At 38.6% G+C, this 231764-nt stretch overlaps 7 protein-coding genes across 10 annotated transcripts; 4 read left to right on the top strand and 3 right to left on the bottom strand.

Moving 5' to 3' along the window:
* Positions 1–37510: 37510 nt before the first annotated feature.
* On the bottom strand, positions 37511–70875 carry aldh1a2 (aldehyde dehydrogenase 1 family, member A2). The gene is made up of 13 exons (XM_041788186.1): positions 70611–70875; positions 62524–62628; positions 60672–60812; positions 60149–60278; positions 55704–55765; positions 52316–52444; positions 48994–49107; positions 43078–43180; positions 42366–42550; positions 42058–42222; positions 41522–41679; positions 38649–38723; positions 37511–38437 (listed from the first exon to the last, which is right to left on the bottom strand). Exons 1-13 carry the CDS (start codon positions 70725–70727, stop codon positions 38365–38367), a joined length of 1557 nt encoding a protein of 518 aa, XP_041644120.1. The 5' UTR covers positions 70728–70875; the 3' UTR covers positions 37511–38364.
* Positions 70876–71865: 990 nt separating this feature from the next.
* Positions 71866–87049, top strand: aqp9b (aquaporin 9b). Of its 2 annotated transcripts, XM_041788197.1 has the most exons (8): positions 71866–71924; positions 72021–72337; positions 73954–74085; positions 74837–74963; positions 77820–77957; positions 78282–78400; positions 79379–79596; positions 85695–87049. In XM_041788197.1, exons 3-8 carry the CDS (start codon positions 73984–73986, stop codon positions 85855–85857), a joined length of 867 nt encoding a protein of 288 aa, XP_041644131.1. In that variant the 5' UTR covers positions 71866–71924; positions 72021–72337; positions 73954–73983; the 3' UTR covers positions 85858–87049. The 2 variants fall into 2 exon arrangements, with proteins under 2 accessions (XP_041644131.1, XP_041644139.1); XM_041788205.1 differs by having other exon boundaries at positions 71897–72337.
* A 4688-nt stretch (positions 87050–91737) lies between these two features.
* lipca (lipase, hepatic a) lies at positions 91738–102511 on the top strand. Its single transcript, XM_041787564.1, has 9 exons — positions 91738–92024; positions 95390–95556; positions 95880–96059; positions 96172–96289; positions 96420–96653; positions 97986–98228; positions 99300–99414; positions 99816–100034; positions 101830–102511. Exons 1-9 carry the CDS (start codon positions 91943–91945, stop codon positions 101942–101944), a joined length of 1473 nt encoding a protein of 490 aa, XP_041643498.1. The 5' UTR covers positions 91738–91942; the 3' UTR covers positions 101945–102511.
* Positions 102512–104406: 1895 nt separating this feature from the next.
* adam10a (ADAM metallopeptidase domain 10a) lies at positions 104407–143548 on the bottom strand. Its single transcript, XM_041785271.1, has 16 exons — positions 143287–143548; positions 139406–139556; positions 126653–126771; positions 125487–125645; positions 120641–120741; positions 117231–117389; positions 117034–117126; positions 116557–116740; positions 111169–111332; positions 110860–111043; positions 110625–110775; positions 110348–110531; positions 108013–108124; positions 107647–107867; positions 107391–107517; positions 104407–107041 (listed from the first exon to the last, which is right to left on the bottom strand). Exons 1-16 carry the CDS (start codon positions 143336–143338, stop codon positions 106935–106937), a joined length of 2268 nt encoding a protein of 755 aa, XP_041641205.1. The 5' UTR covers positions 143339–143548; the 3' UTR covers positions 104407–106934.
* Positions 143549–146544: 2996 nt separating this feature from the next.
* mindy2 (MINDY lysine 48 deubiquitinase 2) lies at positions 146545–174765 on the top strand. The gene is made up of 9 exons (XM_041814850.1): positions 146545–147530; positions 148301–148358; positions 149997–150061; positions 159785–159943; positions 163102–163204; positions 165456–165598; positions 167508–167681; positions 168526–168726; positions 170311–174765. The coding sequence occupies exons 1-9, from the start codon at positions 146619–146621 to the stop codon at positions 170491–170493; spliced, it is 1998 nt and encodes a 665-aa protein (XP_041670784.1). The 5' UTR covers positions 146545–146618; the 3' UTR covers positions 170494–174765.
* Positions 171851–186812, bottom strand: sltm (SAFB-like, transcription modulator). Of its 2 annotated transcripts, none has more exons than XM_041813023.1 (20): positions 186678–186812; positions 185367–185451; positions 185204–185256; positions 184855–184882; positions 182856–183531; positions 182212–182255; positions 181991–182103; positions 181727–181876; positions 181500–181612; positions 181265–181425; positions 181059–181159; positions 180895–180951; positions 180673–180812; positions 180393–180573; positions 180035–180159; positions 179210–179383; positions 177562–177873; positions 177333–177492; positions 176475–176629; positions 171851–176391 (listed from the first exon to the last, which is right to left on the bottom strand). In XM_041813023.1, exons 1-20 carry the CDS (start codon positions 186810–186812, stop codon positions 176280–176282), a joined length of 3075 nt encoding a protein of 1024 aa, XP_041668957.1. In that variant the 3' UTR covers positions 171851–176279. The 2 variants fall into 2 exon arrangements, with proteins under 2 accessions (XP_041668957.1, XP_041669644.1); XM_041813710.1 differs by having other exon boundaries at positions 177333–177471.
* A 2324-nt stretch (positions 186813–189136) lies between these two features.
* Positions 189137–231544, top strand: rnf111 (ring finger protein 111). Of its 2 annotated transcripts, XM_041786195.1 has the most exons (16): positions 189137–189223; positions 189564–189626; positions 196810–197763; positions 205196–205328; positions 215529–215683; positions 216872–217066; positions 219133–219527; positions 220132–220384; positions 222446–222809; positions 222895–223020; positions 223169–223286; positions 225481–225561; positions 226175–226270; positions 226555–226641; positions 227082–227185; positions 230001–231544. In XM_041786195.1, exons 3-16 carry the CDS (start codon positions 196893–196895, stop codon positions 230116–230118), a joined length of 3096 nt encoding a protein of 1031 aa, XP_041642129.1. In that variant the 5' UTR covers positions 189137–189223; positions 189564–189626; positions 196810–196892; the 3' UTR covers positions 230119–231544. The 2 variants fall into 2 exon arrangements, with proteins under 2 accessions (XP_041642129.1, XP_041642139.1); XM_041786205.1 differs by lacking the exon at positions 226555–226641.
* The last annotated feature ends 220 nt before the right edge of the window (positions 231545–231764 follow it).

Raw genomic sequence — 231764 nt, 5'->3', positions numbered from 1 at the left:
TGAAGAACCGTTAGCACTCAACATGCCTAAAACCTCTTCACAGTACATCCTACATTATATATTTCTTAGTTTTCCTAACAAGTGCATTTTAGTGATATTCTTCAGAATTTGACTTGTATATCTCAGTTTCTTCAGATCACAACTGTGTTTTTTCTGTAACAATAGGTTGATTTTTGAGATCTTGAACAAAAGACTAAGTCACAATCTCTGTTCCAGTTCATCCCAAAGGTGCTAAACCTGGTTGAGGTCAGGGCTTTGTGCAGGCCAGTCAAGTTCTTCCACACTGAACTCATCAAACCATGTCTTTATACTCCTTGCTTTGTGCCCTGAGACACAATCATGTTGGAATAGAAAAGGGCCTTCCCCAAACTGTTGCCACAGATTTGGAAACACAGCATTGTCCAAATGTCTTAGTATGCTGAAGCATTAAGATTGGCCCACTGGAAATAAGGAGCCTAGCCCAAACCCTGAACAACAGCCCCATACCATCACCCCACCTCCACCAAACTTCACAGTTAGCACAATGCAGTCAGGCAAGCCACATCCTCTTGGAATCTGCCAAATCTAGACTCACCTAACTGACTGCCAAACAGAGAATCATGATTCGTCACTCCACAGATCATGCTTCCACTGCTCCACAGCCCAGTGTTGGTGTGCTTTACACCACTCCATCAGACACTTGGTATGTGAGGCTTGCATGCAACTGCTCGGCCATAGAACCCCCTTCCATGAAGCTCCCGCTGCAGTTCCTGTGCTTACATTAAAGCCAGTGGAAGTTCAGAGCTCTTCAGCTATGGAATCAGCAGAGTGTGGGTGACTTTTACGTAACATGTGCCTTAGCAGTCATTGACCCCGCTCTATTTTTTAATTCTTCATAATCCTCTTCCAATTTGTGGTCAAGCTGCTGTTGTTTCTGTTGCTGTTGAGTGTTTCCACTTTCTTATAATATCACTTAGAGTTGACCGTGAAATATCCAGCAGGGATGAAATTTCACAAACCACATTATTGCAAAGGTGGCATCCATCACAGCACCACACTTAAACTAACGGAGCTCTTCAGAATGACCCATTTTGTAGCACATGTGTTCACCTAAATTCAATAATTGAAAGATGTGGTGGAATATACACCATATGGTGTACGTCCCCTTAGGGCTTCAGACCATAATATCATACCATAAAACAATGCAAAACTCATTTCCACCACTACGGCTCAGCTCGGTAAATTCTCTCTGACCTCAGTGTTTAAACTTCATCCTAGTGTCAGATCAGCTTGGTTGGAAAATCCACTAGAGATTTTCTTAAGAGATTTGAAACGCTCCTCTTTTTTCTGCTAATACTTGTAAAGGAAATGTGAGCCAGTTTGAGCCAAGTGATGCCATTTCATGAAAACAAGATATTTTAGTGTCAGTCTCAAATAAGAATGTCCTCCAGAGGAGAACAACACACCAGCTGTTTCTGCAACTGCCACAAATACAACATCTTCTTAAGTGAGGAAGCTGCTGGCAGCCACATACACCAGCCTCATCATCAGAGACCAGTATTCATTAATGTGTCCAGCTTTTGGTTAGGGCTGTTCTTTGTTTTTTTAACCATGTTGCATTGTGAACCACAAACCCACTGACTACCATGTGATAATGATAATCCTTCTGGATGTGATGGTTTCAGGGAGCCTGCTGTTAGTAATACAAGACTTCTAGCCAAGATGACTTTTTTTCCAGCATTGCCTTTGCTTACAGTGCAACTAACATGAGAAGCAGGAATGGAGCTGGTGTTGAGAGATGACATCTTAGAGCAGATTGTTGCATGCTGATATGGTTTCACTGAGACCACTGAAATGCTAATGGACAGTTATACTTGGACTACGAATGGAAATCAAAACATTTCAGACACCAAAGTATGCACCCCTGAGTACTGGCTGTGTATTCAATGCATACTACACAGAGAGTAGTTCCACTGATACTTAAGCTATACATCTATGCATGGCTTAGACACTGCTGTTACAACTCTGAAGGTTTAAATTTGGACTTTCCCCCACTTATGGCCTCTTTGATGGAAATAGTTTAGCATCTTATAAAAAGAAACAAAAATGCAACATTTACAATTCTTAATAAGCCATTTAAGTTGTAGTCATAGACAATACAGCCATTCTGATTTAAGATGTTAAATGTTTTATATGAATAAAGTTTAAGAATTACCTTCTACAGTCTTGTGTATCAACTTTTTCTCTGGCCTTGCAGGGCCGGTGCTCATCATCTGCGATCTCCTAGTGGTTTTGGACTCCAGGTACAAGGTAATTGTAATTAACTCTGTTGCCCAAGTGTGATAAACAAGGGCAGACACTGTAAACATTCATCTTATGTCAGGCTTGCATGTGTGGCCAATGTGGCTGGTACGTGCTTGGAACAGATCTAGTCTATATACAAGATTTCCAACAAACCACACTCAGCAGCCTGATCTGCACAGTCTCAGTACACTGGCACATCTATACAAACCTGACTCACTCAACAAATCAACAAGTCAGATTTCTCTGTGCTTCAGTGTCAGAGAGGCTTTATAGGAAATGATCAGTATAATATTTTTTAATTCTTCATAATCCTCCATTGTCAAAACTAATTTTATGTTTCAACAGTAAAATGACATTACACCACATATGTAATTATTCTCCATTCATTTATTCTCAAATCTCTGTTATGGAATGTCTCTCTATCTTTACTCATCAGACTCAGGTGTTGTTCTTTTAACACTAGAGATGGTTTCATGTCATTCAGTTGCGCTCAGTGCCAGAGTCCTGCTATTGTGCATGCAGCCTCATTGGCTGGGCTTACTGGGGCACCTAAATGAAACAGAGCCATCATTAATGGTGTTAGTTACAGCTGAGAAACACATTTTCTGCTATGAGAAAGATCTTTATTAGTGGCCGTGATCATTCCCTGTTTGCTGCAACTTCACTCTTGCAACAGGAATAATTAACTTTACTGTAATCCTAAGTTATGTTTATTTTCCTATGAAATATACACTTCAACATTAACAAAACTCTACTTGGCACTCCAAAGTAGACAGCAATTAGTAATGAGTTTATGGAAATAGCAAAGGAATAAATGTATCATATTTTATACACAGTCAATCATTTTCCTGAAGATTCTGGAGCGGACAGTAACAGCTAAAAGAAGAGTGAATACTCAATGTTGACATACAATCCCAAATAAATGCTTATGCTTCTCTGTATTTGTTGGATGTCTAAATTGAGCATATCTTTAAAAAAAATGCTACAGCATATGTCTCAGTTGTATTCATGATATATATCTGCCGTTCCTAAGTGGCAAAAGAAAAATGCCATCCTTTTTTTTTCAGTGCATCCAACAGTACAGTCAGATCATGTTGGTTACATAGGGATTCATGGTCCTTAGACTGCAGCAGCTAAGCCTACACTTAACGCCACTGAGGGATAATTCAATTATTGACACACTCACCATGGCATAGCCCCCAGGTATCTGTGAAATAAACGGTCTGATATCTGCTTTCTGGAGGATGTATTTGTCATCCAATGACGGTCCTCAATGGTCTTCACATGCAAGATTCCAACAATATCGGTACACTTCCATCCCAGGATTCACAGTAAAACACTCTGCATTACCTTATTCACTGTGGAAGTCAAAAACTGTATGTAATCCTTTGTCTAAAAACACCTGACACCTTGGTAAAAGCTCACAACTTTTGGGGTGCACCAGTAGTCGAGTGGTTAGGGCGCACACCATGTACACAGGCGGCCCAGGTTTGAATCCGGCCTGTGGCACCATTTCCTGCATGTCTCTCCCGCTCTTCTCCCTGTTTCTGAATCTATCCACTGTCCTCCTATCTCTAATAAAGGCACAAAAAGGCCCAAAAATAAATCTTAAAAAGAAAAAAAAGCTCATAACTTTTAAGTGTACTGTCTGAACTCGAAGGTGACGCCTGCTGGAGCAGTTACCCTGTAGTTCCTACCTGTTGTAGAAGTTGTTGCATGAAAGGTGGCTCGCTTTGGCTCTGTTAGCTTTAGCTAAAGCGAACATAGCTATTCTAGCTACATAATTAATGTTACTACATTAGCCAATGTTGCTAAGTTAGCTTTAGCAATGTGAGCCTTGGCAATTGTAGCTTAAAGGGGACATATTATGCAAAAATAACTTTTTCAGGCTTTTCTAACAAAAATTTGTGCCCCTGGCCTGTCCACAATCCCCTCAAAAACCAGGAAAATCCATTCCCTTCCACCTTCTCTTTCTCCACCTTTCGGAAAATGTGTGCTGAAACAAGGTGTTCTAAGATTTTCCCCTCATGACCTCATGTGGGGAGTAAGCGCCGCCCCAGGTTTGGTTGACCCTTCCTGCTTGGAAGAAAGTTCCGCCCTCATCTTCTGATCTTCCTCTCAGCCGCCAGCTGAGATGGTGGATAGCTCAGTGGGTTACACTGCTGACTACAGAAGTCTATAAAAGTAAAAGTGTCTGTAACATTGTAACATCAGGAGTGCCACATCCATTTCCTGAGAGGGGTGTGGTCAGGGGTGGAGTCAGACAGCTCATTAATATTTAAAGCCACAGCCACAGAAACAGCTCGTTCTGAGCAGGGCTGAAACAGAGGGCTTTTTAGACATGCAAAAATCCTATAATAGAGTGTTTTTTCAGCAACAAACCTCACAGGCATGCTTTGGGGACCTCTGAGAACAATATAAACCTGTCTTTAAAGGGAAAAATATGTCCCCTTTAACACCTTATTTTGACAGTCCTAGTATTACCTAAAGTTCAATCACAGCTGGATGACTTCCTGTCAGTTTTGCAGTTGCATCACGGTGGATTGTGTTCAACCTGCTTTGCTTACCACCTACATCATTTCCATGCATTCAGCCAGACCCTGATTGTCATGTGCATCTAGATTCTCCAGTTTTATGCTGCAGAACCTGTTGCAAGCACCCAACACTTGCACAGAGAACGTGTACAAAAGCAAAGGCAAACAGAGCAGGTGGAGGTTGAGGAAATTGTTCTGTGACCTGTGATTGGGATGTGTAAAAAAAAGTTAAACCTTTTATTTTATTCTTTGATATTCTTCTGTCTTGCCATGTAAGACTTTTTTAGAGATAGCTCCTTATAAGTAAATGTCATGTTTCCCCCTAGTACAATGCTACAATAGCTACATGTCGCTTGTAAACAGGGACAAGAAAACAAAGGGATCTTTTAGTGTCATTTTAGTCTCCAGTGAACACGTGGCCAGACAGATTTAAAATGTATTGTAGCATTCCTCCAGTGCTGACTGACATTAATGTGTGTAAAAAAAAACACACAGCTATATTGTTAAATTCCCATGTCTTAAAGGACTCTTCATGTCAGAGCTCTTGTGTCAAAGCTCCCTGTACTGTAGTGTCAGCCCTCTGGTGGTCTGCTGCCCATCCACCCCAGCACTGGTACTACAAGAGCATCACACTAAACAGAAAACAAATGGTAATAAAGGAGCTGGCAAAAGGAGAGAAGCAGCTGTGACTGTGTCTGTGGCCCAGCGTCCTCTGAGAGTATTCTTTAATCCCGACACCTGCAAGCCATTTCATCATGATTTACAGTGGGGAAAATGCAGGCTGGGGGCAGGGAGGCCAGCAGAGGGACTGTTTTCACAACAAATGATGAGGAACACACAGTTGTTTCTTGCGGGCTGAGCATTTGTAGCTTGTTGTTCAAAAACATGTGGATGGCTTAATCGGACAATGAAAGCACTGACAGAAAATGGGCTTCTCAAAGGACTTTATGAATGCTTTTGTACGCTCTCGCTGTCATATGTTTGAAAGAGTAGATCAGAGTGTGACCGAGTGAATATGTGTGTGTCAGCGTGTGTGAGAGAGACCGTCTAAAGATAAATACGCCAGAGGTTTTGGGACAGGATATGGAGTCCACATGAATGATCATTAGCAGGATCTCTGTAGACCAGAGCACAAGCGTCTCCCAGCTGCACACCCATAATGTCTCAAATATTATGGAATTGTTTACATGCTTTTACTTTCTCATGTCAGTACTTATGTGTGAATGTGCTACATGCTGAGTTACTTTGAGTTTAGACAAACTGAATGAGTTGTATTGTAAAAAGTAACAGCTCTGATTATTTGTGACAAACACTGGTCACATCTGGTATAAAGATTTATCTCACTTGTCCTTTTAAACACATTTTAGAGCTTATGTCTGCTCATAATCGACAAATTATCCTGAAAGACTGCAGAGCCTTAAATAGACCAAATATATTCCAGGTTTTGAAATTTGTTTTTGTAGAACTGAGCCTTTGGAAACATACATTACAACCACTAACCATAGCTTTTTTCGTCAGGTAAAAACAAGAATTAAACACAGCTGTTTATTCTTATCCCTGCCATGACATGAATTCTGGCTATATGAATCTATCTGTATTTTACTGTGGCTGACAAAGGCACAGCAACAGTTGTATGTACATTAAGATGTTGCAGACTAAAAAAAAAAAAAAAAAAAAGGAAAAAGGTGGAGCATAAAGCTAAATTGTTCCTCATATGCATATCATATCAGCCTGATTACTAATAGCATGTAACCACAAAGGCACTAACTAACTGAGACAGGCATTAAGAGTGGTGCAATTTAACACCAAATGAAACCAGGTATTAACCTTGTGCTAATTCTCTCTGCCCCTCTTGTTTCTCCTCTTTCCACCTCTGTCAGTCCTTACTGTGTAACCCAAAAATGAGCAAAATTGCTCATAGTGGCCAGGACTTTCACACACCAAGCCCCACTTCATTCATCAAAACCTTATGAGTGGAATATTTTCTAATCTCATTAATTGGTGTAGATGACAGATGGATAGATATTACCATGTGTAACATAAATGTCTGTCAGACGAAGACAAAGATAAAGCTGTATGCAGATGACGTGTTTCTTTACCTTCCACATGCCTGTAATGTGATTATACAAACCTGCTCTAATGCCTTTATTACTGATAACACATAGATGACTTTCTACTTTTGTATTGGCAGACTTATCTGAATCCCAGCACAGATGTAGATGAAGTGGACTTTTCTTGCCTTAGATATAATTTGTGTGTAAATGTAGAAATTTTTCAATAAAGACCATGATTACCATGTTGCCTACCATCAGTCTTGATGGTCAAAGAGTTTGTTTAAAAAGATTTAACTGTAGCCAATAACTGTGCTTAGAAATAGGGATGCACCGATCCACTCTTTTTGTCAGTTCCAATCTGATTCCGATAAATATGTGCCAATACTGATACTGATTCTGATATATATATATATATATATATATATATATATATATATATATATATATATAAAAAATATTATTGTTGTTGGTATAATGTGTGATGTTACATGAGGCTGTAGTAAACTACCCAGCTCCTCTTATTACAAAGAAAAAAAATACAAAAATGAATTGAATTTAAATGTATTCCAAACAAATTTATTTTATTACCACAAAATATTGATTTACTGGTCGGTTAAACTACCTATCATTTTTTATGAACATAGTCTTAAAATCCCTGTCTATAAAACTCTTTAATGAACTTCCTGCCACTAGAGACCGCTGTAGCTTCAGTTAATGGCCGCAGCCATCCTCTCTGACTCTTCACAGGATGTAAATAATCAGAAGGTCGTTGGTGGCTAAGGGCTAAGCAGTTAGAGTAGGAAGACCGCGGTATGACAATTTTCCAAAGGAGTAAATGGAAATAAGTGGTATGTGGGCTGTCGAGGGTTAAGCTCACGTATGACTACTCACCCGAAGTGAAAAGAGGCCAAATATCAAAGCACGTTATTAATCTGCAAAGAGGAACGAAGGCGCTAGCGGCGGTAGCGCTAGCCATGCTGTATTATCAGGCTAACGTCACATCCACTCTTCTTTGTGTTCTCTCATCTTTGAACTAGTTTTGACTATTCTAAATATAGATTAACGTTTAATCCACCAGGTAATTATACCGCTAAGAACATCCTAACTAATACTAGCTCATTTACACCGAGACTGACTGGTGTGAGACTGCGGTGCGTTCATGGACTATCGTAAACTGTAGGATGGATTTGGATCAGTCACTTGGATTGGCGCCATCAGTCAGATATCCGATCTATTAATGACGTCCATATTGAACCCGATACTGATATTGGATCGGATCTGTCCCATCCCTACTTAGAAACCATAATCAGACAGATACAAGATGAGGTCTGCAGACTTTTGACAAAGATTAACTGCAATACAAAATCACTTCCCACCATAAAGGATTTCACTGTGCAAATAAATTTTTCGCCCTTTCATCACTACAACAAATTACATCTTTAATCCATTGTTTTGTGGTTTTTCAATAATTAACGACAGTGTGTTTTGTAGCTTAGGGTTATGTCAGCTATTGAGTGTAACTTTCAGTTTCTGCTTTAAGCATCCTGTTTGCATATTATTCTATTTGGTCATCATCATCATTCCAGTGGGCGGTGTCTCGCTGAAGCCACAGTCACAGTGAAGGGGGTGCTCTCAGCTTCTGGTTTTAACTTTGAAGTTTCGATGACATTTCAACTTAGAGAGGGAGGAGACACACATTAGAAGAATATGAGTTTATGAAGGTGCCTTAAGAATTCTTGAATTCTGTTATATTGTATAAAGATGTATCTATCATTTCATGAAGAAACAGTTCTGACAGGTTTATTTAGATTCTGTGAGATGAAAATTCCTTCTGTAGCTGAGAGGGACAAAAGCAGTGAACAGTGCAGATGTGGAGCGTGGCTCTCATAACAGGCATTTGTGGTGATGCATTGTGTAAACAGATCAAAATAGGTAATGTTGTCCATGCCGGTTGCAATTTAGATTTATACAATCTGATGAATGCAGCCCCTAGAATTCTGAAATTTGGATGGTAAGCTGTGCAGCAATGCAGTTTCTTGTATTGTAAATTGCTGGCATTGAGCCAAAATCTCATATGTCCATTTTTGAATGATTTTTTTCCCCATAAATCAGTGCTATTGGTCACACTCTACATCTGTCAGTTAATTTTACAAATTTTAAACAGATAAAAAGTGACAAAATTTTGCTGACTTTTCAGGAGAAAGCTGCACATTTTTTTTCATTTACAGAGACAGCTACAACCAGCTAATCTCTCATTAGGTATCCTTCCATCAGGAATAGGAAACAAAGAAGATAAGTACAAAAATAGACATAGCTAGATTAAATGTATTAAAGCCTGCAATGAAGTATGCACAAAGGTAATGCTGACTATCATCATTCAGGGTTAAAATTAATTGGAAAATGAAGGAATTTTTTTCTTCATTCCCTGAAAAGTGTTGATTTTGGAGATAGGAGGATTTGGCCTGATGCCAGCAAAATAAAAATTTATTTAACCCTCCCATATTTAGAAAGAAAATCATCTTGTCACTCTTAATAAGACCTAAAAATAGTGCCAAATGCCACTTTAAAAAAAATGTTTAACCTCAGTCAGGTTTTCATAATGCACTGATTTTCAGTGTGGATATGTTTAAAACTACTTCAGCATAAGGGCTTACTGTCAACAGATAAAGTTTGGAAAGCCAGAATTTCCAAATATAGATTTTTAGACTAACTGTGATAAGAGCAAAGCAGCAGATAGCTTTGGGGATATCTTGCGTGCCCCATATACAGAGGATATAGTCCTTGGCGCAGGACACCCAGGTTTGATTCCAGCCCTGGCACTTTGCTGTGTGCCATCCCCAGTTTCTCATCCCAGTTTCCTACCCTTTTCGCCGTCCTCTTTAAATAAAGGCATAATATACTCAAAAATTGTTATAACCATATTGTGTCCACAATGTATTTGTAATGTGTTTGACCTCACAGACTTCTCCCCGCTCTAATAATAAGAGAAAAAGGTCTGAACCTTTGATCACAGGTTGGACAATCAACATGCCCTGTAGATATTCTGTTTCCACTATTCTTATCTTTCCCAGTTATAATTTAATGTTGTTTAAACCACAGGAATGGGCTGATATTAATCATCCTTAAAACTATTCTTTTTCACGAAAACCCCGTTCAGGACACAGGATATCAACCTGACATCCTGGAGATCTTTATCATCCAAATTACAAATGATTCTGATAGCAGTGAAGGATGTATAATACTCATGGACTGACAAATAAATCAACCAGAAACTGGCACTAAGGACCTAAAACACTCTATCATCTCATATTAAAGTGCTAAACTGCAAAAGTGTGTAACAAATCAACAGATTGTATGTGGTTTTCAGTTCAAGCCACTTTCATTTTTAAGTCTTTCTAATGTTGTATGAATGTAAATTTGACTTCATTTTATTTAACTTTTCCAGTCTAATCTTTTATATCTTTTATTGTTTTTTGGCAGAAAAATAAACTCCATCGTTGCCTCTTTAAAACTAGTTGCAAAGCCGTGTCTTTCATCCTTTTCATTTGCCTTGATTGTTTTGAGCAAAGTGCATTTTATTTTATTACCATGTAGTGAGTTTTATGTTTATTTATTGACAAATTGTTTTAATGTTTTATTCTTCAGATTAACCAAATATGATGCAATAATGATCAAGTATGACCTTATCTGGTAATAGGCTTTAAAATCAATCAAACTGTACACTTGATGTCATCTTATTCCTACTTAATGATGTAATTTTATTTGATCAGTTAAAAGGTTGAAATTGACCCTCATAGCAGAGCTAAACATATTTCTGTCTCTGTCTGGTTTACCGCTTTTCTTCACCCACTTTTTTCTTCCTCTCTCCTCTTTGCACTCCCTTCCCAGAGATGACGCTGTCATATTTTGAAACATCTCTCTCTGGGTTGGCACTGCTGTGCTTCCCTCTGTTTCCCTGCTCCTCTTTTGTTAGGGACCACACAGAGGGATGACATGTTGGAGGCACATCGAGGCTGGGTGGCCCCGGCTGCAGGAAAGATGTGGGTGACAGGATCAGCCTTCAACAGACTATGGGAGTAATGCGTGTAGACAGTGTAAAACCAGCCTTTTGGAGACCTGTAGAAAGAGCAACGCTGGCAGTTCTGAATAAATGCACTTTGAGAAAAAAAAAAAGAAAAAAAAGTTCTTTGGGAGCCTTGTTTTAGCTGCAGCCTCATGCACTGGACTCCCATGCACTACTAATGTCTTTAAGCAACATTGGCAGCAGGAGTAGCTCTAATCTAACTTTGAATTCCCACCACTCTAGAGGGAATTATTGGCTGAAAATTAGCTTGCATATTTGATAAAGGTTAAAAAGAATAAAATTATAAAGTTGAGGAAATAAAGCTGCTTGAGATTGCAAACCAACCTTAATCTGCAACAGAAACTTTTTAAAGCAGGTGTGCAGATTTATGAGCAATGCTGTTTAAGTTTTGTCATATTTGCATCAATTATAATTACATTTCCAATGTTTATCAGTGCATTACATGTAGCTATAAAGTCTTCCCTCACTGTTGGGATAATCCATCAAACCACTTGTGTGAAGTTCAAGGAGGCCTGAGAACTTCTCAACTCGAGCTATTAGAAACTCTTTGTAGAAAATGGAGATTGCCCCTCTCCTGATAATCACCTTGTAGCATTTAGCGAGTACTTAACAAAACAAATGGCCTGTGTGCATGTGTGTGTGTGTGAGAGAGAGATATCCGCTGATGCTGGACTTTGTCAAGCTGGAGACTAGATCAAAAGTGTCATCACTAACAGGCCCATAGATACCAGCAGAGCCCTGACGGCTTCTACATTCTTGCTCCGGATGAAGGATGGTGCGACCGCTGATTGTTTATTTTGTTTCTCTCTTGTCTCAGAAAGCTCTTTTTAATGAGAATGTGGAGCTGCATGGCAGACGCTTCTTTTCCTGTTTGCTTAAGGAATATGAGGAAGATAAAAGCAGGAATACTCCCACAAAAAAGCAATGACATGTAGGAAAATACGATTCTCATTCAGTTAAAACACAAAACTTGAATTAAATATCACTTTGTTCTTCATCCATGCTTTCCACACTGACTTTAAAATCAGTTTTAAAGTCCACTTAAAGTGATAAAAAAAAAAAAAAAAAAAATCTGTATTTTAAGTTTGTTTTATGATAGGCCACTGTGTTATGAGCAGCCAGGCCAAATTTCAGTTATGATGAACATCTCGAAGTTTATAAAATCAAGTTTTAAAATAACGAAAAAGAGGCAGTAAACTCTGCTCTCGGATGGTGTGGGCGTGTTAGTTGAACAAGCTGAAGCCACGCCCACTCATGAGTTTTTTTAAGATCCCTCTTGTGAATCTTTTTTTCAAAAAATGTGGCGTTATTGGGACTTTTGGAGACTGTATCATTCTTTACTCTTCTCAGCTTTAAGACAGACAGAAGTTGGGGATTAAGTTTACTGTTTTCTGGCACAAATCTAACTATTATGATGCTTTTAATGAGCTGAAGTCCACTGTGGCTTATAGATTTGGGAAATGTATCTCACAATGAACAAAAGCATAGCATGAAGCTGGCTGTTAACTTTCAATGAAGGCAGTGACATCAGCAGACTACTGAGATGAACTGCTTTGTTTTTTTTATATATCATTGAAGCTTAAGGGGGTGGGATAATTCCCCATAAACACTGGTGATGTTATGGACTTCTATATTTGCACTGCTCAAATAAAGCCAAGCCAGAAAAGAGGTGAGCAGCTTTCTAACAGTCTAAATCAAAAATTCAGTCACACATAGATCTCATTGTTTCACATGTTAACAGCAACCTAATTTCAACATTTCTAGTGTGTTGACACAAAGTTTGGATTTCGCTTCACAGGGCCCTTTAAGGTTTCTCTACAAAGTACAAACCAACATCATCAGCGTAAAAACTTTAAGGTAATAAAAACTTGTCAGATGAGTTGAATGTGGATGTGAGAAGTTAACACTGAGAGCTAATTATGCCTAATGGCTTTATTATCTTAACAGGTCAGTTTGTTAGTGTTTTGAATAATCCTCCAAGCAGGTAGCAACCTTAATTAGCCTGAAAAAATGTATGTGGTTCGGTGTGTCAGAGCAGAATAAAGCACATTAACTCGCTTTATAGGAGTGGGAGGAGAAATAAAGAAACATTCAAACAAATCTGCTGTCACAGGACAGATAAAGACACAATCAGCAGTGTGTGTTTGTGTGTATTTGTGAGTGTGTGTGTGAGCTTCCCGGGCACCAGTGGGCGGTCAGGTGGTCCTCTGTGCTCGCCAGTCAAGCGTCTTACCGCCCCACTAACCACCCCAATGTCATTGTACGCCGCAGAAGCTGCATGACTGATGCAACAAAAGAGGAGACATTGATCTTCCAAGACGCGCTCGGCTCTCAGCACACTGAGCTCTGCGGAAAGGGAAGTGAGCTGATCCTCTCGAGCAGACCGCAACTAAGCTTTGCCTTTTTTTTCAAACTGTAGTAGCTCTTAATCCACAGTTCCAGGAGGAGGGAGAACCAGGGAACAAAATAAATTTGTGTAACATGCCTTGTAAGATCCGAGCAGACTGTGGTAACAGTCTTTAATAAAGACTAATAAGGAAATCCTGAGATTTCACAAACTTAACTTCAGGAAGTATGAATCTCAGGGGCTGAAAACAATGTTTTGTTTGAATATTTGAGTAGATTCAAGGAGAAAGCTCTCATAACATCCAGCACACTGCTCTGACAGGTGTGGCATTTCAAGTGTACCCTTGAGCATGGTACTTCGGCTCACTTATCACAGCTTCATTCAATTGCACCAATAAAACAATCCAGCTGCATAAACATGTTAGAGAATGTGTGAAATCTAAAAGAGAGAGCATCTTTAATGCTCCCCAAATAACGCTGTCTGCCACAAGGGCCAATAATTCATTTCACTCTGTAATTTAATGATTTAAGAGCTCACTTTCTGTCACTTTGTGGCACCATGCTGGGCCGAGGTGTCGCTTTTTAAGTGTTCATTACTGTGAAAATCCACTCTCCCAAATGGCAGAATGGGAGGCCCCATTTGGGAGAGCAGGCTGGAGCTGTGACAGAGTGAATTTGTGCTAAAGTCCTCGGCTTTTACACCTGTGTGTGTGAGAGAGACACACAGGGGAGGCTCAGCAGCGAGTGGGAGAGTCAGCCAGCTGTGCTCTCTTGTGGTAGCCGCAGGGATCGCCTGGAAACTGTCAAATGTCCAATCCCTTTTCTGTGAGCCACTAAAGTCGCTCTATCTGCCCATAACTCTCTAAACTTATATAAAACACTTTACAACTCCTGAAACACACATGTTGTTCTGACCCACTGGTCCTGATTTAGCTGCATTTTGGGCTTTTTATGTAACTGCAGATGTAGGATCAGTTTTGCTTTACATGCAAAACTTTCATCTGAGATGAGGTCACAAGATGAAGACTCTAGCCAGATTCTTTTTTTTTCCTGCAGGGGGGGTTTGGTCTCATTGCTTCACTCAGTGCTGCAAGATGTAATTGCTCACTAAATAAGCATCTCTCAGGGGTGGCCAGCCTGCCATTCAGCGCAGGCCTGCACAGTGTCCTCTCCCTCTCTGAGGCCCGTCCAACACGTACAGTGGCTTTCCTCTGTCTCTCAGGACGACTTCACCAGCCGCTTCATCAAGGCTGATTGCTGGAGACATTCCTCTCCCAACGATATATCCACCTGATGTGAAGCAGACCTGCATGCTCAGCGTGGAAACATGAGGAGTCTTCCTGCTGGAGAAAGGGTTTTATTTGGTGAAAGACAATACGTTTATTATCATTTAACAATGACCTGCTGATTACAACTCACACAACAAATACTTTACAAACAGATGCTAAATAATTTAAAATATTAATAGATTTTCTGTTGGTACCAGACAGGAAAAAGCTAAAATGCTTTTAGTGTTGTAATGTAAAACTTGATTTTTAACAATGTACACATCTTAGTGGTTTAAACTAAAATTAAAAGGAACTTAAAAGATATAATATATCTAAAATTGTGGCCATCTTTAGGCCTAATTTAGTGACTTAATTTCTAATACTTAGTGACAGCTCCGTCACAGCAGCTAATACTAGTATCGGACCAGTTCCCAGTTATCATTACTATTTGCCAGCTAACGTAATTTTAAGTTAGCGAACATTACTGTTTGTTGTTGGTAGTACATAAATAGCCAAGAGCTATGAGTGTTTGATATTATTAACCAATTTGCCCAATTAAATTAGTTTGAAGAGAAACAATTAATGGCTAAGATGTCAGGACTTTTAATTGACTTAAACAGGACTAAAATGTTTTTTACATTTTCATCAACAAAAGCACACCAATAGCATAAAGGTTAAAAACGACTATGATTTAATTAAAACTAATACACTTTTACATCTCAAGAAAATGATTTAATCTTACGTAGTGGCCATAGATAAACTTACTAGCTCATATTACCATAAGCTACTGTTTAACACCTTTCCAATCTGATAGAAAACCTTTCATAGGTTAATGTTAGCATCCAACCACCAGGCTAATGTCATTGTAGCAAGCTTATGTGACTGTTGGCTAGCTTATATTACCATTACCTACTATTTAACACCTTTTCTTCCTGAATCTGAAACACTATCACAGGCTAATGTTTGCATCCAACCTCTAGGCTGGATTCCTATCTGAATTTGAAATTTTATCAGAGGAACATGTTAGCATCCAGGCTATTACTGTTAGCTACCCTAAATACCTGTTAGCTTTAATTAACAAAAGTTATTGCACACCTTTCTTATCCGAATTTGAGACATTATCAGTAGATAATGATTGTATCAAACCTCCTAACATCACTGTTAGCCAGCAGATATGACTGTTTGGTAGCTTATATTACCATTGGCAATTATTTGTACTTAGAATATACAGTGCTTAACAAATTTATTAGACCACCTGTCATATTTGTCTCAGAGACCATCCAGCATCATGAAGTGCTTTAGTGCAGACTCTTTCATTTCCAGTGAGCTCTCCACGTTTTACCATTTTGAACAGGAATGAGGGATTTCAAACTGAATTCGCCCAAATTTGAGCCGGCTCACTGGGCTTCTCTGAGAAGTCAGAAATGAATCAAGCGTAACATCAAGCACTAAAACTCATTTTTCTCTTCAGGAATGCAAGTAAATAACTATAATTTGACATATTAATCAAGAAAAAATAATGTGCTTTACTATTTTTTCAGTTTTTCAGTTTTTTTATAAATTAGTAAATTTGAAAATTCATGGATAACAATAATAATTATATTTATTAAAAATATCATTTGAGTTAAAGAGCTTCTACATATTGGTGTATTAACCATTGTAGAAACATAAAAAATGATTTTGGTAATTACCAATGCTGTTAATTTAGGGCAGCTGTGGCATTAACCTTACTTTGTGTGGTGGTCTAATAAATATGTTAAGCACTGTATAGCCTACTATGAAAAATGCCTCAACTATTCAAGTCTGTCATCTGTCAGTCTTTCTATCCATCTGTCCATCCGTATCCATCTATCTATCTATCTATCTATCCATCCATCCATCCATCTATCTATCTATCTATCTATCTATCTATCTATCTATCTATCTATCTATCTATCTATCTATCTATCTATCTATCTATCTATCTATCTATCTATCTATCCATCTATCTATCTATCTATCTATCTATCTATCTATCTATCTATCTATCTATCTCCAGCTTTATGAATTGGAAACACTGTCAGATAAAGTTTGCACCCAACAAATTCCAGTTTATCCGCACTGCTGTGATTTCACATTTTTCGTGTTGTGTTACTCCATAAAACAAAAATGTTGGTGGTTGACTATCATTTGTTTTAGAATAGTAGTAATGATTTGTCATAAGCCTAGGTATATAGAGGTGTAACCCTAATGTCTCTAGGATCTACTCTATATTTGAATACTTTTCACAAGCAGCTCAGTAGGACATTAAAGATTTTCACCCTGAATGTAGCTAATATCAGAGGAAAATGACTGTGGTGTGAATATGGTGAATGCTTTCACACTCTTCTGCTAATCCTCCACTTTTTGGCAAGTTCTAAAAGCTTCCCTTCCCGCGGGAACCCCACAACACTCCTTTTAATCAGAATGAAAATGTTATTTTCAGGGGGAAGATGTGATGCAAGAGTGAGGCCTACTCTTGTTTACACAACAGAAATGCTGCGGTGTTATTTATACAAAATCGTTTCATCAGAGTAAAAAAAAAAAAATCTTTATTTATGACCCCGACAATGACACAAGAATAGGTTCAAGCCCTTCTCCATCTGTTTGCAATCCCAGTTTAATGCTATCATCACCTGTTTCCATGGTCCCGGTCACATCTGGCTTGCATTAGAGAAGAAAAAAAAAAAAAAAGAAAAGAAAAGGAAGAAAAAATTACACAAGGTGCATTTTTGTCTTCCCCTGTTGGTGTGTGATTTTTTTTTTTTTTTTTGTGGTATTTGGCTTATATTCATAAAAAGACTGAAAAAATTAAGATCTTTGAAACTGAAAAAAAACCCTCATATCAAGCAGCAATTTGTTTTAAATATCAGAACCACTCTCCTTGGGGGGGCTTGTACAGTTAGTTTCAATGTAAAGCTAGTTTACAAAGATAACAAAGGGTCCAGTTCCCAAAGTTGGCGAGGAAAGAATCTAAATTGTTGTATGTAAATCCGTGTAGCCTACTTGTTAATGAAACTGATTCCTTCCATTGACCTCCCAATTTGAAGTCAGTGTAATAAGAGGCATGAATACCACAGTACAGAGGAACATAATGCATAAAATTCCCCCTGATAATTCTGGAGCTGATTCAATGTAAAAATATCATTTACATACATATATTCAGCTTTATTCCACAACATCATGCACATATTTGATATTTTTGTATACAGTTACATATCTGTGGTTTAAGAGGGAGTATACATCAGCCATATGATACTATAAGTGTATCAACACACATTATAGGATAGTGCACAGTGAGGGAAATCTTGCCCAAGGAAATGTATTTCCCTGCCTCATAACTGTGTGGAATTTGTGTATCCGTTCTGTCTCTCCCATGGACACCAGCTGTGCAGCTGGTGCTCTTTGGAAACTGCAGCGAGACTGTGTAGTCGAGAGGGATTTTTAACACAATTCTCCCATGTGCATTGAAGGAAGCAGTAATGTCATGCAATTGGGGCCATGTTATCATTGTGTGAATCCTGGAGAGTGATGTCAGAGGAAAAAGGAAACTCGCTTACTCCCAAACCAAGAGAGCAAAGGTTAGAGGCAGGTTGGCAGGGACCCAGATTGGCTTTAAGACTTTCCTTATTCTCTTTCCTTTTTGCTTTCTTTAAAAGCATTGACACTTCGTCCAAATGGCTCACATGGACAGGATGCTGCTTCCACTGGCATGTCTGGTTATGAGCCGAGATAAATCATTATGGAGCAATAGTTGTCATTTTGGGGTTAAAGATAACAGCCTCTTTTAAATGAAATGGATCTGCATTGATGGAATACACAGTCCTAAATGGATGAAATGGATGAAAAAAATAGATGGATGGACAAAGTAATTCATTCTCTACATTAACAGGAGCTTTTCATCATCTGTAATGAAAAATCAACACTGCTTAATCTGCTGTGTGAAAGATGGTTTTGTGTCCCTGGGATGTTCATGTCTGGAGGGAAGGCTCAAAGTAGATTTGCTACTTGTGTCTCATGTTGGGGTGTGTTAATGCGTCTGAAAGAGTTTGTTATATGTCACGGTGTGACTATAACAGAAACTCTTTAATTTCCAGAAAGAACACATCAAACTTCACATTTTTTACCTTCAACAGCCGTTATTGATTTGTTTAAAGGGAGGTGTACAGTGACTCAGCCATGCTTTTCAACGATGAAAGATAGTCAATTGTGTTGGAATTTATCATTCTTGAGCACACTTTAATTACACAAAGTTAAGACTATCATGTATTTTGGGAATATGAAGTAATTTTGTTACGAGAAGAAGTGTTTGTGAAGGAGTTTCCAACCTAAACTGAGCCAACTCTGATTTCCAAACAGCAGCAACTGGAAGTCCAGTCTTGCCTCACTGATAAGAATTCACATTTCACTCCCTCAAGGTTTACAAAGTGACCACTGGTAGTTACAAAATGTGAAAAGAATTTCCAAAACTCATGCACATCAAAATTTGATGTTCCTATCAGAGCACAATGAAAGTGGTTTATTCCCTTTTCCAAAAACAATACAAACAGGGTTTCCATTATCATGTACAGTGCAGAGTTTAGTGTCCAACAAACATAGCATCTTTCCGATGGCCAAATAGCACCATTTTGGTCTCATCAGACAAAAGAACTTTCTTCAACTTGACCATGGAGTCTTCTAGATGCCTTCTGGTGAACTATAGGGAAGATTTAATATGAGTTTTCTCCCAACAGTGGCTTTCCTTTTGCCACTCTCTCATAAAGCTTTGACTGGTAAAGGACCCCGGCAACAGTTGTTGTATGCAGAGTCTCTACCATCTCAGCTGTTGAAGCTTCAGAGTAGTCGTAGGTGTCTTGGTGGTCTCTCTCACTAGTCTCCTTCTTGCACGGTCACTCTGTTTGTGAGGGTGGCCTGATCTAGGCAGATTTATACATGTGCCATATTCCTCCATTTCTTAATGATGGATTTAACCAACCTCTGGGGTATGTTCAGTGCCTTGGAAACATTTTTGTATACATTCTCTGACTTATACTTTTCAATAACCTTTTCTCTGAGTTGCTTGGAGTGTTCTTTTGTCTTCATGGTGAAGTGGTAGCCATGAATACTGATTAACCAACCTTTTCTAAGAAAAAAAAAATCTTATGTTTTTGTGTATTTTGCAGTATAAACAAAGTTTTAAAAACTCTGTTTTTCAATTAATACCTTATGGTATATACCTACTAAATTCTTTCCAAATACATACAGCCTACGAAGGACTGAGCCTGCGTTGAATGCTCAGGCTAATTTGAAATGAGATCAGCTTTTTTAAGGAGGATTCCTTTTTGCGAGGCTGCCAGAAACTTTTCATTATTCAAGAACCACCCCTGTTGCCAGTATAGTCGCACTAAAGCCAGCTGACAACACTTGCACCACATAACTTTATTATTTCAAAGATAATTAACATTCCAAGAACCCTTTTATTTTATTACATTAATATTGGTAGCCATTTGAATGGGTTGACGCCATTGACTCATATTAGAAAGAGTATAACTTGGCTGCTTGAGACCTCATGTGAATTGGTGCATGTTGAATCTCATGCTATGTTTTGCCAAGAAGAATGTACTAGATGCATCCTTTGTTTGCAAGGTAAAACAGGACACATTTGTTGGCCACATCCAAAGAAGTCTTTGAATTGAGACAGCCATCAACACACCCCTGTGATATAATCCATCTTCATATGTAGAAGAGAGCACTGGGTCACCACTTACTTTTACTTAAGAAGAGTTCAGTTTTTTCTATTCCTTTTTCACTTGTACCACAGTCATCTAAGTTTCATTCATCCCTGATCAGTGTCCCAGTCCCTGCTGCTAAAACACCCCCTACAGCATGATGCTGCCACTACTCTGCGTAACTGTTGGGACGGTATTGGGAAGGTGATGAGCAGTACCTGGTATCCAGAGAATCTTGTTTCTCACAGTCTAAGAGTTTTTCAGTTGTTGTTGTTGTTGTTGTTGTTGTTTTTAACTCTAAGATGGCTTTCACATGTTTTGCACTGAGGAGAGGCTTCGTCTAGCCACTCTGCCATAAGCCCTTATGGAAGGTTGCATTAATGTTGTTCTTCTAGAACTTTGTTCCTTTGACCTCATGGTGTTTTGCTCTGAAATGCACTGTCAGCTGTGAGGCCTTCTATATTCCTACACAATGAGGCTTTAAGTATTCACCCTAACCATGGAATAACAAACAATAATAAACAATAAAATGAGTTATTTATATATAATAACATGATTTGTATTTGTGTCACAACTAACAAGCCAAATTGAGGCCATATGGAGATACTGTGTTTACTGCAGGTAACAAATCATCATCATTCACTCTTAAAAGAGGGTGCACATGTTGCATTAATTGTGCGCTGATTCTCTTTGTACCAGGACTGGATTACTGATAGTTCCACATGGCCTCAAAGGCTACAGGTTGTGTCTGTCAGTTTGGATGATTTGATTAAATGCTAATTTGTTTGGAAAAAAGCAATATCAACTGTAAAGATAGAAGCCTTCCAGCAGTAATATTCTGGCAGGGGGACTAATGTTTGGTTCCTGGTGACCTGCAGGCAGAATATCCTGCAATTTGGGCTTGTTCTTATCTGAGACTTGTTCCTTATTAGGCCTCAGATGTCGTGCAAACAAGTTATGATTGAGTACATGCATAGTGTGCAGAGAGGTATGGAGCAGAACTGGTGGAGAGGAAGGAGTAATGTGAGCTCTGTGGCAGTTATTTACTCTAATTTATTTCAGGCCCTGCAGAGACTCGACTACATAGATACTGAAAACATCTTGCAGCTGCCCTGTCTAGTAAATATCTATCTATCTATCTATCTATCTATCTATCTATCTATCTATCTATCTATCTATCTATCAACTGCTACTAGAACTGCTAGTTCTACTTTGACACTTCTTAACTGTAAGCTTAAAAAAAACCCTGATTTGTTTCTCCTAGAAAATTTGCATGATTACATATTCATTTATTTGATTAGGACAGCTCACATTAATCAACATACCCACTAAACACATAAATGAAAATACTCTAGAATTATCTCAATAGGTTGTTTGCAATCACATAATCCTGAATGCCTTCTGGGGGTCAGGAAGTGGGAGACAGCTAAAGAAATGAATGAGAACTTAGGATATTAAGTCCTCAACAGCTCTAAATGGACCTGTATACAGCAATTATCATCAGAAATTTTCTACGTTCATTGAGTTCAATCCCTACACTTCACATAAAGTGGTTTTTACCACAGTGTAACTGATTTCCTGGTGCGGAGATGCTCAGTATCACTACTGAGCTATGAGGCTACCTGAGCCCCTTTAACATATAAAAAAAATCCTCAAACTTGCTTTTTTATTGAAAGAGTAATGTACTATAATCTATCACTATGAAGTAAGAAGCACAGCAACGATGAGCCTGTTCTACTGTCTGTTTAATGTAAGCCATGGTAGCTAGCTCCCTGGGCCGTTTCTTGCTATATGCGGACTATGCAAATACATAGGGTCCCACAAGCCATAAGGGGGCACCAAAGCTGAATTTTCATTCTCATCTGAGGAGAATTTAAATGGCCTGTCTTTATCCCTTATATGCTTAAAAATAAACCTCAGAATAATAAAAGCCACAATAATAAATTGAGGTTGTTTTGTCTACTATGCCATCGTCCAGTGGAAATAATTTCTCAGATATTTGCCATATTTCACTACTTTAAGATTAATTAATTAAGCAAGTGTGTATTTGATGGCCTAAAATAAATAACACTAGTTATTTATTAGGTGACTAAGAAATATTTGGCCTATTGTTGATTATTTCCAACTCCTGTGGCAGTAACCTTGCAAAGCAGATGGGTACGCCCGTTTCCTTGTTTTTCACTGGCAAATCCATCTTGCAAAGCTCCCATCTGAACCGTTTGGGCCCGGCTAGAAAGGGACAGGACGAATCAGCAACGAGGGGCAGTGCTTTCAGGCACAGTAGAGTCGTGACCTAAACAAGCAGCAGCAAGAGCTGGTGCAGTTATGAAGGAAGAGATTAGCGTGGATGCTGCTAAAGTGCCAGTTTTATCAGAACTTGACATTTCTTCATTAAAAGAAGAACAAAGAACAGCAGTGAGTTGTTTTCTTTTTCTCCAGTTTTGATGCTGATAATTCATAAATGAATGCTGTCCTGCCTGCAAAAAAAAAAAAAAGTATACTTCCATGTATGTCTTCATTTACTCCTTAGAGCATGGTTAAATGAACTAAATGATGCTTTCTTGATCCTCAACCTATGAATTTCTCGAAGTTCTCCTTTATTCTACTTGCTGAATCATTGGTACTAGTACAGAATACGCTCAGAGGAGATCAGTTTCAACATGCGGCCTGTTGCAACATCCACACATGTTCACAACACTAATTCATTGTAAACAAAGTTACTGTAGTCGTTCAGTGTTTGTATACTGTGGTTTGTACAGTTATTCTTCTCGTCTCACACAAAGATTAATTTCTTTTCACTTCCACAATCAGAAGGAGTCACTTTTTCTTTTTTGTTTAAAATCTGTCATAAACAGTTTTTCTCCACTTTTTAAAACGTTGCAGCACATGCTGAGGGGGAAGTTTTGAAAAACAGATTTGATTGGCTGAGGTAGACTACGGGATAAATAAACAGCTTTTGTCTACAATGTGGGTACAGACACTGCTGAACTCACTGAAGATAGAAGAACCATTTGTGGCTGTAGGTTTTGGACTTAATTTTTTGCTTGTGTTTGTTAAAGAAATATACTTTACAAAATGATGATATGTCCGTAACACTTTATCAAAACAGTGTAGAAGATTTGTACCTTGAAAGGCTTTCTTTTGACTTCTGTAGGAAAGGAGATATGACTTAACAACTTACAATTAATACAATGAATGGTAAAAGAATCAGTCAATCTCAAACAATATTTATCAATTTGGTGCAAATTTATACCAAAAGTTGTCTCTAAACACTACAAAATACTGTAAATCATGTCTTCATGATGTATTTTCATCATGTATTTTTTTACATAGACCACCAGACACTAGTCTGGCATGAGAAAAGTACCTTTGCAACATAAAGCAAAGTATTGGCAAGAAAAACAGGAGGAAACCTCAAATAGAACCAGATCCAAGACTCTACCATAAATAGTCTTCTGCTCAGATTGTGTCGATAAAGAAAGACACTAATAAAAGACAGTAAGACAGAGAATATCAGATACGGGCAAGCCTGCCCAAAAATACTTGGCCCCTAAACATCCCAGTGAACCAGGCTAACCAAGATGAGATCTATCAATATCAAGAGATGTGTGCTGGATCAGATGCATTGGTGTTAGCCTCCCTGTTAACATTCATTAAAAATGTCCAACACATTTTTAAGCAGGTTCACAGGTTCATTAGAAAGTTCCCTCAGTTTCTTCATTTTTTGTGCAGGTCAAGACTGGCTGTGAAGTCTTACACTGACAATGCCATTGTACGAAAATGGGGTTTACATTTTGGAACAGGCTGAAATAACAATAAAAGTTTGTTTTGTTGCATTGATAAGAATGGTAGTATTTAGCTATATAACGAAGGAGGGTTAATGTTGCTTAACTTTAAAATGCAGCATGTTTTACTGACTTCCATGGCCCTCCATGCAGCTTGGGCCCAGAATGCTCTCCCTCTTTTCCCCCCTTTATAGACATCATTAGATATGGATGCAACAGTAGTAATGATTCATTGCTGTTAATTCTATGAGGTCAGTCATATCCTACTGGAAATCAATTCAGTGAGGTTATTTTTAAACCATATAACTATTCTGTTCTTCAGCAGAACAACACAGCAGGATAAAGCATGAAAGAGAAAGGTTACAATGACAGTTTGTAACAAACAACACATATAAAAAAGTGAATCAGTCTTCTACAATAACAGAAATGCTCTATGTGGTGTGATGTGATGCTAACGGTCTTTGCTCTGAGAAGAAAAAACAAGAAATAACTATGGACCGATCCATCAAGAGGATGACAGTAAGGACCAGCTTTCCATTAAATACAACTTGAGTAATGAATGTGATTTCAGGTCAAGAAAATGAGCCTAGTTAAACTTGTTAAATGGAATGAGGTATAAAAGTGGGGACTTGTATTATGTCACTTTGGTAAATGAAAGAAAGACTACACCTTTTGGTAGGTGTTAGGTATCAGATGGTTGATGTCAGGTCAGGGTGTCAAACTATGCAAGAAAAAGTTCTAACATGCTAGTCCTGTCGAATTGTGGTCATGGGGCATCTTGGACACATTGCTGTCAAATGTCGTTCCTGATGCACATAATCAGGCTCGACGTTTGATGATAAGCTATGACTTTGCAGTTGGGCCAAAATTCGTCTGAATTTGTGTAGTCTGAGCTGGCCTTGACTTTAGATCAACCAAGAAACCAACAAACAGTTGGACCGGAAGACAGCCTTAACTCTAATGAGGTCCACAATCACGCCGGTGTGATTTCATCACGCACTATTTTTGTCACATGACAACATAAAAACAAAGCCACATTTTGCATTGCAATCACTTTGTGTGGAAAGAATGGTCTTTAAGCTTTCTTTCAGTTTTTGTTTGATGTCAATAGGCCGAGTAAAACAGGAAATATGATCATTTTAATTTGGTATAAAAATTAATGTTACCATATACGCAGGTAACCCGGGTTCGTATCTGGCCTGTGGCACCATTTCCTGCATGTCTCTCCCCTATTTCTACCCTGTTTCCAACTCTATCCACTGTCCTATCCATTAAAGGCAAAAAGGCCAAAAATTAATCTCTAAAGAAAATAAAAATATTCACCCACTGTATAATGTGTGCCCATTAAGGCAGAACTATTCTGTCTGAAACTGTTTTTTGAACCAGGGTGTAAACATGTTTATATCTGCTGTACAAATCTGCATTTTAACATGGAGAATGTATATAACTTTCCATGTTTCAGCTGCCAGCCCCTAGTGGACACTGGAGGAAATGCAAAATTGTGCACTTACACATTGGCTTGATTTTTAACCAGAGATTTCAGCTTTCTTTTACAGCTGTTCTCTTTTAGTCAGTACCATCTTTATGAAATATGACAGAGAGTTATTCTAGTCCATCTTTTAGCTAGTGGTAAACTGTTAGTTCTTCATTTGTTCCCAACTGCTCAAACGTTTGTGTACCTTACTGTAAAGTAACTCTCTATACTGTACATTCAATCTACAATCTAAAGCGTTAGAGAGCAGAAGAAAAAGGAACAAATCAGAAGCTTACATCACATCCATACGTCCATCTTTGACTCACACTAGATCTTATAGACAGATGGAAACTATTTGGACATCATTAGTGCCTGTGAGCGTTATGATCATTACACTGACATCACCCTGGAGGCAGGCTGGGGGTTATTTTTGGATACACTTGAAAAAAAGTGACACCCCTCCCAGCTTTCATAAATAGTTCCTGATGATGTATAATATGATGCATGTGATGTGTAAACAGGTTGGAGAGTTTGTTGTAAGCTTAGCCTATGCAATTAGATGTCTCCACCTTTTAGAGGAAAAGTACTGAGTCCTTCCTGTGGATCATTCAGACAGTGATCATCAGCCACATCTCCGCCCCCATGATGTCGAAGAAAGCACTACTCAAGCTCAGCCATAGACATGTCAAGCTCAGATTTTATGATGACATTTACAGCCTCAATGTCACCATCTCATTTAAGTTCTTAGTGTTCAAATGAGGCATTTCATTAGTCCCAGAATGAATTTGGCACACCATGGAAAAGCCATTGATCACCTCAGTAATTTGGTTCCTCAGGAAGTTAAATCTCAGTGGCCGAATCAAAGAAACTGTTCTGGAAAAATTGAACCTTTGAGGCTATTGAGCAGATGGAGAGATTAGCATGCAAATGGCTGCCATAGATCATCTTTCTGAGCATAGGCTAATGGCTGGTGAATGATACTTATCAAGCTCCATAAGTGCTCCGTCCAATAAATACATGGCTCAGGTCATTTGTATCGGGATCCGAGTGTTGATGGATATGGGATTACTACTTAACCTTGGAGTAATTCCCAGACAGCGCGTCATTCATTTGATACATTATCTATCCCATAACGTCTTGACCAGTCTTTAAGGATATCACTTCATAATGCAAAATGTGTTTTATGTGATGAACTACACTGGAGGTGTTAGTGACCTATTCATCACATAGATGTTCACATGACAGAGTATGACTCTCCTTTTATTTTGAAAAGGTTCTTACTGTATGCCCCTTTTATGTATAACAACGGTCCTATGATTGCTCTTGTTTTGACCCGTGGTGCATTACAGCATTGCACAAAGACTTTAAACACTTGAACAGTACCTGAAACCAGCTTCTCGAGCTTGTTTCATCTTCTTCAGGTTAACCAGGTTTGACTCTGCCTGCTAACAAAGCAGGACAATGATGTATGAAAGTTGATTGTTATCATGTGCTTCTTGTTGGAGGCTGGCTCTCATTTCCAAACCAACACTTGACCCTGACCCTGCCTGCCACAATTATATCTGAAGGGTTTCATTCCCAAACACTGTAAAACCATTAAAGAAAACTGTCGGTCTCAATCATGATCCCCAGTTTGAGGTTGTTTTGCTGTAACAGTGTGAAGTTGGTTTTAGAATGTATTTACCTGACTTTAATCTAGTCCGCTAAACTGAATTATAATTTGTGTTTAGTTGGATGGGACATTATTCATTTAGGGCAGGAGTCATCAAGTACATTTGCACAAGGGCCAGATTTAGTCTTGACAAAGACTCCGGGGGCCAGACTTCAAATAAACAAAAATTAAAGCAATATTTTGGTCTGATTAACATATTATAGTATTAGTATTATCTTTCAAAATGCAGAAAATGTTTAGGAATTACCAGTGAAGTCTATCCATATTATCAATAATGCAGCAGGCCACAAGGAGACAGACATGCCAATAGAATTGGCTAGCTCCTGAAAATCCCAGAGAATGGGCCCTTTCAAAGTGGGATTTAGCACCAATATCAACTCACTTTTTACACTCTTTAACCCCTTTTCACTTATTCATTTGGCCATTTATGCAATATTTTTTGCAACTCTTAACCCATTTTTAATTATTTTTGCCACTTTTAATCCAATGTTTGTCAATTTTCATTCATTTTGCCACTCTTTAACCCTTTTTCACTATTTTCCATGGTATTTTTGCTATATTTTTGCTGATTTCAAACCAGTCTTGATACTTTTTGCCCCCTTTCATTGCTTTTTTGCACCATTTTGCCGCTTTTAACCAATTTTCAAAACTTTTTGACACTTCATTCCTCTTATACCATTTTTCTTGGGCTTTTCATGCCTTTATTTGATAGAGGAGGATAGTAATCAGATTTGGAAATGGGACGAGAGAGTGGGGCGATACGGCAAAGGGCCACGGGCCGGATTTGCCATAGACCGCTAGGCTGTCTGCGCGCCCCATTTTCGCAACATTTTAACCTCTTTTCACCACTTTTCCTGCCAATTTTTTTTCCCTTTGTGCCACTCAACGACCCATTATGACACTTATCACCCATTTTTTCCACTCCCTAACCCCTTTTCACCACTCTCTGTCCATCTTCTTAACATTTCTGTCAGTCTTAACCCATTTAAAAAAATATTTACTAATAATGGCTAACAAGTGAATTTCTATAAAAACAGATCAAATGTTAAGTTATTCTAAAACCATATCAATATTAATTGTTTTGTGGCTGCAGACATTTAAAGCAACAAGATACTCTTAAAACCACAACATCTTGTTTTCCTCCTTTTCTGAATTTAATGATCTTCTGGGGGCTGGACTGAAAGCTTTGGGGAGCCTGATATGGCCCTCGGGCCACCAGTTGATGATCAATGATCTAGGGACATCACTACACATATTACCTTAAACAGACCTGCTGCCAAGTAACCCAAAATTATTTGCAAGCTTGTGTTTGTTTGCATAAGTGTGTGATTTTGGACCAGCTAGAAAAGGTTTCCAGATCAGGATGGACTGCTGTAATATTAAAGGATTATTCAGTACTTTTGAATTTGAGTTTAATAAGTCACTTGGCAATAGCAGTGGCATTAGCCTCCAGTGATTTCAGTGAGCACTGCCCCTATAAGATGACTAGCGGCTCATACCGGCAGGGCTGCTAGGCTATAGAGCAGGGCTATTCAAGGACAAATTCACCTGGGCCGAATTTCAAAATCAAGAAATGTAGCCAGGCCAGACATGTTCGGCGCCCAGTAAGCAACTGATAATGTCAAATTTCGAACCAATACAGATCAATTTGATGAAAAATATATACTTTTTATTCATCGTCTCCCTTTTAAATTTGGCAACATGACAAAAGCACATCAAAAAAATGCATAAAAACACAACAACAGAGCTGAATTTGAACATAAGCTGAGGTAGTAGAAATGTTTTTTTTCTCACTTGACTAAAAGTAAAATAAATATAATGAAAAAATAAAGTGAAATTCTGTAAATAATAATTTTGGTCAATCTTACCCAGGCATATCTAAAGTGCATTAAAACTAAATTTTCACAGTTGTAGCTACAGTTGAATAGGACATGCTTTATACTCGGGTCCTTGGGGCTACTTCTGTCAGCATCGCAACCCATGCTTAAAAACAACACAGTGCATTGTAGGTAGGCTGTTGGTAGGCTATGCAGAGTGTTGCATTCATGGTCTGAAATACTGTGGGAATTTATGAAAACATGCGAAACAAGTTGCCCCTCTGCATCTCTGGCACAACCACAGTCTGGGCCACTTGGGGGTTGGTTCTGGGCTGCATGGGACCCCCGGGCCGCTAATTGAATAGAGCGTACCTGATGGGTATCTCTGTGTGCCAAAAACAATGTTGGCTTAATTGTATGCTATATTGAATTTATTTTTTGAACCACCTTAATTTTTTCACCAAGACAGCCTCTGTGTTGAGCACTATTTAGTGCGAGCTTCGGCTACCAGCTATGTGCTCTTCCGCCTCACCGTATGTGATCAGCTGTTTAGGTCTGCAGGCTTCAACAGAGTTTTGCCTAGCTTCCTCCAGCGTGTCCCGTTTAAAGGGGCAACACTCAGTGAAATCGCTGAAGGCTAATGCTACTAGTATTGCCTTGTACAACCCAATTTTGAAATGACAGAAATATCCCTTTAACTTATGTTATTTCGAACACTGGCTGAGGCATAGTGACACACAATGTGTAGAGTCTCATTGATGTTTTACAAACAGCTCTTGTGGTTTGCCTCTCGTCCAATCAGGACACTCAGCCAGGACTTGTATAAAATGTACAGGAACTACATTTCCAAATATGGCAAAGTGGATAGTTAAGGTAGTTTAGAACCAAATTCTATTTTTCATCATTGCGTTATTATTTTAGCCCCTTACTGCATCTGAACGAAGAGAAACAGTGGACAAGATAAACAGGGAATCTTTGCTCAGTATGTTAGCATACTAGCATCTACTAAAAACACTAACAGTGTGTCCCAAATTGTGTACTTCTGTACTAAGTACTAAAGATTTTAAGTGCATTCATGTGCAAAGTGCACTCACACTAAAGTATATTCAAAAGCAGTGTACTGACACACCCAAAGCAGTCCAAGAATTAAGTGTGCAACACTGGACACTTTGCACCCTCAAGTGGTGACGTAGCGGATATGGTATTGTAAGCAAGCTAGTGTGCTATTGGTAACATTAGCCTCAACTAGCTAGCTTAAGTGTTATTAGCAATGCCAGCATATTTCAATGAAGAAAAGGAAAAATGATCTGGCTGCAGACTGTTCATTTCAGACGGCCTCTCTCTGGGACCATTCTGAGAGGAAATACAAGGTAAAACTTTCCCAAAAAATCTGTTATGAGTTAAAGTGATGTTAGGAAACCAAAAGTCAAAAACCTCACATGCAAAACCTGACAACAAAATGTTTAACAAATCCAAGTAAACAGTCTGCTCACAGGAAAAAAAAAAGCTTGTCCTCCATGAAGATATTGTTACTCAGGAAGCATAGCTTACCTAGCTCCACTAGCTGTGTAAGCTACATACCTAATGTAGCTAAAGTAGCTCCGTAGCTATTGCAGGTAAAGCTAAGCTCATAAAGCAGCTACATTAGCTGCATATCTATGTTATCTACATAGCTGTGTTAGCTTTAGCTATGTTTGCTAAATCCCACATTGCTAAAGCTAACTTAGCTACATTAGCCAATGTAGTAACACTGGTCAATGTAGCCCCCCATTAGAATGGTTTTTGTTTGTTTGTTTCGGTTTTAAAAAGGTTATGTGTACAGATAGTATCTTGAAAACAGCTGTGCACATAGATCAGCAAAACCTACTGAAAAAGATGTAGTATACGTTGCAGGCCTGTAGTCGATTGTGTAATTTTCTAATGAAACAGAACAAGCATTTACATATACACTTCCTTCTTCAGAGTGATGAGGTATAAACAGACAGAAACTCTGAAACTGTAACATTTTTGGGTGGAGACTTCGACGCTAAACTACTAAAAGAGAAAATGTGAAGAAAATCTTGTCTGGGAGTGAGACAAGGATCAGCTAAAAAGCAGCTAAAGGTTGTAATTTTTAGATCACATCACTGACAGGCAAACATCGGGTTAATCAGACACAGGTGTGACAAACAGACAGGTGAAAACAACCTGGGTTTGACCCACAATCACGAAAGTGTGAAAACAAACCAAGGCAGGAAGTGAAACAAGAGTGACACAACAAAACAGGAAATAACAACTGAACAGCTAAAAATAAATTCAATACACAACTAATTTAAGAATAAAATTACAGTTGTGTAAAAACAATTTTTTTCTCATTCCCTCCCTGCCAGTCTTGTCAGCTGGTTTTCACCAGTGACCCACAACTGACAACAGCAGTGTGCTTAAAATCTTGTTGTTCATTGTGAATGTACCACATCATACTGTATAATGTCAATCCATTCATCAGTTGTGTATATAATTTGGTAAAGTCACAAATGAACCAAATGGTGCATATAAAAGAAGGACAAGTGGTATGTGTAAGTTTGTTAGTACGTCATCTGGACACAATGAATGTGTAACTTTTTGTGCCAGTCCACAGATGTTGAGACATTTCTGCTGAAGTTTTTCGTACTGTTAAACGGTTTTGTCATCTTGACTCTCACGCAGACATGAAGTCCTCACAGCATCACAGTGTGGAGGAGTCTCTGTACACTCGCTGAGTCTTGACGCTCTCTTCGCTGGAATGAGAGGCATGTGCAGAGATGCTTGCACAACACTTCTGTGAGAAGAATCAGACCTCTCCTGCATGCACGCACACATGCTTGAGCACACACACAAGAACACACACTCAAGGCTCTACAGTGTAAGGCATATTTGTAAAATGTCTTTAACAAACAGAGAAAAAAAGGCAAGAAACTGACAAAGAGGCCCAGATACAGATACTATATCTGTTTGATCACGTTACTCATGCTAGATAATATTATGGAAGAAGAGATAATGGGAGAGGCAGTGCTATCTTGCTGGAATATTAACTGAAGCTATAAACATGGCTTTTGAGGGATAAGGGTCCATGTGGACAAAGGGTGAATGTCCCTGTCAGTGTGTGGTCTGTTTTCATGCTGATGTCCTTAGCTGCAGGGTCATGTTAGTACACACTAAAAAAATAATAAGAGTTTTGGAAGGGTTCACACTGAGTAGATGCAATTTTACTCTTAATGGAAAGATGAGTTTTCATTAAAGATTCTGGACTTTTTAAAGCACTTCTCCTACTGGCACTGAGTTTGTTATATCAGGAATTTTATATAGTAGGCCAATAAACCAGGAGGTCTTATGTTTCTGTTCTGTTATAATGACATTCAAGCTTTTTTCAATGAGTGATGTTCGAGTCTTTATTATATGTTTATCGTTACTAATGGTGCCTTCAAACACAGTTGTGTTTTCTGTGTTCAAGCGAAGAGACCACATTAACACCACCTCTTATGGTATCCACATTACAGTGACTATAAAAAGTATTCGTCCCTTTGGATGTTATTAATGGTCAATGTAAGTTGACTTGTCTGATAAAGAAAATACAAAAAATCTCCTTAACTTTCAAGTGAAAGTAATGTAAATTAAATAAAAATAAATAATGTAAAAGAAGTGACTGCATAAATACTCACCTCCTTCAAGTCAGTATTTAGAAGATGCATCGCTGGCTGCAATCACAGCACTGAGTCTGTGTGGATAGGTCTCTACCAGGCTTGCACATCTGGACACTGCAATTTTACTCCACTCTTCTTTGCAAAACTGCTCAAGCTCTGTCAGGTTATACAGAGATCTGATGTGAACAGCTCTTTACAAGTCCAGCCACAAATTCTCTATTGGGTTGAGGTCTGGGCTTTGACTCACTTTTACCCTCTACCTTTACAAGCCTTCCAGGGCTGGCTGCCGAGTAGCATCCCCACAGCATGATGCTGCCACCACAGTTCTTCCACAGTGAGGATGAAGTGTTTTTGTGGTGATGTGCAGTGTTTGGTGTCCAACATTTTGGTTTCATTAGACCAAAGAACTTTCTTCCACTTGACCATGAAGTCTCCTACATGCCTTTTGGTGAAGTCTATAGTAAAGATTTGATATGAGCTTTCTTCAACGGTGGCTTTCTCTTTGCCCCAACTCTCATAACAGTTGGTGTATGCAGAGTCTCTCCCATCACAGCTGCTGAAGCTTGGAACTCCTTTAGAGTAGTCGTAGGTGTCTTGGTGGCCTGTCTCACTAGTCTCCTTCTTGCACAGTCACTCAGTTTGTGAGGACAGCCTGATTGAGGCACGTGTTATATTCCTTCCATTTCTTGATGATAGATTTAACTGAACTCAAGGGGATGTTCAGTGCCTGGGAATTTTTTTTATATCCACCCCCTGGCATAGTTTTCAATAACCCTTTTCTCTGAGTTGCTTGGAGCGTTCTTTTTTCTTCATGGTGTAATGGTAGCCAGGAATACTGATTAACCAGTGACTGGACCTTCCAGACTCAGGTGTCTTTATACTACAATCACTTGAGACACATTCATGCATTCAGGTGATCCTCATGTCATTTATTTTGTTAACTAGGACTCTGATTGAAAATGTTCATTAACAACTTTTATTTCATGAGAAAGATGAGGCTAAGTCTGGATAAAAATAGACCTTATATGCTATGGAGACTGAAAAATAAGTATATACTCTGTATACCCTTGCACTAGACCACTGTTATGGACTTTATTTGCTGCAGAAAATATTAGACCCAGTTAGACCCAGCTTTATGTACGTATGTAGTCTGCACTGATCTTCCCTGTTGCGCTAACAGAGAGCTGCAATATGGAGTCACGTTTTCATCTTCTCTTTGACACCAACAGAGAAGGGAATTGAGGGAAAATGTATCCCAGTAATTCAAAAGCAGATTTCCAAAGACAGGCACAAATGTTGAGTCTTTACACTATAATGGCAGAATCTTCATGCTTCTATTGTTTTAGCCTATCTAAATGGATATTTGTCTTCAGCTCTCTGAAATAAAACAGAGATGGTGTACAACTTAAAATAATACATCTATTTTTCTTCTAACATTTGAAATCAACATGTAATTTACTTATAAAAGAGAACAGCGTCCTGTGCTTGCTGTGAAAAGGGTCATGAGGTTGACAGTACTAAAAATGTCTGTTGTAATGTGATTAATATCTGATCAAGTCTTGTTCTGCATTCATTTGTATCTCTTCCTCCTTTGTTTTACAGTGTTTTGCTCAGTGTCTCCAACATGTCTTACTTTATCATGTCCTAAATAACAAGGTCTCATGTTGTGCATAGAAATATCAGATGTCACCAGTCTGTAACCTCTGAACTTTAATTTTACTAATTTCCTTCAGTCAGGGTCATTTCATGTGTACCAACAACTGAAACTGATGAATCAACCAGTCGACTACCCACTTCATGAAAAAAGTCTCATCTCCTAATGTCAAGCTTTAAATCTGCTTACATGTATGTCGTCAATGTTTCACAATTTATTTAGAACTGAGATGTGTCCAGCACCCACTTTAGCTCAGATAGTGGAGCAGGCACCCTTGTTCAGAGGCCAGAGTCCTCAACACACTGGTCACAGGGTTGAATCCTGATCCTGGAGCTGCTTGGTGTATGTCTTCTCCCACTCTCTCTGCCCATATTTTTCTGTCTCGCTTTAGCTGTCCTATCAAAATAGAGGCAAAGTCCTCCAAAAAATATATTAAAAAAAAAGAAAAAGAAAATAGAGATTTGTCATAGTAGATTTGTAGAAAATCTTGGGAGTGATTAACAGTAGCCTACTCTGAAAACAAAGCAATTAAATATATTTCAGCAACCATTCACTTAAGTTTACACAACTGTGCTTTTGCTGATGTGAAATATTAAAATATCCAACATGAAAAAGACATTCAAATTTTATTTCATTAATTTTCCTGCCCAGACATTAGAGCCAAGAGAAACACAGGAGTCATGTAAAGAGACAATAGAAGATTTGCTCTGAGTTTTAAAATAGAAAATGTTACCGCTGCATTTAAAAGTCACCATCAGAATTTTTCAATAAAAGGCTCACTGTGTCCTGTTTGCCTCTGAGTACCCTCATTCAGGATGTAAAAGTAGGCTATTACTTCTCTTTCTTAACTACACAAGAAAACTTTTGGTTTCCATAACAGACAGGAAGTAACACCAGAGAACTGTGATTCTGGGATTTGCAAAATACTTCCATTTCAAAGAAAACAGACCTGCTAAAGTTGTGTGTGTTGGAATAAACAAGATTCATTAAAGGTTTCTCTGAAAAACATTCAAGTACAACATTCCAGTTAAAGCCAACTCTAGCTTGAGGCACACAGCAGTCAGGTCAGGCATGGGTGCATTTGCTGTTTGGCACTTCACTGCCTCAACCTTGGTCCTGTACTTCTCTGGCCTCCTGAAGGTCATCCTCCAGGCCTGATGCCCCATTTCTCCAGGTATCTTCCCAGCTGCCCCCTTCACGATGCACACGGCCACCCCTTGCGTCTGGACCAGCCCACTGGGCACCCAGTATGTGGTGAGCTGGATCAGGCCCAGGAAAGGGTGCCAGGTGCCTGTAAAGGCACAGCTGCCGTATCAGGCAGCTGACCCATTACTATATCCCTTTTCTGACCACGTTAGCATTAGACATGGTCTTGCCAATGATACCCAAAAAGGCATCGAAGAGAGTTGTCACAAAAGAGTCCAGCTCTGTCCATCAGTCAATGTCCAGGCCTCACAAGAGTGTAGTTGGACTGGAAGGACCAAGGACTAAAAGACTGGCTCTTCTCAGATACAAGGAATGCCACTTGCTCAGTGAACCCATCGCCCCATACATGAGTCAAAGTCTGCTGTTGATCTCAGATTCACATTAAGCAGATGGATTGGTTACACTGCCAAAGTAGATAAACTGCTCTACAACTTTCACACTCTCACAATTCACAGAAACAGATTAGATAGCAGCATCCAAAGCATCCCCATGTCTGGATCTATGTTTTGGCCCAGGAGACGTGCATTCCCAACGCTTCAGTTTCCTCAGCAAGTCAAGAGCAAAGTCCAGATCAGTGATGTGGACATCGGCAAATGATACTCCATAGTTCGCTGCCCCCGTTTCCCACCCCATTATCCAGTCTAACAGGCACTAAAGAGTGTAGGGGCTACCTCTCCCCAGAATCAACTGGGAAGAAGTCAGAGGTAGAGCCACCACACTTCACAGCACTCTCTGTACCAGAATAGGGCAGACATCAGCTGGATGAGCAATCGTGGGATTCAGCGGAGCTCCAGAATCCTCCAGATGGCCTCTCTACTCACCAAGTTGAGCAGTTAGTTAACATAGGCTGCAAGTAACCCTCTACTGAATTCCTGGAAGCACTCAGTGAGGACCTGAAGTGCAGGATGTTCAGGCCACTGGTGCTGAAGCAGCAGATCACGGTTCCTGTTCAGCAGTATCAGTGTAGGCCTTTCCTGGTACTGAGAGAAGTGTAATTCCCCTGTAGTGTTTACACTCTCACACATCACACTTTCTCTTCCAGACAGGAACAACAGTGCTTCTCTACCAGTGAGTCGGGCTGACGCACACACAACAGAAATAGCATATTGTCTGCTGACAGCAATTACTTGCAATATTAATGCAATATTTTTGGATAGCTAAACCTCTTTGGGCAGCTGTGCATCAGTGGTAGAGTTGGTTGTCTCTCAACCACAAGGTTGGAGGCACGATCCCCAGCTCCTGCAGTCACATGTTGATGTGTTCTTGGGCAAGACGGTGAACCCCAAATCACTCCCACTGCTGTATCAGCAGTTTGTGAATACGTATGAATCAATACTGATGGCCAGTTTTCATAACAGCTCTTGCCATCAGTGTGTGATGGGTAAATGTGACAGTGTATAAAGCACTTTCAGGAGTCAGACAATCTCAAAAAGTGCTATACAAGCTCCATCATGTAAGCATCCTAGTTCCTACAGTAAGTAGTCAGTGATCATGGATGTAAAATCATCCAATGTTAAGTATTTTTAAAAATCGAACAAATGAAGGCTAGTACACAATAAAATAATTTGAGGAGCTTATACAGTAGCTTTAAAGCCCTCTGTTCAAGTGCAGGAAACAAAATGATTGATGTGACTTGAAACGGATCATTTCTAAGGGTTTTCTGGAGGAATTATTTTTCAAGTAAGATTTAAGATCCACAAGTCATCACAAAAGAGCAACATGTGGCTCAAGAGCCACGTGTTGAGTATCACTGTGTCTCTGGATGAGATTTATCAACACAAGCTTTTTGTTTATAATTTTGATAATTATGTGATTGTGTGTGTCACAGGTCTGTAAGGTTCATTAAAGCTCTTTATATCTGATCATATCAATGTAGACATGTTAAGGGATTCATGGTTTCTATGCAGTGTAACTGAGTAAACACTCACCGAGAAGTTGTCCAGTAAAAAAGTTTTTACTGAAAAAACATACGGCCATTTTACAATTTTATAGCATATGATTGTATAAACATAAACATAGATGGACATCAATGAAAATCAGTTACATACTGTTTAAAATACATCTACTCCTCTCTTAGCAGGTGAGAGTAAAATGCTTCTTAGAGGTTAAAATCTTCACGTTTACATCAGTCAATGGTTGACATACAGTGTTTAGTCGTACAAGCTAAAATATAAACAAAGACAATTAGAGATCAAATTTTAAATTCTGAATTAACATTTCATCCATTCGTATCAGTGGTCTTGAATGAGCTGACATGCTTGCATAAATTCTACCAAGACAATGACACTTGAGGTTTTTGTCGATCATGCCGCACAGTACAGAGAAAAAAAAAGCCTCCCAACACATGACAAGTTGCTTGTAAAGGTTTGATTGCAAGTGCGGCGACTGAGTCTCTGAGCATCCAGCATCTGAGGGGAGGAGGAGGGTTTAGTGGCGGGGAGTAGGGGGTCATTATTAGGGTCTTGCAGTCACAACAGCCTCCCACGTGATATCTGTGAGTGCTTTAGAGTAGTTAGTGAAGGAGGTATACATTATAGGGTGGGTAGTTCAGTAATAGTCAGTTAGACTAGAGACAGTCCACAAACTGGAGAGAGCTGGACAGGGAATGGCTGACTGTCCTTGGCGAGCAATGCAGAGTTGATGGAGGAACTGGGAGGGCAGCGTGTGGTCACAGCCTGCAGTTACCATGGAGATAACTAGTCTGAGTGGTGAATATGGTTTGCCACCGTGGACGGACCGACAAGATGCGGCGATGATCGTGAGGAAGATGCTACCTCCTCCCAAAAAATAAGTCAGGCTGCCTTAAGAGTTCTTGGCAACCATCTTCATTGTGATGGTCTTCACTTCTGAGTACTCTTTCAAGCCGTTTTCTCCCCTGAAATCAGACACGAGAGAGAGAGATCTAAACACGGCTTAAAATATTAAATCATGCATCGTTTACTGCTGGAAGCTCCTGTATCAGAAGTGCTGCCATATCTTCTTTATCTTAGATAAAGATTTACACCATGTTCTGCAACTTTTGGAATTAGTTTATCAAAACACAAAGTCTATCACATTGAGCAGGCAGAAAACCAAGTCATACTCACAATTCACGCCCATTGCCAGACATTTTATAACCTCCAAATGGACACTGTGTGCTCAGAGCGTTGAAGCAGTTTATCCTGGGAAATATACAAAACATTGATCACTCTTGTGTGCTTGACTCCTTAGGCTTGTTATTGTAAAAAGGAGCACAGTTTTGTCCAGAGCAGGAGTATTAAAACTGTAACACAGATGTCAAAAGTTATTGTTTTCATTTGAGGTATTTTTCAAATTTTTTGGATTTAACAACATAATCCCATTTTCTTTGAACAAACACTAGTGAAAGTTGTCAAGTTGTATATTTCTGGATTTATTATCTGCTGCAGTCTGGGAAAAAAAGTACAGATGTGTCTAGAAGCAGGAAAACCAAGAAAGTCAGCATAAAAATGGAAAAATATCACACTGAGTAGACCATTAAGTGGATAAGAAGTTTCAAGATTCAGTGATGCAAACATTTACACACAGACAGCTTTGTCAAATCATTTACTTTAAGAAATTTAAAACAGGAGGCAGTGAACTTTTACTCAGTGAAAGAAGATAAAGTATTTCCTGCTTTGTGTTGAGATACATTTCTTAAAGGCATAAATGGAATACACGTTCCAATCGAACCATTTTGGAAATGTCCCTCCTGTTTCCTCTCCAAGACAAAGATAAGACTAGATTCTGTCTGTGTTATAAATAGGACGCTAGTGCTATTAGCCAGCACATTTAGCTTACATACAAGACAAACTGGTCCTAGGTTCACATGCTTCACTACTTCAAACAGCTCTTAAGATAAAACACAGGAGGTTATTTCTTTATCTAATACATAATAAGTGTGATAAAGTGTTGCAGATTACAAGGAGCTGTAGTGGACAACTCGGTGGCCAAAAATGTATCACTGTTAGGATGTCAAAAAAAACAGGTGAATATTTCTATAAAACAATATGGTGTTCTGTATATTTCTGTACAAGCCAAGCTGACAGAATTATTCAATTTTGAAACAAAATGTATTAAGTTATATGTAAAAACAGGTTGTCCTTAGATGACTCATTGGTTATTAACTTATAAACAAAGAGTAAGGAAAGGTGTGTTTAGTAGATTAGTTCTCTGTTGTAACAATCCTTCTTGTCCATAAATGTTATAGTGTTGGAAAGCCTGTTCCCTTTCCCTTTTAATTGGTGCCACATTTGTAACAAACATGCATTTGTGGGATGAGCAGCAGAGCTGAGTATGTGGTTTGTGCCCTTGAAAAATTTGCCAGATCTTCTCAGTCAATATTAAACAGCTTGTTCTACTGTTGTTATTGACTCTTGTTTTGAGATTCTGGTATCCCAGGTACTGATAATCAGGTGCCTGATTGTCATCATTGGAGGCATTCACAATGCATAGGGATATCACAATGTTACAATGGTGTTTAGCAGATGCTTTTATCTAAAGCAACGTACATCTGACAGGTACACATCCTAGGTGTTCAGGGAGTTAAGGACCTTGCCCAAGGGCCCAAACTGGGTATTGGTTACGTACTGACTGACTGCAAACCATCTACCATATAACCTATAATCTACCATATAAAGTCAGTGGTGTAACCCACTGAGCTATCCTGAGATGAGATCCTACAACCTGTGGCAATCTTATATCTCCACAGTCTGGGACCAAACTCTATCCTCCAAGATGATAACGCTCGCCCCCACAGAGCGGGGTTTATCAGAGACTACCTCCAGAATTTGGAAGTGGAGAGGATGGAACGGCTTGCCAGCAGGTCTAACATAAACCCCAGTGAACAAATGAAGGATCAGCTTGGGCGTGCAGTCCATGCCAGAGTGACCAACACAACCACATTGGCTGACTTGTTATAAATGCTGGTTGTGTGACCAGCAGTGTGTGACCAAGCTGGTGACCAGCATGAGGAGGAGGCGCCAGGCTGTTGTGGCTGTGTATGGTTCTTCCACACACTACTGAGGCTCCTGTTTGTTAAATTAATGAATTGTTAAATTGCCAATATGTTGTCTTTCTTCAGACTTAAATCATCTGATCCACCAAACAAGAGTCAATAGCAGAATAAGCTGTTTGGCATTGGCAGAGAAGGTTTGGCACATTTTTCATGGGTGCAACCCACATACTCAGCTCTGCTGCTCATCCCACAAAATCATGTTCCTTACAAATGTGGTACCACTTAAAAGTAAAATAAACCAAAAATAAATCAAAAAGCATTTTTACAACAAAGAAATAACAAACACAAATGATCTACTTTTTGGGCTAAGTTTAAATTATATAAACAGTGAGGAATGGTAGGGATTTTTTTCTTTGGCAGAGGAAAAAAAGGCATAATTTGGTCTTAAAATACCAAAGCCCTAAACGGAAGAAAAGAAGTGGTATGATTGGACAGCATCAAAACTGAAGGACAGGGTAGAAACATGTTTCCTTGGGTTAGGGGGATTGCAGTCAAGTATGACAAAGAATGAAAAGTTCTTGGCAGATGATGTATGTTAGCTATAACTCTATCCATACTCGCAGCCATCTGCACACAATTACAAAACAAAACCAAACAATTTAAGGTGAACCCTAGAAGAACACATTTTATGACCATTTCATTTCTACAAATTATAAAATTAGGGTTTCAGTTTACATTTAAGATCTACGCACTGCACGTTGTCTTGCTCTGGTATATTGTTTTTTGATACTTTTATGTCTTGAATGTCAGAGCTTGGAGGAAAAAAAGGGGAAAAGAAAGGAAACGTTTTTTTTTTTGTTTTTTTTTCGCAGCTTGTGTAATAATAGTGAAGTGGCATGTCGCCAGTCGTCAGTTTCTGGGTGCCAGAGGCTGTAACAGTTGATACGTCCCACATGATGAATATTAGTGGATGCAGCTAGAGACACAGCATCAGATGAAACTTACCAGACAGTACCAGCCTGCATGGCGGTGGATATGGTCATGGCTTTGTTGATGTCATTGGTGAATACAGCCGCAGCCAAACCATACTCTGTGTTGTTGGCTCTCTCTATCACTTCCTCGATAGTTTTGAACTTCATGATCTGCTGGACTGGGCCAAAAATCTGCACACACAGCAGGACATTAATGTATTTGTTGCACACGCTAAACCTACTTATTCTCAGTCTTTATAACAATATGTATCTAACTAGTTACTCTGCTGACAGATTTCTGACACAAAATGTTATTTATGAATTTAAACAAAAATGTTTACAGGCTTTTAAATTAGCCAACATCCATGTGTTAATCCATCAGTAGTAACTTTAATTTCTGTTCATTTCAGTATAGAGCGCTAAAAACTCTTCTGTACTTGACGTATGCCAAAATAATGCAGAAAAAATCGCCTGAATGAAACATTTTTTCTTGTTCATTAATTTGACTAGCACACGTATGACCGCATGAACTGAGATGGAGTTAACAAAACCTATTCTTTATCACTTTACCTCCTCTCTGGCAATGCGCATGTCATCCCTCACATTAGAGAAAACAGTAGGCTCAATAAAGAAGCCTTTTAAACCCAGAGCTTTGCCTCCACACTCCAGCTTGGCTCCTTCACTGATGCCACTCTGGATAAATTCCAACACACGGCTGTGCTGCTCCCGGCTGATCTGTGGAGGCAGAACAGACTTTGTATGAGATAAAAATACTGATACAATAAATGGCAAAAGCTAACTAGAAACAAGTGAATGAAAAAGGAGACACAGAAAAAGTTCTGCTTGTTTTCACAGATCTATAGATCTGTAGTGCTAACCTGTGGACCCTGCTCAGTGGTGGGGTCAAAGGGGCTGCCCACTATCCTCCTCTTGGCTCTCTCCACACTCCTTCTAACAAACTCCTCATATATAGGCTCCTCCACAAAGATACGAGAGCCTGCCGTGCAGCACTGGCCTGCGTTGAAAAACACACCCTGGTGGGCCTGTTCCACAGCCAGATCCACTAGGAAAAAGGAAACAGTAGCTCATTAATAGTTACATAAAACTGACAGCATATATAGAGAAATACAAAATAATTATTCAGATACTTCAAGTAATGTCTGCACAATAACGTTACAAAATTGGACCCAATATTTACTGGAGCTATCCTGTGCAAATCTGATACCTGACACCTGAGAGACAGCACCCTGCTGTTGTGCACGAAGGGTTAATGGACCCCTGTGATTTATGGGTCTCGGCTGAGGCACCCGACTGAGTCAGGATCCATTCTCCTGATTTACAGGCCTTTGGGAGCCCCTCTCACGGCTGCTGAAAGCATTTGAAAGCCTCGGCACCCCCATTTTGGTGAGCCACTTAGAATTTATATGAAACCCATCCATCCACAGGTTTTCATAGCAACACAAAGCTCATGAGCATTTAAGTATTATCTGTGCATAACTGTTTATCCACAGATTAAAGGTCGTGAGCGTAGCATAACGAAAGAAAACAGCCAAAGTGGCTGACCTCCTAAAACATGACTTGAAAACTTACAATCAGCATCTGCAAAGATGATGTTGGGGTTCTTTCCTCCCAGCTCAAGCGTCACTCTCTTCAGGTTACTCTTTCCAGCTGCTTCTTGAATCAGCTTGCCGACCTGAAGAGGAAACAGAGCATGGGTTTACTCACAGATGCCGGCCAGCAGCCAGATCAGTAAATCAGCTGGAGCCATTAAAATAGCTTAGAGAGGTTGGTTAGCTCCAAACAGGGAACACACCAGCTGAAACATGAGTTCTGCAAAGACACAGAATGAATATCTATTACAGGCTTTTGGAGACAGAAACAAGAACATAAATGATGTTTCAGCTGGAAACTGCATCTGATTTCTAATGAAGGGCAGGAAAGAGTAACCACAAGGTGTGTGGGTGGTGCTCTGTCGGCCGACTATCTGATACGTGTAGGGCGGGAGGAGGGAATCTGTTGTGTCAATATGAAGAGCGTCGAGGGATTTGCTGTGGTTTTTTGTTATCCTCCGATAATCCTATTACGTCTTATAAAGACGAAAACATAACAAATGCCAAAGTCTTACTAATGAATCATACATTTAGGAGGAGATATTAAAAAGAGTAACATAATAAACATCAGGAACATGTTATTATTTGTGCTTATTCTACCTCCTCAGCCATACATCATATTACATTTACATATCAACAGAACTTCACACACAGCTATGGATTTGTATTATCATAAAAAAAAAAAATTAAACTAATCATTAGTTTGACATAGGCCAAAATCAAGCGAGAACCTCTGCTGTTGAAAAATTAGGCCAATGTGGGTGTAAAAAGCTGCAGCTCCTCCAGTGTCCACTTGGGGCTATGACTATCTACAAAAACCAAGGAACCTCTATTAAGGACTTGTCCACATGTAGGCAGGTATTCATTAAAACAGAGGTTTCTCTGAGTTTTGACCCTCCCTACAAACCTGCTAACTGGACATGCCACAGAACTTTAGATATGCTTACACATCCACACACAATTGCTCGATTTGATGAACAGAGATGCCTGAATGGACTATGTAGGTCGCTGCTGCTTCATGCAACACTAGAAAGACACAAACCCCACCACCAACGCTGCGTGTTTGGACGAGACCTGATTCAGGTCAATAGGACAACTTTGAAAATGAAACAGTCATTTCGGGGAATGGTGAAAGAATTTTCACAGGTCAAGAACATTATTCCTGTGTGTAAGTAAGCCGCTTAACCCACACAGTAAAGAACAGCCGAAAACATCGGACGCAGATGTTTTTAAAATGCTGCGCGTGTGGGATCTTTTTTATACGGTTAAGGAAAAACCTCTGGTTTTAAAAATACCCACCTACATGTGGACAAGACCTAAGTTTAATGGTAATTTGGCCTTGTTCAAAACACAGTTTTAGTCTTGTAGCTTATTTCCTTGTAGTTAAAAACTTTACAGAGGTTCCTATTTTTCCATCACTCACCCACTTTTCCATTTTACTATAGGTTGTTTGACATGCAAATGTCAGATGTGGGACAGGAAGTGAAGGACAACCTATGATCAGTGGTTCATTGGTACTGTAAATGGACTTGCAAAAAGTTATCACACACATTGAGTATGATCACCATACTTTACAACTTTTTTTTCATGAGTCTAGGTCATAGTGCCTCAGACAGAATACCCACAACTACTGAGAGTGAGGAGACCAGGCAGGGTCAACGGCCAGACATTACATCCTGCCATGGCACACAAACATAAACACGCTACCTTTGTTCCAGCCAGGATTTCACCTTGATTCTTTTCCTAATTTTATGAATTTTGCAACAACTGAAACGCATGATAGGACAGCCTGTAGAGGACGGACTGCCAGCTGAGGATATTGATATTAATCCATGTTTGTTGTTTTCTCAAGTCTCATTTGATCATGTGAATTCTGCTAAATCTCATGTTTGGGAAATTTCTCCGTGAGGTAGTTGATTGGCGTATGTGTGGTCTGCAGTGGTCTGACGGTCGGGCTGAGTTGTCTAGTTTGTGCACTCAGAGGATTTAACCTGAAAAGTTGTTTTAAATTGTCCTCATGTCTGTGGTTTTTAAAATCATCTAGTGTGTGATGACTAAGATGACTTTTTCCTCTTTACTATTATCACACCCAAGTATGCTAAACTACACTATGCTAAGCTAACAAGGATGCTAGCCTGCTTAAAACGTAAAGAAAATGACAGCCTTCCAAGAAAGCAAAAGTACTTTTCCAAATAATCCTCAAGACTACTAGGACAAGGTTGTGAATATGTTTGGTCCTAACTTTAGAAAGGTAATTTATAAACCAAATGATTTAACACATTAAACGTATTCCCCTGGTGTTGAGTTTCATAAGTGGAATGAGCCGTTTAACTGATATATTTTCTGTCATGACATACTGTTTTTAGTCTAGATAACAGCAAGATAAGAAGCCTGAGAAACCCAACACACCTCCCTCACAACCCCTACACCCTAAACAAGTATTCATCTTCCTGTTACTCACACAGCCTGTTTTATTTTCCAACAGAACTGACAGGATGAAGTGGAAAAATACCCTTTCCGTGTTGAGGCAAATATCCCCCCACCTCTTATGGAAAAGACTCATCTTCTCTTACTATCTTTTCTTGTGTCTCAGGCACTTTGAGATGTTTAAAAAAACAATTTAGAAGAATCAGCGAGGAAACAAACTGCTGCTGTGTTGTGTTGGTACTGAAGTTGTATAAAAACAACAGTATCCTTGGCTGGGCTTCTTGTTCCTGATGTGTTTTGTCTGTCTTTGATCAGAAACACGGAGGGGCTGACTAAGGGAAGCTTAGCATGTGTTTATTCAGGGGTAAAGGAAACATGCTGGGCTGAAAAGGATCCTCTGTGTGGAGTCACAGCCACATGTGAGTGAGTACCAGGATGAGTTGGGACCTAAAATACACCTGTAGATTTACCACCACCTTCATCCCTGTGAGAAGATGCTGTGGTTTCTAGCTAGCATCTCCCACCAAAGCTACTACAGTACAGTGATTCACTGTCTGGGCATCAGCAGTCTCTTACAGCATGGGCTCACTCGCTCAGTAATTGATTCCAGACCACATGAAACAACAGGAAAACTAGTAAAAAAAAAACAAACTGGGCCACTCACAAAGGAAATGTTCAATCAGGATGGGATGATAAAACAAAGAAGTTGTTTGTGATAGAAGGTATATTTTGTAAGCTCGCATGCACGCACTGATGGGGTGTTCGAGAAACGGGATGACAATAGGAAAATGTTTGTTTAATGTTTGTGGTTTGAAATCATTATGACACAATGTTGGAGCCATTGATTACAGGATACATTTACAAAATGATTTTGTACTTTTCATTTTCCAAGTAAAATCTCTGTTCAAATGAGGAATCACTAAGTCATGGTTTGGCAACCAATAACATGTCCCATTTTAACCAGATTAGATACAGATCTAGAAATTCTGGATTATTGTTATCTTTGACAGTATGTTTCATGTCTCTAATGTTTTCCTGTTTTAGAATGAAATGAGAGTATCTGTAATGAGCACATTTGAAAAGCTGGCACAGATACCATCATACAAGAAGAGTCAACAGTCATGAAGAAAGGTCTACTCGGAGCTTATCCATCATGTTAAGCATGTGACAGTAGCCCCTTTTAAATTTCCACTTATAAGAGGGACTTTTACACCCGTAAACGTTTGACCTGCTATAGATATAACAGAGGTGTAATGATGAACCATAGATCATCATGTTCATACAAAAGCACGCTCTATGAAATCTTTATTTTCAAAAATCCTTTGTTCTCTGTGGACTGTAACTCAGCAGGTGTGTTTTTTCATTCTGTTTGAGTGATGTAACCTAAACCAATCAGCTTTCTGGGAGAGTGGTTGTCTAGGTCGATCAGATCACTCTGCTGCAGATAAAGGAAGAGACAGGCTACAAGGCACATTCTGAGGGAGAAGCAGTGTGCAATTTTGAAAAAGAAAATATTTGTTTCATTTGTCCATCAAAGTATTGGCACAATTTCAAAAGTTAAAAGTTGTGCGCAACTTGAAGTCTGGTAACTTTTTCTCCCACAGTTAAGTGAAAGAGGGACCAAAAAACACCAGTTTTACTGAGGACAGAAGAAGACTTTGCTGGAGTACCGTGCGAGTTAACAACAGTGGCTACTGCCTGTGTGGACGGACTCACAGCAGTGGTGTTACCACAGAAGCCTGCTGCTGCTGTTTTATTTGCTCTTGAATTTATGTGTCATGGCTGCATGAGTAAATAAATAATTTCCACTTAGCAAGGTAAAGGATCTAAGGCTTGAGCCCAGATAGTTATAAATCCAGGTGCTTCATAATATTATGAACATTTAGTAAGAGTCTACAAGAAGGTAATTTTATTAAGACAGTTTACAATACTGAGACAATAGCCCAGGCTAACTACAATCAGTTCAGTGTAAAAAAAGTGGATATTTTTAGTCATTCTGCTACTACACTGAGTCTGAGGTAGTAACAGGGACAACTGAGGCAAAAAAGTGACAAGCATCAAAGCCAGCAGCATGAAACAGTACTGTGTGCATGCAAATCTCTTTCTTCTGCAATGCTACGACACAATATGAAATCACACTCTGGGATACCAGACATATGAAGGCATAGTGACAACAGATCATCATTAAAGTGTGGCAGCAGATTCTTGTTGTAATAACTGACAATTACAATTCGTATCTTGAGCTCATTTACTTTTAATGAGCCAAGGAAGGTAAGACTTTGTGTTTGAGTTATAAATCAAAGCGCTTGACAAATAGGATTTTCAGTATAAGCAGCCTGTAAAAGGTCAGGAACTATTTTAAAATTATCCTCAAAGAAAACATAATGTGAAGCTAATGTATTAATTTCTAATAATTTCAAATATCTAAAATAAAATAAAAATATCAAATGTAAATGAAAACTTAAATTGGCTAACAGCTGAATGACTGAGGAATTTCAATCATGATAAGAGATGAAGGTCAATAAATTGTCTATCACTTCAATTCTCCATGACACTACAATCACTTTAAAATAACTGAAACCATGACTTTGGATAAGCCATTAGATGTTTTCTTCAAATTATACCACTGAAGTGATGGAGGCACTGTAAATTATACTGTATAATCATTACTTAGTTTGACATAAATTTAAGTTTAGTGTACCTTTATTCTTTATTTTGATGCAATCTTAGATCTGTTTGGCCCCTTATCAGAGAAAGAAGCCTATGATTTCTTCTCCCATGTGGCCCTTTTCACTCTACTTCTCCAACAAACAACCAGAATCCAATTATATAAACCTGACTAATGTTCCAAAAATAGATGTGAAATAGAGTGTGATCATATTTTAATATAAATTCTACTCTAGTATGGCTGTAAATGGTTTTACAGGAAGGGCTGCTCTGCAGTTAGATATAACAGATGTTTATAAATGATCTGCAGAGAAGTTATCTGCTCTTACTCCGGCTATTCCCTGAGGAATGTGTTAGGACTGCAACACATCAGAGCACTCAACACCTAACATGGTGTGTCCGAGATGATTTAGTTTCCCATTAACTGCTCCAATGTTATGCAAAGCTACAAGGGTTTTTCCTGTGTGTGTTCTGATGGTTAGTCCAGTGAAAAAGGCTATGTGAAGGTACAGCAGAGACAGTGGAAGGGAAACAGAGATGTGCTTGTACAATCCTGATGGCTCAAATATGTGCATGTGTGCTAGATAAAATCACAGCCCCCGTCATGAGCAGTAATGACAGGGCATGCAGTTTAAAGTAAGAACCCATTTGTTTGTCATTTAGACTTCTTTTAATGCACAGAATGTCCCCCAGTTACCCAGCCTCCTCTTTTGCTCTGCACATGTTGGTCACTGTGTCACTCGTTGACAAAAGCCAGAAGTAACCAGCTCTTGATTTGAGACTCTTCAGAAGACAAACGTACCTCAGTCGATCCTGTGAACGCCACTTTGTCTATGCCCATGTGCGAAGCGATTGCAGCTCCTGCCGTTGGCCCATATCCCGGCAAAATATTGATGACTCCCGGTGGAAAGCCGGCCTGTCAAAACAATATGAGAGGAAACAAGCTTTAGCGGAGATGACAGCAGAGCCAAGCAAAACCACAGGCGGTGTGGGGGGAATCCGGACCCAACCCAACCTCCCTACCAGCAGAGAGCTGAGAGAACATCAAAAAGACGAAGGCAGCAGACAGATAGTCTCCAAAACGAGGCGAGGCCAGGAGGGCCGGGGGAAGACAGGGAGGATGTGGACACCCAGATTTGTACAGTATGATAAAGTTTCCCTGCATGAACATGTGGTACTGTATGATTCCTATATTGTTTAACTAATTCACGTGTAGACAACTGCACTCACTAACCCTGGTGCTACTTACATTAACCATTCAATGTAGTGCTACACAGATATGACACTTTGCAATGAGTTTATTGAAAACTGAACAAAAATGCACTGTTTATTAAGCTCTGCTGTGTTTTGTCATGTGCTTTTTTATGATGTGTTGGTGCTGATATTCAACTTCCTGTTAAATATCAGCACTGACTGTGCAATTTAGTTCCGTTTTAACATTCAGAAATGCTGACGCTGCCTATGTAGCTAGGTTGATCTCTTCCCAAAACTTATCAGTTAAATGATAAGGGACAAGTGATAAATCCTTATTTAATTCACACTTAGTTAGACGCTGCTTTAAACCATTATGTGCAGTTATATACTAAAAAAAAAAACAGAGGGTTAACCATGCATGAAATGTTGGTGAATGGGAACAATTGGAAATGCAACCTTTCTTTTTAACCAGTGATTGTTCATACTCAGGGCAACACTTTTTTAGATTTTAACATCAGAGACTGTGATTCTGTTATAAAGGATATGAATAACAATGTAGCGATGATTGAATCAAACAAATGGAGCCTATCATTATCGGTGTAAAATTTTACTCTGAATAAACTTTCACCATGGACTTGAAAACTGCTTGTCAACAAGTATGTGATTATTCCCCTATGGGAGATGTATCATCAGTGCAGATTCCCCAATCTTGTTATAACATTTTTTTTAAACTCAGTGGCCAGTTGCATCAGGGATGCATCAGTAGTTTCCTAAGTTAACGAGTAAAGTCCAAACTAAACTACACTGAAACTAGTTAAGGTGTTACTTAGGTTATATCATTGGTTGCACCACAGAGATGTGAGGTTGTCTTAACTAGTGTAATGTCCAAAGTAACCAAAATATTGTGGCAAATATGAGAATTTTTACTTCATTTGACCAATCTGTGAAACATTTTTTGAAGCAGTGTTTGTTGCACTTTATTGCCATTTTATTTTTCCATGGCTAAAATCATCTCTTCTTATGGAAAACAAAAGTCAGACTACCAAAAAAGTATTTTTTTCAATTTTGAAGGATTGAAATCTATTACAGAGAATATACTGCTGGTATCCAGCAGTCAGTGAAACCCTATCCTCCTCCTCCTCCTCATCTGAGTTATCATACTTTTCAAAACGATACAGAATAACTGTACTTGGGTCAATGGCATGATGTGCATGTTTTGTGCCTAAATTTATCATTTTCTTTTTAAAGAAATTAATCAGTTCATGGCATATATAAACTTGTTCTACCAAATGTACCAAAAATGTCACGTGGCGTAACCCTAAGAGTGAATGAAGAGATTACTGGCACTATTAAAAATGTAATTTTTATTGTGAGACACTCATATAGGAATGCTTAGGCGTGATTTTAAGGTTGAAATCTTTGAAATAAATAAATAAATATGATTAAAGTGTATCATTTTAAAGTTACTGACTTTTGTCCTGAAATTTGCAACTTAAATGTCAGGGTGGTACAATCGTAATCATGGAGATTTTGTTTTATTACAAAGTGATTAAAACAGATTGTGGCATAATTTATCGCTTATTTGACTCCAGTACTCATGGCCAAGCAAAATAGTTTATAGATCCTTTTCAAGTAAAGATAAAAACTTTTGTTTTCAGCCCAATGTAGACAGGTGCACTTTCCGTGTCAGGTGGTACAACCAATGTGAAACAGCTAGAAAAAAACATTAAAATTTTGATTTTATTTAAAAAATAAATGTGTCCCCTTCCTAACAATAAAAAAAGTAACAAAAATGTCTCAGTATTTACCAGTTTAAGTTGAAATTAGGTGCAAATATTAAGTGGCACAACCAGTATGCCAGGTGTTGACATGGCAAAAAGTGTCAATATATGAAATAAATAACATTTAAAGCTCTAGAAAATTAATCTTACTTCTAGTAAGGTAAATGAGGTCTCACATTTAAAAAAAATGATTTATTACAGTTTTGCTTTGGTGCTTATGCTACAGTTTTGCTTAGGTGCTTGTTGTCAAGTAGTACAACCAAGGTAAAACAGCTAAATTTTATTTTACCATAACATTTTTCACTTTATTTTTTAAATTATATGTGTTCACTTTCTACACGTGTCATAGTATTTGTCTGTTTGATTTGAAATTAGTTGTAATTGTCAGGTGGTATAAGCACAATGAATGAAGCCTTATGTCACTGACCCATTCAAGGAGGACTGAACATCTACTAAGAGGTAACTGAGATTTAAGTTAGAACTTGAGCCTACTTGGAGGTACCCAGCAGTTTAACACCTTAAATGTGAGTAGATCATAAACTCTGTGGTATTAAAGAACTAATGTTAAAAACTAGGCTACATCTGAATTGCACATAGCTGGTGCAACCCACTCTTAACTTATAAACACACTTTTATTTCAAATGTTTACAAAGAAGTACAGGCTATCCTGACAAGCCAGAACACAGGGACATTGAGCTGAGTTTTAAAGTACAATCATTTAAGTTTAAGGACAAAAAATTTTACTCTTTAGTCCTCTGACTTATTTGTGTCGCAGCAAAAGTCTCAATAGCTCAGGGTCAAGACTACTGGCATTATTGTTCACCAGTATAAATAAGTAATAAAACATGTTTTTCTGGTGATTTAGGGGGATCTGGCCCTTTAACTTGAGCAAATATTGTGGCTGGATTAAAGCAAAGAGATGCACCAAATAAACAACTGACACTTTGTTAAACATCTGTTTTTATCGCCTTGCAGTTACACTAACATTAGAGTATCCAAGTGAAGTGTTTGCCAAATTCTGAGTGAACATTATGTTCTTGGCAAACTGAGACCTGGAAGTGATTCTGATCCAGTTATTGGAGTATTAGTGTTTGAATGTTGGCACGGTGCCCTGTGAACACATTGTGGGTCAACAGAATAATAATTTACCTCTTTGACAAGAGCGGCGATGTAGAGGCAGGTGAGTGGCGTCTGCTCAGCAGGTTTCAGGACTACAGTGTTTCCACATGCAAGAGCTGGACCCAGCTTCCATGCCGTCATCATCAGAGGGAAGTTCCACTGCGTGACGCACACACACACACACACAAAGCAGGAAAAGACATCATGCATCTGACTGACATGCTGGGTGGTCACAAGTCAAGCTCAATAAGTCATCGCTCTTAAGTCACTTACTCTCATTTTCACTCTGTCTAAACATAGTCAAGTGAGAAAATGTTCTCGGCACTTGTACAGTATTTTCTCTTCCCACAGTATTCTGAGAAAGTCGGGAAATTGCAACACATGTGCAATAAAGCCGTATCAGTGTACAACACACAGGCCTGTGTTATTTCTGCTTTGCACAGGAGCCCATGGGGCTCAACGCAGAACCACACGCTTTCTGCACTCTTGCACAATCGGCCGTGTCTCTTTCTCCTTGATCTTTTCCTGCTTTCTCACCATTCTTCTTTCCTCTAACCCACCATCTTAAATCCCCCTGCACACTACTCTGCCTCTCACTTCGCTATTACCCCAACTGACTGGCAGCGTTATTTCTGGAGCTTGCCAGCAGGATTTACCCGAATAAACAGTGACATTCAGGGAATTACTAGAAATCACAAATGAAATTCAGCAAACAGGCTTGACTAGCAACATGTAACATCTTTTTTAAAAAGCTCCTTAAGTTTTTGACTGTTATCAAATAGACTAAAATAATTATGATGCCCCTTTATTAGCTACAAAAGAAAACAAGACAATCAAAAAGAGGCCTGATTACTTCTTGTATACGTCAAAATTTACACAGATAAAAAAGGTACATTTTGCTAACGGAAATAAAACTGATGCCAAGGCCAGTGGGGAGACATGCAAAAACATCTTCACCACCAAGACAAGCTTCCGGTGTGACTTTTAGAGCTTGTATTAAAAGAGAATGTGATCCATTTCCAGTTAAACTGTCACTTTCCTATAACTGCCTTTCAATCTAAAAACTACCACAGCAGCAGCTACTAGATGATCACAAACCCATGCCCAAGCAGACAAGGAGTAGAGTGACATCTTTTTTGTCATCAAAGGCTTTCAGTGTGGCCTTTAGCTCTTGTTTTAATAAAGGAATGTTGTCCAGTTTAGACAAAACCACCACTGTGGCTAAGTCCAAGCTAACTCCAATAGAAGTCATTAAATTAAACCATGCACAGTACGACTAACCAACACCCAGTAACTATCACAAACTCATGTTGAAGCAGGTTGGCAGAAGAGCCAAAACATACAGTCGCTAGAAAAAGTATGTGAACCCTTTGAGATTTCTTGGATTTCTGCATAAATTGGTCATCAAATGTGTTCCGATCTTCATCTAAGTCACAACAATAGAAAAACACAGTCTGCTTAAACTAATACTGCACAAAAATGATATGTTTTAATGTTTTTATTGAACAAAACATGTAAACATTCACAGTGCAGGGTGGAAAAAGTATGTGAACCCCTAGGCTAATGACTGGTTGACCCTCCTTTGGCAGCAATAACTTCAACCAAACGTTTCCTGTAGTTGCAGATCAGACCTGCACAATGGTCATGAGGAATTTTGGACCATTCCTCTTTACAAAACTGTTTCAGTTCAGCAATATTATTCGGATGTCTGGTGTGCATTGCTCTCTTGAGGTCATGCCACAGCATCTCAATCGAGTTGAGGTCAGGACTCTGACTGGGTCACTCCAGAAGGTGTATTTTCTTCTGTTGAAGCCATTCTGTTGTTGATTTACTTCTATGCTTTGGGTCGTTGTCCTGTTGCATCACCCATCCTCTGTTGAGCTTCAGTTGGTGAATAGATGGTCTTAAGTTTTCCTGTAAAATGTCTTGATAAAATTGGGAATTCATTTTTCTGTCAATGAAAGCAATCCGTCCAGGCCCTGAGGCAGCAAAGCAGCCCCAAACCATGATGGCCCCTCCACCATATTTCACAGTTGGGATGAGGTTTTGATGTTGGTGTGCTGTGCCTTTTTTCTCCACACATAGCATTGTGTGTTCCTTCCAAACAACTCAATTTTGGTTTCAGCTATGGACAGAATATTTTGCCAGTAGTGCTGTGGAACATCCAGGTGCTCTCTGTAAACTCCAAATGTGCAGCAATGTGTTTTTTGGACAGCAGTGGCTTCCTCCGTGGTGTCCTCCCATGAACTCCATTCTTGTTTAATGTTTTACTTATTGTAGATTTGTCAACACAAATGATAGCATGTGCCAGAGATTTCTGTAAGTCTTTAGCTGACACTCTAGAATTCTTCTTCACCTCATTGAGCATCCTGCGCTGTGCTCTTGCAGTCAACTTTACAGGACGACCACGCCTAGGGAGAGTAGCAACAGTGCTGAACTTTCTCCATTTGTAGACAGTCTGTCTTACTGTGGACACATGAACATCAAGGCTTTTAGAGATACTTTTGTAACCCTTTCCAGCTTCATGCAAGTCAACAATTCTTGATCATAGGTCTTCTGAGAGCTCTTTTGTGCCAGGCAAGATTCACATCAGGCAATGCTTCTTGAGAACAGCAAATTCAACACTGGTGTGTTTTATAGGGCAGGGCAGCTTTTACCAATACATCCAATCTCATCACATTGATTGGAATCCAGGTTGGCTGACTCCTGGCTTCAATTAGCTCTTGGAGAAGTCATTAGCCTTGGGGTTCATATACTTTTTCCACCCTGAACTGTGAATATTTAAATGGTTTGATCAATAAAAACATGGAAACATGTCATTTTTTGTGCAGTATTAGTTTAAGCAGACTGTGTTTGTCTATTGTTGTGACTTAGATGAAGATCGGAACACATTTGATGACCAATTTATGCAGAAATCCAAGAAATCTCAAAGTGTTCACATACTTTTTCTAGTGACTGTATGTTTCATCATGGAAAGCTATTAGTGTTGCTTTTACTGTTTATTTTGTACAAAAACGCGGTCTAGTTCTGGTAAAACAAGCTGTGTTGTAGCTATATCCAAGCTTATCATCACACTCGAGGTAGCCAATGAAAACAGCTAGTATAACTAAACCCAGACCATAGCTTGGGCGGGGTTTAGTTATACTAGTTATACTGAGAGAACCTTGTTCTCTTTGAATGATGTTGATTGGTCTGAACTGTGTTCGGTACAGCACAAACATTGTGGATTGGAGCTTTTCAAGATGGGTTTTCCTGATGACGGACAGGGAGTCTGGCAAATCCATCTGCTTTGCAAGCATAGCACCAAAATCAACACAAACTGAAAGTAGGAGCTTTAAACACATCCTTATCTGTTCTTTTTTTTTCACATTTATGTACCCATCATGCATGTCACTCTTTTAGGAAGTGTTATACTCACGGGGATAATTTGTCCACAAACTCCAATGGGCTCATGTCTGGTAAACGTCAGATACTCTCCATCTGTGGAGCAGCAAACACACACACACAGAAAAAACACAGGGTTATTTATTTCCAGCTTTAGCCGTATGAAACCTGGAAAAAAAGGGGAAAAAAAAGCCTGAAACAGATGAAAAATGTCAGCACCTGATACCTCCTGTGTTGTTGACTCAACATGTTAATTTGTAAATGAATCCACACGCAACATTCCTGCTTTCTTTACCCCAGTGAGAGATTACATTTGGAGCCTCCTGCAGCACAGGCATGTGTGTAGCTGTTTTAGGTCACACAGAGATGGGTGTTTTGCTGGAAAGGTTTGCTCATTCCACTTACATTACTTAAGCAAAAAGGAGGTACTTACTAAGGGTGTGCCATGCTTGTTCATTCTCCGCAAAAAAACAATTGATAATGAGAAATGTGTGTATACATTTGTTACCACAGTCAGGGCTTAATGTTGCATGATTTATATAATAGCAGGACTGATTCTAACTTTCAATGGAATAGAGTGAAAGAATGATAGAGGAAACTGAGCTGCAGATTCTCATATGACAACCTTTTTGGATGCTGGGCTTGTTATTGTTTGGAGAGCGAAACTATAAACCTATAAGACATGAGACTTTCAGGAGGAACTCAAGTATCTGTGAGGTTTGTTTGGAAGTATGACGCCTGAGAGTGACTTATATTTCAATTTGGAACGAGCAACGTAAACTATACCAAACTGTGTAGCCAAAGGTGCTCCACATAATGACACTACCCATTCATTTAATGTCTGTGATACATGTTTAACACAGGAAGCTCAGCGTAATGTGCAAGACAAATAAATGCTGAGGGCTTATTCATAATAGATGTCCTGACAGGTGAACAAACATTATTACTGACATCCTTACATCACACTAGCTACAGGAATACCCTGCTTATTTTCTCTGACAGTCTACAAGAGAAATAAAGCTTAAACCGAAGCCCTGGGCTGTCGGCCCGAGCTCACCGAGGTGGGTTTGGCAGCAATGAGCAAGAGAAGCTTTGAGAGGGACAATGCAGTGGTATCAGGAGGTTTCCCATGTCCTCTCTCTTTTTCTGTTTGCCTTCTTTGAGATTCCTGTTGAAACTGACGGCCAACTTTCCCCTCCACCACTCTCAGTTTCAACTGCCTCAGAGGGCGACATTGATGGCAGCCTTCTTTGGACAATGAATGTTAGTTTGTTTTTAACGACCATTTGATACCTTAATGCTGACTTTCAGCAAATGTTTTCTAGAAAGTCTTTCCTTTTATTTAACTGAATACCCAAAATGTTTTAAAGTAAATTTATATTACAAAAGGATCAAACAACAATGACTAAACTATTTTCATTTACTGATTTAGCTCACTGATTTAATTTAACTTAAAAGATATTGATAGCATGACAGCAAAAAATAAGTTTTGAGCATCCATTATTGGGTAATTTCATGTTTTGAATTCTCAAAAAGTTGAAGAAAAACTCCTGCACTGTTTCAGCATTGTCACTGTAGATGAGCACACCAAGGCGGGGGCTTGGCCTACTTCTCCTCAGCCTTAGGTGTGATGTCTAACCACCCAGCATACACTGCACCCAACCCTCATTCCCATCCCTGCAGGTGGGGGTCCAACAGGGTCTATCCAGGTGGAGAACCCGGGGTAGACAGAATTTGCAGCAGGGGTTTACATATATCTCTTCTGGCCTGGGAACTCCTGGGGATCTCCCAGGGGGTGACGGAAAATGTTGATGGGTGGAAGGATGCCGGGGCCAGCTTGCTAAGCCTGCTGCCACCACAACCTGGCTTTGGATGAGCGGAGGGAATGGATGGATTGATAGCATAGGCCTTTGGTTCCCAACCAAAATATATTGCATATATTAACTAAAATCAAGGTAAGATACTTACTGGATGGGTTACAAAAAGGTCTTTTGGTAATAGCAATTCAACAATTCAAGTCGCGTTTATCTTTAACAGGAATGCAATAATATTCTTCCTGATTTGGGTCCCTGGGTGGGGGCTCACCACTTTTTACAATACAAGTAGGGGGTGCCCCAAAGAAAAAGGTTGGGAACAACCTGGGATAAGCAATGTTTAGGTAGGAAACACTGGTATTAATTTGTGCAATTTGCACAGTGTGCATTAGTTTGCCTGTACTTTTTGATGGGTTCACTCCTCTCCTACATCTTGAAATAGATGTAGTTTTCCAGGTTGAGGCATCTTTTGATACTAGTAAACTTGGTAAAATAAAAAAAAGATGGTACCAGTATTGGTATTGAAAAGTGTCAGTTTAAAGTTTAAAAGATTTTTACAACTATACCACTCATTGATGTTGCTTTCAGACAGGGATGCACCGATCTACTTTTTCTCAGTTCCAATAGATTTGAACTACTACTAAATATTGATTTACTAGTCAGTTAAACTAATTACCTATCATTTTTTATGAACACGGGCTTGAAATCCCTGTCTATAATAGTGTTTAATGAACTTCCCACCCCTAGAGAACGCTGTCGCTTCAGTTAATGGCCGCAGCCTTCCTCTCTGACCCTTCACAGGATGTAAACAATCAGAAGGTCGTTGGTGCCTAACGGCCGAGCAGTTAGCCTAGGAAGACTGCGGTATGACAGTTTTCCAAAGGAGTAAATGGAAACTAGAATGGACGTCTGAGGCGGCAGACCCACGCCTAAGCAGTGCCACCAAGGAACGCTCCCATTGATTACTATGGTGTTCAAAATTTCGAAGTCCGAGAAAAATCGAATGGGTGTGCGGATCATCACCAAAATCTAATCGATTCTTCCCTGTCACTATCCCAATATTCCCTGAAAGTTTGGTGAAGATCCGACTTTCCGTTCTCGAGTTATCTTGTACACATACAAACAAAGAAACAAACAAACACACAAAGATACAAAACCCTTTACACAACCCTGCCGATTTTATCGGCGTGGGTAATAAAGTGGTATGTTGGTTGTCGAGGGTTAAACTCACGTCTGACTACTCACCCAAAGTGAAAAGAAGCCAAATATCAAAGTACGTTATTAATCTGCAAAGAGGAACGAAGGCGCTAGCACTAGCCACGCTGTATTATCAGGCTAACATCGCACCCACTCTTCTCTGTGTTCTCTCATCTTTAGATTAGTTTTGACTATTCTAAATATAGATTAACGTTTAATCGACCAGGTAATTATACCGCTAAGAACATCCTATCTAATACTAGCTCAGTAACACACAGACTGTCTGGTGTTAGAGTGCGGTGAGTTCATGGTCTACCGCAAACTGTAGAATGGTTTTGGATCGGTCACTTGGATTGGCGCCGTCAGTCAGATATCCGATCTATTAATTACGTCCATATTGGACCCAATACCGATATTGGATCGGATCGGTCCCATCCCTGCTTTCAGATGTTCATTATCATCATCGTGGAAAGAAAGATATTTAAGAGGAATATATTTCCTAAAGAGGGTGGAGACCCTAATAGAGCAAAAAGGAGAAGGCCAAATAGTTTATCCCTCAGGTGGCCAAACACATAATCAGACATTCAAAAATGATGCTTCCTTATGAATGAAGGTTTAAAGAGTTAGTAGTTTGAAAACTAGTTTGTCATCTTCACATTTAAGATGGCGATATTTCAGTCTTGACTTTTCAGGGAACAATGTGTAAAATGTGTAGGAATATTAGCAACATCTAACCGTCCGATTCTAGATTGTGATACTCACTTATGGTGGTAACTGTGGCAACCAGTGGAATTTAAAAAAAACAGGTACCAGTACCTATGTTTACATGGACCACTTGTGATCAGAATAAAAGCCTGATCTGAAAAACAAATTTGTCATGTAAACACTCCATTCTGAATAAAATCATTCTATAAAGAGACAGCGGTTTGTTTACAACAAAGGCGTAGAAGGAGACTTTCTTCTTCTACAGCAAACATTTGATACATTTGAGCGGTGGGATGATACTGCACATGTCAGAGAATTTTTATTCAGATCAAATGTATGATGCATGAGCAGCACATCTGAATTGGATTACGTCTTTTAGCATTAATGTGAACAGAGAAGGTTAAATCTCCAGTCAGAATAATTTTAATCGGATTGTGAAAAAACACAACTTAAGATAGGTCTACTATAAATATTTTGTTTTATTTTTACCAAGTTTGTTCTACTGAATGCTACTTGGCTAAAAATTACAAACTATATCTTTAAGCTTTTTTCTATTGTCCGTGAGAGTCCAAAAACCCATTTACTGGATGATTAAAGTACATCAGTCTTCAGCAGGTTAATACAAACTGTTTTACCAGAGTTTGAGGCCTGATCCCTTCTTATGCACTTCTGTTAAAAAGTGCCCTCCCACCACCACGCTACCTCGTCACTAATCCATCCATCTTTCTTAAACTCTGCTGCAGTGCTCAGAGGGAAAACTCACCCATAGGAATGGAGGTGCCATGGATCTTGTCTGCGTATCCAGCAAAGTACCTCAGTGTCTTTATGGTCCCTTGGAGGTCCACAAACAGGGTGGGCAGGAAAGGCTTCCCACTGTTCAGTGACTCAATAGTCTGAAGAGAGACAGGGGGAGAGGTTTGAGTAATATGTGATATAACCTTGTGAGCCTCACATAACTCCATACTAGTCCAGCTTTTACAATCTCCCATGAGTGAAATGTGAAACTAAGATAATACAAAACTACAAATACAGCCCCTGAGTCACAGTTATATATTCTCTTTAGGGCAAAGCAAGTCTGTTTACATATATTTCTTAACATTGGGGTTACTCAGGAAAAGAAACGAAAGGGCGTTATTAACAAAGGGAGGAACATATATTAAATTACATAAGAGTGAAGTAAACAGACTAATGAACAAAGGACATACAGCATTTTCAGTCTAGTTTATTATAATCATGTTGATATGGTTGAAGCTCCTAACTTCATGCTGAAGAATATCTTTACTTACTGCAAGATAGACACTGTCTCTCTCCACTAGATCAGCCAGCTTCGACAGCAGGCGACCCCTCTCCGATGCATCCATTCTTCGCCACACAGAGCCCAAAGAAAAGGCAAGATGGGCCGCCTGCACAGCTTTATCAACATCAGCCTGTGAAAAAAGAGAAAGACACTTATCACCCTACCTGAGCTGGAAAACAGGGGGAACTTTTTAACCCATTTTAACAAGCAAAGTTTGTCTTCTGATGTCAGCTTTATCTACATGTTTCTCTGCAAATTCTGGGCCACAACAATTTCATTTATTTCCTTTATCACTAGTAACTATAGACTGGCATTGTTGTGCACTTGCTTTCCTGACTGTTGGAAACATATAGTTAATAAAAGTTAAAAGTTAAAGGGGGGCTGTTGTGAGGAGAAAAAACTGAGATTGAACTTTCATTTTTAACTCCCCACTGGAATAAAATGACTCAACAAATTACTGAAGTTTGTATATTTTTACACTTATATTCAATTATATAGTTTTGTACATTTACTCAACTACTATTCAGGGGGAATTTTTGACTCTTTCCTCACTAAGTTCACTCAACAACTGTAATTATTTCTTATGGTATTGGTATACTTATACTTACTTCAATAAAATATGACTTATTGTTAATAATTAAACTGTAATGAAAAAAATCATCCGCCCTGCTCTACTTAGAACAACTACGACATTAAAGCACTACTAATGTAAGGCTCATTCACAGTGCGGTTTCAAGCAGTGATAATTTTGCTCCTGTGATGTTTTGCCTTCACTATGAACACTGTGGAGGTGTAATGGGAGGATGAAGTGATCCCCATCTTTGCCGCCTTTAAAGCTAGTAACAGAGGAGTTAATGAGTTATGGATGAATTAGTGGTGCCAGTGGAGTAGCAAAGCGCTGTGCCATGCTCTCTTGTGCTGCCACAAAGCTGTAACACAATGTGAAATAACAGGCAGGGGGACTAAATACCATGCATTTGTGGTTATAAATATGAATGTCTCTAGATCTAATGATGGTGGAGCTTCATTTTGGTGCTGTCGCAGAAATGCATTGTGAAAACACCAACAAAAATGCATAAAAATTCACCTTATTAAAGATTAATATAACAAATGTAATTGCTCATGCCTTCATACTATAAAGCAGGGGTCATTAACTAGATTTGTACAAGGGTCAGCTTTTTTATCTGAGCAGATGCTTCCCCAGACTTTCAAACAAACATGAACAAAAAAATGTAAGTATTTTTTAGACATTAGCAGTGAGATTAGTCCCTAATGCCTATACTGCAGCCAGCTAGAAGTGGGCAATTTAATATATAAGCTACATATTTCTGGGGCTCCCATGTTGTCCATCGCTGGGTTTGACGCTGCTATGCTGCTTCTTGATTGGCGAGAAACATGCAGGAAACAGGTGTGCCATTTTGATTCTCAGACAGGAAAATTTTATACCCCAAGAGTCTGAAGCAACACATAAAACTGCAGATTTAATCAGGAATGGACTGACAAGTATGTGTTTATTATGCATCATATTTAATAGCAATGACGATCAGGTGGATTGCTGTTAAAAAGAAAAAGAAAACAGTTCAAACATTTAGTCATTCCTGACAAAACTGTTGCAATGTTGATGTTTTGGGGTAGATGTAAAAAATAACCCAACTTTTGTCCTCCTCATATTTTATGAATTTAATCATCTTTTGAGTAGTTATCTAACCTAGATAACTACTCAACTACATATAGTCACATTAACACCCTTAGTTTCCAAGATGATTCTCCCTACTCTGAAAAGATCAGCAGTAAGAAAACACAGTTTTTAAAGATAAGATTGCATGCTGTGAAGTACTTACCTTGTCTGCTTCCTGGACTTCACAGATCTGCTCTCCTGTAGCAGGGTTGTAGGTTGGAAAGACCTTCCCACTGACTGAGTCCTGCCATTCATTGTTGATAAAAATCTGCAGAAGAAAAAGAAATATTTTTGTAAACAGATGCAATGTTTCTTTGGTAAAATCACACGCACAGATTGTTTTTAAAGAGTGTGCCGTTTAGTGTGCAAACCAACTGAGATCAAGTTGGCCATGATTGCTGTGTTCATTAATCTTTTCTAAATATTTGTTTGGAAATAATTCTATCACACCATGTTGGCTGCATTGACCTGCTTGTACTGGAGCGTGTTAAAGAGTAACAGCAGCGTTCCCAGCTCTTGTGTAAGGGATATGGGAGAATCTCTGGAAATCTGGACAGAGATTCCTGCCTGTCCAGCATTGCTCTCTGGGGAGTCCTCCACCATCCAGACAAAGGGGTGGGTGTTAGGGGGGGTGTAGATAAATCCCTATCAGACACCAGACCCCCACCTACACGCCCATCCCCTCCACCCCCAAGCACACAGACACACGTTTCACAACATCACTGCTCGTTTACGAGATCATAAAACACGTGCCGCTCTTGGTTCCTGTGATGCGTTAAAGCTAGTCTTCCATTAAACAACTACCTGGCTCTTCAAACAGGACTTATTCAACATCTTTTAAGTCCAAAAAAGAAAAACATAATGTTTACAGAAGCACAAAGCTGGAATTATTTCACATTTAATTCAAGCAAGATTCTCTTACACTGGTTTAAAAAACTGCTATAATTTAAAATACAGAGAAAAATAGGATAGCTCCTTCTTTTCTGACATGTTTGGATCCATTAGGACAACTACTCACACTCTGTTTTTAATGGCTGTCAGTCTGCCTAATAGATTGAGTGCAAGGATAACATCTGCTGGCACAAATCTCCCTCGTTGTATACATGTGCTCTTACCATCCTTCTACTTCAGAGGATCAAACCTGAGAGTAGAGCGAGAGTATCCCACCACTCTGAGCCTCCCTAAACTCCCCAACATGTTTACCCCCATAAACGCTCAGCTCTAAGTACTATTTAATTGGCTATAAACTGTTAGCCATGTTTACTTTCAGGTTGGTATGAGGCTGTTGGAGTGTGGCGAACACATCCCTTCCTCCTCCTCTTCATTCCCACAGCTCACAAAAACATAATGCGTGCATGCATAACTCAAACACAGACATTTAAGGTGTTCAGTATCTGTATGTACCAACCTACAGAACGATACATAACAGAAACACTCCTATACTTCTTTGTACCCACACATCCACCCCCCTTCTCATTTAGAGAAAGACAGGCCTGGAGTTCTCTCAGGCGCCTTCCACCAGAGGTCACCTTTAATCTGATGCTCATTAGGAGCACTTCATAAAATTGTCAGTAACGATAAGGAGCAGAGGGCCAGCTACAAAAACAGAAAGTCCTGTAGAGCACTGAATTAGTTTTTAAATTTATTGTAGGGGCCACTGAAGTGGGGCACCCTAAATCAAGAGGAGCCCCCTGACAGCCTGAACAGTCCGAGCAGGAATGCAGACCGTGGGTAGCTTTATGCGAAGCGTAACCCTGCTCACAAGGCGCTGCTGAAGGAGAACGGATGAAGCCGGAGAACAGTGGAGTGGGCCGCCACCTAAATCATGGGCAGAAAAGGACAACTGTCAGCCGCCGCTTGGCTAGGCCCTCTTTCTGGGCTTGGACTGGTGTTGCACTTTTGTCTCGTTCCATTCAGGGACTTGATTAAGATGACAGGGCCGAAGCACAAATCAACTCTCAAGGGTTCTTAAAATTGCTTTTAGGATCATTTAGAACACAAGAATGAAACAAAGTGCACATTTTTTAAATGACTAATGGTGTTTTCTTTCCCATTCCCTGCGGGGTCGTTGTTACCACTATGCATGATCGTTTCATGTTTACAAAAATCTGAGAACTTAGAGTTAACTTCAGTTGTAGAGACAAGAGAGAGAAGTCATTTTCAAAATTACAAATTTCATGCTTTTGTAAGGATAGTGCAACTTCTGATGAGGTTGTAAACATAGATAACATGTTTTTTTTTTTACTTTAAAGCTCCTGTGAAGAACGTTTGGCTTGCGCAGATTTACCGCCCCCCCGTTGACAAAGCTTCACCTCTTTTCTTTATACAACTTTTGACAGTGCATGTTTATCCTGCTTTATTTAAATATTACATTTAATCTCCTATTGTTAATATTTGTGTTTTAAAAAAATGCAAAAAGGGCTATTTTTACAGTCCGCACTAAAATTGCTTGTCTGACACCCAACCAGAAGCTGCAGTTACAGGCAATAAAAACATCTTTACAGAAACAATCTCTTTTTTCCTGATGCTCATAAAGGAGCAGTTTCAATCTATTTCATTACCAGTCAAAAAGACTCACATGGGCTAAATAATGATATCAAAACTGCAAAAAACAGTTTGTTTACACACATGATGGTTAACACACAGTGTGAAGGCCTTATGTGGTAAACAGCTTAGCCATTTCCATGCAGGTCAAGTCTTTCAACAAGGGCCACAATGCAGCTGCAAACATTTAGAAACTCTGATGCTTTTCTACAAAAGCTGTCCTTCACATCACAAAGAGAAAGCCAGAGACATTATGAAGCATAATGCACATGATATTCATCGCATCAGCTACATATTGTTGTCTGTTAACTGATTTTTTATTTGATGTCTTATAATAATTTTTAGAAAATAATCACGATTTTTGCACATGCTGTAAAAAAGTTAATAATTCTTTGCATGTTTTTTTTAAATTGTTAATTCATGTTGCAGGGAAGGGAAATATGCAATGCTGAAAATACTTCCTGCAGCCAACAAAACATCTGTTTGGCTCCTTGCTTCTTCTCACAGCTCGGATGCTGACGGCTGAAGGGATGTGTTTTGCTACTCAGGACTTGCCTTTTTTTTTTAAACATGGGGGATAAGGCGGGGGTGGGGGGTTAAGACAAGGGGTGGGTTGGGTTGATGTGTAAAGGCTGGGGGTGGGAGTGTAAGGGGTTTAAATATGTGTGTGCGTGTTTATACACAACATGCCAAGATTCCATAGCCAGACGAGTCCGAGCCGGGCACCTGCAGCCCTCGTCTGCGCAGGAAGTTTCATATCCTCCCCTATCACAGGACCTCGGTTTCCTCCCTGGTCCTGGACGGCTTTCAAAACTCTTATAATTACTACTGTTACAAGTGAGAGGAGAGCATGTGAAAGTGGAGACCAGCTGGCATTTTTTTTTTGTGCTTCTTCTTTCCACATCTGACACCACAGAGCCTTCATGTTTCTTCATTCACACACACAATGCCAGCCTGCGCTCCTGGGTTTGGCGAGGGCGACCTGGCTGTCACTGCCTGGCAAATGTCTTTGTCTCACTGGTGTGTGTGGGCAGGGGGGTCTGACTCAGAAGTTATGCTAGAAACACTAATTTGACACAAGGCTGTAATTACTGACAAGTTCTTGTTCACTTTTTCAGCAGATTCACTCATTTGATGGATTTCCTCCAGTAGTTTAAACTGCAGCAGACAGAGCACGTCACTGCAGAAGCAGACAAGTTTGGATATCTGTCTTCCTAAGGATGAAATCATACCCATTTCTTTAAAAAGCCACATAGGGGATTCATGGAGTCATGCAACTGTTTTGTCTCCAAATAAATATCTAACGCCCAAATTTCATTCAAGGCCTCAAAAATGTTTAAGGATAATAAAGGTCAATGTATACATGTTTTAGCCAGCCTATTTAATCCAGCAGACACTCAAAATGTATCCACCATACACAGCATAGACATATAGCTGTTCAGCCTTAATCTAAAGATTTTTCACTACACAGAATAAAACAGATTTTAATCTACAGTCTTGATGAGATGAAATGATTGGTAGTGGAAACAAAGGCTGCATGCAGCTACATTTTCATGAATCAACAGTAAAATTGCCCTCTCCCCTCCCCTCCTGTGTTTTATTTTTCCTTTGAACATCTGAAGTTTGATGGGTTTCCTGTGTACTTAACCATTCCTCTATATCTCAGGTCAAGGGAATGTTTAAAGAACGGTAGTTTTTCTCCTGGGATCTGTGCACAAAGAGGAAGTAATTTTTAAGAACTGTGACGTTTTCCACAGACGAGCAAGCATGCAGAGGAGTACTCGTGTCACTGCTGTGGCCGAAGAAAGAGCCTCTCTTAACAGATTTATGAAGCAGAGTGTTTTTCATAATGACACGTAAGGATTTACACGTTCCTTGTCAAGAGGGGCCACGCAAGTGAAGGTGTGGGAAGTTAACAGGGTAACCTCGCTGTCACTGCTCTTCCTCACACAGTGATTAAGAGACAGGGGACATGATGTTGACGTGTCTGCTAAGATGATAATTTACACTCGCTGCACAAGTGGGCATTTCACACCAACAGACACGTTAATGGAGGTGCACACTTACCCTGTCACAATCAAAGAGTATAGAGAGTCTGTGGTCATGTGTGTGAGAGCGGAGAGATTGTGTAAGCAAAGGAAGAGAAAAGGAGGAGGAGGAGGCTGGGAGAGTTCTCGCTGTGCACGTTGTGATAAATCATTTAGTTGCACAGTATCCCCTTAACTTTGGCTCTGTTTGATCTCCATCACAGTAAGATGCTGGTTTTGAAGTGAAAAAGTCCAGAGCTGCAGGTCAGGCTCTGGCAAGGAAGGGCCACTAACCCACACAGTGAGAGCGGCTCATAATTTACACCCCAGTGGACAGCACCTAGCATCGGGGAGCCCCAAGCCTCCATCTGTGCTATCTCAATCAGTGACAGATTGATGGAGCCTCATCCAAACTGAGAAGATGTCTCCGTACAGGCCGCTCTACAAACACACACCAGGCTGCTGCAGGCAGGTTCTGCACAGGTTCCTAGGGAGAAAGTGCACTAATGCCACCATAAGCAGAGCAACAAAGAAAATGTAGATTATTTGATTAAGTTAAGACTTCTGTGGCACAATGTGAACCTACAACTGGTCCTAACTAATCTTTTAGGTCATTACCCTATCAAAGAGTGGAAGAAAGCAGGAGATATAAATCATGCTTTAACATTTTTTAGCCAAAATGCAATCACTCTTAAAGCTTTAAATCAACTTCACATCATCATTTTTTTTAAAAAGGAAAGGGTTTGCAAAATACATTTTTACATAAAAAAGGGTAAATTACTTGTTGAGCTTTCACTTGCATTTAAAACACACACACCAACATTTCTACACTTTTCCACCATAAAAGCAGCACATTTATTCCCAGTCTTGTAAAATTTGTCCCTCCAAGTGTCTCCTTTAACAACTCTTTATCACTGAACGGTGTGAAAAACCACTAAGACCACAACTCTCACCCAGAAAGAAGCAGCATTAACTTCATTATTCTTAAAACAAGAGTCTGTTCTCTCTACCACAAGTGGAAAACATCAATAAATAGCTATCATGACTCTCTTATTTATGGCTTCCTCCGTGCTCCTATCAACCTTTAAACTGTTTCTGTCTTGTAACCCAGCTGTTGGAGCTCCAGCGATAGAAATGTGGGGGTAGGGGAGAGTAAGGCCGAGGCATAGCTTTGCTCCTCATGCTCTTAGCTGCATGGAATAGGATGCATGAAAACAACCAGTTTTTGCTTATTTGGATGTATAAATAAAGATCTGAAATCATAGATGCATTGATGCAAACAAGAGAGAGCCAATCCGTGTGTCTCGTAGGGTGAGAAGTTCATGACTCGGTGAAGAGGACAAGGGGCAAACCTTGACTGTAATAACCTTTTTTATGCTTCCCAGTTATAGAAGCGGCTGTGTTAAGTAATGATGATAGTGTATCGGCCATATCTCAGTTTCCAGGGTCACTAAGATGTAATCTCAGCGTTGCAAAACAAAAAAAAAGAAGTTACAGTGTCTTGGTGCATTTTTATGTAATTTTGAAAAATGCAATACTTTGCAGAAAAGTTGAATATAAGGGTGTCAAAAATAATAGCTAAGGAAAATGTGTAGAGAAGCTAACAGCTTCATACACACTCTGCAGGCCTGTGAATGGTGCAGGCTTTTTCCCTCAAAGTGAGTGGGGTGGAGAACAGGAACAGGGTGTGAGGAAAGCCCACGCCAGGGGTTCCCATAAATCAGGGCCCTTCTGCCCCCTGTGTCCACCAAACCATCAGGGACTGGATGATCCAAATTCCTGGGGGTTAATTCACCAAGTCGCTCCCTAAATTTCCTCCTGTACACCTTCCATCGTGTCCTCCTCTTTAACTAAAAGACACTGCACTGTGAGGGAATGTAAGGCTTACAACTCAGCAAAGTCTTAACTGCATGTGGCATTGTCTTTAGTAGTGTGCCCTTTGCTCTTAAAACACTGAGGTATGCATTAACACAGAGCAATCATGAACGCTATCATGAATCTGTTCTCCATGAGATGTGCCCTTTAATCTCACGATCATAAGAACACTTGTTCTGCAGCTGTAAGAGCTGTTCAGTAGCAACACAAAAACGGGAGCAGACTACGACTTGACTGCAAAGGCTGAGGATGAGGTGGTGTATTATTCTTATGAGAAACTAAATTATCTTTAACAAATGACTTACATTTATATTTTAGAGTTTTAAAGTAAGTTACTTTTTAAACATGGAGCAAGACTTATCAAATTAGCTTTTTTAAACATTAGCGAATCTTACAGTAGAGCTGTGCGGAATCACAGACAGGAATGCTCAGATATCCAAGTTAAAAAAAAAGTATGTGAATTATTTTTGTAATGCAACTACGTATGCACAGCATTGGATAGAAACAGGAATTCCACACTAATATTATCAGCGCCAATTTTTTAAATCAAAAACTTTGTGTTATATCTGCAACATATTTACTGAGTTAAAATTTTCTTTGACTAAATTTTCCTTTTCCAAATATTCCTGCCTTCTTTTCTTCCTACTACACACCTGTCATTGTGTATTCATACAAACGGAACTCGTAAATTATCAATACTTATTTTAATTTTCTTCCTATTAGAGGATGACAAAAATCATAAATTAAATCACAGCCAATTCTTTGGATATGGATAACCCATGTGCAATAAAATTTGCTGTAATTACTGAGGTCACTGACATAAAAGTCCCGGTTGTGTTAACACACACATTGGCTTATATTGCAATTAAATTAAGATCCAAAAACATGACCACTTACTAACCTCTGAAAACAAACGTATGCATTCAAAGAAATTGGTAAATTTATATATTCATTTAAACCTTGGTTCTTCCCTTATAATATCTAAATTTGATAGGCATCCAATTATAAGCTTCCTTGTACACATTCAGGCGACTTACATTGAAAATAAATTGCTACAAATAGGACTCTTTTGCAATAACCTGAAAGATACTGGCCTGAGTCATGACTTGAGCATAGAATAAATGTAATATATAGTTATAATGACCTATAAATTACTATATAATAAAATAATGAATGTTAATCCACAGGTGTATACTGATGCAAATAATTTCAAAATATTTCCAAAAGCAAGCCTAAACTCTGGCACGCCCTTAGTAAAGCGCATTACTCTCTCAAAAACACCGTTATTTGTTGCTTATTCAATTTAACGCCCAGCAATCAGCCTATACTAAGGATAAATCAGCAATTATTAATGACTTACATTTAGAAAAACCTTCTTATTATACGTCAACTCTAGTCAGATCAGGAAACAAGCCCGCTTACAGGCAAACCACAAATCTAAACAAGTGAAAGATATAAAATGTCCATTAATGTTGACGTTACATTACGTTGCTCTGAGGTTATAGATAATTTGGTGCTGAGCACGTGGACGCCGAATAAACTTCTCGACATTGTCAAATGTCTAATCGTCATTTTATTATGACTGAAGTCAAAAAAAGTTTCGCACGAAGAACTTTGAGGGCTTCAGCTGCTCCACTGTGAGCTTCCCTCTACTCTGATACCGAAGCGTCAGCTGCTGACGCACAAAAAGTTTAGTTGACGGAAAGTTTGAGTTAAAGATTCACGGACATGTAGCGAGCAGGAGCGGGCTGGCTAACGCGTAAAGCGGTTCGTTGTTGTGTGTGGAGTGTGTAGAGAAACAGACCTTGGTATACTTGATCTCCGGGTTGGGCACCGGGGAGGGCATCAGCTGGAGGGATGCCATGAGAGCAGCGGGGTCGCTCTTCACCTCTCCGGGGATCTCGATCTTACTGGAAGTCATCGTGTCTCCTTCTCGTCTGCCTGCAGCGCCTCTCTGGAGTTTTTTCAGCAGATTTCTGATCAGGACTTTGGGTTCCTTCCTGGGTTTATAGCCAGGTGTCAGCCGCGGTTCATTTTCATTGGGCAAAGAAAAGGGCTGTCCTATTGAAAATTAAATTCACGCATTTACATAAACGACCTCAGCCATGCGTGTTAAGGAGGAGAAACACATCCACCCACCTCCATCTGCCGGTACTCTCACTTTTAACCGCTTTCACTCACCGATGGATAAAGCCTTCCTGTTTTAACCCAAAGGCTACTTTTACACTTTAACGCACACTAACATGAACAAACAAGAAACTCCCAGGTCATATTCACATGGCGCCATAATCCTCAAACGAGGCTATTACTAATATATTTAATCACATCTGCCACCTGAACTAGTATAAAACCAATAATTGTCTAAGAATGAACATTTTTGGCCCAAAAAGTTACAAAATTGACGTTTGAAAATTCCTAGAAGCACAATGGTCTGATGACGTCTTCTTGCAACCTAAGTGTTTCAAAACGGCCTCATTCAGAAGACATTTTTGACTTTCGGGTTACAAAACAACCACTTAAAAGTTTCTTCAATCCATGATTGATTACTCAAAGAACTTTTAAACTATTTGGCACAGGACTTGGGATTTAAAGTTAATTCTTAACCTTGGAATCACCTGAGTCCAAGCCAACCCCTTCATATAAAAGCACATTAACTGTTTACTGGTTACATAAACTCACATTCTTGCCCCATCATTAACCATTTCCTATGTGACATAAAGGTGTCAAACTGCTTCCCTGGGCTCACTATCACCCCTGCAGTCTTTACATTTGCCTATCACAACCTCCCTGCGGTCTAAGATGTTATGTAAATGTAGGGTAAAAAGGGATTGCTGCTACTTGCTGAGGTGTTGTTGGCAGAGATTTGTCCTGCAGGTGATAATTCCTTCCAGCGCCTCATTTAAAAAGCTCCCAATAAACATCCTCCAACTAGCTGTGAGGGCCTGTCTCCTAAAACTGAGAGTATTAAAGTTAAATCCACGCATGTATTAACACATCCACAACAACTGCTGGCCTAACATATTCATGAGGTAACAGATTAAAGGATAAATCAGAAGTTTGAGATCAGGGCTTCAAGGTGGCCACAAACGTGAAGAAGTGGGGGGAAATTCAGGAAAAGGTATCTGTGGTGTAATTATGTTTGATTTCTTAATTTTATGTCAATCTTTCAAGATCAAGCCTCTTAAATGTTCTATAATCTAAAACCTCTTGACAGGAAAAAGGAGGTGGTGAGACAGATGCAGGCTCATCATTTGCAAACCCCCGGAGGATGCTGTTTCTCCATCAGCACATCGTCCTTTCTTCACAGCATGGGGACAATCTCACAGTGTCTGTTTCACATCAAAGAGGACGGCCCTGAAACGGTGACAGTGATGAATGCAGAGAAAACATGCTCGCGCTCAGCCTGTCGCCTCACCTTTTCACAGCGCGCGGTGAACGGAAGATAAGACAACCAACCGGTGTGACAATGCTCAGCCGGTGCCTCAAACGTATTCACAGAGCGCCCCCTGTCGGAGGAAACGAGAGCTAGAGGTATATTAATTATTTATTCATGTTGAAACAGTTAGCAAGAGCGGGTAGATAGGTATAAATGAGGGTGATTTAAGCAACAAGGTAATTAATAAGAGGGAAAATATGTGGGTGAACATGGCTGACAAGTGGAGCCACGGAGCTAGTAAGAAGAAAGGTGGGTGAGTAATTTTTCCCATGTTACAAAGAAAAGTGCAAGAAAGTTAGAGACGATTTAAAAGGAAACAAGTTGATTTATTTCATGTTTGGACCTTTGTCGAGATTTGGCTTTTGATAAAATAAAAACACAAAGAGACCGACTTTAATAGAAATATAATAAATTAGACAAGCTAGGCATTAGATAATGTAGCCTAATGTTTTGCATAGAAAATTGTTTTCAGCCAGATAAACCGGCATATTAATTTACGTATCGTTACCTAAATGGGCCTAGCTTGTGACGCAGTTTTAAATAGAGAAAACTGTGAACCCTGCACTCGTTTCGCCTTTAAAGTGACTTTTAAGGTCATCACTAATAAAAAGCATTGCACCGTCGAGTCATTATTTTTTTCTTTTGGCATTCAGGGACTTTTTTTTAAACCGTTATTAGTCTAATTATAATGCACGCGAGACTTTAAAGCATGTGTAATAGCAAAACCTGGGTGTTTTATTTTTCTCGTGATTATAACTTTATTTTCTTATGTGCCCCACCCCCACCCACACACATTTTTTTTTAAAGAACATTTTTTTGGTCTAGACAGTAGGTTATTTTAATTGAAAAGGGGAGCACAACCTAAAATAATAAAATTTACCACCAGGTACAGCTACTTAAATGAAGCCATTAGCATGTTTTAATTGTATGTTCGGCCGTATTACATAATGAGAAAGTCAACTGGGATGAATTAAAACAGACGACGAACTTTTAGAAATACAAACTTAAGTAAAACTCGTTAAAAATTTCAAACATTTACAAGGTAATGCAAATTTATATCTACATTATAATTCATAATTTAAATTTTAAAATGGACTCATTTTATGGGTTTTTCCCTATCCAGGCAATGTTGTAGACATGATCAACAAATAGCTCGTATGGCACAGTTAAGACGGCACGAGCTACATCAATGATTCTGTCCTTAGAGGAGTGTCTTTACTCTTATATTTTTAAAAATATGTAATTATATGAAACGTCAATGTAAGTCATGACTGAGTTTAAGGACCTATATGCTGGGTATAAAATGCGCTTTATTCTAAAGCTAGAGAAGCCTGTCAGTGTTCTTTGTTTAGTGCATTAACTACTAATTCGAATCGTACAATACCATTGACCAATTTGCAGCATAATTCCACATATGTCTTTGCTCAGAGACTTTCATGTGCATATTTATGGGATAAAAAAATGCCAAATAGTCCTGCTGTGGGTCTGTTAGAACTACATTGTTTATCCCGTTTCTGTAATAAAAAGTGGACCCCTTGTGGTGATAAGAGGAAATAGTAGCAACAAGCTTAACGTGCTGTCAGCCTGCAGAGCGCTCCACGGTCCGAGCGCACCGAGTGGGAGGCGGCAACCTGCACCGACAATCACACACACATACACACATACATACACTCCTTCTTAGTTGTTAGCTGTTTGTTCTGTCCGGAGGAAGACATCAAGGAGCCTCGAAGAGGAAAAAAACATGGAAGATGAGAAGAAGAGGAAGCTGAAGGAGAAATTTGGCCTGAGGCGGGACATCTTTAAGGAGTTCCTAGCGGAATTTCTGGGAATATTCGTCCTCATCGTGAGTACCTCCCTCTGCACCTGTCACCCAGCTTAAACAGCCGCTTTAAAGCTTTGAACCAGTATGCTAATAAGGTGTCAAACTGGGTCTCTGGGGACTCAGTCTGACTGCTGTCTCTCACATGTCTCTATTAGCAGATAGTAGCTATACTGTGAATAACAGACCCTGCCTTTGATGTGCTGTGCTGTAATTTGCTCCTGACAATCATAACAAGATGTGGCTGATGTGGGAATGTTTTTCTCTCTCACTGCTCCTTTAAAAGTGCATTGTAGCACAGAATATTAACCAATATCACCATATCACATTTATTTTAATTGATTATGAAGTTGTTGGGAAAATAAACAATAAATTATTAATAGAAATTTGTCACTTTGCACTAGAAAACAGTATATATCTTTAATTTTTGCAAAAACTGCCTGTTTTTTTGTTTGTTATCAAATTTATTTGTCTCTAGCTCCATGTGTCACCTCTCTGAATCCATTTTAATGCAGTGTCCACAGCAGCCCTATTTGTTTTTGGATGACTGCTCTTCTCCAACACTTTTTTTTAGTCTGAATTACTTCTGCCTTTTAACTAATAAGTGGGGTATTCATTATTTTCCAAGCTCTGAGTTGGACAAATTGTCTGTGGCAGTCGCAGGCTGTTGGTGGACAAGAGGGCTAGTGTTAATGGCGGGTATAATTGGAATAATTAAAAACAATGAGTCTTTCTACCTCCACCCTTTGTGTTTTTGTTCTTGTCTGTACCCCAGCTCTTCGGATGTGGTTCAGTGGCCCAGACGGTGCTGAGTAAAGGGGGTCTTGGGGAGCCTTTGACCATCCACATAGGTTTCACTCTGGGCGTCATGATGGCCGTCTACATGGCAGGGGGAGTGTCAGGTAAAAAGTGGCATGCACTTTTTATCTATTAATGCAGATTCCCATATTGCCACACCTGATTATCCTATCTGTCAACAAAAATATTTACACTCTCAGTTATAATGCTATGGTTATTTTTTCTGTGTTATCACTTTCCCACTAACATGCCAGAACATCAAAAAAAATCTAAGTTTTCTGAAGTCCACAGTAACATTTTTATCACATTTTTTTCCAAATGAACCAGAACCTGAAAAAAATGTTAACATATAAAAAAAAATCAGATCACGCATGGCTTTCCATTTATTAGAACAGTGTCCTTATGTTTCAGCTCTTCCTGCAAGTTTGTCATCAAAATGATGAAAAAAATAGCTCCTAGTAGCTGACCTGTTTCATCATCTATTTAAGGTTGTCTGAGATAAGAAATTAAAACTAGTGTAATATTTCAGCCCAAAAAAATCTGAAAATGGCTGTTACAAAGGTCCAAGCTTCATGTTTGCCTGCTATGGAGATGCAATCTTAGGTCATGGATATTTGCCACAACAATCTTCTCCATCCTGTTACCCTGTTCCTTTAATATAAAATTTGAAGTATGTACACAAAAAGTGTAAGCTAATTGATCTAAAAAATAAGTTTTAAAATGCAAACTAAGACATTTTAAGTCTTGATGTTTAAATGGGACTTCATGGGACATAAAGAGTAGAAAGAGTCTGCCTAAACTGGCAGCAGTTAACAGGTAAAAGGAATTATCAGTTGATAAATGTCACAAATTATAACTGTCAATTAATCATCAATCAAGGGATGCACAATGTTAAGGTTTACATTGAGCAGGGTTTGTGAATAGTTTTATTTTTGCCATCAGTGTTCACGGCTGTAGACAGTGAGCGTGGTTTAGCATAAAAACTGGAAAAAAAGGGATAAACCTTCTGCAGCTAAACAGCTGCACCCATCAGTCCCCCAGAGGCTTATTAATTTTGTAATATATTCATATTAAAAAAGCAGAACTGTAATGACAATTTGCTTTCGTATTAGGTTCATTTGTCCCACTTTTTTTGTCTAAAGGCTTGACTGACAACCAGCTGGGACTCTTAAAGTTTCTTAGTCAACAAGGAAAAATTTGAATCTGTAAGCCCCTTTAAAATAGAAGCTTGGTCCAAACCGTCTTTTACATACATGTTAAACTACAGGTAACATTTAATTGGTTGTTTTTGTTTTTTGGATAGAGCTAGGCTAGCTGTTTCCCCCTGTGCAAAGCTAAGCTAACCAGATGCATGCTACAGGCACATTTCTCTCATGCACACAAAAGAGTTATACCAAATATTCTGATCTCTGAAATGTCCCCAAGAAATAATATTTCCCAAAATATTGAGCAGCTTCTACCAAACCCTTTAAAGTTCTGGCAGGCAGACTTTGTAGTCCACACTAGCCAGTCTTAAGATGGTTTACTTATTGAATATTTTCATGCACCACTTAATTGAAGAAGTAAAGTTCTTTGTGTATTTTAAGACGATTTAAACTATTCAGGGAAAAATGTAGCGTATGGAGAATGGAAAAGGCTTTTTAAAAAATCTGTCTCTCATTTACTGTTTGCTCATGCTCATGCTACAGCGTTAGCCTGCTCATGCTACGTGTTTAATGAGAGGAGTTGTAAAGCTTCAGAGGAATAGCAGAAAAGCCTGAGGACAGCGAGGTTAATATATGGAGAGCTTTTGCTGCATGACTGGGCCATTCAGCCGCGGGGTCCACAGCTCAGTGGGAAGCTTCTGTCCGACGACATCTCTGAAGATGATCATAGGTATTGGACTAATGAGCTTTACTGGGGCAGGGGTCTCTGGAGAGGAAGGGGGTCAGGTGTGACAAGCCTAGCTTTCTAGGCTTCCTTGGCAGGGAGGCCCCATAGGAGAAGAAAACACAATTGTTTTCACTTTGTAGTCCCAGATTTTAGATGACAGTGTACCGTAAGTGTGACACATCATGGTCACTCTAATGACCTGCAGTCTACGTGTGCCTTAAGCAGATTCAGGCAGATTATGTCAGATGCAATTCAGACAGGCAGGTCTGGCTGGTTGTCGTGGTCAGTGTTTGTGAACAGGACGGGGAGATTAACAATGGGCGCATGGCTGATACCCCCAGTGGTGTTACCACAGCAAGGTCAAAGCCAAGATCCCAGAGTGTTAAATAAATGACCCCACACTGCCATCACAGCCCACTAACATTTGGCTGGAATGTGTTCAAACAACCCTCTTAAGGACAATGTGGAATATGGGAAAACAGACTGTGGAAGCAAAAACAGACCCTCTCGTCTGTCCTTTGTTATAAATATCCTGAAAGTCTTCAATGGACAAGCACACAAGGGTTTGGACATAAGTGCTCAATGATCAGACAACCTGTCACAGACTGTTTTAATCCAATGAACTCAGTTCACCTCATTTGGTACGACAACAAGACACGAGATACGCACCAAACTGTCAGCACCCAGTGCATTGTGGATAATGTAGGTGTTAAAGTTTTACTATTCATTGTGAATTTTCTAATAATGTTTTGCTAGTGTAATTTCAGTTTGAAGTAAAAGAAGTTTTCATGTTTCAAGAAAGCTTTGAGAGAATTTTATAGACTTTATAGAAAAAATACACTGACAACTGAAAACAATTACAATTGAAACGCGGCCTGAGTAAGAGCCACATTTTAATAGTTGTTTTAATTCATAAGGACCTAAGTGCTTTATGCCAGTGCTGTTTGCTGTTCTTCTTTTCCTTTTACAATAAAAGTTTGGTGCATGCAGGACTGAAAGTTTGGTTAAAACAAAATTAATTGGCAACAAATATTCAAACATATCCAAGGAACTTAATTCCCTCATCTTTTGTTGTTACATTGTTCCAGGAGCTCACGTGAACCCTGCAGTGTCTCTGGCCATGGTGATCCTAGGGAAGCTGTCTCTGAAGAAATTCCCCATCTATGTGCTGGCCCAGTTCCTGGGGGCTTTTGCTGGATCTTGTGCTGTCTATGGGCTTTATTATGGTGGGTGTAAATAAAGTACATGCATGCATTCATTACCATAGAATTGACTCTGAAACTAGAATAATCTAATTAATTTTTCTGCTTACACCCAAAAAACACACAAGTCTTTTAACTCGCACTTGTGTGTGGTTTGGGGGAAATTTAGTGACTCTACCGCAGACCATCCCTCTCAAGAGACAGTAAAAACTGTTCCTACGAAGATAATTTCATTTTGTTACTCTTTAACATTTACTGTTATTGAAACAAAAAAAGAAAACAGGACTTCCTTGTAAGTAATAGTTGCATTGATATTTGCTGATCTTAACTGAATTTCCTGTTTCACAGATGCTTTAATGGAATTTACCGATGGACAGTACATTGTTATGGGTACAAATGCTACAGCCGGCATATTTGCATCTTATCCAGCAAAACACCTCTCAGTGCTAAATGGATTTGTTGATCAGGTGAGACTAAAGACTTGAAACTGAAACTCATTTTTTAAAATAGATAGTCTATCATAATATTCTAGTGCAGTGATAAACTTCCCTAGTAGTATAAAAATAGTAAAACACAACACTATTGTCCAAAGTGCCTGATAGTATTCAGAAAACCATGCTATTGATTCTTAAATCAGTTTGTAGCTATAGGGGGCCTTTCTCTCTTTTTTTACATGGAATTATTGATGTGAGTGAGAAAGCAAACCACCACTGGGATACTGTGTGTATGGAAGCAACTAAAGCATACAGAGATGCATGTGAGCATGCATTTAGTGCAGTCATGGGCATGAATGTAGGAATAAATGGACATGTGAGTTGTTTTATGGAGTATGAACAATTATGCTGCATCGCTCAAAATAACTTCCATCTGTTCAGGATGGTTAGTATATCAGACCAGGCACACATGTTAGGTTTTTTTTTACATATTTAGAACACTATTTTTTAGAAAACACCCATAGTAATAAGCAATGTTAACATATCTGATGTAAACAATGCAGTAAAAGAATTTAAAAAATCAATAATTAATGAATAGATAAAATGCATTACAATAAGACTTAAATCAGTTCAGTAGAGGTTCTATTACTGATGTTTGTTTGTTAGCATAGGAACTACAGAATGTTTCATATTTGTAATGAGTTAATCTGATATTTAAAGTTTGATAAATATTTCAGATCTTTTTTTAATTATTATTTTTAAATTTGAAATATGTTCTTTTATGTTCTTGCTCCATGGTTTTCTAGTGTACATAACCATAAGGGGCTTTATAGTAAAGCTGCCCTTTGTGGGATTCAAACCAGGGGAAAGGGGAAGCCCCATAATAAGCTTAGGCAAAATAACATAGGGCAGAGTTCACCACAGCAGATGAGCAATACAAAACATCCTATCAAAAAAAATAACAAACAAAAACATACACTGTGCTCATTACCTGATGCTTTTGTCATTAAGGTAATTGCGACTGGTGCGTTGATTCTGTGCATCCTGGCCATCACTGACAAGAGGAACATTGGGGCTCCTAAAGGCGTGGAGCCGCTGTGCATTGGCCTGATCATCATGGCCATTGGAGTGTCCATGGGTCTAAACTGTGGTTATCCCATCAACCCAGCACGAGACCTGGGCCCACGGTTCTTCACAGCTGTGGCCGGGTGGGGCATGGAAGTATTCAGGTAATTTTACAGAAACAGTGCCTGTTGTCACAAGTAAAAGAGAGTTTGAAAATAGGTGCTTAAATGTTTTAATATCCTTTCACATGTTGGGCCTCTTGTTGAGACAGCCAGGAGTCCATTATTTACTGCTGTTCTTACTCTTTGCACCACCTAAAACGTAGTAAAAGTGTGATGGAAGAGACGTTAGCAAAGTAGCTGCTTTATCCTGTCACACGTGAAGAGCAGGGTATGAACAGCACTGCTCTCTTGACAATCCCAATCAATATTTTAAAGGCAATGCATGTATTTCATGCATTTTAAAAAAGAGCTAGGGATTTTATTTACAGTGAGCAGGGAGAGTTTCTGCGCACTTAATATAAAATATTTAGTGCTTCATTATTGAAATGTCACAGCTATGTATTCTTCAGTCTCCTTTTCTTCCTTGTTATCATAGCTTCTTCTGGCTCTGTTTTGTTTTTCTATTACATTACTGGTCAAAAGTCTCAGAACGTCATTACATTTGTTGTTTGAGCTATGTGAGTGCAGTTTATCACCATTTGTTTTGGAAAGCACCGGATTGTGAATGGATTATTTGTAAATATGACAACAACTACCCCCCAATATTGCAATTTCAATATAATATGCAATTCTTTTTTAAGTTCCTTGTTTTATGTATTTCCCAACACAAAAGAAGTAAATCATTCTATGTTACGACAAAGAAATTATATGATAGATTAAATTAAGGCTGAGCAATTTTTGAAACATTTCTGAATTGCAATTATTTTGACTTTTATTGTAAATTCGGTATGAATTGCATTAAAAGGAAATCACAATTTTGTCCTTCATTTTTTATGGGAAAACCTATACAATTCAAGGAAATAGGATTTTTTGGCAAACTATCCTAAGAATTGATACTTGAATGTTTGCATGATTTATACAGCATTTATATCTCTGCATTAAATATGTATTAAACTGGTATGTTGACACAAATTTCAGGTCAAAGAAATATTACATCCTCTGTGGTTTGAAAATTGCAGTAGGACATACCGCAATATAATCTAATTTCCGATTAATTGTCCAGCTCTAATTGTAGTACAACCTAAATCTAGCAAGGATCTTTGGGAAGAGCCAAAAATTTCTGCCATAATATTCTGAACCAGACTCGACAAAACTTCAAAGCAGCCCCTCATAAATGTTTAAGTTGGCCAAGTGCAACATGAGGCCCCACTTAGGACAAACTTTGCCATTTTGTTCTGAAAATTGCACAAATATGTCCTGTTTTTACTACCTCAATATACAGAGACTGCAAAATTAATATGTGTAGTAATTAAAAATGCAATAAAAATAAAAAGCTATTGTAGCCTAAGACTTTTGCACAGCTCTTTATATTCTACTGTGTTTATTAGAAGTGTAAGGTCCATCAGATATGGAAGTACACTATGTAATGTTAAAATATTCAGCATTTTTGCCTCTTGAGGGCAGCAAAAACATGATCACACAACTAAAATATATCATCAATTTTAAACTGGTGACAAATGTAATGGCTCACAGCTTCTTACAACACAATAATCAAAACAATCAAGAAGTTATTTTTGACTTTGTGATCAACATTAACGTTATGCCATATGACCAATTTAAAGTCTGTTTTTGATAACTACCAACTATATATGGGAATGTATTTCTCTGCAGCTGCTAAATTGCTTCACTATATTAATCTACTGGTCACTGATAGTGCGAAGGCTGTTTTTGGCTTTCTTCTATAGGTAGAGTAAGGTAGATTGCTAGAAAATTTTCCGCTGAAAACAGCTACCCTCTAATAAGTGGACTGACCTTATAAGAGAATCAAATCAGTAGAGTCTCAGGCAGGACAGCTGAACAATGAGCTGAAAATTTAATATAATGGTCTGTTAAGAGGATAGTTAGGGTTAGATAGAGGGGATGATGTAGCTGTAGCTGAAAAATTTCAAAAGTTTTTGAGGTAAGCTGCATGATTGAACACAAGCAGCTATTTTTTCACCCTGATTTTTCATTCAGCCTCCTGATAAAATTGTCTTTTTCATGTCAAACTTCCTTAAGTACAGATTTAAAGGCCAGAAGTGTCATCATAGCATTGGACTCTGCTGCTCTGTTTGCCAATTATTCTACATTTTTATAGCATCCTGTTCTGCCTCTGATTGAACCAGTTTTAAATGCAATGACAAATTACAACACAGAAACAACTACACAATAACACTCTAATGTCACAGAGTTTACATTTTATATACCATCTGCACGTTGCGAACAGGAGGGGGACAGGTTGAAACCCTGTCTCCCTTTGGACTTCGTCAAAAATGCAAACAAATCAGTCACATGTATATAAACTAAACATGTATATTAAGCATATGGCTCATGAAAGCAGACTATGTTTACTGTACTCTTACAGGAAGAAGAATACATATCCAGTATCTGCAAACACATGTACTTTGGTTAAAGAACCTTTTATGAACTATCGATCCTCAGGGCTTAAAAATTCATCCACTGTTATTCTATACAAAGTCAAAGCATGTATACAAGAATACAGGAAATGAAATTGTGTCATGTCTAATAGAAATATTTCATTACATATAAAATAAACTACATTCGTCTGGAAACTCCAAATAGGAATTGTGGATTACAATCTTATTTCAAGAAAGTAAAGTAAATTTTGCTTGCTGCCGTTCGTATCACATGCTCTATTTGCTTGTAAAATGTTGAAGTAGGATGCATTATCTGGACTTGTGAGGAAAGTGTAGCTTGTATTACATGCAATGGGATATTTTATCAAGCAGTTAGACCAATGTTATCAGTGATATGAGTTTTAGCAGTGAACTTGCTGTGGTAAAGAAGGGTGATCCTTTCAAAAGTTTTAACACATTCCTATAGTTGCTTTCATTTCATACCAACATTGATTTTGATGTTTTTTTCCTCCTAAATTGTTATATGGAAAAGCATCTTGATCTGTTGAATACATATCCAAAGCCGTTAGCATATCAGAGGCTTATCTCCTCCAGTCCCTGGCATATTTCCAAAGAGGAGCTTTCTAACCTAGCAGTGAACTCTGCTGGTCAAAGACTTGGGCTCACAGCCTCTAGATCCCTCCAAGGTCTTCAGAAGCATTTTTTGTTGTTCTTTACTGATTTAGTCAAAAAAAAAAATCTGGTCTTATCCCTAAGAACAATATTTTCTGCTGACGTGAAGAATGGTTCAAATAACATCTTGGAGTTGCCCAAAAGATGTCCTCTGCAGCTCTATGGTTGGGCTTTTGTGGAGGTACAGCCACAGAACTTAGAACCTTTGTGGTTTGATTGCCACTCCAAGACATCTTATCCCTTTGATCTATCATCTTCCTTTCCTGCCACTTTTTCCAGCTAGGATATTGGCATAGATAACCTTTTCATAAAGCAGGTTTGAATGCTTTTGCATCATACCTGCATCTTTATAGCTGGTGACAGATTTATTCTGTTTGTGTCTTGGCTCTCAACGCCCCATTTATCATTGACCCTTGGTCTTTTTAACCCCTGGCCTTGAAAGTGTCTGTTTCATGCTGAGATGCTGCTTAAATGCAGAGAATAAAGAGTTGATATTTGTCAAACTAGGCATAAGACACAGTTATAAACAATGGCGCCTTAGTAAAGATGGAAAATGCTAGACCTGACATAAATGTTGTTGAATATGACACTAAAGTGCATGGTAGAAGGCAGTTAAAGCTGTGGTTTAAGCTATACCACAGCTTAAAACCAGACCAGATGGCTCACTTAACTTCAAAGATGTATTTTACATTTAATGCACATATCTAAGCCCTTGGTCCCATCAGGTTCATAACATATAAACTGCAACAGAACATACATAATCTTAGATAATCTTTTACATTCCTGATACAGCAGATATTATTTAAAATGCAATGTAAGATATATTTAAAGTCAAGTCAGGCTTAGAATAGCTATATTTCACCCATTTCCAACTTAGGCTGTAAAAGTAGTCCATTCAAAGTCCACATGGCTTCAATTTGACCAACTTGGTGTCTATCTCTTGGTCAGATCATACTAGCTGATGCAATAGATTAAAGTCTATAATCCAGCAATATCCTTCATTTAGTCAACTTCCTGCTTTGCCTACGAGAGAGAAAGATGACCTGCTTGAATGCTTGTTTACATTCAGGCTTTTGCTATTAACTAGAGTCCTTTTGCCGACGGTAAAGGCTTCTTTGCAGGTGTATTGAGCAGGAGGACTCTAATCTCTGTCTGGCTCTGTCTGGGTCTGGCCAAAGTGAGAATGAGGACACATGTGCTAGGACTAACAAACAGAGCTCCTTAAGACTTTGCAGTAATCTGGGATAACTACATATAACTTGCTTCAGGTAGGATGATGCAAACAAACAGACTGGAGAGAAGATGTTCATTATTTCATTTAAAAGGGCACAAAAACAAATTATATGGGCTTTTATAAAACTGTGGGACTTGCAATAAAATTGATTTAGGTATCTTAAATTTGTATCTTAAACTAGCATGACAACTTCTCAAAATAAGTGAGTATTAAACAGTCTCTCTAGTCAATTCCAAAGTTGGCATAATTATTAGAAAACTTTTGACGTATTAAATGTTATCAAATTGTTCTGCATTGTACCGCATCCTACCTTATCCCATCTTGCAATACTGTATCATCCTGTCTGATATCATTTCACCAAATAGTATTATATTGTGTGGTACAGGTTGGCATTGTAATTATTAATGTAACATAAAGATACACCGATTGTGAAAATTAGGCGTGATACTGATTCTGCTGTTTAAGATAACAATTTAGCTAACTGCTGATGTTTGTATTTTGTTATTTTTATGACTTCTCTTGGTGTAACACTTCCACATTGCCAACATTTTCTCTCATGTTTGACCATTAAAACAGATCAGTTTTTCCACCAGGTGGCTTCTTTGGCCCATTAAAAATCTAATGTCATTCAGCAGTTAGGTGTACTAAACGGCAACATTAAAATGAGTGGACACCACCGATAAACACTGGCTACTGATATCTGTTCATGCCATATTACTTGGCCAATGGCCAATGTTTGTCAACAGGCCAAATATGGGTCCATACCAATGTTAAACCAATGCATCTGTACATTGTTTTTCCTGGCACACATTTTCAAACCTAGTTTGTGTCCTAGCCCACCATTTGAGAATCCTTGTTCTATGGCACTGGATCCCACCACATCCTATCTCTTCACAATATAACATCCTTTACTACTGTATTGCTTCACATCATCAGATTTAAAGATACGGTATGTTATAGTAATTAATCTTTTTTAAGCTAGTATCATACTACAGCATGTTGCTCTGCAGCATCATACATCATATCCTAACTATGTGTACATATTTTGTTGCACCAATCAGTGTTAATTTGGGCAGCTATTTTAAATTCAGTTTTAGTCTTTTGATTAAAATGTTACCAAGTTTTTGTCACATTTTCATTTTTGCACTTTAAAGTTTTAGTTTTTCTTTTAGAAAACTCAAAAAAGATAAAAAGTCCTTACATTTTAGTCAAAACTTTAGGTCAAAATGTTTAGTCTAATTTGAACTAATTGGATTTGCCAAACTGTAAAATTAATATAAATGTAACGACTCATATTTATGCACGATCAACACTTAAAATAACTTTGAAGTATACTGAAGAAAATCCTGACATACAGTGCAATCAGAAAGTATTCAGACCCCCTTCACTTCATGTTTTATGTGGCAGCCTGAGGCTGCAGCTGTTTAAATGACTTTTTCTCTCATTAACATACACTCAGTAGCTCTTGCCTTCCCATTTCACCTCTGCTTGTGTTTTAACAGATTATATGCACAGTAGAGAAATGTCTGCAAATATCTGCAAGTCCAGCACAAACATGTTAATCTTGTTTTTGTCTTTGTTTCTGATCTTCTTGAAAGAACTAAACAAACTTTCCATCAGAGTTTAAATTATCAAACACTTTCTTTAGCTGGTCTTAGTCCCATGAAATACTGCTCAGTGGTTTCAAGGTTTATGCAAGATGTTGTGTAATTATTGCTGAATACATACACATGCAATTGGGTATGATAACAATTATGTGTGGGTCTTCATACCTGCAGTGCTGGAGGCTGTTGGTGGTGGATCCCTGTGGCAGGACCCATGGTAGGCGGTGCAGTTGGAGCCGGCATCTATTTTCTCTTCATAGAGCTACATCACACTGAGCCTGAAAAACAGGAGGAGAACAACGTCCAAGACAAATATGAAATGGTAACAGTAAGTTAAATGTCAGGTTTAAGGTTGCTAGCAAAGCAACTTTTCTTATCTTATAACTTACACTCAGAAAGCTAAAATGTTCATCAGGTGAAACATTTTTATACATTTATACAACATTCCTGGGAAAACAAAGCATGCATTTGACATTTTTCAACTATGCATGAATGTTTCATAAAGCCTTTAAAATCGCTTTCAATAAAAAATGTGTTTTGTGAGGTTTCTGGTCGAACTGACAGGGCTCTTTCATGAATCAACATATTAGACTTGCTTGTTGAGACTTATTCTCTTGAGACATCAAACTTTTCTTCTATTCGATATCACACATTTTTAAGGAGCCACTGCTCCATTACAGCCGTATAGAATTCTTTTAGGTGTCAGAATCATCTCCACATTAGAAATAATTGCCAAGCTTCTCTAATGTATGGTTGTTTATAACAGATGCATGTAGCACTTAGAAAACCGAGGAGTTCATATGAAAGTGTAGTCATTTTGTTATTTTTAGCTTTGTGTTACAGAGTTGATGAATGTTGACTAACTTCGTTTTGCATGTATGTTAAAGACTTATTTGGGATTGATTGTGTTATCTTATTGTGTTGTAGCTTTTATTACACTTTTATTTAGCAAACCCAGCCTTAAAATGATCATACTCACATTACTGACATTTTCTAGTGGGTTGACACACAAACTTTTGCTTTATTCCTAAAAAACAGATATACCACCAGATTTACCATTTTTACATTTGTGTAAACCCTCTTTAAGAGATTAAATGCACTGCATACAAAGTTATTGTGAAAGAGCACAAGGGTTGCACAATGCATCAGAAAACAAGACAATCACTTTTTTAATGTGCTTTTGTCACACAGAAGAAGTTGAGTCAGTGGGACAGCGTCAAAGATTTTTCTTAAGTGTCCACAATGAAACATGCAATCTTGTCCTGTCATGAACTAATCTCTTTTTCTGTTTTTTTTTCTTGTTGTTGATTATTTCCAGTTGCTTTTCTAAGGTAGTTTGTTAACATTATTTTCTCAAGTATTACATGTCTGAATAAGCTATTTTTGTTTTACATTATTACATTATCTACTGAGTAAAGGTTGATTATATGATTTGTTTGTTCACACTTGACATGTAGGTTTTCAAAACAAAAAGTGTTGTTAGTAGAGTTTTTGTGATACACAAATGAAACAATATGCAACGATGATGCTACCTGTTGTTTTGAAAAAATAAATGGAAAAAATTATTAACACTGCTGCAAGCATTCATTGATACCTCCAGTCGATCTGTGGGAAAAAACAAACACAATATACTGTTTCTGTGAGAATAACTGGATTTAGTAGCCATGTATGGTGTTGGTAAGGAAGTGCTTTGACTGAGTAAGCTCAGACATTCTGCCAAATTTTAAGTAAAACGCTGACAGCTAGTAACCTGACATGCCAGATGGATTTGTTTCACACATCGCCAGTGAAAAACAAGGAAATGGGTGTATCAAACTGCTTTGCAAGGTTAGACAGCTAGGCTTTGTTTTAATAATCCAGTTATTTCTTTTATAAAGATTACATTTTGACATTTTCTATTGAAAAACACATGTAAATAACTCCCTCAGCTGCCTAGGTCTGTTATGGTTCATGCTGCCTTACTGTCATTCTGGGACTCTTGAAGAGAAGAGAGCCATTGTTTGAAATAAACACAAAATACATGTGCCCTAATGAAAGGATAAGTACTCTGCAAAGAGACCTCTTATCTTACTCATGACTCTATGCACTACTGAGAAGTTACATAATCTACCATACAGCCCTTTGCTGCCACAGTATTGCCACCTTCATGGACCCAGGCTCCATACAAGAACGCTACAGACTGTGACAAACACCGATACTACTTCCCCTCACAAGCCCTAATCTCAACTATGATGGGCAACAAGAGAAAGGACATCGCTGGGATTGACAAAATGTCAAAGTAACATCTCTGATTTTCACACAACAATGAGACCCAGCATAAGCTTTGAAAATAAATAAACAGTAAACAATGGCTTGAGAAACGTTATGCCAAAAGGGGCATGGTATTCCTTGTTCAGAGTATTTTTTTTCTAATTCAAATTCTAAAAAAAAGTAAAAACTCATAGTTTTATTCTCAAAAGATTCAATATTCAGTCATTCCAAAACACTTAGTCACAAAATCAGTCCCCCACACAAGTAAGAAAAAAGGCAGTAGTAGATTTCAATTTAAAAGAAGACAACTGCAAAAGCTTATATAATGTCATGCAGAATGGATGAAGAGTGTTTTTGCGCTTCAGTAGTTGCAGAGCTCTTCCTCAGAGTGCATCCTCTCTCTGACATGGATTATAATAGCTTTATGTAATAATGGATCACACTTGCCACTCTACATGAGCCTTTTTGCTAAAAATGAAAGAGTTTCTTTTAGGTTTATGTCCTCAATCCCAAGACTGGATCTGCATGTTTGAGCTCTCACAGTAACCTCCATTCACTGTCATTGCTCAACTGATTGATAGAACGGTCTGATCGTGTTTGAACTGGTTAACCCGTTTTTGTATATTTTGTTCATAAAGTCACAGACTGCTGAAACAGCGTTCCCAGACACAGAAGCAAATACATACATTGCATTTAAAAGCAAACATATCTGGTCACATGCACATGCCCACACACACATGACACTCAGAAAAGCAAAGGTTCACAGTGTTTGCTATTCTGCGAACCTGTAGACAAACAGACATTAACTCTTATGCTGCTGGATTGGAACAAGCCATTTGAGATCACATTTACGGTAAATGCTATCACGTTCAATTACAGTAATATAACAAACAAAAAGGGCACCGTGTGAATTCAGAATTTTCTTTAGAAACTTAGTATGCATTTTTTCAGGAATATTTCATGAATATCTTATAATTTTGATACATCCATATTAGACTTTGCTGCAACTGGCTAATAAATGCCTTTTACAGTGATTATTATAAGACCACATAAGCACCTAGCTGTGTGAAACAGCCAAAGTCATTTTAATATTAATTCTAAGTTGCACTAAATCCTTTTTAGAAGTTTATTGCTTAATACTTTTATTTTTTTGTTCAGAAATGTGGAAACAATATCCTAAATGTTTCTATTTTCATTTTCAATCAAATGATTCATGTTTTACAGTTGGCCGCCTGCCTTACTTTAAAAAAAGGGAACTTTTAAGAGAAAATAAAATAATTGAATTATAAATAAAGCACTAAATACATCTCAACATGATAGTTAACTCAGTGACCTTAGATAGATTCATTGGTATAGGTGTTGGTTTAACAATAAAGACAGTATCCCATCTCTCAGGGCTAATTAATGGCATCTTCAAAATATGTGATGTTTTTATAGTGACAGAGAAATTTTCATAGGGCTGAAAACTACATGCTGTATCTTTAAAGTGCTAAAAAATATAATATTTAAAAACTTAAAAGCTTGATACTGTATGTTGAAAGATTACTTGCATACACTGCTTTCCACATTATTAAGCAAATGACATTTTTCTCTTATTTTCCTCAATGTTAATGCAAATGACAGAGTATTTTTCAAGTCATCAGCCGTTAGAGCATAATTCGAATGTTTCTGAACAAACTTCATAATGATAACCATTATTTTTTTTTTAAATAAAAACCTCAAAATGCACTTTTCCACATGTTCCACATTATTAAGCAGGCCAAAAGTTTCAAGCAATATAGGAAAGAAAAAGGATCTCTCTGCTGCCAAAAGTGTCAAATAGTGTGATGCCCTGGACAAGGAATGAGAACATTAGATATTTCATGAAAAATTAACCATGATCATCGTACTGTGAAGAAATTTGTGGCTGATTCTGAGCACAGACAGGTTTGTGCAGATAAAGGCATAATGAGGAAGGTTTCTGACGGACAAATTCATCAGATTAAGAGACCAGATGCTAAAATGCCATTACAAAGCAGCAAACAGGTATTTGAAGCTGCTGGTGCCTCTGGAGTCCCACCAACCTCAAGGTGTAGGATCCTCCAGAGGCTTGCGGTCATGCATAAATCTACCATTCGGCTGCCCGATCCAATGCTCACAAGCAGAAACGGTTGCAGTTGGCCCAGAAACACATGAAGACTCATTTTCAAACAGTCTTGTTGACAGATGAGTGCCGTGCAACCCTGGATGGTCCAGATGGAGGAGTAGTGGATGGTTGGTGGGTGGCCAACATGTCGCAACAAGGCTGAGACATCAGCAAGGAGGGGGCGGAGTCATGTTTTGGGCCGGATTCATGAGGAGTGAGCTGGTAGGCCCCTTTAGGGTCCCAGAAGGTGTGAAAATGACCTCGGCAAAGTATATAGAGTTTCTGACTGACCACTTTCTATCATGTTAAAAAAAGAAGAGCAGTGCCTTCTGTAGCAAAATTTTCTTCATGCATGACAATGCACCATCTCATGCTGCAAAGAATACCTCTGTGTCACTGGCTGCTATGGGCATAAAAAGAGAGAAACTCTTAGTGTGGCTCCCTCCCCTGACCTCAATCCTATTGAGAACCTTTGGAGCTTCCTCAAGCAAAAGATCCATGAGGGTGGGAGGCAGTTCACATCAAAACAGCAGCTCTGGGAGGATATTCTGACATCCTGCAAAGAAATTCAAGCAGAAACTCTCCAAAAACTCACAAGTTCAATGGATGCAAGAATTGTGAAGGTGATATTAAAGAGGGGCTCCTATGCTAACATGTAACTTGGCCTGTTAACATGCTTTTGATTGAAATAGCTTTTGATTTCAGTAAATATGACCTCCTAATGCTGCAAATTCAACAAATAACCATTTTCAGTTCTTCACAACCAATAAAATGTTTTAAAACTCTGTCGTGCTTAATAATATGGAAAAGTGCATTTTGAGGTTTTTATTAAAAAAAAAAAAAATAACGGTTATCATTGTGAAGTTTGTTCAAAAATATTTGAATTATGGTCCAACAGCTGATGACTTGAAAATACTCTGACTGTTATTTGCAATAATATTTAGGAAAATAAGAGAAAAATGTCATTTGCTTAATAATGTGGAAAGCGGTGTAAATATGCAATATATGGAGATGAAAATAGTATTCCACAAAAAAATATCTAAAGCAGTAAAACAGTAAAAAAAAAAATGTGTTGGCCCAGAAATGAGATAGTGTCAATGTATTAACCACTGTATTTTATCAAGGCAGAATACTGACCATTTTTAAGTGACTGTTGTTTAAGAGTTCTATAGGGAACCACTGCAGATGTGAAGAGTAAGTACACGGACATGGATCAGTCAGTGAGGGGCTCCATGACCATTGCATAACTGTTAACCCTGTTTGTTTACCAAGCTGAATCACACCATCCGCCCAGAGCAAAGTGACACTTGAAAGGAGTCCAGGAAAAATACAAGTTTGTGAAATTTAACAAATATAAAAGAGGATTTTTCAAAATTTGATTAAAAATCTGCTGAAACAGCATGCTGAAATCTAAATGATCATGAAATTGTTTATTTAGATGTGCCCGATGTCCCCAGTCTAACAATCTGTTGAAACACTCGGTACATGGAGTGCCACTTTTTAACTGTTCAAAAATGTATTGCAACAGCATCCAAACATTTACTTTGAATTTACTTCTGCTAAAGCTTCAGCTATTCATGAATTCTCTACAAACTAAATTTTGTCCTGAAGACCATAGCTCTTCAGAAAATACATGAAGAAGATTACTTGGGAAATGGTGAAATTCTGAATGAAGTAAGCAAGTCTTCATGGAGTAATTTCTGCTCTCGTCACTATTTGTATATTGAGACAGATCCCCTCCCAGTCCTCTTTTGCAATATGTTCGATCCTCTCAGTGCAGCCAATCAGGAAAGAGCCAAATCCCCCTTATCCATAAACCACTACTCTTGGTGTTCTCTCTTTTATGCACAGTACAGTAAAGAACAACGTGTTTCTGATCTCAAGCAACAGGGACAAAAATGAGACTAACATTTTAAATCCTTTCTGTATGAACAGCAAGGATCTCACCTTAAGACTCAGCATTACCTGCATTTACCTCCACAAACTTTAGTCTGCTCACACACAAATTGTTGGTTCTCAGGAGTTACTGAAGTGTCAGTGCAACATAATGTCTGTGCTAAAAATCCTGAGCTTTTTACTGTTAACTGCTCACCTTAATGAGGGGAAAAGAATCAAAGGAAACCGAGCAGGTGAGTAAAATATGTTTGAATGATTCTTTGGAAAAGTGTGAAAGAACCTATATTCAACAGCTACTGTACCATCATTTGGTTAAATCAAGTGGAAATTTTTACTTGCAATTGCATGCCTCCCACTCAGGGTGTCATACTTCCATGTCATTTTAAAGAAGTAATATATTCCTTAACTGATATCGTTCCATTTCTAAAACTCAAGTCTTAAAATTGTTTTTTCCTCAAAAATGTCTGATTCTTTTTTTTTTAATTCATCTTTAAAAAGGTTAATCCATGTTCCCCTGAATTACTGAGCTTACTTCTTTTAAAACTTAAATTGGCGATCCAAGACATGTAGCTGGTCATCAGTGCTTTCTGTCAATGTAAACTTTCCATTTTCTTTTATTTCTTGTTTTGTGGTTCATCTTATAAGCGTTTTACATTTGAAAAATTTCTGTTTTATAATACAGGTTTTAGTTGTTGTTAGGTTTGTAAAATTGAATAAAAGTGCAAAAAGGTCAATTTGAATTTGCTATCATCAGAGTAAACCCTTAACATCTAGTTTAATGACTTATAATTACTTATTAGGGGGTAAAAAATTCTGAAAATGAGAATTTTCTGAACACATAAAAGAAAAGACAACCTCCAACAGGGGATGATTTTAAAATGTTGAGTATGTACTTGTAACCTAATTACGTATGTTTGCTTTTTTTCCAAATAGCATAACAGAATTTAAAAACTGACCTCATCTATAGGTACTATGTGATCTATTCCTTTCTGACTCACTCTGTTCTGCTCTCTCTTCCTCCTCTTCTTTCATTCTCTCCCTTTCTCTCTCTGCCCCACTATTTTACTCCTGGATGGAAGTTTGCTCCACTGAAAGAAGAAGATATGAAAACAATGAGCTTTTAGATTTATGACCATGATATTACCGTTAAAAGAGCAAGTTTTACATGTATCTTAGTCACATCAACTCTTGGCACCTCTGCTATCTTTTCTGTAACCAAGCTCTATCATCTGATCAACAGTTTCATCTTCTGCCTCTCTTTGTTTTCACTTGAGTAGTGACTTCACTTCCTCTTCTCTCCTTCCTCTCTCTTACTCTTTTTTACATTTTCTTTCACTTCATCTTTCATGATTCCTCAAATCTGAATTCAGCCTCAGCCTTTTCTATAATAATTCTCCTCTCTTGGCTCACAACACATTTCCTTCCCTTTTTTCCTGACTTCTGTTGTTTCTCTCCCTCCTCTTCATCAGCTCTCCTCTTCTGTAGAATCTTCTTCTTCAGCTTTGTTGGGTTTTACCATCCTTTCCTCATCTTTTCTTTACAGCTGCCCTTCACTTAGCACCTTTATTTATTTTTATCCTTCCATTAACTAAAAACTACTAAAAATCAAACCACACCCATAGGTACCAGCCAGGCATGTAGGATTTACATGTAGGATTTTCTTCAGACTTGTGTGGATTGTCCTTCCCCAGAAATCTTTGAGCTTTAAAAGATTTATTTCTATATTGTGGTGTGTTTTGCACTGTTGTTTTTACTAAAATGAAGCGGCTAAATTAACATTCTCAAGTTACTGTTTCCACATAATTAGAGTCAAAAAGGTCAGACTAAAGTCTAAGTCTAAAAGCTAATATTATAGCTTATATTTCATATTATATAATATTATAATATTATAGCTATTATTTTCTATGTATAAGATCCAAGATAAAGTAGAAACCAAATTCTGAGAGAGGTTCATAATTGCCAATATTTTAAAGAGTGGATAAGATAGTGTCTTCTATCTAAAAAGAGTTGAAGAGATTATAAAATACTCCAGCCTATACTTCAGCAAAAACATGGTGTCTTTTTTAGATCATCTTTTATTCTACATGCTTTGTGTCTGAATTATGTAAAAGTGTGTGCACAAGAGTTTGTTGAAAATGCCAAAAAAATGTATCTCTTTTTCCAAAACGAGTGAGACTCTGTTTATATTTAACATCACTGCTGTGCTCAGAGAGACCCAGGGTCAGCAGCATCACAGCTTTCAGGATCAGATCACTGTTTATCAAACATGGGCAGAACTCAGAGGAAAACTTAAAGGAGTGTTGTCTGTAACATGGAGGATGCAGATTTATTTTCTCAGCTAAAGCCCAGTCATCCTGATTGATCAGACGGACGTGTCTGTGTTTTTAGCTTTAATCAGAGCAGAGAGTTCCTGACTTAAAACGACACAGTAACAAGCAGACACACGACACTAACACACAGTGGGCTCAGGCTGAATGAATGTGCTGTATGTTGGCTGTCTACTAAATCAGACTCTAGAAACTTTACCTGTATTGTACTACACATCCACTCTCCTCTTTGCTCAATGTTTTTTTACTTTAACTCCACGGCCTTGAAGTCTACCAAAGGTTGCATTTTAACGACAAGAGCACTCACTTCATCCCCATTTCAAGCACAATCAATAACTCAACGGAGGAGCGAGTCGCTCTGAGACGAAATAGGTTCAGGGCTTTTATGAAAACATCCAGGGCTTAAGCCCATGCCCATGCCACCCCCTAACTCCGCCAATGAAGTGTCCCTCTGTCAATCAGGCTAAAAAGTTGCTGCTTCTTTTAATATCATTCAAATTACACAAAATTATACTTAACAATCACAGTGTAAGATTTCTAAAGCAGGCTGTAATGCCCTGAACTGAGTCAGAATGTTTTTAATTGCTCTCCATGTTCTTCTAGATAAACAGTCATTAACAGTGACAAGACACACCAAGAAAAACACAGATTTATAGAGCAGAGGTTTGGGTGGATGTTGGATCATGGGCTTCATATCAGAGCTCCTCTTATGGTAACTTCAACACTGAGTGCTGAAATGCCTGGGTATGTGCCAGTATTAACATTAAAGTGTTGATATTTCTTTTATAAAATTTGCTTTTCCACATGAATTACTGACAAATGACATGTTAATATGATGGATATAGTTGGAGGAGGATCTGTGCAGTTTGTTGATGAGTGTTCTAAGGTTTTTGCTCTGTGGTTTTCAACGGAGTCAGGGAGGAGGGGTTTGTAGAAAAAATTACAAGAAGAGTCTGGCAATGATGGGACTTCTCATAAAGTGTTATCTGTGCATCTGCCTACAAGGTTATTATGACCTGGAAACACAGCAAACAGGGCTTCAAACAGGGTGTTAGCCCATGGTACAAATAGGCCTCAAGAGGAAAAGTCCTATTTCCCCATTTTTCTCTAATAACTGCTTCAACACATAAATGAAATGTACAAAAAAATATCAATATTTGAATTATTCGTCTCCAGGTAAACTTAGCCAGCTTTGCATGATGCTCTGATCCACAGAGTAATCATGAAGAAATCAAAGGTAACTCATTGGTCATTTGATTTCTGTTGCACAGCGGACACAGAAGACAGGGTGAACGAACTGCATGTCAGCAGTTCGGTCTTCAGCCTTTTTTTAGAAGGTGAGGACACCTGCACACTGGACCCTCTGCAGCTGCACACGCTCACCTCCTGTGGCTTCAACAGCAGTAATCCCCTCATCATCATCACTCACGGGTGGTCGGTAAGGTCAACCTCTCTTCCACTTCACTGAGTTGAAGCACTGGATACAAAACATGGAACTGGGACTGGTGTGGGGGGACTCCTGTTGGCAAAGATAGTTAATGTGAAGAAAACGAAATGCTAAATACTAAAACATCTAGAAAAGAAGCAAAGACTTTCTAAAATGCAGGATGAGACTCATTTAAATCTGAATTCATTTAAGTGGTTCATTGAAATATAGATTTTTTTTACTCTTCTTGTCATTTAAGGATGGTTTAAGGTGGACTTTTGTATAAAAGCATGCAAACACATGCAAGTAACACTTTCAATGTCGATTTTCTTTAGTTGGATGGTTTAATGGAGGCCTGGGTGCACAAGTTAGCCACCGCACTGAAGAAACATCTAATGGACATCAACGTGGTGATTACAGACTGGCTGGCCCTCGCTCACCAGCACTACCCCACAGCTGCCAAGAGCACTCGCACTGTTGGAAAAGACATCGCTCACCTGCTGCACTCACTTCAGGTCAGAAGGAATTTCTGAAAGACAATAAACAGAATCAGTCTAATGCTAAAAATATGTTAAATATATAAAATTAGCTGATCTCAAAATTTGCACCTGTCAAAAACCCCAACAGGTACATTATCAGTACCCTGCAAAAAGGGTTCATTTGATTGGCTACAGCCTGGGTGCTCATATCTCTGGATTTGCTGGAAGTTACCTAAAAGGTCCACATAAAATAGGAAGAATTACAGGTAAGTTTTTACAATGGATTAGGTCTTGTTTTGCTTTTAAATGAATACAAAATATTTTTAAAAGGACAGAATTGAAGAGAATTTGCACTGTAACAAACCAGTTTTTCTTTTGCGTGTTGTTCCCCTGCAGGTCTGGATCCAGCAGGGCCTTTGTTTGAAGGCATGTCTCCCACAGACAGGCTGTCTCCTGATGATGCAGAGTTTGTGGATGCCATCCACACCTTCACCCAGGAGCGTATGGGCCTCAGTGTGGGCATCAAGCAGGCTGTGGCCCATTATGACTTTTACCCTAACGGAGGGGAATTCCAACCAGGCTGTGACCTGCAAGACATTTATGAGCACATTAGCACCTACGGACTCCAAGGTATGACACAGCACACACTAGTATACAACAGTATATACAAATGTATTTAATACTATGAGGAATGTAACATATCTGTAAGTGGCCTATACAGTCTTATCTGTTTATTACACACTTGGATAATAATATTTGGAGAGAAAGAACATCCTGATTTTCTTAATGCAGCCATGGGGCTTAAAAGTGAAACCTTCCCCAGATGGAAAGTTCCAAAAATTTGAAAAGCAGGGTCCTCTGGAGTCCAAAGATAATAACTGTACTTCATTGTTTCATTGCACTCTATTCAATGTTTTTTCAATTTATTTTATGCAAATTGAAAGACTTAGACTTGTAGTGGAAATATAAACAAATGGTTAAAATTAGTAACCATTAGTAACCATTAGTAAAGTATAACAAATGTTCTTAAACATTTCTTTACTATCTAGCCGATTGATGTCAGGATCAGAAGCATCATGAAGCTTGACAACAAACAACTGTGAACTTTAAGCTCTTCCATTTCACCATTTTTCTAAAAAAATACTCCTCAACATGTCCACAACGAAGACTACTTTACTTAGCTCTTAAGGACATCAGAGTTAACTTTAAAAGACCATTTCTGTTAGAGTAAAAGGGAATTTCAGTTAATCATTCATCTTTACCCTGCATGAACAGGCTTTCCATTTGACTTCCTGTTACCCATCTGCTGTTAAAACACTTCATCTAATGAAAAAATGCACACTCTGTTTAAAGCAGAATGTTCTGTTTCTTTACTTTTACAGCTTCACTTCTGCCCCTGCTGAAAAAATTAATGTCGCCAACTCAAAACTCTGGTTTAGAAGATGTATGTTGGACACAATTCATCTTTTGCTTGTTGATGATTTTTCGCTCTGCGTTGAGGCAGATGCATTTAATTTCCTTTGGACAAACACAAGTGGCTCACAAGTGGGATTAATGGGGCTTCTCAATCCAAACACATCCACATAATATGACAGTGAAAGCCACATTAAAGCATCTGTCATCCTCAGGAGTTAATTAGCAACATGTGCCTTCCCTTTGCTCCATCCGTCCCTCTGAGCTGAGCTGCCTTCAGGCTACAAGAGTCTGCTCAGAGGAAAAGGCTTTCAGGGCTGACTGATATCTGACATAATGAGATGTTTAAAGCGACGTGACAGAGGGATGGTGTGATAGATGTCAGGTTTTGGTAGTAATGAAATCAATCCACAAATAATGGTCTGACACTCTGATTAAGATACTAAACCGACTCTTGCGCCATTGGAGAATATGTGTGTGGGAATAATCCATTTAAAATGAGTAGGAAAAAAATCAATGTATAACCACATTTCTTGTTTCCTCCCACAGGGTTTGAGCAGACAGTGAAATGTGCTCATGAGCGCTCTGTCCATCTCTTTATTGACTCACTGCTGAATCAAGACAAGCAGAGCATGGCCTACAGGTGTAGTGACCAAAGTGCATTTAACAAAGGTATCTGCCTACACTGTCGAAAGAATCGCTGTAACACGCTGGGCTACCACATCAAGAAGGTTAAGAGTGGCAACAGCAAGAGGCTCTACCTGAAAACGGGTCCCAGGATGCCTTACAAACGTATGTTCCATATTAGCTAAACTGCCTTGAAAATGACTTTTTTAATGCCTCAAGTGACATTTATCCTATTTGAAAACCACCACAGCTGTGTAGTTGTCTTTGGACATCAATTATTGTACATGGTAATTGTGTGGTTTTCTAAATTTCTTCTTACAGAAAACACTTATAAAAAAGACCAAAACTAGCAACAATCTTAGTTCACAGTATGCAAATAAATAATTTGTAAGGAAACAAACCCTGATATAACTTGACGCCAGCGCTCTCTTGTCGATCAAATTCATTACTTAGCCACATCAATCCAGTATGATCTGTCCTGCTGCCGTTACCACACGGTATAACAAATGATTGGGCTGTCAAACAACTAGATTTTCTTAATCGCAGTTAATCTTGGAATTTCTACAGTTAATTGCAATTAATTTCCCTCTTTGTTGCACATTTTGAAATATCAGTATTTGCATTTAAAACTGTGTTTCATGTAGGTTTTTGTAGTGCCTTAAACTGAGAATATTTGACTTCCTGTTTGGATACAGACCCGCTTTTATTTTGAAAGAAAATAAGGAACTTTGCTTAGATCAAAGATTTTCACATGAACTTAACTATAAAAAAAAGGACATTTTTATGGACTGAGAAGGAAACAAGGAAACAGTTAAACTGAAATATCTGATAACATAAGATGCAGATGATTTATTTTACTTGTTCACTGAGCTGTCTGAGTTTTTACAAGGACATTAGATATTAAGATGCAGTGGTGAACTTAAATTACATCACTGCGGTGTAGGGAGACACTGACACGGCTTAACCAGAATATGCTGAAAAGTTAAAGCATGCAATCATAAATTCATAACATGCTTTAACTGGAAACACTGTTCAAGAGAATATGATCTTACAAGTTTCAGTCGATCTATGAAACCTGACTGAATTTTCTGTATTATGAAAGTCTGCCTTGTTTAAATAATAATTTAATCCTCACATGTTCACATATTTTCTTTTATTATCACGCAGTCATTAATTAATAGAGGTCCTGTGTTCTGTTTTCATCTTCTTCTTTTGTTTTTGGTCCTGGCTATGCAGTCTATCATTACCAGTTCAGGATCCAGTTTGTTAACCAGATTGTGGGGATCGAGCCCCACCTCACTATCTCCCTCTCTGGAACAAAAGGCGAGAGTGGAGACCTCCCCATCCATGTGTGAGTACTGCAGTGCCTCCCATCAGGCCTACATTACATCACATCCACACCCAGTGTGCCTGCTCTCATACATGCTAAATGCAGCTGGGGTTTCCGCTCTATAGATACAGAGAGCAAGTTAGGGGGAGCAGCAGCTGAAACACATTGAAACAACTCAACTGCTGCATGAAAGAGAACTATAAATGGGGTTGATGGACTAAATAATTCACTCAAGGCACAGTTCACTGACAAATGTGTTATCCTTCATAATCTGTTTCAAAGAGTCTGAGCCTCAGAGGAAGTCTTATGTGTTTCCCTTCTTTATTTTTAATGCAAGGTCTTCCCTATGTAAAAATGATGTGAAATTTTGAAGCAAAATATAACAATCTAACAGTCTTACTTGCTTTTTGTTTCTCTTACAGCAATGAACTTATTTTAGGCAACAAAACCTTCACCTTCCTGATCACACTGGACAAAGACTTGGGTGAATTGATGATGCTCACGTTACACTGGGAGGGATCAGCTCTGTGGAAGAAAATGCTGAACCGGGTGACGACCTTCCTTCCCTGGGGCAGCCGACAACAAAAACCTGTGATGGCCGTGGGCCATATCATGGTCAAATCAGGAGAGACACAGCAGAGGTACAGACCTACATTTGTTTGAAGGCAGTGAAAATATATTTAAAACAAGTCTGTATTGATACTTCATTTAAAGCAGAAGTTAAGTCAGCATTCAGAGATATCAAATGTACAGCAGTATAGCCCCTTTCAGATCCCCACTGAACATATCATAGGTTCACATGTCCACTCATAAGTCATTACTGATGCAGTAGGGAATAATCTAACTTTCAATGCCACATCTAGTAGTGAAGCCAAGGAATGGCGGATGGGAAACTACAGGGTGTCAGATTTTTTGACGGGGATAATGCTTTTACCAAAACAAAATTATAAACACATATTAGCAGGAGTAAAAAGATTCTCCTATTCCAATGAAATAATCCAAACACAGAGCGCAGATGGTAGAGTGGTTTCAGGCGCTACCCATGTACACGGGTGGCCGGGGTTCGAATCTGGCCTGTGGCCCTTTACTGCATGTCTCTCCCCACTCTCTTCCCTGTTTCCGAGTCTATCCACTGTCCTTCCTCTATCAAATAAAGGCCCAAAAATAAATCTTAAAAAAAAAAGAAATAAATAATCCAAACACATTAATTAATAAGTACTGATTTTAACAAGGGAATAACATTAAAAATATAACCACCACCACAAAATAACACAATATCAAATAAATTATCTTAATGAAGACATAGCCCCACTGACGTCCAGGCTAACATGCACCGTTGTTGTCTAAAGAGGCTGTTTAGTGGCGCTTAAAGTGTTCAACATCCGTGGTAGCTATGACAACCACTGACACAGTGGACTGAAAGTCACCAGTTAACACGGTCACTCCCTACACCAAAACACCAATCGCCTGTGCCCAACTTAGCCCGGTTCAACAAGCAGAAAGGTCACTTTTATCAGCTAAAACGGATACTTACAGTAAATGCCATTAATGTAGTTTGCTTTTAACTGTCCTTGTTATCGTCCACATTTGCATCAGTGAGTACATCCCAGGCCCCAAACTGTAGCCAAAAGTTGTCTTGTTACCAGATTAGCATCACCATCGGCAGTCTAATAGCACGAGCCAGCACCGTTAATTTCCCATTTCAGTAATAAAAGTAGCCCTTTTCATGGATGAATTTACTCTGCTACGCCACATAGTTTTAAAACGTTCCCAAAACTGAAAATGGTAAAGTAAGGTACGTTAAGGTTATCCCGCAAATGGTACCTTGACTTGAGGTAAAGCTAGCCTGGAGGGCATAAAATCACAGGAAAGTTCAACGGTCAACTTTTACGTCACAAAAACGTCTTTACGTAATTTTTTTGTATAGAATATAAGTTAAAAATCAAAGCAAACTTGTGGCTGAGTGATTAATGGATGGATGGATGGAGTCGAAAGGACTAGCTTTTCAAAATGTTGCCTATCATTACCAAATGCAAATACAAATCCCGGTCAAAACACGTGTTATGTTGTATTACAATATGGAAATTGTATTAAAAGATTATGACCTCTTGAATATTGTTACTGAATTTATAGGCTATAGAAAAGGTAGCTGTGTAATATAGTCATGCTAACCTTACCCTTTTCTAAAACAGTGTTCCACACATTTTTGTCATTTTTAAGTTATTACATAGTTTCTCGAACACACACCAAAATATTCTGTAAAGAATCCCCCCCGTCCCTCCTCAGACATACAGTAGTATCTCATTATCCTACTTCAACAGCTTCGGCATTATGGGCTTTTAATGCCATCTAGTGGACATGTCCCCACACAGTCTTACTCACTTATGCACTGGTTCTCCTCTGCCATTATTCACTGTATCCGTCTCTGTTTTCCAGGACATCTTTTTGTGCCATGACAAATGATGGACAACAACTCGAGGTTTCACAAGATAAAACATTTGTGCGCTGTGAGGATGACACACCAAAAAAACAGCGCAGAAGGAATTACTAGTGGACTTGTTTGATCCTGCAGACAGACTTAAGATCTCTGGATAGCTGTGCAAAAGTCAGAAGAATCCTAAGGAACATAAATGGTGAAACAGGAATAGTGCCTGGTAAAAAACAAAGTTTGTAAAGTCTTGGGAACTGAGAATAGAAAAAAAAACCCCAGCAAGTAATGAAAACTCTTTACAATCTCCAGAAATCTGTCTTGGTTTGATTTTTTGATCAATTTAACGATAGGTTAAGATTCACATGCAATCTTTGTTTACTGTCCAAACTGGTAAGTTTAAAGCTCAAACTAACAGTCAAATAATTGCTACATACAAATGTCCTTCGGGCAAAGAAACAGCTGAGTGTTTGCCAATCCAAATATTAACCAGACAGAGAACACAAAGTCAATGGCCTCTCTGTGATGTCAACACGAGTTTGTACATTTCTTTCTCTTTTTTTTTAATGTCCTGTGTAAAATTGTTGATTTCATAATTTATAAACTCACACTGCTCTTTCCAATAACATAAAAAATTACATGCTTGTCTATCTTCAACCAGAGCAATAAATAAACCCTGTTCTTTTTTTACTCTTTTTCATGGTCTTTCTTTTACGTAACTGCATATGTCCCAGAATATAAGTGCTGAAACTTACAGGTTACTGTAGTTTAAACATCATAAATCCTAATGTACAATAAATAATCTTAGCACAAAAAGTAAGGAAATTTGTGTTTGGTACATTATTTCTTTGTTGTAACAATGCTTCTTGCAATAAACCTTATATCATTGGAAAACCTGTTTATTACCCTTTTACATGGTGCCACATTTGTAAGGAACATGGATATGTGGGATGAGCAGCAGAGCTGAGTATGTTGGTTGCGCTTATGAAAAATGTGCCAAATCTTCTCTGCCAATGCCAAATAAGTTATTCTGCCATTGACTCTTGTTTGGTGTATGGTGGATTGAAGTTTGAAGAAACAAGACACATTGGCAATTTAACAATCATTCATTTAACAAACAGGAGCCTCAGTAGTGTGTGGAAGAACCATACACAGCCACGACACCCTGGCACCTCCTCCTCTTCAACCAGCATTTGTCGCAAGTCAGCCAACGTGGTTGTGTTGGTCACTTTAGCATGAACAGCACGCCCAAGCTGATCCCACAAGTGTTCAATGGGGTTGAGGTCAGGACTGCTGGCAGGCCATTCCATCCTCTCTACTCCCAAATTTTGGAGGTAGTCTCTGATAAACCCCGCTCTGTGGGGGTGAGTGTTGTCATCTTGGAGGACAGAGTTCAGTCCCAAACTGTGGAGATATGGGATTGCTACTGGTTGTAGAATCTCATCTCGATATCTCTCTGCATTGAGATTGCCTCCAATGATGACAAGCCTTGTTTCTCCAGTGTTTGTCCATCACACTGCCTCCACCAAAAGATGTTACTCTATCGGTGCAGCAACCAGCATGGCGTTCTCTGCATCTCCCCCAAGATCCAACTGCCGTAGGCAGAATCTGGACTCATCGCTGAACATAACGTTCCTCCACATTTTCAGGTTCCAGTGCACGTGTTGCTGACACCAGCGCAAACGGACCTGACAGTGAAGGGCAGCCATGGCAGGCCTCCTGGCAGCCCTAAGAGACCAGAGACTAGCTGCATGCAGTCTGTTCCGGATTGTCTGGGCAGAGAGCCGTCAACCATATCGTCCTGCAAACCTTGACAGCAAATCTGTAGAAGACAGCCTATGGTACCTAAGTGCTGACAGGGTGAGGAAACAGTCTTCTTGGGGTGTCGTCTTCTTGGGACGCCCACATCATGGCCGGTCTCTGACATCCCCCCTGTTATATGGAACTTGGCCTTCAGTTTGGAGGTGGTGCTAGGGCTCACTCCAAACAACGCCGCAGCTTGGTTTTGTGGAACACCAGCTTGATGTTGCCCTATTGCACGGGCCTTATCCAGATCAGTCAAATGTGGCATGCCGATTCTTGGAGCAGACATCTACTGACCACTGTAGCAGGGTCCATGCTCACAGGTGCTGCCAGGTCAAAACAAGAGTCAATAGTAACAGCAAAATAAGCTGTCTGGCACTGGCGGAAAAGATTTGGCACATTTTTCATGGGCGCAAACCACATACTCAGCTCTGCTACTCATCCCACAAATGCATGTTCCTTACAAATGTGGCACAGGGAAATAACAGGCTTTCCATCTGTGTAAGATTTATTGCCAAGAAGCATTGTTACAACAAAGAAATAATCTACCAAACACAAATTTCCTTACTTTTTGTGCTAAGTTTAGAATTTGGTAATACATTTAAACTGCTCAGATAGCCTGGGAGTCACAGATCAGTTAGAAATCCTCAGAGACTGGTCAGCAGATGGTGAGGTTGGAGAGAAGACATTAAAAATATGTGGCAGTAAAGTAAACAGTGTGAAAAAAGAAGAAAAAATCAGAAAGATCCTTTTTCTATTACATAAAACAATGAAACTAAACATTTGATCAATTCTGGTTTATTAATGAATTTCAAGTAATTCAAAGGAAATTACATTTTGCACATTACTTTTGCAAAATCAATAAAATTTCAAAGTTAGCAGAATGGGAAACAGAACAAAAAGAAGACAACAAACATTGAAGACGTATAAAATACAGGACACATTAAAATCAAGACAGTAGTACTGAATCTATACCATTTTGGATTCGCTGTTTACATCACTTATACTTCAGTGCACATTTTCTCAACATAATAGCAATACATGAAGAAACATTTCCCAGAGTATAATCCCCCTAAAACCCAGTATTGTCCTCACCTTACCATAACAACAAAAAATATGATTCAGCAAAGCATCTCTCACACAAACACTTATTCACACACAAACACTCACACACACACACCACACGAAAGCTTTAAAATTTGCCAAAGATAATGAAAATAAAACTTTAAGCTCAGACCCAAGAAAAAAAAGCACTGCTAGTAGCACCAAAGAGACAAACAAAATCAGTTTTCAAAGCCATGGAGGATTGCATTTTTTTTGTCTGTTCAGAAAAAAATGCGACTTCCATGTACCCATTTGGGAGAAAACAGTGAAGGCATTTCTTTGTAAGAGGCTTACTTGTTCGGTGTGTTGAGCTCTGTGATACTCTGCATAGACTCAATAGAACATCCAGAAAACAGCGCTGAGCTGCAGTGCTGCTTGGTTCAACTATTTTGCAAGGAGGAAAAGAAAAAGAATCTGTCTTTCTCTGCCAAGTTAAATCCTCCTGAAATAATTATAAATAACTATACATATTTTTTATTTCATTACATTTTTATCGGCTCCACTCACATCTATCATTCAAGTTGATTAAATCTGCTTCAAAAATAATAGAAAATGCAACCTAAGTCAAATATGAGCAGGTCAATAAAGGGATATAAAATGAACTTATTGTTTTCACTACAATCTCAGCAGTCCAGACTTAGAAGGGGGATTTGAAATCTGTCGCCTCATCACTGTGTGTCACTGCTCTGAGTAGGCACATTTTAATGTAGTTGCACACTACAAGAAGGTTAACAAGGGTAACAGAGTTCCTTGAGGAAAATCTGATCTGTGGGAAAATAAAGGACAGAGCAGCAGATGGATGGCAGACGCAAAGTGATTGTACGCAAATGTAAATGTTAACAGCAGCAACAAAACAGCGATAAACAGAAGTTCTAGTTTAACTCGACATATACAAACAAAATAGACTGCAAGTAAAATGGATACAAATGAAATCACATTAAGCCAGTGAGGCTCGCCTGGGTACAGAGCCCCCAGGATTTAACTGCTATAAGTGGTTTTAATAGGTTTTGTCATTTCTGCCACAATTGCCAGTGTGTGAAAATTAAAAAAAGTGACAGATCGCAAGTGGGCAGGACAATCACTCCAGGACTCCTCTTCTCTAAAATGGATTATTTTGTCCCAAAAGTGAAAATACATTCTTAACCATTCTATTTCTAAATGAATGTAGCACAAGTGGTCATTTCACAAATGTGCCACCAATCAGAGCCAAAGCAGAAAGTCAGGTAGAAACAGGTAGGACAGAATAAAAGATGTGATACAATCAAGATATTAAAAAGCTTTTATCTGAGCCGCAGACAACACCTCTATGTAAACACGGCTGCAAAACTCTATCACAACATCAAATCTACATATCCAGATAATGTCTCTCCCCTCCACAGCCCTGCATCTGATATTAGATGACTCTGTAATCTTATTCAGCCTGTTTGTCTACATTCTTTTCCAACAACCTCTCAGCAGCTCACATGAACTCTGCTGCACAATCAGGAAGGACTTCCCCCTGAAACCCACATGCAGCCATCTTTTCCATCCCAGACACTCATCCATTGTTGTTTTATTAATCCTGAGAAAGTGAATTATGACAGAAAATAATCTTAATTAAGCAGAAAATAAATTGCAACAGAGAGAAAACCAACAGCAACATCTATACAACTGCCGACTGAAAGAACATGTATGCTTTAGAAATAAAAGCTAAAATTTTTGATGGTAGTTTGATTTAAAACAATCGTATCATATTGGCAAAAAAAGACTTTTCCTCCAGCCTCAACCTCTCAGGTCCCACGTGACTTGCAATCCTGCTGTGTTGATGATAGCAGCGCCTCAGAGAGGAAGAAGGGAGAAAAAAGGTGGCACAGATGGAGTACAGAGGACAGTGAAATCTTCCCTCGCCTCCATTCTGAGAGAAATAAAGCATTCAAAGAAAGATTACGATTAAGACGAGATCAACAAATTTCTCCTCCTGTTGCTCCTTGGAAAAGTTACTGTGTTTCCTATAAAAGCTGTTTGAACCACGGCTAATCTGGCTCTCAGAGCAGACGTGCTTTGACAAGTTTGTTAGGCCCCAAACTTCAGGCTTAGTCCAGTGAAAAATCGATTCCATTGTGCAAGTTCTTTGAATTATGCAAAATGCAGTAAAGGTATCTCTTTGGAGTGAAGTGCTCCTGATGTAGGCACTAGGAAGAACCAAGGCAAAGAGCGGAGTAGAGTCTCAGCGTCTCATCTGTCCCATTTGATAGTTCTCTCTGTGCTGGCGGTGGTGACGCTGGCCTTGTTGCTGCTGGTTTGGATGTTGCTGTCTCCTCCTCTTAAGTGTACCTGCAACATATCAACAGAGTCAAGAAATGAAGGCAAGGAATGGATGCTGCTTTTTCTCTATACCATCAGTATAATGCCAAGAACGGAAAATAAGGCAAACACAACAATAACAAGCAGAATCTCAATCATATAAAACCATTTAAATATTACTTCAGCCTGCAAAGATAGGCAAAGAAAGAATGAAATGCCAGAAAGGTCCATCTCATGATTTTCTAGTGTCTTATACAATTTTCTGTCCATGTTTTCCCAAACAAAATTTATCATCTTGTTAAATCTCTCATAAGATGCTCCTTCAACTGGCAGATTAAATTATGCATGCAAATAAAAAAATAAACCGCGCACTATATACCTGGCAGTGGCTTTGGTGGAGGCAGTTTGGGGTTGCTGCTGGGAGTGTGGACGCTGCAGATCTTGATAAATCCAGCCATTAGCATAATAAGAGCAATGCCCATCAACAGCACTGCCCACCAGTGAGCCTGGACAACAAATGTAACATTTAAAGATGTCAAAGTACAGAGAAACACATCTGAAATAGTCTCTATGTGCATGAGCATCATTGTGTTGAAGTTATTTTTATCGTAGAACTAAGCTGCTGGAAAACTCACCACTATCCACTCGGCAATATTCTCATACAGTTCTGCATTAAAGATGGCCTTCTTCAGCCTTGCCAGAGGTCCGTCGGCGTCCACAAGACGACACCTCATGAACACATCACAGTAGCCCTTAAAGTCATTGCAGGGGGAGCCTGGCTGCAGTGTTATCACCTTTTTATTGAAGTGGCTAGCCCATTTATCTGAGCCTGAGCTGCTGCAGGTGCTGGGGTCCGCTGAGGGCAGATGGGGAAGGATAATGACAATAACTACTCTGGAGATTACACCAATATGAACAAAATTAACTGCTGTCACATATCGCAAAGCCCTGTCTCAGTACTCTTCAGTGATTGTGTAATTTTGTTACAGTCTGCCACTTACACTTCTCCATGCAGCACACATGGCAGAGCTCAGCTGCTTCATCCGCACCATCTTGGCTAGCACAGGTACAAACCTCTAGGCCATACTTAGCACAAATGGAGCCAGAGCATACCTGAAATTAAAAACATATTATGACTAAAACAAGTTCACGAACTATTAATACCTGGCAACAGACTGCAAATAATTAAATATTAGCAAGTGCATTCGTCTCATTTTCAGTCAACAACCTCTTAACACATGCAGTATGAGGCATATTTATCTGACAATTACAAATAGGCACCTCATTTCAAGATAAGAAGGATTCATGGTCTTAACTATTTGAATTGAGTAGAATTATCTTCCAAAGCAGCCGGCAACATTTCCTTTAGTTTATGGAGTTAAGACCTTTCTGAGTTTTTGAAAAAAAAGATAAAGATAAGAAAATTAAATATGCTTGCCTGCTTCATTTGCAGCTATTTTGACTTATTACAACAATTCCCATCTCATTATTTGCTCTTAATATTTTGAAATAAAATTTTTGTCTTGAAAATTCAGGTGAATGTGACTCAAATTAGACATACAGATGAGGACTAAATTATTAACACCTATGAAAATGTAATTAAAAAAAACAAACGTATTTCCCAAGTGCTGTGAAATAGAGCCAGGATTTTAATAATTTAAACGCATTTTAATTTAAACACATTTAAACGCTGTAATGCTCAAAGCTTGTACCAAGCTAAAAATCAGGGTTATCTTCCAATTTACACTACACACACTACACAGTATAAAAAATTTAGTTAGGGTTTGAACTGGAAAAAGCATCATGACAAAAAGAAAAGAAATCAGTTCAAACTTGAGAAGAATTGTTGATGCTCACAAAGCAGGAGAAAGATCTACATAGTTATCACAGCATTTCCACGTGTCAAGAACTGAAGTGACAAGTATAAGACTGAAGTGTGCTAAGGACAACCAGCAGAAAGTTTATGCATACTGGAAGCTTGTCCTTAGTCAGATGAAAGCTCTTGGGCCATAGAGACAACGTTTGGAGAAAGGAAGGAGAGGCGTATAACCCAAAGGACTCCCATTGCCAAAGCACGGCAATGGGAGTAATATACTGTGGGGATGCTTCAGTGCATCTGGAACTGTCAATCTCAAGAAGATGGAGGGAATCATAAAGGATACAGTGCTTAACAAATTTATTAGACCACCCTAACCCTAACCAAAGTAGGGTTTATGCCACAGCTACCCTAAATTAACAGCATTGGTAATTAACAAAATCATTTTTTATGTTTCTGCAATGGTTAAAACACCAATATGTAGAAGCTCTTTAACCCAAATGATATTTTTAATGCTAAAATATCATTAGTATTTTTATCCATGAATTTTCAAATTTACTGATTTACAAAAAAAACTGAAAAAATAGTAAAGCAAATTCTTATTTCTTGATTAATATGTCAAATTATAGTTATTTACTTGCATACCTGAACAGAAAAATGAGTTTTAGTGCTTGAATGTTATGCTTGATTCATTTCTGACTTCTCAGAGAAGCCCAGTGAGCCGGCTCAAATTTGGGTGAATTCAGTTTGAAATCCCTCATTCTTGTTCAAAATGGTACAACGTGGAGAGCTCACTGAAAATCAAAGAGTCCGCATTAAAGCACTTCATGATGCTGGATGGTCTTTGAAACAAATATGACAGGTGGTCTAATAAATTTGTTAAGCACTGTATGTGAAGATTTTAAAAGAAACCTCAGGCAGACAGCTGCAAAACTGGGTCTGGGTTGTCGCAATGTCCTCTAACATGACAACAACCCACATAGGTTCCTGGTGAAGAACTACCTCCAGAAGACCAAAGTGAATGTTATTGACTGGCCTGACAAAGCTCTGAATCCCACTGAAAACCTGTGGAGTGAACTATAGACCAAAGTCCATGCCAGAAGACCATCACATCTGGAGGAGCTTAAAAAATTTACCAAAGGAGAATAAGCTGGGATTTCCCGGGAGACAGCTCTGAGACTTGTTAAAAACAACAGAAATTGACTGCTGACTGTTATCCAGCAAGAAGGAGAGACACAACTGACTATTAGCATCAGGGGGGCTAACACTTTTGACCCTGGTCGTTTTGGTGAAACAATTTTGTTTCTGTGTGCAACATAAAATAATGTAAGCATCCATAATAAAATTAGGGTGTTTAGAAAGGCTGTGTTAAAAACTCATTTCTCTGTTTAAGAGCACTAAGGTAACACTTAAAAACAAATGTCATAGGGGGGTTAATAATGTCATCCTCAACTGTGCATAGTTGCTAACATTTGACTTTTTATAGTTCCGCAGCAAGTGGCCCTCCAATACCAACATACCCCACTGATGCAGACTTGTGTGTCTGAATGGCAGGAGGTGAAGTTTTCCTTTGGTTCTGAGGCAGGACACAGAGCAGTCGCTCCATTGCACATGCCCTCTTTGGCACACTCCGACTCCAGTCTGCACTTTGCCTTACTGCCCTTAAAGGTACACTCTGATGTGCAACATGGGCCTTGGCTGGGGCTGCGAAAACAAAAATCAAATAGATGCAATTGAAAGTCAAATAACTGCTACCTAAAGAGAATTTGGTACAGAGGTATACTTATCACATCTTACCTGCAGATTTTGCCGGGTTGGAGTTTGCATCTTTTGCCCTCAGCTTCATTGGCGCTATAGCAGCAAGAGTCTCTACACTGATCACTGTAGCCGCAGTCACAGTCTTCTCCAGCCTCCACCAGCCCATTTCCACAGATAGGCTGGCCAGACTCTGTACACACAAACAACACAGCATGAAGACTGGAACACTCCTTCTCAAAGACAGGAACAAATGATTTCAGAGGAGAAAACATACCGACAAAGCAGTCATCTTTCTTTTTGGCCAGAACAGCGCTTATATTGCGAATGCTGCAAATGGAGAACTTGTTGTTGTTAAGTTTGTCTCCTGATGTTGCTCTGGCATACATGATGAAGTTTCCCTGTTCCTTTTTTTCCTGCAGCTTAGACTCTCCAGGGGTGCATTCAATCCCAGAGTCATGCTGTAAAACAGAAGGCAAATAGAGGAAAGATGGGCTGACTTCTATAGAAAGAGAGCTGCAGATAATTTGTTGCACACTGGGACAAGAGAGTAGGCAAGAACTACGTTTTAAATCATCGTACTCACAGGAGAACCAAAGTTGTGGCCCACTTCATGAGCGAAGGTGATGTGTGACACCTTAGGTGGGACATGGGATGCATAGTTCTGCACGGTGATGATACCAGTGTTCAGAGACTTCCTCTTTCCATCTGAATAAAGTTTGCTCTTCTCACAGATGCCCCCAGAGCTTCCTGTGACAAGAGTGGAAACGTAAGAGCAGAACTGATTAACATTACACTTTAATACTAGAAACTAGATTTTTAAATACCCAAAAAGATTTAGAATACGTGGCAAAATAAACTCAGATTCAGACAAATTTATTGATCCCAATTCAATGACTAACTAAACTTAAAACAAAAAGTAAGGCAATTTGTTTGGTAAATTATTTCTTTGTTGTAACAATGCTTCTTGGCAATAACTTTTATACTGTTGCAAAGCCTGTTTATTACCCTTTTAAATGATGCCAGATTTGTAAGGATCATGCATTTATGGGATGAGCAGCAGAGCTGAGTATGTGGGTTGCGCCCATGAAAAATGTGCCAAATCTTTTCTGCCGGTGCCAAACAGCTGATTCTGTCATTGACTCTTCTTTGGTATTTGGTGGATTGGATGATTGAAGTTTGAAGAAACAAGACATATTGACAATTTAACAATATTTACCCACGCCGATGAAATCGGCAGGGGGTTATGTAAAGGGTTCCGTATCTTTGTTTGTTCGTTTTTTTTGTTTCTTTGTTTGTATGTGTACAAGATAACTCGAGAACGGAAAGTCGGATCTTCACCAAACTTTCAGGGAATATTGGGATAGTGACAGGGAAGAATCTGTTAGATTTTGGTGATGATTCGCGCACCCATTTGGTCTTTCTCGGAGCTCACAGGTGCTGCCAATCAGGCACCTGATTGGCAGCACCTGGGGGTACCAGAAGCTCAAAACAAGAGTCAATGGCAACCGCAAAATAAGCTGTTTGGCACTGGCAGAGAAGATTTGGCACATTTTTCATGGGCGCAACCCACATACTCAGCTCTGCTGCTCATCCCACAAATGCATGATCCTTACAAATGTGGCATCATTTAAAAGGGTAATAAACAGGATTTCCAACGATATAAGATTTATTACCAAGAAGCATTGTTATGACAAAGAAATAATGTACCAAACACAAATTGCCTTACTTTTTGTTTTAAGTTTACATATATTGTTACCATTATTACTGGCATTGTAACCTTACAGATTAAAATAAGATTAAGATGGATTATGGCCAGTGCCAGTGTCCTGGCCAAGACAGGCAGCAGAAGACGCATATATCAAAGTTACAGACAAACAAAGAGCAGTCATGAACAGCAGACTCAAGCTCAAGATGCATAGACAAAATGCATTTCAGGATACAAGATAACAGATTTCAGCAGCAAATATTTAACAAAATCAACCAGATATGTAAGTTAAATGAAACATCTGTAGCCAGATGTGTCTGCCTCCAAGCCATTTAGCTTTCTCTAAAAAGCATCCAATGAGAGCAGATCATTAACTTCAAGTCCTATTTCCTCACACCCACAACACAACACCAATTGATGACTTCAGCATGACTCTGGTGCTGCTCAAGGTGTCCGCCTGTTGAAAGGTGTTTTTCCTTGTCACTGTGGCTTAACTACATGATGTGTTCATGTTGGATTAGTAATATTACTTTGCAAATAATATAACAAAGAGCATGGTCTAAATCTGTCCTCCTTATAAAGTGTCATGACAAAACATTTTTTAATGAACTGGCCCTGTGCAAATCAAGATTGAGTAACTCATTGATTGATTTATTGATTGATTGATTGATTAATTAAATTACATTTCTACTGTCACGTAAAATATGAACACTTTCCTGGAGTTGTATAAAAAAAAAAAAATCAGTGTCTGTCCTGAAAATGAATGTGTTACAAGATCTAAATGCTAAATTAATGATGAACAGGAAAAAGATATCAGTATATGTGAGCAGCTGTGTCAGTGGGAAAACAGATGCCAGATGGGCACTCAGATGCCAAATTGAACATTTTTCACAGCTAATTAAAACATTGTGATTTGAACACTTTTTATAATTCATATCAGTGTATTTTATTGTGTGAATGATCTTGCTCCACAGCTAGTCTGTGAAATGATTTAAATTTAGTCCATTAAGGAGCCACTGCAAGAGGAGCCGTTAGTGGAGACTGTACACCCGCAAAGTGTTAAACAGCATTGTCCAGTCCTCATTTAAGTTAAAGGTCCACAGATTGGAATATTCTGCCACCAGAAATAAAAACACTGACTGACTCCCAAGTGTTCAATAACAAGGTAAAACCATGGCTCAACCAAGGTAGATCTGTAACCACTAAGCTGCATGTTTTATACGGTTTATATCATCCACTATATTTCCCTCCCTTTTCTCTTTGTTAGTTATTTCACCTACTGCTCTTACTGTTATTTTTAGTTATTGTAATTATTCTGGATGTTTATGTTACATGTCTATGTCTGCCTTGCTGTTGTTGTTTTTATGCACCTGTGTCTGCTGTAATTGTCACTCTTTTGTGTCCATTTTATTGTTGTATAATGAGTGTCATTAGCCAGGGACAAGGACTGCAAATTAGCTATGGCAAGAAGTCTTGACTACATGGCTCCAATTGCACAGTAATTAAATTCAACAATGCCTGTGCAATGTCCTGACAAATGAACTGATAAATAAATGAATAACAAAGTCAGATTTTTTTTCACTTTACAGTTTCAGTTAAAACTGTTTTCAAATCCTTTCATCTGACCATAAATACTAAATTATTTTCTACTTTTATGCAGGCTTTGTGGGAATACGAACGTCTTTTACAACCTGCAGTAATACACAATTTTTGCAGTCAGCTGTATGCCTATATTTGAGATGCTGAAATAAGTAAGTATTGCTCATATTGCTGAACATCACAGACCAGTACAGCCAGGAATAACTGGTCACAGTCATGCATTTAAATATATATTGATACACTGTGGCTGTTTAATTTCAAGAAGGAGATTCTGAAACAAAAAAGTCACACAATTTATTCACTGGGGAGTCTCTCTTCTAGCTGCTGAGCAGTAACAAATTTATATTATTTCTGATGACCAGCAAGAGGAGTCTTCACAGGTTTCAAAATGAAGTCTGATTTTATGGAAGCATAAAGAAAAATAAGATAACTCTCTAGTGATGTATTAGCCAAGGTAATGTGTATCTATTGGGTGGATTGTCTCAAGTTTTAGATTAGAGTCTTCTCCTATAAAGCATCTTTATTTTGTAAACTATGGTCCTGTTTTGAATTCACTCTGGGTTGCATGAGGGTGTAGCTAGTTATGATTTTTTTTTATCGTGAAATGTCAACTAGGACAGAGACACAATTATACATTTGCACTTTCACAAGTATGGTCACTGCTAGTTAAAACAATGCTGAATGCCAAACTTCAGAGCAAAAACAGAGGTTCAAAAATCAGTGGATAGAGGATGAGTCACATGGTTTTGATGCAAATTTCAACATAAAGCAACGCTTTGAAACAGTTCTTTCTTAGCAACAGCATTTTGCCTGATAACTTACACATTTTTTTCAAAACACTGATGTCAACCTAACTGCAAATGCAAACTTCGCTGTATAAATTAAAACATAAAACAATAAATTCAGCTTCCATCTTTTGAGAAAAAATTATAAATCTGTAATTTTAAATGTAACAAAAATGCTGTGCATTACTGCACTTTTGTAGCTGACTGTAGCACGAATGATTGCTGATTATTCATACTTTAAACAATCTTAGTAAATGTATTAAACCAACATCTACTTGAGAAACACAGCCATCCACTTGGAAACCACTTCATCACAGTGAATATTAAGCATGCTTCTGTGCGGCTGCTTTTCCGATAATCCATAAAGCCAGTCATTAGGAGACAGCGTCTACAGCACAGAAGCAGGACACCACAGCACTTAAAGCAATAAACAATGTCTCCATTATGTGCACATGAGTATGACAGCACATTAAATACAGAAACACACCACTGAAGCCACTCCAGTCTTGACAAAAATGGTCACATCGATAAAATACTGTATTATTTGTGCTTGATGCTTTTTTCTTTCCCGTCTTTGTTCAGATATTTATCCCACAGCTCACTGCAGCCCTACATCTCCCCTTCATCTCTTATCCTCAATCAATTCTTTCAGCTTACAGCCAGGCTGATTTGCTCGTATTGATTGTCTTGGTTTGTTGCTGTGTTGTTCATGTCGGGACGGTGGACTGACTTATTCAAAGGAACAGGAAAAAGAAACTTTCTTTACAATGACTCATGCATGATGTGTCTGTATGGGAAAGACCCAGTGGAAAATAACCAATAATGAATCCAGAGAGAGAAAAACACATACGGGTGTGGCTGCACAGTGCACACAGATACTACAACTCATAAAAACGACGATAATAGGCAGTCGAATATGCTATATGCCATGTTTCTACCTAGTTTCTTATTAGGCAATAAAAATCATTATACTAGTGATTGTTAGTGGGTGATGCATATTTCTAATTATTAGCCACCTTGTTTCTTTATTCAAAGATAATTTTTTTGGCCTTTATTAGGTAAAACAGTGTATAGTCAGAAAATATTGAACAAAAAATGGTGAAGTTATGCAGCAAAAGTCAAGTTGAGCCCAGGGATGCTGCATCAAGGACTGAGCCTCTCAACGTGAGGTGTGTACTTATGTTGATTTAAAACAGTGCCCCAACTATTTGCCACTTTGCAGCAGCTTACTTCTCAACTATAAAGAGTTGGTTAAGAAAGCTTCATTGGAAGCCTAATTTTGACAGCTAATGCTCTACTTCTGCTCCATTGTGTAAAACTACTCAAGTAGGAAAGCATGGTCATTTTGGCTTTGAGATAACTCAAGAACAGGCACAATTCACTTCTGTCAAAAATACAAAAGCAGCCTCCCATGTATCAGGCATACTGACAGTATCAAGTTTTGTTCATGAATGGCGCTGTTCAATTGGCCTGTGGATATAATTTGGATAAACCAGCTAAAAATCAAACTCTGAAGCTTAACAAAGCAAAAGGAAGCAAAGAAGATGTCGGTTAAGCAAGTCAGTGGCAACTCAATAAAAGTTTCCTGCACTGGAATTTTTAATAGGAGACAAGTTGAGTGTGGCCTCAAACAGCATTCTGCTACAGAGCTGCACAAGAAGGCTACTCTAGCAAAAGGTTCAAGCCACATTGGTGCATTTTGTTGAGACAAAAGACTGCTTGAAACTCTTGAAAGCAGTAAGAAAAATACATAAAATAGGAATCAGGGAGTTGTGCCTTTCTTTTGAATGTAAGATTAAAAGCCATCCATCTTGTTTAAAAATGTTAGCATTACACAAACTCACCACCAGGGTTGTGTCGTTATTTGTACTAGTATACCAACCTGAAGGTGCTCCAACCCAAGCCAAGCCGAGGACTCCATCATCAAAGTCTCTGTCGGTGAAAACGTAAGCCAGGCAGTAGTCATCATGGTTCTGTTCAGAGTTCAGCTCCAGAAACTTCTCCACTCCGATGTTGGCAAAGCGAAAAGGATTTGTTTTGTCCTTTTCATCAGTGGTGGTGTTTATCTTAAAATAAAGGGGAGAAAGAAAAACTAGTCAATTGTAGGCGAAAAGCAAGAAAAAGAGAAGACCTGATTATTTAATAGATCTGAAGAAACAGCTTGTAGAAACCAAAAAGCCTTAAGGGCAAAATGAAATTTTCACTCTGAAGAAATGTCCTCAACACCACATCATTCATTCTTGAAAAAAAAAAAAAAAAAAAAAAAAAAAAGCTCTAATTACTTTGCGAAAGTTGTCATTAATTTTAGACATTAATTTTAGACTCAATTTCAAGCAGATCTAGTTTTAAGTGAACTCACCCTGATCCTTTTAACCATGAAGCTAATGTTTCTAATACCCATGAAGTCAGTGGCCTGGTAGATGGAGTCAATGGCCTTCACATGACTGGAGATCTACAGACAAAGAAACGTTTTAATTGGTCTGCAAAATTCAGCCGCAAGTAAAGCAGTTTTAACAGGTCACCGTGTACATATTGTTGCATTATTTGGTCACATACCTGAGCAATGACAGCCTCTCTTGAGCCGTAGTATTTATAGAAAAGATGATCAGTTTGAATGAAGAGCTGGCAAGTGTTTTTATCTTTTGCTGCAGCCCTTTTTTTCCTCAGAATGACAGGACCATGAGCGCTCTCTTCCTCCACAACACTGTGTCCATCCTGAACAAAACATAACAACAATCAGTATAAAACAGAAAAAAGATCTATTCATGGTGGGCCATGAGCCCGAGGCAACCACCTGCAGGTGCACTTCATAAAACAAGAACATCATGCAAAAGTTATTTTTTTCCCCTGTGATTTACTTAAGACAGTTAAATTTCCATGTATTCCACATTTATCTAAAAAAGTGAAAAATTTCAATACCTTGTTTTGTTTTAATCTTGATGATTACAGCTCATGAAAATAAATAAAAATCCACTTTCTCCAAATATTAGAATATTGTGGAAAACTATAATTTCTTAAGGCTTCCTGAGCCTCTCACTCCGGTTTAGTACACACAACCACAATCATGGAGAAGACTGCTGACTAGACAAATGTCCAGAAGACAATCACTGTAATCCTGCACAAGGAGGGTAAGCCACAGGAGATCACTGCTTATTTATTTTATGCATCTGCTTAGAGGCTGTATCAAAACATACTCATGGAAAAGTTGACTGTAAGTAAAAAGTGTGCTAAGAAAATGAGCACAAGCAACAGGGATGAACTAAGCCTTCAGAGGACTGTCAAACAAAACAGATTTAGGAACTTAGAGGAGCTTCACAAAGAGCTGACTGAGGCCGCGTCCACACATAGATGAATTCAGGAGTATACGCAAAAGTATTTTGTCGTAGCGGCGTTTCATCCATACGGAAACAGTGTTTTGGGAGGCTGTAAACGTTACTTTTTGAAACTGGGTCCCGAGTGAACAAATCTGTAAATGCTTACCGTTTCATCTCCATGTGGACAGCCAACCGCATCTTTCTTGAAACGATTACGTCACACATAGCGTAGCCCACTTACGCCACATACGCAGTCAAATCAAAACAACAATGGTGGGTTACAGGGTTGTGTTCATGCTGCAGAAGCTATTGAGCTTATTATGGTTTTTACAGCAAAATCTGATGCTCCTTTACCACCACTAGAACAGCATACACCAGAAGGGCAACTAGGAGAAAGTTTGTGTAAATTTTCTGTAATCTTCTTCTCTCTTTTGGTGCATTTCCATGGCAGCATTACAGAGCCACTTACAGGCTTGGCATATATATTACAGCGATTTCAGTCGTTTTCAGTGGTTCCGTGCTTTTGTGGACATCTCCTGCAACGATCCCGTGTTTATGGAAAACTTTTTCAAAACAAAACGGAAATATATCCTTATCATCTCCGTGTGGGCAAGGCCTGAGGCTGGAGTCAGTGGATCAAGAGCCACCACAGAGTTGTCAGGGAAATGGGTAACAAGCATCGTGTTCCTAGTCTTGAGCCACAACTGAATCACAGATAACGTCATAAGCATCTCATGTGAGCTAAGGAGAAAAAGAACTGGACCAAATTACTAAGTAAATTACTTAGTAATTACAAAGTTCTGTTTTCAGATTAAACTTAATATTGCATTTCATTTGGAAAATCAAGTCTGGAGGAGATCAGAGAGGCACAGAATTAAAGGTGTGTGAAGTCCAATGTTTTTAGTTTCCATAGTCAGTGATGGTTTGAGGTGCCACATCATCTCCTTGTGTTGGTCCACTGTGCTGTATCAAGTCCAGAGTCAACGCTATCAGCAATTTATCAGGAGATTTTAGGGCATGTCATGCCTTCATCTGCTGAGGTGCTTTATGGAGATACTGATTTCCTTTTGCAGCAGGACTTGGCACCTTCCCACAGTGAAACCAAAACTACCAGAAACTGGTTAGCTGACCATAGTGTTACTGTGCTTGATTGACCAGGCAACTGGTCTGACCTGAACCCCATAGAGAATCTCTGGGCTACTGTCTAAAGGAAGATGAACGACAACATATTCAACTAGAATGGCCGTCTGAGGCGGCCCACCCACGCCTAAGCAGCGCCACCGAGGAACTCACACTCCCATTGATCACTATGGTGTTCAAAATTTCGAAGTCCGAGAAAAAACGAACGGGTGCGCGAATCATCACCAAAATCTAACAGACTCTTCCCTGTCACTATCCCAATATTCCCTGAAAGTTTGGTGAAGATCCAACTTTCCGTTCTCGAGTTATCTTGTACACATACAAACAAACAAACAAACAAACAAACAAACACACAAAGATACAGAACCCTTTACATAACCCTGCCGATTTCATCAGCGTGGGTAACAACACAGACCAGCTGAAGGCAGCTATCATAGCAACCTGGGCTTCATAACACCCCAGGGCCACAGATTGGTTGGCTCCATGCAGCACTGCAGATTATAGATGCAAAAAATTGTGCAAGAGGAGCTCCAACCAGTCACTAAGTGCACAAATGAAAATAATTTTTTAGAAGGTCAATATTTCTTTATTTTAAATCCCTTTTTTGGACTGATGAATTGTGATATCCTAACATTTTGAGATGGTGGATTTTTGACTTTATTGAGTTGTGAGCTGTAATAATCAACATTAAAACAAAAAAGTCTTCAACATTTTACTTTGTAATGATGAATCTAGAATATATGGAAGTTGCATTTTCTGAATTAAATCACAGGGGGAAATATAACTTTTTCATTAAATGCACCTGTATACCTGATGCTACACCTGACTGTCAACATGCATGGCCAATAAATTGGCTGTACATATTGACAGAAATTTTCACCTATGGTGATAACCATATTTCATCCTTTTAAGCTAATATCTGATACTACTGATATCATGATGAAAATATAGTACATCCCTAATAACTATGGTGTAATGTTAAAGCTTTGTCCATGTAGCAAAAAATTTAAAATAAAAGTATCAAAAAGGATCATTTCATTCAAACATAACAAAAAAATAGAACCAGAGGAGGAAACATATTTCTTCCAAGCAAAATACTTGTAATTTCTGATTCTAGTAAAACATTTTTTCTCATCATTATTTCCTCTTTTTAAAGTCATTCTGCAGATATTTAAAACTGTAGGGAATAAAATATTTAGCCTTCAAGAAGTGTCACAGAAAGGCCAGATTTTGTCATTATGGACTTAGATTTTCTCCCACAGTGTCTTATAGGAAGTTGTCAATGCTGTTTTAAAAGACATTGAGTATGGCTGAGATATTGCTAATGATCAGGTGTTGGATTAATAACGTACACCTTAGCTAAAAATAAACACAATGCTCTCCCTGTTAGTGTAAGGTCGGATGGATATGAGATAAGACCTTTTTTAATCTCATGAGCCCGCTCCATCTGTGTGTTTAATTATGAAGCTGGACTGAGGGGGAGGGGGGGTTTGTTGTGATGCGGGCACTTACTTTGACTGGTTCCTCTACAGCGGACGCCTGGTACTTCCTCATCCTGTCAAACACTGAGTGGTCAGCGCAGCCACCCTCTGAGCCATACTTATGAGGATAATCTGGCAGATAGGGAGGAGATAAGGGAACGCTTGTGAAGAGCTTACACTGCAACGTGGATGAGTCATGTGTTGTGGGCCAGGGGAAGGTGAATCAGGGTGAATCAGGGTGCAAAAAACTGTATTAAAAATACTCTAGCAATGTGGCTTTTCTCTTTCCAAATCCTTCCTAACAAACCAGTGTTATCTTTCTCTCCCTGCTTTGTATCTCTCCCCAGATAAAGGCATTACCCATGATCTGCTTCTTCTTAAAAAAGCAAATATAATTTCCAAGGATTTAAGACAGTTTAAAGAAAATCACAAATCACAATGTTACAGAAACAATAATAATAATGATAGAAGAAACAGAAGATATCAGGGCACACAAGAACAATCACTCTCTGCTTGTTTTATATCTGAACTGCTTTCTTCTGTTTTCATATTCACATATTAGCAAAAACATCAAAAGTGTATCCCACTACAACACCACCATCTGGTTTCAGCAGCTGTTGAAAACTGGATCATAAAAATAAAATGAAATGAGCCAAACAATTCGTAATCACCACCTTTGCTAACATTCAAATCACAGTGAACATCAGGCCACAGACATGACAAATCTGCATTAAATACTGCATGATTCAACATTTCCCAACACTACTTAAAAACATTTTCAGAAGAGGTATGAACAAACAAGCCTGACAAAGAGGGCTACATCAGGTCCATTGTGGGCTTACTCTACAGTAGATTGTACATTTTAAAAGTTAAAGACAAACAAGGTCAACTGACGTTTCAGAGAAGCAACCTGTTCCCCTTAAACTATAAGCTCCAAAATTTCAGTTTAGTAGTTTTAATTGAATTGAATTGAATTGAACTGAACTGAATTGAATTATGTCGTCTGTCTTTATGAATCAACAAGTCTTGCAGTATCATATCTTTACATTTTATAGATGATCAAATAACTAAAGCAACTTTGAACAAATCTGAAAAGGTGCTGATGTTGCATTAACTTTTTGATCACACTGAGCAGCAGAACGGATCACATTTCACATTAGAAAGCCAAAATATTTTTTAAGCTTTGCTCATAAATGTTTCAGTTTTTGTTGCACTGATTTCTATCAAACTGTTGTAAATTAGATAATTATTTGTTGCCAAACAGGTTATTTTAGCAAAACTTATGACCTGCTTTGAGCTGTACCAGCTACATCTAAGTTGAAATGTAGCCTAAATGTAACTTCTTATTTAGGATGGAGCTTAAAAGTCTAATGTCCTCTGTGAAAACTGAGAAATGACAGCCTCTATTTAACCATCTATCATTTTGAAAGGAGTGATAACTTGCAGGAAAGTGAAGAGACAAGGTCTTAACTGGCAGTTTGTGTTGGCAGTCCACCTGGCTTTGTTATGTACTCCTGCTTTCTTCGTCTATGAACAGAGATAAAATCCTCCGTTCAACAACAGGTCTGGAGTACAATTAAATTACCTTCTGTTTTAGTTGAAGATTTTACCACTCGATGTCACTGTTGTAATTCTACACTGAATGAAGATGTAGTCTGTTCACAGACATGAGGCACAAACCCCAATGCATTCAGAAACGTGCTCTCTACTGAGTTCACAGTATGGCAGACACTGTGCACTTTCAAGCATATTCTGATCTGATTTCTGAGTCATGCAACTGATTTAGGGTGTATAGTCTGAGGGGACACAACAGCAAACCTAGGGTTAATTAGATCATTCTAATTTGTCCCATGTAAATGTTGTACAGTGTCTAATATCACCATGAGCACAGCAGGAAGGCCTGTCACGCGTATTATAAGACAACAGGCGGGACATATCTGCATCCATCCAGTTGGCTGTAAAGATGTGCCCTCTGCAGATGAGTATAATAAATGATTTCAGTATAATAAAAGCACATACACCAGTCATGGGGCAAAGCATTACTGAATTTGGTTGAATTAATAAAATCTAAATGACAGCCTACCAGATGAAGAGCTGTTTGGGAGCTAAAGAAACTGATTCTTAAGCCGAGTCAACTGATTCAGATCACTAAAAACAGCTTGAATTCCAATCACTGTAGCTGACGGTGAATATTGACTATTTTACTGCTAGCTGTATTTGCTTGAGATGCCGTGTTTGTATGTGGGTGCGTGTAAAACAGCGAGAGAGTTTCTTTCTGCGTTCATATCTGAGCAAAAGATGCATATGCAAAACAAATAAACGTGACTTTTCAAAGGAAACTTTCTGCCGTTTGTTACAGTACATCCAGATTTCACTTATCAGAGTAAGAACTCAGGCTGTGTGTGACTATTGGACTGCAGTATGAGCGTATAAATCTGGAGTTTTGGTAGTGTGTCAGAAACATTTTAGTCGCACACTAGTGCTGACATTAGCCCACCACCGTTTAAGAGTTGGATAGAGCCAGTCCGAGCAGGGATAAAACATATCCCGCCTGGAGATACAAAAAATTTCATCGGGGGATATCTGAAGCAGAAGGGGGGAAATTACCACTGCCCACCTCCCAGACAATTCGAACCCTGTTCAGTATTCATATGTAATCAGTATCAGTGAGTACCTAAATATAGGTACTTGTAGTTATACTTGGTCTGAAAAAAGTTATACCAGTGCATCCCTAGTTCTTTCCCGCTAGTTAAGATTAATCTTAAGTCCCAGAGGTACAGGAGACATTTACATTATTAGATTAACATTTGTGTCTTTTATATGTATACTGTACAAGGAATCACACTAGAGTCCTACATTTCAAGATATCTTTAAAATTGAGGCTGATATTGTTGTGCAGTGCACTCTGGGTAGTGATGTCAAATGGCTGCATTGTTTCCTCTATGGAGTGTAATTCTTAAAGCCTGTTTAACTTCCAACCAAGTGAAGTTTTACTAAAGAGGGCAATAAGGAGGAAGGTGTTGATGTCAGACAGAGGTGAGAAAGATGTGGGGGAACAACAATACAACCATCTGACAAACTGCCCAGAGTGCATTGCACAACAGCAGAAGCCTATATGTGAACCTATTTCTTTGTATTTTTTCAAAATGTAGAAACCTAGTGTGTTTCTTTGTAAAACATAACAGCACTAATGTTAATCTATTAAGGAGAAATGTCTGAATATGCTGGGGTTCCTTTAAGTTGTAAACTGACTAGTTACAATATACGGTTTAGTGACAATGTGCACTGTAACATAAGAAAGATTCAAACATACTGTAGCTGGTGCAACAGGCCACAGATCAATACTAGAGCAGCCTGAATCTATTGGTCATTCATTAAAGCAAACAGCCTTGCACTGGTTAGTAAACTGACAGGACACAAACGGAGGTAACACATCCAACCTCTGGCAATGTGTCCTCAATTTTTGAATGAGAAAGCCGCCTTTGTCTTGACAGTGAATGCTGTCTGTTTCAAAAGGCTCAACTGCTCATCAAAAGGCTCTTACAATTTAGATGAAGTTTGAAAAAGAAGGCAAGGAAAGATGAGTCAAAAGTCATGACTCAATCATTTCGCAAATAAGACTTCTTCCTGTTTCACTGATACATCAGAAATCTGAAGGGGTAACTCTTACAAAATCAAAACTCCACAGTCTGAGGTATTTCTAATAGCAGACAGATATGAGTTCAATCTTATTAGACGTGGCGGTGGGAGAACAGCTTAAACTGCACATAGAGTGATGACGTTTTAAGGGATTTGGCCTCATTGGAAAGGCTAACTACATTTCTTAAAATAAGTCTTGTTTTAACCTTGAATATTATCTAACAATGTATTATTAATTGATTTTTCAATGAAAAGAATCAAAGCAAAATGTAGATATGAATGAGGTTGGAGTTATATATTTCAATAAATGGATCCTTTTTTTCATATGTTTTAAAACCATACAATCTCCTTCATTTTGATCATTGACAGTATTGAAAAGTACCAAAGCTTTAAAAATCCAGGTCTTTGGTCATATCTTAAACCAACAGTTGCCAAAAGCAAAATAAAGAGCACCATCTAAATTGAACAAATACCCATGAATGCATTGTCAGTGTATGTTCAATTTAGACAATACGCAACAGTTTACCTGCATAGTGAAATGATAAAGTATGATAATCAAAAAGAGTGATTTTTTTCTTATCTATTGATTTGACCTTTGATAGTTTGTTCCTTCCAGAAACCATCCTCCCTTTGTAAGCAGACTTCACCATATTCTAAAACCATCCTACACTGCCTTGAGCAATACAAAAGTATTTTCCTATGTCTATGTTTGTGTGTGAAGTGAATATCAGTCAGCCCAAAGCCAGGGTGGGGTTCATATCAGAGTCGCTGGATTCTGTTTCTGCTTGTGCTGTGTTTGTTTTATTTTGTTCACCATAACCGCACCTCATCTGTCTCAATTCTTCCTATGACTTCAAAAAGTTTTCAAAATTTTCTGGTAATAAAGAGAGTTTAGGAGGTTTTAAATTTCCTTGTGAGAATTACTTGCTGTACTCTAAGCTTTGTAAAGGCTGCAAATCATGTACATGAGAACCATGCTTCAGTAATGCTGATCATATGAATCCATACTGAGCTTGTCAGGTTAGTCCATCAACTACTTTCACTGGAATAAAACTTAAAAACACATAACCCAATAGGCTCCTCTACAAAACATTTTGACTTAAACTAAATGAGCATGTGTGTAGCTAATCTAAAAAAAGTCATGATTTTAAAGCTAAAGTGTGCAAAATTAGTCAACTTGAACTTCCTCTTGATCCCAAATGTGTTTCATAACATTAGGTTCAATGGCTGCTATTTACCAATGTCATCCTCATGATAGATGATGGAGTGGAAGGGCACAATTTGGTCCTTGAGGTATCTCTCGGAGGGTTCAACATAGTATACTCCTTGGTGTGTAACAATGAAGCCCTCAAAGCGCCCATCGACCACAGAGCCATGGGTTAGGGTGCCCTTTTCACCTGAAACACAGACGAGGATGAGGGTGAGCAGAGGGAGATAAAACAGTTTTAAATGGATAGACTGGGCAATTACAGCTTAATATCAATTATTCTTCCATACTTCAAATACAAGTGAAAACCTCTGGTTTAGATGTTCAATGTCCATATATGTATTCACTAAGCATACAGTTTGACCAAACATAAACCGATATTTGCATGAAATAGGACAATTTGGGTATTGTATGAATTTTTAAATGGTTATGGTTACATTCAGACATTTAACTGTCATAACTCCTGCAGTAAACAGAAAGACATGGCTTATTCAGGTAGGTAAAAGGCTGTGTAATTTTACATGGAAGAAAGAACTTGGTCAAGAGTTTGCCATAAGGACTAATGAAGTTCTTTTTTGTGGTTAACTCCCACCCTGCATGTTTGTTATACACTTGAAGTTTTCAATGAAAAGATCTTTAGTAAAAAGGAATATTTTGGCTGAATCTGACCAATGTAAGATATCAATCAGTAATAAAAAAGACAGCAGCAAAATACATTTTCTAGTACTTCCACTGTCAAAACCTAGATGCATGCTCACATCTTTAACCTTTGAAAGTCAAAAGTCACAATATTTGCATTGATTTCTGTACCTGGTTTTCCCACCTAACAAATTGCTTTTGTCTTTTCTAGCAATGCTTGGCTAAGGTTGCACTGATTGTGAGAACAACTCATTCAGTGATAAAAATAAACCTCTATGTAGCTCTCTCTCTCTCTCTTTTCTTGGTTGCACAAAAGCACACAACAGGACAAACAGCCTTGTTTGTTCTGTTGTTCATTTGAACTCTGCAAGAGAAGGGTGGCAGGAGGACATCCAGGAAGGGCGGGGATTGGGAACGGACACAAGAAATTCTTGAAAGTTAAAAGTAGTTCCTGTATCTGTTGTGCTGATGTATAGAAAATGGGCTGAGTCGACCTTTGAATTTCACTCTTTTTTTCTTTTTGTGATGGTGTGTGGAAAGTAGAAACAGTGGACTTACCAAAGACTTCTCCAGTGTAAATATGAGACGTATCAACAGGCTCCTCCACTCCTGAAACCTCAATGGTGACATCTGGAGGAAATATAGTTGTATCTCTCTTCATCTGCAGGTTAAAATGTCTAAGCAGAAGAAAAAGAGAAAACACATCATTAGCATGAAATTTTGTTTAACTAAATTTACTTTCAAACTAAGACGTGAAGAAAAAAAACATACACAGTCATACTGACAGCTTTACACTTAGGCTATATCCTAAAGACTTGCAGCTACAGTAGTGTACCAGTCTTTAAGATCAAAGGGACTAGAATTAACCCATTTTAGAAGCCATTAGGACTCCTTTTTAAAAATGAAAATAGATGTTTTTATGGTGGATTCTGCAGCTATTTTCCACTTTCATGGATCCACTTTAAAATATCCACTTTATTTGAAAAATTAGGACACTATCAGTAACGTACATGTTCAACTAATTTTTTTTTTGTCTGTACCACTGTCTACTTCGTACTCTGCTGGCTAAAGACCTTTACTAAATCCCCCAAAACCTTGTTGTTTTAAATGATTAAACTAGCACAAGAAGTAAGGAAATTTGTGTTTGGTAGATTATTTCTTTGTTCTGGCAGTGCTTCATGGCAATAAATCTTATACCACTAGAAAGCCTGTTATTTCCCTTTTAAGTGGTGCCACATTTGTAAAGAACATTTCTTGTTTCTTCAGACTTCAATTATCCAATTCACCAAATAACACCCAACAAACAGCTGTTTGGCATTGGCAGAGAAGATTTGGCAAATTTTTCATGGGCATAACTCACAGCTCTGTTGCTCATCCCACAAATGTATGTTTGTTAAAAATGTGGCACCATTTAAAAAGTGAAACAAACAGGCTTTCCAACCGTACATGAGTTATTGCCAAGAAGCATTTTTACAACAAAGAAATAACCTACCTAACATAAATTTGCTTACTTTTGTGCAAAGTTTATGTAGTGTAAAATAGGGCTGGACAATTAATTGAACTTTGATCATGATTTCAATTTTGGCTTCTCATAATCATATAAACATTATAATCGAAGACAAACAATTAATGTGTGCTTCAAAGAGTATTTTTGGGTTGTGTTTTTGGCCGTGTTATTAGTGTTTTTTGCATTATGCAAATTTTGCAAGTTTTACATGAGTGCATGTAGATTGGATATTTATTTTTATTTAGTGTTTTTTATTGCTATTATTTAATATAATTATTTTACTTGTTACTAATTTATTTTTGATTGTTCTTTTAAGATGTGGTTCAATAAATACTCAAATTTTGAAATCAATGAATAATTGTTTTTATTAATCGTGATATCACTATCAATCAAAATAATTGTGATTATTATTTTTGCCATAATGGTCCAGCCCTAGTGTAAAACACTTTCCATACTGGCATATATTGGAAAAATTCCCCCAAATATCAATTACTAACAATAAAATACCAAACGAACTGGGGCTTAGAAAGCATAAAGCAAGTTTAGCAGAAATACCAGCATCATTTACACATTATTTTCCAGAGCATTACAATGCTGCTGTGCTGTCCTGTGCTGTGTTGTGCTCTGTGAGGTAGAACAGTTATGTCATGAGGAAAAGCACATGAACATTTGTGGACAGCCACTGTACTTTCTGTAATCCTCTCGTTAACATAACCATGATGTCAAGACAAAAATGCCTCACATGAGGTGCACATGAGCAGCTAGCTTCCCAGGAATGAGAGGCTCAAAATGACTCCTTTGGGCTGCACAATGTTTATGCGCTAATTCTTATATCACATTCTTTTAGGGACTTAAGAAAAGGTTAAATAGAGGCTTTTTATACTTACACTGCACAGTGGAATATATTTTCTAAGAAGCGTACAAGTTAATTTTCACTCATCACTTTTAGTTCATTGTAGGGGTCCAGCACCAAAACAAATCATTTAAAATTCCCAAAACACCACCTTATATTTATTTTGTTGTACTTCTCCTTTCCCATATAGTTTACCTCCCCAGTTTTCTAATAGAATCTGTCATCCAGTATGATTTTAACCCTCCATGGAAGTCTGAGATAGTGTGATGACGTATGCGGGAGTATTTTGCCAGTTTGCAGGGAGGACTTCATGTGACCAATTTCATATACTATGTACTCTACATAACTGGCTTTTATGAATAAATATGTGAAGTTCCCTTAAGATCTACAAGAACTGATTGTATAGCCCATTGCTTTTGCTGGTTCACTCGTGTTTTATGTAAGATTTATCAGGAGAGGAAGGACTAGGGATGTAAAGAACTTGCCACACTAAAAAAAAAGAGAAAGTTTTAACACAAATAAAGTAAAAGTGGGACAAATTAAGCAGAAGAGATGGACAGCAGAATGTGAGGAAAAGAGGGAAAGAAAATGTTTGTGAGTTTAGATAGCAGATAATGTTCAAAAAGATCAGACACAGAATATCCTGGTGCCGGATGACTTTTTGACCTGCTCTAGAGTTCAGTTTTCCATGCATCATTCCTCCTTCTATCTTACACATGCACGTTTTTGTTTAACGCTGATGATATTCTCCATTCATGGATCTCATCTAAGAATTTAATGACTGATTTAAAAACCATCATAATATAGCCATTTTTCACAATTATTCATTGTTGTGTTTCAAAACATGTCTAAATCAAGGGTCCTTATTTCAAACATTCTAATATCTGAACAAGGTGTATTTATTAAAAAAAAAAAAAAAGAAATCTTTCAAAAGAACGTCTTGAAGAGAAGTAGAGAGAGTAAACAAAAAAGAAACCAGAAAGAAAAGTCAAAGAGAGAAAAACTAACTAACCTATCTATCATCTGGTATAAATTCCTCTGTTGCTATCTATCCTGGCACGCCCGTTATAACTTTCCGTCTCTCCTCACTTATCAGTGGCCTCTGCAACAACAGATATGAGACCTTTCCTTGGCAAGAACCTATTAAAAGCTTAGTCAACCAGTGAAACTTCTTGCATATTCAATCGCTCACTCACCAAAAACAAAAACTGAGCAAAAAGTTACAGTAAAGTACAACACTGTTTTACAGAGAGAAAATTAAGATTTGAATATACAAAAGCTCGTGGGGGTGTTTTTCTAGTATACACAAGCTTGTGTACAAAGTGTGCAGGAGTGCTGACTCAACGTGATCAGGGTTAGGGTTAGGGTATGCAAGGATGTGGGCAGACTTATATGAGGTAAACAATGGTGTACGATAGGTGCAAATGTGCAAATGAAGTGAGGCATTTTACCACAGAAACCCTTCTCACAATATTTGAGTTACAAAGAGTAGATGAATTGCTTAAAGCATTTGAGTACGGTAAATAGATTAATTAGTAAATAGTAAGGAGATTAATTAGTAAAAAGGTAAAAAGATCAAATTAGTTACTAGTAGTTAGTAGCAATGAGAAGTAACAAGTACAGGTACATCTCAAAAAATGAGAATATCATGAAAAAGTTCAATTTTTTTTCACTCATTTCAGAAAGTGAAACCCATATATTATATAGACTCATTACACATAGAGTGAAATAATTTAAGCCTTTATTGCTTGAAATGTTTATGGTAATGGCTTACAGATAAGAAAACCCAAAATTCAGTGTCTCAGAAAATTAGAATATTACATAAGATCAATAAAGAAAGGATATTTAAACAGAAATGTCAGGCTTCTGAAAAGTATGTTCATTTCTATGCACTCAATACTTGGTTGGGCCTCCTTTTGCATGAATTACTGCATCAATGTGGCGTGGCATGGAGGCATTCAGCCTGTGGCACTGCTCAGGTGTAATGGAAGCCCAGGTTGCTTTGATAGCGGCCTTCAGGTCATCTGCATTGTTGGGTCTGGTGTCTCTCATCTTCCTCTTGACAATACCCCATAGATTCTCTATGGGGTTCAGGTCAGGCCAGTTTGCTGGCCAATCAAGCACAGTAACACCATGGTCATTGAACCAGCTTTTGGTATCTTTGCCAGTGTGGGCAGGTGCCAAATCCTGCAGGAAAATGAAATCAGCATCTCCATAAAGCTTGTTGGCAGAAGGAAGCATGAAGTGCTCTAAAATGTCCTGGTAGATGACGTGTTGACTGTGGACTTCACAAAACACAGTGGTCCAACACCAGCAGATGCCATGGCAGCCCAAATCATCCCTGACTGTGTACACTTCACTCTGGACTTCAAGCAACGTGGATTCTGTGCCTCTCCACTGTTTCTCCAGACTCTGGGACCTTGATTTCCAAATTACATGCAAAATTTACTTTCATTTGAAAAGAGGACTTCGGACCACTGAGCAACAGTCCAGTTTTTTCTCTCCACAGCCCAGGTAAGACGCTTCTGACATTGTCTCTGGTTCAGGAGTGGATTGACATGAGGAATGCCACATTTGTACCCCATGTCTAGGATTTGTCTGTGCGTAGTGGCTTTTGATGCGCTGACTCAGCCTCAGTCCACTCCTTGTGAAGCTCCCAAATACTTGAATGGATTTTGCTTGACAATCCTCTCAAGGCTGTGGTTAACGTACTTTTTCCTTCCACTCAACTTTTTATAAATATGTTTGGATACAGCACTCTGTGAACAACCAGCTTCTTTAGCAATGACCTTTTGTGGCTTACCCTCCTTGTGGAGGGAGTCAATGACTGTCTTCTGGACATCTGTCAAGTCTGCAGTCTTCCCCATGATTGTGTAGCCTACTGACCCAGACTGAGAGACCATTTAAAGGCTCAGGAAATCTTTGCAGGTGTTTTCAGTTAATCAGCTGATTAGGGTGTGACACCATGACATTCCAATATTAAACATTTTACACAATATTCTAATTTTCTGAGACACTGAAATTTGGGTTTTCATTATCTGTAAGCCATAATCATCAAAAGTTCAAGAAATAAGGCTTGAAATATTTCACTCTATGTGTAATGAGTCTAATATTGAACTTTTTCATGATATTCTAATTTTTTGAGTTGTACCTGTATACAAAAAGCAATCAGTCACGCTTATTTTGTACAATAACTTCAACAGATAATAATAATATGATTTTCTTCTTTTGATAAATCTTCTGATCAAATATCTGACCAAAGACCCACAACCTGGACAATGTTTTGCTAAATCCTTCCAATGCTAAAGCTTCAAGTCAAGACACCATTATAAATAGACATCTATGATCTGAAAATATGCATTAAAGGCTGGAAGGAGAGTGGTGGATCTCCCTCTGTTCAGCCTTTGGTACACTTAATGAATTGTAGTGCAGTGTTTCCCCTACCATTCTTTTCATGGGGGACATTAGGGTGACAGGATATCGAAAGGAATTATCATTATCTGCTGTAATCTGGTCCAATAGGTATCAGATGTGCTGGTACTGGTACCATGTCAGTTCTGGTTCTGGATTTCAATACTCATTCCTAAATCCAATATGCTGATATTTAGAGATTAACAGTTTTAGCTAATACATATATGTGGATACTGATATTTAAATATGCATTTCAGACCTAAAACTTAAGTCCTTAAAACACACTTTAAAGCTAAAGGACAAACAAAGAAACAAACTTCAGTCCTCAACACTAAAACTCCAGAAGCATTTTTGTGCATACAGCTGACATCAAGCAGATAGAAGCTGAAATTAACAGCAAATATGTCATTTGGAAAAAATCTGCAGAAACGTTCACATCTGCAGATAACATCATGCATCCCTAACATTAAATGTATGTTTTTTCAGGTTTATTTCTTAGTCATTCCTTAATAGTGTTGCCTAGGGTTGGAGAGGCAGGGTGGTAAGGGGTCAGACTGAAGCACAGAAATATGCTTGTAATTCAGTATGGTATCGGATGTGTTGGTACCAGATTGTAATACTCGGCCCTAGTGTTGCCCTCCTTGGGCATTGCCATCCGTCATGTAGTGTTGTTGTGAAATCTATGAAAAACGATACAACTTCGGTCAATAAAAATCCATCTCTTATAACACAAATTTGTCCTCCTAGCATTTTTTAATGCATCATAACAACAGGAACATAGTTGAAATAAACTGCCAGTTTAGGAAAACACTTTGTGTAGATACTGTAAAATTGGGGAAAAATGATGCAAGACCTCCTGCATTTGTTGCTCAGTTTCTCATGCAATAAATTAATATTGCCATGGATGTGGTTATTTCTAGCAAGAACTGCATTTATTGTCATGTTAAGGACCTTATGAATATGACAGAACCATGAAGAAAGAAGCAGACAATGCAAAGTCACACAGGATCTGAACCTGCGGCACTTCGGTAGGATATAAAAGATGTTATCAATGCAGGAATTTCCGGGATACAGCAGCAATAAAATATTAAGCCAGCTCAATAGGGCCATTCATTTCTCACACACACACACACACACACACACACACACACATACATGCACTACTCATGCATGAAGTTAGTGTTTCTACACTCATAATAAAGTAATATCCCAACCATAATCATATCAGCTAAAGCATAGCAGAGGCTACAGCCATGGACACAGCAGCATCCACAGTCAAGCTTTCTCATCCTACAGCTATAGTCATAATAACAGCTATGCAGCAGCAATCTACTACATAATACTACTATATCATCATACAGCTCAGCCTCTTTCTATGAATCACAGGGGATACAAGATGTTTTTTTAACTAAGGCAAAAAGGGTTTGTAATTTTAGGAAAAATAGGCAAGATTGATATCCCTAATTTAAAATCTTAACCAAAATCATTTAAACATTACAAACAAAAAAATAACAAAAGACAAAACTCTAGCATCACGTTCAAGACAAAAGAACAAAACAAACTCGCAGTCAGATAAACGTGGCTTGCGACAGTCAGGAAGAGGGGAGGCTGTAAATCAAGTCAGCTTGCTTCTCATCTCACAGAAGCAGCTGACTGATAAATTATTCAGACATTTCCCAAATGCTGAACATACTGACTCAAGCATCTGACAGTCATACACTTTGCTCAGTAAGCAGGCTGGCTCAAGGAAATGAAAGTGGCCTGCAGCCATGTCTGGAGAGATGGGGATGTCTGCATAGGGGAACACATCTACAGTATGTACAGTATACATCAAAACCCTTTTTTATAAGAAATATTAAACAGGATATCATTTCTTGGAGGAGCTATCTTTCTTTACATGACGCTGGCTCAAACACAACTTACGAATTGTATTTGAAATCTGAATAAGACTCACTTGTATTGAAATGTTTGTTATTTTGAATCTAAAATGCAAAAATTGACATGGGGGAAGTCCTAAAATATGAGACTTAATTGGTAAAGGCTACAGTATAAGGCCACAAAATCCCTGACAAAATGTATCATCACAATCGACTATCCTCCATAGTACGACTCTGCTGGTAAATTTCTTCCTGTGTCTGCAGTGCTCTCAATTCCCTTTCAGTTAGGAATACTACAAAGACCTTTCTGTGAACCATTCCCTCCAACAACTATTGACCTCTTGATAACTTTAAAGCCTTTATTATCTTGATTCATTACAAAGAGAAAAATTCATCTCACAAATGAGTCTCATTCCTGGAAAGCTGGACACTAAATTAAGCAGTGAATGGTGTCAAATCTCCTAGCCTTGTATGATCGCCAACGCTTCGCTACTTCTTTGGCATCTCTCTTTGAAAAGCAGTCCTCCTGTCACCTGATCCTGCCACAAATACTCATGTGAGTGGGCATTCACAAGAAAGCTTTGCTCTTGTTACAGCAAACCTCCATAGCCAGTACCACACAGCCTGGAGAGTATTTCTTTGTTTGTGTAGTCATGCTCCTAAACAGAATGAATTTGATAAAGAATACCAAGGGTGGTATCAATTAAGTACCCAATACCATTACCTGATTTTGGTTTGTATCAACTTGACTTTCATCTGGGCATATCATGTCATAGAGAATGGACCATTTATAAAAAGCCAATAATGTGAATCAAAAGATGTTAATATTTTGGAATAAATTGGCTGTATTTGCTGCTCATAAATCTCTCACTATGTACTTTGTAGGACTGTGGTCAACAAAGAAAAACTTTGACTGTAATTACACGAACACACTGACCAATCGACTGGTCGTTAAAAAAATCGTCATATTATCTTTAGCTAATCAGTTACAGCATTCTCATGTACCCTACTAGTATTCCAAATGAACAGAAAATAAACATAACAAGCTTTGGTATCATTAGAAATTATTTTGGACCTCTTTTTGTTGTACTGAAATAACAAATGACTCAGAGCTGACAGTGTGCCCGCCTATACTCATATGAGTTCAGTGATCACAACACAAAAACTATTTAGTATTACATGCAACATAACTTCAGATAATGGTTTTGTGTTATTTTATAAAAATAACAATTAACAGGCTCCCCTGTCTGTGTGATAACAGAATATAAATACTGCCCAGACTGTATGCCTATTTACATGCAAGCCCTTTACTTAAAATTAGAGAGGAGTATAAATGTAAAAATCTTTATTGTTACAATTTATTATCATTTAGTTAAATAATATTTTAAAATAGATTTATTTTGTAAAGACATTTTAATTGACATTAGGAGTTAATATTTATCAGACTGCTTGCCTCAATTAAAGTCCTTGTAAAGTGCTGAAAAAAAATCTGTATTTCATGATGTATGACAAGCAGCTATGTAATGAACCCCCAGGCAAAATGTCAGTCATGAAAAACATCTTTAAGTTTATAAAATTAAGCTTCAAAAATCACAAAAAATTAGGCAGTAATATCTCTTCTAGGATGGTGTAGGAGTGTCTGTTGAATGTGCCAAAGCCACACCCACTCACAAGAAACACAATCCTTTCTCATTATTCAAAAAAATGCTACAACCTAACTTCAATGTCTGCTATGTTGGACCTGTCAGCGCTTACTTCTTTAAATCATTCTGGACTACATTTAAGTTAAATATGGATTGAGGCCTTGTCCACGTGGAGACGAAAACGATATATTTCTGTTTTGTTTTGAAAATGTTTTCCATAAATACAGGATCGTTTCAGGAAGTGTCAGGGTAAGCACGAAACCACTGAAAACGACTGGAAACGCTGTAGTATACTCTGGCGCTGTATTGCTGCCATGGAAATGCACCAAAATGGAGAAGATGATCACAGAAAACTGACAAAAACTTTCTTCTAGTTGCCCTTCTAGTTGTTCTCTGCATTGGATTTAAGAACATATGGTGTCTGCTGTTCAAGGTGGTGGTAAGGAGCAACAGATTTTGCTGTAAAGCCATAATAAGCTCAATAGCTTCTGCAGCACGAACATAACCCTGTAATCCGCCATTGTTGTTTTGTTTCGACATGCGCATGCAGGGTAAGTGGGCTACGCTATGTGTGACGTAATCATTTCAAAAAAGATGTGGTTGGCTGTCCACACGGAGACAAAACGGTAAGTGTTTACAGATTTGTTCAGTCATTCACCCAGTTTCAAAAAGTAGCATTTATGGCGTCCTAAAACACTGTCTCCATGTGGATGAAACACTGATACAACAAAAAAACTTTTGCGTGTACTCCTGAATTCGTCTCCATGTGGACAGGGCCTAAAACACACCTTCAGCAGGTAAGGTATTTGTTCCTGCTGCATTTGGTTCAAGTGAGAAATAGATAAACACTCCAGCATTTAGCCTGCCCCCTGACCTTATGGTGAACTCTGGTCAGAGTGCAGCTGCCTGGTTCTGTGCCAGAGCTTGGACATAAGTTTGTTTTCTGTCACAAATCTCTGTTATGATGCTTTAAAAGATCCATAGACCATCATAGTTGGTAGATTTGGAAATTTACCTCACAATGAACAAAATCACAGCATTTAGCTGGCTGTTAACTTTCAATAAAGAGTATCATCAGCTAACAACAGGCTTTATTTAGATGAACTACTTAGCAATTTCATATAGTTGTAGCGTAAGGGGGGGCAGGGTAATACCCACAGCACCCTGTGATGTTATGGGGCACTATGTTAGCCCTGCCCAAATCAAACCATACTGTACAAGTGAAAAACTTTCTTAAAGTCTAAATCCAGAATTCAGTCACACATAGATCTCAGTCTTTTCACGTGGGCGTACATGGCGCACTTATTGATTGATCACAGAAGGCACCTATCTCCAAAACTGATATATTTAGGGTTTATTTACTGATGTGTAAATAGAGTTGATTTGTAGAGACAGAGCGAGAGAGAGAGAGAGAAAAGCACTCAAAGCTCTCTCTCTCTCTGCGACAGTTCAACCAAATAAGATTTTGATCAGAAGAGAGCTCACTGACCAACTAATCAACTAACCAATCAGAGGGTGTCAGCCCTAGTCCTTTTCTGTTTACTGAACTTCAAACTGTCTGCCCTATTCCTCTACACTGAATAGGTTGTGTAGTTTTCTCTGCTTCTTGGATCCATTAGAGTTTGTTTACACAAAAAAGACTGCAGGTCAATTTTCCCAGTAGTCTCCATCAAATTAAATTAACACTTACCAGTCATGGAAAGTATTGTCCATATATGTTGGTTAGACGCTACAGACACTCAGACACAAGACATGACCATGCTCTGTGATTACATCACTGACATACAGCACCAGCTGTTTCACCCAGACCAGAAGTGACAGGAAAGCGTACAAAAGCTTGGGGAAAAACAACTGGTTGAGTCTTGATAACCCACAAGAGACAGGCCTGGTGAAGAGAAAAGTAAAGGTAGCTCACCGTAAAACAAAGTTGTTCAGGTAAACTATTGTATTATGCAACATGACAGCAACTCAAAAAACAGACACACTTGAGAGCAAGGTAGAAAGGACAATCTAAAATATATTCACCATTGTTAGGACTGAACCAAGACCTAAACTGAAACTACAAGTCAGTGATGTTTCCTATGATATACTTGTGTAAACTGAAGTGATGATTTTCATGTGCAAACTGAAAAAAAGACAACAAACTTCCAAACTCTTGTTTGCAAGTCAAGGTGAGCCAGCTTGTCCACATTTTCTTAAGTGGGGTTAGGTAAAGGAAAGGCAGACTACCTTGGAGATAACCAACAGTATGCAGTAACGTTGCTAGCTGTGTGTTTAAAATCTCAAATATGCACACTAATCTCACTTCACATACATCTGTGGCACACGGTACAGAATGATCCATTGTAAACAACACACTCATGTTAATACAGAGTTTGCCCCTGTCAGATTTTGTACTTTCCCAAGCTTCATGCAATACAGTCTACTGATGTAATCACTGAGTAACCATTTGTTTTACAAGAAACAAAAACTCATTTTGTGCAATCATATAACTTCTATAGGACCTGCCCAAATCATCACCTGTGGGTCTCAAGGACTCACTACACTGGAATCACTGGTATTTTACTGCATTCAAAGAGACAAGAAAAATTTGAGGCAATCCAGTAGCTCCTTGTAGCATCTGCTGTTTTTGCAGTAGGTGGGCTATGTGATGCTTTGTTAAAGCTCCACAAAAAGTGTGCACATTAAATTTTTGTAAAGTTTAAAGACACAGGTTAACTGCTCCCCTTATCGTGTTTTTGGCTTTTCACAGCATGTATGCGTTGGCATCTAGGATGAATAGCAAATGCTTTGGCTAGTGCTACTGGGGATCCTAATAAAGAAAGACAGAAAGATGCTGAGATCATATGCAGTTATTTGGGGGAAAAAACACCGCTTTAGCTACATGCAAACTGACATTAAGCATCTAATGACAAGGATGGCAATAAGATGGTATAAATACAGTAAAGATTAGCCTACTGTCTGTGAGAACTGATGGAAGTCCACTGCAGTACTCATGACGCGGCTATTACTAAGCCATAACCAGGAGTTAAATCAGTTTGAGGCTGTGGTTTTTTAGGGTTTCCTTCATTCAGAGAGAAAACTTTATCAGAGAGGTGCTCAAGTGAACACACCAATATTACCTTTAATCAAATCCACTGCCTGTTACTCTGAAAATTTAATAGGATCGTCAGAATCTGTGAGGGCTGCTGGTACAATTGACACACCTGTTGCAGGTGCAGGCCATAATGCTCAGAAATCCAACGGGAGCGGGATTAAAGTCCCGCACACGGCTCTAGTCACTGACAAGTTTTGTTTGGTAGTATTACAATAAAAGTAACCAAAGACACTCTTGACCTCTGCTTTAGCACTGAAAAGACTGCTATAGGAGCAGAGACAATCATAAAGAATGCAAATGCCAGTGATTTCAAAACAATTTAAACATTAAGTTCTTGTTTTATTGCAGATGAATCACATACAAATAAGAAGAATAAAATTAACAGTTAGGTATTACATAGCAGCATTTATATACATACAGTCTGCTGTAGCCTGCTCTCACTCAGAACTGTATGAGTTTCTTACCAGCAATAATCTGTTTCCAAAATAGAGGGGTTATCACGACTGTGTCCAGACAGTGTAGCGTTGGCAAGGACTAATCTTGACTTACATGTCATTGAAAGATGATTTACATAGAGGTGGAAACAAATAAGGTGAGGGATAGTTACAGCTAAAAAGAGTAGGATTGGTTTTGGATTTATGGTATTTTGAACAGCTATAGTGTTGCTTTCAGTCTATTCAGAGAGGTTCTAAAAATGCTGAACGGTAATTTACACCAGGTAGGAAACTCACCCCTGTATACATCATTTTATATACCCTCACACTTCCAGGGTTATTCAAACTTCAACTTTTTTTTATCTAGCCCAAAGAAAGAGTGTCAGTGAATGCTTATGTGCATAGGGTGAAACAGCTGTTCATAGAAATAAACACAGACAGTGGCTGCATGAGGAGTGCAGTACTGTGTATGTTTGTTCTTAAACTGACCTTCCATGTGCATGGAAGTCCAGGTGAACGGTCTTGTCCTGAGGAGAGAGGGCCCTCTTGGCTCTCTGGTGACTGTTGTGCAGGGCTTCTGTGTCATATGATAAACCTTCATAGTGGCGGATGTATTTGTTTAAGGGATTCCCCAACTGACCTGAAAGAAAGTTCAGAAGCAACAAACAATTGTGATCAAACTTAGCCATGATATACATCAAGCCAGGTTCAGTTGTTTTCAGTATAAACATGTTTGAGAAATTGTAATGCCTATAACATGTTCCTTTCCACAAGAAAAGCCTCCAAGCAATTTATGTCATGTTTGAATTATTTCAATGCAATAAGCTCTCTTTATAAGGAGTAGCAATCGACTTTCAAACTTACTTAACTAAGAACACCAAAGCTTTTCCAATAATATTAAAGACTGGCCTGTTACACTGCATGAAAAGTAACTTTAGCCAAGTTAGGAAACAGGGAATGTCTCTGACAGTGTCCAGCGTTAGTGCATACTATCATCCACTCAACAGGCTCTTTCAGCCAACTGACGCGACCATAGAGGTAATCCTGCTTGCTTTCAGACTGATCATTTCTTTGTTCTTTCCACAGACACAAAGAAATGGTCAGTTTAAAGCACAACTGAGGAGCACATGATGCACATCAGGTGACCGAGTTTCTGTTTCAGTACTACTGTATGTCATTGTGTGAGAACAGTGAATGAATGGGTTGCAGGCTGTTTAAATGTTAATCTACATTCCTGAGGCAGAACAGAATCCTGCTAACAAAATTGGAGTTTCATGTTTTGAGTTGTTTTAAAGCAAAATAAGGAAAAAAGGGTAATAAGAGTTCATTAGAAGGGGCACAATTTAAACACTTGGTTAGGATGGATACAGACACATCTCTAAGAGAACACCAAAGACACATTTATGTTGGACTCCTAAATTCCAAAGAGCCAATATTAACTTGCATGGATATTTACACTGCACTTTTTTAGTTCAGTACTGTAGGGCTTCATTGTGGTGGGAGTCACAACTCCCATAACAGGGAGAGGCTGTACCAGGCTAGTAGCAACTTGTCCATGAATGCAGCAAGACTATTCTCCAACTAGCAGCTTCTTACAGCCCTTCTTTGACAAGGAAAATTTGATCAAATAAGAAAGAGTCAAAAAACTGACTAAAAATCAACAAGATGGCCTTTGGGATGAGAGAGCAGTGCTGAAATTAATCCGGGAAAATGTTGATTTGTTCAAAAACAAACACTGCCAGCTCATACTGCACAGATCAGTTGTCTCAGTATGATGTGACAATCTCATTAAAATATAAAAACATGACAGCAAAAGGCGGCTTTCTTTTGCATGAATCATAATTTAGCATTGTTGTGATATTTTCTGCTCACATTAAAATAGAAAATGCATCCCACTACAATAAAAATTTGTTTTTTCTATGTTAGAGCATCATTACTTAAACACTATCACCCTTGTTGAGAAAAGTATTACCCTTTTATTAGACTTATGGGTCTGAATAAGCTCTAATGACAGGTTGTGAAAGCATTCATGTGTTGCTTGAGTTACTCCAAAAATCAGAATACTTTATTTTCCAGTTGGATCATAAACATACAACTGATGTAGTTTGGATTCAGAGGTGAAGAGGATTTCCTGTACTGGTTATGTCATTGGTAAAATGATCATTGTTGGGTAGTCCTTACTGCATGAAAACACCCATGAAGGACAGCCTATCAACAGTTTATAAGATTACTTGTGGGGCATTTTGACCTTACTGGATAGGGCAGCTGAAAAGAGAGGTAATTATTTATCGATCAAGTAACCAGTACTTTGAGGACTATCACCTCTGTGTATAGGCACTTGCTCTACCAACTGAGCAAAACTGGCAATTGTTTTCGAAACTAAAAACAAACTAATTTCATACCTTTAAGTCTATGAAATGTCTAATGCTTCAGAGTGAACATGTGCATGCAAAGGCTAACACAGACCACCAAAGTAAGACTTAAACTAGGATAAAAACATGGACAATACATCTCGTTTGAAGATATTATATAATTTAGAACTGTTTGTGTTATCTTCTTAACCCTTCAATTTATTTCTCTTTTGTAATTTATCCCCATTATTTTAAAACATATCCTGAACCTTTCAATACAGTGACAATCTTATTATACAAGAGCTTGAATTTACATATATCACCACTGAGGTAGTAGCTGTAATTTCCCCACAGACTGCAACAAATGCCGAGAAAACCGCTATCGTCATTTTCACAGTGAGGACTACGTCATCATGATATAAGTGCAATCTGTTTCAGCCTCGAGTGACCCAGGGAAATGCAGTTCTTGTCAGAGGAAACTGCTGACAGGAACTGAAGAGGTGGTAACAGCATGTATCCCAGCTGATCTGGCCCTCGCATTACTATGCATGCTGGGTGATGGCAGACTGGCTTACACGACACATCAGACACCTCCGTCTCGGGGGGAGACAGGGACATCTCTTTTCAACATCATGCATCAAACGGTATTAGAAAATTAACAATTCGAGGTTTTTATGTAAGATGCGAGCAGAATGGTAACACAAGTGCCCATGGAAAGACAGGCTGTGTTACAGGAAAACCTCTATCAGGTTAACCGAGGATAACATAATTCATCCGAGACACTAACTTCCTCCGACGTTTGGTTCTTCAAGAAAACATCCGCAGTCCTTACGATGAGGATGTAGGGTAAAAGTGAAAAGAACTACTGCAGAGGGACATTCTAGTTACAGCTAATCCAGACAGGAAATGCGAGAATAAAGCTGTTATTTCATACGTTTCAGTTCGTCTTTTACATTGTCTTTTGAAAACACAAAATTTGTTAAAGAAGCACCCCAGTATTCGTTTGAAAACCTCAGTAAGATCCCAGTTCTAAATGGCTATGAGAGAAATAGGGTTTTGTAAACAAAGGAGAAAAGAGTAAACCTTTCTCGACTATAAGCATTTTATTTTACATAGCTGAGAGGTATAGATGTTGAGGTTGCACTAATTATCTTGCTTTTGAAACAACCAGTAGAGATTTTGTCCTGCTCAAGATATGGAGAAGTTGAAGAATAAAACTAAACAAAGCTTTTACCTGAAGCAAAACAGTCCTCAGATAGATTATACAGTATGAGATATGGCTTAGAAATTATGTTACTTTTAATGGACATATGTAAGGTACAGCGCGAAACTACAATTGTTGACGAGTTGTAAGAATAAGGCAAAACAATACATGAGTTTTAATTTAAATTACACAAAAAATGCGTGTACCTTCCCACTATCAAGAACAGAAAAGTATGTTTCTATTTGACAATGAGGGTCTGTTGTAAACCTCATCCGTGGGCCAAATAAGCATTAAGTTGGGGTTATTGCAGGTCAACAGAGGAAAAAATAGAAAGCTTTATGTCAGTTTAGACTCCGGCTGATGCAGTAGCTGTCAAACATTGCAGCAGTTTGGCATATCATGTACCCAGCTAGCCAAGAGTATCGGTTAGTCTGAATGTATGTGTGCGGTGCCTAACTAAACAACAAGCTGCTTGTTTCAAACCGTGATGACAGTTAACGTTTCTGTTAGTTAACTTTTACCCTCGCCATTCAAACTGTCAGTTTGACGTCAGTGCGGTAATTTTACCACCCAGCAGTTGTCAAAAACAGGCTGGCTTTCTACTTCAAAGCGGATTAATTTTTACTTTATACGAAGCCACAGTTCACCTGGCGCTACCCAGTAAACACAGGTTAGCAGTTAGTTACCATTAACATTAGCCAGCTAGCTAGCAAGTTAGACCCAAGCCAGAGTACAACTGCCTGATCCGATTAGCGATAGCTCCACTGGCGGTCACTGAACACTTTCCTTTTCAAGTGAATCAATGGCAAACTTACCTGTGATATCTCGTAGGCAGCAAAACATTAAAATCAGTGTAAAAAGTATCATATCGAAAGTCCCAGTAAGACGAGTAAACTAGCTACGCGACCCAGCGAGACCGCTGATCGTTTCTCGATTCGTTTCCTTTCACTTAAAGGTATAGTCGCCCTCGCTCTAGTTAGCGAGCTCCCATCACAAACACCGGCTCTGCCTGTCTCCAGTCTCAGCCCACCGTCAGACAGACAGATACATGGACAGACAGGCCCTCCTCCCTTCCGGCATATGTTGCCAAGAGAGCAAGGGCACACCCATCCGTTTACTATTGTGGGCATGTGTCTAAAAACAGCTTCAAATCACGTCTATGCTCCAATTAACTTTGTAACAATAACACTTTATCAGTTGCGCGAGTTAACATCTCTATTCAAAGCCTGCAAACATTTATTAAACAACTGTTTGAGATGTTTTCAGTGATAAGTCAGAAAGTTTACTTCCGCAAATCATGACTTCCTGGTTCGTTGTTTTTCTTTCCCTCTGTATTAATAGGTTTTATGGAATAAAATAGTATATACAAAATCCAATGGACCATCTAGGTAACTTTGTTAAGAATGTGAACATGTGGTACACATTGGCTTTTTTAATTAAGGGGCATATTTCAGAAAACATGGTAAGATCAAATAATTACGAGAGGCTAAAATACCTCAACAAATTCCATAATGATATTAATCTTTTTTGCTAACACAAGGTTAATCTTGGCTGTATTTAACAATACTACAGGTCTTTTGTGTCCCTGGTTTATGTTATAATATTATTTATTGCACCCCCGATCTTGTATTACAAAGAAATTAAGGAGAATCACAAAAAACTGCCCATGTGTTTATTTCTTAATTTGGACAAAAATAAATAAATAAATCGAAAGTAAGGCTACTCAGTAACTTTTTGACCAACGCTGACAGTTGCATTACTGTCCTACAAGAAAACCACAACATGGAACAAAATTGAAGACACATGGTGTAACTGTAGGCTGACTTGCAGTACGCCTGAATAAATTGATAAACAAAATGGAACAATATTAAGTGTTAGAAACAAAACAATAAAGCTTGAAATCACTCAGTACCAGCATAGTGTGTCACTAACCACCAGATGTGTTTGCTTTACACAATGTAGGTGTGAAAGGACACCCTGTTGGCACCAGTATGATATCAGACAAAACAAACAAACAAACAAAAAAGTGAGCATTCATTTCCAAGTTTTGTTTCCTGTGTCAGCCACAATATTATGTTGGGTCTCTCCCCTTCTCCAAACAATCTTTGAACAAAAATGCTGAAGGATGTCTTTTCTGTCTTTGTATACGAATTGATTTTGAGCTTTTGACTCCCTCCATTTACCGCTATTACATTGCCTTTTTTATATCTGTTTTATCTGATTATCATTTTTTATAAGTATTTTATTACCTTACACTTTCTAACTTTTCAATTGTTGTACTCTGTAAAGAAATTAAATTATTTGTAGTTTCTAGATCCCGGCTCATTTTCTTTTCTTTTTAATCTGTTCTTATGATTTTGACTTGAATTCTTTAAAAACAAACAAACAAACAAACAACACCACCTTCTTAATATCTTTTATGCTCTTACATCTTGATCTTTAGGTCTTATTCTAGGTTTTTTATTTTTAAATTTTCATTCTGGATTTTTTATGTTTCTAGGTTTTTATTATGTATTTCTGGTTTTAATAATGTGTTAGCTGAGCTATTATGATGTTGGGGTTACAATAATGGCTGAGTTTTTCATGGATTCTCCTGTTGTTTGGGTTGTGTCTTACATGTTGTGTTATGATGCTTTATCATATTTGTGATTCTGCTTAGTGTCAAATCACTTTGTAAATCTTTGTTTTAAAGGTGCTATACATATACATTTATTATTATTATTATTATTATTATTATTATTATTATTAACCACAGCAGGTCAAGCACTTTTATTCTCAGAGGTCTGCCAGGTCAGGGTTGAATCATGTTCTAGCTTTCTAGGTAGCAACTTAGAGTATTAGAATAGTTATAAAGAACTAGACTGTATTTTTAATGTTTGTATTTAATTATCAAATGCTCTCAAAAATCATCAAACTGACTGCAAAATTAATAATTGCCAAGATAAAAGAGACAGGTGTCTTTTTCCTCTAAAATCTGGGCTGTGATGGACTGCACTTCAAGCAGAAGTCAAATCAACTATATGTGTAAAAAGGCAAATTAAAAGTCAAGTGCGTTTGGACACTCAGATCTCATAGTGGATGAATTTTGATTCAAATTCAGTAGAAATAATTGCTTTAAAAAAGATGAATATCCTCCTCAACTCAGTAAAGTAATGACTGCCACCTAGTGACTTAATACGCGTAATGCATGTGGATTGATCAGACCAGTCGTACAAATTTATTCTAAGCGGTCCTTCATCACTACAATTTTATTATACTGACTCGAGATAAGACACATTTTTTGGTACAAACGAAATATATATATTTGAAATTTTGAATCCTTTACTGTAGTTCAAACTACTATCGGTTCCCCCTACAGGTCTCGTTTATCTGTAGAGTAGTACAGGGGTGTATCAACGCGAGATTGTTATTCTCATACAAGTGCGCGAATACGCGTACGTAAAACTGTAACGAGCACGGCATGATATGTTCAAGCAACAGTTATTTCCTCGTAAAAGAGGAGCCTAACTAACAAATTTCCAGACGAATTCATGGCTAAGAGGGGAGTCCTTGTGTAAAACGTTGTCTCATAAAACCTGTCAACTCAAATTTTTAGTCTGACCTTTTTGAGAAAATTTAATTTCCATTAATTACAAGGAGGTGTTCTTATTCCTATATTTTTATGTGTTTCAGTAACATAAGTCATTTATGATTAAAGAAGGCATGACCAGTCTAGTTACTGTTGATTTAACATGCACCAGAAATCTACTGTTTCGTCAAATAACAAAAAAATAGTCGATAGTTTGGACTAAATTTAAATGTATTTAAGATGTGCTTTTGTTTTGAAGGATGAAATATTTAAAAGTAGTTGTTGTTATGATCACAAACTTTCCACTTTCATTCAGTTTATCCATTCCAGTCCTCAACAACCAAATAATATTCGATTAATTTATATTTCGAATAATTTACATGTTTTCAACATTTAAGTGTTAATATTCCGAGGTCACGCGAACATACCACTGTCTTGCCGTTAGTTTTCTACCGCCCCCTTGCTCAGCCTGAAAGCAATTCACTCTGATGACGTCACTCGCAGAGTTGTCATGGCGTCTTTGGGACCGAAGCTGCTGCTGAAATTTAGCTAAAATCTGTCGACAGTCTGTAAATCGAAATGGAGAAAAATGCAAACCTGCATCGAGACACTGACGGGAGCTCTTTGTGTGCCACGATTGCGGGAGAGATGGGCGATGTTACGGCTGTTGGCGAAGTGAAAGGAGCAACCGAGAAATGCAAGAATAGTGAGGCTGCTCTCAGTACTTTGGTTAACGTTAGTTGCAATAACAGCACCACTAATGCTGGTACTCCCGGCGCTGTTAATGTTACATCTAGTGCCGGGAAGTCTGACTTGCCAGAAGTGATCGAAGTCCCTCCTGTACAGGGGGAGAAGAAGAAGGACACTGAGGCTAGCGAATCGTGGTCGGGGTCCGGGGATCAGATCAGTAACGGGATGGGGCATGACTCGTTGCTGGCTGCAGGAGATAGCGAGGGTGGTGCCTCAAAGTTAGTAAACAACAAAACCGATGGCCCGTCATCACCTCCAGCTAAGGAGATGACAGATGTGCAGGCTGAGATTTTGCCTGGTGGAGAAAGTGAACAGACAAAACTTGCCAAACCAACTCATCTGTGTCCGGACAATGAAATCACAGCAAATGTCAAGTCGGGGTTGTCCGGTGATCACGCCTTATCGGAGGGATTGCCTAGTGGGAGTGACCCCGATCCAAGCCTCGGAGGAGAGTCCAGAAGCATAGATTCACTGGAGTCCTTCTCCAACCTGAACTCCTGCCCCAGCTCCGACCAGAACAGTGAGGGGCTGGAGGACAGAGGACTAGCCCTGGCCCTGCAGAACGAGTACGGGGCTGATGGGACAAAGACTGCCTGCGCTAAGGACCGGGCGGCTGGCCAGTCCATATACCACATTAAGTGGATCAAGTGGAGGGAGGAGAACACACCGATCATCACCCAGAACGAGAACGGCCCCTGTCCATTACTGGCCATTATGAATGTCCTGCTGCTTGCATGGAAGGTAAAGCCTGTGAGATGAGCAAGGATCGATATCTCTGAGCTTTAAATTTCATGCACTTAAAATTTATCAAGTTTATTTACACATGGATTTACTAAAGGTTAACATGCACACTTAATATAAGAACTAAAACCACATTCTAGTACCCCTTCATGTGGAAATCAAAGCTCTTGTAAGTCAGTTTTAACAGACAGATGTAGCTGAATTAGCTGTAAAAGCAAACAAGACCTATAAGTAGAAGACCAAATGATCTATACAGTTGTATTTAATGCCTGAAAGAGCTGACATGGGCTAGGTGTCAGAGAATAACTGCAATTTGCAAGACAGTTTTTTTTCCATTTCCACAATAAGGATGTCAGTGAGTGATGCATTTAACTGTTAAAGAACAGGAACTAATATGCTGTTTGTTGTTTGGCCTCTCAAATGTGTACAGGACAAGATTGTCAGAGAAAATTATCTGTACAAACCACAAGTTCCTCACATTTCTACATGGACAAAGTATATTGATCATCTTGGGCTCATTTTCCTGTTTATTCCAGATTTCCTCAGTTATCACCACAATAAACGCTATATTTCATTCAATCCATATAAAACAACAAGAGATAGGATATTTAAGCATCAAGCAACTGACAATTATTAATATCTGCAAGATGAAACAATGTAAAATCAATGTAAAACAGTGACAGAATCACCACACAACACAACTTGCAGTGCATTATCTGGAAAATGGGTAACAAGTAATGGACAAGGGGCGTCATGTATCTCTGTTGCAGGTTAAGATGCCTCCCATGATGGAAATTATCACTGCTGAGCAACTGATGGAGTACCTTGGTGAGTGTTAGCAGCTGTAAAACAGACTACAAGAGAGCAAACTGATGCCATGTTATTGATCAGGCAGGAACAATTAACAAGTAATTTATTACTGTGCCACCTCACAGAATTAGGCACACTCAAGCTTGGCTTTTCCACCATAGCTTTGCATTTACAATGGCATGCTGCATGCTAATACATAATGTTTACACTTATATAATGTAACATATCAAGATGGTAATGAGTTGGTTTGATATTACAACGACTCCACAACTTGAATAACTAATTCCTGCTTACACCCTAAGCCAATGGCACTGAGTTTTAACAGCCTGGTAAACATTCTTGTATTTCACATCCTCTCACATGATTGGTCACATACTTTAGGTCAGATATATAACCCAGAGTCAACAGAGGAAGAGAGCAGAACTGGGGAATCCCCTGTGATCCAATCCGTGGCTAGAAAGGAAACCAGTGCTATCTCTTCTCTCTGGCTGTCTCCTGCCTTCTATAACTCAAATCACTGTACAGTATCAAAGCAAAGGGCTCTCATGTCTGTATGTCACAATTACATAAAGAAGGAGTGTTTTTTAAATCACTGTTTGCATTTTCCCCAAATTGTTGCAAGTGGATTTTGTATCATTTATTGTGGCTGCTGGACTTTGAAATGCTGTTCAAAGCACATGGACAGAAACACCAAGGGTAATGAAGTTCAGTTGTGGTGTTACAGTGGGTTGTATTTATCTGTCAGCAGCATGCCAGTGATCTGGATAAAGAGAGATACATTCATACAAGGATGACCAGACGGAGTCAACAGTTCACTGCTGTACAGAGCAGAGAGATGTTTTCCTTTATACTAGTTTGTTTTCACCCTGCTCATAAAAACAACAAAAAAATATGTCAGACTAATTTTTGCATAAGTCTGTTCATTTTATAGAAAATGATTTAGCATTTAACTTAGGAGAATTAAACACATTCCTACTTCATATGGTTATAATTTGCTGTAGTTTGTGGATACTTCTTTAAGGCTAGTTGAACATCATCAAATACTTTTCATTGTTTATACCCCATTCATTTTACTATCTTAAGCAAAATACACATGAAAGCTTTTTGCTGTCTTTGCTTTATGTGTAGCTGTTTCAAATTAATGTAGCTGTTGATGACAGGATGTTGATGGCAGATCTCTGAGTTATTCTTAGGAAAAGTATGTGTTGACAGCGCAGGATGATGTGCTCGCCAGTTCCTAATGAATTTATGATTCTCTATGAAGCATTTCTGGAAAAAAAAAACTTGTTAAAAGAGTAAGAAGTAGACTGCAGTTCACCTCTGATGGCAGTAACAAAAATTAATTTTTATTACCCTGCTACTCAATCTATGTCAAATGTTAAAACATTTCTACAAAAGATAGAGGACTAAAGGATTGTTTGAGTGGAATAAATGTTGGTCCTACAGGTCATGCTGCAACAGAACTGAATCAGAGCTTTTAAGTGACTCTACATTGGACAGGGACTCAGCTGGTTCTACATATCTGGCACAGCCTTTTTCAGAGGAAACAGCTGGCTAGTTCTATACCCCCCCCCCACCACCCCCACCCCCACCTTGTTTTCCTCTGTCACAACAATATAAGTCTGGCAACATCCCTCTCCTTCTGTTTCTCTGCAGGGGACTACATTCTGGAAACCAAGCCGAAAGAGATATCGGAAGCCCAGCGGCTAAACTATGAGCAGGTAAGGCTTGCATAATCAATTCTGACTAACATTATTTAACAATCTTGTGTTGTTTCTTATGTGTGTGTATTAATAAGCTGCTGACTGTTAATAAGGCTTAAGGAGTGCAGGGCTTTTGGGATGAGCTCTCTTTCTCTCTGTAGACACCATATTAGAGCAACTTCAACATGAGCTCTCACTTTGTCTTGCTGAATCAAAATATCACAGCTGTTCTCAGTATCATTAATGATATATTTTCGCTGCAGATTACAAAGTGAGGCACACACTGCTCTTGTATGCTGTACACTAAAGCATACTCGCTCTACAGCGGGTGTGCATTTGCATCAAGATAGCAGAGAAGGTCAGCGGATTGTGCCATAAAATGGAAATAAGCATGGAGTTGATTACACATAAACTACAGTTTATCCTTTTCCCCACTGCTCTATAGGTTACATAAGATGTGTCTTCTAAGGCCCAGGGAATAACAGAGGTCAGGAGTGTCAGATTAGGTTGTTTCACATGGCTGTGAATGCTTAGAGATGCATGGCTGGGTTCAGCTCCCGGCTATTACTGGGGCTGTGAGTATGTGTTGGTGTATATGTGTGTGGCTCACCGTGAGAGGCACTTGGAGCTCCTACTCTCCTGCTTCCTCCCATCTCCACTGCCTGCCTGTCTGTAGAGTAGGAGAGGCTCTACCTCTCCTCCTCCTCCTACTCCTCTTGCGTGGCAGAGCACCAGAACATCTGTGAATGATTTGAAGCCACACTTGTCCCTCAGTCAGAGAGCAAAGAAAAATAATTTGCAGTCTTCTTATAGATGCTCATGGCTAAATTTAAGTTGAGCTGAAATACAAGCTTCGGCGGTGTCTTCAGCATGCACAGTTAAAGTAAGGGAGTGGTTGGAAGTTTGTATTGCATAGTTATTATGGAAGTCTAATCCTGGACACTGGCCTGGGAGCGCTTTAACATGTGTGTGTCCCCGTGTGTGTGCTGTGGGTGACACAGGATGTGGAGAGCACAGTGAGAGCTGGTATCTAAGTGAGATCCAGTCTGTAATGTGTTTATCTGCCTGTCAAACTGAAGGTGTCCTCTTTATCATATTCAGCAGAAATGTGTTTTTATTACCTTTTGGGTTGTTCGAAGACACAACTGAAGTCAGCGCGACTTAGGAAGGAGCTTTAGGGGTTCACATCAGAAGTAGTTCTATTTTTAAACACAGCCAAAAAACATCATCTGTCGCAGGAGTGTGTGAGGTTAAAAATAGCAGCTGCACGGCTGCTCTTTAGCTATTGTTAAATATTTACTCGGCAAAGCAGTGGAAGTGAGAGTGTAGTTTTGCTCTGCTTTTATCTCAGTGGACTGAGCATTTGACAGAGCAGCTCCTCCATACTCTCTGCTCAGCCACTAGATGACAAGGGTCATTGTGTTCAAGAAGTCACTTTTGTTTACATTTGGTGTCATTCCCAGTGATTGGTTCATAAAAATCTGATAAACCACTAACTTGGTTGAAAGCAACTAAACTCTTTAGTCTGTTTAATGATGTGCAGGTTTTTGTACAAGTTTGAAGGGATGCAATATAATTAATCAATTAATAAAAAAAACAATACTAATCAGCACAAATCAAATCAGTTAGGTTTTTTTTTGCTGTACTCTAATCTTTCACCAGCAGAGGGCAGTGTCTACTTTTGGTTTCACTTGGATGATGTCAGTAGCTAAATCAAGTTTTTATTTCATAAAAGAAAAATAAGGAAAAGAGATACGTGAGAATTGAATAAAAATGGTTTGTATTCAGAAACCAACTTAAGTCTCCGGTCTTTATAGAAGTTAGAAAAAAAAAGTCCATATTTAGAAGATGCAACTTTGGCTGCAGTCACAGCACTCAGTCTGTGGGGATAGCTCTGAATCAGTCTCACAAATCTGGACACTGCAATTTTACTCCTTTCTTTTTTGCAAAAATGCTCAAACTCTGTCAGATTGCATCAGGATCAGGCGTGAACGGCCCTTTTCAAGTCCCGCCATAAATTCTCTTTTGGATTGAGGTCTGGGCTTTGTCTTGGCCACTGCAGAACATTCACCTTGTTGTCTTTAAACCATTTATGTGTAGCTTTCCCCTTGTGCTTTAGTCCATTGTCTTGCTGGAAAATAAATCTTCTCCCAAGCTGTAGTTCTAGTGTAGATTTTCCTCCAGGGACTTTCCTATATTTTGCTGGACCACTGCTGAATTAGGTCAGTTACTTTACAGGAGGCGAAGATTAATGCAATCAGTTATTGTACCTTACATATTGTTGTTTAATTGACATTTGTAGAACTAGTTTTTCATTTTGACATTTTTTTGTCTTTTTTGTCAAAAAAGCCAAATTATTTTGACCATGATTGATTTATAAAATCAATAAAGGATAAAACATCAAAGGGGTTGAATACTTTTTATAGACACTGTTAGTTATTCAATTTTAGATTCTAGATGCTGTGATATAATCTAAAATGAACCTGTACTCAACTGCTTTCTTTTTTTGAGATGTATGTGTACAGTTGTATGAAGCTTATTTTTACACCGCATTTAAGAGTTTGTCCTTAAAAGAATAACATTAGAAAAAAACATTATAAATATTAGATTATTTTGAACTTGGATTATTTGTTAAGACTTGCAAAAATCAGGCGTATGACAAGTAGTGGTGGGAAATCAGGGTAACTATGGATACCATTCACATTATGCAACACAGCATGACGATATGAAACCGTACATGGCACACTGTGACAATAACATCATGACAGAGCAATTCTGCAATAATTGATAAATAGCAAGACAATCATAAAATGATACTAAACGATAACTGATGACAATAATGATAACTACTTCTTCTATCCCTATTGCTCTTAATTTTAGGCAAATAAACTTCAGTTCATGTTTCCCTCATCGATGTCCTCACTGCCACTTTGAGGAATTATGAGGTAGTTAAGACAATTTTGAAATCAATAAAGTCTCTGTGCATCATATCAGCTTCAAGCTCTGTTATGAAACTATGTGAAGCTGCATAGTGCTATTAGATAAAAATAAATTAAATTAAATTTAGCTTTAATACAATATTAAAAAAATGATATTTAGCATCAGTTATTCAGTGTTTGCATCAACTCTACTATATATTGCTGCACTGATATTTTGTCTCACCTGTAATGACAAACATCTAATAATCTTGTTTCAATAAAACTATTTATCTATAACAGTGCTTCTTAAAGTGTGGGCTGGGGTCCACCTGTGGGCCCTAGAGGTACTGTTCCTGGTCCGTAGGCAGTAATTTACAATAAATAAAAATCATAGCAATTATAAAGAATAAATTAGCTTAAATTGGATTTCAAATGATCATTAAAAACTTGATTACATGCTATCATCTTAAATCTCAGAATAGCAAACACAGCCAGAAGTTTTAACAGATGTCACCTTTTTATCATTTATGATGTCTGATGTATGGAACCAGTGTCATGGTTTGACTGGTATTGGATTAACTAGTGACACTGCGCTAACTACTCTACTATGTTGCTTGCTTCCCAGTTATAAGAGTATGTTAGTGTCCATTGAGACATTAATGCCACTTGGAAAGAGTTTACTGGACCACAAAGTAGGTTAACAGAGATGAATACAAGAAGAATAGAGAATTGAAGTGACTTTGCAGATGCCTGATCAAAACAAAATAAACAGCAGTGACTAATTAACTGTTCTTTTTGACACCAAAAACACTTTCCAAGTAATGTTATTGTCTCTGAAGGCAAAGCATTCATATTGAACGTCCCTCAAAAAATGATAAATGAAGGGTAAATATTAGAGTCTCATGTTATGGTTGTATGCAGGTTTTTTGGTGGGCCCCAGAAGACTTTCAGGCCTCAAATTGGGCTGTAGAGAAATGAAGTTTGGGAAAGACTGATCTATAAAACTTGTTTTTTTAAACTCAAATAAAAGTGAAGACAACTTTGAGACACTTTTCTCCAGTACTGCTGTAAACAGACGTATAGCTGAATTCTTGGCTGAATGTTTCAAAACTTTCTCAGTGATATGATACAGTGAAGCACAGAGACCTTCTCAGATGCCCTTACTCTGAAGAGTGAAAGTAAAACCCTGAAAATCCTCAGCGGTGTTCTGCTCTTCTGTCGTACTATAGAGATGTATCTAACATAAGTACAGATGAATGCGAGCAATTCAGTGCTAATCAGCTGATCTCAAAGCGCTCATCTGCTGTCGGAGCCCTCTGCCCTAAAGTGAAGAGAAGTGGTCCATCACACAGGCCCGTTAATCCCGCCATCACTGCCGCTATAAGCGTTCTAATCCACATACTCAGTTGGGCCAGCTGCGGGCTTTTCACCTCACATATCTGCACCAGAGCGGCAAAGCTGGAATAGATCGCTGCTCGTGGTACTTACAGTATGTCTATTGTAAACAATCCTTGCACAGTACTGTGCACTATAAGAATTTATCTGGAAATGACTGATTATGTAATATTTGGGCTGTTTTGCTGCTTAGTGAGAATAAAAGATGGAAAAAACTCAGTCTAAACCAGTTGACATGGGTAAATTGAAAACTGTATTAGTATACAGAATTTTTGAATAAAATAGATTCATGATAATAGGAGAAGTGTTTTTATTTGAAAGTACTGATAATGAATTCATGACAAACCAAGTGTTGTGGATTTAAATATAATCAGATATTACAAAATAAAACTCCCCTCATTGTAAAATCAACACTCTGGTTAAATTTGAAGTATATTTGTATCAAAATAATTTTAGTCAATAAATTTCATTTTCCAGACAAATGCATCAATATGATACTAAAGCACTAATTAACGTCCAGTCATGTTTAAATCCATCTGCAAATACATCAGAAGTTTGTAGGGTCAGGTTAATTGTTCTGGTGTTTGCAGAGTGATTTTGTGCCCCCCCCCCCCCCACACACACACACACACACACACACACACACATTTCTGTTGAAGTCTAACAGAAATCACCTAAAACTACTCACTTGCAGTAGAGTTATGGGGCTCAGCTGTACAGCTGATCTTGATCTCAGAGTTAAATGGCTGCAGAGTTCAGGGCCAGCTGGGAAACACAGCTCAGAGGCTGAACGCAAGAATGAGTCTGCTTAGTTCTCAGGTGTGTGTGTGTGTGTGTCTGTGTGTCTGTGTGTCTGTGTGTCTGTGTGTGCGCATGACAAATGCAAAGTCATGTGCATGTACAGGAATTCTTAGACATGATGCAGTGTAAGGCATTTCTGCAGATAAAATCCTTGCTCATAATAAATGGATGATTAAAACTCACATTAACATTAAACTCAGTCTCATAAAAATAGTAGAAACATGTGGACAGGAGATAATAAATAGTCTTACGGTAAACCACCAGGTTTTTACTACCTCTATTAACAAAGTTCTCATTTTTTTAATCCTAACCACCTGCAAAAGATCAGCATGATAGGACCTCTCACTCCCAGGAGAAAACCAACCCATAGGAGATGGCCTACTTGATCAGGTGCCCAAACCACCTCAACTGGCTCCTTTCAATGTGAAGGAGCAGCAGCTCTACTCTTAGTTCCCTCCAGATGTTTGAACTCCTCACCCAATCCCTAAGGCTGAGCCCAGCCACCCTCCAGAGAAAACTCATTTCAGCTGCTTGTATCTGCGATATCATTCTATCAGTCATTACCCAGAGTTCATGACCATAGGTGAAGGTTGGGAGATAGATGGACCAGGTCCAGTAAACAGAGAGCTTTGCCTTTCGGCTTAGCTCCGCCTTTACCACAACGGCCCGGCATAACAACTGCAGTAATGCTAACACTGTACCAATGCGCCTGTCAACCTCATGCTCCCTTTAACCCTCACTCATGAACAAGACCCCAAGATACTTGAACTCCTTCATCTGTGGCAGAAACTCACTCCCCAGGGAGGGAGCAATCCACAGTTTCTAGGAGAACCATGGCCTTGGACTTAGAGGTGCTGACTAACCCCAACTGCTTCTCGCTCAGCTGCAAACTGTCCCAATGCCTGCTGGAGGCCACATCATCTACTAAAAGGCAGAGATTGAATTATAAGGTCCCCAAACTGGAAACCCCTCCTCTCCCTGACTGTCCTGTCTAACCCTTTATGTAACAAAATATTTTTTAGATTTGAATTTTTTTAAATAGAATTGCATACTTTTCACTAAAAAGCAGTGATACTTTGAACTCTCAGACATTTGTTCAGACTGCAGCTGTAGAGCAGGAGTTTGGTGTCCCTGGATGATTTGGCTGAACATGAAGCAGATCAACCCTTTTTCTGTTCTGGCTCTGGGTTTGGTTCAAGGCTAAACTCAGTCATTGTATCAAGATAAAACATTAAAGCTACCCCAGCTGCCTCTTTATGGCTTCAGGCTTTGTTTTGAGAAACAATACCTGTCTGCTGTGAAGCTACACACTGTACACGCCAGTATCACAGACCACTGACTGGCTAGATTGGGAAGGCTGATGCATATTTTAGGTTTTTTTTTTTAGCTTACTTCTTGGGATTACAACTCAACCTGCTAAGAGTATATGCATGTTTTTGTGTGTGAATGTGAGTGAGGGGTGATCATGTGAGAAAGTGACGTCAATGCATTCCTCCCGCTATGGTGAGTCATCTCCAACATCTGAAAATAAAAACATGAAAGTCACTGAAGTTAATTATTTAGTCCTAGTAAATAAGGTGGTACCATCTATTCTCTCGAGCCCTTTGGAAATCATCATCTGTCACCATCTGATAGACACAGATGTCAATTTCTCCAAAAATCTGCTGAAGCTAGCAATTTGCTTTGAATGACTTTCAGGCATGACTTCCTTTTCTCTGCAGCATTAATGTCAACAATGTAAACGTCGGCAATTCTCTGCCAATGACTTCCCCTAGAATAGCATCCATTCATTTGTTGAGTCTCAGATCAGTTCAGCAGTTGAGGAGGAGTTACACAACTACTTTACTCTGCCTCACTTCAGCACTATACAGTGCAGGGAGCTATGGAATATAGAAGCTAATGGGCTTTCATGACACAGTTTTAAGTAGATCTGAGGCTCAAGTAGAATTGTTTTCATTGTGATATGTTTACAGCAATGAATCAGTCATCGTTAGAGCTGTTATGTCATTAGCACAGATAATGATCCACCTTGTTTTTGCTGTGGGCTGTTTCCCATGCGTACACCAAAGCGTGCTGATTGGTCAATACAGGCCAGACTGCAAATGAACTACAAATAGAAACTGTGCTTCATGCTAAAAATCTTAACCCCTGTCTACAAATTCTATGTTATTGTGTAGAATATGTAATAGGGATTACCATCCATTTAACCTGAACTCATGCTGAATTGAGAAAGTCCACTGGTCCTCTGAACTACTTTTGACCCTCACTGGATCTATTAGTAAGCCCTTAGCTTTTAGATCAGTAGTTCTCAATTTTTTTGGGTGAGGACCCAAAAGTGGGTTGCAGAGCTGTTTCCAGTGGGTTGTGAATGTGTGCCTGAAACACAAGGGGAGATTAAAAGTGTGATGTTCAGAAAACTTAAATGGACATTGATACTTTAATGCAGTGGTTCTCAAATGTGGTAAGGCACACTGGTGTGCCTTGAGAAAAGTCTAGCTGTGCCTTGGGAATTTGTACAGCCATGCATGATTACTTTGAATATACAACAGCTTAAGATACTTTAACATGGGGCGCAGGTGGCCGAGTGTTAAGGTGCGCCCCGTGTACGTGGACGGCCAGGTTCAAATCTGGCCTGAGGCCCTTTACCGCATGTCCCTGTTTCCGATTCTATCCACTGCCCCACTCTATCAAATAGAGGCACAAAAATGCCCAAAAATAAACCTTAAATAAAGATACTTTAAAATGTGTTTGCACGGGTATGTTTTAAACCTATCTCTGATTAAGATAACCTTGTTACGATAATATTGTTTTAAAACTCGCATTATCATAAAGTATCTAAAAAACTGGACATCATCTTAGAAAGCTGAAATTTTTCTGTGGTATTTCTGGTATTTTCTAACCATACATATTTTGGATAGCTGGGTGTAAAAATGCCTAATAACAGGTACAAAATGTTTTGGATTTGCTGTGGCAGGTTGCTTTAATCAGTAACTTTGAATAAGGCAGATATAGCTGAAATGTATGCTGCAAAAACACACATTTTAGAGTGTATTTGTGTGCTTCCCTTGTTCCCAAATGATGAAAGCAAGGAATTTCTCTGTGTGTTTGTTTTTGAATTTGAACAACCATGCATTGTAACTATAACCATACACCAAATAAAGAGCTCGGTCTTAGGTGTGCCTTGGGCAAAGAACAGTTTAAAATCACTGCTTTCATGGGATGTTTTATAAATTTTAAAGGAAGACATCATCTTGAAATCAAGACATCAAGGGTGGAACTGTCAAGTACATTCCAGTAATTTACACAACCTTATTTGCATCTTAATAAAAAAAAACTGTTTTTCCCAAGAAAATGAGAGAATTCCTTGAGAAATTGCCAAAGTTTCCATTCAGTCTTGAGAAAACTAAGTAAAAATGAAGTAAATGTATGCCCTTCTGTAACTAAACGCATTTCAGACATTTGTTCTGTTTCTTTATTTAATCATGGTTTGTTTCATCTAAGGTCCAAAGTGTATCATTCTTCATTAAATACATTTGGTGGCTGAAATTTTTTGACATTTGGGTCCCAACTTCTCTTAATGAGATGTTGGTGATGTAGTTGATCTAGTTGAGAACCACTGTTTTAGATAACCTCTGTTGTGATGTTTTTTTGGGTTTTTTTTTTTTTGAGTATTTGTTAATTTTTTAGGCTTTAGAAAGTGTTAGAAATGAGCACTAATTTCTTTTGAACAGAGAGCTATGGAAACAGGAAACAGACTACACCCTTAAATAGCCACAGTATTGAATTGTGGGTGCGGTATTTGTAATTTACAGGCTTTGAATTTTCTGCCTTGTCAGCTTCCTCTAGATATTAAAATATAAGACATTTTATTCAAAATATCTAACTTTTTCTGTATCTTCCCTGTTTACACCCTTAAATGAATGCATGGTTACAGAAAGAGACATATTTGTCACACAAAGAGTGACAGAGGGAATTCTAAAGCTTATTATGCTGCTGAAGTCTTAATTATCAACCATCATGTTGCATCTCATCCCTCATCTTCCACGCTGCCTTTTCTTGCTATTTTTTCTGTAGTCTAAAATGAAATACATTCAAAATTCTCCTCAAAAATCAAACTATGGTGTCGTTTAATGCAGTGCTAGTAGATGACATAGCTTTGGAAAGTGTTCCTGATATTCTGTCTATCCCTGGGTAAAAGTATATCATGTCTCATAATAATAAGCATGAGAGCTGAGACTGAAATGTAATACCAAATGCTTTCCTGGCACAGACTGCCATTTCTCCCTGTGGTTGATGGCTGATTGACAGTAAGCAGAGCAAAACCTAATAAGGGCCATGAATATGAAAACACTCAAGAGTCAGTGGAGTAACTTTAAAGAAGGGATATTTGATAACTAAAGGAAGTTGTTAAGGAGGGAAGCAGCGTTTTTTGTGCTGTACAGGAATAAATGACAGCTAATCGATCACTGATAGCTTTGATGAATGTGTGCAGACAAGCAGGAATATGGAAACAAATAAAGACAAGTGTGAGTAAATGAAAACAGCTGGATAATATGCAGTATGCAGTTCTGTATAATGATCCCATCTGTAGCACTGTCATCATACTTTTGTTTTCTGTGCTTTCCAGAACATGAGTGATGCCATGGCTGTGTTACACAAGCTGCAGACAGGTCTGGATGTGAATGTCAAGTTCACAGGGGTGCGAGTCTTCGAGTACACCCCAGAATGCATTGTGTTTGATCTGCTGGACATCCCTCTGTACCACGGCTGGCTGGTCGACCCACAGGTGAGCTGGACCTGACTCATCGGCACTTCTGTTTCACTCCAGCTCTCTGAAAATTAAATTGTGTCTTACTTTCATCCGGTCTGTTTTTAGAGCTCTTCTTTGGTTAAGTGCTGCTGTTTTCTGTCTGCTTTTGATTTATAAAAAATAGAGATGTAATGGTTGTAGAGTTTTAAACTTTGATTCATCAGTAAAAATCACTTAATATATCAATACTTGTTTTGATACTAAGGCAGTAGAAGACCTAGGCACTCAATACATAATAATGTCTTGTTTTTAATTGACAAGAATTGCAGGCAAACTCCTAAATACTGTCTACTGTAAATCATTTTCTTGACATGAAAAAGCTGGCTTCTAGGGATGCAAGAAGATATTATCGGCATGATATTGGTATTGGCTGATATTATCTTAAAAGTGAACTACTGGTATCAACAGATATTTACAATGGTATTTTGGCAAGAAAATATCTGGAAAAATCAGCTGGAAATATTGGCTGTAGGAACAAATAAGTTAGTGGAGTTTTAGGCTGGACCAACAGACCTACATCAGCTGAAGTCTTTACTCATCATTCCTTACACTTTAAAGTGTGCTCTAATAAGTAAAATGTTTGAATTTGTTCATCCTCAAACCTTTAAATTGCACATTTTAAGGACTTAAGTTCTAGGACTGGACAACGTTTAAATATTGTATCGGCTAGAATTCATTTGTAAATACAGGCATATTGAAAACCTACTAGTTCCCAATGGCAATGTAGTGATTTCTTGAGATCTAGAAAACAAACAAAATTCACATTATCACAGGAAACTGGGTAAAATTATTTGTTTATTTAAATTTATTTAACCAGGAAAAATCTCATTGAGATTAAGAATCTCATTTATAAGAGCATCCTGGCCAAGACGGGTAGCAGCACAGTCAAAGACATAGACATAAAAAACAGGCAATTACTATCACAGTAAAAACCAAATCCAGAGTCACAGAGCAGAAAGGAATCAGTCAAAACATCTACAACCTAATACATCATTCTCCAATGCCTTCAGTCTACCTTTAAAAAAATGTAAAGAGACCACCTCCTCAAAAATTAAGGTCTCCTGAAGAAGATTCCAGGCAGCAGGAGCAACATATCTGAAAATCTTTTTACCCATTTCAAGACAGACTTTTGGCACAGAGAGCAAAAGCAAATTTTGTGACTGAGTCACAGAGCAAAGACTGTAGCCTCCAGAACTTTTCACATAAATGAGATCAAAAAAGCATTATAAATAAAGACATGTCAGTGATTTGGCCTACATGTGTTCATAGAATGAAGAAACCAAGATATTTATAAGAAGATACAGATTCAATCACATCACCCTGAGACATAGTGACAGAAGGAACGTTCAGTTCTTTTTTCTTTGAATTTAGAAATATGAGTTTGGTTTTGTCAGGATTTAGAAACAATTTTAACCGACAAAGAGTGTCCTGTACAAAAATTAAATGTTTGCATGCATGTCTCCCGGGGCTTCCATAATTGCATGCTTTATTAAAGGTTTGTTTGTTTTTTTAGGTTTTTTTTGGTACTGTCCACCCATCTAGAGTCCAAACTCCAAATTTTTCATTAAATAATTTGAGCAGTTTAACATTTTTCTGAAATTTGTGTCACTACTTCCCATAAAGGAAGAGGTAGTGGGTTCTGAGGCTAGACCAGTTGAGAACCACTGGTCTAAATATCATCTAAATATATATATATCATATATACAGTGTTTCACTACCTGCTTTGTTCATGCTATTCAGACAGTGCTCTGAACAAAGATAAGATTTTTGTTTTAGTGTCTCTACTTTGTCCTATCATCCAAAGTAAAAGAAACTGATCATTTATCGTTCTTAATCACATTGTATTAAAAAGTATAAATGCATCAAACATCCTGACAGCATTACTTAATTCTTTGAATGAGCTTTTCAGTTTTTTTTGCCCTAATATAAGCAAATCTATCCACCTGACTGACAGAAAAAGCTCTCAAAGAAAAAGGCTGTTAGAAGTTGTGATAGAATCAAAGTAACGAACCATGAAGCATACAGCAGCATATGGATTTAAACTATAAGTTTACTTTTAAATTAAAACAAAGTTATGCATATTTTAGGGTCTAAATGACAACGTATGTGTAGTCTGGCAAGTAATCGTGGTTGTAATCCTATTTTGGATAATTATAAAGGACATAATTGCCTTGACGGTTCTCTCCTTTTAATTTTAATTTACAGTAACCTCATCTATACTGCTTCATTGTCTGTGGTAGGTCTTATTCACTTTCAACCATGGACATCTTTAGGCCCCCAACAATATTTACATTAAAAATACTTATTCTGATTTTTTAGCCCTCTGGTTTTGATAAATATCACATTTTCAGAGGTTTTCCAAAATGTCTTGATCAATTTTATGTGTTAATATGGTGTAGAAACATGGTTTGAATATCCTCTGAATCCACAAACTGTAAGCTTTGCACTCTGCCCTCTTATATATGTACAGTGTCCATTTTAGGGCATCCTCAGGTCTCAGACTTAGGTGTAAGATCTCAGATAAAAAGCATCAGGTCTTAGGAAAAAGCCGCTGTCAGGAAAACATGAGTCTAGTCCCAGGAAATAAAGACGCCAGGCATCAGGAAAAAAAACATGAGTCAGAATGATAAATATAAACATGTAGATGCTGATTTTTTTTTTATTTTACAAAATTCATTAATGGATTTGTTTTCGAACATCTTTTCACCCCAACAAACAGACTTTTGAACACCAACTCATCAACTTGCTTAAACTGCCTCTCCCACTAGGCAGAGGGTGTAGGCCAAAGAAAGCAGCAGAAGAAAAGAGAGTGAGCCAGATGATAAGTCCAGATAAATTCTCTACAACTAATAATTAATTGATTAATTAATCCTTTAAGGTAATGTAGTCCATATGCTCTTTTTTGGTGAGTTAAAAGTGAAAATTCAAACTAAATCTAAGTTAAGATAATTATAGCTAAATGCAGCAGAGTTCAGTTGCATGAACCCAAAAGAAATCAACCTTACACACCTGTAGTAGTTTCTGTATGAACCTCTTTTCTCCACACTTCTTCTCTCTTATAGATTTTATATCAAAGCACTCTGGCTTTCAGCTCGGTGAATTTTCTTTCCCACTGTTTTTATCTTTGTTTGCAGATGCATGACATTGTCAAGGCAGTAGGCAACTGCAGCTACAACCAGCTGGTGGAGAAGATAATATCCTGCAAACAGTCTGAGAACAGTGAGCTGGCAGGAGAAGGTAAGTGTTTCCTCCCCACTCTCTGACCTGCCTGACTTGCCCTCATTGCTTCTCTTTAATCCTTCTGCTAAAAGAAATGGAAACAAAATCCTGTACTCCCTTTCAATTAGCACAGCACATTTATTCTGTCAATCTTTCACTTAATGAGAAATGTTTACCGGGGTGATGGTATAGTGCAGAAAACCAGAGAGCAGACTGAAATAAAACCAGGGCATACATGTGACCACTCATCTAATGACCTACTTCCACAGCACACACTTTTCTTGCCAGCTGTCACTAACTTCACTCAAAATGTTTGCTCTTTCAACATTGAGCTTCCTGAGTAGTTGTCAGCAGGGTGGATACCAAGATAGCACATCAAAGCTTTGGCGAATGGTGACATCAGTACAAAAGTTTCACTCCTTTTTATTGTTTCTGCTTTTATAGACAGAAAAATTCCTTTCAGAGGGCCTAATTTAGTTTGAAGGCAATGCCACCCATCACCAGATACAACCACTTTAAACAAAGCTAGCATCTCAGTTGTCATACTTTAATGTGCTGAAATATTTAGCATCAAGAATTGAGTAGTTTCTTCAACATCTTTCTGTAAAAGTTGTGGTTTTCTTCGGGCTATGCTGCTCCTCTCTCCTCTGTCTGTTTGAGGATCACACTGACTCGATGGGCTCCAAATTGAATGCTTCTCCGTCTCACAGATGTCTCTCACCATCTGCCTCTCAGCCTATATTGAGTTCACTATAGTAACCGCGTCCAGCAGCACATTCAGAATCTGAATGTTCAAACAGCGGCGACACTCATGACAGCAGGGTTTTCCCACATGTTTTCCAAATAGTGACCCAGCTTCATAAATGAGTCAGGATTGCTTGTTTGTTAATTGTGGTCCGATGACTCACGTAGCGGTCTAATGACGGAAATATGTGTTGACCAAGATGAGCTCATGTACGAGTAACAAATGAATGCTATGTGACTTCGTAAGTTAAAGGATCGATTATTTTTGGAAACACTTGAGTTTCTTGTTGAGTGAAAATCCTGTCAGAAAGTATCATCAATCAAGTACGTTTTTCTTTTCTTTTTTTGTAGTGGCATCATATCCTAAATGATTTTTCTGATTCTAGGAGGGATTTTGCACAGGCCAAGGGCACATATTTTTGTTAGAAAAGCCTGAAGGAGTGTATTTTGCATAATATGTGACCTTTAATACTTTTTTGAGGCAAAGGATATGTTTGCATGATGCGCTAAACATCATGCAAACATTCAAATGTGAATATTTTTCTAGAATAGTTTGCAAAAAAAACAATCCTTCTTTCTTATTGAAAATGAAATAGAAATAAAAACATCATTCCCTTCTGTAAAACAATTCAAATTAGATTTACACTAAGTCAAAATAATCAGAGCTGTATATATTTTTCATATTGTTCAGCCTTAGTTCAGTCTAGCAAATATTTTGTTTGCAATAAAATAGAAACATCATTGCTTGTTTGTAAAGAAATACACAAGATGAGGAACTTGAAAAATAATTGCATATTAAATAACAATTGCAATATAATACTATACAGTAGCACTCAGCAAGATATTGGTTCTACATCAGTGTTGATATCTCAGGGTGAAACATTTCAGAATTTATTTTAATTCCCAATGTGTAATTTTAACTAATTCTGAGTGAAATAGTCTTCAGTGTTGGAGCTGGAGTGTTGAAGTAATTTGACAGTGTGGATCCCCAATTTTAGTTCAACTCTGTAAATAGTTAATTGATCTGAAATCTACGAGGGGAAATTTTAAATCTGGGGAGATGTTCACTATTCCCAGTAAGTAAAGATTGCTGTCTTGTTCTGATGACATGTTTCTTCCAAATAAAAGTAATATTTGTGCCAAATATGTGTGTTGATCGTTTGGGAATCTTAGACTAAACAATTTCAAGCGACCTTTTTTTTTTTTTAAGATTTATTTTGGCCATTTATTTGACACAGGAGAACAGTGGATAGAGTCGGAAACAGGGATGAGAGCGGGGGAAGGACATGCGTTGGGGGACTGAGGCTGGATTCGAGCCCGGGCCATCCACGTACATGGGGCCTTAACCACTTGGCCACCTGTGCCCCAATTTCAAGTGAACTTTAAGAAACCAAAGAAATCATCTGTAGAGCTGAGAGACTAATAGATGGAATGAAATGTAGTTTGTGATTTGTCCATGTTTTGTGTTTTTGAATCTATCATAAACTCAATCTCTCATTCTGTTTCCTCATTTTGTTTGTCTTAGGAATCGTTGCGGAGCAGTTTCTGAGCAGCACAGCCACCCAGCTGACATACCACGGCTTATGTGAGCTCACATCCACTGTGCAGGAAGGAGAGCTCTGTGTCTTTTTCAGGAATAACCATTTCAGTACCATGATCAAATACAAGGTAAAAACTAAGACAGTAATGGCAGCATTTTAGAAGTTACTGTGGACATTAATTCCATGACTTAAGCTGGGAATTTTTAGTAGAGCACTGGCTTCAATTGGCCAGTGTGTATCTGTGTTTTTGATCTATTAATGGGCATTATTTCATGTAATGGTAGATTGCTGTCTGTTCCATTTATTATTTTAAGGATTGTTTTTGGGCCTTTCACCTTTGTTATATAGGACAGCTGAATAGAGATAGGAGATATAGGGAAATGTGGCGGCTAGTGTGTTAAGGTTTGTTGCTTCAGTACTTTACAAAGGGTTGCCCACTCTATCATCTGAACCAGTACCCCTCTTTCATTTCTAATGAGAAATATTAGACTTAATGGCAAAACTTTCTTCACAATTGTTAACAGACTTTTTGTTTTGTATGTGTGAGATGAAAAAGTGTGAGTCTCGAAAGCTATTTTCAGTTTAAATCTTAGTCCTTAGTTAAAATTTCCTTCAGCTTTCATCACATTTTAGTCTTTTTAATCATTTTAATCCCGTTTTAGTCTATAAAAAGTCCTTACATTTCAGTCTTCTCTCTTTAGTCAGAACATTTGCTCTGAATATGCTGCAAGTCATACTTATATGTGTTCTAGCACTCTGCAAAACTTGGGACCTCTACAGAAGAGCTACAGATACCATGTGTTTTGGCAGATTTACCCACAGTGGAGAAATATCATGAATTTTGAATGTTGAATGAAAACCAAATTAAATTTTAGTCTCGTTTTAGTCTCCTTGACATTACCAAACTAACTTTTCATTGGAGTTTTAGAAATCAAAGATCTATTTTTATGTAGTGTTAGTCTTTTTTTCCTAATGGAAAAAAGTAGTCGACAAATATTTTTAATCTTAGTTTTAGTCAATGAAATTAGCATCGGATATAAACATCATTTAATAGGACTGAATGGTGTTAAACTGCTTTTAGTGTTGCTATTGTGTGGAAAATTTTCAAATGATGGCAAATCTGCCTTCTTTTGTATCTTATGGTGTTTGTAAAGAGCTAATGTTCAAACTATTTAAGGGTAGGAATACATAAACATTGAATTACACAGTGTGTCAGTATGTTTGATTGAGAGTGTTTGTGTAACCATTTCTGAATTTCTTTGTTCATGTTTTTACTTGTATTGTCAAAGGGCATCCCTGGAAAAGAAACCTCAGCCTCAGTGGGTTCTCCCTATTAAAATAAAGGATAAATAAATAGAATAATAAAAGACTAGCTTTAAATAAATGCATCTGTGTGGATTATTCAGGAAGAAAAAGTTAATCTTCTCACACATGTTAAGATAAATAGCTGTTTATTTTTAATGGCAAAGGCTTGAAGTGATTAGTCATTGAGTTTTTACATTTACTACCCTCATATTCAGGAGATTAAAGAAAAAAAAATAGTTGTCAAGTGTTGAACTCTCTTTTCTCAACAGTGTTTCCCAAAGCACTCGGTGGATTGATTTTCTGTCCTATACTCATCAAATACAAATAAATGTGTAACAGATACACTGTATTAGACTGCTCATGAGTCTCTCTAATAGCTTCCTAATTCAAAGCATTCATATCTTCCTCCCATCAGCCCCTGCCCACAGCGCCCTGCTGTATCACTGCAGACCTTTCCTGTTATCTACACCAGAGGAAGTGGGCCCTGCTTACTTTTATTTTGAATAGTATGGAGTGTGCTGTATGGCTGCCAAAGTCAGCAGAGCTGTGTGTGTCCCCTCTAACCTTTAGAATAAAGTGTCATGGCAGCTTAAGTTCTCTTGTATTCACTCAGCTGCACACTTCAACATAAACATGCCACACTTACAGCCACACTTAATAAGCAGTCATGTACAGTGGCATGAGTGTAGACTTTGTCTGCATGACACTGATAATGTGTGTTTTTCTCCTAGGGCCAGCTGTACCTCCTGGTCACAGATCAAGGTTTCCTAACAGAGGAGAAGGTTGTCTGGGAAAGTCTGCACAACGTTGATGGAGATGGTAACTTCTGCGATTCAGAGTTCCGGTTGCGACCTCCTTCTGATCCAGAGACTGTGTATCGAGGCCAGCAGGATCAGATAGACCAGGTCTGAGTTCTGGAGCAGAGAAGACTGCAATTATCTACACTGAAAACCATGATTTGCTTCACCAAAATGTGCTTTTCATGCCAGAAAGGCTGAGATGAGCCTTCATGGTCTTCTGCATTTTTAAGTGAGGAGAAATTTGAGAAAAAAAGAGAGAACAGGAGAGACACAGGGAAACAAAACTAAATACAATTAATCCCTTCCAAACACCAGACTCTCCTCAATAATTGATGTGCTATAGTTCTCCATATCATCTTGTCAGACTCTTGCACAGTGAAAACTACATTCAGTGGTTGTTCTTATCCATGCTTTGCACTCTGGCCCTTAATATGATGGGTTTATGTCTCCCAGGCATGTTTACTGGTTTCACATGTGTCTGCTCATTGGTCTGCCAGACCAGTCCAGAGTCACAGAGCTCACTGACAGCGTGTCTCCCACACACAACACACCGACAAGACAAGAAGGGCTATTACTTTTTTACTCTCCCTGCTTACTCAGGCCTAGACCTCTTTATCTCCAGGAGGAGGATGCTGGAGAAAATCTATTCAGGCAATTTTCTGCAACTGCAAATGTGTATTGATTCTAGTTGGGAATTTGGGTCTATGCAGTGACACAGTACATGGCATAATAGAGGATACTGCTTATGATACAATGGTTACCATCATCATGAAGGAGATTATGCTGACTGCAACATGACTAATTACTTAAAAAATTATAATGAAGATAAAACTGCAAGTGGCATTTAGTAAAAGAATATAGAAATAGCTCAGTCAGTAAATTTAAGCATCATATTGGCAGCTTTCCTCCAAACTAACTGGGTCTTTCTTCATGTGCGCTTGTGTATCAGGACTATCTGATGGCGCTGTCACTGCAACAGGAGCAGCAGAGTCAGGATCTCCAGTGGGAGCAACTCCCTGAGGGCATCAGCGACCTGGAGCTGGCCAAGAAGCTGCAGGAGGAGGAGGACCGACGAGCCTCACAGTACTACCAGGAGCAGGAACAGGAGCAGGCAGCTGCAGCAGCAGCAGCAGCAGCAGCACAGGCACAGGTGGGGTGGGGGAGGGGTGAGGGGCTGGGGGACAGAAGGAGGTGGGAGAGGGAGGGGAAGTAAGACTTTGAACAAATCTGGGGCGTTTAATGTAGCGTAGAGGGAAGAATGTTGTGTTTTGGAAACAGATGGATGTCTCCATTAGAGGGTTTGAGATATTTGGGAGGAACAACAGAAATGAGGGTGTTTTGTCCTATAATAATACCTCCCTTTTACATTGAGACTATGACATAGACACTGTCTTTAAAGGGGAGTAATCGGAGTGTTTAACAAATTTATTAGACAACCTGTCATATTTGTCTCAGAGACCATCCAGCATCATGAAGTGCTTTAACGCAGACTCTTTCATTTTCAGTCAGCTCTCTCCATGTTTTACCATTTTGAACAGGAATGAGGAATTTCAAACTGAATTCACCTTTTTATACCCAAATTTGAGCTGGCTCGCTTGGCTTCTCTGAGAAGTCAGAAATTAATCAAGCATAACATTCAACCACTAAAACTCATTTTTCTGTTCAGGAATGCAAGAAAATAACTATAATTTGACATATTAATCAAGAAATAAGAATGTGCTTAACAATTTTTTTTAGTTTTTCTGTAAATCAGTAAATTTGAAAATTCATGGATAACAATAATAATTATATTTTAGCATTAAATATATCATTTGGGTTAAAGAGCTTCTACATATTGGTGTATTAACCATTGCCGAAACATAAAAAATTATTTTGGTTATTACCAATGCTGTTAATTTAGGGCAGCTGTGGCATAAACCTTACTTTGGGTGGTGGTCTAATACATTTGTTAAGCACTGTATGTATACACTCTTTGGATTTCTGTAAGCAGAAAATGTGAATTCCTAAAAACTGAGTCTGTGGGGATAGGTCTCAATCAGGCTTGCACATCCAGACACTTCCATTTTATTCCATTCTTCCTTGCAAAACTGCTTAAGCTCTGTCAGGTTGCATGGGAATCATGCGTGAACAGCCTTTTTAAAATCCAGCCACAAATTCTTTATTGGATTGAGGTCTGGGCTGTATTTGGGTAACTCCAGAACATTTACCTTGTTGTTTTTATACGATTTATGTGTACCTTTTGTTGTTTGCATTGGGTCAGTGTCTCACTTGAAAATGAATCCTTTCCTAAGTCGTAGTTCTCTTGCAAACTGAAAAAGATTGTTGTCCAGGAATTTCCTATATTTTTCTGCACTCATTTACCCTCTACCTTTACAAGCCTTCCAGGGCTAGCTGCTGAAAAGCATCCCCACAGCATGATGCTGCCACCACCATGCTTCATAGTGGGGATGGTGTGTTTATAGTGATGTGCAGAGTTTGGTGTCTGACAAACATAGTGTCTAGTATCTTGTATTTTTCATAATTGGGTAGTTTTCAGCGGTCACATCTAAAGTGTCTGCCTGTTGACCTTTACAGGAGCCTTTTAAGGATTTCTGTTCTGATATTCAAATCAGAATCTTTGTGTTTTAAAATATGTTAACAATATCATTTTTTACTGTTCAGAGCAATAAGAAGCTTTATGGTTGTATACACAAAAATCTAAGAATTCATACCTTTCCGCTGTGTTTTACTACAGGGCCAGCAGGAGCCTGCTGAGGGAGATGAAACAGACAGAGGAGGTGTGGGAGCAGGAGGAGCAGCAGCGGGCAGCGGGACGGCAGCAGCAGGAGCCACGGCCAGCCCGGGGAAACAATCCTCAAGTGTGGAGCGCAAAGCCAAGAAAGAATCGAAAGACAAAGACAAATGTGTAATTTTGTAACATACAGTGTGTGTGTGAGTGACTGTGCGTGTGAGTGTTTTGTGCATTTGCTTATCCGTGAGAAAGGGGAATGTGTGCCCCCCCACACACACACTTGACGACAAATAAGGGAAGGAGACGTTTGAGGAGGGGGCACAACAAAACTAACAGAGGATCTGCTGCTCCCAAACCACTGGTGCCTGCTATCCTCTCTCCTCAGTGGAACCTGGACACCAGAGGAAGGGACACTACAACAACAACTACCCCCTTATCTTTCATAGTCGGCCAAACTTTGTTACAAGTCGCACAGTGCACTATATTTGTCATGTGGGGTCGAGTTTATTCGGGTTGGGGTGGTGTGTTTTATAGCAAAAGACACAATCTGAAGAAACAAAACATCGCACTCTCACCATTTTTTTGAAACATTATTTCATTCATTTTCATTATTGCAGCTTATAAGCTTTTTTGTACGTATCAATATTTACAAAACGTATATAGAAAAAGACACTTTTTGGTTTCTGTTGATTTTTTTAAAAGTTAGCTGTTGATGCCAAGATTCACATTTTATGTTTGTGTCCGTTAGATGAAGCTTTGGGAGAGGTTTTATTTCCCCTGTGAGCTGAGAGGATTTTTCTCTGTTAGAAATCATTGGAACACTATGTTAGTCCCCTCTGAAACACTATGTATCTAAGGGTTAATTAACACCAGACAGCTGCCAGATACTGTAGCTACAATGACAGTACTCATCACAGCTCGCCCTGTTTGCCTTACCAGAGTATGGCAGTGTTGTGTTCTGCTCTGTCTGAATGTGAATGTGTTTGTTTTCATATGTGTGTGTGGTATGTGCAGTATATGTGTGCTATGTGGTATACAGCATGTTTAGACATGTCTCATTTACTTAAGATCACTGATGGAACTGGTTCAATTTGGAAATAACCAAAAATTCTGCAGTTATAGCTAAAAATTTGGGTCTTTTTTTGTTTTTCATAATCATTCTTGAGTCAGTCAAACTGAGAATGGCATTGTTGATTTGAACAGAGGAAATTTGTCTTAATCTGATGTTGGCTGTGTGAGACACAGAAGCTTTTAGCAGATTATATTTGCTTTAGATCACCCCTGACAGTATACAGTGGTTCTTAAAGGCCCCTACTTTCCATTTTTTTAAAGCTTCTGGAAGAAATGCCATATTTGCAGCCACTATCACTATATGCACTCTTAGTCTTTACATGTTGATGTTCCACTGCAGTCACAGTTTGCAAAGAAATGCCACAGGATGCAGTAATTTGCATGTAATATTACTTTGAACTAAGAAAGGTGAATTGAATATTTGATACTTTTTCACTACTCTCAAACCAAACTGCAAATATGCTGTGTTTAGGTCTACATCTTTCACCTCCAGGAACTGTTTTGGGAATCTAACTTATTTGTTGTTACATCTCTCTTTTCGTCTGCCACAGTCATACAGAAAACTTATTTTAGAAAAATAAGGCCTGAAGGTAGAGAGTAAACTGATCTGTCCTAGGGATATATATTCTCATTAGTGATATTCTCTTCTATCATCTTTTGACTTGTGTGTATTTCACTGCAGCTTTGAGCATTCAAACACATGATGTACATATTAATAATGGATTGAGCTAGTGGTTTGTGCCATTACCGTACCATGGGACTGCCTCCTGAGAAACTTTTCTATCTATACATTCCAATTGGATGCCTTGACTCAAGCCTTCTGTTGCTGAGGTAGACTGTAATGCAAGGTCTTTGCAGTGTTTGTGAAGTCATGTTTTGTTCAGCGAGGACAGGATGATGACAAGGCAGCAGGCTACCTACTGTGTGGGGAGCCTTTCTTATGGGCTTCATGTTTGTCGCCCTAACAAGGTTTTGTTTTTGTATATATACGTATATATAAGACGCCTTACAACATTTCAACATAGTTTATAGGAAAAAGGAAACGGTCGCATTTCCAGAATGAGACAATCCATGCGTTTCCCACATGAACATTAGAGACACTCTCAGGCCTCATCTGAAGGGACATATCCTCCAGTGTCTTTTATGTAATGGCACAGTTCCTTGGCCTGTTTGTTAATAACAGTTTTAATTATGTGTTTATCAATACACAACTTTTTGACACTTTGAAGGACTTATTTAAAACCTTCATTGTTGAATTTCACTCTAGAATTAAGCTGCTCTTCTCTTCTTAACTTGGACTACCTATTAAAAATAAAAACCTCTTTGGATAGGTTAAAATTGTACACTTTTCATTAATGACTGCACAGTTTTTCTCTCATCAAGCGTAACTGAAAATGTAATTGTAAAGTGAGAGCAAGAAGGTGGAGGGGAGACTTTCTGGCAACATTATGCTCCATTATTTTGAGAGGCATCTTGTTTCAGACCTCTATGGCAAAGTGTGTTAGGCTCATCTGTTGTAGCCCTCTACAGTGGGGCCTACTCAACCTTGGGGCAGGAAGTGATATATGAACCCTTGTTGGGCTTTTCCTTAGTTTGTGGTGTTACTTTTTATCTTTTTCCCCTCCCCTTCCCCTAACCTTTGGGATTCAGGTGCCTAACCCTAACCCTCTGACTTTTTTCTTAGTTTGTCGTGTGTTGAATCAAAATCTATCCCCCTCTGTAAATTTTCAATTTTTATTCATAAAATTCTGCAGTTATGAAAAATAGCCACTTACCGTAACCTCTGACAGCAAGTAGAAAATCTATGTAATCAGTTTGTCATTCTGGTCCCAGCTTGGGTAATGTATGTCACTTCCTGCCCTATGGTTGACATCGCCCCATTGTAGAGTTTTGCAACAGATGAGCCCAAAATGTCCCACCATAGAAGTCTGCAGCAAGATCCTCTTGGGGGGCCATTTTTTTACATTTCACGTAATATCTGTCAGCCTTTGAAGTGAAAACGCTGAAAAAGGAACGTTCACTTGGGGCACTTTGAGCTGATATGGAGAGTTTTGTTTTTAGGTGTTAATATGAGTGAAAAGAGTGCGGAATGACATGCCACATTTTTTTTTATTCTAATTATTATTTCAGATTTACTACTGTGCATTAGCTTGCTAATCCCCAGTCATTATTACCAGATTTAATTTTTTTTTGTTGTTGTACTGTTTGTCTCACCCTAGTTCTACAATGAATCGATCAGAAGGATATTGTGTGTTCAATGTCTCAAAGTGGTTTCTTGTATGCCTCGTAAAAGTGATGGTGGGGTAAATGCTGTAAAAAGTTAGTGTTTTGACAAGAAAAAATAGTTGTTGTAATTTGGTTTTTGCACTGTTACATTGATATGCACTAACAAAAGAGAAACATACCTCATTTTATACCGAACATAAATTGTGCAAGTGTGCTATTGTTCTCTGGGTACCTTTTCAAACAGAATAATGGCCAATAGAATTACAACTCCACTTGGTGGTGGCAGCTTTAGCAAGCTGAGTAATATTCATAAAGTATGAAAGGGCTGTTTTGATGCTTTGGCTAACAATGAAAGAGAACATCTGTTAAAAATAGTACCACTTCAATAGAACTTGCTGCAATTTGATATATATTCAGGTTAGCGGTACACCTATACCAGGTAAAAGAGGCCCGAGTACCAAAGTGACAAGGAAGGATTTAATACACTGAGTGTTTGAATTGTCTTAACAGAGTTTTTTTTTTTCTATAAAGTGAGGAATAAGACAACTTGTACTCAGCCCCATCAGCAAAAAAGGTGTAGGTGCACCCCTAATTCAGGTTATTTTTCCAGTCCATCATTTAACTACACAACTTCTCAAATGTGCTCAAACTTTAACACCAAAACAGGCAAGAAAGTTCCTTTATAAGGCTTAATGAGTGTTGTCATCTATGTAGCATGGGAAGGAAATGTTAATTCTTCTTGTATGAGACACACACCCAGACTGCTGAACAACTGAAGGGAGACTTTTACTTTAATGCAATATATTACACTCCCACATTTTACTTTGTGGTGCATGTACAGAGTGGACTTAAAGTAAGGAAGAGTAATGTTTTATCATCATTTCCCCCTAAAGAGTATGATTTCTTTGTATGGCCCATTATGTTTATATCTCACATAAAAACTTACAAGCAAAAGGAAGGTGTTTGTGAATATGGGAGGTTACTCATTTGTGTTACTTCAATGTTCATCTATTTACATAAATGACCAAATAATGTATGTAGCCTTTCACATTACAGTCACATAATGTATGTGTTGATATATATATATAACAAAATGCCTTATAGACGAGGGACATTCAACCTGATTAGAAGTACCGGGATAATAAAAGATTAAGATCAATAGTTGCTTTGTTGTCATTTATAATGAGACATTTTTTTTTTTTTTACACATTTTGATATAAACTTTTATCATTCATTTTTGGCTGGCGTGACAACTTGGAGGGAATAAGTCTGTCAAGATACCAGATTCTTAGCTTTGATAAGATTCAAAAACATGGCAACAAAAATAGAAGTCCTAAGCACCCAACACTTGGTAAGCTCTTTTTTAATTAACACAAAGTGTGGGGAAAACCCTACACACCATCTTAAATGCACAAACACGTTGCCAATGTAATTTGCAGTATAAACATGCAAGTTAAAAAGTAGAGAAAAAATTGACAGCCTTAAAAGAAATGAGAAAAAAGTTATTTTACACTTACTTTGGTAGTAAAAAATAAAAATTTCATTCACTTGACAGAATTAAAGGTTTGATAAGTAAAATGCTTGTAATATTGAGATGAACTTTCTCTGATTTTAAAGAAATTGCTCAAAATTTTAGCAGCATCAGACTAAAAGTTGGCTCTAGTTTTATAAATAATGAGTTTTTTCAAATATCGTCTGCTTTAGTTGTTGCTGTTGTTAAATAAACATTACCAAGTCTGGCAGTTAAATACAGTGTTACTGAGAAAAGTAGGTGTAGGTCAAAATGTAAAAGGACAAAAAAAAAAGTAAGTGATGAAGGTAATCAATATTGAACTACAAGGTGGTACACGAAACAGCAGAAAAAGTGTTTACTTCAGAAAACCTGTAGTCAAATGTAGATTTCACGTCATATGGTTATGTGATTTTTTGTGCTTGTATAAGGGGGTTAAATGATGAACAGCTGTGATGTGACTTAAAATTTTTCAGTATAGCTATTGTTTAACAGCTCAATCTGATCACTAAATGGAACAATGAGGAAATCTTTAAAAATACTTTTACAACTCTTTGCATGACCATGACTATGCAGGACTTTGCATGAAAGTCCTGCAGTACCAGCCTTCAAAGTCAAAATGTATTTTAACACAACTCATGGTCGATAAGTTTGCTACAACACAGGCTTGTTTAGTTTGACAGTTTTACTAAGTTGAAGTAATCATCACAAAATACGTCAAAACAAAGCATGACTTCTCACAAAGTAAAAAACAAAAAAAAGATTCCTATGTCATCCATTTCCTCACAGAGAGACGTCCAACAAAGGGACGATAAGTTTGAGTGCTGTAATACACCAAAGCAAAAACATATTTAACAGGAAAACTGAGTGTGAAGCTGGGCTATTGAAAATACACATACAACACTCAATAAGAGGAGACATTGGTAACATCACTTGAAAACTTGTACAAAGACACAGGGCTGTACAGTATCTTCTTAAAGAGAAGTAAAACATGGAGCTTGTTTACATGTAACAGCAGAACTGTCAGGAAATCCCTACACTGAGGTAAACACTGGTCTATACAAAATAAAATAACGTACCACCTAAAACTGTTGAGATTCTAAAAATAAGTTCAGAAAAGTCTTCAAATATATTGATGCTTTAAAGTGGCAGAATTTGGCTTCAGTTAGTACTGCCGCGGAGCTCCTTTGTAGGGCTTAAATCCCCCCACACTGCCACCACTGGGAATGGAGTTGCTGGTGATCTGTACAATACGGTTCAGTCCAGACGACGAGTGGCTGAGGAGCAAAGCGAGAGTGTAAGACGGCTTAGAGATGGAGGTCAATCACTTAGTTTTCATTTGTTTGAAGTTGTTGCTTACCTGGAAGGAGCCATCATGCTGCCCCGGTTGTCTCCCATTCTGCGATTATCAGGGTAGCCTCCGCCCTGCGAGCTCGACCCCCCGTGCCACTCCTTCCTCAGTCCCTGCTCCCTGCTGTGGCGTTCAACCACCACCTGACGACCGGAGCTGAACGGCTGCAGACACAACAGACTGAATGAGTTGTAGTCAAGTGTCACTTCTTCTATCAAAATAATGATACTGACATCATGATAATGACATAACCTTGAATAGTTCAAACTGTACCTTTTCATCACTAAAGCACCCTAAAAAAAGTCCAGTCTTTAACATAGTATCTTTAAATGTTTATTGGATTTTATACAGTTAAAGCCAAAACGCATCAATTTATCACTATTAGATCAATATTATGACTCAACTACCTGTACCCTTTAATCACATCATCAAAAACTTCACTTGTGAGCATGTTTTATGAATGTAATGTTAATATCCAATAGCATTAGCACTATTTAAAGCAGTATTTTTAGTGTATTTTATCACATTCTATTGAGCATGTGTGACAGACTAAAAAATGAGGAGAACCTGGCCCCTACTCATTTGATGCCCATAACAACCTACAGACTGATAATGAAGCCAAAGTTGAGGAGTAGCTATTGGTACAAAGACAGATGTGTTACTAAAATGATGCAGGGCCTTCATATTTGTCTAGTCTACGTAATGTCGCTGGTTTGGCCAATGAGTGGGATGCTATGTCATTGCTGCAGAATACAAGGCTGAGTGATGTCAGATTTCACAGAGCAGGTATATGCACCACCTGTAATTTTTAAAAAATTCACATAGTACCTCTAAATGACACCAAACTATGTCAGAAGGTAAACTGACCTGATCATTCATCACCATTGATCTCCCTCCATCTCTGTCATTAAAGCTGCTCCTTCCACGGCCGCTGGTGGAGCCTCCTCTGAGAGAGGGACCTGGACCGTCTCTGCCTGGTCGATCTGTACGCATCCGTATAGGGCCTCTGTTTAAAAAAGAATTGAGACTAAAAATATGCTGTCAATAAATAAAAAGCAAAAACAGTCATGCTGCTTTACAATTTTTTTTTTTATACCTTAGATCTTCCTTGCTAGTGTTCATCCCACCATCATTCTTCCAACCATGCCCTCCATCCCTGGGTGTGCGGTTATGAGACATGCTGGGCATTGTAGCTCTGGCTCCCATTGGACGATCATGCATAGGCATGAGCCGTCTCTCATCTCTCTCCCTGCGATCCGTGTCTCGGAGTTCTGTGCGAGGTGGAGGGGGTGGCTCAGCTCTGCGAACTGTTTCAAAGTTCTTTGGGAAACGATCAAAGCCTGAGCTCTCTCTGTGTGGAGCAGGTCGGCCCTTTTTTACCTCTGGCTCACCATCAAACCGGTTACGTCTGAACAGAACCAGAACTTGGATTAGTAACATAACGCAAAGTGAAACTGTCTGAAACAAGTTAAAAAAAAAAAAAAAAAAGGCAAAACTTTAGATCAGGGACAGAGAACCTATGTAAAGATGACCAGGACAAGAATATTTCTTAAACCTGAAATGTGTCAAAATGCCACTTTAATAGATTTTGGCAGCAGACATTTTATGCTCTACACATTATGCAAAATTACAAGAGTTTTTTAGAACAGTTTGCAAAAAATCCAACATTCCTCATTAATGTATGATTTTCTTAAAACAAGAACAGCATTAAAATGATAATTCCCTTCTATACAACAATTCATATCCAATTTGCAATGAGTCAAAATAATCACCATTAGATATTTTTCTAAATCATTCAGCCCTAACCTGGATGACGCTGTCAATGGCCACTTAGGCTACCTCAAAGGAGGATTTTTATACAGAGGGAGCAGTTACAAAGAGTATGTCTTTAATGTACAAATCAACATTTTGGAGTCACTTTACGTTCTGACACAAACTTTAAAGTGACCTATAACTGAAGCACTTGTCTGTCTGCTGCAATCTACAACCAGCTACATTCCACTAAATCTTTCAAATCATTTTAAGGTGAAAGTGACACATATTACCATTTTATTTACAATATGCTCACTTTGTACCAACTCAACAACAATTTGGGGACTGGGACTTTCCCAAAACTGTCAATTATAGAGGCCTTCTTTGCACACTTTGGCTTGCTGTTGTAGCTGTTAACAATAAAAGGAACAACGTCTCTTTTATCTTCAATTCTTCAAGTAAATCATTAGACAGTTACAATGGGTGTGTATGAACAATAACACAACAGCAGTCCTACGGCTGCAGTGTTTCACTTTCACTGGCCCCTACTATTAAAAAAAAAGTGTCAACCTGTATTTCTTTAGACAGTGTAAGAATTGAGATCAAAGTTTTATATGATATATATTAGTTTAGCTAAAAGTTCAAAAACTAAACGAGAAACACTTCTATGCCTTGATATAGTAAAGCTTTTTGATGTTGCAGTTAGTATCAAATGTTAATATAAGGAAAAAAAAGAGGGCGTTATATTGTTCAAAACATTGCTAAAATGACATTCCATCTAAGTTTTTATTTTGAGCTATTAAAAAAAAGAGATGAAAGAGGAAATCTGGTGAGGGTTTAACACCTGTGAGATATAAAAGGCTTGAGAGCACCTCCCTGCAACTCAAGTTACCATAAAGCTCTAAAGACTCAGAAACTAAATCACAAAGAGATTTTAGCCACCATTCTTTTTGTCTACACATCCTCCTCCTGCTGTAAACAGTCCAGTGTACCTGTCGTAAGTATTGGGCTGTTCAGCAGCAGCTTCAGGAAAGCGGCCTCTCTCTCTTGGACTGAAGTTTGAAAAGCGGTTCTGCTGTCGGTTGAAGTTTGAGCCTTGGTTTATACGGACGTCGGACTCAGACTGCATCTTCTTGTTGCCGTTCCAATATGGCTGATCCCTCCGACTGAAATATCAAACACAAACAACATTAAGAAGTTATGAACTGGGGCACAGGTGGCCTAGTGGTTGAAGGCGCGTACCATGTACACGGTTGGCCCGGGTTCAAATCTGGCCTGTGGCACTTTCCCGCTTATCTCTCCCCAGCTCTCTCATCCCTGTTTCCAGGTCTAGCCACTGTCCTCCTCTATCAATAGAGGCACAAAAAGCCTTTTTAAGATTCATTTTGGGCCTTTTATGCCTTTATTCAGATAAGACAGCAGGTCTAGACTGAAAAGGGGGCGAGAGAGTGGAGAATGACACGTGGAAAAGGAGCCACAGGCCAGCCTCTGTATAGGTGCATGGACATAAACAACAGGCTGTCAACCAATTAACTGATGTTTTAATGAAAACTTCCCCAGGTAAAATCTTCTCTTGCAACCACTTGGAAACCGAGCTAGTACAGCAGAACTGTAAAGATGGTAAGAACTACTGATGAGGCTCAGAATCTTGTTTCATGTCACCAATATTTTATGTACATTTCTCAAACTGGTAATGAAAAGAAAAACACCAAAGCTGACAAAAAGCCTCATAAATCTCAGCTTAAGTCCAAAAAGTTTGGCAAAAAAACAAATATCTGCCAAACTAAAGAGGGAGTAAAATATAAAAAATCTTTTACCTGTGATCTACTTCCCGGCCTCTTTTAAGGCTGTTTCTCTTTTCTTGCTCACACCGAAGCTGCTCCTGCTGCCTCCTCAGCTCCTCACGCTCACGAGCCATGCGCTCGGCCTCTTTACGACGTTCCTAAAGATACAATATTGCAATGCATTAATTAACCTTACTTACAAATTCACTAAGCAAGAAGCTAACGGACTTTTTTTTTATCTTAAATACACTTAAATGCAAACGAGTAAATACCATAGAAACAGCTTTCATTTACCAGCCACACAACAGAATTTATGATCCCTGAAACGGAATAAAGATTTGAATGCGGATATGAGTTTATTCTTTTGAGCAGGTGATATTGTTCACTGTACCTGCTCGATACGGATTCGCTCTCTCTCTAGTCTTTCCCTCTCCAAGCGCTCTCTCTCCAATTTTTGTCTTTCCATCTCCAGTCTCTGGCGCTCCCGGAGCAGATTCTCCCTTTCTTCCCGCTCTCGCAACAGTCGGATACGTTCACGCTCCCGCCGTTCTCGTTCAGCCATTTCACGGCGCCTGAAAATACAACACTTCTCTTAGCTAAAAATATTTTGGACAATATAAACATCAGAACTTTGAATCTACTCATAGTGGGAGCTGTGAACTGTCGAATACCTGCGCAGCTCTACAGCTCTACGCACACGCTCTGCGCGAGCCATCCGTTCACGCATCCTCTGCTCTTTCATCTTCTCAAAAGGCAAAATGTCTGCCCCTTTGTTTACAAAAGGACGCTGTCTTGCTTTCATCATCTCAAACTGGGTGTGGAAAAAAATAGTGTCAGAAAAACAATAGGAGACATTGTTCACAGCAAATATTTAAGAGTCAGCAATGTAATACCTCTTCTGGAGGCATCAACCCCTTTGGCCTTCTTTGAACATTCATGTTGGCAAAAGGCTAAAAAAGGAACAAACAGAATATTCTTTGATATCCTTTGATTCGAAATACATAACTTGTGCTGTAGTTGTAACTTACTGAAATAAAACACAAATAAAGGTTGTTACCTTATCAAAATACCTTCCCCGTCTGAAAGGTCTCATTTTGCCAAAATTAGAATCGCCTTTGGCATGATGTGCCATTGCTCCCTTGCCTGGACTCTTCACCCCTGGAGGAAAATGAAAAATAAATAAATATATTCAGAGTAAGAAAATGTGGTCACTGATGAGGATAATTAGATTCATAAAACAGCTCAGACAGAGTATAAACCTACTCCCATGCTTTCTGTCATCTTTCTTTGCTGAATCTGGTCCTGAGTTTGATGACACAGAATCAGATTTTCCAGTTTTGCCATCTTGTTTCTTCGATAAATCTTTGTCTTTATCTGAAAGTTTATCCGACCTCTTGTCTTCTTTTTTGGAAGATGTCTGAGCTCTAAATATACAGAAAAAAATTATTAGATTTCTAGCATCAAAAGATTAAATATTTCAACAATGTCTGTCACCCACTTGTTAGTCAACTTTGTGCCTGTAGAACTTCGCTTATCACTTGATTTGTTGGAGCTAGCTTTGTCCTCTGCCTCTTGCTTTGTGCCTTCTTTTTTGAAAGGATCATTTTTGGCCTGAAAAAGACAGCAGGGATAAACAAACAGCTCAAGTTAAAATTCTCTCATAAATAAAACGGCTGCATTGGGCCAATGTAGATCTTTGATTTGACATCTAATTCATCAACTCACCCTTTCAACAAAAATCTGCTGTCCATGGAGCTCTGTGCAGTCCAGGTGGGAGACACACCTAGTCACCTCTGTACTGGAAGACATTGTCACCAAGCCGTAACACTTTGAACCAGGACTGCGAGCATTTGTTACCACCTTAGCGCTTAAAACCTGTTGGCATAAAAATGATTTAACACATTTCTACATCACAGAATGCAAATTTACCTTGATATTTCCAGACATGAAAAAGTAACAATCAATTCGTAAAATCTGCCTGTTATTTACCTTCCCATATTTTCCAAACAGGTTCTTGAGATCAGCTGCTTTGGTGTTTGAAGACAAGCCGCTCACCCATATGTTACGAGAAGAGCTGCTGGTGCTGCTACTGCTGATGACTCCTGATGAAGAAAGAGTTTGGTTAACAAGTGAAGCAAGAAAAACATATAGATAAGGTAGATTCCCTGTATTTCATATTTTTCATAGGATTTGTAACTTTGAATTCTTACCCATATCATCTTTTGTGGGTTTTCCATCTCTGTCTCTTGATGAGCTACAAGGCAAATGTTTCAACAACAGACAAGGGAAATGAGTGAGGGTAAACAAAGTCAAATGTTGAGTGACAAGGATACATTTAGTGAACAAAAACACTATTTTGTACGTTTCAGACAAAAAAAGTCCTGTTGGCAAGGCGCAGATCTGAACCAATGTCTCAAAGGCTTCATTGCTTTTCCAGTGATGAGATGGGTCAAGTTGTCAGCCAATTTATTCTCTGGACCAATGAACTCTTCAGAGGTTTGTTCAACTTCACAGCAAATTGTTTGGCCAAAAAGAAAAAAACACTGCCATCTCGGGTACTATTGCTCTTTAACAATGCCTTTGTAGAAACTGGAAAAACCTTTAAAACTGCTGGGAAGGTCAAAGTAACAAAATAAGAGGTGTTTTTCTCAGATCCTGGTTAATTGCACAATTTAACCAACTTCAAAAAAAAAAACAAAAAAAAAACAAAAACAAATCAATGTAGTAAATGGCAGGATTAGGTACACCAGTGAACATCCCTCTTATGGCAAAAATCTTGCGGCTACCCACAAAGCTGGTTCTTAGTGAGCTGGACTTGGTAGTAGTATCAAAGAACTGACATAGAAAGACAAACCTCTTTGCTTGACCTGATGCCCCAGTAGTGGAGGGGCCTTTCTTCCCAGAATCCTTCTCTTTGTCTCCTGTTTCAGCTTTCTTCAAGGCCTCTCTGCCGTCTTTCTTCATGGTCTCGCCCCTGGATCCGTCATCTCTCTTACCATCTTTGTGGCCCTCCATCTCCTCCCCCTTCGTGTCATCATCAGGGCTCGTCTCAGCAGAGGCCTCTGGCTCATCTGTACCCTTCTCGGCATCTGGATCTGGAAGTTTCACATGTTTACCTGTTTCCAGGAGATCATCACCATCAACATCTAGGGTGATGGCATCTTCATTTTGGATGGAGACGGAGAGGTGATCATCTTCAGCATCTTTAGAGGAACTCAAGGCTTCAGCATCCATCTCAGCCAGCTCGGTCTCCATCTCTGGCTCGGTGTCCACCTCTGGCTCAGCATCCCCATCCATCTCTGGGTCAGCGTCCTCATCCCCCTCTGGCTCAGCAGTGTCTGCATCGACCTCCGCCTCGGCATTCACCTCTGGCTCAGGCTCCGAATCAGCCTCAGCTGCCTCAGCTGCCTCAGCTGCCATGGCCTCTGGCTCAGCCTCAGCCACAACCTCAGCCTCATGCTGGGCGAGGCTGTCCTCACAGGGTGCAGGCTTAGAATTTTCACGAGTACCATCATCTGTATCAGTTACATCTGAGGGATTTAATAAGGATAAACATGGCAAAACACAACTTTTAACAATGACATGGCTTTACCTATAAAGTAGAATAGAAAGCACATTTAGTGTTAATGGTCATCAAGGGCGTTGACACCACAGGAAGACACAAACACACAATCTTCAGTGAAAATTCAGGACGATTCACTGCTCTTCATCTCTCGACATATGTATAGTTCTTCAGTTACAATCATAAAGAGTGTGCAACTCCAGACTCTTCTTGCATCAAGAGACAGCTTCTCATATGGGAAAGTTGTTCCGACGATCGAATGAGGAGGATAAACTGATCAGTTCATCCCAGTGTTTTTTCCCATTTAGCAAAATGTGTCCCCTGGGGCTCAATATGCAGAATGTCCTCTGAGCTTTAGAAAATCTTCATCATCATCCATTGATTCTTCAAAAAAACAAGGGCGTTAATGTCATTGGTGGATCTCAGACGACAGTTCACATGAAATACAACATGCTGTAATGTGTCTGGTCAGCTGCACACAACTGTGCAAAATAAGAATGTGCTCTCAGTCACAACGGTCTGTCCTTGCTTGTCCCAAGTATTGCCAGATGTCAGATCTCTTTCCCGCAGAGATCATGCTGGAGCAGCAGATAGCTGGCAGAGATGTGTGCAGTTTAGATGGATGTCTAGGAGGAGTATCATCTATTGATCATTCACTTGTCTCCGGACAGAAGGCCTCCTCATCTCTACAAACCGTTTTGGGGGAGTCCAGTTGTCTTTGAGCTTTCGTCCAAGCCAAAATCACAGGCTGTTCCACTGCTGACCTGTGAAAAAGACTTGAGACCAACACAGTGTACTAGTCTATCCACCGTTGCTGACAGCCTCAAGTTTTGTTGGATGTTGCTCCTTTCAACTGACACGATATAATAAATTGTCAGATGGTGTGAAAATGTTCCTTTTTTCTTGGGATGTCGAGTATCAGAGGCCTCAGAGATCCACTGATGCAAACAGGAGTTTATTTGTATATTCATTTTTTATTTATTTCTTTTTTTTTTTACTTTTGAGTGATCAAAGAAATTTGTTCTCCAAGCCAGGGCAACCCATGTCCAATGATCCATGTGCTCACAGTAACAAAAACATGAGTCTTTCTTCACAAATTCTTCATTGAGCATATCCTTGGATTTTCTTTTAGTGCACTGTGGCCTACATACTGTAGTAGCTATTAAAAGCATGAAATACCACTAGATGTAGGTTATACACTACCAGTAGTATTTGACACTATCCATGTTAGACCTGTAAAAAAGAAGCAACCTCATGTTAGCACTGAGCAGTGGTGGGCTAACATACATACCTTTATCTGTGTCATCGTCTTCATTTTCCTGGGGAAAAAACAGTCAGATGAGCAGTCAGTGTTTTAATGCAATAGGAACAAAAACAAGTTGTAGTCAGGAATACAACTGTACACCATTTATTATAAGTTTTAAAAGTGATTACGTAGCATGAAAAGTATTGATATGTGAAGATGTAAATATGCATGTCTGTTAAGTCTTTTTCACAATTAGCTGACTTTAAATTCCTTGACAACAATGAAACATTTTTCAACATTTTTATCTGGACTTTGAGTCCATGATAAAGACTAAACTGAATAAACCTAAACATGCTCTTTTTGGCCTCCTCTAGTGATCTAACTTTTAACCAACCTTGGAAACTGCATCTTCCTCCCCTGCAGTGTCTCCATCTGACTCCCGTTTTCCTGCAAGTTGAAATATGTTTTTTTTTTTTTTTCCTCAAATACAAACTGTCAAAGAAATGGCAATGCTAGACCTGCTAGCCCAGTATGTCATTTCAATTAAGGGGTTTTACCTTTAGCTTTTCCACCTTTTGGGGTTGTGTCAGGTGAAGGCTGAGTCTGAGTGTTTTCTGAATCACCATCCTCTTCTTCAATGGCCTAAAAAAAAAATGACAGGTTACTAAATGAAAGCCAGAAAAATTCTGCTAGTACAGGATGAAAGAGACATGTCAACCAATGAAGCATGTATTCATGTAAAGGATGGTCTGTATTTCTGTATGATTTATTAAACAAAAAGAGGTTACACAAAAGAATTTGTTAAACCTCAACTCAAAATATAGGCTATGGATGAACAGTAAAGCTAAATTTGGTTTTCATCTGATATACATTAAGACTAGTATTGGGTTCACAGACAAAATGATGATGCAAAAAATATGTCATCATTTATAAGACGTTGTTCATAATCAAGATTTTGATTAAATTACACCATGTCACACTGCAATTTTTACATCACAGAAGGTGCCAAATCTACTTAACTTGAATCGTGTGTCAAGCAACGGTTTAAAACAATTTATTCAGTAGAGATGTTATTTTTGTATGTTTTTATTATTCAAATGAACTACATAAAAAATGCAATTGCTCAAAATATTTGCTATTTGATATTTTTTCGAAATTGTTCATTCATAGTTTAACATACCAGTCCTGGCAGAAACCAATGTTGTTTTGCCAAATTCTTTTTATTAAATGTTTTTTCGTCATTTGTGAACGTGCACACAAGAGCACAAGATACGCTAATACTGCGGTATAAAAAAGAGCGCCTAACTAAAATTGTATTGTTGTACTGATCAAATAATATTGACAGCACTATCGCTAAGAAATTCAATGTATCTGCAGTGTCGACACTAGAGGGAACAAGCTAACCAGACTTCATACTTTAATATTTATATGTACTCGATTAGACATTAATTCAACGTTAAACTGACTCAAATTTTATCTTAGCTAAACTAGGTTAGCTTGATTAGAATAGGTATGGTCAAAAACAGTTACATTTTCATAGAGTAAAAGGCCACCGTAAATGCTTAGCCAAATCGTCAATTCAAGGGTTTAGAGAGCCCTACTTTCATGCCGCCTGGGGTACTGACTGCGCTGTCGGTTACCTTATACTCTGCTTTTCCAACAAATACAACTAGCAGCTTACCCAGGTAGCTGTTACACATTAAAAGCCTAGAGTAAGACGGTAGTCATATTAATCTTTTTAATAACATTTAGCCTGCCCAGTAGGAATGGTGTCACAGCCGTTAGCGTACGTTAGCCTAGCAAAACTGCAACGCATTCCAGAAGTCGGTCACCCGTTCTACAACTAATTAGCTCCATAGCTCTGTTACCTGTCTCAGTCTTGAAATGAGGACGCTCTTTACTCCTGTTGTATCCAAATTCCTTCGTTTGAGCTCGGATTTCAAATCAACAACCCTTAATTCTGATATTTTCTTTAAGTCAATGGAAATGGCACCCGTCGCCATTTTACCTCAAGATTACTGAGATGTGCGCGCGCAGACTGTGTTATTAGTTTTCTTCTTCGTTTTCTTAAAAAAAAATACAGAGTCGCCACCTGGTGTGGCGGAGGAGCAAATAAACAGAGAAAATTAAAATTAAAGTCAATTAAAAATAAATACGTAAACCAATTTCCAAGAACACATTTAATTCTTGAATATCCTGCACCATCTCTTTACTACATTACTTGAACACTGTAAAAAAAAATACTACGGTAAAATATCACATCTCGGACTAAAAGTGCTCTAATGTAAACTATCTCATGTCATTCTGCCATATTATTGCATATTTTTGTAATTTGGTCGTGTCTACTCGTTATCTTGGCACCATTTGACACAGACTGGTATTTATTGCTTAAAATACACAACAAGAGCTTGTGCATATTCAAATCTTTTTTTCTTAGTTTTATATGGTTTCATATATTTTGTTTAATGCCTGTACATGGAGAGCAAAGCTTTCATTTTATTCAAACATAAAATTTCATCATAAATATTGTAGTTTGAAAGTGAGATTTATCTTTTATCATGTGTTTATCAAGGTGTTTTCTAAATCTCTTTTAACAAACAGCAGACATAGCCAACACATTTTTACAATCAGGCAGTTAAAGGCTCTCCATAAAAACACACAGTTTTCTATTTGATTTGAGTGCTATGTGTGAGAGGTTGTAAGTGAATCTTTTCACAAAGCAGTTACATAGACTTTATTTTGTCATGTTTAGAAAGGATAATGATGCCTAAATTTCTTGGCAGCCCACAAACTTTCCTCAGGCCAATATAGTCCTTTCACACAAGCAACTCTGACATTTTCATCTCAGTGTGGAAAAAAAAAAAAACAGAAAATGTCCTTACTTGCTTTTTCACACTTGTCCCTCACCGCAGGAAGTTTTCCTGCAGTATGCCTGTCAGTCAACAGAGGGGTGTGGGAGAGGAAAAATGATAGGGTACCACTAGGAAAATTTCAGGGTAAAAACTATGCTGTTTTCAGCTCACACAAGTAAATTCAGAACCGTTTCTGAACGTTTGTGCAAGTGTGAATAAAGTTTACTAACCACCGACATGCAAGTAAATGTTGCTTTTCATGTTCTTTTTTTAAATTCCTCTTCTTAATCTCAGCCTTGCAACAGCAGTCCACATACTAATGGAGTGGTGATTTTTATGTGTCAGAAACTTTATCTGCCAAAAACAGGATTTTGATACAGCTGTCCTGTTGCCATAATTTTAAATTTCTCTGACTTTTAAATATTTTAACTTTTTTTGACAGTCTTTTTGTGGCTGTTTTGCCAGTATTGCAGGTATGTTGCTGGTTACAATGTTGAACTAAATGTCTCTGTTATGACTGTGACATATTCTTCATGCAAATTCCTGTGTAAGTGCCATTCAGTGATTTTATTAGTATGTATTCACTGAAAGTAAAATACTCATTGCATATTTAGGAATTTGATACAATATGTGGTGCTCATTTAAATGATCATTTCTGCTTCGTGTTATAATATGGAAAAGTATGTTTGGTATTTAGGTTTGTTTTTTGTTGTTGTTTTTTTTTAAATCACAGATACCAAAACGTTTGAGACCGGACCAAACATTTCGGCAATATTTTGTTAATTTGACCAAAATGATGATATTAGTTCCTCTAAAAGCCCGGCTCCCACAGTGTCTGTCAGAAAAAGGCTGGCCGTTGTACAATCGGGTTGATGACCTCCGATTTAGTGGATAATAAGTGGCTATAGACCACATATTCAGAAAAAAAGAGATTTGCTGAAGAATAATATGTATTTTTCTACTATAAAGAATTTACTCTTGGTGAAAATATCAGCATTTTATAGACACTGTTTCATTTGTCTAGAAAAACGAAAAATGAGGATATAAGATTACTGCTCCATCGTTTGCTTTTCCTTGTGTCCTGTCATTAGTAAAAGTGAACCACCGGATTGCATTTCCCCAATAACTTACGCTCACAAACATGAAGATATGTTTTTGTTTTTCCACAAGTCCAACCTATAACCACCAGATGGCGCGCTGGTCTCTTTAATCGAGGATTTGGAAAAGTAACAAATGATACATTTTTGCACCCACAAATGAGATTTATAGCGGCGCAAAACTTGCTTTGCTTTCTTGTTGAAATTGAAAATGACGATAAGCTGGCACCCTCTTTTCTTAAACACTATGATAACACGTTCAGCCTCTTCTGCATTGCAATGTAATACAAATTCAGTCAACTGTCGCAAAGTGTCGTAAAGAATTCCATGGCTGGCAGCGATTTGGCGTCCTCGCGCGGCCCTGAGAACAACTACACTGTGGTAGCTTGCGAATAGACGACCTGCTGGGTAAACAAGAGTGGATGCCTCGGAAGGCAGGAATGGCAACTTCGTCGAGGGCTAATAGTGAGAATTTTCTACCTTGACATATAGAAACATAACGGAGAGGTCGCACTACCTTTTAAGAACCGCTAGGATTCTTTTGTTCGTTTTAATGGTGGAGTATAATGAGGTATTTGATGAGTGAAGTGGAGCTAGCCTTTATGTTAGCTTAGCTCGTAGCCATCCTGGGCCCGTTGCCTTCGATTTTGCTTCTCGGATCAGCTCGGGACTGTGTTGTCAGTTTCACAATCCCAGCAGCTAAACGTACTCGGATTGCGTTTTCTAATGCAGGCCTGTCTAGTTGCAGTTAGTCTTAACAGTAAAGGAAGTGCCCGTTTTCAACTCTTGTCATTATTCCCCGCAGGATTCAACCTCACATGTTACAAAAAGGACGGTGACACATTTTGAAAAAAGGACTTAGACGCAGGTACGTGCTGTCTTTGTTGTCTTCTGTCTGGAGTATGTGTCAGGCTAAGTGGCTAGCTATCCACTTTGCTGTCCCTTGTTTTTTTGTGGTGAAAATCATGAAATAGGTTATTACCATTTCATAAGCATAATCAAGCTCTCGTAGATTCCATTAATGTGTTTCTCTGGCCTTAGTCACTCACCCAGCGATTGTGGGACAGAGGCAGACAGCAGCCAAGCTTATTGTAATTGCTAATCGTTGTAGAAACTATGCTTAGCCTCAGTTTCAGGCTCGGTACTGCCAAGCTAAATAAAACATAGAAAGCTCTGTTTTTGCTTGCGTAGTCAAACTGCTTGAGAGTCTTTTCACGGACATAAAGCACAGTGGGTATCGTTAGCAGCAGCTCAGCGGTCCTGTCTCAGTCGTACACATGAATTGGTTGGTTTACTGTTATTTTTGTTGCAATAAATGCTTTCTGCTTTTCTCTCAGATGGTAGTTTATTAATTACTTAATGGTTACAATTTTGAGCCTTCCAATGAAAATTTAGTCCTATTCAGCCTTGATGCACTGGATTTTCTCCCTCCAGGGCTGTCCTCTGAGGCCCCTGATATCATGCATGTCATTGCGCAGCTTTCTCTGAGGCATCTGAAGGACTCTCACTTTTACTGAATTGTATACAGAAGCAGAAACATAGTTGCTGCTGTACAGAATGGGTTCACATTATCTAATTTTTAGTTTATTTACGTGGAAACCACTAACATGAGCCCTGATAACCAAAATGATATAACATGACAAGAATAAATGCAACCTTGTTGACAGCATATTCAATGCAGTGGCATTCATGGAAACCTTTAAGAATCTAATGTTATACATGACAATCACACAGGGAATGCTTTTTTGTTGCATTATCACTGATATACTGTCAGGGAGTTTGGAAATAAACATTACGTTGTAGCTCTGTTGTAGTTTGTGACACGAAAAGCCTCAAAAGCTGGATTTGGACTTGTTTGCAGTAATTCTGATCTGATGATAATGATGATTTTACACAGGGATATAAACTACAGATAGCTTTTCAAAGTGAGACATCCAGATTTCTTACTGTTGTGAATTGTGTAATCTCAGTAAATAATGTGTATTTGTTTTATTTTCTTGTCTTGTGTTGCATCACACGTACTTTCAGATGGCCTGGTATACTCGGTCAGTACAATATGTTCTTAAATCATCTGCTGAAAAAGTAGCTTCATGATTTTTTTGTTTTCAGATTACATCATGTCGAGAAGTGTGGCAGGCTTGTTGCTGTGGGCGATATCACAGCATGCATACTGTATAGTGCATAAGCCTGCACTTGTGGGATTTTTTTCACACTGTCCTTAATGTTCTGTGTGTATTTCTAAAAGGCACAGTTTGTCACTGAGTGTCTCTGCAGATATGGAGCAGCTTTGAGACGACACAGAGCGATCTGAATGCAGAGAAACAAAAAAAACCTCAAAAAGAATACTATGTACGGGTGATCAAATTTAGCACAGCTGACCAACAGTCATTGTAGTTGCAGGAACACTGTGTTTGTCATTTTTGTCTAGAATACACAACCAAACTGGCCTTTGGTTCATTATTGCAGCAGTCAGAGCATCTTTTATTGGCTAGCCTGATCTATTATAGATCCTAAGGGTATGGTTTCCTGTCTAATTTGTTTACTTCACATGCAAAGAAAAAGGTGAACTTGTATAAGGCACAGAATACCTTGGTCATTACAGATGAGCATAATTATATTGAGAAATTGGATGTAAAGAAGAAAGACATTAACATGTAAAGGTTGTAAAACGAAGGAGGGGAATATACTAGACTAGCACAGTTTAAAGCAGTATTAAGTAACAATTAAAGGTTATCTGTTGTATTACAATTATCTTTGGTTGACAGTTTAAAGCACATGTGCCAATTTACAGACACAAGTTGGTCACTATTTCAATCCCACATCACTTCTACTCTACTTAATTTTAAGTAAACTCACTATGCACCCTCTGTAAACTCAAAAAGGTCTACAAGAAAGACACAGATTTACATTATGTTTAGGATGTAGCCTTCATTTTGGCATTGCTGGAATTTGGCGTTGCGCTGGGAGACCTCACGCTGCTGTGAAAATGTTCCCAGTGCGTAAAGGGTCACTTTGTCCCTGGAGTTACTTGTTGGTACGCAAAGATATGAACAGAATTCTCTCAAAGTCATGAAACAAACAAGAGAACCAGTTAAATGGGGGATAACCTGTCTTTATTTAACCTGATTCATGTACTGGCTGTAATCGGCTATAAACAAAACACCTCGGTACAGACTCAGCTTTTGCTTTAGACTTGCCTCGAGGTATTTATGTTCCATCTTTGTAAGAGAAACAAAATGACTGTTAGTGAACGACATATTGCCCAACATATAACACCCTGAAGTATTGTTATGGGCCTGTTAAATGTTTGTTTTTCCAGTCTCAGGCAATCAAGTGCACAGAAAAAAACGTATATTGATAAATAGATATTTTATTATTTGTTTGAAAGGAATCTGATACCTGCAGCCAGTTTTTTTCTTAAAATGATGGTGTGCAAAAATCAAAGTGCACTTATAAACCGGTTTATGTAATTCATGGAATTTGAAAGATTGGTGGCGCATTTTATAGGCTGATTTGTAGGAAATCATCTATTCCTCTGTGAAATCAGCCATCAATCTAGCTCTAAGATGCCCCAGTGATTCAAGGCCCAGTATGGATCAAAGATGTGGAAACTGGTCTGATGGCTGGAGAGGGGTAGGTCACTTTCTGAGCACTGCTGATGCCTCTAACTACACAGACATGATTATTTGTTGCCCCTTTCTCTAAATTCTCTTGACTGGTGTATGATCTTAGGACTCTGTGCCATGAGTTGTCCCTCTTTTGGATAAGATTGATTGATTAGTTATTCAGCCTTATTGAGTTTAATGTACTCTGTTTAGTTACTCCTAAGTTTGTGCCTCAGAAACCTCTTACTACTATATTTGGCAGCATGTCTGTCCGTCTGTCTGTCTTTGTTTACACGCCACACCGTTGCTCCAGTTGTCCTTGATACCTCTCAGAAGACTTCTTGGATGTACTGGGTTGAAACTGGTGCCATTAAAAGATCATAAATATCAGGGATGCACCGAAAATTCGGCCACCAAAAATGTAAAATGGCCCAAAAGTGCATATTCGGTTTTCGGCCGAAAGACTTTTATCACCGAAACAACAATGCCGAAACATGACGTTGTGATGACGCCAGCAAAAACCGTGGCCAGCACGCGCTTGGATCAGTGGTTCTCAAATAGGGGTACGCGTACGTGAACGCACTCCAGGGGGTAGGCGAGATTTTAAAATACATGCAGACTATTTAAGAAAAATAGCGCCTTTCTTTGCATGTCAGGAGCGACACGATTTTGCGAATGTATTACGCACACTCTAAACTCACATTCGTGCTGCGAACGTCTGCGGTGTGTTTTCTCTGTCCTCTGATAAACAGTGATATTTAGTGAAGCGGAAGATAAAAGGAGGTTTGTCCCTCTCTGTCCTTCACTCCGTGCGTAACGCGGCACTTTTACGCACAGCCAGGACGTCAGTGCCGTTTTGTTTCATGGTTTCATTTACTGTGCCAGCCAAGTTTGTAAGAGGAAGGACTGACTTTTCATTCATTCTATGTCAAATATGATCAGTAAGAGTTATAATATTGAACAGCTGAGGCTCGCAGTGAGAGGAGTTAACTCTCCACAGCGCACAGACTGGCTCAGCTGTTTGTGTTCCAGACTGTTCGGAGAGTCATTTAGCTGGTTGATCCACAGCTTTTATAAGTAGTTTGTCTGAGGTCAGAGGAGACTGTGTTGGTAAATATTTCACTAAAGTCCCGTTAGTTTAGAAACAGCTCCAGCTGTGTGAGTTTCGCTCCAAGGAGCGCACATAGTGGTGGTGGTGCCGATTTTTAAGGCAGACAGAGGAACAAAATGTCCTCCTCTCCAACACCACCTGATGTTTCATATCTCCTCATACCTGTCTGTATCAGTGCTTGTGTTTTTGCCTCTTTTTTTTAGCCTGGTAGAGAGAGAGAGACAGGCAACAGGCAGCCCGACATAGCGCAAATGCGCTACTTAAATATCCGCAGCAATGTCACGCTGCGAAATGATGTTGCAGGTGTGGAAGCTTGCTTTGACTCGATACAGGTTCTAAATGTAAATATTTTGTGTAAATAATTTGCATGAAAAAATTGCGTATAGAGTGTAAGGACCTTAAGTTTATAAACTGGAGTTAATATTTTGTATGCTCTTAAATTTAATGACCCTAAAACCCCCTGAGTCTCCCCCATGGCAGGATGGTTTGACCCACACTGGCACATGCCTGTCAATCACTGTATTCACAACCTCTCCATTCAAAAAACGGTTAATTATTTATTTTTTGTGAAGAAATGCTGATCTATAACTAAGTTCACTAAGTCTTTTTTATATTTTTTTTTTATTATTTACAGGTTTTAAGTTCTCTCTAGCTCTATGTTTTTATTTCCAAATTGTTCCAGAGAGACCACTGCAGCCGAGCAGAGTTTTGCACACTTCTGGGTTTAAAGCCTTTCTAGTCACTGTTTTCATTAGCTAAATTAATTTGAATTCCCACATTTAGAGATGAGAAGATGTGCCATGACTTTAGTCATGCATTTTTAATATTTAAAATGTATGAAAAAAAAAAAATCAAATATTTGCTATTTGAAAGTGTTTATCAGTGACAAAGTTTGATGAATCAGACGGCTGTCACAGCACTCTTTAATGTCTTTCTTTTTGGCCCCAAAGCTTTGCACTGTTTAGGGGGTACTTGGCTGAAAAAACACTTCACAGGGGGTACATGACTGAAAAAAGGCTGAGAACCACTGATTTAATGTATACATGAGTGCAGTCAATTTAAACATTTTATTTTGTATTTTATTCTATATTGTGTATTATTGGAATGAAGTGCTTAATAAATATTTACATAATTTTGTAATTGATTTATTCTTTGAAGCATTAATATTAATTTTTGCAATTGCAATTGATTTTAGTGAGGTTGGTGTACAGTCATAGCCATAAATGCAATGGTACTAATAATTGGCATAATAATTTCTTTCGGTGTTTCGGTTTTCGGTTTTCGGCCTTGGTTTCCTCATTTTCAGTTTTCGGTTTTGGCCAAGAATTTTCATTTCGGTGCATCCCTAACACAAACCAAGCAATTAAGGCCACAGTGTGTTCAGTATATTTAGCCAAGTAACATTTAGTGGAAGAAATGTGGTAAAAATGAAACATTATATTTATAAATATGCCTATCTTAATCAGTCTTTAATCACCTGAATAAAAACTTAAAACAAAAAGTAAGGCAATTTGTGTTTGGTACATTATTTCTTTGTTGTAACAGTGCTTCTTGGTAATAAATCTTATGTGTTGCAAAGCCTGTTTATTACCCTTTTAAATGATGCCAGATTTGTAAGGATCATGCATTTGTGGGATGAGCAGCAGAGCTGAGTATGTGGGTTGCGCCCATGAAAAATGTGCCAGATCTTCTCTGCCAATGCCAAACAGCTTATTCTGCCATTGACTCTTGTGTGGTATTTGGTGGATTGGATTATTGAAGTTTGAAAAAACATGACATATTGACAATTTAACAGTTTATTCATTTAACAAACAGGAGCCTCAGTAGTGTGTGGAAGAACCATACACAGCCACAACAGCCTGGCACCTTCTCCTCATGCTGGTCACCAGCCTGGTCACACACTGCTGTGGGATGGCATCCCATTCTTCAACCAGCAAGTCGCAAGTGTCGCAAGTCAGCCAACGTGGTTGTGTTGGTCACTTTGTCACGAACAGCATGCCCAAGCTGATCTCACAAGTGTTCAATGGGGTTAAGGTCAGGACTGCTGGCAGGCCATTCCATCCTCTCTACTCCCGAATTCTGGAGGTAGTCTCTGATAAACCCTGCTCTGTTGGGGTGAGTGTTGTCATCTTGGAGGACAGAGTTCTTGCTGACAGGGTGAAAAAACAGTATTCTTGGGGTGTTGTCTTCTTGGGATGCCTACTTCGCGGCATGTCTCTTACATTCCCCGTTATATGGAACTTGGCCTTCAGTTTGAAGATGGTACTAGGGTTCACTCCAAACAATGCCGCAACTTGGTTTTGCAGAACACCAGCTTGAAGTTGCCCAACCAACAAGCCCTATCCAGATCAGTCAAACGTGGCATGCTGATTCTTGAAGCAGACATCTACTGACCACTGTAGCAGGGCCCATGCTCACAGGTGCTGCCAATCAGGCACCTGATTGGCAGCAGATTGGGGGGATCAGAAGCTCAAAACAAGAGTCAATAGCAACAGCAAAATAAGCTGTTTGGCATTGGCAGAGAAGATTTGGCACATTTTTCATGGGTGCAACCCACATACTCAGCTCTGCTGCTCATCCCACAAATGCATGATCCTTACAAATCTGGCATCGTTTAAAAGGGTAATAAACAGGATTTCCAATAGTATAAGATTTATTACCAAGAAGCATTGTTACAACAAAGAAATAATGTACCAAACACAAATTGCCTTACTCTTTGTTTTAAGTTACAGTTTTATTAACTTAGAATAAGCTTTTAATTCATACATAGGGAGGTCACCCCCACAGGCTCTGCCATCTTCTTTTTTGCATGATGCTTGTTTCCACAGTACCATAATTAAAGATTCCCTTTTTTAAATTACCACTGGTTTCTACATTTATTGCTAGAAGTGAGCATCACAACCTAGAATCCGACTGTTAGACATCACTTATATTCCCAATTTTACACACAGTACCTTTAAGGAAGATCTTCACTAAATATTTTCTTTATTGGGTTTGCAATTTTAACATTGGTCACAACTCTGACACAATGAAGCAGGACTTGTGTCCTCTGATCAAAAATATGCAACAGATTAGACAAGCTGCCTATATAATCATCTGAAAGGGTCATTCGGGACTCAGACTAATCTTTAAAATCAGAAGTTTATGTTGTGGGTGAAACTGTCCTTGGACCTAGTAAGAGTAATTTTCTGCCTTTTTAAATATTCAGGGTTAGTTCTTATATTTCTTTACACATGGCCGGTCCTAATACTGTCTGACAACATGTTTGGACCATGCCTTTATGCAGTGGAGTGCTTGTTCGATCATTGACCTTTATCCTTTCCTCTTCTCTTTAGGTTTTGTGAGATGCAGCGGATAGATGCCTAGGATCTGATGCAAGCGCAATCAGTGTTTGCTCTTTGAGGATTGACCTGGCACCATGAAGAGTGAGGTGCCTTCTGAGGCCCCCAGCAGACAGGAGCAGCTGAAGGAGCCACTGGTGAACCAGGAGGGCATGGAGGCAGCCAAGAGCTTCCCCAACAACATGGAGGTGATTGGGAAGGCTGGCAGCGAGTTTGAAACCCTTTGTGAATCCCGGCACCTGCCTCTAAGGGACTCGGGAACGCACAGAGACTCAGAACGGAGCCTTCCTGGGCGTAGAAAAAGAAAGGGCCAACAGGCTGGGCCTTCAGACTGCTCGCTGAAAGAGGGCCACATTAGTGAGAGTTCACTGGCCGCTCAGCGTCCTCGGGTAGAACTTTTACAGCACCCTAGTGAGGATGAACATAATCATGAGTCCTCTTTTAGTGACTGTGCTTCATCCCCTTCTTCTAGTCTGCGATTCGGTGACTCGGACACTCTTAGCTCTGAGGATGAGGGGGAGGCTGGAGCAACAGGGGGCCAACACAAGGCTCCTGCCCTGACAACAGGGGGGGCTGCAGGCCTGCGCCCTGTTCTGGGTCGAACTCGAGGGAATCGTTCTAATAAATGGGTGAGGTCTGAGGCTGAACCGGTCCTGCTGAAACGGCCGTGTCTGAGCAGCCGGCGGCCTCTTCATAGGAAACGTTTTGTGAAAACAGCTCCTGGAGGGGGTCAGCGGACTCAGAAGCAAAAGGAGCGACTACTACTACAGAGGAAGAAACGTGAAGTTATTGCACGTAGGAAATACGCTCTACTCCATAGCACCAGTAGTTCCAGTGAGGAGCTGAGTAGTGACTCTTCCTCCCCCTCCTCGACCGAGGCAGAAGATGAGCTGTATGTGGATGTCAGCAGCACCAGCAGCCAGCCCAACAGCGCTACTGTCGCTACAGGTAATCATAAACCAAATCTCTGTGTGGCATTATTATCTCTATATCCAGTCTAACAAAAGTGTTTTGTGACGTGATCTGGGTTATCTACATTACATTATCAGGATTTACATTGTAAACTATCAAACAAGGCGACTGAAGCAAGCTACTTTATTATCCCTGTGTTAATTGTCATAATAACAGCAGCCAGACTGTCCAGAGAGAATCATGTATTATGTGTATTTGTCTTTTTTTTTTTTCTTTTTTTTTAAACCAGTCAGAAGAGGAGTTTTTTTATATGTGTGTATAAAAAATAGAGGTTTGAATCATGGATATGGATGGATATTAACAAGGAAAAAAATGACTTAATGAAATCGTTTGTTTTTTATGATGTTTTTGTCATAAAAAGCCACTCTTTACCTCGTTTTGTTAAAAATAAGGTGAAGAGGAGCTACATCACAGTTGTAACAGGATAGTAAATGATGTCTTACAAAGCTCATAGAGTCCAGGATCTGTAATGCTGCCGAAAACTCCCAATTCAGCAAGAATTAACATATTTTAATTGAAGTACATTGATGCAATGTGAATTAATATTCACCGAGAAGCAGAACAGAAAAACAGAAGAGGCTGTACTATGCTGGATATGAGGTCTTCATGTATTATGCCAACGACATTGAGAGCTTAACGTATTTTTTTCATCCTTAAAAAGGCAATGACATCTGTAGGCATCTGTTACTATTTACCTAGCTTGTGCACTGTAGACCTCAGTTTCTTTGGGTTTCTGTGATTTTACAATTGGAAAAGAATTGGCTTTATTACACTAGTGATGATCATTATGACTTTTCTTAATGTGTGCTTATTGTGGCTGGATCAGGAGTCTACAGTTTTTTTTCTCTATGTCAGGTGATTTCATTCTGGCTCAGATGGGGAGAGGGAAGGAAAAGGAGGACTGACATTGTGTTGTGTTTGGATGTAGTGAAAACACAAATCCTTCTTGCTCTCCATTTTAAACAGCAGCCCTTTTACTCATTAAGTGTGTCCCAGGTCCTCAAAAAATCTTCTGGAAAATGTAAACTACATTAAAGCTTTTGGTTTTGTCTTTGATCAGTAAGATAAATGTCAGACATACAGTATGTAGTAGTGTAATTGGCATGGTGTTGAGGCAAAGCTGACTAAAGAAAAGCAAGTTAACTCTGTTTTCAAGGCCCATCACCTGGCAGATTGTAATCGAAAATGCCCCATGGTCACCTTTTGAAACAGCTGGTAATGCAGTGTTTAATCTGAACCATAGCTTTTCACTATGATATGCTATAAATTGAGCCACTTGGGATGCAATAAGACCTATATTTTTCTGATTTACAATTTACCATCAGTTACAATAGATATCACCTGCTGCTTCAAGCACAGGTTATTTATTCTGAAATTATACAAATTTAAGAATTCAGTAGTTGTTGTGGGATATGACCGAGGATTAGGGATAGATGGATAACCAGCCTGGCTGATTGTTGATGCAGCCAATTACTGGCATTTCATTTACTGATGAAATCTGTTCATTTAAAGGTGCGCTACTCTGGCTCCACTGCGAGGTGTGTCTTCAACTGTGGTTTTATTTTCAGTCTTTATAGTCTCACTGCCCTCAACGCTATAGTCTTGTCCACATGGAGACTAAAACAATATATTTCGATTTCATTTTGAAAAGGTTTTCCATGTAGTCTGTTATTTGCCATTGTTGTTTTGGTTTGACAGCGCATGTGGCGTAAGTGGGCAACGCTGTGTATGACGCAATCATTTCAAGAATGATGCGGCTGGCTGTCAACAAGGAGATGAAACGTATATGTTTATAGATTTGTTCTCTCTTGGACCCGGTTTCAAAAAGTAGCGTGTACGACCTCCCAAAACACCATTTCCATGTGGATGAAATGCTGTTACGACAAAAAAAATTTTGCGTATGCTCCTGAATTCGTCTCCTTGTAGATGGGGCCTATGTGACTTGCTTGATGTCACACAACACAAGTACTAGCCAGTCAAGGCCAGGGAGTGGTACTGGCACAGGGAGTGTGTGGCACAGTGTTAATTTTGGCAGCTATTTTTGATTTTAGTCTTTAGATGAAATGTCTTTTAGTTTTAGTCGAGTTTTCATCACAGATCTATTTTTGTTAGTCTAGTTTTTGTTCTGGAAGAAAAGGCTGTCAACAAACATTTTTAGTCATAGTTGTAATCAATGAAATTAACACTGCCATGGCATCACGTCCTGTTTCCCGCTGCTACAGTTTTGCTCTGCGCTGTTTCTTGTGTTGACAGAGCCAGTTAAATCCACCAAGGAGGTTATGTGATCGGCAGGGTTTGTTAGTTAGTTTGTTAGTTAGCAACATAACTCAAAACGTTATGGACGGATTTTGATGAAATTTTCAGGAAATCTCAGAAATGGCATAAGGAAAAACTGATTAGATTTTGGGAGCGATCCGGATCACCGTCTGGATCCAGGAATTTTTTAAAGGATTCTGTACTATTGGGAGATAGGGCTAATGGCGGAGGTCTGCGCTCTCTTAGTGCTTTTCTAGTTCTTTATTTTTTGAATTCCTTCTTTTTTTAACATGCCGTTTTACTTTTAGGAATTGTTTGTTGGTCATTAAAAATGCATACGTTCCAATTATTGGTTGCATGCACTGCTATAAATCCCTACTGATAACGGCCCTGAACAACCAATATCAGTCTTTCCTTACCTAGGATAGTCTGATGTTGAATGTGTTGATTCTTTAAATTAGAGCAGCTGTACAACATGCACCAAATGATAACATAATAAGGCACTAGTCTGCCTCAGTGGCTCCTGAAGCAGACTACTGCTACTTTTATTATGAAATCAAAATGGGGTGGGCAATTCTCCCATTATTTTGCTTTCTACTACCTAACCGTAATCTAATAAGAGCTCATAGCGAAAATGTACCAGACAGTAAACAGGCTAATTCTCCTTACATGGTGACATATATTTGGGTTGTTGTAAAATGTTTAATTAAAGCTTTCCCAGCAGCAGATTAAAATCATTTTTAGTCTCTTGATCCTGGTTTAGGTCTCTGTGTGAAGCATTTTGTTTTGTGCATGGGATAAAGCATCAGTCCTCAGCCAGGGGGTCCTTAGACGGGCTTCACGTAAAAAAAGGTCTTCATGTAGTTGTAGCTAGAATCTAATCTCCAAAAGGCTCCACTTGCTTCATTGTTTTCTTCATGTCTCCATTTAGCCTTGGCTGCTGCTCTGGCCCTACAGGAGAATAGAAAGTTAGTTGTTGTGCATCTGTTGTGAGATGCAGGTGAGAGAATACTCAAACACAGTTGAGATGCACCGTTGACTTTGCATAGAAACAGAAGGTCTCAAAGGGAAAACAAGGCATTTGTTTACAGCTGGGGAAGGCAAGTGATGAAACCTGCACAGTAGGTGCCCTGAGTTGGAGCAGGTGCATGATGTAGCCAGGAAACCATTTAACCCGAGCTATAACCTGAGGTCAAAAGATATGGTAACTGAAATCTTTGGGAACAATATACAAGATAAGACTTAACCAATTACAAATCTGATAATCTCACAAATTGTTAGCGATCTCAATCATGTTGAATGTGCTCTTAAACAAGCAGACCATTAGAATACCTAAGTTAATGTATGGAAGGATGACATTATCCTTCCACTCTTTGTTTTGTAGTCATGTTTGAAGAAGGAGCTGCATTCATTGTTTTATTAACCTCATATAGCGCACATTGAGTGTGTTTGTGAACAACATGAAGGTCTCACCAAGCAGCTACATGCACAGGGTGCCAAGCAGCAGATCTCAGGAGACAACAGATATAGAAGTCACTCTGGGGAGATACCAACTTCTCTACCATGGGAGGTCACTAAGTGATGTGCAAGAAAAGTATGCACTGATGCAATATTAAATTATGTTACGTTTAATCCTCATGCATGTACAAAGTAGCCATAACACAAGGTTGTTTATAATACAATCCAAATCCAAAGTATTTCACAACTTTCAGGCTGCAGTCCACCTGATTGAAAGCTGGTGACTGAAGTCAGAGTTTCTAGTTAGTTATATAACTGACAAAATATCTGCATTTCTTCACAAAGGTTAGTGGTGGATTATTAATATGAGAGATAAATTATAATGTTGACTCAACAGTCTTTATAACACAGCAGCTCACTTATAGCAAGAAATCGCTACTGTTAACAGAAACAGACTAAAATAAAAAAAAATTGTCTCTAATTATATGCTGATTACTTTTAAATAAGTGGTGTGGACTGAAGAACAAATGTATTCCTGAGCTTTAACGGAAACTATTATAATATAAGCAAAAGTAACAGTATAATTTAATGTAAAGTAAGGCGAGCCACGTACAAGATAATTAAAAAAAATTGGGAGGCCACAGACATAAGGACAGTGTCATTGATTTTTAGCAATAAATATGACTTCAGAAAAAAAAACAAACATGGAGGATGGCAAAAATCCTCAGCTGGCTGTCCTGACCTGCACAACTGTGCAGTGAAAATAAAAAAGAAATAAATAAAAAAAACGAGGAAAACTAACCCTGGTTGAGAAAATAGTATAGTTGTATTTTTAATTCTGAGCTGTCAAAGTAATGCAAAAAGTTTACTCCCTCTCATTAATTCTTGCGGTTTTTTACATGGGAGGCAGTCTGACCTTAAATCTTAAATGTCAAAATGTTAAATGGGGGTTAAAACATTTTGATATTTACCTTTAAAGCTATGGTAATATCAAACTTCAAATTAAATGTTATTGTATCATTTTAAAACATGGTATCATAAAATTATCAACGTTTTTTGTTTGTTTTGTTTTGACAACCTTATTTGGCTGATAAGTAAATCAACCTTGGCATACCGTCACCTCCTGTATCAGACTGTGTCCAAACCCAAATGTGTTCAGGCACCGAGTGATGGTACTGATCTGAAAGCACAACAGAGAGAGGAGGAAGCAGCCACACTCAGGCATGATATGAGACAATCGTGCCTGATGTGAATACACCCTAGAAGTCATTCTGACTCATAACTCCAAAAGCACATATAGCAGAATGTTTTCTATCATTCAGCTTTGGGCTGTCAGCCACAAAGGCTAAGTGAAGCCAGTGCTATAGACTAGCTCTTGAACTGAGATCTGCGGGGGCTGCAGTTAATGCCTCTAACAAGAAAAACCCTGCCTCACTCCACCAGTGACAGTTGGGCTGCACTATTAGTTGGGTCGCACCAGGTGACAGATAGGGCCAAATATTTCTAGATTAAACTGTGAGTTTAGTTAAAACAACAAGCCACAGGATCTGTTTCATGCAAGTTCTGCTCTCCCCATTTTTGTTTGATCTGGCAGGACAGAGCATCTCTATTTCATAATTCCTCAAGGACATGGGAATGATGAACCTGACTCAGGTTAGTTTACCACAACTTCAAGCAGTGCATGTGCAGAGCCATCTGCCTTTAGTGAGGGATTTGTTTCGAAAACTGGCACAAACATGGTGCCAATATCAATGCATTCAATACCTACCGGACCAAATTACAACGGATATCAAAACTTCATTTTGGTACCCTGACACCCTATGAAAGGCAAGAAATATGTTATGGAATTTGTGTTTTACTTATTAAGTTACACCAGCTTCCTTTTCTTATTCAGTGTTTGACTGGCACCTTATAAAGATATTTCTGTGAATCATTTATGATACCCAGACGGCTTTTATTCTCCTGCTAAACTTCAACACAGTTTTTTTCCCCACAGAAGTGTCAATTTCGGTACTGGTACCGAATAAAGTATGGATTTATCACCGGTATCTGAAAAAAGCCAAACAGTACCCAACTCTTCCTTAGGTGGTACAAGGAGGGCATTAATAAACATGGAGGACCCTTTGATATGAAGTGCTGAGAGGAAGACCATTTAAGGCAAAATATTAAGTTGTAATTGGAGTATATTTATTTTTATTTTTGAAGGAAGTCAGGCTTTAAAAAACTACTATTGAACAATATGAAAAATACAGGGTGATTATATGCCTGGGTTTGTGAATATTGTTCCTCTTGTGGTATGTTTCCACCAAGTTGTCAGGTTTTATCCTATGCTGTTTGGTACAGAAATCCCTGATATTGCTTGTGTTTCCACACCCAATGTCTGTCTAGCCTCGTTCATAGTGAAGGGAATCAGCTTAAGAAATTCTATAGATTTGGATTCTTCGGCTCTGCACAGTAATAAGAGCCGGTCTTTTGGCTCCCAAATGGCTCATTGTTTGGTACAGTTGAGGCTTTTTTATTCCTTTTTAGCAACAAGAGATTTGGGAGTGCAGGTGGTTGAGTGGCTACGTCTTGCCCCATATATTGAAGCTATACTCCTCCAAGCCAGCAGTGCAGGTTTGAATCTGACCCCCTGATTTCCTATCTAATTAAGGCAAAATCCCCCCAAAAATGATTTAAAAAACGGAAATCAGCACTCAAATTGGATCAGACTCATTCACCTTAAATAGTCGGCTCTTAGAACTGCCTCATCTGTAAGCAACACATCACTACGTATACACTCATACTTATTACTCATCTTGAATTGAGTTGTCATTTCAATCCAGCCGTACTCCAGAAGTTGTGTTTGCTAAGTGCTATATCACTGTTTTCTTTAAAAGCATGTTGATGACAAACAAAAGTTTTTTTAAAAAAAAGCTGTTCGGCTCAGTTCAAAACATGGTGTGTACCAATGTTTTGTACTGAGCTGGTACCTCAACAGAAGGGTGCCAAAAAGTAGGACAGCACTGATCAATTTTTTGGTAGCTTTCCCAACTTTTGACAGTGAAGATGCAAATAATTGCATACCATACCAAACTGAACAAGACTGACAGGATCTGCAGCTTTAGAGTCTTTTTTGTTTTCCCCATATGTCATATGATTTAGGAAGAATTGAAAAAATGTTTGATTAACGTTATGATGAATTAATGATGAAGAAAAAAAAAAGTCCTCTATATTGTCATTTAGAATGACTGCTCTTATGTTCATTCTGATCTGTATTTTAAGTCAGCACATCTTATGGGTTTTTCATGTTTTTTATTCTAACCAGAGAGGGAAAAAGATTTGTTGTGCAGGGAAAAAAATCTCAGAGGGCAGATTTGATAGAAGAAAAGCTACTTCAGTGCACACAGAGTTGAGCACTGATGACCTATATTTTTGCTGTTAACTGTTAGCCTGATAGTACTGCTTTGAGTATGATGAAACTGAGGAAAGACTGTTTGGCATCTTACAAATCTTGCTTGTTGATATACTAACACATGCCACATAGTATTTGTTGTTTTTGCATGTTTTTGTAAGGTTTAATTGTTTCTTGGTGTTCACACTTCTTTGTGCAAACAAACAAGTTTAGTTCTGACAAAACACAGATGATGTTGGCAAATGTCAGATTTTATGTTGCATTTTTTTGCTTTATACTAAATTGACTTGGTTTTCTCAGGTGCTCTGGATGAGGATGTGGTGGTCATCGAGGCGACTCCAGCTCCTGCACCTGCTGTTCCTGCAAGCGAGGAGATCAACGTCACCTCGACGGACAGTGAGGTGGAGATCGTCACAGTCGGAGATGGTTTCAGGTAGGCACAACTTTTACAAAAAGCTTTCAAAAAGAAGCCTGTGTGATTCTTCGTTGGCTGTATCATTTGCCATATCGTTGGTATGAATGCAGCTAATTTCTGTGCATGGCTCAAATGTAGTTTACCTGCTGTTTAAAGGTGTGTAGCCTCAGGTTCTTAAAATGAATGAAGTGAGTGAGTGGATGGGTGAGTGGATTAACTTTGATCACGGACTCCATAGCTTACACTGCCCAGAAAAACAGGCTGTATGCATCTTTGTTTTTAAAAAGCAAAGCCACATCTATGTGAAGAAACATGCTCCTGTCATTTTGTTTATGTAGTTATTTTTTAAAACATAAAGCATACTGCTTTTGTAAGCCAGATGGTTGATGGTAAGAATAACATTGTCATGTTTTTGTCTGTACAACTTGCATACATAAACCATTTTTGCCAGTATCACTGTAATTCTTGGCTATTTCTGCTACTGGTGAAATACATTGGACATACCATAAAATCTGTTGTATTCTCTGAATTTACTGTTTGAAAAGCTGCATTCTGTTTGCTGGTGCGGTCAATATTCTACCATCATATTCTGCACATGAGCTGGCCCTGTAGAAATTCCCCGGTTATTGTGTGTTGAATGTGACTGCTTTACTGCTGAAAATGTGCTGGGATCCTTAACAATAACGATGCACAGATGCATCGGTTTGACATCTGTAACGGCCCTTTTGACAAAAATCTGTATCAGCAAATAATGTGGGCAAGAACCATTGTCAGTAACAGATGTTTATCTGTTGAGTACCATCAATTTGATATTGGCATTCACTCAGCACACCTAACAGCTGATTTCTAGAAAAGAGTTATTGTTGGGCAGAAGGCCCATTGGACTTACTCTGATCTGTTTTAATGGTCAGATATGAGAGATGTTAGCATTTACACCAAAATAATAGATGATAAACATCAACAGTCTGTACTCTACAGCTATAACTGTAGGAAGTAGTGGTAGGTGGTAAACCGGTATCAGTACGGTCACCAGTGAAATTTCTTAAACGGGTGCATTCAGTTGTGCCTAACTGATGCTAGCGCTAGTGTAGCAAAGTGATGGAGAACAGCTCAGTCTGAGTTTAGTCGGCAGCAAGTTTTGCTCCAGCATTATGAGCAGCCAGGTAACTAACTGAACGTCATCAGCTCATGCCGCTTTAGTTAATATGCAATACAATAAACAGGTTAAGCCTGTGTTTTTCCTCTCCAAGTTTCATGTCTGTAATAACCGCAACATAGCAACTGTGTTCACTCTGCAGAGCATATCTGTGCTTATTTGTCAGGCTTTAACACAAGCTGGGTCTTGGTTTGTTTTTAGCCCAGCACTGCAGTGATTTGGCCTAAGCAACATTTTAAAAGTGTGTTTAAACTTGTGACTTGCTTAATGTGAGTCCATGCCGGGTCCAAGAATGCTGTGGCGTTAAACTAAGTCATCAATGCAGTTGCATAAATTCACCAGTACTGCTGCAGAAGCTGAGTTGAATCAATGATAAAAAATTACCAGAGCAGTTACAAAGAACTGAACACAGAGACGCTTAATAGAACATTTTCTGTGATCTTTTGCTCAGACATGAGTTCAGTATGCCTTCACGGGTTTGTCTTAAGAGGAGAAGGGGGTTTGTAGCATCTGAATAGGCATGTAAATGTGTTTTCTATTTTAATTCTATAATACCGCAATATCCTACTGTTACCATGAAGGGCAAGAAAACTATCCAGATATAATATTTAGGCCATATCACTCTGGCCTAGTAAAAAGACAGCTGAACTACTGTACCAGTAGCTAGCTGGAGTCCAAACTTTAGATTGTACTAAAGGAGCCCCACAGCTGCACAGAAACGGCATCTCATAGATTAGCTGAATGCAAAGGAGATTGTCATGCAGAAAAAGCGTTATGACATTTTTCCATACACAGAATATAAATAAGTATATATATATATATATATATATATATATATATATATATATATATATATATATATATACAGTGCTTAACAAATTTATTAGACCACCTGTCATATTTGTCTCAGAGAAGCATCATGAAGTGCTTTAATGCGGACTCTTTCATTTTCAGTGAGCTCTCCACATTTTACCATTTTGAACAGGAATGAGGGATTTCAAACTGAATTCACCTTTTTATACCCAAATTTGAGCTGGCTCACTGGCTCGCTGAATCAAGCATAACATTCAACCACTAAAACTCATTTTTCTGTTCAGGAATGCAAGTAAATAACTATAATTTGACATATTAATCAAGAAATAATAATGTGCTGTACTTTTTTTTTTTTTTTGTAAATCAGTAAATTTGAAAATTCATGGTTAACAATAACAATTATATTTCAGCATTAAAAATATCATTTGGGTTAAAGAGCTTCTACATATTGGTGTATTAACCATTGCAGAAACATAAAAAAATGATTTTGGTAATTACCAATTCTGTTAATTTAGGGCAGCTGTGGCATAAACCTTACTTTGGGTGGTGGTCTAATAAATTTGTTAAGTACTGAATATGTATATATGCAATTTATAAACCAGATTTTATGGTGAATTTGAATAAAATGACAGTAGAGGTGCCATAGCAATAACCCACTCTTTAGAAATCATGTTTATGATGAACTCTTACAATTTGAAAAAACTGATAATTACATTTCAAAAGAAGTCTGTGGAAAATAAAGAAGCTGGTTCCTTCCTAAGAAAATCCATGAAGATGTGCCTTCTCACTGCCATATTATACCAAACACAAATAGATGCAAATAGATTTGGGACGTCCACTTTAAAGTTCATTATCTACCAGGTCCAATAAAGTCATTTCATTTTGTGAAATACTATGGAGGATTAAAGTTTTAAAGAGCTAATAACTAAGACAGAAACTTGTTGTTTATAGAACTGCCATGAATTTGCAGTCTGAATGCAGCATACTTACAGAATATAGCTCCTGCTATTATTCTCTGCAACCCACTCTTTTCTCACCCCGCTGAGAATCTTATTTCCCCATTCTCATAATAGGACTTCCTGTCTCAATACTCCCCTAATTCTTTGTGCAGGCGATTATGCAGCTCAATTCATAAACCTCTGCCTCTGTGCTAACCTCTGACTGTGTCTCTGTTCCACACAGTATCTTCCCTTTTTCACTCACTTTGTATTAATGTAATGTGAAACACCTTGCATTGGTTCCCAGAAGTGAAGTTTGGAATGCAGTGGCTCATCTAATCTGCCTGTTTTCCTGACTTTCAAAGATGTCCTAGCTCGCTGGAGAATGTGGGGATGAGCCTCCCTGATGGGGGGATGGGCAGCAGGGGAGCAGGAGGGCGGGGAATCAAAGGCCAACAGAATGAGCAATGAACGCTTTGTTTACACTGTCAGGACGTTTATATATGGAGGTTTTTATGCAGTTGTATATCATGCTCAAACTCGGGTCCTGCTTGCTGTTGCACCTAACTTAATCACCATTTAAATGTCAATGGGGCAAGGCCAGTTTACTGAAACTCTCCATGAATGATGCAATGAATTCAACAGCAGCATAACACTATACCCCGAATGTCCGTGCATTTTTGAACAGCTTCAACAATAACTGAACATTATACACTACATAAAGATACTAAACTGTTTACTAGAGGCCTCACATGTGCCCACATAAATCCAGTAAATTCTCTGCTGTTCTCGGGTGATTTCTAGGATGTTTAAGGGCATATTTTGTTACATCTAAGGGCAGTAGTTTGTCTAAATGTAAGAGCTGAAGTACAGATTAAAACAACAGTGGCACTTTAGGGTGATGTGATGCAAACTGTGACCAAACCTTTGGTAATGCAGCCAGTTTAAACCTAAACCAGCTCTTCCAGTGTGTCTCTGTGACAGCACAAATATCTTTAATGTGAACTGCTAGTTGTTGTTGTTTTTTTACTTGTTTTGCTCCTCCACAGTTAGCTCACTATTGAAGTGTTGCATCAGGAGAACATTCCAGTTTTTAAACATTGCTCGGTGGGGCGTGTTATAGAGAGCACAGTGAGTTACAATACGGAAGGATAATGTAGCTGATACGATCATTTTATAAAAGAGGCATTGATCAATCTGCTGTCATCAGCTGTGAGCTTTTGTAGCAGAAGGTAGCATAACTTTTAAAATATAACTAGACTTTATGTGAATACAGCAAACACGGTCATTCGAATTTCAGTTTTGATCACATCTGTGTATATTGCAGTTGTGGATGTTTGTGTTTGAGATGGCTAAAAAAATTAATTTAAAATGTTTTTTTTGCATTGCAAGACAGCTCCACAGAATTTGATTACAGTGTACTTGACTGCATCAAATTTTTAGTAAAGCAAAAGACAGCAAATGTAGTGGTTTACAGAATTAATACCCCTTTATGCTCACATTTACTTTGAATATAAATCTTCCATTTGTTATGTACTTGTATTGCTATGTTTTCAAACTACATTAAAGTCCCTGTAAAGTGATTTAAAAAAATCTGTACTTTAGGTTTGTTTGTTGTTGTTGTTTGGCAGGCGCCCTGTTATGAACCACAAGGCTAAATTGCAGTCATGGAAAACATCTCTAGCTTCAAAATCATGAAAAATGAGGCAGTAAATTCTGCACTAGGATGGTGTGGCCATGTCAGTTGAATGAGTCGAAGCCACGCCCACTTGTAAGAAATTCCGATCCTCTCAATTTTAAAAAAGATGCTACAACCTTGATGGAGAATGTATTTGTCTGCTCTCCTGGACCGGTCAGCTCTCTGTGTGAGCCTCCAGGAAAACAATAACATCCATATACTTTTAGCACTGTGACAGGCTGACAGAGCTAAAAGTCTCAGTTTCATTTTCTCATCCTGTATTTACTGTTCAGACATTCCTTATATCTCATTTTCTGAGTGATGTGAAGTTATGTCTCACTCCAGTTTATGAGACGTCGTTGTTGTGAAGTTGCTGCCGAAAATGATCCATTTCCTGATGCTGCTCTTCAAAATAAGTCTTCAGTGATGATTAGTATTGCAGGCTTTCATTGTGTCTGACTTGTCGGGAAAAGAAAGTGTCTGTCATTGGATACTTTACTGAACTTTAGCATTGCGACGCTAACAGACATGAGGGATTAAACTGTTTGTGCTTGTAGAGACAGCCCCAGTCTTCTTCTTTTGTTCCTCCAGGACTAAAGACAGGTGAAATATGGATAAAAACACACATTCTGGGGCATAGAAACTCATGCGCCATGCCCTGGCACAGCGCTGGCACAAGGGCTGCATGGCACTGCGATATGGACTTTTTAAAAGTCAAACTGTTAACGTGTACCGCTGGCTGTAATGTGATCCAACACGATAGAAGTTTATAAGTACTTAGATGTTTCTTTCTGAGTGTAGATATGTGATAAAGAAATATGAAGCGTATCAATAACCACACGCTCTGCGTCCTTCAACAGCAGCACGCCAGGCACAATTAAAACAATCGAGGGGTCTTAGAAAATGCTCAGACTTGTTTTTACCCCTTTTTATGTGGAATAGATAAAGTAAATCCATGTTTGCTGTTTTTTTAGGCACTGAAATATTCTGTAATGTTTGATAAGCTTCCTATAAAGTGAATTTGTGGCAGGACGGAGCTTGCCATTGTTGTGCTACATGGGAATGGTATTTAAAGCCGATCTTTATCTGTTTTAAAGCACATATTGAATATTACTTAACATGCCCAGCTTCTATATGATAGTAGTTGGTTTTTATTTTTCAAATTAGTTCTTGGAGGATGGGAGGGAAATAGCGCACGTCTGTGTGGAGAGGAAAAAGAGAGAAACTTTGATTGCAGCTCTGTCCTGCAGGAACCTTTTACTTATGTGAGAACAATGCTCACCTGTAAATCACTTCCAGCGCTCCTGTAAACGTTGCCCTATATACACTGTTTTATGAGCTGACGCATCTTGATAAAGGATTAAATGAAGCACCTGTAGAGGTGTGCGCTCTGCTTGCAATGCTAGTGCATGCACTCCAACAAGTGCTTGTACTATTTTTTTTTTTTTTTTTTTTTTTGACTGGCAGTAATACCGTATACCCTGGTAAAATTTAGGGAGGGTATGAAGGTATTAAAAGATGGATACCGCCCAGTCCTAATCAGCAGGTTTAATGTTAGTTCCATCTGTATCTGGTTCAAGTAAAAAATAGACAAACACTCCAGCAATGGGCTCTATGCATGAACTGCTTCCCCGTTTGGCATTAGACGACTCCCATACTTTCAGTCAGGAGAAGAGAAAGGCGTATGATGGCAAATTCGTTGCAGTCTACTCGCTGTTTGCATGAGTTGCCTGAGCTGATTGTCAATGACGAGTTAAATTTAGCTGAAGATGTACATTGCCGCACGCAGCAACAATGTCCAGAAGTGCTTTTAACCTGTTTTTGAAACATCATTTTAGCATGTTTGGATGCGAAATGATGATAATAGAATAAACACGAACAACAATTGAAACAAAAAAAAACAACAAAATGGACAAATTAAGGCAGTATTGGACAGTTTAGATTCCGCTTGGCTTAGCATGTATCATTGGGCGGAAGTTGTGAAGCGGCCTTATTTTCCACCGGAAATACGCCACCCCCCGCCGCCGTGCACAGAGCCTATTAGCCTTCCCATGACCTTAATGTGAACTCTGATCAGAGCGCAGCTGCCAGGCTCTGTGCCAGGGCAGTGACAGAAGTTGGGGATTAAATGGACTGTTTTCTGGCACAAATCTCTCTGTCAGGATACTTTTAGGCCACCGTGGCTGTTAGATTTGGGAACTTTACCTCTTAATGTACAGAACCCCAGCATTTAGCTGGCTGTTAACTTTCAATGAAGGCAGTGACATCAACTGACAACAGACTGTATCGAGATGAACTGTTCTGTGATTCTTTATTTTTGTAGTGTAGGGTGGCAGTGTAATTCCCCATAGGGACCAGTGACGTGTTAGGCCCTTATATTTGCACTGCCCTGAAATTTCCACTTTCTGAGATTAACTGGAATGCACCATTAATCTTTGATTCTGCTGAAGTTCCTTATTTTCTTTAAAATTAAAAGCAAATCTGTATCCAAACAGGAAGTTGATTACCTTTTGTAAGAAATCTAAAATGATATCGAAAATAGTTGAGATTCAAAATTCATCAAAAAGTTGATAAAATGTGATTAAACAAAGAAATTATGAGATTAATTGTGATTAAAATTGTAATAATTTGACATCCCTGGTTGTAGTACAATCATAAAATGATAATAAAATTACATTTTAAACAAAACGAGACAAAAATGGGGCCTACTTCTCCGCTTTTCTCTCGGCTCCTCCTGACTCAGACTGTCTTTACATAGGATAGCTTGTTTGTTTTACAATAAAATTGTTTGCATGCATGCATATATTGGTATTGGGTAAAATGAGATAGGAATTTTGGCATATCAGCTATCAGCAAAAAAACAGTATCATATTTCCCAAGTTTTTATATGCATATACAGCTATGTCAAAAATAATATTTGTGATACACTTGTAGACTTCAGATCAGTTCTCATATCAGCCATTTGTCTTATGGTGGTCCAGAGTTAGAAAATGACATCACTGTATCCTTACTCTGAGTATGAACTTGTAGCTTCATTCCCTGTTAATTTTGGTGATGATCAAATTGTTTTCTACTCTTACAAAGTGCTATTCCTGCCTTGTCTTATGTCATTCCCTTTAACACTATAACCCTCACTTTACCCAAGGTTACCTCAGTGCTCAGCCTCCTTCTTATCCCTTGTGTGTGAATCTCATTGCACCTTAGCTTGGCAAGGCCTCATCTTTGCCAAGAAACCCATTCCCATAGTGTTCATGTTTACAATGCACTGTTTTCCTCTTGGCTACCACCCCCAACCTTCAGGGAGCTTGGTGGTAAACAGATACTTACAAAATAATCCCAGGTCTACTTAATTAGGACCCTCTCCCTGGTGGTGAGTCCTGCTCCCTAGTGTCAGCCCAGACCTGAGGAGCCCGCCCAATTAGGAAACAAGTCAAGCACCATGTGTCTCACTCCGCTAAGCACTATTACTGCTTAGTGCTTTATGAGAAGTCACAAGTGCGTCTATTTGTATGCATGCATATGAGCACATGTTTGCTATAGCAGTTGCTGCAGTATGAAAGTTATTTAGTCTCCTCCTTTATTCCACTGGCATTGTGCAGCATGTCTCACAGGATAGTATGAGCTAATGGGAATCCCCCTTATCACAAACAGCAACCAGAAAGGCATTTCCTCATTCATGCACATTTGTGTAATCTGAGGAATGTTTTTCTGCATTTAGCTTGCTGAATAGCAAAGAATAAACCAGTGATTTAACCACACATCATCATAATATCTGTCCTTTTATTCAGTCACACCTTTTTGTACAGCAATTTTAGATTTGCAGCAATTTGGATTTTTCTCTATTCACATGCAGTTTATGAAGATATTTATAAAAATAAGACTGGGCAAAAATTTTGAGTTATAGGGAGGTTTTTTCTGTTATTTCCCTTACCTCAGCTGTGATCTAGTACATGATTAGCTATCTCTATATTTCTCCTGTACCCATATATATATCTATCTGTGTCAGTAATGTAGTCTGACAAACCAAAAGCTCTATCGCTAATGCTTTTATTGTGTCAACATGGCTCTAGTTTTAGCAGTCACTATACAGACCTCTCCCACTGCTCCTGTGCATTTTTAAATACTCCCAGGGAGCAGCAGTGAAATCCCCCAGCCACAAAGCTCCATGGCATCCAGCTTTACGGCACTCCTGTAAGGTCTCTAGCCCCTTGTCCCTCAGGCTCATCCCTCCTCCCACTGATCACGTGGCTTTACGGCACTGTGGGGAGAAATGCAGCTATTCCCCAGCCTCTCGCTGTAGTCTCTGAGAGCAACAGGAGCCTTTGAGAGAGAAAATTAAAAAAGAAAAATGAGTACAGGTTGAAGGCAGGAAAAAGGAAGATGGGTAGAAATGATGAGGATTTACATGCAGTGGTTGGATGCTCATGATCACAGATCTCTTGAGAGAACACATATACTAGTAGCCAGGATAATGCAGGTTATTGAGGGCCCATGCATGTTACAGCACAACAAGGGCCTGCCTGATGAGCTGAAGTTAACTGCTGAAATCAAACTGCAAGCTTTTCATGTTTTTAAAGCTTTGCTTTGCATCCAACACAAATGCAAAATAGAATTGTCTTGGTTTGTGGTCTCAGGTTACTGCTGTATGTCCATTATTAGGACTGTAATCTCAGCTGATTTATTGTCAAGATTTTATGATTAAATTATAAAATTATGAATTCTTATAAAGATAATAGAGAGTAATCATTCTATGCTTTCATTCATTTTTAAGCTCTGTAGATGCCTAAAACATGTCCTGTTCTCAGTTATTGAAACATTTTCATGGATATGCCATTATCTTTTGTTCACTGAGGTTATGTACATTTCATTAGGCTAAGCAAACAAATCGTCCGATATCAATCAACTTTTTTGCTCAGAAAACTGGTAACAGAAGCTCACAATACAATTGAAAATCAATAATGTATGTATGTATTCAATATAATTTCTCAAAAGAAAAATATCATTTTCTAAGAAACTATTTGATCTCAAAATTAAAAAGTACTTATACTTATGGAGAAAAATAATAAAATGTGATGTATCGCATTTTAATGTCAGATAATTGAAATGAAAGAATGGAATTAAATTTCAGGTCTTTATGAAAATTAGAGAATCATCCTATGCACCACAGATCTGTTGTTTTTAAACAGAGATGCTAAAACCTTTTAATTCTGTGGATATTTATCAAAACTAACGTATAAACGTATAAAAACATATAAAATTTAGCAAAGGTTGAGTCCTAGGTTTGTATGTCAAAGCTTGTACCCTGGATTTATAGTAAGTAACAAAGCAAGAATGGTCAAAGATTTTCTGAGTAGTTACTTCAGTGCTTTTTCTTCTTGTTCTATTTGTTGAGCAAATGGCTTAACAAATAAAAAGTGTGAACATGAGGAAGTAAAACGAAATCTAAAATCTTTGTCAAGCTACCTTTCAACCACCTGCCTTTTATCAAACCAGCAGCTGTCCTGGAAATGAGAAACAGAGTCTGGCTTTGGCAAAGAAAATGCTTCACTGAGCTGTTGGAATTTCTTGGTAAGACAACCGATCTTTGCTCAAGTAGGTTGTAATAATTTTTTTTCTTTCCTCTTTGTCAACAGGTCACGCTCAGTGGGGGGTCTTGGAAGGATCTGGGCTAGTAGTTGCTCCCAGAATCGTCTCCAGGAGCCACGAGGACGTCACAGGCTCTCCACCGTCATCCAGCCGCTGCGTCAGAGCGCAGGGGAGGTGGTGGACCTCACAGTTGATGAAGATGGTGAGAATTAACTTGATGAAAATTTCACTTGAGTTCTTTTTTACTGTGTTTGTGTAAAGGATAGCTATGCAGCTGTTTTACACAGTTCTTTCCTTCCTGTTATCTATCCTTGATATCTAAATCAGGGAATTAATTTCTTTTTTTTTTCACAGATTTTTCATTGTTAGATGTTTTATATTAGCCACTAGTGACTCATTTTTTGGTTATGATTGATATCAGGTCCAGATATACACTGTCATTTATGCAAAGTTGGGTGTATAAATCAAAATTTTTGTCATCAGTAGCTTCGTATTTGTCACAAAAGTTAACATGGATCTTTCTTTATGGCTACGATGAGTGGAGTAGATTCATAATGAAGAAGATGCAGAGTTAGAAATGAAATCAACAGGCCAAGTCTGTTAATTAAATCTTGGTAATTCAGTTATGTTTGAATAATACTCTATGTCCTGGTAACTATGGACATTTTTCATCAAAAAGAAGCTTGTAGAATAAAACAGGTTTTTACTCTGCTTGAGTTATTAATCCTAAAGTAGTCGTTTTACATATTGAAAAGCATCAGCACGTCATTTAATTATTCACTAATCTTCAAATCAACTAGTATTTAGTTGTTGCTAGTTTTATTTGTGTGACTTTAGCCCATATTCCTCACTTTTTAGCCAATCACAGATAGCATACTGGTCCAGGACTGTGTGTTAGACCATTTGCATTTCTGCAAAGAAAGACAGGGATGTTAATTTGTGAATATGAAAAGCAGATGGATTTCACAATGTGAGAATATTAACAAGGTCTGCTCCTCTCTTTTGCTGCTGAGCTTTAGCAGACAGGCACAGACATGCTGTTGTACACACTTTAGTCCATATCCTCCAGAAAAATTTACACGTTGGTTTGAGGTACATTTAAAGTTGACAAGTGAATAGTAAAAATCATCAGTGCACACATGAAATGAGTACCATTGAGTAAACGGAATTTAATTCACAATGAGATTGATTTCAGAAACACAATGCATGCAGTTGGACCCAATTACAGCAAAAACATCCCTCTGCAGGAGAAGATTGAAAAATATTTAAAGCTTTTGAAGCTCTTTGTTTCCCTTTTTACTGCACCACTCTGTTGAAGCAATACCTGTGCCTTTCCTTCTGATCATCAGTTCTTTCCTTATTGATTCCCTGACTTTGTTTCTCTCCACAGATCTCTCAGTTGTGCCAACAACCTCTGGCAGCATTCACCCTCAAACAGTCAGGTCATCCTCATCATCGTCTTCCCATCATGCCTCTACCTCAGAGCTTAATGACGCCCCAGGCCCTTCCTCTAGCTGCCCAGGCTCCATACCTGAAAGTATGCACTCGCAGCGGCAGAGTGGCTCTTCTCGAACAGCCACAGAAGGTACGATGAAATATACCATCCTGAAATCATCTGCTGCACACCACTTTATTTTAGTTTGTTTGAAGCAGTACTTATATAGAGGTATTCAGTGATTAAAAATGTCTGGCAAAAAAATACTATATAAAATCATACGAATAGGAAAGTTGAGCATTTATATTGAGTTCATTTTCCTGCCAAAGTAGCACTGTTTTAAATTAGTTTTATAGCCCAAAAGCTGTGCTATATATATCCCCTGCAAAATAAACTAATAAACTAAATATTGTTGAATTTTAATTTACCCTTACCATCATTTTGGTTCAAAAATTTCACAGAGCTTTCCAGACACACATTTTAGTCAAAGTGTTTACATTTTTCCTCTAAGCAAATTTCGGCAAGTTCTTAATACATAAACACTGAGTTTGTTTATATTTTCCATCTTATAGCAACTGATCTCTCAATACAGACAAACATCTAAAAACATAGGAAGGAGTGCTTCTAGGACTCAATAAAAGTTTGTTTGAGGTGCTCTTTGGGAAGGGATTCATAAAGTTGAAAACAGGAAGAAAACTCAAACAAAGTCAAACAAAACTTCCTGATGAAGGCTTGATGTCGAAACTCGTAGTGTGCTTTTAAGGTCTACACATGACCATGCCGTGAGAATAAAGGCATTTTAATGCTAAAAGAGAGTGCCTTGGAGTTTTCTTCCTGTTTCCAACAGACAAACGTCTAATTGATGCAAAGTCGCTCTCTTGATGAAATAGTTTGGATAAATCTCCAAAAGCACACATTTGGCCTACAACGGATCATAAGTTTCATCAGTCAAAAACCACCTCCCAGAAACTTTGAGTTATATAAATTCAAATAAACCATAAAAATGTTTCTATAGCATTGTTACTTTTGATAAATTGCCTAATATATCAGGATTAAAGGCATATTTCAGTAACTGATTGATATTGTAAGATGTTTAACATCATCTACTGATGAGATTTTAAAAATCAAGGAACGCCTTTAATGTGAAAACTTTCCAGTGAGTGAGTGAATTTAAAAATTGTCAGTGTAGGCTCCAGTAACCGGTACTTGACCCTGCTACAGCTCTGTGACCCAAACAGCTGGTCAGGGGATAACGACGCAGTGTTGCAGAAGAACACGAAGCTTATTTCCCAAAATAGGACCAAACACAGAGGCTTATGGAGGAAAAATTAAACGCTTCAGTATTTTTCTGTATAGTTTACATTTATTGTAAGCCAGCACTGATTTTTTGGCATGTTTTGACCTAAAATTGACTTAATTACCTGGAGCAACTTTACCCATCCGCTGTGTAGCCAAGCTTTCTTGCCAATGCCCTCAGTGCTCTCTCCTTTAAAGGGCAATGCAGACTGAAATCCCTTGTGGCTAATACAATTACTCCTACCTAGTACCTCATACAACCCAATTTTAAAAACACTGAAATATCCCTTTAGATCCATTTACGGTGTTTTTTGTTCTTATAATGTTATAATTTAGACCAACCTTTCTCAAACATCAGTTAGCTACGACCCTATTTGAGACCCTGAATTCTTCTGCGGCCCAACAAAACCTATGTACAATCAGTAATTGAAACTCATATATTCCTTTTATTTATTTTTGAAATATGGGGAATTTCAATGCAAATGCTTCGCTTTGGATTGATTAACATTAATCAGAAAGAGAATTGCTGGGTCACAAAGTACAATCAATTAGCCATTACAGTTTAGTTTGTGTTGGTCAGGCATCTGCAAAGTGTCTTACATTTTCTTTTCTAATATTTATCTTAATAAATGTACACTGTGGCCCAGCAAACTCTGACCAAGTAGCATTAATGTCTCTGTAGACAGAATGTCATCATTAAATCTAACACAAGTTAACCCATAACACCGGTTCTATACGTTAGATGATTTGGAAAGCACTGATTTAGCCTTTTTTTTTTGCCTGGAGTCACCTTGTTTTTTAGATTACTTACTGTCACCTGCTGGTATCACATATATTATTGATGCATTAAAAAGAATAACTCTGTGTCAGTTTTATTTACCTTTTTTGACCTTGATTTTTCTCATTCCCATTTCCTTCAGATGACAGCAGACCGGGTTTGTCAGGAACAAGTGGAGACAACGCAGGCACGGCCATGCCCAGACTGCCCTCCTGCTGTCAGCAGCACTCGCCGTGTGGAGGCCCCTCTCCTGGTCACCTGTCCCTCAGCCACCCCCATTCGAGCTGCTTGCAGGCGTCGTCCTCTCAGCAGACCAGCGGCGCACAGCACAGCCATGCTCACAGCCATAGCCACAGCAGTGCTCATCACTTCATCCACCATGTCCATCATCCAGCACCGCAGCCCCCTGGTACCCTGCCCTTCCAAGAGCCAAGCTGCCCCGTGGAGCGACCTAGTGCTCTGCCTGCGCCCTGCGCTGTCGTCAGCAGCAGCACGAACAACAACAGTAGCAGCAACACACCCCACTACCATGACCAGGTATGCTAGTGCTGCTTTCAGTACCAATCTGGTTTAGCTGTCAGGAAAATTTTAAATTACTGCTGCCATATTTGTCATCTAAGAATGCCCCCTAAACCTGGTACCTGAATGAAGAAAGTCTGCACCCTTATGCAACTGATCTGTTTATTTTAAGCACTGTTGTGACCTAAAGGTTAGAGAAGCAGGTTATTGAATTATCAAAGGAGCTAATTTATGTTGTATGGAAGGTATTGGTTAAGTAGAGGTTTTGCTATTATTTTAAACCATGCTATGCTCCTCTGCTTTGTGCAATATTAACTATTCATTGTGTTACTTTACTTCTCTATTATTAATGAATGTCAGTGTCAAACACGAGTCTCTTTATAAGATGAGTTCTCTGTTTTGAAAAGAACACAAACAGTCTTCTTCCTCTTGTATATCTTTCTTTCACTCAAAACAAAATCTGCAGAACAGCTCAGAGACAAATTCATAAGCCATAACCATAACTTTTATATGCCTTTATTTTAAACCTGAGAAAAAGGCTTTCTAAAGAAGACTCATTTAGTATTCTGGAGAAGAAGTTTGCCCCTCTTCTTTCTATAACAACTCCGCCTTCCTCCCACAGCAAACTCTGCCAGTGGACCTGAGCAACAGCAGTGTTCGCTCTGGTGGAAACAGCGGGGCCAGTTTCCATGGCAGCACCTCGGCCTTTGACCCATGCTGCCCAGGCTCCACGTCACGGCCTCCTGCTTACGTTTCCCAGGCCACCCCAGGGCCCAGCCAGCCAGCTGTGGTGGACTCGTTCAGCTCATCCATGGTGGCTCAGCCCCAACCACAAACACAACCCCAGCCTTGCAGACATTACATGCATCCCTCCTGTGAGTACACTGCCTTCATGAAGGACAGGAAACCAGACGTTTACCACTGCTTTGTTTCCTCTGATATCTAAAATCTGATTTGTTTACACTGTATGTGGTTCTGGACCCCATAGCTTATACTTTTGCCTGCTATAGGAATCTGAAGACAGAAAATACAATTCAAAACTAAAAGTACAGGTATATTTAGTTATATTTTTGTAGAAAAAAATGATGTTTTCTTCATCAAAACATTCTTTCAGTAGATGTCAGAAATGTTCTTTTTCCTCTCAGCCTCCTCTAGGGGTGTGTCTGTGTTTGTGTTTGATTGACAGCAGACTCTGGTGTTAAACTAGCAAATGAAATAAAAATAAACAAACCTGTACTGAAGCTTGCATACCATGAGCATACACCATGATGTTAATTTTATGGGGTGACCACCACACTACATCTTGCCAATTAAAAGTATCCATCCCCTTGGATGTACTACCCTTTCATTGTTTTTAAAAATCAATCATGGTCAATATGATACACCTTTTTTAACAAAAAACTTTTTTAATGTCAAAGTGATGGATTTCTACAAAGTAATCTCAAGCAAATAAAAATATGAAGGCTAAGTTCAGTATTTAGTATTTGCTTTGGCTTCAGTCACATTCACCTTGTTGTATTTAAAACATTTCTTTGTAGCTTTTGCTGTATGCTTTGGTAATTATCTTGCTGGAAAATAAATCTTCTCCCAAGTTGTAGTTCTTCAGCAGACCGAATAAGATTGTCCTCCGGGACAGCCTTACATGTAAGGTAGAGAGTTAAGTAGGAAATCTAATATGTGACTCTCATTTCTGTCTATGACAGATGGAAAAAAAGCTCTAAATCTACATGTGCATGGATTGTATAACTATGATTGCACTGCACAATTAGAGGGTACAGTAATGTAAAACATAGAAATCATGATTTTCTAATATTTTTTTACCCTCCCAAACATAGTACACTGTATTTACAGTGCAGTTGCATGAAGCAATTTTATTTCAGTTCACTTCAAGTGTCAGCTAGTGCAGACTTTTACTTTTCTCATTTCCAGTGCCACAGTACTTCATGAAAATTGGCAGAAGGCTGCATTCCTAAAACCCAATGTTAATAGTAATTAAACCAAGCCTGGTGGTTAATGTGCCAAGTGCTGTGGGAATCGTACCAAGCAGGAATAGTTAATTGCTCATTTTTACTCAGAATAGTTCAGTACGGAGAGTTAAGCTGCATGACGAGGCTCCCTGTTGGGGTTGCAGTAAGAAAGCTAGTTAAAGCCGGTGCCTACGCTCACCTCCTCATTTACTGCTGTTTGCACAAGAAGGAAGGAAGTCTTCACTAAAAGTAAAACACATGATGAATATTTATTCATGTATTCATTTGTCTTTGCCAAAACCGTATCAGTGATGATGAGATATTTTCAGTGAAAACAAAATGTAACAGAAGCATCATCTCTTAAATGAAGAGTCAAGATGATTGTGTGCTGATAACACACAATTGATTTTGCTTTTTACACACATTTAAACCAGTGCATAAGGTGGGAAATTTGGTCCCTTAATGTGTAAATCTGCCTCCTTTCTATATTTAAATTAACAAATAGCTTGGTGTTAATGATATAAGGTAGAAAATCCCATTATCATTTATTATCTGTGAAGCCAAAGTCTGATGTAACTTAATTATAGCTCAGTTTAATACAAAAAAGAAAAAGAGATTCAAAACACATCATTGAGCCGTGTCGTTGCACCAACTGACGTTTCTCTCTACCATGGTAAATACGGAAACTGTTGCTTAATTGATATTCTATTCATATACGCTCTTTTGCATCTTGTTTTTCTTATGAAATAGGTATTTACATGTTTTTAAGCCATTTGTTGTAATATTTATGCCTTCATATAAGCTAAGAGCTACAAAAAGACTGGAAAGTCACAAAGTACTGATGTAAAGAATTGTTAGGCATTGTTTTTTTTTTATCTCACTAACTGTCGTATATAAAACAAGTATTTGCAGCCATGATTGGGTGGATGTAGTTAACTTTATTTTTCTATTTTCTGTCCTCTCATTCAGATGGCCCTCTAGCCCGCTCACTGCATCATCAGCCCTCCTCCGCCTGCCCTCACTCCCACGGGAACCCCCAGCTTACACCTCAACCCCCTCCGCAGGGCGATTATGTCATCCCTCACACCGTCACCTTCCATCCACCACTGTCATCCCACCCTTCGAGCCATGCTGTACCCCCTGCTCCTCCCCCTCCCCTGTCTACCCACCACCTCTCCAGTTCAAGTGCCCCGCTGGCCCAGCACCTGCCTGCGGACCCCCAGACCCTGCCTCACCATATACCTGCGCTGGGGGCCTCGGTGCAGAGGCTCCATCAACATGAGATGCTGCAGAGAATGGAGGTCCAGAGGCGCAGGATGATGCAGCACCCAACGTGAGTACTGCCCTCACACAAATGTTTTTTTCTCACCATGAGTACTTGAATCAATGTTTAAAGGCCCTGTTATTGTCATTTTTAGACGAGCACATGAGCGTCCGCCTCCACACCCTCACAGAATGCACCCCAACTATGGCCATGGACACCACATTCATGTGCCTCAAACTATGTCTTCCCACCCTCGCCAGCCTGAGCAGAGGACAGCATGGTCAGTATGAGAGGCAGACATCTTTTTACGTTTTAATTTAACCACAGTTTAACGTCAGCTGATCAAACATAACACATTTTCATGTGTTTCTGAAGTTTGAAACTTTACTATATTGATTACTGATGGATTGGTTTTCGTTTGTTAACAGGGAGCTTGGCATCGAGGCGGGAGTGACCGTGGCACCGTTCCCTTCAGGTCACCTGCACTCCCACCTGCCCCACTACCACCCTCCCCCCAGACTGCACCACTTCCCCATCCCCTTCATGGTGAGAGCAGCCCTCAGCACACATGCATACATTAGCATAAATGAGAAAGAATCACTTTTATATAAAGTCTGGCTGAGATTAATGGTGTTGGCCCCTTATTTAGAACTTCAGTTATTTCAAGGATGGGTTGGTGGACCACATGAATAATGCATTAGCAATTAATAGATCTCATCAAGCATTTCAAGTGCACTCTCAACAAATCCACAAGCCTTGAGACCGATCCTGCACAAACACGGTCGACAGCTTCCTGATGTTATTGCTTCTTTTTTTCTTGGCCACCCTCAAATATTCAAACATTTAGTGTTTTAGCTGTCTGTACTCCTCTGTAGCATTGATCAAAGTCAGGTTGCTATTTTCCAAATATTTTGTCCATGTCTTTTTTTAATAACATGCATAATCAGAAAGAAGGGTTAAGAAGTAGAACCAAAGAATACGTAAGTGAATTTTTAAACAGTCTTGTTACAGTAAACTATTTTTAATTTGTTACATAGATGACCTAATGCAATTAGACCCACCCTTTTTTTTTTTTTTTTTTTTTTTTTAAACAAAAAGATCTTGCTACATCTGAATTCAGCTGCCAGTTGGACTGGCAGTAAATAGCGGAAAATTTTAAGATTAGGAATGTGACAACATTTCAGGAAAACAAGGCGTTATAAACGTAGAGTGGGTCACAGTAAAAATAATACAAAATGGTGTTGTGTTTTACAGCTTCAACATTTGGTTGTCTTTTAGGTCCATACAAAAACAGTTTTTTTCTCAATCTTGCAGCTGACTGTCACTTGAGAAAGCATCATGGAAAAAGAAATCAGTTTAGACTCGAGAAAAATAATTGTTGATGCTTATAAATCAGTAGAAGGATATACAAAGTTATCACAGCATTTCTAAGTGTCAGGAACTGGAGTGAGAAGTATAATCATGAAATTCAAAGAGAGCCACACAGTCCAGACCAAGCCTGACAGAGGTAGGAAGAGAAAGATTGCAAAGACTGGAAAGAAAACTAATGAGAGATGTGTGTAAGACCCCAGAACAACAGCCAAGACACTAGTGAAAAACTCCCCTTCTGCAGAAGTGACACCTCCAAGTCAAACTGAAGTATGCTAAGGACAGCCTGGAGAAAGATTATCCATACTGGAAGCATGTCCAAACTAGAGCTCTTTGGCCATAGAGACGTTGCTTATGTTTGGAGAAAGAGGGGAGAAACGTATAACCCAAAGAACACCGTCCCCACAGTGAAACATGGTGGTGGGAGTATTACCCATATTTTGCCATATTTTTATTTTTGGATTTCTTATTTATTATGTACATTGCTGCTGTTTTATCTCTGCACTATCTGAAGCCAAACAACAAAATTTCATTCAGAAGTGCACTGTTTGGTGTAAATGTGAATGACAAATAAAGTCTGTCTATGTCTAAGTCATGCTTTAGGGATGCATTAGTGTGTCTGGAACTGGGAATCTTGTAAAGGTGGAAGGAATCATGAAGAACGATATGTGACAGTTTTAAAAGAAAACCTCAAGCAGTCAGCAGCAAAACTGGGCCTGAGTCATTGCTTTTTCTTCTAACATGGCAATGACCCATAACATACGTTGCTCCCGGTGAAGAGCCCTCTGTGTGCAAAACAACATAATGTAAGCATCTAAAATAGAACTAGGATGTTTGGAAAAGCTGTGTTAAAATCCCTTGCTCTGTTTAACAGCAGTTTAGAAATACTTTTTAAAAGTGGAATTTTACAGGGACTTGTAATTTTGTCCTCATCTGTACATGAGCTTGAATATGGCACTTAAATTCATAAGAAGGCCAAAACATGACTTTAAATGAATAAAAGATTTGTTTTTGTGTACTAGATATGGAAATAATCAACTGACAGCTAACAAAAACACCATATTAATTTGATACGAGTCAGACAACTCAGACAATTACAGCTGGCATAATTAACTAATGACCAGAAGCTCACGAAGTTTCATGAATTATTTTAGAATTCTTGAGATTTGTTGCATTCATGTATAAGAGACATGCAGTGACTAAGATTAGAGGAACTCAGCATTGAAAGAATCAAGGTAGAACAAGGGGAAGCTTGTATATCTGAAAATGTGTTCCCAAAGTATGATGTGTGTTTGTAATGCATTATGTATCAAGTATAATGTATGTGTACTGTATTAATATAATGTTTCCATGTTTTCTTTGGCTCTCTTAGCACACTGGCATATCTGAAGTGACCTACCCGCACATTCGGTACATCTCATCTAGAATGACTGGCTTTGGAAGAACCTATGAGGTGAGGATAAGATCACTGTAAACTTCTGCAGGTTGACTCTTCACCATGTTTTCTGACAGAAGAAAGGACATGGTATTATCATCTCACAAACAGCAGAAAAATTAAAACTCAGGATTTGTTGCAAAAGCAGAAATGCTCATGAAGGGGAAAAAAACGTAGTTTTCTTTGTTGGTGAAATTTGTTTGCATTGTTTTTAGTCTTGAGGCAGATGTTGCTCAGTGTGCATAGCAGATCAGTCCCATAATGTTTTTGTTCCCTGGAGCTCTCATCAACAGATATTGAACTAGGTTTTCCAAGTAAGCTTTTGCTAAAAGCAGCCTGTAACCATCACATTTTGCAGTTAATATTGATTGAGCTACATCAGGCAGAGCTTTCACATCTTGGACACCTCTGACAAAGTCTTTGCCCAGGGCAGATATAAGTCTTACATGATCATTGACTCTTTATAAACAAGTCAAACTCACTCAGTCAAAGTGCTGATGGGGGATGTTGTGTGAAAAGCCCAGCTTTAGCACCACATAGAAACCATCATTACAAGTCTGCGGCCCATTTCCTGTCAACATGTGTCGGTCATTCTCACTGTTGGCCATGTGTTTGTTCTGCTTTCATTCAGGACCTGCTGCATTTAGAGGAACGATTGGGGACTGTGAACCGAGGAGCCTCTCAGGGAACCATAGAGAGGTGCACTTATCCACACAAGTACAAGAAGGTGAGGACTTATGAGTGTGTGTGCAGCTTTGAATATATTGTACATTAGCTTTGATAAATGCTGTTAAAAGTAGTGCATGTCTGTTACAGTTAAATCTGGGACAGAGTGCGCAGTGGTCTTTTGTGCTCATTTCAAACGTCTGATGTGTTGCCAACATTTAGTTAAATCCTGTAGTGTGTTTGACTAGAGGTTGCAGTTGTGACGACATTGTTGGGGAAAATTTTTCCTTAGAGCTTTCCAAATGTATCTAAATAAGCAATCTAACACCCTGCCACCCAATACAGAAGGTGTTGGAGAGAGACATTGACCAACAGTTAACCCCTGAAGCTTGGGCATCTATTGGGAAAAATATGCACGCAACCCCAGAATCGGTGAGAAATAATAAACAAATCAATTTGGAAACATGTCTCTGCTCACATGTACAGTAGATGTTAGATTTATTCTTGGGGGGCCAGGGGATTCGGCTTAGAATAAGTTTGATTTGGATATTTGTGATATTTTTATTTTGTTTTTGTTTTAAGCAAAGAGACAACAGATAGAAAGTCTTTCTGTTTTCAGGACAAAATGACCATTCTCTCTGTCCCCAAAAGAATCTAATGCTTTAGTCTGTTTTATTTTCTAGTTAACTTTCAGACAATGTTATTATTATTTGTTATACAAATGCTGATTTATTTGTAGTGTTAACACAGTGTTGAGCAGTTTAATGTGTTTAACAGACAGTGCATTTATAGGATTATTAACCATATGCTTTGAGTCTGCTGAGGAAGCTTCACTGATCAAACATCATGTTTCCAAATGTTTCTCCTAACAGAGAAAGCTGCATGGTAAGCAGGACGGAGATGAAGGCGCTGATGAAGACACAGAGGAAAAATGCACCATCTGTCTGTCAATACTGGAGGAGGGGGAGGACGTCAGGTAAATGCTCCCCCTTGGGTGATTCTGCTGTTTCCTGCTCACAGTTTTGAACCCTCAATTATGCTTTTAGCAGTGTGTCAGACATGTGGGTTGGCAGGTGTGGATGTTCCCTTAACTCTCTTGAGAATTTTCCTTTTTAAAAACCCAAAGGTATACTAATCAGAAGGAAAAACCCCAGAGTGCCTTAAAATTACCAGCGTCGTGGAGCAGCCTTTGGCACTTGTTCAGGTTTTTTTTTTCTTGAACAGGATTTTCTGCCCTCTGTTGGTATTTGGTGAAATGAATAGTGTACTGTTTCATTTTTGTTTTTAAGTAAGCACATTTGTAAATAATTTCGCAACACAAGCCCATGCTTTTGTAAAGCTCTAGTTAAGATTTGCTGAGGAACCCTTTATTATTCCTTTATTATAAAATGTAAATAAGTTTGCCACACTTCTACTTTTCTAGCAGTCATCTAGCTTCACCTGTACTGTCTTTTCTTCTTATTTAAAGAGTAAAAGTTTGGGAATTTTATGCAGAGTATGAATAAACATCAAAGCTCAAAGAAACATTCTTATCTAAATTTTATAAAAAGATCACTATGATGGATATGTATACTTAGATATGAATGAGGATATTGTTTGTTTTATTCATTCTAAAGCCAGGTGTACACTGAGCGATTTCAAGCCAACTCTGTTATACCATTACACATTAATTTAAGAGCTCACACAGCACAGTCCTATGGTCGTGCACGATCTGAGTCATCACACTGTACAAGTGATGTCAAGATGGGCGGAAACAAATGTCAGCTGAGTTTCCTTTAAGAATTCTCACATGTGGAGGCTGAAGTCATTGTTTCAAATAGCCACAGTGACAAAACTGCCTTCACCGTCTCTCTCTCACACACACAACATCACAATTAAACACAACTAGAAGCTTCATAATAATAAATATTGCATGTCAGTATGTAGGTATTTTTTCTGCTCATTTATTCCCTTTATTTTAGGGAAGGAACATCAAAAAGGTGTTCCTGCTGTTTCCATAGCGATTTATGAGAAAGAAAAAGTGCCCTAAAGTTGAGGATTCTGCTCATGGTTTTGTTCTCACTGTGCTAGTGAGCTCAGACCAACAATCAAAATATCAAACATGCCAGGAATCCATCCAACCAGTCAGTAGAAGCTGGTTGGGCAATGGTCAGCTATTGCATCCCCTTGTACACTTCACTTTAGGGTTTTTCTGGTACCAATGCTAAAGCAAAACTTGTGAAATGCTGCTGGTGCCTAAATGATGATTGATTAGATACTTGGGACTTGAGAAAACGTGTGTTGAAAGTTGGCAGGGGTATAAAAGCTGTCCAGTAGAACATGGCATAAGAAAAGGAAACGGATGTAACTTCTTTATGAAAAAGGTTTAAACCCAATTCATAAACTGGTGTTGTGTCAGAGACAGTAAAGTAGATGCATCAGTAAATGTGACTGTCCTTGGTGGGAAAACACAAGCAGAGCAGAGACATTACTCCGGGGTGTGTTGGTAGTGTTACCAGCTTATGATACTCATCTCAACTTCCAAGTGAGTTGTGCTGCTCAAATTTGTGTCTGAATCTGCAGAAAATCGTGTAGTGTACACTCTGCTTAAAAGACCAGCAGCAGCATTACACTTTTACTTTAACCTGCAATTTTTTTTGGCACTTAAACCTGAGCCCCTTTGTCACTTTTAAGGTAGTAGATCATGAGTAACTGGCAAAAATTCTAGTATTGTATTTAAGGTTCATTAACCTTTAAAAACAGGTGAGCTTCGCATTTTTAGCTGTTGCTTCAAATTAAAACAGTAGTGAATTTATCTGCGAAGACTGTCAGAGGTGTATTTGATGCACTGAGTATTTACAGGGTTCCTGAAGATCCTTAAAAAGTCTTAAATTGGACTTTAAAATTTAAGAACATAAGAATTTTTGAATAGTCTTCTTTTTACTTGTGAGAGGTGTTGAATTTTAGAAGCACAAATATAGGTCTTTATCCAATTTTTTATTTTTTAAAGCTAAATTTATTTGATTTATCATCATTTTTGATGCATTAACTTAATTTCTTTCTTATATTGTTTCATAAATATCCATAAGTATTAAATGCTAAAAATAGAAATACAATTATATATGCTTTGTACTGTTGTGAAACACTTGTCCAGTTCTCTGACCTCTGGGTTACCAAGTTGCCCCCCTAATTTTTTTTTTTTTACAAAACACCCTTTTTTTGTAGTTCTTCCTAAAAACATTATTCTCCTTTTTAAAAGTTAAACAGTTTAGAAACAGCTAAGCATACCGACTAAAAATCTAAGTATCACTTAATGGTTTATTGGTAAAATAGAGGCATAAATTGCGCATAAAATCATCAAATTTAGGAATTTATGAACAGAAACTGTCTTTGGCCTATACCAGTTTACATTTGGTAAACACTGCAATATATCAGAATTTAAGTCCTGGTCCAGTGTACCAAGAAATCCCACATGCCTTTAATTTTTGCTGTGAACATTGTATTTATTTTTCTCAATTCAGGTCTTAAAAAGTCTTAAATTTGTTGGGGTTTTTGTATGTGAATGGTATTGGTGTTGAAGGAGCATTACAACCAGTGTTGTGTTATGGCTTTTAACTGTTTCTGGTTAACATTTCTGGTCGGTAACAGAAATTAGCTCTGCCAGACTACAGGGGAAAAGCTTCTGATCATGAGAGGGAGGTGTGACATATGCTTGCTGATAAAACAAAGTCTAATTATATTTTTTGACATGAAACTTCTCAAAACACTGTTGTAATATTTGCCGTTCCTTCTCCTCTTGTGTCTCCCACCAGACGTCTCCCATGTATGCACCTCTTCCACCAGCTGTGTGTGGATCAGTGGCTCCTAACCAATAAGAAGTGCCCCATCTGCAGAGTGGACATTGAAGCGCAGTTGTCTGCTGAGAGTTGATGCTGTTTTTATTTTTTTTCTAACACCTGTTTTGTTGAAAGAATTTATTTTGAGATCATTTTAATTTTTCTCTTCAGTACTGCAGTCAACCAAAGATGGCATGAATTACCTGCGCAGCTCTACTATGAGAAAATTAAAAAAGAAAAAAAAATCTGACAAAAAAGCATCGAGCCTAGAGTGCCAGCTATCACATATTACTACAACAGCTAGAATTCTCCATTAAGGGTTTAAGATTTTATTGTATTTATAAAGCTTTTATGTAGCTTTCGATTGTTTCCTCAAGTGTCATTTTTGTTTCGTTTCTCTGCATGTCTCCTTGCAATGCATTTCTTTGCACATATAACGTGGGCTCATCACAGCCTAACAACTTGCAGGTGAGGATAGCTGCTCTAGTAAAGATGCATTTCTGTAAACCTAATGCCTTGCTTTACTAGAATAGAATGTCAGCCTCCAGTTTAAAAAACAAACATTGCAGGATTCATTTTACCAATCATTGTATTGATTAGTTTATGTTTAGAAGATGTGGATTGTTAGTGAAAGATGTTTTTTAAGTAAATCAAAACATTCCTAACTAGGGAAATATGTTAACAGATCAGCTGCTGTATTAGTGCACACCCAGTATTTTCTAGAGTGGAAATAAAATCTCCAATGTTCACCTCACTCCCAGAATATGCACATGCTTTGCTACGATAACACCTCCCTCCCTCCAGCACCTTCATTTGACTAGAAACACCATCATCACCACCACCACCATCTGATGTATTTTAGAGAACAAGATAAAGAATGTCTCATCTTTCTCTCGACCGTTCTTTCTAAACTGAGCGATTGTTGGATCTGCTGTGAATCTGTTCTGTTTAAGACGAGCCTTTGATGGTTGAACTGGTTCCTGTAAGATGATCTCAGGTCTACATGTGTGTGAGAAATTCCTCATGAGCATGTAACCTGGGATATTATTTTCTTTTATGATCCAGGCAGTGGCATTTACTTTTAATTTCCTGTGTGTGTGTGATTATTCAGAGGGAAATACACAACTCAATTTGGGGTAAATATTTACTGTTTGTTCACACACTTCAAACCATTTTTATCCACCCTCCCTTTTGTCTCTCTGTAGTCGAGCAACAGCGTCCACTTTCGCTGCTGTGAGAGAAAAAAAACACTAATAATGTTGACTAACTCACTCGCATAGACTTGCACAAGAGAGAAAAGGTAGGAGAGGAGTAGTGAATATGAGAGTGCACTGAGGCCATGTATTTCCACTCTGATAAGCATTAAAAAAGGATGAAAAATATTTTGAATGGAGTGTTGAAATGCAGTACTTAAAGCAGGTATCCATGCATTCATTGACTTAAAGGCACCAGGATCATATTCTGTGGGATTTATATTAGTTTTAAAAAATAATATTAATAAACTTGGATAACTCTTGATTGAGTCTTTTCATGGTGTTGTTATTGAAACAGATGTTCGGGAATCTTTAATACTACTCTATTAGCAAGTAAAATCCATTAACATTTGGAGCTTGAGTAAAATAGTGAAATGTTTTTATCATATCCTTCTCATTTTAAGTACAATAACACTGGTTATGAGGAACAACATTTGTTTATAGACCCATATAAATTCTGGGTTCGTGGAAGGTGTTTTCATGTAAT

Source organism: Cheilinus undulatus, linkage group 1 (genome assembly GCF_018320785.1).
Source record: "Cheilinus undulatus linkage group 1, ASM1832078v1, whole genome shotgun sequence".
NCBI classification, from domain to species: Eukaryota; Metazoa; Chordata; class Actinopteri; order Labriformes; family Labridae; genus Cheilinus; species Cheilinus undulatus.
Note: the sequence above shows the minus strand (reverse complement) of the source record. Positions and strands in the feature narration are given on the sequence as shown.

Excerpts from the sequence above, each read along its gene's own strand:
- lipca (XM_041787564.1), top strand. The coding sequence starts at position 91,943 with ATGTCTGTGCTAAAAATCCTGAGCTTTTTACTGTTAACTGCTCACCTT. Across the intron at positions 95,557-95,879 it reads TCATCACTCACGGGTGGTCG|TTGGATGGTTTAATGGAGGC; the intron begins GTAAGGTCAACC and ends GATTTTCTTTAG. Across the intron at positions 96,654-97,985 it reads TAGCACCTACGGACTCCAAG|GGTTTGAGCAGACAGTGAAA; the intron begins GTATGACACAGC and ends TTCCTCCCACAG.
- mindy2 (XM_041814850.1), top strand. The coding sequence starts at position 146,619 with ATGGAGAAAAATGCAAACCTGCATCGAGACACTGACGGGAGCTCTTTG. Across the intron at positions 148,359-149,996 it reads GCAACTGATGGAGTACCTTG|GGGACTACATTCTGGAAACC; the intron begins GTGAGTGTTAGC and ends GTTTCTCTGCAG. Across the intron at positions 150,062-159,784 it reads AGCGGCTAAACTATGAGCAG|AACATGAGTGATGCCATGGC; the intron begins GTAAGGCTTGCA and ends TGTGCTTTCCAG.
- rnf111 (XM_041786195.1), top strand. The coding sequence starts at position 196,893 with ATGAAGAGTGAGGTGCCTTCTGAGGCCCCCAGCAGACAGGAGCAGCTG. Across the intron at positions 219,528-220,131 it reads CACCCCACTACCATGACCAG|CAAACTCTGCCAGTGGACCT; the intron begins GTATGCTAGTGC and ends TTCCTCCCACAG. Across the intron at positions 226,642-227,081 it reads TGCACGCAACCCCAGAATCG|AGAAAGCTGCATGGTAAGCA; the intron begins GTGAGAAATAAT and ends TTCTCCTAACAG.
- sltm (XM_041813023.1), bottom strand. The coding sequence starts at position 186,812 with ATGGCGACGGGTGCCATTTCCATTGACTTAAAGAAAATATCAGAATTA. Across the intron at positions 185,257-185,366 it reads AAAAGGTGGAAAAGCTAAAG|GAAAACGGGAGTCAGATGGA; the intron begins GTAAAACCCCTT and ends TTCAACTTGCAG. Across the intron at positions 180,160-180,392 it reads AGCGAATCCGTATCGAGCAG|GAACGTCGTAAAGAGGCCGA; the intron begins GTACAGTGAACA and ends TTGTATCTTTAG.
- adam10a (XM_041785271.1), bottom strand. The coding sequence starts at position 143,338 with ATGATACTTTTTACACTGATTTTAATGTTTTGCTGCCTACGAGATATC. Across the intron at positions 117,390-120,640 it reads CTGTAGAGGAACCAGTCAAA|GATGGACACAGTGTTGTGGA; the intron begins GTAAGTGCCCGC and ends TGTTTTGTTCAG. Across the intron at positions 107,868-108,012 it reads TGTGTGCTGCATGGAGAAGT|CGGACCCCAGCACCTGCAGC; the intron begins GTAAGTGGCAGA and ends ATCTGCCCTCAG.
- aldh1a2 (XM_041788186.1), bottom strand. The coding sequence starts at position 70,727 with ATGACTTCCAGTAAGATCGAGATCCCCGGAGAGGTGAAGAGCGACCCC. Across the intron at positions 60,813-62,523 it reads AAGTCCAGGAAGCAGACAAG|GCTGATGTTGATAAAGCTGT; the intron begins GTAAGTACTTCA and ends CTTTTTTCACAG. Across the intron at positions 38,438-38,648 it reads TCTGGCAATGGGCGTGAATT|GGGAGAAAACGGCTTGAAAG; the intron begins GTGAGTATGACT and ends GTCTGATTTCAG.
- aqp9b (XM_041788197.1), top strand. The coding sequence starts at position 73,984 with ATGGAAGATGAGAAGAAGAGGAAGCTGAAGGAGAAATTTGGCCTGAGG. Across the intron at positions 74,964-77,819 it reads CATGGCAGGGGGAGTGTCAG|GAGCTCACGTGAACCCTGCA; the intron begins GTAAAAAGTGGC and ends ACATTGTTCCAG. Across the intron at positions 79,597-85,694 it reads TGGGGCATGGAAGTATTCAG|TGCTGGAGGCTGTTGGTGGT; the intron begins GTAATTTTACAG and ends TCATACCTGCAG.